General features: G+C 43.7%; 14 protein-coding genes across 22 annotated transcripts in view; 11 read left to right on the plus strand and 3 right to left on the minus strand.

Annotated features, from left to right (window-relative positions):
• Positions 1-30143: 30143 nt before the first annotated feature.
• Positions 30144-52950, plus strand: kcng1 (potassium voltage-gated channel, subfamily G, member 1). The gene is made up of 3 exons (XM_015967171.3): positions 30144-30336; positions 43406-44238; positions 47520-52950. The coding sequence occupies exons 2-3, from the start codon at positions 43456-43458 to the stop codon at positions 48297-48299; spliced, it is 1563 nt and encodes a 520-aa protein (XP_015822657.1). The 5' UTR covers positions 30144-30336; positions 43406-43455; the 3' UTR covers positions 48300-52950.
• Positions 52951-53956: 1006 nt separating this feature from the next.
• Positions 53957-105472, plus strand: src (v-src avian sarcoma (Schmidt-Ruppin A-2) viral oncogene homolog). 2 transcript variants are annotated; one of them, XM_054745682.2, is made up of 13 exons: positions 53957-54145; positions 86663-86876; positions 86980-87079; positions 90127-90144; positions 91497-91595; positions 92964-93067; positions 100657-100806; positions 101215-101370; positions 101590-101769; positions 101920-101996; positions 102094-102247; positions 104867-104998; positions 105070-105472. In XM_054745682.2, the coding sequence occupies exons 2-13, from the start codon at positions 86672-86674 to the stop codon at positions 105276-105278; spliced, it is 1584 nt and encodes a 527-aa protein (XP_054601657.1). In that variant the 5' UTR covers positions 53957-54145; positions 86663-86671; the 3' UTR covers positions 105279-105472. The 2 variants fall into 2 exon arrangements, with proteins under 2 accessions (XP_054601657.1, XP_015822658.1); XM_015967172.3 differs by lacking the exon at positions 90127-90144.
• Positions 105473-112285: 6813 nt separating this feature from the next.
• Positions 112286-146443, plus strand: mical1 (microtubule associated monooxygenase, calponin and LIM domain containing 1). The gene is made up of 25 exons (XM_054745680.2): positions 112286-112420; positions 112777-112846; positions 116717-117025; positions 117240-117447; positions 119312-119419; positions 120456-120551; positions 120724-120879; positions 123161-123261; positions 123429-123686; positions 127678-127793; positions 128221-128347; positions 129208-129283; positions 129779-129926; positions 131745-131920; positions 132816-132922; positions 133364-133411; positions 133555-133792; positions 137973-138040; positions 138246-139008; positions 139115-139221; positions 139302-139415; positions 141620-141713; positions 143077-143170; positions 144056-144129; positions 145406-146443. The coding sequence occupies exons 3-25, from the start codon at positions 116768-116770 to the stop codon at positions 145597-145599; spliced, it is 3729 nt and encodes a 1242-aa protein (XP_054601655.1). The 5' UTR covers positions 112286-112420; positions 112777-112846; positions 116717-116767; the 3' UTR covers positions 145600-146443.
• Positions 146444-158728: 12285 nt separating this feature from the next.
• camk1gb (calcium/calmodulin-dependent protein kinase IGb) lies at positions 158729-167680 on the plus strand. Its single transcript, XM_015967175.3, has 13 exons — positions 158729-158838; positions 159845-159956; positions 162079-162204; positions 162291-162365; positions 162493-162631; positions 163104-163227; positions 163368-163443; positions 163619-163731; positions 163809-163887; positions 164025-164112; positions 165095-165441; positions 165518-165613; positions 165803-167680. Exons 2-12 carry the CDS (start codon positions 159871-159873, stop codon positions 165573-165575), a joined length of 1311 nt encoding a protein of 436 aa, XP_015822661.1. The 5' UTR covers positions 158729-158838; positions 159845-159870; the 3' UTR covers positions 165576-165613; positions 165803-167680.
• Positions 167681-170849: 3169 nt separating this feature from the next.
• Positions 170850-171791, plus strand: g0s2 (G0/G1 switch 2). Of its 2 annotated transcripts, none has more exons than XM_054746338.2 (2): positions 170850-171009; positions 171100-171791. In XM_054746338.2, the coding sequence occupies exons 1-2, from the start codon at positions 170867-170869 to the stop codon at positions 171467-171469; spliced, it is 513 nt and encodes a 170-aa protein (XP_054602313.1). In that variant the 5' UTR covers positions 170850-170866; the 3' UTR covers positions 171470-171791. The 2 variants fall into 2 exon arrangements, with proteins under 2 accessions (XP_054602313.1, XP_054602312.1); XM_054746337.2 differs by having other exon boundaries at positions 170853-171009; positions 171097-171791.
• Positions 171792-172250: 459 nt separating this feature from the next.
• Positions 172251-177138, plus strand: taf8 (TAF8 RNA polymerase II, TATA box binding protein (TBP)-associated factor). 2 transcript variants are annotated; one of them, XM_015967178.3, is made up of 8 exons: positions 172251-172426; positions 172608-172761; positions 173822-173920; positions 174008-174070; positions 174193-174317; positions 174429-174576; positions 174660-174802; positions 176866-177138. In XM_015967178.3, exons 1-8 carry the CDS (start codon positions 172379-172381, stop codon positions 177004-177006), a joined length of 921 nt encoding a protein of 306 aa, XP_015822664.1. In that variant the 5' UTR covers positions 172251-172378; the 3' UTR covers positions 177007-177138. The 2 variants fall into 2 exon arrangements, with proteins under 2 accessions (XP_015822664.1, XP_054602310.1); XM_054746335.2 differs by lacking the exon at positions 176866-177138 and adding an exon at positions 175594-175928.
• Positions 177139-179255: 2117 nt separating this feature from the next.
• LOC107390461 (V-type proton ATPase subunit S1) lies at positions 179256-183622 on the minus strand. The gene is made up of 10 exons (XM_015967179.2): positions 183449-183622; positions 182927-183047; positions 181768-181842; positions 181499-181689; positions 181375-181412; positions 181185-181270; positions 180873-181099; positions 180751-180783; positions 180256-180484; positions 179256-180147 (listed from the first exon to the last, which is right to left on the minus strand). Exons 1-10 carry the CDS (start codon positions 183568-183570, stop codon positions 179938-179940), a joined length of 1332 nt encoding a protein of 443 aa, XP_015822665.1. The 5' UTR covers positions 183571-183622; the 3' UTR covers positions 179256-179937.
• Positions 183623-184299: 677 nt separating this feature from the next.
• On the plus strand, positions 184300-197235 carry gdi1 (GDP dissociation inhibitor 1). The gene is made up of 11 exons (XM_015966948.3): positions 184300-184564; positions 187061-187168; positions 187343-187442; positions 189168-189302; positions 189385-189583; positions 189667-189798; positions 189892-189991; positions 191880-192051; positions 195914-196058; positions 196177-196231; positions 196949-197235. Exons 1-11 carry the CDS (start codon positions 184520-184522, stop codon positions 197099-197101), a joined length of 1344 nt encoding a protein of 447 aa, XP_015822434.2. The 5' UTR covers positions 184300-184519; the 3' UTR covers positions 197102-197235.
• Positions 197236-200563: 3328 nt separating this feature from the next.
• itih6 (inter-alpha-trypsin inhibitor heavy chain family member 6) lies at positions 200564-216979 on the minus strand. 3 transcript variants are annotated; one of them, XM_054746325.2, is made up of 17 exons: positions 216766-216979; positions 216170-216205; positions 214407-214561; positions 208097-208207; positions 207764-208011; positions 207498-207667; positions 207294-207410; positions 207014-207185; positions 205292-206917; positions 203869-203901; positions 203664-203681; positions 203539-203589; positions 203428-203457; positions 202703-202747; positions 202489-202602; positions 202031-202414; positions 200564-201041 (listed from the first exon to the last, which is right to left on the minus strand). In XM_054746325.2, the coding sequence occupies exons 1-17, from the start codon at positions 216871-216873 to the stop codon at positions 200788-200790; spliced, it is 3672 nt and encodes a 1223-aa protein (XP_054602300.1). In that variant the 5' UTR covers positions 216874-216979; the 3' UTR covers positions 200564-200787. The 3 variants fall into 3 exon arrangements, with proteins under 3 accessions (XP_054602300.1, XP_015822666.1, XP_070400932.1); XM_015967180.3 differs by lacking the exon at positions 216766-216979 and having other exon boundaries at positions 216170-216517; XM_070544831.1 differs by lacking the exon at positions 216766-216979 and having other exon boundaries at positions 207764-208176; positions 216170-216196.
• On the plus strand, positions 216956-251794 carry LOC107390465 (UDP-glucuronosyltransferase 2B15). Of its 2 annotated transcripts, none has more exons than XM_054746332.2 (2): positions 216956-216974; positions 249964-251794. In XM_054746332.2, the coding sequence occupies exon 2, from the start codon at positions 249966-249968 to the stop codon at positions 251562-251564; it is 1599 nt and encodes a 532-aa protein (XP_054602307.1). In that variant the 5' UTR covers positions 216956-216974; positions 249964-249965; the 3' UTR covers positions 251565-251794. The 2 variants fall into 2 exon arrangements, with proteins under 2 accessions (XP_054602307.1, XP_054602306.1); XM_054746331.2 differs by lacking the exon at positions 216956-216974 and adding an exon at positions 248306-248390.
• LOC107390463 (6-phosphofructo-2-kinase/fructose-2,6-bisphosphatase 1) lies at positions 219619-240156 on the minus strand. Of its 3 annotated transcripts, XM_070544832.1 has the most exons (15): positions 239980-240117; positions 239133-239198; positions 228352-228477; positions 228158-228254; positions 227968-228034; positions 224628-224702; positions 224234-224290; positions 224020-224141; positions 223711-223918; positions 223064-223210; positions 222567-222671; positions 220813-220942; positions 220614-220676; positions 220474-220538; positions 219619-219911 (listed from the first exon to the last, which is right to left on the minus strand). In XM_070544832.1, exons 1-15 carry the CDS (start codon positions 240020-240022, stop codon positions 219852-219854), a joined length of 1431 nt encoding a protein of 476 aa, XP_070400933.1. In that variant the 5' UTR covers positions 240023-240117; the 3' UTR covers positions 219619-219851. The 3 variants fall into 3 exon arrangements, with proteins under 3 accessions (XP_070400933.1, XP_015822668.1, XP_015822669.1); XM_015967182.3 differs by lacking the exon at positions 239133-239198 and having other exon boundaries at positions 239980-240156; XM_015967183.3 differs by lacking the exons at positions 239133-239198; positions 239980-240117 and adding an exon at positions 233755-234068.
• A 3750-nt stretch (positions 251795-255544) lies between the features above and the next one.
• On the plus strand, positions 255545-258335 carry aurkaip1 (aurora kinase A interacting protein 1). Its single transcript, XM_015967185.3, has 4 exons — positions 255545-255641; positions 256304-256406; positions 256838-257301; positions 258018-258335. Exons 2-4 carry the CDS (start codon positions 256355-256357, stop codon positions 258132-258134), a joined length of 633 nt encoding a protein of 210 aa, XP_015822671.1. The 5' UTR covers positions 255545-255641; positions 256304-256354; the 3' UTR covers positions 258135-258335.
• A 1143-nt stretch (positions 258336-259478) lies between these two features.
• Positions 259479-271785, plus strand: LOC107390468 (matrix remodeling-associated protein 8). Its single transcript, XM_015967187.3, has 10 exons — positions 259479-259647; positions 263459-263485; positions 263599-263904; positions 263985-264086; positions 264181-264642; positions 270288-270461; positions 270549-270579; positions 270654-270733; positions 270824-270877; positions 270972-271785. Exons 1-10 carry the CDS (start codon positions 259632-259634, stop codon positions 270995-270997), a joined length of 1278 nt encoding a protein of 425 aa, XP_015822673.1. The 5' UTR covers positions 259479-259631; the 3' UTR covers positions 270998-271785.
• A 488-nt stretch (positions 271786-272273) lies between these two features.
• Positions 272274-284872, plus strand: part of dvl1a (dishevelled segment polarity protein 1a) — a 27569-nt gene continuing 14970 nt past the window's right edge. Inside the window, exons 1-4 of the mRNA XM_015967186.3 lie at positions 272274-272662; positions 278563-278632; positions 282463-282584; positions 284699-284817. Coding sequence (XP_015822672.1) covers positions 272493-272662; positions 278563-278632; positions 282463-282584; positions 284699-284817 — 481 coding nt within the window. The 5' untranslated portion in view covers positions 272274-272492. The remainder of the gene's footprint in view (positions 272663-278562; positions 278633-282462; positions 282585-284698; positions 284818-284872) is intronic.

A 284872-nucleotide genomic window follows, 5' to 3' on the forward strand; every position in this document is an offset into this window, starting at 1 on the left:
GTAGAAAATGGAACAGGACGTTGGTGTTCTTGGTTTGAAATAGAAACGTTATTGTCTGTTTGCAAATGTCTCTGAAAAGTCAGGATAATTTTCTCAGAGACGTGAGTCACTTTCCCGGTAGGTCAACACTCCCCATCCTCACCAGAGGGAGCATGAAAACACCCTCCAAATAAAAGCAGTGATCTACAGACAGCAGACGTCTCAATCTTTCAGTCATGTTGAAACGCCTTCGCTCACCTCCAAACAGACGCACATAGGAAGATCAGCTCAGCAGGAATTACGCCAGAGGCAGTTTGATGACCCCCCCACCATGTACATCAGAAACTTTAGATGTGTTACTGTCGGCCTGAACTGTAGTTAGAAATTGTTGAGACTGAATGAGGTGGTGAGTTTTGCTGATGGCCAGCAGAGGGAGACAAGAACAAGAGAATGAGCTCCACATGAGCGCCATAAAGAACTCCCTCTGTTCAGACCGACCGGTCACTTCAAAGATCCGTCCAGGCTTTCTTCATCCTTAACATGTGGATTTGACTTAATTTCAATTGATTACATTTTGTTTATATTTCACCTAACAACAACAACAACAAAAACAATAATAATAATAATAATAATCCATCCATTTTCTTCCATTTCTCCAGAGTCGGGTCGCGGGGGCAGTAGCCTAAGTCGAGAGGCCCAGACTTCCCTCTCCCCAGCCACTTGGGCCAGCTCCTCCGGGGGAATCCCAAGGTGTTCCTTGGCCAGGTGAGAGACGTAGTCCCTCCACCGTGTCCTGGGTATACCTTTAGGTCTCTTCCCGGTTGGCCGGTTGCCCGGAAAACCTCACCAGGGAGGCGTCCAGGAGACATCCTGACCAGATGCCCGAGCCACCTCAACTGGCTCCTCTCGATGTGGAGGAGCAGCGGATCTACTCCGAGCCCCTCCCAGATGACTGAGCTTCTCACCCAATCTCTAAGGGAGAGCCCAGCCACTCTTTGGATAAAACTTTGGCCGCTTGTATCAATGATCTCGTTCTTTCGGTCACTACCCAAAGCTCATGACCACAGGTGAGGGTAGGAACGTAGATCGACCGGTAAATCGAGGGCTTCGACTTCTGACTCAGCTCTCTCTTCACCACGACAGACCGGTACAACGCCCGCATCACTGCAGATGCAGCACCAATCCGCCTGTCGATCTCACGCTCCAGCTTTCCCTCACTCGTGAACAAGACCCCGAGATACTTGAACTCCTCTACTACTAATACTACTAATAACTACAATAATAGTAATACACATCTGCTGCTGTGGCCCCCAGACTCTGGACCTCTCTCCCCCTGAGCCTGAGATCAGTGGACTCAGTGGTCTCCTTTAAAAAGCAGCTGAAGACTCACTTGTTCAAGCTGGCTTTTGTATGACCTTCTTCACCTCTCTCTCTTTATTCTGCTCTCCCCACCTATTCCACCTTCCTCAGGATCCACTGATTTCCCTCTTTCCTGTTCACTCTCTCTCTTTCTTTACATTTTTTCTTTTAAATCGCAATTGCTTATTCTTGCTCATTTTAAATATATTTTTAAACATTTTCAAAATACTTTTTTTTCTATTTTTACAAGTTTTATATTTTTTGTTTTTGTTTTTGTGAAGCGCCTCGTGATTTTTATCTTGAGAGGCACTATAGAAATGATATTTTCTTCTTCTTCTGTCTCCCCGTTTGGTTCAGCCTGTGTCTCTGTTGATTGCTCCCACCTGCCTCTCGTTTCCCAATCACCCAAGCTCCCAGCCCTCTTGTATTTAAACCCCTCCAGTTCTGTGTCTCTTGTTTGGCTCATTGTTCCCGTGTCCTGCGTGCGTTTGTTTTTAAAACCTTTTACGTTACCCAGTTTGTCTACCTGCCTGATTCCTCCCCGGCGTGTGGATCCTCACCTCCGTTCCACTCACCGGCACGTTGTGACAACATGACCGTAGCGTGTCCCTTGATGCAACATCAAACCTATAAACTAAACCATCTTTGAGTCACATGACAGAAACACTTCGAAATATTCTATCAATTTTTTTTATGTTGTTTTATTCGAGCAGACTGCAGAGTAGACACATGCTCACATCTCCAGATTGGCCGTGTCTAACAAAAGACCTGCCAGGTCCTCACTCTGGTCTGTTTGGCCATATTTCTCTGCAAGTCCTGCCAACCCTCACAGCTGACTAAACGATCAAACTACAGTTAAAACTGAGTGTAGACAGATGACGCTTTAGTAGCTCTGCACCTCTGATGTTTAGAGAAGCTGCTGCCCGGGGGAGCCGTGTCATTCCAGGGAGATACAAGTAATTAATGACAAACTCTGTAATTTGTCAGCCAGAGCATCTGTGTGAATGGAGGAGTGAGGGGCTGATCTAGAGACCGACAAAAATGGGTGCATAGGAAAGAAAGTCAGATCAAGTTAGTAAGTGATGAGTTTAAAAGGACTGCAACAAAGCATTAACATATGAAGTCTTACAAACTTGAATGATCTTGATCTGGATTTGATCCTTAATACAAAGAGTCACCTGCACTGTCGAATCAACACCTGTCACTGTCTGATTCTGAAGAGAGTCATTCTGACGATGAAGTCAAGCTAAGATTTCACACGTGTGAACCTCAAAGGTCATCTTTTTCCAGAGCAATGGAGCCCTGAGCACTGACCCCATCAAACACTTGGAATAAAATGAAATGGTTCCATTCTGAGACCAAACTGGTTCTGAAAAGCAGTTGCACCCTTAACAGATTTCTTGTTTTGGTGTTTTTATCACCAAAATGTTTCTGATCGACTTCCTATATCAGAGAAAGATAACCTGAGTAAATACAAAATCCACAAATGATTTCATGTGTTAACAGAGCAAAGCTATCCAACCCAGACTGGCTCGGTGTGAAACGTAATTGACCCCCTTTTAAAATCATAAATAGAATGTTATTAATCACATTATCAGTAAAACTGAGTGTACTAAATAAATAGTGAATGACTACAATAGAGCCACATGAAGTCAGCTAAAAGATCTCAAAAAGCAACTAGGGTTGTCACGGTAACCGGTGTAGCGGTAAACCCCGGTAAAAAAGTTGACAATAATAATAACCGTCTTGTTTTAAAAAATATATATTATCTCGGTGGGTTTACCGTGGCTGCGGCGTAGGTGCGGTGACCCTTAAGGTTGGTTTATGCTTGACGCGTCCGCGAGGTCCGCACGGCTCCGCGCGGAAAAGTTGCGCCATTTTAACAACCACGCCCCTCCACCGCACCTCCGCACGGCCCAGAATTTCCGCAACGCGCACCTCGGAAAATTTCTAACCACGCGGACGGACGGACACGGAAAAACTTGGTGAACTGGCAAGAACTAGTATGGCAGAGGTTCGTAAATACAGACATTTGTATGATTCAGCTCTCAGAGATCACCGTGATCAACATGTTGTTAATAATTCTTGGAGAGAAATAGCTCGCACTGTCGGAAAAGACGAGGACGCTGTTAAAAAATGCTGAAATGCCATGTTGTAAACAGTAATTTCTACTTCTACTATGGTGTAGTGTTGGATGCATGCCGTAGAGCTCCATGCTGCCCCCTACAGTTTGGGAGAATATTGGCTCACCGCAGAGACAAGCTGCATGAACCATAAACGCTGCGAGTTGTGAAGCGCGTTCCATCCGCGAGCCGCATCACCAAGCGGAAAGTGAATGCGTCAAGCATAAACCAAGCTTTACCAGCCACCGTATCATCTGCTGAAGTTGCCGGCGGCACATGTACACTTTGTTGTTTACAGCCAAAACTTTCTTGAAGCTAAAGCTGAAATAATGGCCAAAGGAGGAGACGGCAGCCCTCAGGACATTTTTTTATCCCTCAAAGAAGACAAAGTGGGAAGTACGGGCATCTTTTGGATATCTGAAGAATGCCGAGGGACAGTTGATAGAAGACGGCTATCCTGTTTGCAGCACGTGCAGAAAAAGTGTCTGTGAAAGGCAGCAACGCTTCAAATCTCATGACACATCTGCGTGACCATCACCCACAACTCTGCAGTCAACGCAAGGCAAGCTAACGTTAGCGCTTTAGCTAAAATGCGTGATGCGAGGATTTGGGTTGAGGGAGAACGCAACGAGTCTCTATATAAAGCAGCCGCAGCGCCGCTACCTGCATATAAACCGTGTCGCGGACACCGCCATGTTGAAATGACGCTATGCATTACGGGGCTCCCAGGGGCCGATAAGAGTTGGTCTCTCTCCGAGAATAATTATGAATTTAACAATGATTACTGCCTGATGACATTTTCCCACATCTGCAAAGCTCACTGGAAGGACACAAACCGAGGACAATATTTTCCTGATATAGGGTTTATTACTCAAGTAAGGGTAAAAAAGTATCTGATTAGAAGGCTACTTGAGTACTGAGTATCATCTGGTCTAATATTTTAAAATGATGACATCAAACAGACATAAAATAAGAAGTTATGGGCAAATATTGGTATTTTAAAGACTAAAGAGGAAAAATGTAAACAAATAAACAACATATTACAAAATAACACATTTTAAGGCTAAATTTAGACACAAACTGAGGACAATATTTTCCTGATATACAGGGTTTATTTAGTTGTCTGAAAATGTAACACGTAAAAAAAAATACCGCGATAATACCAAATACCGTGGTAATTTTGGTCACAATAACCGTGAGGTTAAATTTTCACACCGTGACAACCCTAAAAGCAACACATCATGCCCTGTTCTGAAGAAATTCAATAGCTGACGAGCCCAGAACATGTTATGCCTGCAGTTTCCTCTAATTCAGCTATAAGTGAACCAGAAGCAGAGAATGAGACGAGGGAAACAAATTGTTAGCGCAGTTTGATTTTTATCACCAGCTGATGATGCCTTCCTCTCCTGCTTTGAAGCTAGAGACGACATCAGCCCTCATGTGAACTTATTGCTCATTAAATCAGAGGCTCCGCTGATAAATACGGCAGCCGCCCACCAACAACACAACCAACAGACCGCTCCGGTTCATTTCTATAAGTCCCACCAGTGCTGCTGTCAAAGGTCATTTGTTTACATAATGCTTCCTTCACACTGACGGGGTAATAATTGTCAGGATGTTCAGAGAAAATCAGAATTTATTTGTCATTTATTCTGAGAAAGTTGTTATGAATAAACGTCATACTTTTGGGGATATGTGTTTAATGAAGGAGTGATTTTTATGATGGTAACTTTACCACTAGCACATGCTCGTGCTAGCTCGTGTTGCTGCTTGTGTCTTGTTTCTGGGGATGACTGGAGGCAGCTGCCAGTGGGTGTAAATCTGTTTCCTTCAGTTGAAAGTAGGAAGATGTGTGGGTGCTGTCAACTAACTTGGTGTCATATTTATGATGGAGAAGCCCCACCACCTCCTCCACCTCCATCTCAAAGTCTATGTATGCTGTGGTCCCAATGGAAATAGGAATTGGGAAGATTTCCAGTAGAAGAAAAAGACGAGTTCAAGCTCCACACCGTGGTTTCAGGTTTTTTGGGTCATGGAAGAGGAGATGAGGTGGATCAGGGCTGTGTCTGTAATAAGGTGAATCCTGAAGTGCAGTGTTATGGTACGGGGGGGGGGGGGGGGGGGGGGGGCTGTTAGATCACTTGTGTAATCTCAGATTGCTAGGTCACTCTACTTGACATCACTCAGCATTTTATGTGTGGAACAATCTTTGGAGGCTTCAGGGGATCAGGATACTGTAAATCCTCTAGTACAGGCCGGTATTCAATTAAAGGCCGGGTCTCCAATTTTGGCCGGTGCCGGAGTCGGCGGAGGTGAATAATGGCCGGTCTCTTATTGTGGCCGGGTGGAATGTGGTAAGAAGCAAGTACGGGGGACGGTTGTGTCATCGTCTCACTTTTGATTTGCCAGTGATAGACCGCGAGGGTAACTTTAACCGTGCTGAGACGAAGAGGAGGCGAAAATTTGATATAAAGTTCAAAGAGAACGTGCGCTGCAGAACACTGGGGAGCAATAAGGGTTGTATGAACTAGTCGACTTCACTATAGTGACTTTTTATGCCTGTCGTCGACTAGTCGCTGTCACGTGATGATGACCGGCAAGATGCAGCCCTCGGAAAAGACAGCAGCCTGCTGTCAGCAGGTGACAAGCTCCTGCGCGTCGGGGGGCAACGCGCTGTGCCAGAGCGTCGGTACCGACACGCGATCGTTCATGTCGGCTCATTTCCTTTAATGTTTTCTGTCTTTTATTTGCGCCTGATGCGTTTCGCTGTGGAGCGGGGCGCATCAACTTGTCATCCGGTGACGCATCACTGATGCAGCCAGCAAGCAGCGAGCACTCCGCTGTTTTTGCGGTCGGTAGATCTTTTAGAACTGCAGTTCAAAGGTAACTCATGAGGTGAATATATATGAACCCAGGTAGCAGTTTCTCTTTAGGACTGAGAGGAGATGCAGGAAGATAATAAACAGGCCGGACAGAAAAATAGTCAAATAAAAACAAGTTAGTTTTTGTACCTGCTGGTTGCAACAAACAGACACCACTGAAGGTAATCAGAAGTGAGGAACAGAAAATGAAATAATTATTTTAATGTTTAGAGCAGCAGGACCTCTGAGAGGCTGCAGGCGCATCAGTGGGTTTGCGGCCGCTGCGCAGGGGGAGGGGGGGAGAGGGCTGAAGCAGGGGGAGGGGGGAGATGGCTGAAGCAGAAACTACCGTTGTTAAAAGAAATGTGTTTAACTTTGAAAATGTGGGCGCAATTTTAATTGTCAAAAACTCCAGCGAACCATTAGTTCATTTTGCTCAAATAGAAATAGAGGCCTGCCTCTAATACTGGCCCCCTTCCAATAAAGGCCTGGAGCTTGATGTGCTTGAGTCAAATACAGGCCCGGGCCTGTATTAGAGGATTTACGGTGTGTTATTTTTACCATTTTCTCAGCTTTTCTACAGTATATGAACCAAGTTAAACCATGGTAATTTTTTGGGAGTTATAGTGTGATCAGCCTTCCTCCCCTGGAAGTCAAGAACCAGGAAGGTCTGCTAGCAAGAGATCATCTAGACTAGAAAAGAGCTTTCTACGAACCTTAAAGGGACTTTATGGAGTTTTGAATTTTTAAGCTCGCGATCGCCCCCTCAGGCCAAAAGCGTAACGGCAGCTTCAATAGTAGGCTCATGCACGAGGCGAGCATGCTGTACGTGCACACTCCTTAATGAAAATAACAGCTGAGACAGTCCCTTGTGTGTGTTTGTGTGTGTGTGGACAGAGGACAGGAGAACGCGTTAATTAAATAACTTGGTACTGTACCTTTCTCTTCAGCACAGCCAACAAAGGTTTAAGATGGGTCAGTCCTCCTGCATGCTCAGATCATTCCCTTCCCTTGCTTGAAAAATTGTTCCAAAATGAAAGTTGAACCCACATCTTTTTATCTGTGAATTCAATGCCGTTCGGCGAGTCTCACATAAAAATTTGGCCATCTCACTGTAAAAAAATACCATTAATGTAAAAAACAAACTCTAAATAAACTATGTTCACATCCAGAATCAAACCCAGGTCTTCTGCATGTAAGACAACTTACAAGGTGAGCTACACTCTAGTAACATTCATAGTATCTGTAACTTTTATATCCTTGATGACAGCTGAAACAACGTCAATCCAAGGAACGGTTCAAAGCGAAAATGGCTATTTTGTTGCTAATTTGCAGGAAATATCTAGAAGGAAGTAAGGAACCTTGGTGTTATCTTTGACCAGGACATGTCATTCAAGTCCGACGTTAAACAGGTTTGTAGGATTTCCTTTTTCCACCTTCGGAATATTGCTAAGATTAGAAGCATCCTTTCCAGGAGTGATGCTGAAAAACTAGTTCATGCATTTATTACATCAAGACTGGATAACTTTTTTTTTTTTTTTTTTTTACCGTGTCCTGTCTGGCTGTGAAGCAAACAGAATTGATGTCTGAATGCTGGTAACAAGCCTTACAGATTTACTCTCAGGTGGAGCGTCAAAGCGTCTGCTTTTGATGTCACGCCTGATACTTAAAACTTTATTGTTGTTGTTTTTGAATGCATTGTAATTCAGACCAGACACGGAAACAGAGGTGAAAGAGAAAGGAAAAGAAAAGGTAGGGAGAGAGAGAGGGGGGGGGGGGGGTCCACAAAAATAAACAATAATGAACAAGAGTCTGCTTCTAGACCTGCAGAAAAAGACAAAAAAGCAAAAGGACAAAAAAATGGGACACAACAACAATAAAACAAGATCAAGCTTTCACTGCGTCAACTTGATGAAGAAATATATAATCAACGTTGCTTAACTGAAGAATCCCGATAATAAATCACAGTGCATTAAGTGCCCACCATAGTCTTAAGACCTGTGTTTAATGTGCCCAAGCCCATACTTTTGAGAGCAGCATGTGAGCACCTGTGTGTGTACACGCGCTTGTTTATGTAAGATTTATCTATAGGAGCGTCCAACAGAGAGTGCGAGGGACCACATATCCACCCCCCAAAGATGCGCAGGAGACGGGGGGAGCTCCAAGTCCCAGAGATCCAGGTACTGCCCCAGAACACAGGAACCCCAAGGAGACTGCAACCAGAAAGGCCCCCCGCCCCCCTCGAGAGGCATAGAGGATCGCCCCGGAGGGCCACAACCAGCAGCCGGCAGAGTCCCGGGAGACATCAGCGGCAAGCCCTCAGGCCCGCCCGCAGCCTCCCACCCCCTAGCCGGCCGAGCCCGGGACCCAGCGACCCGGGACCCAGGGGCGACCACCCCCGCCGGGGACCCAGCAGAGCCCAGGGGCCCAGACCCCACCAGGCAGCCATCGGGATTGATCAGGCAGAAGCCAAAATCTTAAACCCCCAGACCCGGTTGCCACGAACACTCAGGCAGACCAAGGCACAACCCCTCACACCAGGTGTGGCAGGGGGAGGGGGGACGAAGATCTATATCATCAAAAGAAGTTCCAGGAGAGGGGAGGAGTCAAAGGCCCCACCTGACATATACAGTCATACACAAACAGTCACACACTCCCTCCCTCATGCTCACACATGCACATACAACCCAAGACTTACAAAAATGCACGCCGGACACCCACTCATGCTCCCCATACACACCCTATTCACTCTGGTCCCGGTACTGCTGCACATTGGGTACAACCATCACCGGTAACCAGAGTTTGACCCTTTCTGCTGGGGTGCTGATGAGCAGGCTCCCCCGCCCAACGCTGAGCACAGCAACCCACCACCCAAAACCCCAACCAGACGGCCAGATCTCCCTCCTAGCCTCCAGCCCCAGGAAGCCAAGCAACAACAGAGGTGTGCTAAGACCCCTAGTCTCCCTCCGCCTGCTCCAATATAGTGTTGTGTGATCATGAGGTGTATTCCATGGCTGTGGTGAGCGGGCAGTGCAGGCCTTATCCGGCCTATGCCAGCTGATGCCACTGCACCACCCCACTTACACCCTCAGCCCTCGGTGTCTAAGTGCAGTTTAAAATTGGAAGTGGGCACCGGCACCCGGGAGGAGGCTGAGATATCCCCCTGCCAAATGCCGTTGAATGTGCTCACTCCCAAGGCCTTAAGTGTGTGTTTCTGTGGAATGTCGTCAGTGGAAGTGTTTAAGGTGCAAATAAAATTGGGGGGCAGTTTGCCACAGGAATGCGGAAATGGGGTCCATACCCGCACTCCCTGACTTGCCCACCCCCCAAGGTCCAAGGTCAAGACTGGATTACTGTAATTCATTACTCTCAGGAAGTCCACAGAATGTAGTTCAAAGTCTTCAGCTTGTCCAAAATGCTGCAGCTAGAGTTCTGATGAGAATTAAAAAGAGAGATCATATCTCTCCTGTCTTAGCTTCCCTACATTGGCTACCCGTTAAATTCAGAATAGATTTAAAGATCCTCCTTCTCACATATAAAGCTCTTAATAATCAAGCTCCATCATACATCAGTGATCTGTGTAGCATCACGGAAGGTCATCTAATTTGTGGCAAAGGTCACATTTACCCAGTTGGGTCAAGCTGGGTCAAACAGTACTTTTAAATCCACAGATTAACCAAAGAGCCATGATGTCTGGAAGGACATCACCACTATCTGCTGCTGTTCCATCCCAGAAGAAGGACACTCCAAGTTCACGATAATAATTAAATAATAATATTAATAAACTCTTTGATTTTATTACCGTTTATTATAATCATCATAAACGATCACTTGGTTCAGTATAAAGGTATTTTAATTACATGAAATGAATTATTATGCTTTGGATATAATAATGAATACTATAATTATGATTATGGTTGACAGTAATGTGTTCAGCAAAGAAGGCCAGCTTCCACCTTATCCATCTAACACAGAGTTCATCCAGAGTAAACAATAACTGCCAACACATGTTTTTGACGCATGACCAAAGCTTTCTTGCTGAGAGAGTGGGTGTGTTCTGAGAGCTTTGTAAACTAACCATCACCAGCTTTCAAGTCAGTTCTTGAACCAACACCATCCTGAGGAGACGGGAACGGCCGCCCTGACTCTCTGCCAAGCTGGTCTGTCACGCCGACAAGAATAGCTAAGAATAAACGTAAACTGTAACCAGCTGACGAAAAACTTCTCCCAGAAGTTATTGATTTCTGAGTTAAGTTAAGACAAGAAACTTCTAAACAGTTAAGCCAAACGCTCGACACTGTGTACCCGGGACATCTCTGGACCAGAGGATCGGTTCACTCGCGTCTTCTCTGCCAGACCGAGTACCCTGGATGGTCACCATCCTCCTGATCTCCGGATCCACAAAGAGCATCTCCTGTTTGGGTGAGGTAGCACACAGGAATGTGTTTGATGCTGTTCTCTAAGTAAACAACTCAGTTAGCCGCAAAACACCATTTCCATCCAGAACGCTTTTCTCTCTCTGAAAGAAATCTTCTGAGAATTCCATTCACGCATCCAAACTCGTATTTCCATTTAGCTTTCATCCAGCCACAGATTTGCCTTTTAAAACAAGTGTAATAAGAAAGTTGTTAAAAATTGTCATTAAATTGTCATCCATGAATTGTCATTAAATTGTCGTTCAAATCGTAAAGTTTAAAGATGTTAGTAATGAAAAGTCTTCATTTATAAACTTGCCTCATTATAGGAACGAAACACAGACAGGTATAATAGTTCTGGTTATTGAAAAGCAAAGATTCCTAGCTTCTGATTCAAAATAAACCTTGCTATTAAATTTAATTATCTAAATTAAACATTAATCTTTGTTTAAAAATAGACCAAGTGAATTGGTGTATGAACTTCTATTGATTATATAAGTATCTTGGATATTTATACATGATATAAGCTCATATTGCTAATATGCTCGGTCATTCTCAGAATCTAACAACTGATAGTAAACAGTGTTGATTCTAGTATGTAGTTAATCCTACATCTGATTGTTCCATACGTTCCTGACCGAGCACTTCGCTCTCAGACAGCAGGGCTACTGGTGGTTCTTAGAATATCTAAAAACAGGATGGGAGGCAGATCTTTTAGTTATCAGGCTCCTCTCTTGTGGAACCAACTCCCAGCTTTAGTCTGTGAGGCAGACACCTTGTTTACTTTTAAGACTAGGCTCAAACCATTTTTATTTGATAGGGCCTATGGTTAAAATCTGATGTTAGCCTAGATCTGGACAAGTGGGGGAGTAGATGGAGGTGGATTGTACAGTTGGTAAAGACGGCTCTCCCTTGCCCTGCCTCCAACATGCCTCCATCTACAAGGCTAGGTTATCCAGAGTTATTTCTGTAGTTATGCTGCTATAGGCTTAGACTGCTGGAGGATTCACTGACCACTTTCTACACTCTACTACTTTTTTCTAGAGTCTGTTCTTTAACTGTATTATTTCCTGCTATTTCAGCTGTTAACTTTATTTTTTCCCTAAGTGTTTTTCTCCCCAGAAGAAGCTACAATGATGTTCTGTTGAGCTGTGGTGGCCTCATGGAGGGGTAATCGTCTGGCACACTGCTGCTAACCACTAAAACATTCTCCCTCTCCTGATAATAACTTTTTGTTTCCTTGACGTTGGATGTGCTACTACTAGTTTATCTGTTTAATTATAGATTCACTAGGATAAATACAATAAAGTTGATCTCTCACCAAATAGAATATTTACTAAGAAATCACAATGTAACCATAGAAACACTACTTTGTGTGTGTGTGTGTGTGTGTGTGTGTGTGTGTGTGTGTGTGTGTGTGTGTGTGTGTGTGTGTGTGTGTGTGTGTGTCTTCTCCATCCCCAGTGAGTCGTGGAGGATGGCTGCTTATACTGAGCCAGGATCGTCTGGAGGTTTCTTCTCCACTGTCGCTAAATGCTTGCTTAGTATGAGGATCAATAAAGTTGCTGGGTTCCTCCTATAGGAAACTTTTTTCTGATTGGCTTAATGAACTGACCTGTATTGGAATGTTTATTATGTGAAGTGTCTTGAGACGACTCTTATCGTGATTTGGCGCTTTATAAATAAACTTGAATTGAAATTGAACTTGAATGAATCATACCATGTTCTAATTATATCCAGATCATCTAAAAGTTGCAACCTACAGAAATGCAGATAAGGGTTTAAATATCATGTACGTAGAGAGTTGATGCTAGAGCCTTTAATGAAGGACGGAGCAGATATTCTAACGTATTTTTACAGAGAAAAGTGGAAACGCAGAGCAGATTGTGAACAGACTATTCTAAGACAGAAGCTGTTATTTTGCACAGCTATAATCAAAGCCACAGTAATCAGCAGAGCAACTGAATCATGAGCTAACAGCTTCTTAACTCTGACAGCAGATGCTGACATGTCTCACTGCCAGAACAGAAGAAAAGTAGGTCTGAGGGGAAGAGGAAGCGTACGTCTGTGTTTTCTGTCTGTCTAATCTAAGTTACTTTTCTATATGGCCAGCAACTCTCTGAATTTGAATCACAAAACCTTAAAGGGTCGAATGAGTCTTAAAACTGAAAAAAGAAGAAACGTGGCCTTTCTAAAATAATGAGGCTCCTCTAATTGGGTATACAGTTATTCTAAGCTCTTTAACAAACAGTTCATGTCTACAATTCAGTTCATCAGCATCAATAACATCAGTGTAATTACAAATCACTCCAGATGGATCAAATATTTGGAGTCAAAAATAGAACAGGACTGAGTCGGGAAACTGGGTTTTTCTCTAGAAGCACTTTTGATGCATGTTTATCATGTTTCCACACACACACACACACACACACACACACACACACACACACACACACACACACACACACACACACACACACACACACACACACACACACACACACACACACACACACACACACACACACACAGCCTCTTACTTTCTTTACAACTCATTGCAAAAATGTGGTAGCCATAGAAACTGAGTCAAACTTCATTCAGGTATTTATACATATAAAATATGAAAAATATTCTATTTTAAAACTAACTGAATATAGGTTTGTTTGTTTGATTTAGTACAGAATCAACATTGCTGCAAGTTTTGAATGATATTTTATTGGCCATGCATTCTGGAGCCTTTGTTATTCTGGTAATGCTTGACTTATTTGCTGCAACAGGAGGAAGAACAACAAGAGTAACCCTGCTCAAGAGGACAAAAGCAAAGAAGGCAGCAGATCCAATGACAGCATGACCTGGAGTGGTGTGATTGGGAGAAACGGCCCGCCTGATCTGAACTCGAGTGGTGTTTTGTTATTGGACTTCTGTGCAAGCCGCAGTTTGGCCATAACGAACACCATGTTCGAACATAAGGATGCCCATCGGTACACTTGGTACCAGCGCAGCCTAGGTCGCAGGTCGATGATAGACTTTGTAGTCGTATCAGCTGACCTGCGGCCGTATGTTTTGGACACCCGAGTGAAGAGAGGGGCGGAGCTGTCAACTGATCACCACCTGATGGTGAGTTGGATCAGATGGCAGGGGAACATGCCGCGTAGACCTGGCAGACCCAAACGCATAGTGAGGGTCTGCTGGGAATGCCTGGCAGAAGAACCTGTTAAGACGGTCTTCAACTCCCACCTCTGGCAGAGCTTTGACCGCGTCCCAAGAGCAGTGGGGGACATCGACTCCGAGTGGGCCTTGTTCTACTCTGCAATTGTTGAGGCGGCTGTTGCTAGCTGTGGCCGCAAGGTGGCCAGTGCCAGTCGTGGTGGCAACCCCCGTACCCGCTGGTGGACACCAGAGATTCGGGGAGCCGTCAGGCTGAAGAAGGAGGCCTACAGGGCGTGGCTGGTCTGTGGGTCTCCAGAGGCAGCAGACAGGTACCGGATAGCCAAGTGGGGTGCAGCAGTGGCAGTTGCCAAGGCAAAATCTCAGACGTGGGAGGAGTTTGGTGAGGCCATGGAAAAAGACTATCGATTGAGGTTCTGGCAAACTGTCCGGCGCCTCAGGAGAGGGAGGCAGTAACTCGCTCACACTGTTTACAGTGGGGATGGGGAGCTGCTGACGTCAACTGGGGCTATAGTTGGGCAGTAGAAGGAATACTTTGAGGAGCTCCTCAATCCCACCTACGCGCATTCCGAGGGGGAGCCAGAGCCGGGAGACCTGGGGATGGACTGTCCAATCTCGGGGCAGAAGTTGCTGAGGTAGTCAAACAACTACACAGCGGCGGAGCCCCGGGGGCAGATGAGATCCGTCCTGGGTATCTCAAGGTTATGGATGTTGTAGGGCTGTCATGGTTGACACGTCTCTGCAACATTGCGTGGTCATCGGGGGCAGTTCCTGTGGAGTGGCAGACCGGGGTGGTGGTCCCCATCTTTAAGAAGGGTGACCGGAGGGTGTGTTCCAACTATAGGGGGATCACACTCCTCAGCCTCCCTGGAGGGTCTACTCCCAGGTACTGGAGAGGAGGGTCCGATCGATAGTTGAATCTCAGATTGAGGAGGAGGAATGTGGTTTTCGTCCTGGCCGTGGAACTGTGGACCAGCTCTACACCCTTGCAAGGGTGATGGAGGGGGCATGGGAATTTGCCCAACCAATCCACATGTGCTTTGTGGATTTGGAGAAGGCTTATGACCGTGTCCCCAGAGGCACCCTGTGGGGGACGCTCCAGGAGTATGGGGTGGGTGGCTTTTTGTTAAGGGCCATTCAGTCCCTTTACCAGAGGAGCGTGAGTTTGGTCCGCATAGCCGGTAGTAAGTCGGACCCGTTCCGGGTGAGGGTTGGACTCCGCCAGGGCTGCCCTTTGTCACCGGTTCTGTTCATTACCTTTATGGACAGAATTTCTAGGCGCAGCCGTGGTGTGGAGTGTGTCGAGTTTGGTGGCAGGAGAATCTCGTCTCTGCTTTTTGTGGATGATGTGATTCTCCTAGCTTCATCCAGCTCTGACCTTCAGCTCTTGCTGGGTAGGTTTGCAGTTGAGTGTGAAGCGGCTGGGATGAGGATCAACACCTCCAAATCTGAGACCATGGTTCTCAACCGCGAAAAGGTTGGCTTGCCAACTCCGGGTCGGGAGAGAAGTCCTACCTCAAGTGGAGGAGTTTAAGTATCTCGGGGTCTTGTTCACGAGTGAGGGTAGGAGGGATCTGGAGATCAACAGGCGGATTGGTTCGGTGTCTGCAGTGATGCGGACGCTGAGTCGATCTGTGGTGAAGAGGGAGCTGAGCCAGAAAGCCAGGCTCTCGATTTACCGGTCTGTTCTGCGAGCCTTTTGTTTGTTGTCTCTTGCAGGTAAGATGCTACTCATGCTTACTCCAGAAAACCCCACAGTAAGAGAAATACGCCTTGTAAAAATACCCCATTTACAGTATTTTGTGTTTTTCCTGCTTACTTTTTTTATTTAAACGTATTTTTGTATGAATCTAAAATCCACATTACAACAGAAACAGCTTGTTTTAAAGGTTAAACTTGTGCATATCGAATTAAAATGGCGTCTCTCTGATTACAGCCGATGGAGGCAGAGAAAGAGCTCGACTCTGGCAAACAAGTCAACTAATTACATAGTCATGAAAGCACAAATCATCATTCTGCTGCTTCTGCAGCATTTTTACACAAACATGGGGTGAAACCTCGGGCTATTATTAGCATCAGTATATTGTGAACTCCTGACATATGAACGTGTGAATTTGCACACTCAGGATGTGTTATTTCGCTGCTGCTGCTGCTGCTGCTTCCTGGCTGGGAAAGAAAGGTGTTCTATCATCAACACCTGCAGCATTTCAATTGTGATTTTGTATTTCCACTGTTTCATGTCATCGCGTTGGTACGCTGTGGTGTATACAGGGCAGTGAAATGAAACGATTGCATAAAATAACAAAATATACTGTAGTTTATTATCTTTAGTGTTTTTATTACAGTGAATATTTCATAACGACCCTGTTTCGGTTCTTCTGGCCTCTGATTGAGTTCAATAAAACACAAATATACCAAAACAATCAGGGACCGGGGGGGTTATGTTTCAAGTAAAAATGTTGTCTAGTGTTTTCTCGTGTAAAGACCAGTCGTCTGTATGACACCACGCGTCCCTCATCACTTCACTTCTTGTACCTGGAGCTGCACGTTCTCCATATTAATCCTGTAGAAGCTGCATGAGTGACATGAATGGATGCTGGACATTTTATTTGTGACTGTCAGTGTGTGTGACCTGCAAGATGCAAATGTGCTGAAGGTTTTTTAGTTCTAGGCTTTCTTCCTGAGCCAACTTTCCTTTATTTCCCCTGAAATCTCAGTCTGACACCTCCTAGCACATTTGTTAGTGGAACGAGTGAAAGAAAGGAAGAGCAGAGAAGTCCTCACACCTTGGAAGGAGTGGGTACCCAGCTTCCAACTGGTGGCATGATGAGACAGATGTGCATGCTGAGAAACTGAAGAGCGGAAATCCTGTGGTTTTATTCAGTTTTACTATTGACTCGTTTTCAGTTTAAAGTGTCATGATGGAGGGGTGGGGGCGGGGTTGACCCACAACGTGCAAAATCACTCAAGGACAAAACAGGTGGCACACTGATCAATGAGGTCTCTATAAACAGAGAAGAGTTCATTTCTGATGATTGAGACTTGGAGCGGGAGGTTGGCAGTGGCTTACGGTTTCCGCTGCGCAGTGCAGCATGGTGCTTGTGATGAAGTCTAGAAGGTTATAGCACATGTGAACCTGGGAGAGCACAAGAAGAAGAAGAAAATTTCATTTCTATAGCGCCTCTCAAGATAAAAATCACGAGGCACTTAAGAGGAAGTTAGTCCAGGAGGTTACAGAGGCAGCAAGAGATTACTACAAGTCATGAGGAAAACTACTCACAGGAAGTACTAGAAGTCACTAGAATTGCTTGGCGTACCCAAACACGAGTAACCATCCAGGTAGTGTTCTCCTTCTTCTTCATTGGAGTTGGCAGGCTAGATGCCCAAGAGGTGCATTGCTGCCACAGCTGCACCAACATACAACCAAATGACGTCACAGCCTCATATGAACCCCAATTCCAGGCAGGAAGCTCAACAGAGCCCACACCCTACGCCCGTCCTCCACTTCCAACAAGGTCTGTAAGGAGAACACCGACAGACCAGTAGCCCCCCAACTTCCTAAAATAGTTACTCCTCTCACTAGCACACCGTCCACAGTGCAGAAGAACATGACACACAGTTTCAAGCTCCCCACAATCACACTTTCCGTCCCGGTGCTTCCTCACCAAAAGCAGTCCTCCTCAAAGACCACAATAGGGAGCCTAAGCCTCCTTCCTTTCCGGATGCCTCATGGGTCCCCATAAAAATGACTAAATTAATGCAAGTCAACGGGGCTAAAAGAGTAATGTTCTAATCCACTTTGCTTTAAGCCCTGGATTACACACATGTTGTACTGCAATTTAAGTGAAAAGTAATGATGGTGTTTCGACCACGTCTGTCTCGTACTTTGAGATTTATCAGCTTGTAAAAGTTTGTGATTAGCGTGACTACATCCGCATGTTGTCACAGCGTGTGGGCGAGGTGAGCGGAGGTGAGGCGAGGATCCACACGCGGGGAGGAAGACAGGCAGACAGGTAAGAACTCTTAACATCGGTTTATTAGAACGCACGCTGGACAATGAAACAATGGACCGACACAAGACACAGAACAGAAGGGGCTTAAATACACGAGGGCAGGGAGCTAAGGTGATTGGGAAACGAGAGGCAGGTGGGAGCAATTAACGAGACACAAGGCTGAACCAAAACGGGGAGACAGGACAGGGCATGACAGTACCCCCCACCCTCAAAGGGCGGATCCCAGACGTCCACAGGAACAAGGAGCAGGGCGGGAGGAGGGAGACCCAGAGGCAGGGCCAAGAGGAACCGAGGGACCAACGGAGAGGAGGCAGGAACCAGCAGAGCCTGTGCCTGCGGCAGAGGAGGAGGCGACGGGCCCTTGGAGGCCTGCGTCTGCGGCAGAGGAGGAGGCGACGGCCCTTGGAGGCCTGCGTCTGCGGCAGAGGAGGAGGCGACGGGCCCTTGGAGGCCTGCGTCTGCGGCAGAGGAGGAGGCGACGGGCCCTTGGAGGCCTGCGTCTGCGGCAGAGGAGGAGGCGATGGGCCCTTGGATGCCTGCGTCTGCGGCAGAGGAGGAGGCGACGGGCTCTTGGAGGCCTGCGCCTGCGGCAGAGGAGGAGGTGACGGGCCCTTGGAGGCCTGCGTCTGCGGCAGAGGAGGAGGCGACGGGCTCTTGGAGGCCTGCGTCTGCGGCAGAGGAGGAGGCGACGGGCCCTTGGAGGCCTGCGTCTGCGGCAGAGGAGGAGGCGATGGGCTCTTGGAGGCCTGCGTCTGCGGCAGAGGAGGAGGCGACGGGCCCTTGGAGGCCTGCGTCTGCGGCAGAGGAGGAGGTGACGGCCCTTGGAGGCCTGCGTCTGCGGCAGAGGAGGAGGCGATGGGCTCTTGGAGGCCTGCGTCTGCGGCAGAGGAGGAGGCGACGGGCCCTTGGATGCCTGCGTCTGCGGCAGAGGAGGAGGCGACGGGCTCTTGGAGGCCTGCGCCTGCGGCAGAGGAGGAGGTGACGGGCCCTTGGAGGCCTGCGTCTGCGGCAGAGGAGGAGGCGACAGGCCCTTGGAGGCCTACGTCTGCGGCAGAGGAGGAGGCGACGGGTTCTTGGGGAACTGCGTCTGTGGCAGGGGAGGCAGCGACGACGGGCTCTTGGGGGCCTGCGTCTGTGGCAGGGGAGGCAGCGACGACGGGCTCTTAGGGGCCTGCGTCTGTGGCAGGGGAGGCAGCGACGACGGGCTCTTGGGGGCCTGCGTTTACGGTAGAGGAGCTCTGCAGACTGGACCGGGGACAAAGTCTCTTGGACGGTCTGGATCGGACAATAACAATAATATCTCTAACCCCCCTTGTGTGTTTTGGACTTTCTTTGAGGTACACCTGGATTGAATAAATAAAAATACCTAACAGTACACTCCATCACATATCATTATTCACAGCTTGTCATGTACAACCATTAGTTTAGAAAATAATAAAATTCCTTTTTAACTATATATTTGACTGTCTGAATTAATACGAAGTGTGTTTGTGGTCCCTTAACAAGCAAAGAAACCTAGACTCTTCTGATTAAACATTCAAAGATCAATCAGATTGATATTTCATATTTTTATGGAGTAATCACATCTTATTGGTCATAATTAATTTGCAGTCGTCACGCTCTAAAATGTGATCGCTGCATACTGAAGTCTTGACTCCTTTAGGGACCTTGTTCTGATTAGCTGTTTACTCCTCCTGTACTAATGTAAGTACATTAGTAGGCAGTGCGTTATACACAGGACTGTGTATAATTCATTACACTGACTATTCCATGTCCACCAATTCCAGCTTTAAAAACTGAATGATCTTGTTAGACGGTTGCTTTTCGTTGGGAATTTGCTGGATGTGCTTTGGCTAGTATAGATCTGGGTTGTGTTCATCTCAAATCCTTCCATCAATAAACGAGAAAGTGAGGTCAGTCTGAGAGATGTGCTAATATATGTAAAATATGGGCTGTGAATACTACTGAATCATGGGTAAATTATAGCCTTGGTCCTCACTGCCGTGTCTGCAGAAGTCTTTCTGTGTGTGTTTATCTGTGTGTGAGGGAAGCCGTGTGTCTAAGCCTTATAGTATAGTGCTGGTAAATCAATGTGCAGCTTTCAGGCACATAAACCATTGTGTGAATGGGTGAATAACTGGTGTGTTGTAAAGCGCCTTGAGGGGTTGTAGATCTACCTCACAATGCTTTACAGCTTAAGGAGAGGCTGTATTTTTACCAGCCAGCTCTTCATCACACACCTGACTACGAGTCGTTCTGATCTGCAGCTTTAAGCCGACTGCGTAGACATCAACCATGTCTTTGAGAGGAGACCGGTTAAAGAGAACTGCTATTTTAGAAACTATGCAGACTGCTTCACACAACAGATGGACCACTACACCTGCCAAAAAGGTTTAAAAATAGACTCCCAGGCAACTGAAGGGTAGAATTTGTAGAGTGTGCAGGTGGACACGCTAACATTTAGATTAGGAGTGAGCAAATTAAACAGATGCTTCAGATCTTTTGGAACAGATTGTTTGAAAAGGTTATGAGCGACTAATACAATACCCGTTTGAAGGAAACAGATAAGCTCTCAGTGTAATGACCTAATTAAAAAGTCTTTCATTCCTGATGTTTGTTAAAAATTGGCAATTCTGGTTGTGCCATGGAGTGGGTATGAGGAAGGCAACTATCTCCCCAGGATTGGACCTGTTACAGCTCCTGAACTAAAGATAATATGCTGTCTTTCACTCAGCCAAAGACAATAAACAGCTGTAAACATGGGTAGCAAACCATGGAGTTATGTGGATGGACTGCTTTGTGTCCATTTTAACGATTGTTTGTTTTTCTTCTACAGCAGCAGGTCTTTGTTCCTGCCTCAGGTCCGATAATAGGAAAGTTAGATAATCTGTCTTTTTAATCCTTCTTCGCGGCGGATAACTAATCTTCCGAGGGCACATGAAATATCTTAAAGAGCAAGGCACCAACTACCAGATTCTTACTCAACTCCCACTTCCTGTTTGAAAAATGCAACAAATGCTGTTGCCTAGCAGACCGAGAGGGCGGAGCCGCTAACAAATACACACACTCACGACATTGTGACATCATAATGTACCATCTAACATCATAGTGTACCTCTTAGCCAATAGCGACTGCAGATTTAAATTCAAATGCAGTGCTGAGTTTTTACCTGACCACGGTGCAACTCTGACAGTTTTAGGCAGAATATTTAAATTTTAACTAAGATGCACTAAAGTGCCGAATTATTGACTACACGTGTCTGCAGCACGATCAGACACTCATTTATATAGTTTATCAGCAAAAAAATGTTGATTTGGAGTGACTTGCTCTTTAAGTGATTTTTTTTAATTCTACTTTTTATTGGAAAACCTGACGTGGTTATCATTGTCTTTGAGCTGTATGCCTAAATTATTCTTATTTAGGCTTAGTTTCACCAGGACTGCTGCATCCCAAGCACCAGAAGAACAAAGAAAGCCCTTGGGGTAGCTCTGATGACAAGTATCCATTAGAGAGCAGCTGCTGATGAACTAATAAGTTAACATAAACTACCACCAGATGCATAAGTGGTGCGTAATGCAATAAACGCATGTTCCTGGCGAGCTTAGCGGTGCGTCCCTTCCCACCAGGAACGTTTCAGTCGAGAATCAGCAGTGAAAGTATTCCATACAGCAGCTCCCACGAGGTCTCGAAATCAAGAGATAACTACAAGATCACACTTGATTTCCAACACATTCTTGTGGAGGGTGGCTGACCAAGCGTGTGTTTCCGACGCTTAGGGTGTGAGAACGTGTGCGATTTCAGCAGTTCATGCAATAACAAGCAAGGAGAAAGACGGCAACATGTATCGTAAAGGTCTGTTCTTTCTACCTCAGCCATGGAGATGTCACAAGTCATTTTGTTGTTGTTAAAGAGCAAGTCACCTCCACCAGAGTCTTAAGCTTTCAGATTCCTCCATCAGCAGGGGACTGTTGCAAAACAGTTTCCCGCCAGGACCACAATGGGCGTAGCGCCATTCTGAAGTAGTGTATTTTAATGTATTTGATAAGGACAAATTTGACCCTCATTCCCCTCCACCTCTTCATCGATCGGCACGTCTAAACCCACATTTCTTTTCTTTTCCGTCCACGAATAAAATGCTTGCTGCATTTATGATAGTAAGAGCAGAGTGTGGAGCAGAGTGACTCGTAGGGCTGTCGCGGTAACCGCAAAAATGAAATATCGCAATATGAAGAAGCCCACCGCGCTGCATCATGGGCCACCGCGATTACTGAACTTGGTTCAACTCAATGATGCATGTTGAGAAGGATGGCTGCACTGGTATCAAAACGAAACGTTACTTCGCTCCTTTGGGAGCACTTTGGTTTTCAGTACGTCAGCTGCTGCGCAGCCAGAGTCCTTGGCCGAGACAGAGCTGCCACCAGCGGCAAAAAAATAATAATAAACGCTCGGAGACCTGCTGAAGTCCCGGACAAGCACTGCTTCTGCAACCGTCCCGAAGAGAGTTTGAGCCGAGCTGGAGCTCACTCGCTACCTGCAGGAGGAATGCATCGACCCTAAAGAAACCCCCCGTGACACGGTGGAGCAACAACCGGGAGAGATTCCCTTTGCTCGCCAGAGTCGCACGCAGGTACTTGTGCGTTAGTGCAACGAGCGCATCATCCGAGAGGGTTTTCAGTGTTGCTGGAAATGTTGCCACCCCTCTCAGATCCTCTCTCAAACCGTATATGGTTAACATGCTGGTTTTCCTTGTAGGTAACAAGGACGTGACCGAGCTATAAATCACCGTCATTCGTGTGTGTGAAAGTGAAATGATAGTGCGCCCGCCCCCCGGCGCGCGCGCGCGCCCGGTACATGTAATTTTTTATGCTTGATTTTGAACAACTAAACAAAATGGGGACTTGTTTCTTATTTGTTAGATGCTGCAGCCAAATTTGCATTTAAAAGTTTAACCTTATCCTGAATTTTGTTGTTTTTAAGTTCAGTCGGACTCCGACTGTCGGAGAAGCAAACGTTACTGCGATCTGTGTTGTTACTGCCCTTTGATCTGCATTCAGTAAAGTGTTATTAAAGAAGGCACGGCAATTTTTAACCTTTTTTAAATGTGTAAACATTATGTTTAGATAGTACTGCAATAAAAAAAAGGGCTGCAATAATATCGCACACCGCAATATTAAGCCACCCTGAATCACCGCAGGGGGAATTCCTCAACCGCGACAGCCCTAGTGACTCGGTGGCATCGTTCACTTCATAAGCAGAGAATGTGCTGGGAGATGGAAGAGTGGAGGCAACAAGAGAGGAGAAGTGGTTGGGTGCCAGATTGCGGAGGTTGCGGCGGATTGAGACCATTGGGGAGGAAGCAGTGGACCTCCCTTGGAGTCGAGCTGAAACGGATGAAGTAATGATCGGAAAGATGCAGCGGTGTGACAGAGATTGTGTCTATGGCACAGTTTCTGGTGAAAATGAGGTCAAGTGCTTTTCCAGCTTTGTGAGTTGGAGGACTTGTACTAGTTTTAGATCAAATGATGACATTAGTGACAGGAAGCCTGATGAGCTGGGATTGTCCAGGTGAATATTCATGTCTCCAAGGACCACTGTGGGACAGTCGTGCTCAGGAATGGATGTGATGTGGCACACCTGTGAGGTGGGATGGATTATCTCATTAAAGCAGAAGTGCTCACTATCACACATTTAGACTGATGTGTGAACAATGTTTGAGAGAAATGGTGATATTGTGTATCCGGAATGAATTTTAGATCTTTAAGTCCATCTCGTGAAAAATCGGAGCAGAAAGAAAGGTGTTGCGTTTATATTTTTGTTGAGTGTACAAATGAATTTATTTATTTTTCCCTAAACTATATACTTGACTCTGTCTGAATTAATACAAAGTGTGTTTATGGTCTCAATCAGACTGATATTTCATACTTATATGGAATTGTCAAATCTTATTGGTCATTTTTAATAAATATGTAGTCAATCATAACCCTACACTAGAAACACACTTCTGGAGATCAATACACAAAAAACAAAGAGTGGATGATGCGCGAGAGAGGTTTTTTGGCTCAAAAAGTATTGACTCTGTCTTTGCAGCATTTAGGCACAAGAAGTGTGCAGCCAACCACTCTTTTACCTCAGAAAGACACTAAAACTAAAGCGCCTGCGTCCTGTTCTTTCACGGCCAGATAAAGCTGACAATCATAAGCAAAAGTGTGGTAGCTGATGCCGTGACTTAAAAAAATCCGACCCAAAGGTAAAAGATAGATGGAAAATAGGAGGGGGTCCAAGACAGAGCCCTGAGGCATCACCCATTTCACGGGCAGGAAAGGTGAGGCACAACCCCCAAGCTGCACACCAAAAGACCTATTCTCTAGGCATGAGCTAAGCCAGTCCAGCACAGCGTCTGAGAGACCAACCCACGACTTTAGGCGATCCAGCAGTATTCTGTGGTCAACTGTGTGAACCGCTGCCAACAGCTCCAACAGCATCAAAATTACATGTGACCCTGAGTCAGACGCAACCAGGATGTCGTTTAATACGCAAATGTAAGTAATAAACAATCAAGTAAATAGATGTTAACTGCATATTACGCTTCATAGACATTATGCATCTAGTTGGAAACCAAGGTATGACAGATGGATTTAATTGACACAAAATATTTTTTTATTCAGAGAAGGAATGATGAATTCACCCCATCTACGAACAGTAACAGGATGGCTTTTCTACTCAGATCAATCTGGCGCTTGTCAGCAGGCTTTAGGAACCTAAAGCTTTTATAAAATCAATATCTAACTTTGTGGCTCTCTTTTACATTTAATGTCATTAAAATCAGTTCCTACATTACAAACGTTCTGAAGTGTTCTTGTCTGCCTGATCAATATACTTCAAGTACTACCCAGCTGTTAGATACTTAAAGACCACACAAGTCAAGCTGCTTTATGAGCAGTCACTGAATGTCTGGCAAATGTGTGTTTCCTCAGACAGAGCAAGGCTCATCATCACAGCAGAAACAATGTTTGTCTGAATGAACTTTTCAGTGTGTTGCAGTCGAGCCACATATTTTAGTTCCACGGGCCGTGATGCTGCTAAAAACCTCCAAATATGCAGTGATAAGAATGATGCAGATCGATCGCTGCCAGGAAATGCATTAAGGTTCTCATGCTGTGGTGCAAGTACCAAAGGTTGACCTCGTTAGTGGAATTCAGAAGAAACTTTTGTATTAACTTTTTACAAGTTCAGTAACAAGCATGCTGGCCACCATAAGCTGTGATGTAAAACTAAAAACAGGAACAAATAAGAGCCAAAACTGGATTCGTTCAGACTGGACAGAGGTTGTGGTTTCTGGACCCGAGCACTATAGAAACAAACTGTTGTCTTCTGGATGGTAATAACTTGGTCTCCAGTGTTGATGTGAACAATGGTCTTGTTCTGAATCAAGATCAGTTCTTTAACTCTAAAATAACACAAGTCACTTGAACTGCCTTGCTCCGTCTATTTATTGATCAACTTCAGAACATCCTGATCCAAAATCGTGCAGATCCACAAAGATAAACAATCAGTGATGAACAAGAGTCTGCTTCTAGACCTGCAGAAAACGGACACACAACAATACAACAGGAGAAAGCTATCACTGCGTCAACCAGATGAGAAAAAATAAAATCAACATTGTTTAACTGAACAATCACACGATAATAAATCACAGTGCATTAAGTGCCAACCACAGCCTTAAGACATATGTTGAGCGTGCCCAAGTCCATACTTATGAGAGCACCATGTGAGCACCTGTGTGTGTACACGTGCTTGTTTATGTAAGGTTTCTCTATAGGAGCATCCAATAGAGAGTGTGAGGGGCCACAGATCTGCCCCCCAAAGATGTGCAGGAGACGGAGGGAGCTCCAAGTTCCAGATGTCCAGGAGCTGACCCAGAGCGCAGGGACCCCAAGGAGACTGTGACCAGAAAAGCCCCTGCCCCCCTCGAGAGGCACAGAGGATTTGCCCCAGGGGGCCACAACCAGCAGCCGGCAGAGCCCCAGGAGATATCAGCGGCAAGCCCACAGGCTCGCCCGCAGCCTCCCACCCCCAAGCCGGCCGAGCCCGGAACCCAGCGACTCAAGACCCAGGTGAGACCAGCCCAGCCGGGGACTCAGCAGAGCCCAGGGTCTCAGATACCACCAGGCAGCCACCGGGATCGATCAGGCAGACGCCAAAAATCTTAAACCCCCTGACCCGGGAGCCGCGAACACTCAGGCAGACCAAGGCACCACACCCCACACCAAATGTGACAGGGGGAGGGGAGGCGAAGACGTATAGCATCAAAAGAAGTCCCAGGAGAAGGGAGGAGTCAAAGGCCCCACCTGACATATACAGTCATACACAGACACAGTAACACACTCCATCCCTCATGCTCAAACATACACATACAATCTAAGACGTACAAAAATGCATGCCATACACCCACTCATGCTCCATATACACACCCTATTTACTCTGGTCCCGGTACTGCTGCACATGGGGTACAACCGTCACTGGTTCCCAGAGTTCGACCCTTTCTGCTGGGGTGCTGATGAGCAGGCTCCCCCGCCCAACGCTGAGCAAAGCAACCCATCACCCCAGACCCCAACCAGACAGCCAGATCTCCCTCCTAGCCTCCAGCCCCGGGAAGCCAAGCGACAACAGAGGTGTGCTAAGACCCTAGTCTCCCTCTGCCTGCTCCTATACAGCGTTAGTGAGTGTTAATGAGGTGTATTTGTGGCTGTGATGAGCGGGCAGTGCAGGCATCATCTGACCATGCCAGCTGATGCCACCACACCACCCCTCTTCCCCCCACAGCCCTCTGTGTCTAAGTGCAGTTTAAAATTGGAAGTGGGCACCGGCACTTGGGATGAGGCTGAAAGATCCCCCTTGCCAAATGCCATTGAGTGTGCTCACTCCCAAGGCCCTAAGTGTGTGTTTGTGTGGAATGCTGTTGGTGGAAGTGTTTAATGTGCAAATAAATTTGGCGGGGCAGGTTGCCTCAGGAATAAAGAAATGGGGTCCATACCCACACCCCCTGACATGTCCACCCCCCAAGGTCCTATGTGCATGTTTTTGTGATGATGCGAGGGAGCAGGAGGAGATAAATGTGTGGGGATGGGGAGGAATGGCTGGTTGGGCTTAGCCCTCCAGGGAGCCAGCTCCCCCACTGGCTCCAATAGGCACCTCTGTTGCCAAAATGCCACCCAGGGCATGGAGACCCCAGCCCATCTTGCCAGGGCCCAAAGCAGCAGCATTGTAGAGCCCCACGGAGTCCGAGGGAACCAACCCAGCCCCACCCCAGCAGAATAACTGCTCACATCCCTGCATTTGCACAACTTCCAGAATACCGTATTTTCCGCACTATAAGCCGCTGCTTTTTTCCCACGCTTTGAGCCATGCGACTTATAATGAGGTGCGGCTTTACTAAAGATTTTCTTTCACCTGCCAGGGGGCGCTTTAGCAGAAAGTGAAACAGGTGGAAGTCAAAAGTGGAAATCGAAGAAAGTGCTCATTTTAATTTAGCACATGCAAGCAGCCGGCACGGCAAAGAATTTTTTTCAAATCCATACCCCCTCATCATGGTAACTACACGTATGAGTTCATATGTTGCCACATTTAAGTTGAAGGCCATCGATCTGGCAGTAAAGGAGGGAAACAGTGCTGCCGCACGTAAGCTTGGCATGAATGGATCCATGGTTCGGCGCTGGAGACGGCAGCGGGAAGAACTCATTCAAGCCAGCTTCACCCGGGATGATGACAGCAACACGGACAGCGACGCTGACATCGCCACAGAAACGGTATGTGACGAATCTCTTCTGAGGCTGTTCAACTCCGACACAGAAGAAGAGGACTTTAATGGCTTTAGTGCGCAAGAGGAAGATGAGAGCGAACGACTTCTTCTGGTAGGCAAGTGTGTTTTATTTACTAACCAGGCGTGTTTAGTGTGCAGTTTTTATTTTCTAATCATCCAGGCCTTATTAATGCTGTGTCAGCGCTGGTCTTTTCTTCTAAACATGCAAATGACCGGTAATAACGTGTCAGTTCTGTTTTTATTTTATAACCATCCAGAAGTATGAATGCTATCAGTGCTGTTTTCTTTTCTAAACTTGCAGGCACGTTCACCCGTGTTTAAAATTTGTTTTGTTGAATTAAAACAACAACGAAAAACCTCAGTGTAGCCTCTTTCTGTCCAATTATCTTATGTTATGGCCGTACATGTGCTGTGCGCCAGAGACCTGCATGTGGCTGCTGCGCCGCGGCTTGTATTCGAGTGCGGCGTGTGTGTGTAGAAAACCTTTTTTTTTGTTGGTGCGGCTTTTATTGAGGTGCGCTCTATAGTCCGGAAATTACAGTAAACAAGACATAGGACATCCAAGTAAGTCTGGGTCCTCCTGGACATTCCCCTCCCCCGTGATGGAAAAGCAGAGGAGCCAAGGTCTACCTGAGGCGCCTGAGCCCAGGCCAGGCGCTGTCGCTTGTTCCGCCTTCTTTGCGGCAGCATACATGCCAGGACCTGACCCCCAAGGCCCCGTCCAGATCCCCCCACGGGGCCGGCCACCCCACACCCCGAGCCCCCAGGCCCCCACCCAGACCTACTCAGGGGCAATGCAGCTGCCAGGCAGCAACCCATGGCCACCGCTGAGACCCCTAAGGGGCCCCACTCACAACCGCCAGTAGTCCACCCCCTGAGGCAACCCAAGCACCTCCAGAGCGGGGCAGCAGCCACCCAGTCCCAGACACCCCCAGTGAACCCATCTCCAGGGAACGTCCGGATACTCAAAACTCACACCGGCAAGGGAGAGCCGTCTTTACCGACCGTATTCTCCACTGTACACTCCACCTCCCTCTACTCTCCCAATTGTCCAGATCTGGGCTAACATCAGATTTTAACCATAAACCCTATCAAATAAAAATGTTTTCAATTGTTTTTTTTATCTATTTTTAGATATTTTGGGAACAACCAATAACCTGCAGGCTGCAGTCTGTGCAGCACTATGTCTGATCCCTCATGAAGGTCCTGTTTGCCATGGGTGACCCTACCACCACCACCCACTTAGTTCCTAGGATCATTGGCACACCCAAACCCCTCCACCACAGTAAGATGACAGCCAAGGGAAGGGTTGCAGCTATATATATATATATATATATATATATATATATATATATATATATATATATATATATATATATATATATACACTTATATATATATACAGGGGTGGACATTAACTTCAAAACCAACCGGCCAGCGGGGCCGGTAACTCTGAATATTTACCGGCCCCGCCAAGAATCTACCGGCCCCGCTGGTGATCTGCCAAAACGAGTCAAAATAACAACTGAACGGTTTTAAATGTAATAAACCTTTATTTTGTACACATTCACAAACATAATAACGTATTCAAGTTTGAATTTGTTTGTTCCCTCAACAAAACTCGATTTTGTCGTCACATACTTCCGGCATACAACGCAGTACTTCACCAACTCCGCTTTTGGCAAACAGTCTGCAAATGAGTGCCACTGATGGCAGGAGCATTGGGCCCAAAGTAAAAAAAAAAAAAAAAAAGTAAAAATTGTACATTTAGGCTTTTGCATTTCACCGTTATAGATTATTGATGCAGTAGTGAAAACAATATGCCGAGATTGACCTGTCATCTTTACGTGTGTTTACTGTTGCTGTTTCCATTCAGACAGAGGTAACAGAGTGCACAGTGCTGACAAAAAGCTCAGCAAACACCACACGCAGGCCATTTAGACTCAATTTGTTCCACATTCTTGTGCGCCCTTTTTCTGACTGTGTATTCAAATGTAAATCAAGCACAGCAGGAAGCTGCTTTCTTCTGTACCAGTAAAATCTGGATTTGTTGCTTTCATTCTCTTCATGAGCCATGACCCTCTCGTTATCATTTCTCACCACTTTTCTAAATCTGAACACCCCGCTGAGTCTCAGGCAGCCCACAGTAGCCCTGCCACCCCCCTCTACCGCCCTCACCTTCAGCCAAGTAACCCACTCCACAAATGCAAGACTTCTTCTACAAATGAAGCAACTTGATTGTTTTAAAGGTAAACAGGAAGTGCCGCTCCCTGGATGAGGGGTTGCCATGGATTTCTCTCAAAAGCTTTTGGCCAGCGGCACATCCCACGTCTGATGTCAGCGCTAGGGGAAGGATGGAGGGGAGAGGAGGAAGGAGTTCAGAGAAACGGAGCGAGAGCGAGGGATGAGGGAGAAGGGGAAGAGGGGGAGGAGAAAACAAGGGGGGCAGCCTGTTGCTCATGATCATCAAATAGCCTCCACAAGCCTTTCGTCTGTGAGTGGATGGAGCAGAAAGCGGAAAACACATTTCACATTCATGTGTTTTCCATCTACCGCCTTCAGCCTCCGTGAGTAAACTGCTGAGGATTCAAGAGCATGGCAAGTATCTTTTTTATTCAAAAAGGAAAATAATTACGTTTAAAACTTGAGTTTAAATAAGCAGCATTTGTCTTCTCAACCTCCTGAGATCAACCATTTCAGGACATTTAACTGTTGAAATTTTTATTTAATTTGACTTGTTTTTGGCTTTATTTTAGTCTGGTAAAATCCTTATTTTTAACAAAACTAATGTAAGAAGAAAATTACATTCATCTCATTTAAATTTTGATCACCAAACAGAACATTAAAATATGTGCTATATTCAGGAGGTCCTACCGATCCCGCATAAGAAGGTGAAATTAAACATGCAACAGAACAATCTACAACAAAATATTGAGTCTCAGGAGGTTAAACTCAAGTTTCATGGTGTAAATGTTTATTATTTTCACCTGTGGATGTTTTTAGGAGCTCAGCTCAGCTCTTAAAGGTGCAGTCTGTGTTTTATGTAGAAACTAGCTGCTAAAATCTTTCCCGTCAAGTCTGCCCTTGATTCGGATGGATAGTATTTGTCCATCTCAGACGACAGTGATCGCATACTAGATAGTCTGCATGTACGCCATGGTAACAGGGCTGCAGCAGTGCTGCAGAGCGTTAGGATCTGTAAACATTTGCCTGATATCGCAGCGACGGCGTGGAGAGACGTGCAAGGAAAACACATGCACAGTATGTCGCATCCCGTCTGTAAAGTTGTTAACTACTACAACCACCTCCCATTTCAAAATGAACATCAGTGCATTATAACTTTTAAATCCAAGAGGCACTTCAAGTCCTCAAAATAACAAATCACTGCTGCTGCTGGAAGCACCATCCAGGACATCGTTTAGACATGCTTTCACTTTTAAAATGATGCTGAGCCCTAATGTGATTGGGAGTCCACGATGGCCACGTCTGTCTGCGTCTTTGGGTCAGTGACATATGATATGTAATACATCACCAGCTCTCCCTCCTCCAGGTAATTGTGACCATAATGAGATGATCTAATGACTCCTTTCCTGCTCTAATGGTCTCAGTCTGATTCCCTTCCACAAAAAGGAGCCCACACAGCAATTCTAACCTGCTGTCCTCATGTGTCTTTATGTGGAAAGTGTCTAAGGTAGCTTTCCTTGGGTGGGATTGGAGCAAATCACTTTTGGGCCATTCCCATCTGTACCGGGTCGACCCGGGCCGGGTAGCCCCAGTCGGCCCCAGCCTGGCCCGGTTGATTCCACACATCCTTGCCTTAAGCCCATGTGGGCTGATTCTACCCACCAATCAGAGGCTTGCTCTAATGGAAGGTGTGAATTTGCTGTCAGCAGTGGGTGTGTTGGCCCTGGTCGGCCTGAAGCAGACCCCCTCGAGAAGAGGGCTGAGAATGAGCCTTGGTTGGCCCGGAAAAATACCAGGCCACCCAGATATGTAAACAACCTACGCTACCCGGCCCGGGCCGACCCGGTACAGTTGGGAATGGCCCATTTGTAACATGTTCAACAGGACATTACACATGTTTTCTGTACTTCGTCTAAAAAGATCTTTGTGTAAAAAAAATCTGACATTAGTTCTGGCGGCTTTTATTCTTCAGATGGGACTTTCTGTAAAGCACCACTGAACCCTGTGGGACGTCCTCTATTCTATCTAGTGATTGCCAGAGAGTTTGTTGGAAATACAAGTGGATGATCGTGTTTGGGAGTGAGATAACTCCAGGTTTGGAGGTTTCACTGAGCAAACGACAGTTTAAAAATGAAAACACTTGTAGAGAAACGAAAAACAGCAAAGAGAGCGAGTGTGAAGACGAGAGCAAAGAAATCAAAGTGCATAGAAGCCAGGCCTATGAAGGGGATCCGTTACAAAATTGATCAGTTGCATTCAGGTTGGTGGAGAGCAGTTTGATGTCACCGGGGTCAAAGTTCAACTGAACTGCGAAGATTTGTCATACTGAGCTTTACAAAAAGGGTTTGAAAAGGAAAGGATCTCTCATTAAGCACCTCAAGATAAAAATCACGAGGTGCTTCACAAAAACAAAAGATTTTAAATAATAAAAAAATATTGTTAATGATTAAAAACATGTTTAAAATCAGAAAAAAATATGTGATGAAAAAAAATGTAAGGAAAGAAAAATGAAGAGGAAAGAGGGAAATCGGTGGATCCCGGGAAAGGTAGAGTACAGAGAGGGTGGTGATGAAGATCCCACCAAAGCCTGAACAAGGTGAGTTTTCAGCTGCTTTTAAAGGAGACCACTGAGTCCACTGATCTCAGGCTCAGGGGGAGAGAGTTAAGAGTCTGGGGGCCACAGCACTGCTCTGCACAACCACAGCACAAGCCATTTCTGTAGAGTATCCAATTCAAATGAACATGTCTTAGAAGGCTGCACCAACTTTGCTACACACCACTGCAATGAAGCCATAGCCTAGTGAACTAGACCAAATTCTTGCTTTGCAAAGAATGGTCTAGGCACGCTCCACTGGAACCTCAGCAGCTCCTTCCAGGACTCTGGCTAGCCAATCACAGCTCTCTAGAGGGGTTTCAAACACATAAAGAGCTGTGATTGGTCCATAATGGTGGGCCAATCATAGTGCTCTATCTGCTTAGTGAACAAATCACAGAGCTTTATCTGCTTTGTGGGCCAATCAGGGCACTCTATATGCCTGGTGGGTGGGATGATGCAACAGAGTGAAACAAGAGTATGTCACACTCATTGTCCAGTGGAATGTGGAGATCATTTGAAAGACAACGGTAGAACCCGCCCCACAACCGAGAGCCGTCAATGGAGCGTGGCCAGACTAAATAATACATTTATTTATGTTGGCAAAAGGAGATCTGAGGCACTCAGGAGATACAAAAATAAACAACCTTTATTAGTACATGGCTTAAATTGTTAAAAACATCAATGCCAACGCGTTTCAGCCCTCAGGGCCTTCGTCAGGGCTCAAATGATGCCAAGGATTTATTCAGTTCCAAGCAGGATGGAAATAATAATCATCAAAAAATGAAATGGTTAAATTGTTGTTAGTTTCTTTTCAATCAATCAATCAATCAATCAATCAATCAATCAATCAATCAAAGCTTTATTTATAAAGCGCCTTCCTGTCGGGAAGCCCAAGGCGCTGAACATGGCTGGCTTTTCAACCTCCCTGTTTCTCTTAACTGAAACCATTCAGAGCGCCATGTTGAACAAGTCGTTTTGAGGGATTGCTGTGAAGACGGAAGTCCCTGACACAAGAAGTCAGTGACTTGATGCAACCTGCAGGGGTTTCTTACAAAGGAAACCTTTAATTAATTAACACAGTGAATTGAACTCAATGCATTGTGTAGATTCAGTTTGAATGTTTGTAAAGTGCCTTGAGACGACTCTTATGATTAGTCGCTATAAACTGGATTGAATTTAATAATCTTTCCATAGAGACCCATTTTAAAAGTTTTAGATGAACAAGTTCTTTATAGACAATCAAAGGATGACTTTTCTCGATTTCCTCCATAAAAATAAAACCTCAGAGGCTGTTTTTCAGTTTTTCAATTAGTGAAAGTATTTTGATTCTGTAAATCGGTGTTAAAAGTAGGAGTCTTTTTTTCATGCAGATAATTTCCTGAATGATGGGTTACCTTGGTCTGCAGGGACCACCGCTGGACAAAGGTCCTGTGAGACTCCACAGTGAAAGACTGGAAGCACCTGGCTTCTGAGACACATTCACCCGCTGCTCATTTATGGCCCTGAATGTGGTCGAGTGTCTGCTTCTCCAGCGTGAAAGGGCACCAAAAGATAAAAAGTGATGCAGAGGACTTAATGTTATGCAATCTTTATATAATGAAGTTAGACGAGCACTCACAAACAGCGAGAGTGCACAATCATCCACTCAGCAAAGACAAAAAGCTGAAATGGAACACGATAATGCAGTTAAACTCGGAGCGTGAGTGATGGATGTCGTTTTCTGGACAGACTACACATTTTGTGTCACACTTGGAGATGGGTGGGTGAGGAGAGCTGAGGCATGATATGGAGCGCTGATGCAGAAATGTGGGGATTTGTTGGACTGACTCTGACCCCGTCCCTGGGATGGAGCAATTTAACAGTGAGGGAGAGGCCATCGCATGAACTAACAACAGAAGTTCTCTGTAGCTCTATCTGAATCCCCGAATACAGGGTGCTCGACGGTGCTTCATAGAAGTAACAGCTACATATAATCATTTTTAGCCGCTCACTCTGAAGTACGAGTACTGAAAGTGTTCACCACATTTAGGAAGTACCGATGTAAATTCTAAACATTAAAATCAACAAATAAATAATAAACGTTTGGAATCAAATGCAAACGTACAAAGTTAAGTCTAATTATCACGTTTATTCAGGAGAAATAACAAATGCAAAAAAGGATTTAGAATAAAATGTAAAAGTATAAAGTTACATTTAGGATCAACTCTAAATGCATCAAGTAAATCGAAAACATTTAGAGTCATAAGCAAACAACATTTTAACATTTAAGTTTTAAAATCCCAAAATAAAAGTCATGCCTTAAATCACATAAACATGCATTCAGCCTACGGGCGAAGACATCTCCTGTGATGTGTGAATTTGGTAAATCGCAGCTCATTTATAACTTGTTGTCTTAATTAGTTAACGTATGAGACATCGATGAACTGTCCGTGACTGAAAGGACTCGTGAAATCGTACAAAACGGACTCTGAGACGGTAGAAAAGGGATCTCTTCATCCTGCTGGTTCTGTACTTTCAGTCTGAGCTTACGTGCTTTAGGTAGGAACCAGTATGCATACAAGTTACATATCAATAGTTGGATGCCACTTGACGTAGTTTGAATATCTTTGTAGAACAGTTTTAGTTGAAGCTGAGGGGCGAAACATAGGTGCCATTTTTGGATTTAGTACTCTGTGTTTGGCACCCAAAACAAAAAGGGAGGTGAACAAAACATTTTAAAAGGCTCAACAAAACGTTTTAAAGACAATATGTGGAGCTGACATAAAACTGCAGGCTGAATGAACACAAACAGCCATTTGTGCTACAGCATCACGGCTCGTCTTGTTCCTGGAGTCTTTTTAATCTCCCCGATGGATTTCCCTGCACCTCAGAAGCAGGCAGCAACTCACCAGTTTCAGAAGTCCTGTAGCTACTGCCCCTGCCAGGGTTTTCTATATGCATTAGTAATGCCCACCTCCTACAAAAAAAGCATGTTTACAACTTTTCCCGTTGGATTTGTTGCAGGAAAAGATCTTTAGGGTCAGAACTGCCTCGGGCATTTCTGATTGTTTCAGTCTTTAACCAGATTCCCCAGAGAAGCGAAGACAGATGGAGACAGCTGCGTCTTGTGGTCCATTTCTGCAGAGACGGTGCTCTTAACGTCCATTAGGGAACGGAGAGCTGTTGAGGGAATGGCCAGAAAACAGTTGTTGAAAAAACAAAGCGAGGGGCATCTTGTGATCCAAACGGTATACATGTAAGGCCTTTTGACTTTAAGCAGCTGTCACGGGAAACAGAACCGAGCTTAGATGTGGACGACGTGTTGCTCACGATCCCACCATAAATCTGTTTAACAGAAGGAGTCGAGCTGATTATCACGGCAACTCAACAACCTGACCTCAACTATCTCTCACCTAATGTATCCTCTGTAATCTCCAACCTTGGAGTAAAAATGGACCAGGCTCTGAAGATGGATGCCCAGGTCAATAACACAGTTGAATCATGTTTTTACCAACTAAGACGCATCTCAAAACTAAAGCACATCCTGAGTGTACGTCTTCTGAAATCGGTGGTCCACACTTTCATCACTTCAAGGCTGGATTACTCCAACTCCTGCTTATACGGCATCAGTAAAGCAGCTCTCTCTAGACTTCAGCTGGTCCAGAATTCAGCAGCTAGGTTGCTGACTGGAGCTGACAGAAGACAACACATTTCTCCAATTCTGAAATCTCTCCACTGGTTGCCCGTGCAGTTCAGGATAAACTTCAAAATTATGCTTCTGACTTACAAATCCTTGAACCATCAAGCTCCTCCAAATCTGTGTGAACTTGTCCATTACTACAACCCGCCGCGTGCTCTCAGGTCTGAAGATAAGCTCCTCCTAGCTGTTCCCAATGCACGTTTAAAAAGCCGTGGAGAGAGGGCTTTCTCTGTCTGTGCACCCAAGCTGTGGAACGCATTACCACTGCTAGTGAGGCTAGCACCAACAGCTAGCATGTTTAAATCACGCCTGAAAACTCACTACTTCAACCTAGCTTATACAACATAATTATGAACCTCACTTTCATCTGCACTGTTTAAAAACTGACTCCACAATTATCGACTTCCGTATTATTGAGGGTCTTTGTAAATTTTTTTTTTTTTCTATTTTTACTTCACCCTGTGTCTTAATGATTTTTAGCTGTTAGTTTGGGAATTTTCTTGTATTTCCTTTTTATCTTTTATCTGTGTTCGACATGTTTATATAACGCCTGTTTAATTAACCAACATTTTTAGTGCACAGCGCCTTGTTTGGTTGTAATGCCTTGTGAATGCGCTTTATAAATAAAATTGGATTGGATTGATTCAGGCAGAATTTTAAAATCTGCCTTTCGTAACACTTTCACCAGTAATACATGCAGAAGTAAACCACAGCTCGATAAACTACACGTTGTCACATGTTCAACGTTCAATCAGAGCCTGTACACACACATCTCAAATAACAATCACAATGATTTGTGAACATCAAAAATCTTAATTTTAATTTAATATTACATGATTGAGTTCATGCAAATATTCCCAGGCAGCACCAGTGGTTTTGAAGCGCTTTAGATGCAGTCATGGATGTAGATGTGGTAAATGCCCGTACAGTGCAGTCAGGAAGCAGAAGCTCTGTGAGTCACCAGGCAATCTGGAGAACATGCCCTGTAGCTTAGCTGTGATAGCGCTGGCATAGAAAGAGGCCAGACCTAAGCCAATCTGGTGGGGAGAACAACCTTCGCAATATCTGCAGCATTTCATCTCCCCTTCCCAGATAGACTCCTTCCTTCTCTGTTGAGGATGCATATGAAGCACAAAAGAGCAATGAAGAAAGAAAACAGGAGTTTAGAGATCGCTTCGATGTCTACGGAGAGCCAAAAGCACATGGGTTCAACAGCAAAGAGAGAAATCACACAGTCTCTAGGGGTTACGTGTGATCTAATCTAGTTGGAGGAAGGCCGATACTCAAGCATGTCCACACCGGTGATGAGTTGTAGGTGTATCTGTGAGTTATGCTGCATGAAGGATGAATGTGAGGATTTAAAGGGGAGGATTTTACAGTTTCCACAAAGGATTTTCATTCTTCAGAGCAGAGGACTGAGAGGAGATGCAGGAAGATAAAGAGACAGGGAGGACAGGGAAATGGTCAAGTAAAAACAAGAAAACAAACCAAAGTGCTCGAAAAGGAGGTAGATTAGGTAGAAGGTGGGTAGATTTATCCAACTGCACCCTTTTATCAGCGTAAAGTCATTTTTTAAAAGCGTGTGATATTACATGATTGAGTTCATGCAAATATTCCCAGGCAGTATGGTTTCGAAGCTCTTTAGATGCAGTTGTAGATGTAAATGTGGGAAATGCACGTACAGTGCAGTCAGGAAGCAGAAGCACTGTTAGTCACCAGATCACAGGTCATATCTGATACAATTCAAATCGCCTTCAAAACTCAGTCACACACCCGCGTCCGTTTCAAGGCATTTTGGGGCCAAACACAAAGTACACAGTGGTGTGCTGCTGACCTCAACTTTGAACATAGTAGATCGTCGTCTTCCAGTAAGGATGTGGAGGCCGGGGACTTTGGGTCGGGCTCTCCAATCTCTGGTGCGAAGGTCATTGAGGTGGTCAAAAAGCTCCTTGGCGGCAAGGCCCTGGGGGTGGATGAGATCTGTCCAGAGCTCCTTAAGGCTTTGAAGGTTGTGAGGTTGTTGGTTAAAGGCTCTGCAATATCGCGTGGACATCAGGGGCAGTTCCACTGGATTGGCAGACTGGGGGTGGTGGTCCCCCTATTTAAAAAGGCGTGTTCCAACAACAGTGGGGTCACACTGCTGAGCCTCCCTGGTAAGATTCAGGTTTCTGGAGTAGAGGGTTCGCCCTATAGTTGGACCTCAGATTCAGGAGGAACGATGTGGTTTCCATCCTTGCCGTGGAACACTGGACCAGCTCTACACCCTTGGAGGGATTCAGGAGGGTGCATGGGAGTTCGCCACATCAATCTACACGTGTTTTGTGGATTTGGAGAAAGCGTTCGCCCATGTTACTCGGAGGGTTCTGTGGGCTGTTAGGTCCATGTATGCCCGGTGTCAGAGCTTGGTCCACATTTCCGGCTGTAAAGCCTAGTTTATGCTTTTGCATTTGCATCGGTACGGAGACACACAACGCCATTATCCGGTGGAGAATTGCTTTGCAACACCCCAGAAGACGGAAAAGTCAGGGAGCAAAACGTCGGTCACTGCATGTGTGTCTCTCTCTTGTGGAGCTGATGCAGAAGCATAAGTTAGGCTTAAGTCGGACTCGTTCCCAGTGAGAGTTGGACTCCGCCAAGGCTGCCCTTTCTCACCGATTCTGTTCATAACCTTTATGGGCAGGATTTCTAGGCGCAGCCAAGGTGTTGAGGGGATTCATTTTGGTTGCCTGAGGATCAGGCCTCTGTTTTTGCAGATGATGTGGTCCTGTTGGCTTCATCAGAACGTGATCTCCAGATTTCACTGGAGCTGTTCACCGTTGAGTGTGAAGCAGCTGGGATGAGAATCCGCATCTCTAAATCTGAGACCATGGTCTTGATTTGGGAAACGATAGAATGACTTCTCCAGGTCAAGGATGGGGTCCTGCCTCAAGTGGAGTTTAAGTATCTCGGGGTCTTGTTCACGAGTGAGGGAAAGATGGAGCGTGAGATCGATAGGCGGACTGGTGCTGAGTCTGCAGCGGTGTGGTCGTTGTACCAATCTGTCGTGGTGAAGAGAGAGCTGAGCCAGATCTATGTTCTATCCCTCTCCTATGGTGACGAGCTACGGGTAGTAACCACAACAATAAGATCTTTGATTCAAGCAGCCAAAATGAGTTTTCTCTGTAGGGTTTCTGGGCTCTCCCTTAGAGATTGGGTGAGAAAATCGGTCATCCAGGAGGAACTCGGAGTAGATATGCTGCTCCTCGCCACTTGGGGTGGCTCTGGCATCTGGTCAGGCTGCCTTCTGGACGCCTCCCTGGTGAGGTTTTCTGGGCATGTCCAACCAGAAGGAGACTCAAAGGAAGACCCAGGACACGCTGGTGGGACAACGTTTCTCGTCTGGCCTGGGAACGCCTTAGGATTGCCCCGGAGGAACTGACCCAAGTGGTTGGGCAGAGGAAAGTCTGGGCCTCTCTGCTTAGACTGCTGGCCCTGTGACCCGATTCTGGATTAGCAGAAGAGGATGGATGGATGGATTCTGGTCATGTTTAAGGCCAACAGAGAAGGCTTTGCTGGAGTCAGCTGTAAGAGCACTAACAGAATGTAATAGAACAGGGGTGTCAAAGATGCGGCCCGCGGGCCGGATCCGGCCCGCAAGCAGGTTAAATCCGGCCCGCGAGATGGTTGTGTAAACTTTATTTTCATATTTTACAATGTAGAGTGAAAATAAACGTATCATTGTGAGCAAGTTTCCTCTGTAATGAGTATAAATAAAACAAAGCTGCGCTCAAGGCTCACACAAGAACTTGAATCACATCCTGAAGTTGGCCGCCACTCAGGATGTGACTTCTGATGTTGATGTTCTGGTGAAAGCTAAAAGATGTAAAGTAAAATGAGTCAAATATACTTTAAGTGCTGCATGAAACTGATCTAGCCATGTTATCTGTAAGCTCTTTGAATCACTAAGGAATGTTTTTTTAATTTATTGATTTTTTGTTATTTTTTCCAAATTTTCAAGTACACTTCAGGTGTTGTACTTGTACTATTTTGGATACACTGTCCTCAGGCTCCAGCTTTGTTTTATATTGATTGTATTAATACAAAGGAAACAATCTGAAGTTGTTTTTAATTTACCGGTCTGGCCCACTTGGGACTAGATTTGCCTCAATGTGGCCCCTGAGCTAAAATGAGTTTGACATCCCTGTAATAGAAGATAATAAAGCAAAATTCACCTAAAAAAAACCTTGAATTTATGTGAATACCACTTGTGGAGGCATCACTGACAACAGAATAGTAATGAGAGTCAGAGAAAGATGTAATCAGTGATAAACAGAAGCTGCCAGCGCAGGTGTCTAATAACAGCTGACACATCCACATGCCCGATTTAGAAGCCAGGGCCTCTTTTCTAAACACACATTACCATAGTAATGCTGACAGTTTAATCTGTGGCAAAATAATCTCCTTACCAACGAATTACTGTAATTTATTCAATTAGTTTGGACACAGGCCACACGTCCCTCACTCCAAATGTTTGATTTCTTCCTCATTTGTTGAGCTTTGTTAAGGGTTCAGGTTTAAATAATAATAATAAATAAATAAATAACACCAATGCCATGGAAAATTAGCCAGGAGCAGTGTGTAACATGCAGAAATTAGGCTTTTAAAGCAGTCAAACTTGTTATTTCAATAGATTTGCAAGTTGTTTTCAGAGGAGGCAAAAGCTCTCGCGCTCCTTTGTTGGAGAAGTTGGGGGTGGAAAACAACAGGACAGTGCAGATACGTAGCTGTCTGGCTTTTTCTGACCCGAGTGTTTCCCGCTTCTATTTTCATGTTCTAAATGCATGTGAGACTCAGAGTGACCAATCATATTTCAAAAAGCTCACCTTTAAACCTCACTTTTAAAGTCGTAGCATGCACAAGCGTATTTGAAACTCCTCAGAATCTGGAATGAGATGTAAACATGCACTAGATAGATGGGGCTCTGATCCCCTGGTGCCTGCTGTGTCCAGATCTATGTAGCATGTTTAGTCTAGTTGGAAACTAAAGTCCTTACAGGACGATTAAGGAAGCCAACCTGATTCAGGTTTCCATCACAGGTCATCTTGGCAAAAATTAAAATGTGACTTCAAACGAATCATGTTTAGGTACCACTACTTTTCAACACCCAGTATGAATTTTCTGCATGTTTAAGGTAAAATATTAGTCATGACCGAAGGTTTCCACATTTACAAAGTCATGCTTCTTTCTGATAGCACATAGAAATAGCTAACAGTTCATGTATTTTGTATCTATAAAGTGTCATCCGCAGCGTCCCTGGGGAAGTTCACCATTGTGACTCAGTCGAGCTGTTTTTTCTACAACCCCAGTTCCTGCCGGCCATTCCCACAAGAGAACAGTTCTAGAAACCACAACTAAATAAACGTAAATAAATACAATCCGGTTGTTTTAATATGAATGCTACAGTTCCAGTATTGCTCCCGTGGTTAGTGGATTTATTTAGATGTACTTCTGCCCCCTAAGGGCCAGCAAGCTTATTGCATTGATGTTCATGATTAGTTTCCTCCTCCATAACAGGCATGTTGCTATTTAACATCACAAAATAACTTCTGAAATGTCTGAAGACACTCTTTTTATTGTTCTCATTTACAAACATACCCCTACCTTTTACATTCGAGGACCCAGAGGTCTTGTGGACTTTATACAGTATTTGCAGGATTCTGAAGGACTACGTTTTTTATGCCTGAATTATATGTATGAATTTCTGTTTTTTATTCCATGTAATATATTAATTTATAAAGCACCATCAAGCTATCAATCAAGGTTTCCTAAAAGTGATGTACATACATTACAAGCAGTAAAAAGCAGGTAATGAAACAGATGAAACTAATGAAAACCAAATTACTGTAAAGCAATACATGTCACAGGAAAGAAAAGATTAAAAACACAACTGACGGGGATGAAATACAATTAAAATAAGGAACCGAGTGAGAAACCAGCTGAGAAACAGAAACTGAGATGAGGTGCAAAATCAGAATAGATTTGGAGATCTGAAAAGGGCGGCTGATTTCTGCCAGGAGTTGGTCTTAAAGTCAAGAAGCAAAAAGAAATAAAATAATCTTTTCTATTGCACCTCTCAAGATTAAAATCATGAGGCACTTCACAAGAACAAAAACTTAAAAGAAAAAAGTTTTTGAAAAGTTAGAAAAATAAACATTTGTGATTACGGTAAAAAGGTAAGGAAAGCAAAAGAGAAAATTAATTTAAAAAAAGGAAAATCGGGAAAAACTTGCATTTTTTTAACTCTGATTAGCTAAGATGGAGCCTGTTTTAGAGAGGCTAGCCACTGCATCACTGTTGTGTGATGCCTCCTTTATATGCTCTTCAGATAGATAGATAGATAGATAGATAGATAGATAGATAGATAGATAGATAGATAGATAGATAGATAGATGAAAGTGTCATGGTCTGCGTCTCCCTCATGTGTCTCCTTGTGTGCTCCATCCCCCTCTAAGGAGCCCCTTATGTGTCTCTTTGTGTTCCTCGTGTGTCTCCTGTTTGCAGCCCTCCAGATTATCCCTCCCAGGTCCTGTGTTCCTTCGGTCTCCCCCAGTCACCCCTCCGCAGTTTTTATAGGTTCAGCTTTTCATTTTATTAGTCTCTCTAGTGTGTTTTCCCACGGGTGTTTGTAGTTTTCCTTCCCCTTAGAATATTAGTCATGTTTGCTGCTCTTGTCTTTAGGTTTTACTCTTAGGTCATGTTAGTTTCCTCCCTGATTAGTTCATTGCTTTCACTTAGGCTGCAGGTGTGTGGGGAGAGAAACTATCTGCCTCCCATCATGCCCCAGTGTATATAACCCTGTCTGTTGTTGGTCCATTGTCTTATGTCAGCGTTGTTTTGTCCCTCCCTACTAGTTTCTAGGTCTCTGCTCAGTAGTTGAGCTTTTGGTTGTTGTCTTAGTTTAGTTGTTCGGTTTTGGCCTCCATCCCTTTGGAGTTTTTCGTTATCTTCCTAAATAAAGGATTTTACTTTTTCAACCGCTCCTGCCTGAATATTCTGGATTTTCTGCATTTTGGGTCCAAACCTCCTGCTCTCAACGTGACGGATGGATGGATGGATGGATGGATGGATGGATGGATGGATGGATGATTTCTGCTCCATCAATAATATAAAATCCTGAATCTGCTCAATTTCTGTTTATTGACTAATTACTAACACTTTATTTCAAATAGGTGAGCCGAGGCTGAGGGGTTGAGCACGAGATGCGACTGGATCAGTAAAGATGACGTTGCTGGCGGGTGATGGCTCAGACTATGACTACAGCGCCCTGAGCTGTGCCTCTGACACCAGCCTAAACCAGCCTCCACAGCAAGAGGAGGAGGTTTGTAAAGGAGCTTTTTACAAGAGGGCCCAGCCTGCCCCTGAGATCAGCACCATCTCTGACAACACCCCCCTGTCCAGCGCCTGTAAGCTCAGTGCCATCATCAATGTTGGGGGGTTGCGCTACCAGCTGCCCTGGACCACCTTAGAGAACTTCCCCCTGACCCGTCTGGGCCAGCTGCACCTCTGCAGCACCTTTGATGAGATCATGCACATTTGCGACGACTACGATGTTGCGCACAATGAGTTCTTCTTCGACCGCAACCCCTGCGCCTTCCGCAACATCCTGACCTTCCTTCGTGCAGGAAAGCTTCGCTCCCTCCGGGAGATGTGCGCCCTCTCCTTCAGGGAGGAGCTGCTCTATTGGGGTGTCCCAGAGGAGAGACTGGAGTGGTGCTGCCACCGGCGTCTCCTGCAGCGCGTGGAGGAGTTTGAAGCAATGGAGAGGGCGGAGGAAGAGGAGGAATTCTTGGAAGATTTGTTGGATTCAGAGAACAGGCGCAGGGAGCAAATAACCGAGTCTAGATTCGGTCGCTGCATGAGCAAGCTGAGAGACATGGTGGAGAGGCCTCAGTCGGGCTTGCCGGGGAAGATCTTTGCTTGTTTATCAGTGCTGTTTGTAGCCATCACTGCCATCAACCTCTCCATCAGCACCATGCCAGCCATGAGGCAGGAGGAAGAGGAGGTAAGTTGAAAAATGTCTAAAAACAATGGCTAGAAGTTAATAAAGGTCGAGGTAGATTTAACTGTGCACCAAACTGAATACTAAAAGGTAAATCTTGAAGTTCATGTAAACCTTCAAAAGTGCAGGAAACTGTCAAAAAAAATTGACCAGAAAAAGTTTCCAGTGTGAAAATGAAATATCTTATGACCCATTGTTAGAGCAACTGGTGACTGGAAACGGTGGATGCTGCAAACACAGTTCATTAAATACGAAACATCCTCCCAAATAATTTGATGTTGCTTTTCTGTCTTCATCACTCTTTGTTTTGATGATAAAGAATTCCAAGGTGTCGTTTTCTCCACGTTCTTCCCACAGTTTTAGATTATTTAGTTAGTTTTTTCCAGCACTCTCCAGCCACACCAGTGGGTCTCGTGCTACCTTCAGACCAGGGAGGACGTGCTATCTAGTTCTGGGTCTCGTCTTGCTGTCGCCTGGGTGGGACGAACCCAGGAAACCTCTAGAAGGAGATGACTGACTCACCCTAAACTGCCTGGTGTCCACCCTGACAACAGAGCTCCTCACCTTATCTCTAAGGCTGAGCACAGAAGGAAGTTGCTTTTGACTGTTTGTTTTTAACATGTTTATCTTCTGGTCACAATCTAAATCTCCTGACTGAAGCTGAGGAGGATACAGTAAAGTAAAATATACGAGCCAGTCATCTGATGTACTTGGCTCAGCTCCCTTTTCCCCATGACTGTGTAGATAATCTTCAAGGCCAACCAAAAGACCTTCTCCAAAGCACCTTCCAGTTTCTCCAACACACATTTCTATAGCCATGACCACAAAGCTACAGACCTTCTGGCCATTTAGGACACACATCAATGACCTGGCCACATCTACCATTATCTATTTATTTGGAAGCCATTTCCTCCCCCAGTTGAAATTGCGAACCCCTCTACAGATCTTCAGCTCACTGTCCACCGTGTGCGCTCCGAGCCGCGCTGAGCAAATGTCCAGTATAAAGCTCTGATGTTCTGATGGAAATCATTTCTTGATTGATTTAGTTACCTCCGCCATGTGCGTAACGATTAAAATGTCAGCTCTTCTGTGTGCGCATCAGTGTGCGTCGGGGTAATTCTTTCAAAACAACCAGCATCCTTGAGTTTATCCGTCAAAATAAACAGTCAAATGTAAATATCTGTAAGCTGTTATTTAACTGTTTTGCCTTCTTGTGAAGATTGTTGCAAAGAGAAACAACTAAACTTGATTAACCCCAGAGCCACGCGTACTGCGCTGTACTTCTGACTGTAAATGAGGGGAAACGATTTAATGGGATCCTTTTCTTTTCAACATGGTTTAATGTAAAGTTTCATTCAGTACAAACTTTAGTTACACCAATCTAATGAGACAGAGCCTGGATTTGTATTCTGAACAGTTTAAACATGTTTAAACGGAGACGTGCGTGACGCGTCTAAAATCCGCACCTGCTCCGCTATTATGGAAATTAAACTAACAAGATGAATAACATGAACTTATTTTAGGCACAGACAACATCCCCCACACCTTTGAAAAGCTTGCAACGCGCCTGTCGCCACGTCTCCATCTGACTCAACCACTTGCCTGCTGATATGACACACTGGCTCTCGCCTCCTTAAGAAAAACGTCCTCCTCCCCCTTTTTCTAACAAAGGAGGTGAACAGGAAACGATCCTTCCTGCAGTCAGTTTCTGTCTGCTCTTCTCCTGAGCAGTGAGTCTGCTGCTTGCGTGAGCTCATGTGCACGCGTGCTTGTTAAAGACTCAGTTTTCCGACTAAAGCTGGGCGTACACTGTGCGACTTTTTCACTCGCAGCGTTCAGCTTCAGCTCACACTGTACGACTTCCTCGCAGAGCAGATCTCACGAGTCATGTACTCACACTGCACGACCCAGTTCTCGGATGCGACCTGACTGCTCACACTGTACGTCTGGTAGCAACACATCGGCCCTAAAAATATACTAAAAATAGCAGTTTTTACTCAACACGTCAGACTTTTTTGTCTTGCCTGTTGTCCTTCGGGAGTGCTGCAGGAGGACACACAGGGATTTATGGGGGTTGGATGAGGAAAACGAAATAAAGAAAGTAAATCTGTGTTTTGTGATCAGTTTAATTTGTCATGAACACGACAAACACGCTTTCTTGACGATCTTTGTGAGTAAAAAAACGTGTAGAAACAAAAACGAACAACGTGTGTTATTAGGGAAATAGCGAGCGAGCGGCGTTGATGCAGGATTGCGCATGCGCCGTGAGCGGTTCTGATACTTTTTGGGTCACAGCTGCTCGCAGCGCCGCTTCAACAGTGCGATACCCTCACGAGGGACGAGCAAAATATTAAACACTCCAGAAGTCCGTGCGACCTCGCGACTGCTGATCGGTAGCTGGTCACGTGGTTTTAATCGCCTCTCGTAACCCCCTGTACACTACACGACCGCTCGGCGCAAAACTCGCCCCGATCTTGTGGATTCTCGCACGACTGGAAAATCGGCTCAAAAAAGTGAAAAAGTAGCACAGTGTACGCCCGGCTTAAGAAACTCCCAGAGCGCACGCTGGAGGGTTGAAGGGGTGCTGCCAATCATCGCCTCAGTGCCACCCTCTCAGTCCTCCTAGCGACGCCTTTTTTCCAGGTAATTTTCTAACAGGAAGGTTGAAATAAGTCTCCACCCATGCCTTGACTCCCACTTTAAATAGCTTCTATGGCAAAATAAGAGAAACAATTGAAAGAATGCTTGATCCACACATAATTCTGCCTGGAAAGTGTAAACCTGTTTAAAGGTTATGGTCAGAGCAGTCTGAGTGCTCTTGATCAACATGTATGCTAACTGACCTGTTTAATGGTGAATCAGATTCCTCTAGTTGTAAATAAAAGTAGAGATTTGTATCTTTAATGCAGCCCCAGGATTTATTTTATGTTTTATTTTCATTTTCTGCATCAAAGTAGTATATTTTAAATGTGAATGTAACAGTTTTTTTTCTCAAAAAGTGCACTGTAAGAAATGAACTGATGAATTTACTTACCAAGTTACGTCAGCTGGTTCCTAGTCCTAATCAACCTAGTTGATTAAATTACATTTAGATTGACCACAGCAACAAAAGCAAAAGTAAAACTAGTTGAAAGACAATATTTTATTCCCTAAAAGCCACATTGCACCAATTATGTAGAGGCCATTTGAAATCTTTATGTTTTAACAGAGACATTGTGCAATTTCTTGTGCTTTGGCCTCTGACCTGGATACCCTTAGTAATGTGGTATTTTTATTCTTCTCAGGGCAAGTGTTCCAAAATGTGCTCTAACATCTTCATTGTGGAGACGGTGTGTGTTGCCTGGTTCTCCCTGGAGTTCTCGCTACGCTTCATTCAGGATCGCAGTAAGCTGACGTTCCTCAGAAAGCCTCTGAACCTGATTGATGTGGTAGCCATCCTGCCGTACTACATCACACTGCTGGTGGACGCCACCTCCAAAGGGGAGAAGCGGCTCGGCTCTGGCAACAGCTACTTAGACAAAGTGGGTTTGGTCCTGCGTGTCCTCAGGGCCCTGCGCATTCTGTATGTGATGCGTTTGGCTCGGCACTCACTGGGCCTGCAGACTCTTGGACTGACAGCCCGCCGCTGCACACGGGAATTCGGACTGCTCCTCCTTTTCCTGTGTGTGGCCATCGCGTTGTATTCTCCGCTGCTGTACTTGATTGAGAATGAAATGGCCACAACTCAGGAATTTACAAGCATCCCTGCAACCTACTGGTGGGCTGTCATCACCATGACAACGGTAGGATATGGGGACATGGTGCCCAGGAGTATCCCAGGTCAGGTGGTGGCTCTTAGCAGCATCCTGAGTGGGATCCTCCTGATGGCTTTCCCTGTCACCTCCATTTTCCACACCTTCTCCCGGTCCTACTTGGAGCTGAAGCAGGAGCAGCAGAGGCTCCTTCAGAGGAGGACACACTTTCTTCTGCGTGGCCGCATGGCCGGCCTGGGAAGCAACCTTTCCTTAGAGAGCGGCATCCTCTTCCCCATGCGGCCATCTGACACAAGAGACCTGGAAGACTGAGACAATGGGCTGGGACCCAAATTGATGCACGTCTCCGTCTTAGCAGATGACTTTTAAAGTGTAATGGAAGGACATCGGCCCGATAGACAGCCTCAGAAAGTTCAGAGGGTTCGGTGATGAAGCAAAAACAACAAAGAGCAAGAATTTCCTAGAAAGCAACTTGCTGTGCAGCAGTCCGTGTCTTTGGGAAAAAGCCTCAGAATCACTCTTAGAGGATGGTTTGTTTTAATAAACGATTACAGATGTGACACCAAACTACTTCGTTTTCAAACTGTTACTGTGAAAGATCCATCCAAAACATTTTAAATAGCAACTTTTGTCCAAATTAATCATTAGAAAAAACCTTTTTACTAAGGGGGCAACGATGGCTGAGGAGTTGGAGGGTTGCAGGTTCATGCCCCGCTCAGTCTGTAGCAGCAGTTGTGTCCTTAGGCAAGACACTTAGGCCCTGTCCACACGTAGCCGGGGATCTGCCAAAACGTAGATATTTTTCTACGTTTTGGCCTGTCATCCACACGAAAACTGAGTTTTTTCACACGAAAACGGATCTTTTTAAAAACTCCGGCCAAAGTGAAGATCTGCGTTTTCTCCATTTTGGGTGTCTGCGTGTGGACGGACAAAACCGGAGTTTTAAGGTCCGCAACGTCACTTTCCGCGACAAAAAATGCTGACATCACGTGTGCGACCTGTGTTTACACTAGCCGACAGCATGGATGCCCTCAGAGCTGCGCTCGCTTTATCAATCGTCCAAGCGCTTTTTGCTTGTTTGTTTTTGCAAGCGGGATTACTGCTCCTTGCGGAAGACCACAGACGAAGGACGAGGTTAAGAACGGGGGAAGTACTGCCGCCTACAGGTCTGGTATGTCCTTAACAACGTATTTATCCGGGTACGTGGGGACAGTTTTTTTAAAACGAGGTGGTGTGGATGCAAGTTTTTGGAGGGGCGGATGTTCGTTTTTAAAAAAAAACCGGCTACGTGTGGACTAGGCCTTTGTCTGCTGGTGGTGGTGAGATGGAACCGGCGGTGCCCAGTGACTGCCCCACCTTTTTCAGTTAGCTCCAGGGCTGTTGTGTGTGTGAATGTGTGCATGCGGTGATGAATGACTGTTGTGTTGTAAAGCACTCTGGGTGCTATTTAAAGCAGTGGCGGCTCCAGAAATGTTTTTCTGCAGGTGCTCTGAAGGAGCTAGTCTTTTTATTGAGGGTGCTATGAAGGAAGTGGTCATGCGTACCTGTTGTTCTCTAAAACACCTTCAACACTAGCAGATAACATGCATGCACAACACCTCAACAACACCTGAAACAATCATTCATATACATCATAAACATGAACAATCGCTGACTTTTCCATGAAATCATAACATCAATTTCCTGTTTTGGTTTAAGTTTTTACTACTATATGATAATTTACTGATTATTTTTGTTTTGTATGTTAAATATTATCACATCCACACGTTAAATTAAAATTAAATTGTAAAAAAAAAACAAGTAATATTTACTTGGAGGTGCAATGACTAATCCAGGGGTAGCTATAGCGCCCCCTAGCGCCGCCACTGATTTAAAGGCCACTTACATTGACAAGATATTTAACTAGTGCAGTGAAGCGTGTTTTTCAGACCTTAATGAGCAGCTAATTGAGAGGAAACACGACTCCAGTTACATCAACACTTTTGCAGATATGTACAGGTGAAACTCGTAAAAAGGGGATACGGTGCAAATGTTCGTTTATTTCAGTTATTCAGCTCCATGCTAAACCAGATATTTCAGCCTGTATTTGTTATAACCGATGATTGTAGCTTATAGCTTGTAGCTTATAGCTTATGAAACCCCACATTTAAAATCTCAGACAATCAGAATATTGAGAAATGGTTCAAGATTCTAGACTCAAAGTTTCATGCTCCAGTCAGATAACGAACACCCACAAAGGGTTCCTGAGCCTTTAGAGGGTATCTCAGTCTAAGATGGATTACTGAAGCAAAAGCACTTTTTCATCAGATTCTAATTTTCTGAGTTTCACCCAAAATCACAGCTGTTTGTCAGAAACGAGAATCTTGAGCAAAAGTAACATGGAGCTGAATGGAGCTGAGGAAGAGACCACAATCGGAAGTAGGAACCGAGCTGAGGAAGTAAACAAAGGATGTGCCTCTCAATTTTTGTGAATTAATTTTCTGACTTGTTTGCCCAAAGAAGAAGAAAAGATATAGAATTTGGGTCATAATGTATAACAATTAGCCCAAATAAATAAGACAAAAACAACAAAACATAAATAAGATTAGTCAGATATCCGCTTCAGAAAGTCAGAGAATGTTTTTAATCAAACTTTGACACAACACAGCAGCTCCTTGTAGCAACAACGGTAGCCGTGGTGGAAGTGTGTTTATTTAAAGCAAATAAATGCAGTTGTGAATTCCTCCAAAGTAAATGGAAGCAGCAAAATGCCTGTTTTTTACAGCATAGACAATAAAGAGTAGAGGCTGCAGCAACCGCTGCTGCCTATGGCGGCTGCATTCCTTACACCCCAGCAGGAAATGCGGGGTCTACCCTTTAACGTCTATGGATTACAGTTTCAGCCATGGCTTTAGCTTCGTGAGAATCAGGCACTCTTGAACAGAATTAAACTACATAGTTCACAAACACCAGAATAAGCATGATCATGTTAACATTCATATGACAAACTATGCTGGTGAAGGTTCTCAGTCATCCATGGCATGGTGATCCAAAGGGGTTCGAACGAAGGCAACTGGACTTCTCTGGTTTCCTGTAGTCTAGTCAGAATTGGCGAAGCTCCTCGGATGAGAATCAAAATATCTTCAAGAAACCAAAGAAGTCCAGTTGCCTTCATTTGAACCTCTTTGGATCAGACAAACTAGATAAACCAAAACATATGGACAAGTTCATGAACGATCGATCTCATCCTGGCACAACACTGATACCCACCAAAGTCAAAAACTGGCAAAACCCCCCATGATCCAATCCAATCCAATCCAATCCAATTTTATTTATAAAGCGCATTCACAAGGCATTACAACCAAACAAGGCGCTGTACACTAAAAATGTTAGTTAATTAAACCGGCGGTATACAAACATGTCGAACACAGATAAAAGATAAAAAGGAAATACAACAAAATTCCCAAAACTAACAGCTAAAAATCAATAAGACACAGGGAGAATAAAAATTAGAAAAATATTTTAAAAAGAACCTCAATAGTACAGAAGTTGATATTGTGAAGTCCATTTTTAAACAGTGCAGATGTAAGTGAGGTTCATAATTATGTTGTATAAGCTAGGTTGAAGTAGTGAGTTTTCAGGCGTGATTTAAACATGCTAGCTGTTGGTGCTAGCCTCACTAGCAGTGGTAATGCGTTCCACAGCTTGGGGGCACAGACAGAGAAAGCCCTCTCTCCACGGCTTTTTAAACGTGCATTGGGAACAGCTAGGAGGAGCTTATCTTCAGACCTGAGAGCACGCGGCGGGTTGTAGTAATGGACCAGTTCACACAGATATGGAGGAGCTTGATGGTTCAAGGATTTGTAAGTCAGAAGCATAATTTTGAAGTTTATCCTGAACTGCACGGGCAACCAGTGGAGAGATTTCAGAATTGGAGAAATGTGTTGTCTTCTGTCAGCTCCAGTCAGCAACCTAGCTGCTGAATTCTGGACCAGCTGAAGTCTAGAGAGAGCTGCTTTACTGATGCCGTTTAAGCAGGAGTTGGAGTAATCCAGCCTTGAAGTGATGAAAGTGTGGACCACCGATTTCAGAAGACGGACACTCAGGATGTCAGGATGATACCTAATTCATGTGTGTGCTTCCAAAGCCGTGGGAGTGAGAGGCTGTTCTCTTTATCCATCCTTCTCATACCCTAGCAGGTCATGTGGCCTAGCGGGGAGAGGTGGAAAGCAGTCGGAAAACTAACGCAAACAAAATATTCCTACAGCCACATTGTTTGGAGTACATTCATGAATTATGTCTCGAAATGCAGGGATTTTTGTCAGCTTTGAGTCGGGGTTAGGGTTAGGGTTAGGCCAGTGTAACTCTCATTTTGTTATGACCTACAGTTCTCCCAGGACTTCAGGCTAAATCCCCCCAAAATCCCCAAAACTCACTGCCAACACGTCCCGAATGAGCTGAATGTTTTGAAGCTAAATTTGCTGAAATTGCCAAAATAGTGTTGGAGAAGAAGCTGTCTAAAAACACGCAGGAGAAAGTAGTGGCTAAAAGTAAAGAGCAACCAGATCCCTCTAGTTTGAATCAATTGTCATTGAAACAGTTTTACTCCATCATCAAAATATCAAATGAAAGTTTTGACCCATAGCCATACAACCAGTAAAACAGAATCACCAAAGTTGCTGTTTGACGAACAGACATGCCATTGTTCTAATGTCGGAACAAGTCAGAGGAATTTAATAGAAGATGCAGTTTGTGTTGGTGAAGCCTACGAGGAAGAATCCACGATTATAACCCATACTTATCTCCAAATTATATTGGACCTCTTAGTAATCTGCCCTCTGGCAGGGTCAGCATCTGCAGAAGAACTGTGTCAAGTTCAGTGTTTTCCATCTTCTCACTGATGTTCCAGTTGCAACTGTCCACCTGTTCTAAAACAGTGTTACTGTCTTTGTGATTAGCTATTTATAAATCATCCTTCTCGTTAGCTTGGATCTTGTTGTCTTATTCCTTTTTTTTATAACCTGAAATCAACATTTTGCACTTGATTGCACAAGTCATCCATGTTGTGCTTCAGTTTGAATCTAAATCTCAACACTGTGAAAACCACGTTGCTGTCCATGATAAGTTTGGTCTAAGCAAAAACAGGACAAATGCATTTTCAAAGAAATGTGGAAGGCTGCCAAAGCAGCTACTGCCATAACATTTTTACCTAAGCAGGCAGATGTCTGAGTTTTGATTACGAACCATATAAAAAGCAAAGAGAACCAAAACCAACGTTCAAACTGCAGATGATTTTTCGAGGTTACCACACTCCTGTGTCTCTCACCTGCAAACATCAAACTTCACGAGAGGCAGATTCAGAAATAAACTAGATGTTCCTGTCTCCATAGACGTTTTCGCTGCTTCGTGCACACCAATGCACCCCCCATAATGATGATCTGCACGGGTAAAATGTATCTGAAGAGTCTCACAGGCATCCGGAAAGACGTGATGCTTTTAAAACGGTTTGATTGGGTGAAGTCCTGAGTTACTTTTCAAATTGAGAGAATTGATTACCAGCTCTAAATTGGTGTAATACTGACCTTGAACACGAGGTGGCAGCAACACACTAAGAGACAGTACTACTATTACCTCTGAACACACCAGCCTGCAGAGTGGATGACGGAATTTTGTGGTTTAAGTTGAATTTAAGTTGTGTCTACATTCATGTCTGAATCCTAATGAGAAGAAGTCCACCTGGAACTTACAGCCTCAGGTGAGTGGGGTACCTCTGACTCAGAGAGACCAGTGATGTGAAAACACCTGGCCAATCAGAGTGTGGAAGTCCGTGAATAAAGGGGCGGGGCTCTTTCCCCAGTGTTTTCTGTTTATGATGAGCTCCGTGCTGATGTCAGCCTGCGTTCTCCTGCTGGTATGGAAGGATTAAAGCTGTCCCCCTGAGCTCTGGAGGATTCCCCGTCCCAGCCTCACCGGCCCCGGGCAGCTGCGTCAGCGCTCCGCCCCGACACACTTCCCCCCGTTCTCGTATTTTAATTTAATTTAATTTTTTTGTGTTTGTTTTATTTACTTTTATTATTATTATTATTTTATCATTCTTGGAGCTTCTTAGCGTTCACTGATGGTTCGAGGTGAATCCCGCCCCCTCTGACCCACAGAAGACCCAGATCCTGCGCTTCCCGGTGAGTAACAACTCCAACACGCAGACTGAAGTTTGTTTGAGTGACAGCTGAGTTCTGGGGCACCGACTGTCAAACATGACATTGTATTTATTAGCAGCTTCTCGCGGTCACATTTAGCCCTCCCCAACAATAAAATACAAAGAAAAGTATGAGGTTGTTCTTTGCTACATTTATTATAATATTAAAATATTTAGTCTAATGTCAAACTGAATAGTCAAAATAAATACTTAAAACCAACTCTTAACTGTAAATAAATATGACCTCTAAAAGTGGGAATTTAAAGGTGCAGTATGTAAGAATATAGCGAGAATTTTAGAGTGAGAAAATCCCAAAAGAGTCGGTCATTTTGGAAGGAAGATTATACTTCATACTGTAGGCCTGTGCAGAGCAGCTCTGTGGGATTCAGCACCTCTTCAACCTCAGCCTGGCCCAGGAGAAGGTTCCAGTCCTGTGGAAGACATCCTGCCTTGTTCCAGTTCCAAAGAAAACTCGCCCATCAGTCAATGACGACTACAGACCGGTTGCCCTGACATCCCACATCATGAAGGTCCTGGAGAGACTCCTGTTGGTCCACCTGAATAAGCAAACCAGAACATATCAGGACCTGCTGCAGTTTGCTTATCACCACGGAGTTGGAGTTGAAGATGCCATCATCCAGCTGCTTCAACCAACCCACTGTCATCTGGACAAAGCAGGCAGCACTGTGAGGGTCATGTTCTTTGATTTCTTCAGTGCATTTAACACAATCCAGCCTGATGTACTTTGCCAGAAACTCCAGAAGACACAGGTGGGGGCCTCAACTATCGCCTGGATTAAAGACTACCTGACAAACAGACCACAGTTTGTGAGGCTGAAGAACTGCACATCAAACCAGGCGATCAGTAACATTGGAGCACCACAGGGCGCTGTACTCTCACCATGCCTTTTCACCCTGTACACCTCAGACTTCCAGTACCAATCAGAGACCTGTCATCTACAGAAATACTCAGATGACTCTGCAGTAGTCGGGTGTATCAGAGATGGACAGGAAGCTGAGTACAGAGAGCTGGTGGAGCGCTTTGTGGCATGGTGTGGAAACAATCATCTGACCTTGAACGTGGACAAAACAAAGGAGATGATTTTAGACTTCAGAAGAAACAGGGTGGAGTCAAACACTGTTTCCATCATGGGAGAAGAAGTGGAGGTGGTTGAGGAATACAAATACCTTGGAGTTCACCTGGACAACAGACTGGACTGGAGAAAGAACAGCGAAGCCGTTTACAAGAAGGGACACAGCAGACTGCACTTCTTGAGGACACTTAGGTCCTTCAATGTCTGTAGCAAGATGCTGCAGATCTTCTACAAGTCTGTTGTTGAGAGTGTAATCTCTTCAGCCATCGTCTGTTGGGGTAGTAGCATCAGAAGCAGGGACCTGAAAAGGCTCAACAGCCTAATAAAAAAGGCTGGTTCTGTTCTGGGGACGACTGTGGAACCGCTGGAGGAGATGATGCAAAGAAGGATTCTCCAGAGAATCAAGAAAATGATGGACAACCCTGAGCATCCTCTTCACAAGACTGTCCAACAACGGAAGAGTGTCTTCAGTCAGAGGCTTCTTCAGTTTGGCTGCAACACTGACCGCTACTGGAGATCCTTCCTGCCAACAGCCATTGTAATATACAACAACTCTTTGATGACTTGATTATTATTATTATTCTTAGCTACTACAGCAATCAATTTCCCTCTGGGATTAATAAAGTATTTTTGAATTGAATTGAATGTTCAGCCTGCATGAGAAACTCAGAGAAACCAATCATTTTAAAAAAAGCATAAGTAATAAATAGTTTCTAGTGAACCTGCTCTTAAATAAAATATATTGTTTTTTCAGCTGAATACTCTCTCTCTGTGTGTGTGTGTGTGTGTGTAATGAAAATACCCCCCCCCCCCCCCCCCCCAACACACACACACACACACACACACACACCACACCCCTTCTGCATTAGCTTCTGGTAGAAAATCCATGGAAAAATGCTTGGTTCAGAAAAGCCTGACAGATCTATGTCACACCGTCACTTAACATTCTTGGACTCTCCCATCTTGTGTCATGAGGGGGACAGCTGCTGTTGGTTTATTGGCCAAACGGCAGAAATGGCAGAGAATATCTCAACTAGTAGAAGCTAACCATTAGCATTAGCAACTCCACCACACAGCAGAACATCAATGTGGCAAATCAAAAGAAGCCAGTGGTGGAGTCACATTGCTGTTAACCAGTCAGAGGCCAGATGTTCAAATATGAAGAAATAAGTCTCCAAATATTGCCATTTTCTGCCACTTTCTCCTCCGGCTGACTTCTACATCTTCAAACAGGTGCACCAGAGCTTATTTTCCCCAGAAAAGGACTTACAAGACATTTATTCCCACTAGAGACCAATGCAAAAACATTATAAAAGTTTACCTTTAGCTTCCAGGTGGTGTTTGTGCCACGTACTGGTAGAATTCAGAATAGCGCTTTGAGGTGCACCTGGTTTGTGTGGATGTTAAATTAGTGTACACACACACACACACACACACACACACACACACACACACACACACACACACACACACACACACACACACACACATTTAAAACCTGCTGCACCACTATTCCACACTGTTGTCACTTGGATTGTTTAACTTTGATCTTGGTTTCTGTTCTCACAGTAATCTGTTCTGAAATCTAAATCCGCCATCGCCAACGGCACGAGTCGAAGCACCGTTAGTGGGTCTTCAGTAAAAATCCAACTGCTAATGCTTTTGATCACCAGTAGGCATGAGACTAATCTTCCACCGACTTATCTCATGAGTGTTTAGCTGATGTGTGTGTGTGTGTGTGTGTGTGTGTGTGTGTGTGTGTGTGTGTGTGTGTGTGTGTGTGTGTGTGTGTGTGTGTGTGTGTGTGTGTGTGTGTGTGTGTGTGTGTGTGTGTGTGTGTGTGTGTACTTTTCTTTATATGTTTAAGTGGACACATTTTGTCGTAACCTGCGTGTGTGGACATTTCCAAATTGTGGGGACATTTTGCTGATCCACACATTGCGAAGCTCCCTAATACTTGGTTTTAGAGGTTTGCATATGTGTAGCAGCAAAAGAAGTCCCAGGAGAGCGGAGGAGTCCAAGACCTCACCTGACATATACAGTCATACACAGGCACAGTCACACAATCGCTTGTCCTTTTATCAAAACGTATTTTGAGCCTGAGAGGGTTAAGGTCAAGCAACATAAGAGCAAGCTCCTGCAACTCCCGTCGGGAAAAAGAAGAAGCCTTGCAAATGTCGTGAGACATTTTTGAAACTTCTGTTCAAATGGGTTAGGGTTAGGGTTACAACGTGTCTCCTCCAATGAGACACTTGTTTAAGTGCTAAGGAGGAGGTCCATTCTAGCGCCCTACTGCCTGATTTCAGGCTCTGTCGAGGGAGCCTAATGCTCTGTGGAATCCCTTGAAAGCCTCCCAGTGAAAGCCAAAGATGTTTGTGTCAGCTCCATTGAGATTAGTGGAAAGTGGCTCTTGAGATGGAAATTCCTACTAATTGGCAGTGTGACTGCAGATTGACCCATTTATTCTCTCATATAGGAGGGGTCTGTGTGTCAGGGTGATACACTGGCATCAATGAACTGCTTGTTTCCCCAGAAAGCTGCTCAGGGAGAACCAGAATTGGCTCTAAAACTGATAGTTTCCTCTTTTTCAATTACCTTTGTGTGCCTGTTTGCAGAGATAATAAAAACTATGCTTCGGGGTGGTCTGGAACCACTGAGACTGGTGGTCCCATGTACTTGTGACTGATGCTCACTGCAAATGGTCAAATGATGATATGTGATTTGCTGGTGTCCCAGTTTGCTGTAGATCAGAAAGGGGTTGATTGGCACTGCACTGCAAACATATTATAGTTTGTTATGCTTTTATAAAATAGATAAAACTGATCAGAGTTATAGACATGTACATCTATTGGTCACTTTAATAGGTACATCGCTCCAGCTGTGGGTTAGTACAAAGTAGTGTTGCCAAAAAAATCAATACCTAGATATAAATCGATACTAAAAGTGGTATCTAAATTAGATATTCCATCCCTGTGGTATCGATATTATGGACTATTATACACAGCCTTCTTCAAGTACACCGACACGCACGACAGCCAGATGCCGTAAAGCAGCCTCCGCCTCCCAGACAAACAGAAGAAGAAGACGCCGCATGGCTAATTGCAATTTCCCACGCGAGTTGTCTCCGATCCAAGTTTTGTCTGCCAAATAAATAAACAAAAACATAAACAGCGAATTTGGGAGGCGCTTCACAGCCCAACTTAATTAGCATACCAAGTCCGACACGTAGTTGTACAGTTGTGGTCAGAAGTTTACATACATTTATAAAAAATATAATATAATGGCTCCACTGAGTGTCCCGTTATTTCTAAAACTCTGATTTTTCTCTGATAGAGTGATTGGAACAGATACTTCTTTGTCACAAAACACATTCATGAAGTTCGGTTCTTTAATGTCTTTATTATGGGTTAACAACAGAGAAAAGTGATCACATTTGCTGGGTCACAAATATACATACAGCAGTGCTAATACTTGGTTACATGTCCCTTAGCCATTTTCACTTCAATTAGGCGCTTTTGGTAGCCATCCACAAGCTTCTGGTTGAATCTTTGACCACTCCTCTTGACAGAATTGGTGAAGTTCAGTTAAATTTGATGGCTTTCTGACATGGACTTGTTTCTTCAGCACTGTCCACATGTTTTCAGTGGGGTTTAAGTCAGGACTTTGGGAAGGCCATTCTAAAACCCTTATTCTAGCCTGATTTAGCCATTCCTTTACCACTTTTGATGTGTGTTTGGGGTCATTGTCCTGTTGGAACACCCAACTGCGCCCAAGACCCAACCTTCGTGCTGATGATTTTAGGTTATGTTGAAGAATGTGAAGGTAATCCTCCTTCTTCATTATCCCATTTACTCTCTGTAAAGCACCAGTTCCATTGGCAGCAAAACAGCCCCACAGTATAATATTCCCACCACCATGCTTGACTTTAGGCATGGTGTTCTTGGGGTTAAAGGCCTCACCTTTTCTCCTCCAAACATATTGCTGGGCATTGTGGCCAAAAAGCTCGATTTTTGTTTCGTCTGACCACAGAACTTTCCTCCAGAAGGTCTTATCTTTGTCCATGTGATCAGCAGCAAACTTCAGTCGAGCCTTAAGGTGCCGCTTTTGGAGCAAGGGCTTCCTTCTTGCACGGCAGCCTCTCAGTCCATGGAGATGCAAAACACGTTTGACTGTGGACAATGACACCTGTGTTCCAGCAGCTTCTAATTCTTGGCAGATCTGCTTTTTGGTGATTCTTGGTTCACTCTTTACCCTCCTGACCAGTTTTCTCTCAGCAGCAGGTGATAGCTTGCGTTTTCTTCCTGATCTTGGCAGTGATGAAACAGTGCCATGCACCTTATACTTACAAACAATTGTTTGCACTGTTGCTCTTGGGACCTGCAGCTGCTTTGAAATGGCCCCAAGTGACTTTCCTGACTTGTTCAAGTCAATAATTGGCTTTTTCAGATCCATGCTGGGCTCCTTTGACTTTCCCATTGTAGCGTTTGTGGGCGTTTGTATCCAATGAGCCCTATTTACCTGGCCTAAGAGAAGTCACCAGCTGTAGTCACTCATAATCACTCACAAGAAGTTAAGAGGCCATGCTATGAAGCTCAGTTCACTGACACGTTTCTAAGTCACCAAAATTGCTAGTTCATGTTGCTGTATGTATATTTGTGACCCAGCAAATGTGATCACTTTTCTCTGTTAACCCATAATAAAGACATTAAAGAACCAAACTTCATGAATGTGTTTTGTGACAAAGAAGTATCTGTTCCAATCACTCTATCAGAGAAAAATCAGAGTTTTAGAAATAACGGGACACTCAGTGGAGCCATTATACTATATTTTTTACAAGTGTATGTAAACTTCTGACCACAACTGTATATTCACGCTTATGTGCTTAAAGGAAACTCCCGTTTATTGCAACCCGGACTTATTTTCTAGCATGCAGTACGTTTGTTTACTCATGCTGACAGCTTTGGTGCTACTTGGATTCCCTGGGGTATTTAGATCCATCGGCGAATCGCCGTCAGTGTATATCCGTATAACGGGTGCGGACGGGCACCCATGGTGCAGCCTTGAAATAAGACATTACCTGCACCAAAACATCTCAATGTCGAAAGGTTTTGTTAGGAATCATTAACGTGATTCCCCTGTTCGTTTGGAGCGGGTCTGGGATTTCTAGGCGTAAACAGACTAGCCACGGCTAATCTAACCGGCGCTTTTAATGACGTCACTGCCGTGCACCAATCAGTTTTTATTAAGATTACCGGTAGATGTACCTTTGTCCTACTGTGGAGAAATTCGTTTTCTCCCTTTATTGACCAACAGAGTTGTTCAAAAGTACAGAACAAAACATATGGCGTTACATCTTATGACAAAAATGCACCTTAAACAGAGTTTAAGCAGCAAAACATCACTCTGCAAATAGTGTATATATAGTGAGACAATTCATGATTTAAAGTGTTAACTTTCGCCAGCTTTTGTATGCACGTTTTAAAAATGCTGATACTTGAAAGGTTTAAGCACTTTATACACTTAATTCTTAACATTTCATTTTTGCAATATAAATTGAGGAATGTTATTTTTTGAATAAACTTGTTCAATAAATTGGTGTTTTTAAATAGTATCGAAATCGAGCATCGAGTTTTTTTCAAGTATCGAATCGAGTTTGAAATGTTGGTATCATGACAACCCTAGTACAAAGGGCTTATCAGATGACAGCAACTCAGTGCATGTAGTTATGTAGATACGGTGAAGATGACTTGCTGAAGTTTAAACAGAGCAGATACCTGTGAAAGAGACGAAGTGAGATTTAAGGGTCATTTACTGTGATCTGGTTGCTGGTGCCAGATGGGCTGGTCTGGTCTGCTGGGATTTGAACCCATAAACATCACTAGGGTAAACGGACAGTGGGACAACAGCAGCTCAGATAAGACTTGTTGCTACCATGGCCTGCAAATCACCAGAAGTGAACCAGACTGCAAAACGGTTTGCAGCCTTCATGGGTCGGTCTGAATTTGGTGTCAACAGCATGATGGCATCATCTGGTCTGCATATTTCCACTTGTCTCCATGCGTTCAGCCAGGCTTCTCCCTAGCTCTGGAGTGCACACTGATTTTTTTCTGTACTTTATATTTATTGTTCAGTGCACACAGAAATGTGCCTTGAAATAAAATGTATCATTATTATAATGACAGCAAGAAGAAGACCTCCGGTAGTTCTGAAGACAGGGGATGGTCCCTCCTGATAGGTGAACCTAAAGTGTGTCTGGTGAGGGTAAAAGAAATGCTTTTTTAATGACCAGGAATGTAAACGAGGTTGATCTGGCGGTTACTTGCAGTGTATTGTTTTATTTACTGACATTATTTAACTTACCCTCTTAGATTGTGAGGGTTTAAACAGCAAAAACATGGCAGCTATCTGATGCCTTCATTAGTTCTCCTGTAGCTTGCCCAGCAGATGTTCCCTGAGAGCAAAGCAGGATCACGTTAGTGGAAGGGGGACATGAGATTTACGATCCCTTCCTGCTGACTGAAGCTTTTTAATTTTTTATGTTGCAGATACTAAACGTCTGTCACTCTGGCCCAGATTTGGTGCTAAGTAGTGTCCAGCTTCATACACGGGGAATATGGTTAGGCTTGGGAATGCTACTGCCACCTGTTTCCTTTTTCCTTCCGATCTCAAACCACACCCATTCGGATTCTGTTTCTTGCTAAGTACACCTCAGTGGCCTAGTTTGGTGTCACTTCCACATTTCCCCACACCACAGGAGGGATGTGTAGAAACAGTTCCATCCACAACGTTGTTCACTGCATCCTGTTCAGATAGCCGAGTTGTAAGGAGCAGAACGCCCGGACAAATCCTCCAGCTCTCAATCACAGGCCCTTGTGCTCTCTGAATGGAGTATCCAATGGAGGGTTGATACACACAAATAGAAGAGGGCTTGTTTTCTCCCAGGATCCCTGGCCACTTCCTGTCCCTTTGCTCTGGGAATGGGCCAGGGTGACACAGGCCACCATACTCCGCTCAATCCACCCACTGTTGCCCGAGTGGAAAAGCGATCCTACTCAGCCCTGATTCCTGTTCCTCCGTGCACATTTGGTGTGACAGGAAAAGCGTTTTTGGCATTTAGAAAGATGCCTCTGTGTGTGGCTTTGTGTAGGCACAGCTGTGTGTTTGAAACGTGTGGCTCTCCTTTCTCCAACAGTCACTGCAGAGTCAGTCCAATTGCACCAGTCCCAGATGAGAAAATGTGCAAAACTTCCCAAAGAAGTGAGGTGGGAAAGTAATTTTCACAGAGTGACACCCCTGTTTATCGGACTTACGCTTAATGTAACATAAAAACATAACTTAAAGAGCAAGTCACCCCCAAATCAACTATTTTTTTCTGATAAACTATATAAATGCGTGTCTAATCGTGCTGCAGACACGTGTAGTCAATAGTTTTGCACTTTAGTGCATTTTTGTTAAAATTTAAATTTTCTGCCTGAAACTGTCAGTGTTGTGCCGTTGTCAGGTAAAAACTCTTCACTGCATTTGAATTTAAATCTGCCATCGCTATTGGCTAAGAGGTATGCTATGATGTAAACTGGTACATTATGATGTCACAATGTTGTGAGTGTGTGTATTTGTTAGTGGCTCCACCCTCTCGGTCTGCTAGGCAACAGCATTTGTTGCATTTTTCAAACATGAAGTGGGAGTGAAGTACGCTTCTTGTAAGGGGTGACTTGCTCTTTAAGGGTTGGGTATGTCCACTGGCTTTAATTTTCAGTACAGTGAAAACACACACACACACACACACACACACACACACGCATGCATGAATTATATTTGGATATAACAGTAAATACACACACAGAATGAAGTTAGATGACAGCAGATTTAAATCATCAGTGAAAAATCTTGTTAAAAACTTTGTGTTGCTCAGTTTGTTTTCTTTTTTCCGGAGGCGGGCCGTACGATTGCTGAATTCCGTAAAAAATTCTAGCTTATTCCCAAATAAACGTCTATAGAATCAAAGGCGATTGTGTGATGAAAACACAATCTGGACAATTCTATAATTTTCTCTTGAGTCTGCTTCAAACCCACAGCTGAACGAGGAAACTGTGTCCGAGCTGCACACATTGGGTGAAGGGGACAGGAAGCCATGACCGGAGTAGACGGGAACATCTGGAACGTTCTCGTTAAAAAAACCATACGCAGAAAATAAGTCATCTGTGCTGATGATGAGTCAGAACTAGAAAATACATGAACGTGAAACCTCTAATTCCTCTGAGACATGAATCTGAGACTGTTGAACGAACAAGAGAAAATCACAACATTGTTAATTACAAGCTCATGTGGTATTTTTATGTGTTTAAAAACAAGTTTCCCGTCCTCTCAAACTGACCCCCACATGTTCCATCCATCATCGATCTTTTAGATGGTTGTTAAAAAATAAACATAAATCAAAGATTGTAAAATCGCTGCATGTGTTGAAAGAATAGACGAAAGATATTATATCTTAAATCCAATGAATGAAAAATTAAAAGAAGAAATCAGCTGTTAAAGGAATGTAGTACATTTAATACACTGTTTAAAAACGTGAAACTGGTTCTTCCTCAACGTTCTCATGATGTCAGTTACCAGCATAAATGAGAGCGCCCCGTGCATTAATTAATGATGAGCTGCGTCCATGCATGATGAGTAAGGAGTGAGTACGTGCGTGTTTGATGTTTGTCATGTTGTAGTAAAGAGCGCGTTGGTTACATCCAAGCCGTGTCCTCTGGTATATCACCTGTGTGCCATGTTCATTGAACCCAGCAGCTCTCTGCTCCGCACTGATTGCCTCTCGGTCAGGGTGTTGCGCAGCGCTTCACCGTCTTGCCAACATTTATTTGAATATTGAAATCAGGAACCTGAGAACAAAGGGATCGCTTGAGGAGATGGAGGAAATCAGTGCAGCGTCTGGGGCCTTGCTTCCAGTCTGTTATGGAAATGCCGCAGCAGGAAGCTGCTAGCCCGGCCTGCCAGACTCGTCCTCTGTGGGCGTCTGGTAACTCACAGGCAGAGAGGCACATGAGGGGCGGGACTAGGCAGCTCAAAAATAACCAATCCGAAAAAAGAGGGAAATGCCGACTGTAGCGCGCGACGCTGTCGTTTTTTTTTTAGCTGTAGTAAAAAAAAGGCGTCTGGCAACGGCGAAAACATCTTTTATTCTTTTAGAAGAAATGCTTTTAGTGCTTCTACCTGTTGTGGTTTTAAAGACATTTAAGTCATTTAGAACAGAGGAAAGAGCTGCAGCGAACTCCGCCGCTGTCTTCGTTGTTTACGAGAAACTGAGCGTCGCTGTGTGTGACGTCTGCGACGTTGTAGTTTTAGAGCTGTAGTCAAAAATGGCGTCTGGCAAACATCTTTCTTTAGAATAAAGGCTTTTAGCGCTTCTACTTGTGGTTTTAAAGACGTGTCCAAGTCATTTAGAACAGAGGAAAGAGCCGCCGAGAACTCCGCTTCAGCCACCATGTTTATGACAAACTCGGCGTTGAGGTGTGTGACGTACGCTGCTCAGCGCTGATTGGCTCGGTTAGAATTCTCAGGGGGCGGGGTTGTTTGAATAGGAGAGTTCTCAGAGCCTTTCTCTGTGCAGAGTTAAACAGAGGAGGAGTCTGGCAGGCCAGGCTAGGAAGCTGCTATGTTCTGGTGATGAAGCCTGACAGGAACATGTTTTAACATTTACTGTTTGAACAAGCTGGACCTTTAATGTTGGAATTAAGGGAAAAACAGGAAGTTATTTCCCAAAAATTTAAAGTATTTATTCATAGTTTAGCCTCATCTTTCAGTTTCTGCAGAGAAAGCAAAAGTATGGATGTTGCAGGTTCCTAAACAGAAAATACATAAACTTATATGTATTGTATATAATATATTTTTATTCATTTTAGATTATATAAGAATATGTTGGTGGAGAATGTAAAGTTAAATTTTAAATGTCTTTAAAGCTGTAAAATAAACTTTTTTTTTTTGCATTTTTTTTCCTTACTTTACCAGAAAATATCCGAAATGTGACTTTAAAACCAAGGTAGGTACCGCTACACCCCTACTTATTACTGAACTGATGCTTAACCCTCGGAAGCACTGCCCCCTTCTCTCCTAATGCTCTTTCTTTAGCAAAGACGATCTTTAGTTTATGACTAGGTGAAAGGCAGTCAGATTTGGGAGTGCTAGTGACAACACAACACCCTCCACATGCCTGTAACTCTGTGTTGACAATAAACAGCTGGCAGGAATGCTCGAGTAACCATAGCATGTGTCTGGATCTCAGCGCCGCCGCCTCTCACCCAACAGACAGCAGAGGGATGTTTTGTGGTTGGTGCAATGTGTGGCCCGGGGGAAGCCTGCACATGTGATCATCGCGGATGGATGGTGTCTCCACCTGCAGCTGGTGCATTCCTGCTTCAGGCAGCTTGAGCAACAGCGTGGTTTAAACTCGCCTCATCCTCAGGTCTGCATTCCACAGCACTGCCTGCAATAAGTCCCCTAACAAGCCCTCCTGGTTCACCTCCTCGTGTGTACATGGTGGATTCCTCCAACTTGTAAATATGCATATATTAACCCCCCAGATGGTGGATTAGGTGTTGGACTTGAGAGTTGCAGGGATTCCTCTGCCCGCCAGCCTGTGCAGATGAGAAGCTAAATGATAAACGTCCTAGAAAAGCTCCAGCTTAATAAGGCACGAGGCAAGCGGGAGTCTTTGTGGAATTAAGTAGATCAAATGCTGCCTCTTTGAAATGTGAAGAGAAGGGGTGAAGTGAAGGGCTTGCTATGCAGAGTTTACCGTAGACATTACGGCTTATGAAAAGGAACCTACAGAATAAAACTTGAGTGTTAAAGTTAGAGGAGACTCAAAGCACCGTACTTTTTGGACTTTGCCATTTCCATTCTGGAAGGTTCTCCTCTCCCCACAGAGAACACTCCAGGTTACCTTCCTGGTTAAGGCCTTTCTTCCCAGATTGCTCAGTTTAGATGATCATCCAGCTCTGGGAAAATTACTGGTGGTTTGAAAATTCTTCTACTTGCACACATTCAAGGTGTGAATGTGTGTGTGTGAAAGGGCCTTTCTTAAGGGGGGGTAGGACGCTAGAAGCCGCAGTATAAATACAGTCTAGGGGTGGGGACTGATAGGTTTCCATCAATATTAATGGCATTGTCGATTCTGTCTATCGATCCAGTTCCCTAATCAATTCCACAGAAGTTAAACAGGAAGTAAAAACTAATTGTGCACGGCTCCTGCTTTATGAGTTTCTTTCTGATAAATGATCAGTTGTACCTTTATCGTTAGGAAATGTATATTTCCAAATGTTCTCCTTTATGCTCCCGGTGAAGGCAGAGTCATCTTCTTGTTCGGTGCGGTGTTGCTGTAGCTTTAGTAGAGTGGGAAAAATCTCACCAAAGGTCAGACTTTTGTCGCTGGAGTCTGCTAGTGTGGAGGTGTGTACACAAGGCTAATGACGCTAACATGATAAACAGTGTTAGCTGATTAGTTACCTGCAGTACTAACAAGAGAGGATGTGTGAATGTCACCGCTGCTGCGGCGTTGAAATTTACTAGTCCGGAGTGGGTCAGAACACGTCACTAACTTTAAGTTATCATGTATTTTGTGCCCAAAGGCTTTTGTATGTTCTCAAAGGGGCATTATGGAAGTGTGACAGCCAAAACATGTATAGAAATAATAAATGTCTTCTTCATACATTCTCCTGCAATGCCCTGGTCCTGTAGAATGAGCCCTGGCATTTTTACTGTGATTGCCTGTTTTTCTGTAAAATCACAGAAAAAGAGAGATGCTCGGGTCGAGCAGGCTGCTTCATGCGCGTTCACGCTCAGGCATCGCCCTCCGAACCGTTCTTAAATGGTACAGATACAAGAGATGTCACTGGCACGTTAGCTCGCCTAGGAAGACGTCGGACATTCGTGCAGAAGACCCGGGTTTGATTCTGGGTGTGAACATAGTTTATTTAGAGTTTCTTTTTTACATTAATGGTATATTTTTTTTACAGTAAGCTGCCCAAATTTTTATTTGAGACTCGCCGAACGGCATTGAATTCACAGATAAAAAAGATGTGGGTTCAACTTTCATTTTGGAACAATTTTTCAAGAGCATGCAGGAGGACTGACCCATCTTAAACCTTTGTCAGCTGTGCTGAAGAGAAAGGTACAGAACCACATTATTTAATTAATTAGCTGTGCGTTTTCCTGCCCTCTGTCCTCTGGGCCCCACACACACACGGAGCTGACTGTCTCAGCTGTTATTTTCGTTAAGGAGTGTGCACGTACAGCATGAGCTCCTCGTGCACGAGCCTACTACTGAAGCTGCCGTTACGCTTTTGGCCTGAGGGGGCAATCGCGAGCATAAAAATTCAAAACTCCTGTAGCGTAATGGTTGTTGGCTCTTTTATGAAAGATGAACCGTTCTACATAATAATCTGGAATATTAATTTTAACAAATTAATAACCAAACTTTATAGAGATGAGAAGACTCAAAGGTTGTTTTCATCGATAAACTGACGATCATATCCGTTTGTCTGTGTTTCAGTTCAATGAAAAGGCAAGTTTAAATTTTAAGAGATTTATTTCTTCAATTTAAACTAATGATTTGAAATGACATTCATAGGAAAAAAAATCAACATTGGCAACCTTGTTGGACAATCTTTAACCGTTGATATTTTAAGCTTGCACAAATAGACCTTGTGTTGGATGTGCTAAAATTGAGAATGGTGGAATTATGAATGCGTGCACGTATGTGTGAGATTGCTCCAGGGAGAGAAAATGTGAATCTGAGTGAAAATGATGTTTTGCAATTAAACTTTAGTTCTTATTAGAAAACCAGCATCAGAACGCTATCTGGTCGTGTTCTGCCTCACCGCACGTAGGACCCTCTTTTAGATCCGGACCTCGGAGGATGTGTTATCCAGATGACACCTTGGCTGACAGAGAAGACGAAGGTGTGCGACGGTCCAGTCCAGAGTTGACCTCGGTACACGTTGCTGAAGCGTTCGGCAGATGCGCTTTCTCAAGTTTAAATTAACTCAGAAATCAAAAGACTCTGGGACGAGTCTGCGTTAGCTGGTTGCATTTCAGCTATTCTGTCTGGCTTGACAGAAATAGCGTGGAGGGAGAACCGGAGCCGGCAGGGCTCCTTTCCCCGTGGCGTTTGTTCTGCACTTCCGCTCTCTTCCATTCTAACTCTCGTTCTGACCCTTACCGAAACCACTTCTCTTCCCAAAGCAAACTTGTTGTACGTCAGAGCAAATGTGTTTTGAAGTTACTGTGGGTCCGGACCTGTATAAGCAGGTGTGAAGGTCACTGCTAAACATCTTCAAAAACATTATTTAATTAAGTATACTGATTCATTATAGTTCATTATGATTACCCAAAGCATAATAATCATTCATTTGATTAAAATACATTTATAATGAGCAAAGTGATCAAATGATTATTTAACATTAATAAAATAAAGGAAGCTTAAGACTCTGTTTTATTATGACTAGACTGTGTGTGAAGTCCTTCTTCTGGAGAGCAGGTGTTTGGATGTTGTGGAGTCCTTCAGACTTGCTTGCGGCTTAGGTCTTAATCTGTGGGTGAAGGTGCTGCGTGACCCAGCTTTGACCCAGCCGGGCAAATACGACCTTTGTCACAGAAACCCATACTTCCTCACGTTACACTCCATAAAGTCCCTTTAATGCTTCCTCCCTTGATGAAATATCTACTTAGCAATTATTGCAAGTTGCCCTGTTGTCATGCTTTCTTGTAAAGCGTTTGTGCCGCTTAGACGCCATGTTTCCTGGTTCCGTAAGCTATGCAACGTGCGCGGTGATGTCATTTGTACCGACTGGAATTGATAAGAGGAATCATTTTCAAAAGTGTCAAACGATTCCTAGGAATTGAAACGATGAGAACCGGTTTTTGATTCCCAACCCCAATACAGACCATTAATCATTTTAAGAATGATGAAGTTCACTGTGCGGCCTTTAAAGCAACAGAAGTCATTCTTTACCCAGATTTGTGTCTTTTATTTGATATGCCTAGTTAATTCCATCAACTGTGAATAAAATAAAACAGTAAATAATTCATTTAGTTTCATTTTTAACATGTCAGAAAGAATCATTAGAGAATTACCTTTTACTTCCTCTCCTTTCTATGTATTTTAAAGTTTTTTATTTTATTTAGAGCACGTGACGATTCCACTCACATGACCAAATTTGCTAAGAAGACAAAATGAAGAAAAGGATCGGATGCTCTTGGAAGAGTAAATCCCATCCATAACACAACCCTAAATGTTACTGATTGTGTAGTGAAGCATGCCTAGTATTCTAGTATTCTTGGTGTTAAAGCAGCTCTGGGTTTGCTACAAAGGCCACATTTCACAGATAAAAACCGTTAGAGTGAGATGGTCTTCATACAGCTGAAGGAGCTTAAATGCAAAGCAGGAAGTTAGAAGAACTCCTCTTAATAAGAAATACACATGCTTAATTATAAAATGGTTATTACAGGTGGATGTGCTGGAGTTTATTTATAGAGGTGACTCAAACCGTACTGGATCTTCTTGGAGTTACAGTAGCTATGCCGACTGTCCTGTCTGACGCCTTGTCTGGCACACCCAGGCTGACAGTGTGGAGACGAGGATCTACAAACCCGTGAGAGTAGTTTTGATCTTACAGATTTCTTCTTTTTTGACACCTTAAAACTCTGGTCTGTAGTGTGGTGAATCAAAGAGATCCGCTCCTGCTCTCCCTCCCCTTCTGGAAGGAGCTGAAAGCCACGCTTCATACCATGCATGTGCAGGGGAAGCATGGCAGAGTCGACAGAGGAAGGTAAGAATGTAGTCAAGGTTGAACGCTTCACTAATTACTTGGCTCCAAAAGATAAAATCCCTTTTTGTTCCCTATACCTCCCGCGAGATGACTCTCTGAAGGGTAGTCTGGCTCAGCCTTAGTGATAGGAAGAGGAGCAGACTTTGGGAGTAGAGCTGCTGCTCCTCGACTTTCAGAGACAGCTGAGGTGGTTCACGAGTTTGGTTAGGTTGTCTTCTAGATGCCTCCCAGAGGACATGCTTTTGGCACGTCCTGTCGGCTGGGGATGCCTGGGTCAACACGGAACACATTGGGATCCTGCTGGTGGAGCTGGTGGATTTCACTAGGGAGAGTAAAATCTGGACTTCTCTATAGGTCTGTTGCCCCCCAACCAAGACTCCGATGACAAGGTACAGCAAGTTTTCCGGTCTGTGGAATAGCAAAGTGACCTTAGACCATCACACCACAACCAATTTGACTCTGATGCTGCTATTCTGAAGTGCAGTGTTAGGTTTATTTTTGACGTGACAAGACACACACACACCTTCAAAAATGTTCCACCATGGTCGTGTCGGTCCACAGAATGTTTTCCAGAAGTCTTGACCATCAGTGAGCCTGAAGTCCTGATAACTTAGACACGAGTGGGGAACCTTGGTTAAATAAGCTGCTGACTAAAATCAAGTGTGCTAAAGCAGGGAAACATGTTGAACAATGGCCCTCGGAGGATGGTAAATGGCTTGTGTTTGTTTAGCGCTTTCTTAGGGTTCTACAACCCCCCAAGGTGCTTCGCAACACAATCAGTCATTCACCCATTCACACACCGGTGAATGGGTGCCGAACACTGGCTCTACCGGTCCCTCTGACCACCACCTGCAGGCAAGTTGGGTTAAGTGTCTTGCCCAAGGACACAACAGCAGCATTCTCTGGTCAGAGTCTAAATTTAACCTGCAACCTTCCAATTACTGGACATCCCGCTCTACCTCCTGAGCTACTGTTGCCCTTAGACCAGGTGAGCCCAACCCTGGTCCTTAAGACCCCTTATTCAACATGTTTTAAATGTTTCCCTGTTCCAGCACACCTGATTTGAATTAGTTGTGCTTAACAGGCTTCAGAAGAGCCTGATGAGCTGCTGAACAGATAATTCAGCCACTGGCCAAGGCCAAGGGAAACATTTTCCGATTTCCCTTATTTGAAGCATCAGTATGAAGAGAGAATGGGAGTGGAGTTCAATCAGTCAATCAGAGATACTTTATTAATCCCAGAGGGAAATCAGAGATCAGACATACATGGGCAAGACACATGACAAGAATTGGTGACTGTGGTCATTCGCAACCCTGAGTGGCGCTACCTTAATAGAGATAATTCAGCATTGGCCGATAAACCCCCTTAGTAAAGCTGATTTAAAGACAGGAAAATCTCCGGGAAGCCCGAAACTGCTGCAGGGCGTATTTACTTTCCTGAATAACATCTGCTTTAATTATTGCTGTAAAAATGATTTCCAACTAAAACTTCTTATTAGCAGTTTTGAACCAGTTTCCTGATTTGTTTGATTAACTTTAGTTACATGTCTGATTTTAACTCTGAGCAGTGCACCAGATTAAGATTTAACAGTTGGTTAAATTCAGTGTTCAGAAACTGAATCAGCTTCTGAAGTGTTGTGCATTTACTGAGGTTATGTGTGACATGGTAGCATGAAAATAAGGTGGAAAACGTCTATGTCGGCCATGAAAATTAGCCCAAAAAATCAGCAGCACAAAACGGCCGTCGGCTGAGGAATACAGATGTCTGAACAGAGAAAGAGATTGCTGTGAAATTAAATCCTAGCAAATCTTAGCTTGGCTCTGTCCAAAGTTTTTAATATTTTCTCAAAAATACAAATCTTTTCTTTACTCGTCAGGTTTTATTTCATTAGCTGGTGAACCGATTTTGTTGTTTTCACTTTAATCCCAGATGGCTGCTTCCTTTTGTGTCACGCTAAGCTCAGAGAAGCTAATGCTTGTGCTCTCATCCAGCTAATAATATTTAGATATTGGAAGTGTATGTTTTATACAGTAGTCAACTAAAAAGGTCTTCGAATTCCATGCTTTTGTTCTTTTTAAACACAGAAACAGTTTTGTTTACCTGTTTTGTAGCTACAGTTTCGCCGACGGCTGCCGGCTTCTTCAGGCTGACGCTGATGGTGGCGCGTCTCTTGGGAGAAGGAAGTGACGCGCCACCATCAGCGTCAGCCTGAAGAAGCCGGCAGCCGTCGGCGAAACTGTAGCTACAAAACAGGTAAACAAAACTGTTTCTGTGTTTAAAAAGAACGAAAGCATGGAATTAGAACCACGACACAGCAAGAACACACCTAAGATGTTCAAAGGTCTTCTACTTGCTTCACATGCTGCCTGTCTCAACAGACATCTGGATATTTTCTTACTGAGCTTCAATCCTAAAATAATTTGATATATGTCACAGTCAGATTAGGAGCAGGGGATAACAGAAAATCCATGGACCCGTAGTGGCTGCCAGTGCAGTTTGTTTGAAAGTGGACATTTAAAAAAACTCCCAGCTGTGAGCCCCAGCTGCTCGGTTCCAACAGCTCAGAGTTAGCTGCTGTGTCTGGAAAACAACCGAGGATCTTTCTAGATAACTTTTCCACCCTTTTTTATTTTATTACAAAGAAACGAGCGTGCATATGAAACAGTGGAAGGGATCGTGGCTCATGCCTCAGATCTGGCTGAGGGAATGAGTCAGCACATTTTTACAGGAACCTTTTTTTTCTTTGCGTTCCAGAAACATGTAATGGAAATACTTTTTTCAGGTGATCTACCTGACTCGCTATGCTCCGTCTCACTTCCCCACCCACGTGCATTCAGGAGGTTTCACACATACTACAAAGTTTAGGCTAAACTTGCGGTTTTCTTCATCGGATTAGCATGCAGTGAACCGCTTAGTTTGGGCCTGGAAAGTGTTTGCGTGTGTGTGGGTGTGTGTTGATATGCAGCTAGTTTACATCTGTGCAATTCGCTAGTCTTTAGAACGCCTCCAAGGCAATGGCTCGGGTGTGTGTGTGTGTGTGTGTGTGTGTGTGTCTGTGTGTGTAGCAGTAAATATTGACTTCATCATCTCCCCATTCCAGCTCTGTCTGCTCAGCGTTAGTACACGGTGTATGCAGGACTCAGCATTGACCTCATGGTGGGGGCATGTGTTTCTGTCTAGACCCTCCAAACATGGAGGAGTCATTCCACTTTGGATCTAGTTCACCTTTCGTTGGCTCAGGGTGCTTGCTTCATCACAGCTCTTAGGGGTGTTAAAGGGACTATATCATGCACTTTTTAGAGCTTTTGACCATGTTATATTGTTATTTCCTCATGAAAAACAACCCAAAGCAGTTTTTGGCTTAACTCATGTATGCTGCTCTCTGAGCTTCAGCTGCTCTTCAGGTTTGTTAAGCTATTGCAGTTGGCTGGATGGGAAAGCCCATGCACCTCTCCTTTCCATCCAAGAAGTGCTGAACCTGGAACCCCCCTCCCCTGGGCTGTAAACAACACTCAGTGTGTTTTCATCATCATCATCATCATCATCATCATCATCTTTCACCACCTTCTCGGAGGCCCACGGTGCTGTACACCAGCACAATACAAGGAACAATAAAACTTCTGCATCTAAGTCTGTCTACAGCAATAAACTGGAAATCTTTATCCTAGTTTATATGTTTGTGTGTCCTTTCATTTCAGCATTCGTCCGGTTTGCCTATAGCTACAGTAATAGTAAAGGAATGCTGGCGGGAGTGAAGCAGACAGAGTAAGAACAACGGCCAAAGGAACAAACAGCAACAACGCTGCAGTACAGCTTATTTAGTACTCTCCTGTACTCTCCTGTACTCTACTGTTTGATGCTGTTACATTGTGGTGATGATATTATCAGAAGATGGCTTTTACAGTCTTGTCGTTTCCGGAAAGTGAGTGTCCAACCGGTACCGGCTCAACGGAGCCATTAACATGTGGGGGAAGTCGGGTGCAACCACATTATCTGCGTCCTTCAGCTTGATTAGAAGCAGCTTGCCTTCAGACAGACGAATGTGTTTACATGCATTTAAAAAACAACGCCAGTCTGTTCAAGGCAGGAATTCGGTTGTGAAGACATTATTTATTTCTTAGGTAATCTGCAATTTAAATAATGTCTAGAATCCAAAAATGCATGTTTTTTCAGCAAGAGGAGCAGGGTCCCTATCCAGTCTCTATCAAAAACCAAGCCAGAATGTGACCATCCTTTCACTGGCAGCTTGTTAAACCACCGCCAGTACCAAAGTAGGTTATACAGATGGATTAGTTTCTTCCACCCGGTGCCATTCCACCGTTAAAACCACTCGACGGATGGGCCAGAGCTGTGATTAATCCTTGAATGCTAGCCACTAACTAAATGGTATTAACGTTTGGTGGGTAAGCATCAGGGACAGACTGGGACAATGAGTCAGGCCAGGGCCCTCATTTATCAATCGTACTTAGATCTGTAAGTATTTTGTTCGTTGGAACAACTGTGCACATTGTATGGTATTTACCATTTTCTACTAGTGCATAGAAATGTTCCTATAAGAACAGCTCTGGTCATGCGTACGAACAACATCTAGTGGTAGAACGGGAGAACCGCAATACTGAAGGTCGTCTGCACGTGCTCCTCATCCAGAAATTATTTTGATACACTCAGTAAACGTGTCTGTGGAAAAACGGCTTCATCACAGAAAAGACACCTGTGACTGATGGGAATTAATGCTAGCTTCTACTAGCCAAGATGCGCTCTGCTCTTCACTGGTCGCAAAGTCAAACCCGAACCCGCAACGCTAGTGAAGAATAAGCAGTAATCAAATTCAACCTAATAATCTTGCAGAAATGAATCCAAATGTGTGCACATAAAGTTTGCTCCGTTTAGAAATGAAAAACGAGTGTATTAGACATGTTTTAGTAACGTGTTTGCATACACACCTACACTGACTTTTCCTTTATTTGGTGTTCATTAGATAAGCCAGATGGCATCGAAGTTAGTTCAGAACCAGGAACGGACCCACAGAATTAACAGTTTGGTGTTGTGTTTCCAGGTGCATTCACTCGTGTCACTACTGCAGCCACGTTGTTTACAGGCCGCAGATGGAATGTTATCGCTGCATTTGGCCAATGAGATTAGGGAATAGATGTTGATAATCTGGACAGAACAAGCCGGGCTGGATTATGGTACAACTGGTGACTAGTAATGCAGGAGCCAAAGCCTCTCTCCCTTGGTGGTGAATATGTGGAAGGCATTAGGATGAAGGAAGACATCCGCCAGGCTGGATCATTCGGACCTTTATGCACATAAATACCCACAGATGTTGGATTCTAAGTTTCAACCCAGTTGAGAGGGAAGGAAGTGACAACAATAACAGTTCTGGGATCAGTCAGCAGAGTACTGAAAACAACTAATTTCCTTGGAATTGAGTTGATCCAGTGTTGGTTTATCAGTACTTTACCATGCAGCCGGTCCTTTTACTTGCCAGGTGCTCAGCAGCGCACACGGACAGGGAAGACATGCACACTCAAGCTTATGTCTGCTCATGCAAATGCACTAAAACATGATTATGTTTTTCATCTGCATGGCAGCTGTTGAAGTCAGCTGGTGAACATGTGGAGGAGGCCCAGTTTAATAGTTGCTTTTGTGTCCAGCAAAGTAACTCCATTCAGCATCCTCAGTTCCTGGACTCTGACCTGGATCTCTGCTGTCAGGAGAAGGAACATATCTGTCTGCAGGAACATAGCTAAAAAACAGTTAGAGGATGAGGTGAGAAGCATAAAGGATCAACCAAATGGTGGAAAAACATGAATGTGATAAGTCATTACAAACATATTTTTTTATATTAAAGCAGGAATCCAGAGTTTTCTCAGAGTGCATCATCTAGAGGCAGAAAAGGTGTTGCACCATAAGCCCCTCTCCCCCACTGTGACTACGGCTGGAAGCAACACGTCTTTCATGAACGTGCACATCTAGCCGATGTACAGAGTTGAAACGCATTGTTTATCATTTTTATTCTCATGCTATACTGTTTATTCATACATATACAATATATTTAATGCTTTTGGCTAATGCTGTAGTGCCGAGTGGTCTTTAATTCAAATGACACGGGGCTCTGCTGAACAGGAGGTAGGCTTAGCAAAAAAAGAAATGACGTACTGCCTACATTATATCACAGTGCAGGATAAGACCATCACTTGTATAGATAATCCCTGAAAGGGGGAACGTTCCAGATTGCTACTTTGGGCTGACTGCCATTTGTATCATCACATATGAAGGAATCAAAGAATAATGTCCTTTGGCTAATAATTTGGAACCCAGTGTAAACCTGAGCCTGACCTGATCTTGTTCTGTCCATCATCTCATGATTAGAGGTGAAGGTGTGACGTAGCTCAACCAGTAAATCGAGCACTTCTCATTCTCAACTCTATTTGTATAACATAGCATAGCATAGTTTGTTTATATAGCACATTTAAAATGCAGCATGGGAGCTGCCCAAAGTGCTGCACAGGCTAAAACGAAACACAACCATCACAAGGAGCTAAAACGGAGGATAAAAATCTCAATCAAAGGCAGATAAACCATGACGAATACAAGAACACATTAAAACAATGACACAATAAAACACTAAAACGAGTCACTGTCTAAAAGCCAAAGTGTAAAAGTGGGTCTTTAAACGAGATTTAAAAACCGCCAGAGATGGAGCCTGCCGAACTCCAATGGGCAATGAGTTCCATAGCTTTGGGGCAGCATGCACAAATGCTCGATCCCCCCGCGATTTGAGTCTCATCCGCGGCATGTACAGCAACAAAAGGTCAGCCGACCTTAACGTGCACGTGGGTACATATGGAGTGAGAAGGGCAGAGAGGTAGGGAGGTGCCAGGTCATTGAGTGCTTTAAAAACAAAAGTCAGTAACTTAAACTGCACTCTGAAAATGACAGGGAGCCAGTGAAGATGTGTCAGGACAGGGGTAATGTGGCTACGTCGGTGTGTACCCGTCAAGAACCGGGCAGCAGCGTTCTGAACAACCTGCAGCCGATTCAGGGCAGAGACCGGAACACCAACGAGGAGGGCGTTGCGTAGTCCAGGCGAGAGGTAATGAAGGCATGAATGACTGACTCCAAATGCCTCCGTTTCAGGATTCGTCTGAGGTGAGTAAGGCGGCGGAGCTGATAAAAACAAGACCTCACTACAGAGTTTATCTGTGGGGCCATTGTTAGTCCAGCATCCAGCTTGACCCCGAGACTCGTCACACACTGTTTGGGGTTAAGGGTTAAAAGGTCACAAACGGCGTGAGAGCCATGGTGGTTGCGGGGGTCGAAAACAATAAACTCAGACTTCTTTTCATTCAGTTTTAAGAAGTTGGATGCCAGCCAGACCTTCACGTCATCCGTACATGCAGCTAATTTCGAGCCCGCCTTACAGACAAAAGGAATGCCACCAAGGCACTTTACAGACACAATAAAACAGATAAAAAAAGAGTAAAAGCACAAGAATAAATCAGTAAGATGATATGAACAGATAAAAACTAGCTAAAAGTGGTAAACACCAAATCATAAAATTAGGTTTTCAGCCTTGTTTTAAAAACCGCCATAAAGGTAAAAGCCCTTATGAACAAGGGAAGCTTGTTCCAAAGCTTTGGTCCTGCCACTGAGAAGGCTCTATCCCCTCTCATCTTCAGGCGGGACCTTGGGACCAAAAGATTCTCCAAGTGGAGCATCTGAGCCGGGGCTTAAGGCTGTAGTAAGACTGCCAAATAAGGTGCGCTAAGACCCCTAGTCTCCCTCCGCCTACTCCAATATAGTGTTGTGTGATCATGAGGTGTATTCCATGGCTGTGGTGAGCGGGCAGTGCGGGCATCATCCGGCCTATGCCAGCTGATGCCACCGCACCACCCCACTTACACCCTCAGCCCTCGGTGTCTAAGTGCAGTTTAAAATTGGAAGTGGGCACCGGCACTTGGGAGGAGGCTGAGATATCCCCCTGCCAAATGCCGTTGAATGTGCTCACTCCCAAGTCCCTAAGTGTGTTATTTAATCACAACCTGAACTCCCATTTGCTTTTGATGCCTGGACATCTCAACTAAAATATTTTTTGGCACAAGCTTAATAGATTTTTCTTAAATTCAAGTTAACAGAAAAATGATTTTTTTTTACCCCTTTGGTATGTTTTTACATGTTTTTAAAAAAATAGACTGGAGAGCGCTCAGATTAGAAAAGCCAGAAAAGCCAACACGTCACATTGCAAAATTAAGATTCAAGGACTCGCCCGTCCTGGCTTGCAACGCCTGTTGATGATTTTGCATCCGGCAGAGCACAACTCGTCTAATAGAAGCTAACCGTTAGCATTAGCAACCCCACAACAGGGCAGAATTCTTTCAGGCTTGTGTTATTTGTGGAGACAGAACATCAGCGTTGCAAACAAAGGGATTCAGTTTCAGAGTCACATTGCTGTTAACCTTGATGTCCGAACATCCTAAAACGGTCGCGCCAGAGCTTTTATCCCTCAGAGATTGTCTTGAGAGACACTCATTTATACTGGAGACCGTTGCAGATGTGTTGAAACAATTACTGAACTTGGTCTCCTGACAACAGTAGACTCAGTGGTCTCCTTTAAATATCAACTGAAAGCTCGCCTGTTCAGACTGGATTCGTGTGACCTTTAAACGATTCTTCATCACTACATTCTCCTTCTTCAGCTCTTCCCGCCTTTCCTGGGATCTAGTCATTCCCTCTTTCTCATTCACTTTCTCTTTTCCGTTTCTTCACACTTTTTTCTTGAAAGGCGTTATATAAAAGGTCGTTTCTTCCGTAGTCTCTTCTGCTTTATATGAATTAATCATTTCATATTTTTCACTTTGTACATAGCATTGGTCTGTGAACGTTGGTTCAAATGCCATGCCTCTGTCGGTGTGCCCCCGGGCAGCTGTGGCTACACATACTGTAAATCACCATCAGCGTGCAAATGTGTGCATGAAGAATGAATCACTGATGAAATTGTGAAGCTTTTGTGGTGAAACGTTAGTGTGTAGTTTTTGATTTAGCACCTATTAAAAAACTTTACTCACCTGAATTCATTTCAATACAATTCAATTCAAAAATACTTTATTAATCCCAGAGGGAAACTGATTGCTGTAGTAGCTCAGAATAATAATAATAATAATCAAGTCATCAAAGAGTTGTTGTATATTACAATGGCTGTTGGCAGGAAGGATCTCCAGTAGCGGTCAGTGTTGCAGGGAAACTGCTCCCCTGCTTTTTTATTGTGTTGTGAAGCTTTTTGGAGTCCTAGGCTTGATAAAACCCTTTGTAAACACAGTCCATTTGAAATGCCAATAAATAAAATGACCTTTAAAATGGTCCAAAACACGCCGTGTGATTGGCTGGAAGACACTGTTCAAATTTTGTGACTGTTTTCTTTTCATGTGGAATAGAAAAAGACAGCAAAATGGGGTTAGTTAACGTCATTTGGAAGGAAAACAACCCAGCAGCAATGTTAAGAGACTTTTCCCACTTTCCGAAAGCTCGGGAGAGAAGGAGGAGGATTTGGAATTCATTGCCAGATCTTATGCATAATTAAGCTAATCGTCCTTCTACTCAGCCATCCAGCCCTGCCCTGCCAGAGGGATTTTTATGCAGCTTTGCCTCTCAGGCGGTACAAGCTTATTACAGTAACTCGGTCCTGGGAGGCCACAATCAACCCCCCAGCGTTATTAAACAGCTGATCAAAACACATTTCCCAGAATGTTCGGTTTTGAACACAGAAGCAGAACGGAGATTCTTAAGATGTTTTCATTTTTTATTATTTTTCCGTTACTCAGACATGCAACCCGTAAACCACAGGCCATGTCTGCTCACGCGAGCCAACAGTAGATGGCTTTGTCGGAAACAGAGCGAAGAAAGGCCAAAGACTCACTTAAGGCTCTCTTCATGTCCATGTTTTGGTCCTTGTGCATGAGGCGTGGCCACAGGGACTGTAAACCGTCATGCTGCTGCTGTTAAACCCTCACGAATATTCACCATGCCAGTGTACTTTACTGTTTCCCAATGGTCTGCTCACATGAGGATGCAAACATGCCCCAAAAGAGTGAGGAAAAAATACTGTCACACTGTGCTGACTCGTTTTCATCATTCTTCATTTTTAATTATTCCACTCAACGCTGCCCTGCATGAGTTTGGGCTCCACCTTTATATAAAAACAGACCAAGAAGCTTAGACTTCCTCTCTTGTTGAAAAGTGAAGCTAATCCCATTCATTCACAAGCACCACCATCTTGTGGCTTAACCCCCCCCCCCCCCCCCCCACCCCCACCCACACACACACACACAATAATACAGGGAGTGCAGAATTATTAGGCAAATGAGTATTTTGTCCACATCATCCTCTTCATGCATGTTGTCTTACTCCAAGCTGTACAGGCTCGAAAGCCTACTACCAATTAAGCAAATTAGGTGATGTGCATCTCTGTAATGAGAAGGGGTGTGGTCTAATGACATCAACACCCTATATCAGGTGTGCATAATTATTAGGCAACTTCCTTTCCTTTGGCAAAATGGGTCAAAAGAAGGACTTGACAGGCTCAGAAAAGTCAAAAATAGTGAGATATCTTGCAGAGGGATGCAGCAGTCTTAAAACAGCAAAGCTTCTGAAGCGTGATCATCGAACAATCAAGCGTTTCATTCAAAATAGTCAACAGGGTCGCAAGAAGCGTGTGGACAAACCAAGGTGCAAAATAACTGTCCATGACGTGAGAAAAGTCAAGCGTGCAGCTGCCAAGATGCCACTTGCCACCAGTTTGGCCATATTTCAGAGCTGCAACATGACTGGAGTGCCCAAAAGCACAAGGTGTGCAATACTCCGAGACATGGCCAAGGTAAGAAAGGCTGAAAGAAGACCACCACTGAACAAGACACACAAGCTGAAACGTCAAGACTGGGCCAAGAAATATCTCAAGACTGATTTTTCTAAGGTTTTATGGACTGATGAAATGAGAGTGAGTCTTGATGGGCCAGATGGATGGGCCCGTGGCTGGATTGGTAAAGGGCAGAGAGCTCCAGTCCCACTCAGACGCCAGCAAGGTGGAGGTGGAGTACTGGTTTGGGCTGGTATCATCAAAGATGAGCTTGTGGGGCCTTTTCGGGTTGAGGATGGAGTCGAGCTCAACTCCCAGTCCTACTGCCAGTTTCTGGAAGACACCTTCTTCAAGCAGTGGTACAGGAAGAAGTCTGCATCCTTCAAGAAAAACATGATTTTCATGCAGGACAATGCTCCATCACACGCGTCCAAGTACTCCACAGCGTGGCTGGCAAGAAAGGGTATAAAAGAAGAGAAACTAATGACATGGCCTCCTTGTTCACCTGATCTGAACCCCATTGAGAACCTGTGGTCCATCATCAAATGTGAGATTTACAAGGAGGGAAAACGGTACACCTCTCTGAACCGTGTCTGGGAGGCTGTGGTTGCTGCTGCACGCGATGTTGATGGTGAACAGATCAAAACACTGACAGGATCCATGGATGGCAGGCTTTTGAGTGTCCTTGCAAAGAAAGGTGGCTATACTGGTCGCTGATTTGTTTTTGTATTGTTTTTGAATGTCAGAAATGTATATTTGGGAATGTGGAGATGTTATACTGGTTTCACTGGTAAAAATAAATAACTGAAATGGGTATATCTTTGTTTTTTGTTAAGTTGCCTAATAATTATGACAGTAATAGTCACCTGCACACACAGATATCCCCCTAAAATAGCTACAACTACAAACAAACTAAAAACTACTTCCAAAAACATTCAGCTTTGATATTAATGAGTTGTTTGGGTTCATTGAGAACATGGTTGTTGTTCAATAATAAAATTATTCCTCAAAACTACAACTTGCCTAATAATTCTGCACTCCCTGTAGTACTTTTAAGCAGCTTAATAAATTAGATCTTGAACATACACAACTAGGATAACAGCGACATGAACACACAATAGTAAACACCTGGCCTTCGTCATGGTGGCTGAAACTTGCCATGGATAATGAAGGCTCTTTAATCATCATCATCATCATTCTCCTGAGTGCCTCAGACCCTTTATCTCTAGCTATATGTGGATCCCTCACCTGAAGAGCACCAGGGGTATTTATACACACCGAAGACTCGCTCCATTCATTGTTGCTGTTTTTGACATGAAGGGCAGATGTTTGAAAACAATGGAGTGGAGTTGTAGTATTTAAGTAGTCTGCAGATCCCTTCTAAGTGGTGGTGATGTCTCCTTGACGTGAAGTTTCCTTTTGTACCGATGAATAAACTGTCAACAAAAGTGGTAGAAAGCAGAACCAGATTCATCTCATTTTACCTTTTGCCTTCAGTTACTTCCCATCTGGTGTCGTAGATCCATTGTTTTGAAGTTTTTCAATCTATATCAAGCTCACAACACAAGTTGTTCTTTTTGTTTGGAATTGAGATCCTTTGCTTGTTCATCAGAAGGGGCTAGAGCTACTAGCATAAATGGCGCTTCCCAGCGTTTCCACAACTCCAGAAGGATTGCTTTGCCACTCCTCCCACTTAAATGTTTTGGCTTTCCCTAGCAGCACCCTTGTGGCTCTATCTGTTTATGATAGCAGCAGCTTGACTCCCAGAATAATTCCGGGTTTATGATTTTCCTGCACATGGCTGTGATTGCAGTGATTACAGCTATGGGGATGCTTCACAGATGTGCACGGTAAAGCGCAGTATCTCATACACGTTTAACTAACTGCTTTAAGGTCCTTGTGCACATGTGTCTTTTATTAATGGTGTCAACTGTCAGTGTGTATTTTGGTATTTTTCATCAGTCATTGTTATTAAATAAATATAAGGTTTAATTGGACAATCGGAGACTTCTTTTCATCCTGCACCTTGAGTTTTATGGAGACCTGGCTTTGTGACCAGACGGCGTGCTCCAGCTAGATGGATTGCAACTCCTCCGTGCGGACCGCAACAGTGAGCACTGACGAGACCAAAGATGGAGGTGTCTGTTTCTACTTTAACGGCGGTTGGTGTTCTAATGTGACTGTGATCTCCCAGCACTGATCTCCTGATCTAGCATACCTACTCATCGACTTTAAGCCTTTTTACTCTCCCTATGAACTCTCCTCATTCATCCTGACTGCTGTCTATATCCCGCTGAGCGCTGACGTGCACGCGGCTCAGCGTCCATACTGTTTGTGGATTAAAATCACCTGGATTCCATGGTTATTGTCCTTGGCGACTTTAATGAAGGTAATCTGAGTGCAGAACTGCCAAAATACAGAAAACTTCTTTCCGGAACTGCGCTGCTCTGGGTGGCTGCATGTTGGAGTAGCTCTGTTGACTATATGTAAGTTTTGCCTTTTCTTGGGCATTTTTTCTTCTAGTTTCTAAAGAAAAACTATTTTTTGGACACTTTACTTTTCTGTTTCTGGTGCTGTGGAGCTTGGAGGATTTTTACTGCTATTTTTTTTTTAGCTTTTTTCACTTTTTGAGCATTTGTTATAATGCGTAACCATGGCAACAAGCTGGTTTACAATCGAGAGCAGCTGATTAACATTGGAAAGGCTGAAATAACACCTCAACTGAAGCCACAAATCTCAAATGAGCTCAAACGTAAGAAGCGTGGGTGCAGAGCAGGAGAATACGGAGGCAGAGAAAGAGGAAATTCAAACCATCTCTTCCGTCGATCATAATGGGCAATGTGAGATCACTGGCCAACAAGATGGAGGAACTCCAAGCCCTTTCAAGGACTCAGCCAGAGTTTCGGAACCACTGGAGGAGATAATGCAAAAAAGGATTCTCCAGAGAATCAAGAAAATGATGGACAACCCTGAGCATTCTCTTCACAAGACTGTCCGACAACGGAAGAGTGTCTTCAGTCAGAGGCTTCTTCAGTTTGGCTGCAACACTGACCGCTATTGGAGATCCTTCCTGCCAACAGCCGATGTAATATACAACAACTCTTTGATTACTTGATTATTATTATTATTATTCTGAGCTACTACAGCGATCAATTTCCCTCTGGGATTAATAAAGTATTTTTGAATTGAATTGAATTGAAAAATTAATCAATTGCCCAACCAGAGAAGAGAACCCCACTGGATCACTGCTGCTATCGTACAATGCCACACACTACTCTGGGATTATCAGACCACGTGAGGATTCATCTGATCCCTGCATACAAACAGAGACTGAAGCTCTCCAAACCTGTGGTCAGAAAATCTAAAAAGTGGACCGGGCGGGCTGTGGAAGAACAGACTGGGAGGTGTTCAGGGCAGCCGCAGATAATCAGGATTGGTACACAAACACTGTAACCTCATATATACTGTCTTCATAATGTGAGGATAGTGATGTACCAGGGTGTGTTACAACAACAACACACCATGGTTCACAGCCAAGCTCGGACCGCTCAGGAAGGGAAGGGAGGCTGCTTTCAGGAATCTAGACAGAGCATGGACTGGTCTGGTTGGCAAATTTGGTTTCACATCTGAGTCATAAATGCGTTTTCTGTTCAGCGGTGACCTTTTCAGACCTCTTCCTATGAGGTATGACTTGGAGCGAGGTGACACCACTGATTGGCCGGCAGAAATTCACACATATTGCCTTCGACTGGTGAGTAGAATCAGCCAGCGGGGGCTTCTCACATGCGCGGTTCATTTCCATTGCTGTCCAGTAAACATCAAGCACGGAGCTCCTGTTCCAGCACGGAGACGGGCAGTGGAAGAGGAGAGCAGTGAGTGTTGCCCTCACTCCTCCACAATGGAGGACTCTGCCTCCCTGCATCCGATGGATCCCCGACTTCCTGACATATAGGAGACAGCATGTGAGGAATGTCTCAGACGCTCAGACCATCAGCACTTTCCAAAGCTGTGCCCTCCCCATCTGCTCTTCTCCCTCTACACCAGCGTCTGCACCTCCAGCCACCAGTCTGTCAAGCTGGTCAAGTTGGCAGATGACACCACCCTCATTGGTCTCATCTCACATGGGGATGAGTGTTCCTAGAGAAGGGAGGTGGAACGTCTGTTGTCCTGGTGCAGCGACAACAACCTGGAGCAGAAAGTCCAAAAAGACAGTGGAGATGATTGTGGACTTCAGGACAGCGTCAGCTCCACTGCCCCTCCATTACCCCGATGAGCACTTCCATATCAACTATAGACTCTTTCTGCTTTCCTGGGCCCACCAACACCATTCCAGTCCTTCTCCTTTGCTGTGGTTTTGGACCCTTTGTGGCGCGAGAGACAAACTGCACAAATCCGATTCCAATTTTATTTTACATCCGCCAAAACCCTCCAGAACCTCCTCTCTCGCCAATCATACACACCGAGTTGCCAAAGTAACCAGACTGAATGACAGCTCACATGATGCTGCACTCTCAGACAACATTTTCAAATAAAACTCTCAAAACAGAACGGCTCCTTAAATGTAAAACGTAAATGACAACCTGTTACTCTATGACTGATCAGATTCATTCTTTTATTTATTCCCGACGGGAACCTCTCCTCTGTCCCGACCACGTTAATAACCTCTACAACTTTCTTTTGTGTTTCGGCAGCCAGTGTTTCGATCTCACAATCAATGAAGTTTTTTGTATTTTTTCAGAAAAAAAAACAGAGAATCCCCTCACATGCTAAGGACGTAGCGTGACCAAATATGGCTAATTGAGGGTGTTTGTTTATGTAAATGAGGGTGAACGGACACGAGCACCTGGGTACGCACAGGTGGGATGAATCATCAGACGATTGCGTAGGAACGTGCGTACGAGAGGCCGCCGCATGTTTCATAAGTCAGGACATCCGAAATTTAATTTGTAGGAAGGGATATAGGAACGTTCGTTTGATGAGGCCCCAGAACTTCACACCACAAAAACAGCTTCTTCCTCCCTGCTGAAGGACGTGTGAACACCAAAGCCACAAAGTTCGGTAGCATGTTTCTGTGTGGATGCACGTGTTCACTCGGTGGAGTCGAGGCTAGTGTTGCAACCAAAAGAGGCAGTTCCGCTGTGATTCTCCTTGTTGGAGTCTCTGGGCTGTTCTCGGAAAAGTTGGGATATTTGAGGTGAAATGCAAAAGTCTCACACAAGAAGGCCAGTCTATTTTAAACCAATGTCTAGTTGATTTTCTTTTTAACTGTAACCTGACTTGTAACTAAACTAAACTTAATATAATATAATACAATTCTCTTACGGCAGCCGAAAGCTCTGATTGGTTGGAACAATGTGTCATGCGTTTCTATGGAGTTGAGGGTCAGTCTGTCTGTGCAGTAGTCCTGTTTTCATTAAACACATAAATCATGACATCTTTATTCAACAGATCATTCACTTGATTATTATTGATCAACATCTGTTTCGACTAGCTTTAATCACAAATTAAGTACTTTGATTATTGAAAAGCGTTCTTCTTCTCCTTCTGGCTCTTCTTCCTGGAATGTAAACAGTCTGAGGAACAGACGACCTTGGCGTTTCCTACACGGGTGTAAATGTGTACAGGGGCAGCGTTTAGGAGCTGAAAATCATAACTTCATAACGTTACAATAACTACGTTGATTGTTTTCTGCCACCTCAGACTTTTCTCTTGATTGTACTGCAGGTCTCGGCTATGGGGGGACACAAGAGTAAACCCAAGGTCCACATTGGGCTTGGAGGAGCGCCTGACAGTCACCACCCTGCTCAGCAGTCCCAGACACCCAACCAAAGCCCCACTCTGGACACTGACCTCAGCAGCAGTCAGTCAGTGGTCACCAGTCCTGAACTATCCCTGTTCGGCGGCATTGACAATAATGTTTTTGCAAACAGTCTAGGAGGTGAGAGGGTTGGCTTTTGTTTATAAATGTTTTTTTCCACATTGTTCTATTGGTTGTTCTGTCTTAAGTTCTGTGATTAAGGCCATACTTTCTATTCTTTCAGAGAGCGTGATGACATTTGTGGCCATATATGACTACAACCCTCGAACACTCTCCGACCTGGCTTTAAAGAAGGGCGAACAGTTCCACGTGTTGAACAATGTGTAAGGAGAAGACAGAACTGTGTTTTCCCCCCAAGCCCTTGCATAGAAGCTAATCCAGATATTGTCTGCACTTAATTTTCTCCTTCAATCATTTTCTGCTCAGGTCGTCTCTTCCGGTTCTTCTCATTTGTAGTTTCTATTAGATTTAGACTTAGTGTAAGATCTACTTGTTGTCTCATTGGGTGTCTAAGCGGTTTAAAGGAAGGGTTGTGCTTCTTTTTAATGTCTAGGCTTTCAGTAGAGGTTTAGTGAACTGTTGACACCCTGTACAGTGTTTCTCGCCAACCAAAAAAGTACTGACTCATAAAGCAGAAGCTTTAAAAACAGTAGATTATTTCTGGCCCCTTAAGGCCCAAAACTGGATCCTATTGGATACAATGCATCCTGAAAACATGAAACAGTTCCCAAATCAGTTATCAAATCGAGCAATAGGCGTGTTTCCACTACAAGAACTTCAGGGTAGATTTACAGGAACCTCGCAGCAGGCGCGTGCCTCCACCTGACCGGGCCGTCCGAATTCAGGAACCTTCTGAGTACCTGCTCTGGAGTAGGTTGTCCGAATGGCCCGGTGGAGAAGACTCACGCTGATTGGTTGTAACTCAGTAGGAAATGACATCAGCAGATGTCCAAAACAACCGGCAGCAGTAACATTAGAAGAATAGCCGGTGAAGCAGAATGGAAGCACAGAAAATGAAATAAAATAAAAAGCACCGATCACATTTAAAATCTAACTCCCGACACCGGAAAACTCGGTGGAAGTCCCCCACAGCTGTTGGAAAAAACGGGGAAATTGCCTCACAGACTTAATTAACGGGGCTTGTCTCACAAATCTCAGAGCTGCTCTTGTCTTCTAAATCCTCTAAATTATAATAAACTTCTATACAATTAATGCTTTTAATGTTATTTATCAATGCGTTTACATGCAGCCAGTAACCCTTTTAAAACCCGAATATTCACAATAACCTGGTTCCGCAGGTCCTTGTAAACACCGCCAAAAACCCGGATATGCTCATAACCGGGTTTTTAAAAACCCGGTTACTACACCTGGGGTAACCCTTTTCTAACCCGAATGTTTGGTCGTGTAAACGCATACCGGGATATCCCCATCAAAGCGTGTGTTCTGCGCATGCTCTGTTCGCAAGGAATCTTGGTCTTTTGAGTAGCGAGACGTCTTGTATGCGCCAGAACACCGGAAGTAAACAACAAGTTGGGAGCAACATGGCGAGTCGCGGCACAGCACCACACTTTGAGTGACTGAGGAAACTAAAGCGCAAACAAACGTGGTCGCTATCTCTTCCAAACTGGGAAACATGTTGTTGTTTTCACGGATACCGGAACGAGAAGAACCGGAAATGACGCATATTGCGTCTGGACGTAGTCCACACGTCCTGACGCTGCCCCAACGTCCGCATTTAAATCGGGTTATGCAAGTTAGGGGTAACTCGTGCTTGTAAACGGGTTATTCTGATCAACTCAGAAACCCGAATGCCGACCTTAACCCGATCATAACCCGGATACTGGCTGCATGTAAACATACTCAATGTTACTTTGGGTGCTTTTTGGGGCTGATCAGTGACATCACTCTCTGCCAAAGCGGTTGTGATACGCTGACGTCTGTGCAAGTTCTGAAAGGGCTGCATTTGAATGGAGACACAACAGCTGAGAGGACTGGGACATCCTATGTCCTGGTCAAGTTCCCCATTCCAGGAACTACCCCGGAGTTCTGGTAATGGAAGCATGCCTTATGTGTCAGACTAGTGGCAGATTTCTGCTGGGCCTATTTGATCTCAGCTAAATGGGATTTGCACAATGCCTCTGTTATCAAAACATTGATCTTTCTGTGTGCCTTTCCCGCTGGTGTAACTATTACAAATGTGTTCATATCTATTGGAAATTAAAAGGAAACCAAATGCAGTTCTAATAAAGTTTCTATATCAGGGGGATTGTTATAGCAGACGCCGTAAAGCTTCACCTGTAAGGCTAGATTATTGCTCTCAAACGACTATTATGATATCTATCTATCTATCTATCTATCTATCTATCTATCTATCTATCTATCTATCTATCTATCTATAGCTATATCTATATATATCTATATCTATCTATCTATATATATATATATAACAACTATTATGATATATATATATATATATATATAACAACTATTATGATATATATATATATATATATATATATATAACAACTATTACGATATATATATATATATATATATATATATATATATATCATAATAGTTGTTATATATATATATATATATATATATATATATATATATATATATATATATATATATCATAATAGTTGTTATATATATATATATATATATATATATATATATATATATATATCATAATAGTTGTTATATATATATATATATATATATATATATATATATATATATATATATAACAACTATTATGATATATATATATAGTAATAGTTGTTATTTATATATATATATATATATATATATATATATATATATATATATATATATATATATAACAGCTATTATGATATATATATATCATAATAGCTGTTATATATATATAACAACTATTACTATATATATATATATATATCATAATAGTTGTTATATATATATATATATATATATATATATATATATATATATATATATATATATAACAAATGTAATTGCTGTGCATACGTTCGCTCCTGTGCTGTCCGTCCTTCCCTCCCTAGGACGTTCACATTTCTGCTGCTTTTCTGCAGATGTCATACAAATGTTTTACCTTGAAGTGTCTTGATTTGTTATTTCTTCTAAGCAGAAACTGACAACCCTTGTAAATGTCAAGTCATGCTGGAAGCTTCCTAGTGATGCCCTTTTGCAATTTGTTATCACATTTTGCAACTCAGTGAGATACTGGCTTTATTTTCTGCTCTTACTTTGCTCTTTGTGTTTTTAACCCACCCCCCACCCCCACCACACACACACACACACACACACCTATTCCCTTTCTTACCTCTTTTTTCAATTCTGCATCCCAAACCCATTTTTATAGGAGGAGGGTGAGCTGCAGGTTGGTGGAGATTTCCTACTCTTGTTTTTGAATGTGTTGTGTTTTGTATTAAATCTGCTGTGTGAGCCATTGTAGTGATGAAGAGTGGATGCTATGCTTTGTAGCGCTAATATCTTCACAGGTCTTGTAGAGGCAACGAGTGCAATTCCTCATTTCTTTTGTAAACTCCTAATAAATGTAGTCCTGCAAAGCTCCAGCAGCCTCCTTCCTAATAAAATATAGACTGTGTAGAAGTGTAGTTCCACCCACACGTTTGAAAATCAGAAAATAGTTTTTCTTCTTGCTTTAGAGTAACATAGGCTTATATTCATAAAGCTGCTCCAGGATCCAAGAGCTTTCACAGCCAGTTGTCCCTTTGCACCTACGTCACCTGATCAGGTGGGTCCATCGTGGTGAACGTCAACAGTGAGTTACGAGAGTATTGAAGTGAGGGCAAAAGTGGTGACTGAAATTGTTGCTTTTGCCAGTTAGGCCTGCAAGTTCATATCCAGTTCACCTAGTTGAGTCTCACAGAGAGCAATATCTACAAAAACTGTCACGAACCAATTCTTACATTCTCCCTGCTGACTCGTTTCACAAATTTGATCAAGTTGCCGACATTGTCAGAATTCACCCCGCACCATTTATAAGTGATAAACAACATTTAAACTTTCACTGCAGATGATTTAAAAACCTAAAAAAAGTCTCCATCCTGAGCAGATTTCTTGCCGCTGGCTGGGCCACCAGTACCAGGTGCTGCTCTCACAACGAGGTACGGGATATCTCATAATGATGAAGCTCGTTTGTGCTGATAGATAACTACATAGTCCTGCATTTGAATAATATTACAGCAATTCACTAAAATGGACAGAAATGCGTGTTCGCTATCTTGAAATTATTAATGAATAACATAAACACAGTCCCCGTCTTTCTCATGAAATAAGTGAACATTAATTTTACTCTGTTTGCTGCAGAGTCACGAAAACGTTAAAGGTTTGCTGTCCAACACCGTCTTGGATCTCCATCAAAGTTATGTGACAAAAGTTGCCCTTGTGTGTTAGTGCAGCCAACCGTGCAGCAAGCTATTACCATTTTACAGTGAAATCAACCAAATAAAAGCCATGTAAAGCTACAAACTGTCTTGCTTTAGAATAGCTTCACAGGAGTTTTAATGCATGAAATTAGCTTCTTTGGAGCCCGTCGTGGCGTAGGAGGTGTATCTGAGAACAGCGTGATGTCACGTGCAAAGGGTCAATAAAAAAAAAAAGAAAAATAAACAGTCCCTTGATTCCCATGTTGGTGAAAAAATCATTTTTGTGTTTTGAATGTGTGATGAGCCTCAGTAAGGCTGTGCTATCATTTCTTCTGTGCAGGGAGGGGGATTGGTGGCTGGCGCGCTCCCTGACCACCGGAGAAAGCGGTTACATCCCCTGCAATTATGTGGCTCCAGTCGACTCCATCCAGGCAGAAGAGTAAAACCTTTCATTTAGTTTCTTCTTGCTCTGTCGATTTTTATCTGTTTCACAAACTCATTTTTTACTCTAAAACCTTTCCTGTTTAGTCGTTTTTGTTTTTTTTATTAACCTGAAATCAGTTTTTAGACGAGCAGTTCAACATTTTGGAGCATATTCCATTTGCTTCTAGCTGTAAAACAGATGATTAATACTTTACAAGAAGCATACAGCTGGCTGACAAATAGCTTGACATGCTTGTGGTTTGATTAGTTAATAGAAATTAGCTCTTTACCTTCAGCCTCCTGAGGCTTTAGGCTCTCGTGTAAGGACATCAGGTTCCCTCCATCATGTTAATCAGTTAGCCCTGTCGTCCATCTTATTACTCTTTTGTTTATTTTGCCTGTTTTTACATATTTTCAGCCATAAATGTCAAAATTGTTTTGGGTTTAACGTTTCTTTGTCCTAATAATTCCAAACATTGAGGATAAATCTAAATGAAAACCCATAGAAGAGGTTAATAAGGGGTCTATTTTGACTTGGCCCACAAAAGGCCTTGAAACGGCCCAGAGTGTGGGACTGAGCTTTGAAGGTGATCTGAATTATATCAATTGTATAAATGATAAATGCTTCATAAAGTTAAACAGTTGTAGTGGGATATAGCTACCTAATTTTCCCTTTTCAAGCACTTTGTTTTGTTATCTTGTTTTTTTATTTGACTTTTTTCCTGTCCTTTCTGTTTCTGATCTTCGTGCATCTCTTTTCAGTCCTCCAGAAAAACTGCTGCCTGGCTTCCTTCTTTTTCACCTCATCAGTTACTTTTTATCTAAGCAGATCAAAGGGATCCACTGACTGCAACAAAAGCGGCGTGCACTTGGCGCAGTCGCGCTAGTGAGGTGCAGTCACTGGCACATGAGTGATGAGCTCCGCTAAGGCAGAGCGCGTCAGACACAAATAAAAGACAGAAAGCACCAGAGAATATGAGCGGACATGATCAATTGCATGTTAATTCGATTTTTTTGGGTGGCCCCACTTTGAGATTGTTACCGTGGCCGTGTGCAGGACACAGCTACCTGGAGCAGATCAACAATCAGTGCTCTGCCTCTCTGCTTAAAGTACCCCCAGTACGCTGAGAGTCTATACAGTATGTGCTGTTATCGTTGACTCTCAGAAGATGAGCACAATCATGTCAACTTTGAAAATAGTGTTTGCAGTCAGGTCAAATCAGAACGAAATAATCTGTTTCCAAACATTATCTGTGGGGAACTTCTGGGCCAAGCTTTGGAGCCATTTTGGCTCTGTTGGACCACATACATCTCTACCCTTTCACTCATTTCTACCCCTGTGTTCTATTGTTTTGTTGATTGTTTTTTGACTCCGAACACTCAGTTGGTACTTCAGCAAGATCTCACGCCGTCTGTCTGAAAGGCTGCTGCTGGATGTGAGGAACAAGAGGGGGACTTTTCTGGTGAGAGACAGCGAGTCCACCAAAGGTTTGTGTGTCAGCCCTTCATTCATTCTGACATTTAGGTTGGTTTGCTAAACGATTCGATGTGATCTCAGATAGAAAGGAGTACTGAACTAAACTAGAATCTGTTGTGAGGTGTTTGGTCCTGTTTGAGTACTTTTTTATAGCAGTCTCACTGATTAACTCAACTACATGCTAGAACAGAGCTTTGCAATTATTAAATCATTTGCAATGGTTGTCTGTTTAGGTTTTATGTTTCAGGACACATTATTATTATTATTAATTTATTTTTTTTATTATTATAACAACAATAACAAGGCTAAATCGATGCAACAGAGCCAGTGCTGGATGAATTTATTAGAAGATTTAATAAAAGGAGTTAGGAAAAGCCAAAGGTCAAATTGTTAAGGAACTTCGTTACGGCAATGGAGAACCCAAGGCATCCTCTGGTATGTCACACCTCCACCTTTATGGTAAAATGGTAAATGGCCTGTATTTGATATAGCGCCTTCTAGAGTCCTAGAACCCCCCAAGGCGCTTTACAACACAATCAGTCATTCATCCATTCACACACACATTCACACACTGGTGGGGATGAGCTACAATGTAGCCACAGCTGCCCTGGGGCGCACTGACAGAGGCGAGGCTGCCGAGCACTGGCGCCACTGGTCCCTCCGACCACCACCAGCAGGCAACGTGGGTTAAGTGTCTTGCCCAAGGACACAACGACAGCGACAGACTGAGCGGGACTCGAACCTGCAACCTTCCGATTACGGGGCGAGCACTTAACTCCTGTGTCCACCGTCGCCCCTCAAGATGAGCTGTCTTGTCTAAACACACCACAACCATGTGGATGTAACTATAGGTAGGGTGTAGATGTTTATAACTAGGTTTCCTTTATTTACAAAACCCCAGAATTTGAAATGTCAACTGAAATTTTTACATTTGCCATCTTTGATGAGACGCTTCCTGTGCTTGCATCGATGCGCAGGAAGCACACACTCTTTCAACACAAAAGCTATCAAAGGACAACTCGTTTGAGCCTGAATCTGGACACACACTACCTAGTAAGAAAATCAAAGGTGTGGTTCACTCATTTAATAAATACATTTGTAGTGATCTCTGGTACGTCGTACTCTGTACAAAAAGCCCTGGTGCGCCTGCTTCAGGATCTAGAAGATTGTCAGATAAGAGCTGAGCTTCAGATGACAGGATTTGGAGTCTTATTTCCTGATATTTAAACATCTCTGATTGGCAGTGCTTGATACATTAAATGTAGAGTAATATAGTTGGTATATTCTTTACACTTTTATTATGTCCAGAGATTAATCTATGAACTGGGCCCTTATAATCAGAAGAGGTTGTTTTTACTTCAGGGAGTTTTATTCAAACACTTTGTATTGACTTAGAGACAAGAAAAGAGAGAGTTGGGATCGTTTAAGAATCTTTAATTTCTATAATTATAATTATAATTCAAACAGTCCGTTTGTTCTGCAGCATTGTGTTTTTTATCTCCACAAGTAACGTCAAATAAAAATCGTGAGTCAAAATGGGTGAGTCCATGAATGTTAAGTGATAGTTTGACGTAGATCTGTCAGGATTTTCAAATCCTAAAGTTTCACCATCTATTTTCTATCAGAAGCTAATGCAGGAGATAGGTGTAGGAGACTATTTTCATGTTCAATCTGCATAAAAACTCAGAGTGATCCATTTTAATCAGAAATAATTATTAAAAAATGTTTTTTCAGTGAACCATGTCTTTAAAGCATGACTAGAATACTAAATTGTTGATCCGTGACTATTCATTATTGCAGAAACAATGGCAGGTGAATAGACCTCATAAGAAGAAATCAGTACAACGGCTGATGGAGACAGTACCAGAGTTAAAACATTGTGCAATCACAAATTAGTCTATGTCTCTACTTGCTAATAGACTGAAATAAAAAGAGTAGTAGCTGATTTAAAGAACAAAAAATAAAACTTTATAAGTGTGTTATGAACATTATAGTGGGAGGTTGAGATTGGTGTAATACTGGTAGTGCATTTAAATAATACCACTAGTGAGAGATACGTTGTTATAGATATAGGCTGTAGCTGGTTGTAATTCCTCAGCTGCGTCTGATCATTGAAGCCTGATGCTTATCCTTTGTGGCTGATGTTGGAGCCCATGGGGCCGGCCCTGTTTCTATAGACTAAAGTGTTCTAGAGTCCGACTGAGGCCTAGTCCACACGAAGCCGGGTTTTTTTTAAACGAATGAACGCCCCTCCAAAAACATGCATCCACACCACCGCGTTTAAAAAAAAAAACTGTCCACACGTACCCGGATAAATACGTTGTTAAGGACATGCCAGACCTGTAGGCGGCAGTACTTCCCCCGTTCTTAACCTCGTCCTTCGTCTGTGGTCTTCCGCAAGGAGCAGTAATTCCGCTTGCAACAACAAACAAGCAGAAAGCGCTTGGACAATTGATGGATCGGGTAGTGACAGAGCGCAGCTCTGAGGGCTTCCATGATGTCGGCTAGTGTAAACACAGGTCGCACACGTGATGTCAGCATTTTTTATCGCGGAAAGAGACATTGCGGACCTTAAAACTCCGGTTTTGTCTGTCCACACGCAGACACCCAAAACGGAGAAAACGCAGATCTTCACTTTGGCCGGAGTTTTTAAAAAACTCCGTTTTCGTGTGGATGACAGGCCAAAACGTAGAAAAATATCTATGTTTTGGCAGATCCCCGGCTACGTGTGGACAGGGCCTGAGTCTTAAAACAGAACCATGATCCAAACACAGCAGCAGATCCACATCGGAAAGGCTGAAAAACAAAAGAATCAATGTTCTGCATCATGCAGTCCAGACCTGATCCTAATAGAAACACTGTGATCGGACCATAAGGTTCAGTGTTGCTTTCATACTGTTGCAACAAATGGTTCAAGTAGATACCGAACCATAATTATATGTGTGGCTTGACTTTGGTGTAGTTTCTGTTATTAGCTTGGTTTTGTTTGTCACGTTTTCTGATTCGCATCGGAATCGTCAAGTTTATTATATCAACACGTTATGGTAAAAAGATTATTTAGGCATTAAAGTATCTTTCTGGAGTTTTCCCCTTTCAGAAAGTATGTATGATTTTTCAGAAATCCATGAAAGTGATTATCTCATCATGTCCTGTGATGTATTCTAAGTAATACATCATTTTGTTTTATTTCATTTTTTTGCTAAACACGCCCCCTGCCCCGCAGAGCTCGGTGCAATAGGAAACTGAGCGCCGACCAGGACTAACCAGTAGCGTTAGGCTACCGCTCAGATGCTTCAGATTTAAGGAATACCTCGGCTGATGCAGAGTTGATGAACTTTTCACGAACAAGAAAGTCTTTAAAATATAAATATATGAAAACACAACATGACATGAGAATAACATTTGTAAAACAACGTGTTATGAGCTGTTTGTCGGTTACAGAAGCAGATTTATAAACTAGAAACCTGAAGTCGCCATCTTAAAAAAACAAAAAGGAGAAATTATCTGTGTGATATGCTTGTCAGCCACTAGATGGTGCCATCGGATAAGAGAAATACTCCGGAAGGAGACTTTAAGCAGTCGAGTGAAGACTATGTGGTTTAACCTCTAAAAACTATAAGGTTGAAGTATACACAAATTAACTAATTCACTGCCAGCCGTTTCCTGATCACTAACGGCCTTCGCTGCCAGCGTTTCTCACCGTTTTTACTGTTTTTTTAAGAGTCACAGAACGTTGCGCGCTAGCATGATGTCGATGCCAAAACAACCAAAACAAAGAGGAGACTCACCTCTTACATCAGGAAGAATCAGTGTGTTTTGAGCGTTATCCGTTCTTTCATAATCCGTTGTCGAATTGTGATCGGCAGACGCTTTTCCGGTTCGTGCCTCACTTTTTTTTACAGGAACGGCCCAAAACGATCTCCAAACACATGGATGTGTTGCTTCCTGATCATGTGACATGTGAAGTATGCAGATGAAGATCGGCTTCAGGGCTGAGATGTTTGTTCTCTCAGCGCGGGGGCTCGTTCTGATGCTCAAACAGTAAAAAAAAATGCAAATGACGACTTTAGTCGTCATTGGCAGTGAATGAGTTAATGTAAAACAAATACTGGCTTCAATTAGCTTTTGAGCAGGGAGACCTGGGTGAGTCAAAAACACAAGGAAATAGTTGAGAATGTAAATAAGCTCAGGAATCCGGAAACCAGCTACATGTTTACCGTGCCGTGTTGATTACCACGGTAACAACTGGTTTAGAAATGTTACCACCTTGGACCAGCGTGCACTACGAGCCTTTGCAGAGTCTCATGGAGGTTTTGTGTACTCATAAAACGTTCAGATATGAAGCTTAGTTTGAACTCTGTGCCATGCCCCATTATAAAGAAACAATAGAGGATAGAGGAAATGTCTTACAGTGAGAACCTTGCTGCTGGCTGTGCTCCACACTGTGATCCTCCTGCGGTGGCCTTCATCAGGTGATTGAAAGGCTGGATGTGGTATCTGTGGGTCTCTTTCTGGAGATCGGTCAGCTAGTTCAAAACCCCTTACACAATGACATTTCTCCTCCTTCAGCATTCAGATGTTCTAAATATTTTACAAAAATTCCTATCTCCACTTCTATTTTTGTTGCGTCAAATCTAGTCGTGCTAGATTTTTCTCTTTAACCTTCGTTGCCCGTTTCCTTTAGGGCAGGGGTCGGCAACCTGTTCCCATCAAAGAGCCATTATAACCCATTTCCCACAGTAAAGAAAACACTGGGAGCCACAGCAGCCGATGCGTTGTGGGCGGGGCCTACCCTCAGACAGCAGTGAGCTGCTTTAACCAATCACAACAGGTGACAGCAGCCAGTACCGGTCGCTCGTGTACGTCAAAGTTATCTTTCATAAGAAGATAATCAATGAAACGATATATATAAAGTGGATCCAGAAGTTGTAGCCCGTCTCTGCCTACAATATTTTGATATTTTTCACCCTGTTGGTGGTTTTACTGAGCAGGTGCCACTTTTGTCATACGTTTCTTTTTAAAACATGTTTAGACTGTTCAGAATACAAATCCAGGCTCTGTCACGTTTGATTGTTGTAATTAAACTTTGTAGGTGGGGAAGGTCGGAAAAGGATCCGATCATTTTGTTTTTCCCTCATTTACAGTGACGGAGATAATGGCGCGGTGCGCCTGGCTCTGGTGTTAATCAAGTTTAATTTTATCTATTTGCAACAATTTTCACAAGAAAACAGAACAGTTAAAAGCAGGGCTTGTGTTGTGCTGACCGGACAGTTCCCGTGTTTGGCCGTTTATTTTGACGGAGAAAGAATAGAAAGAATTACCCCGACACATGCAGACGCACTGACATTTTATTCCAATTAAATCGCAGATGTAGCTAAATCGCTCAAGAAAAGATTCCCATCTGAACATCTGAGCTGGACACTGCTCAGCGCAGCTCACTGTCAGCGTGTACGTAAGGTGCACAGCGAGCTGAAGATGTGGAGAGGGGCTTGGAGCGCGTCGCAGAACAAGAGCGCATGCAGGAAGATTCCTCCGACTGAAGCGAGACTTGTCACTTAGAAAATGTTCCCTGATTATGAAACTTTGGCTGAATAGTGCTTGTTCCTGTCTCCAATGTGGCGACACATCCAGGAGCCGTCTGAGGAGAATCCCAGAATCTCACATCCTCGTCAGCTCAGGAAGCGCCTATGATTACGCACAAGCGTGACCCGTCAACCCGGTCTCACAGTAAGACCGGGTTGGACCTGTTCAGGTTTACGCAGACAATCTTTACATTTAGAATTTGGCATATAGATGTAAAATTAATGCAGTAAAATATAAAGCATTTTATTTAAATATCCATTCATTGTTTTACAAGCACAGAGAGCCGCATCAGATGGATGGAAGAGCCGCATGCGGCTCCAGAGCCGCGGGTTGCCGACCCCCGCTTTAGGGACTCTGTGGACTCTGATTTAAAGGAGCTGATTCCCAGCCGAGTGTGAAGCAGCTGGAATGAAAATCAGCTCCTCTAAATCCGAGACCATGGTCTTGAGTCAGGAAAGGGTAAGATGCTTTCTCCGGGTCGGGGATGAGGTCCTGCCACAAGTAGAGATGTCTTGTTCACGAGTGAGGGAAAAATGGAGCGTGAGATTGATGGGTGGATTGGTGCTGCATCTGCAGTGATGCTGGCGATCTACATTCCTACCCTCACCTTCCCTCTGGGTAGTGATCAAAAGAACGAGATCACGGATACAAGCGACCAAAATGAGTTTTCTCCGAAGAGTGGCTGGGCTCTCCCTTAGAGATGGGGTGAGGAGCTCGGTCATCCGGGAGGGGTGCGGAGTAGATTCGCTGCTCCTCCAAATTGAGAGGAACCAGTTGAGGTGGCTTTGCCATCTGGTTAGGATGCCTCCCTGGTGATGTTTTCCAGGCACGCCCAACCAGGAGGAGACCTAAAGGCAGACCCAGGACACGCTGGAGGGACTTTTGGGCCATTCCCATCTGTACCGGGTCGGCCCGGGCCGGGTAGCCCCAGTCGGCCCCAGCCTGGCCCGGTTGATTCCACACATCCTCGCCTTAAGCCCATGTGGGCTGATTCTACCCACCAATCAGAGGCTTGCTCTAATGGAAGGTGTGGATTTGCTGTCAGCAGTGGGTGTGTTGGCCCTGGTCGGCCTGAAGCAGACCCCCTCGAGAAGAGGGCTGAGAATGAGCCTTGGTTGGCCCGGAAAAATACCAGGCCACCCAGATATGTAAACAACCTACGCTACCCGGCCCGGGCCGACCCGGTACAGATGGGAATGGCCCATAAATGTCTCTCATCTGGCCAGGGAAAGCTTTGAGATTCACCCGGAAGAGCTGGCCCAGGTTGCTGGGTAAGATGAGCTGAAGAGGATGGATGGATGGATGGATGGACTCTGTGGACTCACAAACCCTCTGGAATCCTGCCCAAACTTTGTGGCGCCACTCATTCTGTGTTATGAACACAGGAACCACAACTTCCAGCGTGTGTGACGTTTTTGACCCATCTTGCTGAAATATGACCTCACTGTGAGGATAAACACTGTGTTCCGTCAAAGAGAAGTACGTGGAACGGGGCCCAATCAACAACTTAATCATATGTGATGTCATGCAAAGATAAACAAAGATATGAAGCAGAATTTTTGATCAAACACCTAGAACGGTTTTGTGTTGAAACTAGGAAAACATGTCTAAAACCAAACCAAAACTACATTTTAACTTCGCTGACTTAGATTAAATGAAGTTTTTAGGTCTTCACAGTTTTTCATCAATAAACCCTATTCTAGTCGTTTCCAAGGGCAATAATGAATGGACCCTTCTGGTTGGCTCCAGCCACCTGGGTGGCGGGAGGTATGGATTTATAAAAGGTAGCAGTGGAGAAAGGGGAGAAAACACAGAATTAGGTCAGTGTGGAGCTAAAACTGAGGATCATAAAGCCACAGACCACATCAGCTTCTTCCAACTTGAGGCATGCAGGAGTTGATCACAAACATAACTTACAGCGCCCCCTGCTGGAGAAACGAGTACTGGGAAAAGAAGAAGAAGATATACATCTATATATTTTGTTTCCATGTTTATGCCTCCCTGTTCCTCCTTCCAGGTGCCTACTGTCTGTCTCTGTTGGACCACGACAGCACCAGAGGGCTGAACGTCAAACACTACAAGATCAGGAACCTGGACAACGGAGGCTTCTACATCACATCTCGCACGCCGTTTGACACCCTGCAGCAGCTGGTGGCCCACTACCGTAGTGAGTTTATGCTGAAGCTACAAATCAAGAGATTCACACTTATGTTATCATCAGCACTTTGGGGGAAGTTACTTTGGTAGTACTCTGGTATAATTCTAAGTTACTCTGTCTAAAATGTAATGATTCCAGTGACTAACGTCTAAAAGTGGTGCTGTTGTTAATCTGTACATGAAAACTCAAGTGGGTTGAAGTTTGTGCACTTTGAAACATTAAAATATTAAAAATATTTAAATATAGCACCGGGCATTTATTAACACCACCTGTATTTTCTTCAGAGAAAATAATTAGTTTTAATGCAGACTTTATTCATAGGCATTTCCCAAATAACTGATCTGTGATAACTAATTAACAGTTGCTGCAGTCATTTTCCTGCATCCAGAGAAGAATGCACTGTTCTTCTCTCCCCAGGACAGGCCGACGGACTGTGTCATGTTCTAACAGACATCTGTCCGATACCGGACCCTCAGACCAAAGGCTTGGCCAAGGACGCCTGGGAGATCTCCAGAGATTCTCTAGAGCTCAACGTCAAGCTTGGGCAGGGCTACTTTGGAGAGGTTTGGATGGGTGAGACATCTGTTTCCTCACATTCCTCAAGAATCCAGAGCTTTTTTCACTGTTCACATATAGAGATTTTTATTTACACATGTCATTTGTCTCAGTATCTGTAAAAAAAAAAGGCACACACCAGCTGTTCTTGATGATGATTAGAAATATGGAGTAAATTCTGTGCATTGGTTCTGATTGAAAAACAATGTTGTCTCATGGTGGATTATCTTTTTCCAGGAATGTGGAACGGCACGACGCCGGTGGCCATCAAGACGCTGAAGCCCGGCACCATGTCCCCCGAAGCCTTCCTACAGGAAGCTCAGGTCATGAAGAAACTCAGACATGAAAAACTGGTCATGCTGTACGCTGTGGTGTCTGAGGAGCCTATCTACATTGTCACAGAGTACATGAGCCAAGGTCAGCGTGGATTCATTATCTGCACAGGAGGATTCGTTCAATCGTTAATTCAAATAAAAAAATACACAACTGTTATCATTTTAAAAGTTGTATTTGTTTTACAAGCTTCATAGGACTCGTTCTAACCTGCACACGTGTCTCTGCCAACAGGCAGCTTGCTGGATTTTGTGAAAGCACCACATGGTAAGATGCTCCGCCTCCCTCAGCTGGTGGACATGGCCTCACAGGTTAGCACAAATCATTTACTTTTACAATCAAGATGAAGCTTTTCTCCTTCTCTTTGTTTGGTGGGTTGGTTAAAATATACATAATTCAATTTTCCAGATTGCTTCAGGCATGGCTTATGTGGAAAAGATGAACTTTGTACACAGAGACCTTCGAGCAGCCAACGTTCTTGTGGGAGACAATCTGATCTGCAAAGTTGCTGATTTTGGTCTGGCTCGCCTTATTGAGGACAACGAATACACAGCCAGGCAAGGTAAGAAAGCAGAGCTCAGGACTGTTACCATCACCAGCTGCCAAAAGAGGATAAGGCAGAAAGTCATTTGTGAGTAACAAACATGGACGTAATTTTCACTTTAGAAGTGGGGGGGACACAAGGGGAGGGGGGGGGGGATCTTTACAGTATGCTCTAATGGGAAACAGGCTTCAACACAAACGGTTGTTTTCCGCTTGGTACTAGAGTGTCAATTTAATATAGCATAATATTGTTTTTGGATGGTAAAAAGTGCAGGGGTCAAAACTTGACTTTGGAAAAAGTGTGTGTGTGTGTGTGTGGGGGGGGGGGGGGCATGTCCCCCCTGTCCCCCCCCCCTCCCCCCCCCCCAAATTACATCCATGGTAACAAAGACCAAGTTCACAGAAATATTACTCGTTATTTTTTAATTGTTTTTTTTAATTGTTTTTGTGCACTTTATGTTTTATATATGTATTTTGTTGTGCCTGAAATGAACAAAAAAAAAAAAATATATATATATATATATATATATATATATATATATATATATATATATAGATATATATATATATAGATATAAATATATATATATATATATATATATATAAATATATATATATATATATATATATGATCGGGCTCTCCGAGTTTTGCTGAACATGAAAATAATCCTCCACGCCTGTTTCCCTGGACAGGAAAAGGCTTGGATTAGAAAAGCCTGACGGATGTACGTCACATTGAAAATTAGTATTCATGGACTCACCCATCTTGGCTCTTGGCAGGGAAGGCTGTTGTTAGTTAACCCTCCAGCAGAGAGCAGAGAACGTCTCGGCTAGAAGCTAACCGTTAGCATTAGCCACACGGCAGAACTCCTCCAGAACTGTGTGGAGATCAAACATCCGTGTTGCAGCACAATCAGAGACAGTGGTAGAGTCACGTTGCCATTAAGCCGGCGACTTTTTCACTCGCAGCGCTCAGCTTCAGCTCAAACTGTACGACCTCCTCGCGGGGCAGATCTCACGAGTCATGTGCTCACACTGCACGACCCAGTTCTCGCATGCGACCTGACTGCTCACACTGTACGTCTGGTAGCAACACGTCGGCCCTAAAAATATGCTAAAAATAGCAGTTTTTACTCAACACGTCAGACTTTTTTGTCTTGTTTTGCCTGTTGTCCTTCGGGAGTGCTGCAGGAGGACACACAGGGATTTATGGGGGTTGGATGAGGAAAACGAAATAAAGAAAGTAAATCTGTGTTTTGTGATCAGTTTAATTTGACATGAACACGACAAACACGCTTTCTTGACAATATTTGTGAGTAAAAAAACGTGTAGGAACAAAAACGAACAACATGTGTTTTATGGAAATAGCGAGCGAGCAGCATTGATGCAGGATTACGCATGCGCCGTGAGCGGTTCTGGTACTTTTTGGGTCACAGCTGCTCGCAGCGCCGCTTCAACAGTGCGATATCCTCACGAGGGACGAGCGAATTATTAAACACGCCAGAAGTCCATGCGACCTCACGACTGCTGATCGGCAGCTGGTCACGTGGTGTTAATCGCCTCTCGTAACCCCCTGTACACTACACGACCGCTCGGCGCAAAACTCGCCCCGATGTCGTGGCTTCTCGCACGACTGGAAAATCGGCTCAAAAAAGTGAAAAAGTCGCACAGTGTACGCCCGGCTTTAGCCAACCAAAGGAAAGATGTCTGGATATCAGGAAACAGGAGTCCAAATCCAACCGTGTTCCGTTACCTTCTGCTCTGGCTAACTTCTACCTCCTGAACAGGAGCACTAGAGCTTTTCCCCACAGAGAGGCACTCACAAGGCATTCGTTTATAGAGACCACTGCAGATGTGTTGAGTGAACATGTGAACTTGGTCTTTGAGTTTTGTCCGTTTACTTTCATATTTTTGCAACATACTTCTACAGCAGAACGACTCAAATTATAAGAATAGGTTTCATTCTAGCACCCGAAGGATCTTTTATTTAAAAACCAGTCATGGTTTAATTAAATCAAAGGGATTTCTGTTTTTCAATGATTTCTTAAGTTTCTCTTATTCTAACAAAGCTATTTAAGTCCTCATCTATCGAATCTGATCTTCTATATTCTGAAGAAAGAGCAAATCTTATCACTATTTACAAACTGGTCTGTTTATCTGTGGGTATACATTAAAATTAGGGTAACACTTCCTTTTACAGTCCCTTAATTACTAAGTACTTACATGGTAATTACATAGTAAGTTAAAGTGTATTATTGTTTCTGAGTTCTTAAACAGTTATTACCATGTAACACAGGTTCAGTTCTGGTTTTTATTCTTATTAAGCATTCCCAATAAATACTGCTTTACACAATACTTACACTTTGTTACAATTATACACTTTGATTACACAATAATACACGTAACTTACTATGTAATTACTATGTAAGTACTTAGTAATTAGGAGACTGTAAAAGGAAGCGTTACCAAAATGAGTTTTGTTTCCCTGAATGATGTAATTATATTTTACTGACTATTGTCATTATTATATGAATGTAAAGAACTACCATTAGTCAATTATCAATGTTTAAAAGCTAAAGCAGTCTTCTGTGGGTAATTTACTTTAAACTAACATGCTAATCAAACTGTGTTCCTTCAGGCGCCAAGTTTCCCATCAAGTGGACAGCTCCTGAAGCTGCACTCTTTGGCTGCTTCACCATAAAATCTGACGTGTGGTCGTTTGGTGTCCTGCTGACCGAAGTGGTCACTAAAGGCAGAGTGCCATACCCAGGTAGAGCTTTTCCTTTCACGCCTCGTTGAAATCAAAGAAACCCACGTAGCTAATTTGTTCCGTTGTCCCAGGTATGGTGAACCGGGAGGTGATGGACCAGGTGGAGCGAGGTTACAGGATGCCGTGTCCTGCAGATTGTCCCGAATCACTCCATGATCTGATGCTGACCTGCTGGAGGAAGGACCCTGAAGAGAGGCCCACCTTTGAATACCTGCAGTGCTTTTTGGAGGATTACTTCACCTGTGTAGAGCCTCAGTACCAGCCTGGAGAAATCCTGTGACCAGGCACATTGTGAAAAAACTAAACAAACTTTTGTTTTCCGATTTTGTTTTGTGATATATTTACCTTTCTGGGTGAAACCAGCACCAGAGAGGTGAGTCACAGCCAGGCTGGGCATTCTTAAATGACTTCTACCTGACACATCTTCTATTTTAACATCTCCAGCTGTAGTAAGCAGGAGACCCTTACGAATACCAGAGGAGCCTCGGCCCTTCGTGGGAAGCATTGTCCTGCTGATAAACACTGATATCTATTTTCACTCAGTTTTCTTTGGGATCCAGTTTATCGGTGATTTTTTACGAGAAGCTGCCTCTTGTTTCGAGCTAGTCTCACGCGAGGGAAGAGCTGCCAGCGTACGACCGACGACCTTCCTTAAATTGTAAGATCTACTCAGGATGAGAGTACGACTTTTTGTGCCAACGAAAAATATCTCTTCTACTTTTTTCCATCATGTCAAAATGTATTTTGATACTGTTCTGAAAATGAACCAGAAATAAAAGTATGCTGTGTTGGTCTTCCGAAAGGATAATCTACTGTGTGGAGATCCTCCACCTGCAGCTGGATCATTTAGAAATGTTTAAAACCGAACATTCGGATAAAAATCAAACCCGCTTTCTTTTTGGGTTCGTTTCCCTTCATCAACACTGATGGGTGTTTAATGGTTGCACCATTTAGCTCAATCCTACACTGGAGATGCTGCGATGTTCCTCTTAGACACTAAAGCATTTGGCTCACGCTGTGAGCGTGTGCGGCATTTTTTAACTTTATGGTAAATGTATTTGTTATATTTTGTATATACCAACTTCCTTATTTATTCCCTTCAAGTGAACCCTTTCTTCTTTGTTCCTGGTACCTTTATAAGCAAAATAAACATCTAACTGATGTCTGTGAATGAATTTATACTTTTACTTTTGGTGTAACGTATGTTTTTATGTGAGTAGATTTCTGTCGCTGAAAGGTACATTCTTATCTCACGTACGCGTGTCTGCATGCACTGAGAAGCTGCACGTTCGTTAAACAATTAGAACAGCAGCTACTTAAATGCTGATTTTTCTTAGAGGGCTGAACTAGAGGCTGAAAGTCGAGTTGGTGATTAGGTTCTGAACACTGGTTGAGATGGAAGACTACAGAGATAAAGACTTTTGGGCAGAGTACTTCAAACACCTCCTCAATCCCACTGTCATGTCTTCCAATGAGGGAGCAGAGTCTGGAGACTTTGGGTTGGGCTGTCCAATCTCTGGTGCTGAGGTCACTGAGGTGGTCATAAAGCTCCACGGAGGCAAGGCCCCAGATAAGATCTGCCCGGAGTTCCTCAAGGCTCTGGATGTTGTAGGGCTGTTTTGGTTGGTGCGGCTCTGCAGTATCACGTGGGAAGTTCCACTGGATTGGCAGACTGAGGTGGTGGTCTCACCTCTTATTAGAAAAGGAGAACTGTCCTTCATATATGGTGGGGTCATACTCCTGAGCCTCTCTGGTGAAGTCTGTTCAGGGATTTTGGAGAGGAGGGTGAGTCGGATTGTCGAACCTTAGATTCAGGAGGAGCAATGTGGTTTTCGGCCTGGCCGTGGAACGCTGGACCAGCTCTATACCATCAGGGGGGTCCTGCAGAGTGTGCCCAATCAATCTACATGTTTTTGTGGATTTGGAAAAGGCGTACAACCACATCCCTTGGGGGGGCTCTGTGTATGTATGTGTGTGTGTGTGTGTGTGGGGGGGGGGGTACTTCTGGAGTATGGATACCAGACCTCTTGGTACGGGCTGTTAGGTCCCAGTATATGACCAGTGTCAGAGCTGGCCCTCTTTGTTTGGGCAACTGCCCCCACAACCCAACCCTGGATAAGTGGATGGATTGATGGGACTAGACTAAAGGCTGAAAATTAATTTAGTTATTAATTTCTGAGATTTAAGACCAAATAGATGAAGACTTGCTGCAGATGCGGCATACTGCAGTCTCTGAAATGGCCAAAAGGTTGCACCCTGACTCAACGCTTAACACTTTGAGGTAATGGTCTCCATCTTGACTTCGAAGATGCTTTGAAATTTCTAATATTCTCATGTATTCATAAACATTTTGCTACCATGTACAGCCTATATTTTCACACTGTTAAACTTTGCTGAATGATGTTATGAACCAGAAAAAGTACATTTGAATAAAATATCCATATTGCCCAGCAGTTTGCTCTCATGTTTGAAATCAAAAGTTATAGCACTATGCTTGATTGGAGGTCATCGCTATGGGGAACACATAACGGTTTCTAAACACTTTTATTGAATGTAGTTTTTTTAGAACACATTAATAAACCTTTCAGGCTTCAAATATGTCAGTTTCAGTATTTCTTGATAAGTTGTTTTAACTGATGTTTAAAGACCAGGCTCATTGACCAACCATTTCTCAAATATTATTTTAGAAAATAATCAGTCGCTCTTATTTTCATGCAGGCTGAACATGAAAATAGTCTCCTACACCTATCTCCTGCATTAGCTTCTGATAGAGAACAGACGGTGAAACTGTAGGATTAGAAAAGCCTGACAGATCTACGTCGCACTGTCACTTAACGTTAATGACTCGCCCATCTTGACTCACGACGGGGAAGGCTGCTGTTGGTTTAGCGTCCAGGAAACAGCAGAGAACTGGCTAACTGTTAGCATTAGCAACTCCACCACACAGCATAACTATCCCAGGCTTGTGTTATTTGTGGAGATGTGTTGTTGATAGCCAAACGCAAAATGTTCAAATATTAGAAAATACGATTCCAAATCTTTCAGCCACTTTCTCTGGCTTCTACGTCCTCAAACAGAATAATCTGAGCCTTTCTTCCCCAGAGAACGACTTGCAGGGCACTTTCAGATTTACATATGCTAATCAAAGGGAACCAACATCTATAATATCAGTTTCTTCTCCCTGTGAGGTACCTGATCCAGCCAATCGATGACAAATAACCCAGATTAGTGGGGTATCAAAATACTGTGTGCTGACTAAAGTGATCAACAAAGACTCTGTCCCCCAACCCGAGAAGGGCTCTATTTTACACCGAAAAGTGGAGAGACAAATAAAGGTAAACATTCCTGTGTTGTTGTTGTTGTCTCAGAGCAAAATGCCTCATCAACAACGAGACAGGGTTTGACTGAAAGTTTCAAAAAGTAGTTGGTAGATGTGTTTCTTTACCATTTTTCAAGCCATTGAAGATGCTAATTAACACTAATAGGACAAAACGGCTTTAAACTGATGATTGATTAGAATTTAGTTTTAGTTTTTATACAACTTCACCTGTGAACTCAGAGCTACGCTGAACATCCGTAAACGCCTATACCTTTAAACGTTTAGTACTTTGATAGTTAATGTCTTCCATTTCCCGACTGTTCACATTTTTCTGAATGTTGTGTCATTGTGTCTGGTTTAACTGAGGAATGTTATTTCCTCTTCTCGAGACTTTTATCTTGGTTTCAGTTTGACTTTCACGCTACAGATAAGCAAACTGGTTCATTGCTGCAGCCACCGTACAGCTAACTGTGACTTTTTAAACTTTTGACAAAACAAAAAGGTAAACTGGAGGAGTGTAATACGAGGTTTAGTGACACAGAGCTCACGATCTAAACAACTGTGTTCGAACAGCCAGCTGCTGAGCAGATGTGACTCTTTATAAAGAGATGCCTCTTTGGAACTTATTTTACCAACACAGAGCTCAAAAATACATTTAAACTAAAAGCCTTATTTAAATTTTTTCTTATAAGTTGGTGCAAAGAATCATTTTTCAGCAAACGGGGTGTTTCTGTAGAAGAAGAAGAAGAAAATATCATTTCTATAGCGCCTCTCAAGATAAAAATCACGAGGCGCTTCACAAAAACAAAAAATAAAAGCATTTAGAAAATGTTTAAATATATATTTAAAATGAGCAATAAATAGACAACTGTGATTAAAAAATGTTAAGAAAGAGAGTGAACAGGAAAGAGGGAAACCAGTGGATCCTGAGGAAGGTGGAATAGGTGGGGGAGCAGAATAAAGAGAGAGAGGTGAAGAAGGTCATACAAAAGCCAGCTTGAACAAGTGAGTCTTCAGCTGCTTTTTAAAGGAGACCACTGAGTCCACTGATCTCAGGCTCAGGGGGAGAGAGGTCCAGAGTCTGGGGGCCACAGCAGCAGATGATCTGTCACCTTTGACCTTTAGCCTGGTGCTGCACAACCAGTAGGCTTTGATCACTGGACCTCAGGGACCTGCTGGGGGTGTAGGGACTAAGAAGATCACCAATGTAAGATGGTGCTTGTCCATGTAAGGCCCTATAGACCAGAACCAGGATATTGAAATGAACCCTGAAGTTGACTGGCAGCCAGTGAAGCTGGAGGAGAAGCGGGGTGATGTGGGTGTGTTTGGAGGACTTGGTCAGAAGCCGAGCACAGGCGTTCTGAACCACCTGTAGACGGTTCAGGGAGGTTCTGCTCAGACACGTGAAAAGAGAGTTACAGTAGTCTAAGCGTGAGGAGATGAAGGTGTGGAGAACTGTCTCAAGTTCAGAGTGGGACAGAATGGGACTCAGCTTAGCAACGTTCCTGAGATGGAAGAAGGAAGAGCGAACAAGAGAACTGACATGAGAATCCAGGGTGAGAGCTGGGTCAAAGGTCACACCAAGATTCCTGACGGAAGGTTTGGTGTGAGAAGCAAGCTGACCAAGAGAGTCTCTGACTTTGGGAACCAGCTTGTCTCCTTTTCCCTATGCCAAGAACATCCCTGGAGCTCCAGTAATGGAAGCACAACTAATGATGCCATCTAAAAAGGCAGCATTGGTGCACAGGGAATACTGACATATTCCAGATTTAAGCATAACAACAATAAATGAAAACATTTAATTAAATCGCAATGGGGGCAGAAAATAACATATTTTTAATTAAATCACAAACTGAGATCTACAGAGAGAAGGGTGAAGATTAGGGATGGACAATATATTGGCATCAATATCTGTATCGGCCAATGTTAGGATTTTTTTAACATATCGGTATTGATTCGATAAATAAAACCGGGACAATATTAACAGCCGATATTTTTTCCATCTCGTCTCCATTTGTTTGCCTGTTTCGGAGGGTAAGGGGGGTGATGTGTAATTGTTTAGTCATGTGAACAGTGATTTACATCATCTCAGAACTGTAAATGTGTGTGATGTGTGTACATGATAAAGTAAATACAGCTTTAATAATTTTTATTCTATACAAAATCTGCTGATTTTAGAAGTATTAATATCAGTATATCGATATCGGCAAATATCGGTTAGCGGCCATAACAGTGATCTCAATATCGGATATTGGTATCGGCCCACAAATTTCATGTCGGTGCATCACTACTGCAAATGGATGCTTGTCTCCCTCATGTAATAAAGTTCTGATGGATAAAGCTGTCTGCCTGCTTTCTACCCACCTCAGAACCGTGTGGTATCTCAGAAACAACACATCTTCATGAAGGTTTCTCCCTTTTAGTGTTTTAGAGATGTGGTGTGTGAAAAAAGTGAATCCTGATCAGGATAGGACACACCCTTCCTGCCTACACATCCAAGGTCCGACTTGTCAGTCACCCCCAACCAGGCTGTTCTGGAGGTTGAATACGTCAAGTGAATTTTATTTCTGAGGCACTTTCCCGCTCAGCATGGCGGACCAAAGTGCAGTAGTAGGCCTAACCTTTAAAACAGAAAAGATAAAAATATCCCAAGTGCTCTGGTTCATCTAGTTAAAGCTTCTATTGGTTATATATTTAACCCTAGACTCAAAATATTAGCAGTTGATGGGATAGAAATTTTCAATAAAAAATGTAATAATATTTTCCTGAGAAACAAATTAAACAAAACCTCTTATCCGAACACAATACTCCGATTCTCGTTACTACACAACTTTTCAAAAGAAGAAATTAAAATTTTGAGAACCAACTATCTAAAATTCTCTTTACCCCCAAAGTATAAAGAAGTCCATTTTAAAACCTTGAATGATATTTACCCATCTAACCATTTTATACAAACTAGATTTAAGTTCAATGTGGAAAAATGTTACTTATGCAAACAAAACGATGAATCGACCAAACATCTTTTCTATGAATGTGATCAAACTTTAATGATGTGGAATTCACTCCAGGATTGGCTGAACTCCAATCAAATTTATATAAACAATTTCACAGTTGAAGATATCATATTTGGCATTATACTAAAAGATAAAAATAATGCATTTCTAATTAATAATCTCATAATCATAACAACATTTTTCATACACAAATGCCGATATCTCAAAAATCCACCTACGTGGAATAATCTCAAAAATGAAATTAAACTGCTGTCGAGATCCTTAGGTAAAATGTCAACCCCCAATGCTATAAAGCTTTATAATTTCATTATGAACACTAATCTCTAACCGCATTTTGGATGATATACACCTTGTTTGCTCTTTAACTTCCCTCTTGTAAAATTTTTATTTATATACACATATAATTTGAGTTTTAATGCTGTCTTACTTGTATCCTTTCATGTTCTATTTTTGTTTTGATTTATTGTTTTATTTATTTATTTATCTTTTTTTTATTGTCTTCTTACTAAACCAAGTTGAATTGTATCTACAAAATGCAAGTTGAGATGAACACTGACTTCGGAGCTACTCTGTAATGTCATTCTGCTAACAAATTTTGAAATGTAGTCGCTTTTGTTCGTTTTGCAAATGTTCAATAAAAGTTCTTTAAAAAATAAATAAATAAAAAATAAAAACCTTTAAAACAGAAAAGCAACAAATCATAAAGGAGTCCTGACAAACAACAGGGAAACAGCGGCAGCACACGTAGAGTATTAAATAAAACCCGCAATAGTAGTAAAATTAGCACTTGGAGCAGTTCATCCTTACCTGCTCCCGACAGTCAATTGAGTCTGCTTGTCACGCGCCCAGGTGCGCAGGTTCACGCGCGCGCACTGAAACAGAAGCGAATGTCCCGGAAGAGAGTTTCTGTTTGTGCAGTCAGGTCGGGCACGAGCTGAGGTACGCCGTCGCTCTCTTTACCTGGAGGACAAACACACACACGGGACCCGGAAAAGAGCTGAACGGAAAGCTGCCAGAACCACTCCTGACCCCGTAGCTCCGGGACGAAGTCCGGCTCGGTTCAGAAGGCTGTGTCGCGCGTCTGTTGGGGTAAAACTTATTTAATTTTAAAAATGTTTAGTGACATTTCCTGTGGGTTTTTTTTTGTGACCGCTGTGATATCGTTTGTGCTCCACTTTTTTAAATGTAAATATGTCTTTTAAATCGTCTGGATCTGCCGGTCAGCGCGTAAACACATGTTGAGACTAGACCAGCTCTCCAAATGCCAAACATTCCTCTAGCTTCCCATCACTGTGAGCTCCACTTGTTTAAAAGCACGCCTTTAAATGCCTCAAGGGTATTTGTTGTTGTTGGATCCTGCTAAGTGCAGCAAGTGGCATGGATTTATTTCTCTCACTCATTTTCCTGTTTCTGTCTTCCTCTCTCTGCCAACATCCTGACACAAGGACCAGAGCCACGTCTGTGATTGGGTGGGCCGATCCTCTACAATGACCCACCAGCTGTGGGTGAAGCAAGGTCAGTTTACCTTTAGATTATGTCTTATGCTTCCAAGCTAAAACCAGCCTGTTTCCTGCTCAGCAGTAGTCAGATGAGACGATGACTTCAGAAGACTTTTCTCTCACGTACTATATTTAGCTGTGTGTCAGAAGGTGTTGTAGCTGTGGGTTTGTGTTCTTCAGCTAATACCTTTTTAAAGATTGTTCAAACACAAAAGGCTGGTGAGTATAAACACAGCAGCCTACTTTTGAGTCAGCTGAAAGAGGTATGTGTTATTTTTAGATTTGACAGGTTGTCTTGTGTTCGCAGACCACCCCTACTTCTTTTTTGTGTTTGCAGCCCATCTCTCCATGTTGAGACGTTCACCTGACATCTTGATATGAAATATTTATCTTTTCTGGCCAAAGGTCAAAGCCTTGCTTGGCTTCTTTGGTAGTTCTCACTGTTCATGCATAACGTTGAGGAATTAATACAGTTTTTATGTAAAGCTCTGACTTGAATGCCAAATTTCATATTCCTCGTAGGGATGCACCGATCAGGTTTTTTGCTGCCGATCACCGATACCGATATCAAAGAATGCTGATCACCGATACCGATCACTGATACCGATCACATGGATTGGCCAGAAATTTTCTACAACATTATAATGAGTGCTACAAACTACATAATCTGGGAATAAAGGAAATGTAACCTAATCTAAAATGGTCTGTATTAGGGTTGTCACGGTGTGAAAATGTAACCTCACGGTTATTGTGACCAAAATTACCACGGTTTTCGGTATTATCGTGGTATTTTTTTAACATGCTGCATTTTCACACAAAAAACCTGTATGTCAGGAAATATTGTCCTCAGTTTGTGTCTAAATTTAGCCTAAAATGTGTTATTTTGTAATTATGTTGTTTGTTTGTTTACATTTTTTCCCTTTAGTCTTTAAAATACCAATATTTGCCCATAACTTCTTATTTTATGTCTGTTTGATGTCATCATTTTAAAAATATTAGATCAGATGATACTCAGTACTCAAGTAGCCTTCTAATCAGATACTTTTTTACCCTTACTTGAGTAATAAACCCTATATCAGGAAAATATTGTCCTCGGTTTGTGTCCTTCCAGTGAGCTTTGCAGATGTGGGAAAATGTCATCAGGCAGTAATCGTTGTTAAATTCATAATTATTCTCGGAGAGAGACCAACTCTTATCTGCCCCTGGGAGCCCCGTAATGCATAGCGTCATTTCAACATGGCGGTGTCCGTGACACGGTTTATATGCAGGTAGCGGCGCTGCGGCTGCTTTATATAGCGACTCGTTGCATTCTCCCTCAACCCAAATCCTCGGATCACGCATTTTAGCTAAAGCGCTAACGTTAGCTTGCCTTGCGTTGACTGTAGAGTTGTGGGTGATGGTCACGCAGATGTGTCATGAGATTTGAAGCGTTGCTGCCTTTCACAGACACTTTTTCTGCACGTGCTGCAAACAGGATAGCCGTCTTCTATAAACTGTCCCTCGGCATTCTTCAAATATCCAAAAGATGCCCGTACTTCCCACTTTGTCTTCTTTGAGGGATAAAAAATGTCCTCCTGAGCGCTGCCGTCTCTTCCTTTGGCCATTATTTCAGCTTTAGCTTCAAGAAAGTTTTGGTTGTAAACAACAAAGTGCGCATGTGCCACCGGCAACTTCAGCAGATGATACGGTGGCTGGTAAGGGTCACCGCGCCTACACCGCAGCCACGGTAATCCACCGAGATAATAGTTTTTTTTTAAAAAACAAGACGGTTATTATTATTATTGTCAACTTGTTTTTTTTTTTTACTGGGGTTTACCGCTACACTGGTTACCGTGACAACCCTACCTGATCGGTCTGCTTTGATCCATTTTGAAAACTCCGATCAAAACCGATAGGGGCGCTATCGGCCGATTACGATCAAATGCCGATCCATCGGTGCATCCCTACTCACCAGCCCCTTCATCAGGTGCACCCTGCTAGGACTGTGTTCTGCCTTCAGAACCGGCTTAGTTCCTCGTGTCGTAGATTTACCAAAGTATTGGAATCATCCCTTAGAGGTTCGGAGCCCTACTGACATGACAGCATCACAGTTGCATTCACCATGTCAATCTCTCGTTCCTCTACATCTCAAAGGTTCAGGGCCCTCATTTGTAAAGCTTCCCTTTGAACGATACGGGGTCTGAAAAATGCGTAAGTCATTCTCTGGGCTACCTTCGTGATTTAAAAAGAAACACGACAGAGAAATGTGCAAAACTTTGAGCAAACTCTGACCCTTATGTGAGCACGTTTTAGAGGCGGGGAAACTGTTAGCACAGCGGCTAAACGCCGGTCCGCACATAGGCGCTTTAAGTGCCGTGGCAGAACTCCTTCAGGATTGTTATTTGTGGGGGTAAAACATCAATTTTGCAGAGTCACATTGGTGTTGGCCAATCAGAGGCGAGAGTCCAGATCCTGTCGCCTGAAGCTACTTTCTCCTCTGGCTTAATTCTCTGTGCTGAAACGGGTGCACTGGCGCTGTCGTACCCACCCCCCCAGAGCACGACTTATAAAGCAGTTATTCCTACTAGAGGCCACTGCAAATGTTTTAAAATGAGAGTTTCTGAAAATTAATCACTTTTTCTTGCTTGGAGTGAAAAAAATTGCTGAATCTATAGACTTATAAGAATGATTTAGGAGACAGAAGAAAGTTCCATATTTTTATTCAAAGGTTTGTTGATATAGACACGTCAGAGTGATTATGATTAGTTTAACAGGTTTAAGACACCACAGCATTACTGAATTCTGGTATTAACCAGGGGCGGATTTAGGACTGAAGAAGATCCGGGGCTTAACACACACATACACACACATACACACACGCGCACACGCACTAGTCAACATCATATATATACAGTATATGTCTTGTACCACATAATGTTTAATCTGAAGCTACATATTCAGCATATTCAGGGCAGAGTATTGTTCCTGTTAGTGTTTAGTGTGAGATGATAGTAAATATTCCTGTTCTTTCTCCAACAACTTTACCTGATAGTAAGCTAACTTTAGGCAAACCAGCAGCACAACAAATATTTTCAGATAAGACTCACAAACCTGAGTCAGCACCAGTCTCATCAAAGCTGGGGTTCTGTTGCGGTACTTTTGGTCTAAAAAACGTCCTTATGTCCATCTTCACTCATGCGTTTCAGGCAGAGAGTGTAGAAGAAGCCGGCTGCTGAAGGGCTTCTTCTTCAGTGGTGGAGGCTCAGCAGGCTGTATACAAACTACTGCCAGCTGCTCCCTCTCTGTTGGACGTTGGTACTGCATGTTACTTCCGCGATTTAGATCCGGGGCTTATCATGAAACATCCGGGGCTTCAGCCCAAGTAGCCGGGCCTAACGCCGCCCCTGGTATTAACATTGATTCATTTGCAGAAAACTAAATGATGTTCTGAGGATATACCCCAAAAGAGTTTGTGTTCTCTGAGGATTTTGTTCAGTCAGGTGAATCAGCCCCAACATGTGGAAAACCTTCTGAGATAAAATCTGCTGAAGCTGATTCATCCTCAGGAAGTCTGTGAGCATGACACATGAGGTCTGGTTAGTCTTTTGTAAAGTAGTTGTAAAAGAGAGAGAGGGTCGATCAAAGAAACCACTAAGGGGAAGTCGGAGATGACTCAGACTGCTGAGGAACTCGCCATTTAAACGTTTGGACTGTAATTGGAAGAGCGTGTGGAGGGACCTTCTGTAAAACAGTAGGAGGATAGCCATAAAGCCTGGATCACCTTTAGAAGTCCAAACAACGACAGAACTTTGCTCCTCTCTGATCATGTACAGGAAATGTTTTGTCACAGTTAAATGGTTTCCTGTTGGGAGGTGTTAATGCCGTGTTATAACTTCCTTTTTCACAGCTTAACAACAAAACTCAGCGCTTACATGGACCTGGACCTTTGACGCCCGCTATGGAGATACAGAGCCCTGTGAATCCTTCACATGCTGTCTTTGAGCTCTTTGTCCAAGCCCAAACCTGCCAGGATGTGAAGCAGCACTTTGCTGAGCTGTGTAGAAAACTGCACGTCGATCCCAAGAATTCCAGGAGCCTCTACTCCACGATAAAGGAACGGCTGAACTTCTGGAAGGCCAAAGCATTGTGGGCCAAGTTGGACAAGAGAGCATCTCAAGAACTTTATCAGCAAGGAACAGCTTGTATCAACAACAAGGTACAGGCTGTCTGAGATTCATCTTATGTAGTTAAAAAATTGTTTATTTAATTCTTTATTTGACTTATTCTTGTTTTTCCATGATTTTTTTGGCTGTCGTCTATCCTGGCCCTGTGTGCGTGTGTGCATTAGTGTTAAATCATTTTTGTTTTTTTCCTGATGACTTTTTTGTTGCTTGCTCCCATCTGCTGATTATCTCTGTCCTCTCTGCCAGTGTCTGGTTCTGGGTGCTGGACCATGTGGGCTGAGAACGGCCATCGAGCTGGCCCTGTTAGGGGCTCAGGTGGTGGTTCTGGAGAAGAGAGAGAAGTTCAGCAGGAACAACGTTCTCCACCTTTGGCCATTCACCATCTATGACCTCCGGGAGCTCGGAGCCAAAATGTTCTATGGAAAATTCTGCTCTGGCTCTCTAGATCACATCAGTGAGTGTCTTTTACGGTTGTTTTACAGTGAAATTATCACAATTATATGATCAATTATTGATTAAAATTTTGTCTAAGAATATTTTTACATTGAAATACTAGTACTCGGAAATAACAGGTGGGCAACACATCCAATCATCAATAGTTTTTAAATATTCTTATTTCACCCACACCTCAATGGAAGCATAATTAAAATGTTTCATGCTCACAGCTCTACTGCTGTTTTGTTGTGGTGCATCTGATGTCTGCTCATTCTTGTGATCTTGTGACTCTAAATATAGATTGTAGTGTAATTCATATCTGCACTTTGTAGAGTGATCTAGGTGTTGTCCATAGGGCTGTCGCGGTAACCGCAAAAATGAAATATTGCAATATGAAGAAACCCACCGCGCTGCATCATGGGCCACCGCGATTACTGAACTTGGTTCAACTCAATGATGCATGTTGAGAAGGATGGCTGCACTGGTATCAAAACGAAACGTTACTTCGCTCCTTTGGGAGCACTTTGGTTTTTAGTACGTCAGCTGCTGCGCAGCCAGAGTCCTTGGCCGAGACAGAGCTGCCACCAGCGGCAAAAATAATAATAATAAACGCTCGGAGACCTGCTGAAGTCCCGGACAAGCACTGCTTCTGCAACCGTCCTGAAGAGAGTTTGAGCCGAGCTGGAGCTCACTCGCTACCTGCAGGAGGAATGCACCCACCCTAAAGAAACCCCCCCGACATGGTGGAGCAACAACCGGGAGAGATTCCCTTTGCTCCTCAGAGTCGCACGCAAGTACGTGTGCGTTAGTGCAACGAGCGCACCATCCGAGAGGGTTTTCAGTGTTGCTGGAAATGTTGCCACCCCTCTCAGATCCTCTCTCAAACCGTATATGGTTAACATGCTGGTTTTGCTTGTGGGTAACAAGGACGTGACCGAGCTATAAAGCACCGTCATTCGTGTGTGTGAAATTGAAATGATAGTGCGCCCGCCCCCCGGCGCGCGCACCCGGTACATGTAATTTTTTATGCTTGATTTTAAACAACTAAACAAAATGGGGACTTGTTTCTTATTTGTTAGATGCTGCAGCCAAATTTGCATTTAAAAGTTTAACCTCCTGAATTTTGTTGATTTTAAGTTCAGTCGGACTCTGACTGTCGGAGAAACAAACGTTACTGCAATCAGTGTTGTTACTGCCCTTTGATCTGCATTCAGTAAAGTGTTATTAAAGAAGGCACGGCAATTTTTAACCTTTTTTAAATGTGTAAACATGTTCAGATAGTACTGCAATAAAAAGGGCTGCAATAATATCGCACACCGCAATATTAAGCCACCCTGAATCACCGCAGGAGGAATTCCTCAACCGCGACAGCCCTAGTTGTCCATCTGTAATGTGGATGGTAGCCATGACAGCCTGGGACCTTGTTAAACAAAAGGGGAAGAAACTGAAATTTAATTGGGATCATCCAACGAGTTGATGTTCCACTCTAGGTTTCTGCTTTAACCAGACTAATGCTAGTCATGCACGTTGGTCTTGGCAAGATTTAGAGGGTTTCCATATGGATAGAAAGCGAGGAGATGGGTACAGAAGACCTAGAAGTCTTCATCTCATTGGCTGTTTCACCCTTTTCTAAATAAAATCATGGTAAATCTAATTTGACTTTAATTAGTGAAAATGTTTTTATTTGTGTTCATAGTGTTAATAGAGGCATTGGACCCAAATTGCAGCACAAAAGAAAAAATTGCACAACCAGTTTCCTGGTATATTAACAAGCCACATGCAGTATTTAAGTGAATGCCAGGATTTTAATGTTCAGTCATGTCTGATGCATAAATAAGAAAAATTAGCTTCAATAATTTTGGCTCTGGCGTCTTTGATTTCAGGCATTCGTCAGCTGCAGTTAATACTGCTGAAAGTGTGTCTTCTTCTTGGGGTTGAGGTGCACACTGCTGTGGAGTTCCAGGGCTTAAAGGAACCCTCTGGAGAAAACGGTACCTTTGTTGTTCTTATTGTTAGCTACTAATGTGCTTGAGGTTTAAAACTGTAGAACGCTAAAAAGTAGGGATGTAAGAAAATATTGATATGGCAGTATATTGTGATTTTTTACAGTGATATATAGATATTCAAAAGCTGTGTATCTAATTTTGGAAGAATTTACATGCAAACATTTGTGTATATTCTTTTCTTTTGGTTCAATTCAAACACTGACCACTAGTGGGCAGCAATGAGCAGGGTTTTGTTTCCACCACAGAAATGTAAATCCCTCTGTTATGGTTCAAATACCACATGTTAAAACATGTTAAATACAGTTTGGACTGTTTATTGAATTTTCCTACAATAAATTCAGTCCTGAAAGTCACTAATATTGTTTGACTGAATGTATTGCAATATATCGTGATATATTGTATCGTCTCCCCGGTATCGTGATGTGTGTCGTATCGCCATGATTTCATCAATTCTACTACTAAAATCATGAATTCTGATTATCGTTGGTCACTGAGTTTTTCATGCAGGCTGAACATGAAAATGGTCTCCTACACCTATCCTGAATTAGCTGCTGATAGAAAATAATTGGCGAAACTCTAGGATTTGAAAAGCCTGACAGATCTATGTCACGCTGTCACTTAACATGGACTCACCCATCTTGACTCACAGCAGGTAAAACTGTTGTTGTTTTTAGCGTCCAGGAAACGGCAAGGAATATCTCTGCTAGTAGAAGCTAACTGTTAGCATTAGCAACTCCACCACGCAGCAGAACTCCTCAGACTTGTGTTATTTGTGAAGATAAAACATCCACGTTTGCAGCACAAACAGTCGGTAGTTGGGTCGCGTTGCTGTTAGCCAGTCAGAGGTGATTTGTCCAAATATCAGGAAATAAATGTCCAAAATCTGCCGTCTGAAGCTGCTTTGTCCTCTTGCTGACTTGTACTTCCTGATTCAGCTGCAAATGTGTTGACTGAACAAGTGTTCAACACCTTTTAAGGTTATTTTGAAATCTACTGACACAGAAACGTTTGTCTTTGAAAGGTTGGAGGGCCAAAATAGAGCCTCCATCTCATCCTGCTGCAGCCTTCCAGTTTGATGTCTTCATTTCTGCAGGAGGAGGAAGGTTCGTCCCTGATGGTAAGCTAAACACACACACACACACTGGAAGCACTTTTTCACTCAGCTGCAATAAAAAGCACAAACCAGATTGCTACAGTTTTGAATTATATATCGCCTACAAATGAAAGCTTACTTTGTGGTGTTTTTAGGTAGATAAACTTTACACTCTCCCCCTCCCCCAAACTGTCAGGTTTTCAGCACAAGGAGTTGAGAGGAAAACTGGCCATTGGCATCACAGCCAACTTCATCAATGGGAACACGACAGCTGAGGCCCAAGTACCAGAGATCAGTGGCGTAGCGCGCATCTTTAACCAGAAGTTCTTCCAACAATTACTCTCTCAAACAGGTAGAAATCCAGACGACAGGAATGTATGAAAATGAAAAAAGTATTAAATTTCTTCCACTTTTCACCAGACTTCAAATATAAAACCATAGTTAGTTTTTGAAGTGTTTTGGTGTTTTCAAAATATACCTTGGCCACTTTCATTTGTGGACCTGACATACATAACTGATGCTTTTCAAATGGACCCCTGTCTGAACGGTTTTGTTGCATCTCGTCTGATTTTTACACCAGAGGCACCAGAGGAGTGAAGATTGTCCAATCACATTTAATGTGTAGCTTTCATTATTACTTCAGTAAAACTCTGCTGTGTGTAATGTCACGTCTTCTGTGCAAGCTGGTCACTTCATGGCTCCTCATGGCACTCACTGAGAACATCACTTTAAGATAAAGGGAAGTGGAGATTATGCAACCCAGGTTTATTAGATTATATCCACCTATGGACAAATTCCGTGACATAGCCTCTCCTAGGAACAAGCTCCACGGCTACTTCTGCTTTTTGATTGGAGCAACCAGGTGTTTTGGTTGTTTCTCACCTCCACATTCTGCCAGCTTTGTGAATGCATCTCTATTGTATCACAGCGATAACTGAAGTGAAAGGTTACTGCAGTGGGGTACAATAGAAAACAATAGCTGTTTTAATTATGTCAGCAAATATATTTCTTTACAGAAGCACCATCTGACCTAAAAGAAGTATCATTTTTGGCCAACACACTTGAGACGATTCAATGAAATCTTACAAAGAAAAGGCATTTCTTAGCAGAGTGGCATTTACAGTGATGAATGAGGTGTAAGGATTTTGGTACGTTTTTTTGTAGGGGGGTTCTATCCACTCTTTGAGCTCGTTCCACATAGGCATAACCCTTACAAGTTATCTTTTGTACTAAAGGTGACTGATCAGACTGTTACACAACAGAAGATGCCTTGCCAGGAAGCAATAATCACTTCCGTAATCATGCATTTCCTTCAATGTTACACAATTCTTGTATGAATGCAAGGACTTTATTATAAATGAAATTCACAGCAAGACTAAGAAAATAAGTTTAAATATCCACTTCTGAAACAACAGCAATTGAAGTTGAGTGGGAATTAGAGGTGCTGAAAAAAATTGATTCAAGTCTGAATCGGGATTCTTATTTATAAAGATTCAGAATCGATTCACAAAGGTTCAGAATCGATTCCAAGAACTGAAATATTTGGCATGTTACAGGTTTGAGATGCACGTTTTTATCTTTGTTAGGAGAGTCAGTCCTCTGTTTACTTTTGTGCTCCCATAAATTGAGATGATTTATGTTTGAATCTGCTGATAAGACGGCACTCGAATGTCATTTTTTCCATACTCAGAAATTTGAGATATTCTCATATTTATTTTCTAAGTTGATAAATGAGCACTCAGGATTACTCATGTAACTTGTTTCTACACGTACTTGAAAAGTATTTGATCGTATTACTTTCAAAGCTACTGTTGGGTAACTACAGATTTGTTATATTTTACAAGGTAAGCAAAAATAAATGTTGCCTTTTGGTCAAAACATTACGTCTTTTTACAGTTTTAGAATCACTTTATTTTACCTTGTAAATTAGCATTTTTGGAGCATGACCAGTTTAAAGTCAAATAAAAATGTCCCATAGGTTCAACTAACTTGTACAACAAAGTAGTTCATCCTGGAGCTGACTCTCTTTGTTAATACTGATTGTGAATCGATTTAAATTGAGAATTGATTCTGAATCGAATCGGCACCCCAAGAATCAGAATCGAATCAAACCGTGAGTTGCTCTAAGAATCACATCCCTAGTGGGAATACTCTGGAGGTTCAATAGGTGGAAGGTTGTAGGTTTGATCCCGGTTCCCAGCACGAAATGTCGCTGTTGTGTCCTTAGGCAAGGCACTTAACCCTGCTGGTGGTGGTTGGTGGCGCCAGTGTTCGGCAGTCTCGCTACCGTCGGTGCACCCCAGGATAGCCACAGTGTGTCTCGTCATCAACATTGTGTGAATGAGTGTGTGCATGGATGTTGTAAAGTGCCTTGGGGGGTTGTGGAACCCCGAGAAGGCTCTGTACAAATACAGGTGAGCTGGATAGTCCCATTCTACATTTTGATTTCAGAGAGCATTTACATGAACTGTAAGAAGTCTTTTTATTCTCGTCGCACCCACTGAAGGGATTTAATCTCCTGTGTGATACCATGAGATTTCCATCCTAAACCCATTTCTACCAGTAGAAGTATTTAAACAATGACTCTACCCATCTGAAGGTATGTTTACCCACTGTGCTGTCTTTCTTGCCAGCTATTGATCTGGAGAATATTGTTTACTACAGAGACGACACCCACTACTTTGTCATGACTGCCAAGAAGAAGAGCTTACTGGAGAGGGGGGTCATTCTACAGGTGGGATCACAACATCCTTTATTATGTTCACTGGCACAAACTGCAGCTCTACCAATTAAAGATAAACAATGAATCAGTTTGTATTCTTCTCCAACCTTCTCCAATCTAATACAACAAACCGGCTTTATTCAGAAAAGGTCTTGAGTTATGCCACTTTGCATCTACAGGACTTTAACGATGCTGATCAACTTTTGGCTCCTGGAAATGTGGATCATGTGGCTTTGTGCCTTTATGCTCACGATGCTGCATACTTCTCCACTGGGGGCCAGTTGCCTGACCTCCAGTTTGCTCAGAATCATGCCCGCAAACCAGATGTGGCCATGTTTGACTTCACTTGCATGCACCGTTCTGAGAATGCCTCACTGGTCCGGGAGAGGAGGGGCAAGAAGCTGCTAATTGCTCTGGTTGGTGACTGCCTAGTGGAGGTAAGAATGTTACTTTTTCAGGTTTATTGGGACTAACTTGATAACATGAGTGCTCGTCACTCAGAGAATTGTGTAATTTTTAAATTAAACCCTGACAATGTATACGTAGATTTGAGCACAGAAGATACTTTTCTGATTTAAACAAATAGCACATCATATACTTTCAAAACAGGAGAAAACTATTAAGTAGCTTGAATATCGTCCCATTTGTCAAACTAGTTGGAAAATGTGAAAGTAGGTCATGCTCATTCCTGCTAAGGTGTTGCATAAGGATCTGCAACAGGGCTGCGACTATTATTTTCATAATCAATTAATCTGTCAATTATTTTTAGATTAATCGTTTGTTGTTAATCTACAATATAACCCGCAGCAGGAGAAATCCGGAAGAAGTAATCATTAGTTTTTACAATTATGTTTTAAGGCTGCAAAACACCTTGCAACACACTTAAAACATGTTTTCTGACAAAATTACACTAAATAGAAGTTTCTCGTATTTCTTGCTTGTTTAAACACTCCAAGTTAAAACCTTTGTAGATTTTAAAGCATACAAGTATAACTATGCTGTTTTATTCATCCGCACCCCGCTCGCCTACATCTTTTTCCATGCAGTTGTACTTTTTCAAGTGAGGAACATAGTTATGGGTTTGTGCTGTTTTTCTCGAACATTCTTATGAACCGATGTGCTTAATTTGAAAAGCGCAGGATACACAACATGGAGGATATTCACAATAGCATCTGTCAATCAGCAGTAGAACACAATGAACGTTGGTATGCTACAAAGATACCATGTAAAATTGTACTACAACAAATTCAGCGAAACAGTGAAGTTACAAAAAAGTGATCCATATTATAGTGAGGAACCAAGCTCGGATAATACCCTCCTGTTTAGTGTACTGTAAGTTACACCTATTACCTTACCAGGCTGCATTTACTCCATGTTTTTGTCTCAGATGTTCATTTAGAAAAGTCGTGTTTCCGTGCCATGCTAGATCGTTTTTGCGTGTCTTGCAGGTCACCCGTCCTTTTACGGCATCTAGAGTGAAGTGGTCTCATACTGTAGGCGCATTTGTTTGGGCTTTTTCTTCAGTTTGATCATTTCTGTTTTTCTCCTGTACCTTGCTCCGCCATCTTGCTCAGCGTGAGTATGCACGTCAGCCATGCGTGTGGTACATCATGAAAACAAGGGTACCTATTGGCTGATTTCTTCTTTTACTCCACTGGTAGATTGGTGGCTCGTTACTGCCACACACTGGTCACAAATTTAACGGATTGTATTAAAAATAAATCACTTACGGTAAAATGATTGTAAAACAACTATTCGATGACTAAATAAGTTGTCATCTCTTAATAATCGATTAACTTGATTAGTTCAGCTCTAATCTGTAATAAGCACTTTATCATTTAGTCTTTCTGTCAATGATTTCCTGGAAAGTGGTCTCTTTACAGATCTACATTCAGATGATGCTGTTATATGTGTGTATGCTAAATCTACTGAAGCTGCAGCCTCCAAGTTGTTTACTTTGCTAAAGATCAGAATCACTTCTCGTTGAACCAGTTTCCCGGTACAATGAAATTTAATTTGAGCACAATTCATCCAAGAGCAGATATACAGCACATTAAACACACAACACAGGTTCAGGCTGACTGTGGTATGCAGCCACTTCATGGCACTCTCATTTGCAGAAATAAAAGAATGGGTGACAAGGGGGGAGGCACCCCAGCCCTACCCCCTGGCAGACGACAGAGCGAAGCACCTCAAACATAAAAGCACATACTCAGTCACAACTTAAGAGATCATTGGGGGTGTAACAAGGTGAGGAATGGGGAGTCCTGCCTTTACTTGCACTTTAGGCCTCTTTGCGGACTGCTGTGGAGTTGATGGAGCAAGTCGGGTCATGAGCGAGATGAATGCCCAGGAAGGTTATGCTGCCAACCCTCACCACCGCAGCACCGTTTATGGAGAGTTGAGTGTGGTGATCTATCCTGGACTTTCTGAAGTCAATAACCATATTCTTTGTATTGTCTATGGTGATGGTCAGGTCTTGTAATATGCACCGCCCTTCAAGCTGCTCCACCTCCTTTCTTTAAGTGCACTCCCAATGAGTCAGACTGTTGTGTCGTCCACAGACTTTATGGTGTGGTTGTTGCTGGATCAGGCCGTGCAGTCGTGTCAGGGGGCTGAACAACAGCAGGCTCAGGATGCTCCCCTCGGGTGGTGCTCATTGAGAGGGGTTCTGATGTGTGACTATGCACTCGGACTGTCTGCTGCTACTCTTATCGGAATCTGATGGCCTAGTTAGTCCACGCCCACAAATGTTTAATCTTTGATGTGCTTGAAGCCCTGCCATTAATGTCTTGGATGACGTTTTCTAGCTTGTGTGCATACAGCTTTTTTCACCAGCTTGTAATGTTTCACTTTTGATTTATTTGTTTACAAGCTGGTCTAAAGATTGCAGTCCAATGGTCAGAGTTCCCAACTCGGGGGAGCAGCTTTAAAACGGTTTTTAATGTTGATAGACTGTCTAGAGTTTTTTCTCTAGTGTCATTGTTTATATTGTGGTATAATTTGGCAGGACAGTTTTGAGACTTGCCTGGTTGACATCTCCTATCTTTAACAAGGCCACAGAACAGTTCCTCTGCTGCTCGCTGATGTTGTTGGGCTCCACCGTGGCCTCTGTAACATGGTATACACAGCTGCTATGATGACTGCCATCAGCTTCCGTGGTACATAGAATTTCTATCTTTTAGCTGAATTCAGAGATAGATGGATATTATAAGATTGTAGGGGAGGCTGGTCTGCCTGTGTCGGCACTTAGCCTAGTTTTAGCTGCTCTGCACTCACCCTGCTTCTGCCTGCCATCACCCTGCTAATGGTCTTTTAGGTGTTGTTCCATGCCTGCTGGTAGCTTCCCTCTGGCTTGGCTCAGCATAGGAGTCCAAGCTCCCCCAGTTAATTAAGTAGGTGTTTATTAAAGCAAGCATCTTTATCAAGGATGTCTAGGAGAGAAATTGGCTTGAATACATATCTGTTACTCATTCAGTATAAGCTTATAGCATCAGTATTGCCATTTAAACACAATTACATTGATCAGTTGCTACAAGAGACCGCTGCAAGCACTGGACACTCCATCAGGTTGTCAGTCAACCAATTTCAGCTGTTCATCAAACTTAAAAGTACCTTTGAATGCACCGTGAGATTTCTTCATAGAGAAAAAAGGGGAAAATGTGACCGACTACCCTGGGTCTGATCTGACTAAAGCAGCTTAGTAAAGGTTGAGTACAATCCTTGCAATGTGGTACTGGGGGCAGGTGGAACTGGACATCATCCTAAAAAGCAATGTTGTTGAGGGCTTTTATTTCTTTATTTTTTTAAACAATAAATTGACCAATGGGCCCAAGGTTCACCCTTTGGGAGCACCAGCGGTGGGGGTAGTTGTAGAGAAGTAGAATTAGCTTAGCGGATCTCAAAAGATCCAATAAGTTAAGTAGGACTCTAACCACAAAGTAGCTGGAACTATGAGTCCTATGCATTAGTCCCTTGATTCCAGAACCCCAAGATCACTTGATCCACTGTTGATGGCAGCAATCAGGTCGGAGGTCCATGACAGCAGCTTTCTTAACAAAAACGAAGGAAAAACACACCAGAAAATCAAGGGCCTAGCATTGATTGAAGGAATGCTTATCACCCAACATAGCTCATGAATAAACTGCGCTGCAGACGCAGCTGGTGTGAAATGGGGGTTACTTTCAAGACCCCACTGTTTGAGATGTGCTGCTAGCAATTAGCTTGGTGTAATACAAGAGCTGTTTTTGTTACACTGCCAGTTTTGGGACCATGCTGAAAATATTTAAACCACAGAAAGAGGTTCATGTTTTGATGCTGTAGCGTTTGAAAAACCAGGAAACGCAACAAAGCCTACATGGGACTACCTTAAAACCTGTCAGCGGCCCATGTCAGTCTATGACAACTTTACTGTTCTGTTCGCTGCAGCCCTTCTGGCCTCTGGGGACAGGCATTGCCCGTGGTTTCCTTGCCGCCTTTGATGCTGCGTGGATGGTGAGGAGCTGGGGTATGGGTGTCCCACATCTGAAACTCCTAGCTGAGAGGTAACTACATATCTGAGTTGATGGAAAACAACTTCACGAGATACAGTTCTCACCATGGCCAGGCAAACTAGATTATGTAATGCACTTGTTCCTGTTCTCTTGTTTCCTGCTAACAGTGCCACTGTCACACAAACCCGAAACACTGCGGATTCTGCTAAAATGGTCCAATTTGGTCACAAGGACTGAAATTAGAATATGTATATTTTCTCACCATGAGTGTGTAGCACTGGATTCACTCATGCAACCACTGCACTTTGAATTAGCATCATGTCTCATCAGTTATATGATAATTAGCATGCTAGTAGATAATTTTTTGAGCTTATCTAGATTGTTAAAATTTGTTTTAAAGTGTTTTTGATTTGATAAGAAATGTAGGCCAGACTTGTTTTTCATTTTGATGTGATTTAATTTGACCTGTTCACTCCAGAGAGAGCATCTACCAGCTCCTCTCCCAGACCACAACCGACAACACCAGCAAAGTTTACTCTAAGTACAGCATTGATCCCAAAACGCGGTACCAGAGTGTCAACCTGTCCTCCATTCAGACCCACCAGGTCAGTACTGCTATCCTTTATTTACTCAACACAGACGGATCAGTTTCTTTATTGTCGTGAAGGTAATGGAGACAGATTAGTCTGTGAAATATAGAACAGAGACTGTCTCAAGCCTGATTCATGCTTCTCCGTCAGCTCCAACAGGGACAGACACGGACGGACGGAGACATTTTGCCCACATACTTCTCCGTCTCCTGGGGAGCGTTGCAAAGCAATTCCCCGCCAGGACAGCAGAGGGCGCAGCGCTGTTCTGTGGTATCCTGTCATGTATCGGTCCAAGATGGTGTGTTTATATTGTGTTTTGTATATAAGAGACTTTTTAACACGGACAAATTTGTCTCTCATCCTCCTCCACCTCTTCATGTGCTCGCCACCTCTAAACCCACGTTTCCTGTCATTTCCGTCCACAAATAAAACGCTTGCTGCGCATCTTTTCACTCCTCCAGTCACGGGAGAATTAAACGTTCATGTTTTTAGAGTTTTTTTCGCGAGGTATTCTTCAAGCTTCTCTGTGTCTGCCGCTAGTTATCCTCGGCTTTCTTTATGTTTTTGAGGGTGCGATGGCGGCGGTGGAGACAACAGCGGTGCTCCGACCAATCACAAGCTTGTGTTCTCCGTCTCGACGGACGGATGTTTAGAAAAGAGAGCTCGACTCCGTCCGTCTTTGCAGGGCTCTCCAGCAGGCTCGCAAGGACGGATAATGGCGTTGCGTGTCTCAGACGCAGAAGCATGAATCAGGCTTCAGTCTAAACAGAGAGACAGAATATCTGCTGTCTGCTCTTAACTTCACCTACTAAATATTTCCTGCGAGCTTCAGTCTGTGATCTTTAATGAGTTTAACCACTTCTTGTTCAATCCAGGTCCAGCACCTGTACGATGCTGATAAAAGTCGCCCAACCAGTACAAGACAGAAGGAAAGTGGGTCGCGCAGTCGAGGTAATTTGCTCATTTGTACAAACCCACTAGGGCTGGGCAATAAATCAAAAATCTATCGTTATCAAAATGTCTGACTCTTATCGATGTAATTTTTCCCGTGTCAATAAATGTGATTATAAAAACATGAAAAGATGTGTGTAGGTTGGCAACGTTCATGTCCCTTTAAGAAGCTGTACCACCCTGAGTCACTCAATGTAATACATGCAACAGCCCCATCTAGTGGGCGAGTTTTGTTTCTGCGCACACCTGTAGTTATCATCTATTTATCGTTATCGAGGTGAAATCCTCAATATATCGTGTTATTGATTTTAGGCCATATCGCCCAGCCCTAAAACCCACCTAAAGGCACGTATGTCCTTGTGTGTAGTTTTTTGTTTTCCTTAGAGTTAAGTTGACCCAGAAGCATCCCATGTTTACAGTTTCTACATGTAACTGAGAGCTGGAATGTCTAAAGATGGCAGAGTGATGACTGATTATGTGTTTTTGCTTTTGCAGAGTCAGTCAGTGGTTATGAGGAGTTGTTAAAATGGTGTCAGAAACACACCACAGGCCATAAGAACGTGAAAATAAATGACTTCACCCAGTCCTGGAGGTCCGGGCTGGCTCTGTGTGCTCTGATTCACCACTTTCAACTTCATCCAATGTGAGTTGCTCCCGTTAATTGAAAAAAAAATGTTAAAGTGAAGGCAGGAGTTACAAACATAACTTTGCTTTTAAAACATTGCTGGGCAGAATAATTTTAGACCTCGGTTTGCTAATTTACACACGTAGTACACATATAATTTACATGCTCAAAATCTCACCTACCGGAGAATAAAGTAGTCCTATTGAGGTTGGATGTTGGTGAAACACTGAGTTGACCTACTTCAAATGCATGATTCTCACCTCTAGTTGTGTGTAAAACATGGGGTGGAAAACGGTGAGTCTTACTTTTTAAGATGTTTGCTATGTCTTGCCTCTGATTGGCTAACAGCAATGCAACTCTTACACTGCCTTCATTGTAGCGGTTAGCTTCTACTCACCAAGACGCCCTCTGCTCCCTCCTGGCTGCTAAATTAAAACATTCCTCTGTTGTCATAAACCAAGAGCAGAGCCACGAATGCTAGTTTTCTCAGTGACGTAGAAGAGACTGGCCTTTTCTGCCTTGCTCGCTTTCCCACCGGATTCCTTTCTGCAACTAATGCGGCTGATGAGGATTTAAAGGTTGAATATGGAACATGGACACTCTGGCAAACATTCTGGTGAACTCTGGTGTTCAGAGGGGGTATTGCAACAACAGAACTACTTTTCCAGCCGTCAGGATGTTGGTTCACTGCAGACATGTTCCAGCTCCATGTTCAGAGACAAATCGTGCAGGGACAAATTTCTAGTAATAAGTTTGTTTTACAACAGTATTTACCGTTAGAACGTCTTCTGGGCTCAGAGTTAGCTGCTTGACTTGTCAAGTCCGCTATTTTACACAGTGCCAGCATGGCCTCGCTGAGCTGACTTTTGAGCACAGCAGTGTCCTCTAGTGGCTGGTAGATATTTTAATTTTAATTTTTTTTTTTAACTTTTAAAGGAAAAACTGTACATTCAGCACACATCTTAACGCCCCGTGGAGGTATTTTTTTATCTAGCTTTTTATTAAAATGTTCCATATTCCATCTGTAAGAAAAATGTCACTGGCATGTTTATGCAGCGCATTTTGACAACTGCATTTAGAAGAAAAAACAATATTAGATGTAGGGATGGACAATATATTGCCATCAATATCGGTATTGGCCGATGTTAGTCATTTTTTAGCATATTTGTATCGGTCCGATAAATAAAACCGGGCCAATATTGATAACCGATATTTTTTCCATCTTGTCTCCATTTGTTTGCCCGTTTTCGAGGGTGTGGGGGTGACGTGTAATTGTTTAGTCATGTGAGCAGTGAATGTAACCGTCTGAGAAGCATAAATGTGTGTGGTGTGTGTGTACATGATGATGTAAATTCAGCTTTAATAATTTTCATTTTATACAAAATTGCTGACTTTGGCAGATTAATGTCAGTTTATCGGTGTCGGCAAATATCGGTTATTGGCCATAGCAGTGATCTTAATATCAGTGTCAGCCCAAAATTTTCATATCGGTCCATCACTAATGAGATGGTTTCTCTGAACAAGCCCTTTAAATTAAAGAACTGTACTCTGAACCGCGACTTTATTAATACTGAAGGTTTCACGTTTCATGAATTTATTTTGTGGTTATTTGAGGTGGAAATTTGCTGCAGATCAAGTTGATGTGGCCCTTCATTTGGCATATTTCTGTCAGAACTTTTCTCCCAAACTGAGGTCGCTCTAAGAGCGATCTATAGCAGGAAAGAAAAATATCATTTAACCTATCTCCACAATCAATTTCAATAGATGTTTTTAATCTCAACACGCTATTAATAAATGAATCAATAATAATAATAATGTGTTCCTTTTCCTCCAAAGTGACATATCTTCTCTGGATGAGTCGGACAGCGTTCACAACAACCAGCTGGCCTTCAAGATTCTACAGAAGGAGCTGGGCATCCCCCCTGTCATGTCTCCCAGTGGACAGATAGACAAACTGTCCATGGTCCTCTACCTCACCCAGATCAAAGATGCCCTCTCTTTGCCTCCAAAAGGTAGACATTTGTCTCTGCTTCATTTTAATGAACAGTCAAACACTCATCATGTTCCTATCAAACGCTAAAATCGACGTATGGTTTTATTGATTCCATTTCTGAAGCTAGCTGTTAGTGACGGCAGCAATAATCTTACGTAACTTGGTTGCTTAGACACTGCACTGAATTAATATCACCTTACGAGTCAAGTGTCCTCATACATAAGTGTGCAGTGGTAATCCAGTCCGAGCTGCGTCTTTAAGAGCAAGTTACCCACAATTCATTGGGCTTAAGTGGCTAGTGCTGTGCTCAGAGGCAGCCTGTACTGGTCGTGCGGCTCTCCTGCACCGAGCCAGCCCAGCAGCAGACTGAGCAAACAGTCAGCACTGAGCTGGCTGATCAGGGACCAGCACGGAGCTGTGGGAGGGATTTTCTCTTGACTGCTGGCAGCAGAGGTAGAGTGTTCGTTCTTTTTTCTCTGACGGTTTCTTGTGGTGTAGATGTGTCGATGTGGCTCAGAGGCGGTGAATGAGCTGGAGCGGGTGTGATAAACGCTCGTGTCTGAAGCCGCTCTGCTGAGAGACGTGCATGCAGGAGGAAAGGAGGGAGCTGTCAGTCTCCAGTAACCCCGTCTGGAGGATGGGGGGGGGGCGCAATAGCAGCAGCTGCTGACGAGTTTTTATTTGGATTGACAAGTTAATTCTGCTGCTGCTTCTGTGACACTTAGGAAGATACAGTAAAAGTGAAATAGGAGGCTAAAAATCTGCTGTTGGAATATTTAAAGCAGATTTTTGAAAAGCAGCATATATGGGCAGCTGGTGTACTCAGGCATCTTAAGATTTCAGCCTTTTTTACAAGACAATGTGAAAACTGTCAGTTTCTCAAATTCAGCATTTCCGTTTCCTGTTGGTGACAGAACCTGCGGGCCTTCCGAGACCTGCCAAGACCCTGAGATTCTCCCGGACACAATCAGCTGTGTTGTTTCTGAACAAGCTGAAGCACAGCTCTCTGCAAAGACGAAAGGTAAGCTCGCTGAATCTGGACCTGACCGGTCACACAGCCCGCACACACATTTGATAAAGATATCTTCAAACATGGCGTGAAAGGGGAGGGTGCAGCCTTCATGTGTTCTTGTGTGTGTGTGTGTGTGTGTGTGTGTGTGTGTGTTTCTGCGCACGCTACCAAGTATCATGAATTTAATAAAACTTTCAGAAAGTAATCCTTTGATGCACGGCGACAACTATTAGTCGAGCTTATTAAACGATAAACACAGAAATGACTTGAACCCAGTTAATTTCAGGGCTTTTTAGCTACATTTTTACGTGGTAGCAGCTGAGAGTCATTCATAACGCATAATTTCATCACGTAAGATGGTTTTAGCTTAAAACTGTGGAGTGATTCTTCGTTCTTAAAGGAATGCCAGGTGTTTCTTTTTCATGCAGCTGAATTTCCTTTTTTCTGCAGGAAAAGCTGGTAGCTGAGAACCAAGCCCAAGAAGTAAAGACCATGGAGGTTAAAGAAAATGAGTTTCATCTTTGATATCTCTGTCTGCAGATGTTTTATCTTTAAATTGTTATCAAATAAACTCGCAAAAAAAAAAGCAAACGTAATGTGTCAGGGTTGCTGACCCAGCCCTCTAACCATCTTCTCCTCAGGCTTCGATGCCTCTCGTGTCTCCTGAAGACCGTCCTGTGCCTCCACCTGCCTCAGTGCCTGAGCCCATTGAGACCGGGATAGAGGGGAACGGTGAGCTGTGTTACTTCTGTGGTCAAACGATGTACGTGGTGGAGCGCATCAGTGCTGAGGCAAAGTTCTTCCATCGGAGCTGCTTCACCTGCCATCACTGTGGCATAACGCTTCGACTAGGAGGATACACCTTTGACAAGAATACAGGTGAGCACTAAACGGGGTCTAGCACAGAGTGCTCGACCAGAGCTGGTTGTTTCAAAAAGCTGCTAACTGATCCAGCTAATGCTTGATCTGTCGTGTTCTGAGTTTCTACTTGGGGTCACAGAGCAGGGAGACGGTTTATTCACACAGATCACAGGAGTTGTCTTCTTGCAAACACCGTTCTTAACAGCAAATAGTAAAAGTGGCTCTATATGGTTTTCTGACTGGCTTTCATTAGGTGACTGATATAAAAACCGTAAGATGAGAGACAATTGGCTCATTTCACAGGTGGTGTGATTAAGGCCCTGTCCACACGTAGCCGGGGATCTGCCAAAACGTAGATATTTGTCTACGTTTTGGCCTGTCATCCACACGAAAACGGAGTTTTTTTCACACGAAAACGGATCTTTTTTAAAACTCCGGCCAAAGTGAAGATCTGCGTTTTCTCCGTTTTGGGTGTCTGCGTGTGGACGGACAAAACCGGAGTTTTAAGGTCCGCAACGTCACTTTCCGCGACAAAAAAATGCTGACATCACGTGTGCGACCTGTGTTTACACTAGCCGACAGCATGGATGCCCTCAGAGCTGCGCTCGCTTTATCAATTGTCCAAGCGCTTTCTGCTTGTTTGTTTTTGCAAGAGGAATTACTGCTCCTCGCGGAAGACCACAGACGAAGGACGAGGTTAAGAACAGGGGAAGTACTGCCGCCTACAGGTCTGGCATGTCCTTAACAACGTATTTATCCGGGTACGTGTGGACAGAGTTTTTTTTTTAAACGAGGTGGTGTGGATGCAAGTTTTTGGAGGGGCGGATATTCGTTAAAAAAAAAACCCGGCTACGTGTGGACTAGGCCTCACTCAGCAGTAGGGTTGTGCAGCCAGCATCGATGGGAACCGGGACTGATTGTCAGTTTTTCCCAAAATTATATATTTTTAACTTTCATTCCTAGTTTTAATTCCCAGTCGGCTAACCGGAAGAAGAATCCACGGTTGATCTCCGTGGAAAAAAATGTGATCTGCAAATTCTGATCAGCGCCTTTCAGAGCCGATCATACCAGCTGTGTGCTATAGATCCAAAGTGTGAAATGTGAGTTTTTCATGTTTCTTTAGTTTCAAGTAGGTGTAGTTAACATTTCCTTTACACACGTTGAAAATGATTGCATCAAAAGAAAAATGCATTTATCTTAGTTGACTAAAATAAGACTAAAACTAACAAACTGACGAGTTAATTGTGACATAAATTAATAAGATTTTTAATTAAAAGACTAAAACTAAATAAAAATCCTTGTCAAAATTAACACTGGTGCAAAGGAAGCTCATTAAAATGTGTCAACACAGTGGATTTAATGCAAATTATAAAGAACAAACTGGGTGGTGTGAGATGTTTTTAGGTAAAGTTTCTCTTTTGGCTGGATCGTTGCTGCTGCATGTTGGTGTAGATCATCAGTCAGCCTAGGCGTGATCATCCTTAGAGTTTTAGTTAAAAACAGATGGACCTCTCTGGTTATCCTCATGACATTTTGCCTCTCGTCCTAAAGGCTTCTTCAGCTCCCATACTTTGGTTTGGCGTTGTGATCAGAAACAAACACACTGTGCTGCAAGTCTTACTCGCATTTTTTTCTTGAAAACCTATTTTTGTCCAAGTTAACGTTATTGTTTATAGAATGAAAATTCATGTTGAAATTCTGTAAAATGAGTAGAATCGGAAAACAGTAGAATGCCTTCTCCAGGTCAGGGATGAGGTCCTGCCTCAAGTGGAGAGGTTTAAGTATCTTGGGGTCTCGTTCATGAGTGAGGGGATAAATAGAGCATGAGATCAATAAGGAGATTGGCGCTGCATCTGCAGAGGTGTGGGCGTTGTACCGATCTGCGGAGAGCTGAGCCAGAAGGCAAAGCTCTCGATTTACTGGTCGATGGGAAAACGTTCCTAACCTCACCTATGGTCACGAGCTTTGGATAGTCACCAAAGGAACGAGATCACGGATACAAGCAGCCAAAATGATTTTTCTCCGCAGGGTGGCTGAGCTCTCATTTAAAGTGAGAAGCTTGGTCATCCGGGAGGGGCTCAGAGTAGACCTACTGCTCCTCCACATCGAGAGCAGCCAGTTAAGGTTGCTCAAGCATCTGGTCAGGGCATGAAAATGGATGGATGGATGGGTTTCAGATCATTTCATCAGGTAAGACCTGTGGTTAACAGTTTTTGGACCTTGCCTCTTGAAAGAATCAGAATCGAGAATCAAAAGGAACCAAAGTCAAAATGAGGAATTGTAATCAGAACCGGAATCACTCGAATTCAAACAATGCCCAACCCCACTCAACATAAATAATGAACTGCGTCATCATTTAACACGACAGCAACAGTGTCGAAACAGTGAAGAATAATCCGTTCATTGCAAAACAGAAGACATCATGTTGGCCGCCTAGTGCCAATGACTGCTAGTAAGAAAACCATCACACCACAGTTGGTAACTAACAGAAATTTGTTAATGTGTTTATCATCAGTTCACAGTAAGGTCATGTTAGCAGAACAAAGCTAGATATCATCTTAAGCTGTACTTGTTATTTCCATCAACATACAGAGTCTGCAGTGATCAGAGTGTCTTTGACACGGTAGAAATACAATCTGTTCTTTGGCTTTGAGGTCATATCAGGAAAAGGGACGGTGTAGCCTTCGGTTTGTCTTTTGATAAAGCTTTAGTGTGTGTGTGTGTGTGTGTGTGTGTGTGTGTGCGCGTGTGCGTGTGTGCATTATACTTATACTAGTGCTATATGAACACTGCAAAGCCAGACGAGCCGCTTCATTCTGAGCTACCTGTAATGTGGCCAAGTTACCCATCGATGTACTCGACCAGACTACAGAACCATAATCCAGATATGCCAATACTAAAGCTTGGACTACTCGCCTTAGCAGTTGATTAGACATAGACTTCCTACCGTATCTAACTACAGCAATCCCTCTTCCCATTTTCATCAATACCTGGTCCACATGATTATTCCATGACATTTGGTTATCGACTATTGCCCCCAATAAATTAACATCCGTGACTTGCTCTATTTTAGTGTCACCTACCATCAGCACTAACCCTGGGTTTTCTTTTAAGGAATATTTAGATCCTAAAATAATACTTTTTTTTTTCTTATTCAAAACTAATTTATTTATTGTCATCCGTGTGTCTATTACTGCTAATTCCTCATTTAGAATCCTGTTTAAATCCATATCTGCAGAGGCATGGATTGTGGAGTCATCTGCATACATTGTAATAGTAGCTTGATGTAAACTAAGGTCCTGTCCACACGTAGCCAAGGATCTGCCAAAACGTAGATATTTTCCTACGTTTTGGTCTGTCATCCACACGAAAACTGAGTTTTTTCACACGAAAACGGATCTTTTTAAAAACTCCGGCCAAAGTGAAGATCTGCGTTTTCTCCGTTTTGGGTGTCTGCGTGTGGACAGACAAAACCGGAGTTTTAAGGTCCGCAACGTCACTTTCCGCAACAAAAAAATGCTGACATCACGTGTGCGACCTGTGTTTACACTAGCCGACAGCATGGACGCCCTCAGAGCTGCGCTCGCTTTATCACTTGTCCAAGCGCTTTTTGCTTGTTTGTTTGTTTTTGCAAGCGGAATTACTGCTCCTTGCGGAAGATCACAGACGAAGGACGAGGTTAAGAACGGGGGAAGTACTGCCGCCTACAGGTCTGGCATGTCCTTAACAACGTATTTATCCGGGTACGTGTGGACAGAGTTTTTTTAAAACGTGGTGGTGTGGATGCAAGTTTTTGGAGGGGCGGGTATTCGTTTTTAAAAAAAACCAGCTACGTGTGGCCTAAGAGATAAGTCATTGATAAAGATTGAAAACAACAACAACAACAACTAGTGTTATTTTGGTAAATTTGGGTTAGGGTTACTGATCAGTTTCCTTTTACTTGAGGTGTCTTTGAGCTGCACTTTGCCTGATCTCTAACCTAGGGCCTGTTTGCCAAGGGAGGTCCTACCAGCAGCATGAAGCCCCAATCGTATCATCGATTACTCTGTTATAAGCATAAATACAATAAAACCAGATCACCAAGACTGCATAATTCTGCTGCTGTTTGTTTTTGAAGTGCTTATTGTAAAGCTGTTTTCACGGTGGTAGTCACTGTTGCTTTTCTGAATGAACGTTCGTTCTCTGTCACCGCCAACAGGGAAGTTTTACTGCGAGCTGCACTCTGAAGAGCTGCTGCTTCCTAATGGTCTGAAACCATCTTGTGAGGTGGGTCACTAAACGACACCAATGTGGGCCACTCCTTTTCTTTCTCTCCTGGTGATTCAAACATTTTTTCTTGTTCTGAAAATGACACTCTTCTGTTGCACCATCGTTGGTATTGGGTTGGTCCTGTTTCAGTTGAGCTGGATTCGTTTTTGTTTAAAAAAAAAAAGGAATTTATTTAAAACATTGAATGTTTTTGTCTGTTTAGGTAAACAGAAACGCTCTGCTTGAGATAGATGAGGAGAATGAGTCTTCTAGTAAGAACAGCACACCATCCCCTTCAGATGACGAGTATTTCCTGGACTCTGCTCCTTCCCTTAAACAGTCTTTAAAACACAACGAACAAGCTCGGCAAATCGAAGAACAATCTGAAGAACCACAGAAGTCTAAAACGTCCACAGAGGCAGCAGCTCCCACTGAGGAGGAGGTGGAGGAGGCGATGCCCTGCCCAGTCCCGAAGCCACGCCATTCCCGTGAGAGCGCTCCCAGCTTTGAGCTCTCTCAGCCAGTGGCAAAACCTCGGACGGTCCTGATGAAACCAAACAAACCTCCATCTCCAGTTCCAGGGGTGGAGATCTCTAAACCAGATCCAGACTCCCGTCTTAAACTGTCTCTGAGAAAGCTTCAGTTGAGCAACGAGGAGAAAAACGAGCTGGGGAACCTTCAGAGTTTTGGTGCAGACTCTGACTCGGAGACCCCTGGTGGATCTTCCTCCTGCTCTTCTTCCTCTGCGAATGCAGGAGGTCCCCCTAAACAAGAGGGCCTGGATGGGCAAGAAGAAGAGGGCTACTGGAGCGGGAGCACTCCCAGTTTCCTCCGGGAGAAGAGGAACCGACTCTGCTTCAAAAGGAAGGAGATGCCAAACGGGCAGCCCAGAGCACGGTCCAAGTTTTCACCCTGGAATCTGTCCTCCCCGAGGATCAGTAGAGACTCGCGGCTCAGTGTTCACGTCAGTCGTCCAGAGAGTGTGGGTACGTTTGTGCTTTAGCTCCACACAGACCAAGAAACTCGTTTCTGTGAGTTTTTAGGGTCTTGGTGGGTCTCCTTTAACATGAACGCTCATCTTCCTTTCAACAGAAACAGCATTCAGAGATATTCACAGCACCTCAGAGGATGGTGTTGATGAAGATGACGATGAAGATGATATGTTTGCATCTGATGATTCTGACGTGTTTGATAGACAGGTAAGGCGGAGCAGAGGTTCAGTTTTTACTGCACTTTATAGGAGATTGTGGAAAACAGAGACTATCGGGCCTCTTTGTAGTTCCAGACGGTTCCGTCAGACCCAGTCGAGGCTGAGAAGCAGGAGTTAAAGAGGATGAAAACTTTAGCGCGGCGAGCCAAGATGAGCGAATTACAGCGATTTCGTAAAGCTCAGGTGAGTCCCTAAGTCCCACCTCAGAGCAGGTGTTGGTATGCACTGTGGAGAATCCAGACACCGGTAAAACCGGGGTCATCTGACCACTTTTCTCTTCAGCATACGTCTGGGACGCTTTGGCCTGAAGAGACACAGCGGTGTTCTCCGACTTTGTCGGAACCTGTTCTTGACGTCGTTAGTGGTGCAGCTACTTTGACATTTGTCCAACAAAACCTGTCCACACGACTGAACTGCTCATTCCCTCATTGTCAACGAATTCACTGTCCTCCATCTTTTTCTTCCCTTTTGAGGCGCTTTTTTTCCTACCTTTTCCAGGGTTATCCTAATTGTTGTCTACAGTAAGAGGCTACAGCTACACAAACATTAGCCGTTAGTGCGTCTGGCTGCTGCTGTGTCGTGTGCATGGCTCTATTCCAGCTACGTGATTGGTCCAACATGGAGCAACAGTTAAATAACATTGTCGCCTGTTTATCTGTTGTGTCAAAGGTGTTGTATCGACCCGTTCTCATGTCTATCAAGGAAAAGTTCTAGAGAATTATATCGCTATCATTTTATCGCCCCGCTCTACATTGCTACCTGCTGACTTGTGTTTGCTGTTTCCGTAAACTCTAGATCTTGAAAGAATTAAAAGCCCATTGATGAAAGTAAAATTCACGGCCATATACAAGGATGGGAGACTTTGTTATGTGAACAAAGCTCATATTGCCTAATCTAGTGTGCCTCAGACGGTGATGCTTCTGTGTCTGTACCTTAGGTTTTAACAAGCTGCACCACGATGTTCCTGGAGTGTTTTTGATAGAGAAATAAATGTGTGCTTCCCCGAGCAGTTATTGGGATTTTCCCACCGTTGAGCATCCGTTCTTATTTTATTTATTCATTAGCTTCTTTTGCTTTGCTCATATCGTGTCTGTTATGCAGCCACGTTTGTTGTAAGAATTAGACTCACCGAACCCGTTTTAGTCTAAAACGTATAATAAACGGTTCACTATTTAGTGGCTGAATGTGATCTGATCACAAGTGCTCCCTCAGGGTGAACTGCAGGTCCCCCCCCCCCCCCCCCCCCCCCCCCAGCGCTTTATAAGCCTGGCGGCCTGCCAGGTTTTGCTTGGCCACCCGCCAGGCTAAGCGTCATGCCCCGCCCCCCTCCCTGACCCTACCGTGTCCGCTGACACGAACGGCGCAACAAAACTAGAGCCCTCCATCAGCTGATACTGGTGAGAAACAGCAGCGGAACGTGTGCAACCCCCCCACCCCTGCTCACACGGAGGAGTGCTGCGGGACGGAGCACATCCCCCCCACAGGCTTAATCAATCAATCAATCAATCAAAGCTTTATTTATAGAGCGCTTTCTGCAACCCTGTCGGGAAGCCCAAAGCGCTGAACATGGTTCAGTAGAAGGTAAATATATTGAATAAATCAACAATAAAAGAAATTCAAATTACAAGATAGGTGAAACATTCTGGTACCGGACAAATGTGTAAAACAAGGGATTGAGTGAACCAATGAAAACTGTGAAATAAATTCAACATAAAAGAGGGCCAAAATCAAACATGTTCAGGAAACGCCAAGCGGAGGAGGTGTGTTTTTAGGCGACTCTTAAAGACTGGCAGAGATGGGGACAGCCTAACTGAGGGTGGAAACTGGTTCCAGAGTGACGGTGCTAGGACTGAGAAAGCCCGGTCCCCGTGAGTACGACACCTAGAACGAGGGACAGCGAGCAGGCCTTGGTCAGAGGAGCGCAGAGCGCGTGATGGGGAGTGTCTGTTCAGGAGCGTGGCTAGATAGGGGGGAGCACCACCCTGGAAGAAATTAAAAACAAAGACGAGGAGTCTGAAGTGTGAACGATAGCAAACCGGAAGCCAGTGCAGGGAGGCCAGAACCGGACTGATGTGGTAACTCATTTTCTGGGGGAAACCCTGAACTGTTTGACTTAAGTGTGAACAAACACATTGGATCTGATTACATGACACAAGTTAAAATTGGTTCACGATTTCACTGATGGAGAGTTCTGCAGCTAACCTCATCATGTGGCCTTAAGTTTGTGCTTCACAGCGCTTCCTCTGCCTTGTTCATCCCTGGGAGGGAATCATTTCCTCCATCCTCACATAGCTAATGACATCCTCACTGAACCACAAACACAGCTAATTATATTTATCGATTGTAGAGGATTTTGGGTTTTGATCAGAGGCCACTTTGTTTTTCAGTCCATCCAAAGACGGCTGGAGGAGATCGAGGTGTCCTTTAAAGACCTGGAGGAGAAAGGAGTGGTGCTGGAGAGACATCTGAGAGGAGAAGCTGGTAAGAATCAGAACGGTTAGATCTAATGAAGGTTTCCACGCAGAAGCAGGTTGAATTCTTCTTGTTTGTTTCTCCTCTGAAGCTGAAAGACTCTCTAAAGTCTTATATCCTGTTTCCATTGTTCAAATTTGCCTTGCGTTCTACGTGTGGCACTAAATGTCACATCATCATGTATCCATTCTACATCTGCTCTGCTGAAGTTTAAAATGCGTTTAAAATATTTTATTTAGAAATAGATTACAGTGATCCCTCGCTACTTCGCCGTTCGTTTATCGCGGATTCACGACTTCGCGGAATTTTTTTGGAGCCTTATTCAAGGGAAATTCGCCGATTCGCGGTATTTTTCACCGATTCGCGATATTTTTCTATGCGAAATATCAAGAAATTCCTGTTTTTTTTCATCAATTTCATCATAAAATGCACTTTTTGTAATAAAACTATAAAAAACCAAGTAAAAATATTTTTTTCTTGAGTTTTACCCACAAAAAGAGAATGTGATCATACGATAATTCAGTATAGTACTGTATGTCAGACAGGTCGGCTGGATTCGGGAGTTGAGCTTGTAGGGAGCGTGGTTTCACAGACGCGGAAGTGAGAGCGTCGGTGAAACGCCGGCTCACGATGAATCTAGGAAACCCCCGAGCGTTCGAGCGTCAACGAAGTGACACGGAAATGCCGGGCTTTCCAGAAGTAAGTAAGATAACTTACTATGAGCTGATAGTTCGTTGGATTGATCGGTAGGTTGGAAACTCTGATCATGAATCTGAAGAAACGATGACTGAGTGGTGAGCTGGATAGGCGACTTCCGTTTATAGCCGCGGTTTGTGACGTAGGTGCGACGTGGAGGGAATCCCAGCGAGGGGCATGCTGGGAGTCCCTACTTCGTGGATTTTCACCTATCGCGGCCAGGTCTGGAACGCATCTACCGCGATAAACGAGGGATCACTGTACACATAGTCACAAACACCATTTTCTTTCTTTGCCCTCCTTGGTTACCGTTGGTAACTCTGACAAGCCGCTGTAGCTAAACGCATGTTCACATTAAGAGTGGTCCCTTAAGAGGCTGATGACATCTTTTGGAGGCAACAACTGTTAATATCTTTGAGGAGCCTTCAGAAAGGTCACCACTACACCACAAAAGGCTGTGTACAAAATAATTGATTTATATACAAAAAAACAGAGGAACAGATCTTCAAATCACAAAGAAGGAAAAGCCTCATCTAGTGTCCATCGTCTGTCAAGAGAAACATCGCTGAAGACCAGCTTTGTTCATGTGCAGCAGAGTTGTGTTAAACTGATTTACCAAACCTTGTGTAAATGTCTTTGTTGTTTTCCTAAAGCCATGTTCATTTCTCTCCTCCAGCCAACAGCAGTTCCCCCGATACGATTGAACAGTGGATTCAGTTGGTCCATGAGAAGAATGCGCTGGTGTCTGAGGAGTCCGACCTCATGGTGGCGTGAGTTAGGACCTTTATAAATGCCTATTGAGTCTCAACGGGATAGCAGCAGTGGCGGCTCCAGAAATGTTTTTTCTGCAGGTGCTATGAAGGAGCTAGTCTTTTTATTGAGGGTGCTATGAAGGAAGTGGTCATGCGTACCTATTGTTCTCTAAAACACCTTCAACACTAGCAGATACACGTGCGTGCACAACACCTCAACCACACCTGAAACAATCATTAACATACATCATAAACATATGAACAATCGCTGACTTTTCCATGAAATCATAAACACATACAGCCACACAGAAAACCAACTATAGTGTTGCAAGGTTAGCTAACGTTAGCGTTAGCATTTCCAGCGGCAAAACCCTCGACTGCTGCGGCGGTTGAGGGTTGACGCTCTTCATCCAGATCCGTAGGTTTTTGTGGGTCTGAGATCACTTCCAAACATTCATCCGTTTCTGACGGAACCCGTGGAAATGTGGGCAACAAAAACCGATCCATCTTACCACTAGCTCTACCTTTCACTCGTTCACAGGTGGAACATGAGGTCAAAGGTTAACATCAATTTCCTGTTTTGGTTTAAGTTTTTACTATCTATATGATAATTTACTGATTATTTTTGTTTGTATGTTAAATATCATCACATCCACACGTTCAACTAAAATTAAATTGTAAAAAAAAAAATCTAATATTTACTTGGGGGTGCTATGGGGGTGCAATGACTAATCCAGGGGTAGCTATAGCGCCCCCTAGCACCCCTCTGGCGCCGCCACTGGATAACAGCTGAGCTTTGTTCAGACCAGAGCCACAAAGATCCTAAGAGCAGCCTGTGATGACCTGCAGCAACATCAGGCCGTTCTGAAAACACGACCGCACTGACGTATGTTTTCCTCTCAGGTCTCGGCAGCTGGAACTGGAGGACAAACACAGCACGTTAAATCTGGAGTACAGGAAGTACATGGAGCTGAAAGGTGAGAGCACCGTACTGTTGACTCTGAATTAGATTTTTTTCACACAGAGCCTCACAGCTGACAAACAAGAAGCTGATGTCAGGGTCATTTTTCACAGCAGGTCACAGTAGCTCAGTGTTGTACAGCGCCTTCTTAGGGTTCTACAACCCCCCAAGGTGCTTTACAACACCGTCATTCACCAGTCACCCAAGGACTCTGTCAGACTGATGTTTCTGGATTTCAGTGTTTAACACCATTGTCCATGCACTTTTAGACTAGGGCTGCTGAAGGACTTTGGAAAATAATCTAATTGCGATTTAATTCACAATTATTTTCTCAAGGGGCTTTTCTCATTTTTCAACTAACGGAAGCAAAAAAAAAAAAAAAAGATCTATGTAACTTGTACTGAATATAAACAAGTTTATGTGTCTACATATAAATGAACACTCACAAGTAAAGACAACATCTTGTATTTGAAGGTGCGATGCTTTGCAGCCAGGAGCACATCCTTTGAAGGAGAATAGGTATTAGCATCAACTGTGAAAATTTATTTGCAGGAAAGAAGTGTGTCCCATTTATTAAAGTCTTTTGCGTTTAGAGTTTTTGACGTCTTGTCTATACAGAGCTTCCGTAGTTCAGTTACGTTCACAGCTGCTTGCCAAAACTCAGTGGAGTTGAAGTACATTTTTCTAGCTTTACTAAAATATCTGTCTGTACTTATTTGATTAATGGCAGTTTTTACTTTTTATTAGACTCCAACTGTAATAATTTGGCACGTTCCTAATTCGTAACTTGTAAGAATCCATTCAGCGATATTAGCATTAGCATCCCTATGGGTTTTTCAATGTATATTAGCATTGTGTTAACCACTCGCTGCCAGTCAAATCGCAGCCTTTGCGATTAGAAAATCTCCTTTTGTCACATCGCAATTTAATTGCATATGCAATTAATCATTCAGCCCTATTTTAGACCATTTCATGACTAAAGCCATCGATGTGCAACTAGGTTATGGGGTTCCTGACCCATGGTGTCTCCTAACTTTGGACAGTGGATCTCCACAAGGATGTGTTCCGGGCCCTCTCCTGTTAACACTAGTTATGGCGATGGTTCTACAAGACGTTGTAGAGATCAGATTTCAAAGTTTCCAGATGACACTGAGCTTGTTGCTTCATCTGAAGTTGGTTTATACATTATGAAGTATTCAGTTGATTCTGATATTTGTGTTCCAGGGATTCTTTGCAGTTTTTTTGCTTTGTTTTGTTTTTCACTGGAAACATTTCACATTTTTTCCCCACAGACAAGACTCCAGAGCAGCAGTCAGAAGAAGATCGTCTGTTTCAGGAGATAATCGAGGTTGTGGAAATGAGGGACTCTCTGGTGACATTTCTGGAGGAAAAGAGGCTGAAAGAGATCAGCGAGAAAGAAGAGGCCTTCTCCATTATGGAGGCTAAAAGGCAGTCGTTGGCCGAATATCAGGTTCAGTGGGCTTAAAACTTGCCATGCACATGCTGTGCAGGTTATGCTAACTGTTTAGGATTTGATGTATTCAGATTTGAACCTGAAATCTAAAGTTGTAAAGCCAAAGATGATTTTTGTGGAAGGCAGCAGACCAGGAGTGGACCTTCTGGGATGATCTGGCTCTATTTGATGTGTTTAAGTGCATCAGCGACCTTTCACAAGAGTGGAGTCAAGGCTGCAGATCTAAAACGGGAAAGTTTTATGTGGCCGCGGAACGTGTCCTCCAGTATCAGAACTATGAGCCAAGAGCAACGCCTAGACAAAGCAGCAAAAACTTTTAAAATGATGGGAAAGAGGGAAGTTCTTGGAATATAGAGCTTTTATTTGATGCTTGTTCGAACTGTGTTTTAATGTGTAACAAAAATATCGAACATCCTGAGCTCTTCAGTATTTCTACGCCAACAAACATGGAGGTTGCAAATCTAGAAGAAATTTTAAATGATAGAATTCAAAGTCTGCTCTTGATTTATTTTTTTTAACGTTTAAGACTTTTAAACATTGATTAATTCTGTGGCACTTTCTGCTTTTCACTGCATGTTTTCTTCGTGGTGGTCAGTTAATTTCAGGGGTTGATGGTTCCGTCCTGTAAGATCAGGGATGCTGATTTCGGGATGAGTAGCTGACATGAACAGACCAGATCATCTGTTTTTGGATGGCTTCGTTTTGCAGTCGCTGCTGGAAAAGCCGCACATGGAGCCAAACAAGCCAAAAGGCCAGACTAGGGACAATTTATTTACTTTTCTGTTGCCATTTTGTGCCACTGTCCAGCAAAGATCACCTACTTTTATCTTCAGTTTTTAGGGGAATTTATTTTTATTTTGGTCTTGTTTGTAAATCTCCAGCAAGTGGAGGCTGGACTTCTGCTGCTGTTTCAGCTTCAAACCTCTAGGGTGCACTCTGGGTATGAAAACCATGGACTGTCTGATAGACACATAAGACCTAAACACTGGAGCTGCACCAGCTTAGTTCATCTGTGAAAGTATTATGGTTCATAACTGAGAAAAACATCCAAATAAAAAGATTAATTATGAAATCATCACTCTTTAATGAAGCTGTTTTTATAATTTGTGAAATAAAAAAAAGTATTCACTTTTATCAAGACCCTTTACTGGTTTTCATTTTCTGAAATTGTTTTATTAATATAGAGTTCTGAAAATGTCAGAAACTGGTGCGCAATAAAGCTGAAAAGTTTTACAGCTTTACAGTCAAAGTATTATTTTCATTTCCAAATGAACATCCTGTCTTCAAAATTTACCAAAATAAAAATTATTGAAGAGACGTTTCTCGGCTGGCCTGGGAATACCTTGGGATTCCTCCGGAGAAGCTGGCCAAAGTTAGCCTAACAAGTCATTCTGTAAATGTGAGTCTGGCCACGACCCATAGACAGATCTCAGCTGTGGGGCAGAAACTTCAGTTGTCTTTTAAACGGTCTCTGCATGCTTTTGAACAACGAAAAACATGACGCACTCACAGCTTTGGATGTCAAAGTCCCCCATACACAGTGGAAGACCCAAATACATCCTTTTTCTAAAGGACTTAAGTACCTTTATCTGCTCTTGGTTCGAAGAAAAGCCCAAGTCGAAATAGTCCAACGTTGATGCCAAAGCCGTTTCAGACAAGCCACCGCCATCTTTGTTGTTCCGATCCAGCGTTGCCAGATGTACGATAATTATCGTATTTGTACCATAATTTTGGGCTCTGTACGATGTACGATCAATAGTTTCAAAAATCCTCAAATGTACGATAATTTCACGTTGCATCTAGTAACACTGTCTTTTGCTGTGGCTTTCCCAAGTCCATTACATAATTTTAAACTGTTCTGAAGTCAGATTTCACCTCAGTGCTTACAGGTTTATGCTATTGTGTCTATTACAAAAACAGACTCTGGAACTAGGTGAGTAGGCTGCTTTGTCATTTATTGGGTCAGTTTTTCCACTGCTGTGATGTTTTGTCACGTGCGTTTAACCTATGTAGAAATGACATAAATACGACTGCACAAATGTGCATGTTGGGTCAATGCGTGGAGGTCGGAGTGGTGCCGACACACTCTGCACGTTTATAGGCATTATATTACTGGTTTTAAAGATGTTTATTTAAACAGGGCAATATAAAACACCTTCTTTGTTATATTATATTGGAGTGAGAAGTCATTTATAGAACGTTATCAAATTTATAATGTACGATAATTTGTACTGAAAAACGATAATTTAGGCCTCTCTGTACGATACTGTGGGATTTTGCATCTGGCAACACTGTTCCGATCAGTCGCAGCAATATCCCACCCACCAAACAGCGCTGTGATTGGTCCACCAAACCGTTGGAGCGCCGTGATTGGCAAGGCACAAAACTTGCATTGCATGGTTCTTTTAAAACACAAAGAGTTGTTCATTACCTTGTTTTGCTAACGTTTCAGCTAATTACTAAAGCCATCCCCAGAGCCACAGTAACTGACTTGAATTGGACATTGTTGGTCTACACCACCATTAATAACTTTAAGACTGATCAATATCTCCTTAATAAGCGCACCACCCTTGTCCCGGTATATGCTGCGTCAGTTCCTCTTTTAAAATGTATCTCACAGCAAGGCTCTTTCCACACATTTAACTCCTAGATGCCCTACTTGTGATCCAGCATGCTGTACACCCCTTGACAATTTGAGCGGACAAGCTTGGCTCAAGCTGGCAAAAGCTTTCTTTCATAGGGAACTGTAGGCTAAACTGTCCAACAGTGGGTCAATCCCTCAGCTTACCTTCCCACTGGCTTGAATCCAGGGAACATGCTGGCCAGGAGAGGTCTTCTCCATGCGGTTCTGAGTTCTGGATCCCACTGAACCTAGTGGTAGGAGGGCCAGCATAAAATTCTGATGCAAAGCAAGCAGTTCACACCCAGAGATGCTGCTACGAGCCTTGTTGATCTCAGCCGGACCCTGGGTATTCGGGGTGGAACGTTTAAGTTGTCCTGAGCTTCCTTTATGAGAAAGAAGCTCTCAAATAGCGGATAAAGTGGTTTTGTTGAATAAAATAACTCGTAGGAGACGATGCTTTGTTTTTGAGTCTTGATCAAAGCAACTCTTTTAATGACTCAAAAGCTTTAAATCAGCTAAAAGGCCACATAAGCAATACAAAACAGTAAGAAAACCCATATATTTTGGGGTATTTTCTTATTTTATACTTTTTTTTGGTGCTGACAATATAAAACAAGAGTAAACATTAAATGTAAGCAAAAAACAAATAAATAAATCCTAAGCTTGTAACTATCAAACTAAGGTTTAAATGCAAAACATGTTACTGAGAAGTGTTAAAATAGTAAAATGAGAAATTTTTATAATTTTTTAATAAAATGATATATGAAATGCTAAATTATCAAAACAATACAAACAATAAATTTTAAGTGAAAATCAAGCAAAAATGTTAAAGATTAAAATTGAATAAAATTTAAATAAAAGTAAGTAATTAAGATATCAAACATCAATGTAACATGTTAAAATTAAAAGATTACAATTGGAAAATGAACAGTTAAAAGTAAGTAATTAAGATATCAAAGATTAATGTAAATTAACTAAAAATATTGTTCAAGATAAAATCAAATGTAGCAATTTAGATTTTGGTTAGGTAAATAAAATCCTTTTCTGAACCTCTGGAAAGCTTCTGGTTTAATACCTCAGCGATCTTTTACTCATATCATGGAGGAAATTGATTTTCATAAGAAGTCATTTCGGTCAGCTCTTAATGCTGAAGAGATACGTTTTTGTCCCCTATCCTATTATTTAGTTATAGTTTAGCTATGTAATAAATTCAGCACTGGCCTTGGAATGCTGCTCGTAGAAACAGCACCATCCTCAAGATGCACCCTCCATGGCTTTCTGTGGCTCTCCACGTTCATGACAGACAAATCACAAGAGAGCCCATGATGTTCTGCATCAATATCTTTCTTGGTTCTGGACAGAAGCTCGAACGCCCTGTCCATTTGGCTCTCCTGGTGCTGGTTCTTACCAGCAGCCATAATTGAAGGCAAATAATGAAGATTGCCTCTTTATACTCTTCCCAACAGGACATTTTGCAGCTTGCACTTAGATTCTCCTCAGCATGAGTGCACAGTTGCCTAACCACAACTTCCTGTACACAGACCCTTATCCATGCTCTGCTTTACACATTACAAAGGCGATCAACAACAAATGAAAGGTCATGCAAGAGGTCTCGTACCTCAGAAATTTGGGTGAGAAGTGAGTCCACGTTGATCTCCTTTCTTGTGGTTGCCTCTTCATCTGAAAGAGCCGAGATGCAAGCGGGACTTTCCACAGTAATTAGCTGAAACGTTAGCAAAACAAGGTAAAGATGCTCTGCTATGCAGACGACACCCAGGTCTATCTGTCATTTCCACGGGAGGACCACACTGTCTCTGCACGAATATCAAACTGTCTCTCTGACATATCAAAATGGATGAAATCCCACCGTCTTCAACTCAACCTCTCTAAAACTGAACTACTTGTCATCCCAGCAAAACCATCCATACAGCACAATATCTCAATCCGAAACGACTTCCTATCTCTGGCTCCTTCAAAGGCAGTTTGAAATCTGGGTGTTGTGATTGATGAACACCTGAGCTTTAAAGATCATGTTGCCTCTGTTGCTCGTTCATGCCGCTTTGCGCTGTATAACATACGAAAGATCAGACCATACCTAACACAACATGCCACCCAGCTCCTGGTGCAATCTACTGTCATCTCCCGCCTCGATTACTGCAATGTCCTTCTAACTGGTCTTCCAGCCTGTACTGTGAGACCTCTTCAAATGGTCCAGAACGCAGCGGTGCGTCTGGTCTTCAATCAGGCAAAAAGAGCACACGTCACCCCTCTGTTCATTGAGCTCCACTGGCTACCGCTAGCAGCATGCATCAAATTCAAATTGCTAACACTAGCATACAAAGTCCGAGACGGTACGGCTCCCATCTACCTGAATCCTCTTGCAAAGGCTTACGTCTCGACCTGGCCGCTCCGGTCATCACAGGATCGTCGGCTAGCAGTGCCTACACCACGCTCAGGACAATCCAGACTCTTCTCATGCATCGTTCCACAAATGTGGAATGACCTTCCAAGCACTTCCAGAACTGCGGCTTCCTTTTCAATTTTCAAGAAACGCCTGAAGACCCTGCTCTTCAGAGAGCATCTTCTAAACTAGCACCCTCCCTGCACCCGTCCCCCCTCTCTACTGTCCACTCCTTGTTTCCTACTCTCCATGACTGATGTCAGTGTTGTTGTTATTGTTGTTGTTAGCCTCAAGGGCAACATGCCGATTATCACTTGTACAGTAAGTCGCTTTGGACCAAAGCCTCTGCTAAATACATAAACATAAAGAACAACTCTTTTTATTCTGTGTTTTAAAAGAACCAAGAAATGCAAGTTGACAAAATACACAGAATGAACTTACAGAAGAAGACGCAAACTGCTCAGGCCAACGGTAGACCTGTTGAGACTCTTGTGGAGCGTGGCTAGACTGACGAGCAGAGCAAAATCTTTTTGCTTCTGCTACAGTCTATATAAACGTTTATACCAAGCCCAAATGGCTGGAGGGAGGGAAGTCTGAGCCTCGGAATTTACCCCTGCTACTCAACCTCAGATACGCGGAGGAAGGTGGCTGGACGGATGGAATCAGGGTAGTTTTCTTTACTGGAACTTCAGGGCAAATGCAGCAAGGGGGAAATTGACTGGGCGATCCAAAAGCCTGGTTCTTTTAGCTGTCCTGTCTACATTTTGTTTGGCCCTGTAAGGAATGTGCTAAAGTGCCAGCACATCCCGACCGCTGTTTTGAGTTACATCATCGATTGGAGCAGAACGCGCCAACGACTCTGTCTTCCTAAATGCCGGTTCTCCACTCCATATGCATTTCCCACTTCCTACGTCAACATAATTTCCAACTGAGTTATAACCAGTCGGTGGCGTTCCTGCCCACCAACTGCACCGGGCTTTTTACCAAGCCACTCCGAGTACCTACCTGTGAGCAGGAACTCAGAAGGTTCCTGAAAACAGCTGTTCGGCCGGCCCGGTCAAGTGGAGACACGCACATGTTGGGCAGTTCTGGTTAGTTTACCCTGAAGATCCGGTAATGGAAACAAAGCTAATGTCATCATGTGTTACAAAGCATTCATTCCTACTAGAAAACACAGTAAATGTATTTGTAAAAGAGTGAAACACACCTTTACAGTTTTGAAGCGGGCCCATGAATGGTGCAACAAAAAGACAAAAGCCCCTCAGAGGAACCAGTGCTTTTGAGATAAAGTTGAGGGCCTTCAGGGCGAGCTCAGAGCTCCAAGGTAAAAGCAAGCTGCTGAGTTACGGGGAAAACAGTTCTTTTAGCAATAAGCCTTATTATGTGTGTTTTATTTGACCATTTATCAGGATTCCTGGAAAATTTTCAACTGCAACACAGTTTTACATGCTTTATAGAAGCTCAAAGATTGGTTTCCAATTGTAAATGAACTTCATCCCCTTGCCCCTTTAAGGTATGTGATTAGGTGTGCCTCCTGATGGCCTCCCTCTACAGGTTACTCAATGCTTTCTTGATCCTTTTAGTGTAATCTCATTGAGTAACCATTTAGCTGCAGGAGAGCTAAAGAGCCTCAGGAGGAGGTGAATTGCTTACCTGAGGGCAGTGTTGGTTCACACCACTTAGATGACACTATTGGAGCTCCATCCAGTCTAGGGGAGGTCCCAGGAACTGGAGATGTTTGCTTTAGTGTCTGAAAAAACAACTAATATTCTTACATGGATAATATTTGGAGCAGATACAGTGGGGCAAATAAGTATTCCCCACTTCACAAGATGAGAGAGGCCTGCAGTTTTCAACACTGGTATGCCTCAACTAGAGAGACAAAATGAGAAAAGAAAATCTAGAAAATCACATTGTCTGATTTTTAAGGAATTTGCAAATTGTGGTGAAAAAAAGTATTTGTTATTAAAAATCTTTCAGGGTAGAACTGTGCTCTGTATTTTTGATGAGCTAATGCTTTTGGTGTTCAGAGCATCTGCTGGGTATGATTAGCACAAGAACCTGATGTAAAATGTGGAACCGTTTTTGTACAACTTAATAATCCCTGATGAACCCGCTCAGTGGCCTAGCGGTACGAGTGTTGCCTTGAGAATGGGAGGTCGTGGCTTCAGATCCAGTTGGGTCATACCAAAGACTTCTCCGCTTGAAAGTTAAACTCTGTGTTAAGGGGTGTGATTGGAGGGTAAAACCACCAAATGTGTGCAGCTTTCCACAACGCCCAGACAGTGGGTCAAATGTGAAGAACAAATTTCACCACGTGTGTGTGTGTGTGTGTGTGTGTGTGTGTGTGTGTGTGTGTGTGTGTGTGTGTGTGTGTGTGTGTGTGTGTGTGTGTGTGTGTGTGTGTGTGTGTGTGTGTGTGTGTGTGTGTGTGTGTGTGTGTGTGACATCTGAAACGTCAAGGGTTTCTCCATTAGGGCTGACAAAGCCCTGATGATATGGGTATTTCATGGTGGAAGGCTCAAAAGGCCCAACGAGCTAACAGGTTGAGTACAGCAACCTCCCACTAATAACTCAAAATATAATCAAAAACACAAATTAAAGCAGGAGGATGACAAACTGGAGTTCCTAGCTCTAGCTATACTTACCTTTTCTTTTAACCTGTGTGTCGCTTAAATAGCCGCTTTTGATTGTGGATAAAGGACTTTGTTATGAAAATGTACTTATGGTGTCTGCTAAAAATCGATAGGACAAGAAGACACAAAACTAAGTAAATCCTGAATATAAAGTCAGAGCAGTTAGTTTTTAATTTGAAGCAATACTTAAAAGCTTAAAGCTGATTAACAGTAAGACCTGCAACTGGCTTTTAACATGAGTACCATAAAAATGGTAGCCTAGTGAACTAGACCAAATTCTTGCTTTGCAGAGTTTGTTAAATAATAAATTCATTTAGTATGGCTTGCCAGACTATAAGAATGGCAACCCCCTCAGCCAATTTTACAGATATATTGATCTGAATGGTGGAGTGTTTGTTGCTGAGAGTCATTAACAACACAGACTGGGTGCTAAAGATCTTGTGCTTTTACATGGAATTGTGCATCATGACTGTTTTCATGATGATTAAATAAGCTTTAACCCCAACTCAAGATAACGTTATCTTAGTTTAAAATTCTTGATGGTGGTGTGCATCCTGTCAAAGAAAGCCAGGCCTTTAGTTAATGGTTCACTCCGTGGCTTGAGTCGCATTAGCATCTGTGAGCTGTGAATATGTGAGGTGGCTGTCTGAGTCATTGGCACAACGTGTCCATTGTCTCTGCTGGTGCAGCAGGTGACATGTTTTAAGCTGCATCAGGTGCTCATAAGCCTGTTAAAGGTTGCCTTTGAAAACCAGAGTGCAGCCTATGTTATAATGCAGCATGTTTCCAATTAAGGCTGTGCAAGGTTGAAGGGAATCTGCTAATCTGTGATGTGAAAACCTCTCAGAGCTTGTAGTTCAAGGATGCTGCAGTTTCTGCATTTATAGTGTAATATTTTACAAATGCTGCAGAAAAGAGAACATGGCTTTGTTTGCAAGTTATACAAGACACTCGTTGATTTTGATTTCAGATCACTGATATCTGTTGCAGATCATTTACCATTACCCGATGTTCTGATACTTCCAACACTAAATTAAATTATATTCTCAGAAAACTGATTTAAACAAGGTGACCTCAGTCATCTAATGTGAAATTGTTTCTAAATGAAAATATGTTTTTAATTATATTCAGATTTAGAAATTTGTTTAAAAATAATTTTGAATTAAAGCTATATTTTCTCCCTCATTCACTCATCTTCATTCAATGGGACACCCTTTACAGGTTGCCAGTCCATCTCAAGGATCTACAGAGACAAAAAAGACATTCACACACTCAAACCTAGGGACAGTTTAGGGTTTCCAACTTACTGGACAAGCATGTTTTTGGTCTGTGGAAGGAAACCCAGGTACCCAGAAAAAAATCCCGAAGAACAAAGGCTAACTCCCCACAGAAAGGCTGCAGCTGGTATTTATTTCATATGTTCCTGACAGAGCACTTCATTCCCCGACTACAGGTCTACTGGTGGTTCCTACGTTATCTCAAAATAAGAGGGGAGGTAGATCTTTTAGTCATCAGGCTCCTCTCCTTTAGAACTAGCTCTCAGCTTTAGTCTGAGGCAGACACCTTGCCTACCTTTAAGACTAGGCTTAAAACTTATTTTATTTGATAGAGCACACTATGAGATGGGAACGTTTGGGTAGCCTTGCTAATCTTCGTTATTTTTATGTAAAAACTGTTAATTGTTATGATAAAAAAATCTGTCATTATCATATAAAAGACACACACAGTGAGATTTGAGAGTGAAACTAAGTTTATAGTGTGTGAATGGGTGAATGGCTGATTGAGTTGTGAAGTGTTGGGGGGGTTGTAGAAGCCTAAGAAGGCGCTATACAATAACAAGCCATTTACCATTTTTTATAGGACCTACAGAAAGTGTGCAATAATTGTTTGAACAAAATTAGGCAGGTGCATACATTTGGGCACCACAAAAAGAAATGAACTCAATATTTATTAGATCCTTCTTTTGCAGAAATTACAGCCTCTAAACACAAATAAACCAAACAAACAAATAAACCAAACAAAAAATCGAACACACTTCCTATAGCTTCTAATGAGAGTCTGGATTCTGGTTGAAGGTATTTTGGACCATTCTTCTTTGGGTCTCAACTGTTCACTGCAGGTGGTTCTACCCACCCTATTTGGAGTCCTTGGATGGGAGTACTGTTGTTCTGCTGGGGGACTTCAATGCTCATGTGGGCAACGACCGTGAGGCCTGGAGAGGTGTGGTTGGGAGGGAAACCTCCCCCCATCAGGACCCAAAGGTTGTTTTTATTTATTTATTTATTTTACATCAGCAGATCCTGGAGACCAATATCCAGGACTGCTCAACATCTACTGAGGCATTCTTGCAGAGAAACAAGCAGAATGTTCTGGAATTGGAACTTGATTCTTTTGGTCTTAAGCAGGTTGTGTCGGTTCCTACCCAGAACCAGTCTCATATTTTAAATTTAGTGATGTTTTATGGGGTAAACGTTAATAATTTGTCTGTTGACGAAACTGTCATTTCTGATCATTTTCCAGTTTTGTTTGATTTTGATTGTCCGGCGAGCTTAGGTAGAAGGCCTGTGGTGCTGCGCCAGACATGGGTTATTACACCGGCTACAGCAGATAGATTTTGTGCTTCTTTCTCTGAACTGCCGGCCTCCCCCCTATTTTACACCAATCCGGATGATACTTTGCGGGTTTTTCACTCAGCCTGCCTCATGGTGATGGATACCGTTGCTCCTTTAAAGGTTAGATGCCCAAAGCCAAAATCCGACCCTTGGTTAAACTCTCACACGCATGAATTCAGAAGAACTTGATTGCCGGAGTGAGGTTAAAGACTGGCTGGCAGCAAATTTTCTGCGGCTGAATGATTTTAAGACCGAGTTTATTGTTTTTACTCCTAATGGCTCGTCTTCCTCAGCTCCTGATTTTTCCGCTCTTCCTTTTAAAATTTGTCAAACAATTGTTAATCTTGGAATCGAAATGGATGTGGCTCTAAAAATGGACCCTCATGTTAATCACATGGTTAAATCATGTTTTTATCAGCTGACATCTTTCCAAACTAAAACCCATTCTGAATCGGCGCCACCTCGAGACAACCATTCACACTTTCATCACCTCAAGGTTGGACTACTCCAACGCAATTCTGTTTGGCATTTCAAAAGCCGCATTATCTCGCCTTCAGCTGATACAAAGTGCGACAGCAAGATTTCTGACCAATACTGGCCGTCGGCAGCACATCACTCCAATTTTAGCAAGACTTCACTGGCTTCCTGTGCACTACCGTATACGTTTTAAAATGTTATTGTTTGTTTTTAAGGCGCTGAATGGCTTAGCACCACCTTACTTATCCGAGTTACTCACTCCTTATGTGCCAGGCAGGACTCTCCGTTCAGGTGACCTACACCTACTACAGATTCCCCGTCTACGCTGGTGAACGAGCTTTTTCTGTCTGGGCTCCGAAACTCGGGGAATGAGCTCCCGTTGAATATCAGACTCTCCTCCTCTATTGGGGTTTTTAAGGCCTAGTCCACACGTAGCCGTTTTTTTTTTTTGAAAACGAATATCCGCCCCTCCAAAAACTTGCATCCACACCACCGCGTTTTAAAAACAAACTCTGTCCACACGTACCCGGATAAATACGTTGTTAAGGACATGCCAGACCTGTAGGTGGCAGTACTTCCCCCGTTCTTAACCTCGTCCTTCGTCTGTGGTCTTCCACAAGGAGCAGTAATTCCTCTTGCAAAAACAAACAAGCAAAAAGCGCTTGGACAATTGATAAAGTGAGCGCAGATCTGAGGGCATCCATGCTGTCGGCTAGTGTAAACACAGGTCGCACACGTGATGTCAGCATTTTTTGTCGCGGAAAGTGACGTTGCGGACCTTAAAACTCCGGTTTTGTCTGTCCACACGCAGACACCCAAAACGGAGAAAACGCCGATCTTCACTTTGGCCGGAGTTTTTAAAAAGATCCGTTTTCGTGTGAAAAAACTCAGTTTTCGTGTGGATGACAGGCCAAAACGTAGAAAAATATCTACGTTTTGGCAGATCCCCGGCTACGTGTGGACAGGGCCAAAGTCTCACTTAAAGACTTACTTTTATTCCCTTGCTTTTACTGCCCAGCTATTTTATTGATGGTTTATTTACACTATCTCTAACCGATTTTATTGACTTCTCTTGTTCGGTTTCAGTGGTTCCTAACCTGAGGGTCCCAACCCCCACAAGGGGGCGCCAAAGCCAATGGGTCGCCAGGACCTCTCCACTTTAAGGGGTTAAAACTTTATTTATTACTTGTTTATAGCCTACATTTTGCTCACATTTTTTTCATGAGTGAAAAGTTTACTGATATTAAGACAGGAAATAATTAGTACAGAAAGAGTAACACACTTTTAAGAACATTTTGCTCAGCTCACTGTTTTATTTTCAAGTGTCAAAAGTTCACTAAAGATAGGACTGGTTGATTAATCACAGCCTTTACAGTAAATAATCTAGTATAAACAGTAATATACACATTTAAGTACATTTTGCTGAGTGTATTTTTTATGTGTCAAACGTTTATTGAAAGGAATGATTGATTTATCGGTGTTTACAAGAAACAATGTGTTCAGAAACGTAATACAAACTGTCAAGCACATTATGCTCTGTTTGGTTTTGTTAATGACTTTGTTCTGTACTGGAGCCGACTATTACTGTTATCTATTGAATCAAAGCATATTAAAATGTGCTTGAACAATTTTATCATTTCTTAATACTGTTTGTACTGGAAGAGAGAATGGGAGGGGGTCGTCAAAAATTTTGCTGGTAAAAAACGGGGTCCCTTGGGAAAAAGGTTGGGAACCACTTAGCTGTTTTATTCTTTTATATTATTCTTTTAACCTTTTACCCCTGTACAGCACTTTGGTCCGCTCACATGCTGTTTTCAAATGTGCTCTATCAAATAAATGGAATTATTTATCTCAGTCCCCGGACCTGAATATTACTGAAAACCTGTGGTGTGAGTCAGAGCTGTCCATGCTCAGAAGCCGTCAGACCTGAAAGAACTAGAGATGTTATGTAAACAAGAATGGTCCAAGATACCTTCAGCCAGAATCCAGACTCTCATTAGAAGCTATAGGAAGCGATTAGAGGCTGTTATTCCTGCAAAAGGAGGATCTACTAAATACTGAGTTCATTTATTTTTGTGGGGCCCACATTTATGCACCTGGTTAATTTTGTTATTGCACATTTTCTGTAAATCCTATAAACTTTGTTTTACTCCACAAATATCTCCGTGTGTTCCTCCTCTGACATACTTAACTGAAATGTTTTATCGTAACAACCAACGATTTATACAGGAAATCATGAAGATTAACAAGGTTGCGTAAACTTTAGCTTCCCACTGTAAGTACACGAGTTTGTGTTATGTCACTTTCTACCTGCTGTTCGAGGACGGATGAAAGAGCCAACCTGAGCTGTGGGTCTGAATGAGTCAGCCCCGCCCCTTTACAGTCTCTACTAATCCCTGACTTGACTACAGTTATTTGAATGCTCCCACGCCAAGTACTCTGTGCAGATCCTGGACAGCCTTTGGTAGGAGAGTCAGAGCTCCGGCAGCATCGAGTCGCTAGGTAAGTCTGGGCCTGCTTGCTACTCGCTGAATGTTTGTTCCATGACCTGATTTGGACGATGCTTAGTTTTTTGTGCCGTGTGATTTAAATTCAGACTGAAAGTCCGCTCCTTCCCCCTGTGACATCTCTGAGGATGCTGCTGCTGCTGTGTTTGTTACAGAGGATGTGCTGCTTTCTCGCGTTCCTTACTGTTTCTGTAACAACAAGGCAACGTCCACGTTGACTTCAGAAGTTGTGTTACGAGGAAAGGGTCTCTTTAGAAAATGACGAGCTGCAGGTTGCGATTGTGTGAAGCCAGTCTTGTCTCTGCTGGGTTGATGTCACGTTTTTATCAAAAACTGGCTCTCTCCATCTGCACAGCCTTTGTAAATGCAGCTGAAAATGTTCATTAGATTGTAAATTGCCACCAGATTCCAGGTCAGGAGTTGCTAATCCATTATATAAGACCAAACAGGACGGGAAATCAAATTGGGTAACCTGCTCATTAGAATTCCTTAATCCTTCTTGGGGCCTTCGGTTTTATTAGTTGCGTGATTCGTTCCTGAACTCTGATCCTTCCACATCTTCACGTCTTCCTCTTACAAGAGAACCACTTTGGATAAAACACGTAAAAAGTCAAATTAGCTGAAGGTTTGAATAGTTGATTGTTGGCTTACACGTGCACAAAAAACTATTTAGTTCTTCTGATGTTCTTCACTGAGGATCTCTGGTGGGAGCTTTGAAAGACAAGTGTGATTAGCCGGGTCCTTTAGCTCCTAACTGGACCCACCTGTCACCTGGACCCAGGGCAGATGTCTCACAGACAGAGACTCCTCGTCTCGCCTGTAAACCGTCTCAGCAGCAACCTTCACGACTCCAGTAATCTCCAACGACTGTCTGGCTGCATGATTACAGTCATGAAGGAGTCTGAACATTAAGCTTGGATTATATTTGCTGCTTAAAGACGCAGAACGTAAACCAGGTCACTGTAACACCTCTGCTTGTGTGTTTGGTTCCTCTTGCACAGAATTCCCAGCGGAAGCAGCAGCAGACATGGGGCGCCAAGAGGGCGACTACGCCTGGAAAAAAAACACCGAGAACATTCAGGAGATTTTCGACTTCATAGAGGAGCTTGGCTCGTGAGTAACTTCTATCTGAGCAGTTTTCCCCTCCAGCTTCGTCTCAGAAACACTTTCCACAGCTGTAGGTGGGACAGGTAGATCAGACGTTTTATTGGATTGGCGCGAAGAGGCCGACTTTGGAGAAGTCTTAGACACTAAGATGTTCTGACTTTAATTACAGAGTCTCAGATGGCGGCACGGCGGCTCATTCACAGAAAACCTGCGGGACATTCTGCTTTTAGCACAGGAAACAAAAAACATTTGGATTTAGAACCAATTTTGAAACTCAAAATGGGTTTTGTGTGACTTTTAAACTTTAGCAGCAGAACAGATTGAAATTCATCTAAATACATTCATCTATCAAAGAAAGGAAATGAACGTCTCAGTTTGAAGTAAATCCCACGTCTGACTGGATTTCTTCATCTTCCATTTTAGCTGGTAAATCCAAGTAGAGTTTGTTTACTGGGATCAGCAGGTCCCCTCTCGCCTCCGAGCGTTTCAGCTGAACAACGGGTCGACGAGCTTGCTGAGTAAGCTGCTGAGGGGGCTGGAGACGAACTCGTTTGTGATGATTGGGTTGTGAAGGAGGCATTCCCCCCAGAGCACCGCCTGCACTTCAGTCAGTCTGAAGCAGTCGCATTATTTTTTACCCGAGTGACTTGAAAACAAAAGGGTTTGGAAAAGGAGGACAAGGCTCCTTGGTGTGAGGTTAGTTTATTGTGGAAGCAGAGAAACTCTGGATCGGTGAGTCACCGCTGAAGATGTGGACCTTCTGATCTGGGTCAGCTTCCTGTTTTCCATTCCAGTAAATAGAAGGGAACCCAGATGGGACCAGAGGCCGGCCCCGTGGGCCTCATCACTCATCCTGCAACATCCTGTTGTTACCTAGCAACAAGAAACAACCAGCATTTCATTAAAAACACGGCTCAGCTAAAACAATGTGTTGATAGTTGATTCTGGTTTGATGACAGACTCTCTTGAGGACCTTCGTTTAAAAGAAAACAGAAGAAAAAAGGCATCCTTTGTGCCCACATTTACCCACTGTTCCAGCAGAAGTGTGTCAGCTTCCAGACCGACAGCCGCTAGATGACGTCCTGTCTGACCACAGCCCTTGACACCAGTCTGTGACCTGACCTGCACAGGATTGGCTGACCTTTGCCCCCCCAGAGCACTCAGCTGGTCGCCCTTTCCATTGCGTCAGGGATAAAGGATTTAATCCACCTGGAGGAACAACTATTCCCAGCCTGGGCTGAAGATAGCATGGGAACAGCACATCTCAGAGGACAAAAACAAGCTTCTAACAAGTTAATCCTCAAAGTTCTTTCACAGGATCGCAGCTGTTGATGCTGCTATTCCTGTAGCTCTTTGCTTTACCATCTCTTCAACTCCGGGACCTTCAGATCATGAACACCTGGTGAAGCAGCGTGAACCGGTGGTGTCGTTTATCGTTGGTGCAAGTGCACTGAAGCACCTTCACGCTGTGATTCTGTCGTTATTACAAACATAAAAGTCATACATCACAGCGTTGGCTTTTCTTCAGAAGTAGAAGTTACAGTACAACAGAAACGTTTGATGTGCCCGTGCGACCACCGGGGCCTTCTGCTGTTCACTTCGGGAATATTTCCAACCTAATTTCATGCAGGGGTGGTTTGTCTGAGGTTTACTGTTTAGCTTCTGTTCCTCTCTGCCACCCTGTCAGGGAGACAGTGTATGTGTGTGTGTGGTTACCGTGGTGATTGTAAATGAGAGACCGGCAGCAGCATGAACATTTCTTTAGGTTTTGGTTCTTTTTATGATTATTACACAGTTTACAAATCAGAACATGTCTCTGTTTTATTTATGTCTGAATTAATTCATTCTTGTTATTTAAATTGTTTTACTTTTTAGTTTAAATGTGCATTCACTAGTGGCTGAAGATGCTCGTCGGGTAAAAGGGGAACGAGATCGTTCTGAGAACAATGAAAATGCTAAATCCACTTTAGGTTGGCTTTCTGCTCTAAGTTCTTTTATCGTAGCCCGACTCTCATGAGAGATGAGGTTTATTTATTCTCACATAGTGAAGTTTTGTTTTTTGTTCTTATTCTGTTGCGAAACAGAGAAGGTGAAAGCTCACGTTTTGTTTTTATTTCTCTGTTAACAGAGGAGCGTTTTCCGAGGTCTACATGGTCCGAGAGAAGAAAACGGGGAAAACGTTTGCCATGAAGTGTATTAAGAAGAAGAAGAAGAGAGATATTAACCTGGAGAATGAGATCGCCGTGTTGAGAAAGTAAATTCCCTCAGAACGTTCGTGCATCTGCAGACCGAGCGGAAAGGCTGTAGTTATCGTAAAACCCCGTTTGCTTTTTCAACCAGAATCAAACACGAGAACGTTGTGGGGATGGAGGACTTCTATGAAAGTCGGACTCATTACTATCTGATCATGCATCTGTGAGTTTCTTTATTTGTTATTTTAACAAATAATCAAAGGATTTGAGAATGTGCACAACAATAAATCTGTGTGTGTGTGTGTGTGTGTGTGTGTGTGTGTGTGTGTGTGTGTGTGTGTGTGTCCCAGTGTCTCAGGTGGCGAGCTCTTTGATCGCATTCTAGATCGAGGCGTGTACTCAGAGAAGGATGCCAGCAAAGTGATCCAGCAGATCCTGCAGGCTGTGAGCTACCTGCACCAAAGTGGCGTTGTTCATCGAGACCTGAAGGTAACATGATCACACACACACACACACACACACACACGCACACACACGCACGCACACACACACACACACACCTCTGATATCACACTGGTGCACACTCTTCAGTGACACTGAGATTTGCCAAATGAAAAATCCTTTGCTGAAACTAATAAATATTTATGAATCAACTAAATCCCAAATTTGTCAAAAACTGTTGTTTTTTCATTTGTTATTTCAACAGCACATGTACTTTATATTAGAAATATTTGAAAGAAACTGATTACTACTGCTTGTTGCAACTGCTACGCCTCAGTGCTGTGGGATAGTGTTCACTTAAAACGAGAGGAGTGAAAACAAGTAAATCCTGTTAAACCATTACGATTTAAACAAATTCAGCGATCATCTGGAAAATAGAATAAAATGAGTTTAAACCAGGCTGAGCGGCGTGCTCGTGCAGGCGTCGGAACGTGAACCTGTGTGTTTGTCCTCCATGCAGCCTGAGAACATCCTGTATTACAGCCAGGACGAAGACTCCAAGATCATGATCAGCGACTTTGGCTTGTCAAAGATGGCCGACAGCGGCATCATGTCGACAGCCTGTGGAACCCCAGGCTACGTAGGTAATGAAACTAGCCTCCGCACAGACGTCTCAGACTGGAGGCCAGGATGTGGAGTACGATGATCCAGTACTGGGACGGATATAAACTGGTTTTAATCAGGCTTTCGTTGTTATAACTTTAATGTTTCTGATCACTCCCAGCTCCTGAAGTTCTGGCACAGAAGCCCTACAGCAAGGCAGTAGATTGCTGGTCCATTGGAGTCATTACCTACATCTTGTACGTATCTGCTCCGAAACATCCTCATTAATGTGTTCTAAAGATCTCCATACACCTGGATAGATGTGTAATAGATGTGTAATAGATGTGTAATAGCACCCTCTAGTGTTGATGTCCTGTACGGTCTGCAGCATATGCTGTGTCCCCATGCTAACACTGGTGGTTTTACTCCCAGACTCTGTGGATACCCTCCTTTTTACGAAGAGAACGAGACCAGACTCTTCTCCAAGATCATGAAAGCCCAGTATGACTTTGACTCGCCCTTCTGGGATGACATATCTGAATCTGGTACTTGTGCATCTGTAGATTGCTCGTCTCTTTCTGTTCATTTTCACATCCTAAAATATCTTATTGTCGGCCTGCAGCGAAGGATTTCATCCGTAACATGATGCAGAAGAATCCCAGCATGCGTTACACCACAGAACAGGCTCTCAGGCATCCATGGTGAGCTGCTCCCATCAGCTTTGTGAAGAAGAGTCACATTTAAATAAATGGTTCAAATGGATCACAGAGGAAAACCTGATCGGACCTGAAACAATCCAAATAAAGCGAAGCTTTCTGTGATGTATTCTGTTCTCCAGGATTATTGGAAAGACAGCCAGGAGCCAGGACATCTACTATTCTGTTAGCGTTCAGATCCAGAAGAACTTTGCCCAGTCCAAGTGGAAGGTCAGTCTGCTCCCGTTAGAAATGTACTCAGTAAACAGGAAGCCGGGTGTCCACTCATGACCTTCCTGAACAGTTAAATCATGACTACGTTTACGTGCAGCCAATATCCGGGTTATGATCGGGTTAAGGTCGGTATTCGGGTTTCTGAGTTGATCAGAATAACCCGTTTACAAGCACAAATAGAAAGAGTTACCCGTAACTTGCATAACCCGATTTAAATGCGTACGTTGGGGTAGCGTCAGGACGTATGGACTACGTCAAGACGCAATATGCGTCATATTTCGCTGTCTCTGTACTTTCGGCCGTCAACAAAAGACATAATGTTCATACTTTTCACCAGACCGATGAAGACAGGTTTCCTCGTCACTCCAAAAGTGTGGTGCTGTGCCGCGACTCGCCATGTTGCTCCCAACTTGTTGTTTACTTCCGGAGTTCTGGCGCGTACAAGACGTCTCGCTACTCAAAAGACCAAGATTCCTTGCGAACAGAGCATGCACAGAACACACGCTTTGATGGGGGTATCCCGGTATGCGTTTACACGACCAAACATTCGGGTTAGAAAAGGGTTACCCCAGGTGTAGTAACCGGGTTTTTGGCGGTGTTTACAAGGACCTGCGGAGCCGGGTTATTGCGAATATTCGGGTTTTAAAAGGGTTACTGGCTGCATGTAAACACACTGCATGTGTTCTTACAAAAAGGACGGTTTGTTTTTACAGTCGGGGGAATCAAACCCGAATAGAAATCGGTCTAAAACATGGCCGTACAACCCATCGGTCTGTCGGCCAAAACCTCAGGAACCACCCGATGGATTTTAGTAGAACTCTCATGAAAAGCTAATTAGTAGAAGCACAAAAGATTTTTTTTTCTGTCAACCCCCATTAAAACAAAGTAACTGCTGTAGTGTGCACTCCTTAAGAAAATGCTGGGTGTGGTTTTGATGTCAACAGGGCAGAGCTACAGATCTTATGTGTTTTCTCCACAGCAAGCCTTCAATGCAACTGTAGCCATCAATCACATGAAGAAGCTGCATCAGGCCCACACGGAGCTGGTCCGAAGGCAGGCCAGCATCCCAGACATCAGGGTGATCGACGTGTCCTCGCCAACGAAACATCGCAAAACTCTCGATGTGGAGAAACCAGAGCCCAAGGTGGCGGACGTCAATGGCAACATCGAGGCGCATCACATGTCTCTGCCTGTGGGCCACGTGGACCTGAAGAACCACTTCCACCCACTGAAGACCTGTCAGAGCCAGGGGGTGGCGCACCACGCCCCCGCTATAGCCGAGCAGAGAAAAAACATCTATCACTCCGAGCCTGCCAACCTGAACGGGTACGTGTCAGCAGCTGGGTCTGCCGTCCGCTCAGGAGAGGGCTGATGCTGATGAAACTCCTCTCCTCTGTTTCAGGTATGCTAAAAACCGTACTGGACAGACCTTACAGACGGGTGTTTGCTCCGTCATGTGAATGCTGGATGAAGTTTGATGGATTTAAACGTTTCTTTGGTAAGTTGTGTAAATGATCTAGATTCTATAAAAATGACTTCATAGCAAGAAAACCATCAGGTGATGGGAAGTGGACGCTACTCAGCGTGATCGGCTGAATCAGTGATATCCCAGCTGAGACACCGAGCACCTTCTGGAACCCGAGTTTCCACCTAACAGAGTGTGTGGTTGTGCTTCTGTGTCCTACAGGCCGGTGCTGCTGTTTTCACTCAGCACGAAGCTGTTTGGTGCCGACAGCTCCTCTGGGCTCACAGTTTAAGGCGGTGGATCCTGTAGTGGATACCAGTGGTCTGCACGGACCTGTCTCCAGGGTTTTATTTGTGAATGAGTGCCAATGGAGATTCTTAATAATCTCACTGGAGCACACGTGAGTTAGGCAGAGCAGCAGATATGAAACCCCTGATCTGATTCATTTAGAGGAAGATACGGTGGACTTGTTGCTGTTGGACATAAAGCTGCCCTGGATATTAAGCAGCTTTATTTAACAACTACATGTTACCATTCATTGCTTGTTTCTTGGTGTAAATTATGTATCTCGTCGACTCCCCCTGCCTCATCCAACGACTCGGCAGTTGAACTGGGGAGCCAAAGGCAATGCTCGTCATCCGCAGCTCTTGTCTCCTTATTGACTACCAACTTGTTTCAAGAGTTGTGACCCAAATCGGTCTAATTGGCCATTTTATTTCTCCATTTCTGCTGTAGCATTGTACAGGATAGTGTTCCAAGGTTGATCTACTTTGTTCATTTTTTCATGTCACCAATGCTTGGGCTGCCGTATGCCACTGAGGAGTTCCTAACTGGTGTTGGTCCATCCCCCTTAAGAGTCAATGAGCGAGGCCAGGTGGGAGGAGTCAACATATTTGACCATTTATGCACATTTTTAGAACTGTGGTTATTTACTAAATAAAATCATCCTAAACTATGACGACACCTCCTTTAATGTAAATAATTATAAAGCCAAACGTATTTGTAAATAAAATATGCTGACGCTTGCACCGATGTAACCTGTCTTTATCCTTCCGACGTTGTTTTGTCTGCTCGAACAAATGAATCAGTTGCATGTTTATTTATTATTGCCAATCTTAGCCCACTAAAACCTTGTTTATTGCTACTTTTTACTTGAACAGAATAACTTTGTACAGATGTTTGCTTTTGTCCCCAACGTTGAGCTGCTTTCTGAACGGTTCTTCCATGTCTAAATATAGGCTCAGAATTAAAGGCTCAACAGAATATTTGAATTCAACTAAGTCATCGTTCAATAAAGTGAAAAAAAAAAACTTCTCATCTTTGTTTTGTGTAAGAAAACATTACAAACTGATTTACTGTCATAAAAAACAAAAACCGTGATAACTTAAAGTTACGTTTGGGTGGTTTTAAAAGAACGAGCAGCTCATTGCCGGGTCTGCTCTCAGATACGGTTGTGGTCTTCATCGGGAGGAATTCAAGGTTGGGCAGAATGGTGGTGAGTCGATGGCACTGGCATTGATTGTTGTGTTTTCGGTCCATCAGAAGGCGGCTTGACAGTTTCCGGTAATTGAAGAGACGTCTGCTAATGCTAGATTAAATATTTGACTTCAAATATTCAAATATAATACTCCCCTCCATTCAAGATCTGTACACCTCTAGGACATAGAGGCGTGCAGGTCGGATAATAGCTGACTCGTCTCACCCTGGACACGGTCTCTTCGACTCACTCCCATCTGGCAGAAGGCTCAGATCCATTCGGACCAGAACCTCTCGCCACAAAAACAGTTTCTTCCCCTCTGCAGTTGGACTTTTGAATGAAAATCCTAGGGCAGCCCACTCAAGTTGATTGGTCTCAGTCACGTGACCCGATGCTGTGCTTGAACCATTCAACAAACACTCAGATTAGTACCTACACGGAGTAGATAGCTGCTTCTCTAATTATTGCCACTTTTTACATTAATAATTTTATCATGAGTGTTTTATTAGTTCTTATATTTGCTTATCTCTTAATTAATTTTTTTCTATTTTACCTTCTGCACCAAAATACCGCAGCAATTTCCTAATGTTGTGACTTGGCACACATATGGCAATAAAAACTTCTGATTCTGATTCTGATTCTGATTCAATCTGATAAAGAGCTTCCGACTTTTATTTGTTCTTGTGTTGTTGCTAGATGTTCTTTCTGTTAACATTTTGACTCAAATCTGCGACAGGACTGTCTCTAATCTTGAATCCACCACATATGTTACCATCAAAGGGCACAATCCTGATTACACAGAGCATAAATTATAGCTAACCAATGTGTTTTTGGTACAGCCTTCCAATTTACCAGTCAAGTGGCTGAGTGACTAGCATTAGCTAAACCTAAAGTGTGTCAGGAATAAAATGTTGTGTTTGCACACCCGACAATACGTGCTCCCAAATCACCTCTCCTAAAACATTTGGAAAAGAAAACAAACAGGGTATTCCATCCTGTCCTCTGTTTGAGTGAAAGACTTTTCACATCTCTGCTCCACTGCCCCCACCCCATTCCACCTCCTCAGCCACCACACGGCGGACTAGAAGACCTGCAGACAGGCTGTCCATTCAGCAAACGGCACACAGAGAATTGGGGCAAAGGTCTTTAAACAGTTTCAACGTTTTCCCAGCAAATGCCAAAATAAATGCCCCAATCCAAAGTACCGTTCTCAAAGAGGAACGTTATTGACCGCGTATTCCTAATATTAGCACGACGTCCCAGGTACAGCTTGTGTTTATTTAACAAACATTCAAAAACCGAACCGCAGCCAGTCAATGACCGGCACATGTACAGCGCCTTTTTGTGTTAGAGGACTCCAAAGTGCTTTTTTTTTGCTTCAAAGGACTTGATGTCACAATCCCGAATGCAGCTTGGACTCTGTGGGATAATCAACTGAATGATGGCATCTCTCTGGGTCCCGAAGTGGACGCACTCCTTCCTCAATGTTTCGCCGACAGGCCCACGACGTCTCCGGTGGGTTCAGCAGGACGCCATCCACCCAGCTGAGGCCCAGCTACCTCTTCCGCCAGAGCCACTGGCTGTCCCTTTCAGCCGCTCGATGACCCTGTCCCTGTATGGATGAATGATTCACTGTAGTGTAAAGCACTTTGGAGTCCTCTGACTCTGAAAGACGCTGTACAAGTGCGGATCATTTATCATTTATCAAAGTCCCCATAAGGCTGACCCTGGCGTATGTGATCTTGTTCTTTCGGTCATTACCCAACGTTAACATAGGTGCGGATCTTAAAGAGGAGCGTCGGTGAATTAAGCTTGGTTTATGCTTGACACATTCACTTTCCGCTTGGTGATGCGGCTCGCGGATGGAACGCGTTTATGGTTCGTGCGGCTCGTCTCTGCGGTGAACCAATATTCTCCCAAACTGTAGGGGGCAGCATGGAGCTCTACGGCATGCATCCAACACTACACCATAGTAGAAGTAGAAATTACTGTTGTTTACAACATGGCATTCCAGCATTTTTAACAGCGTCCTCGTCTTTTCCGACAGTGCGAGCTATTTCTCTCCAAGAATTATTAACAACATGTTGATCACGGTGATCTCTGAGAGCTGAATCATACAAATGTCTGTATTTACGAACCTCTGCCATACTAGTTCTTGCCGGTCCGCCATGTTTTTCCACGTCCGACCGTCCGCGTGGTTAGAAAATTTCCTAGGTGCGCGTTGCGGAAATTTTGGGCCGTGCGGAGGCGCGGCGGAGGGGCGTGGTTGTTAAAATGACGCAATTTTGCCGCGCTGAGCCGTGCGGACCTCGCGGACGCGTCAAGCATAAACCAACCTTTAGAGAGCTTTGCCTTCTGGCTTAGCTCCCTCTTCACTGGTTCGGATGCTGATTCTCTCATTGATCTTTCTCTCCCTTCTTCCCTCGCTCATAACACGACCCTGAGATATTTAAACGCTGAAGTCAGAAATGTACCATGACCCAAAGTTCTAATGATGTAAACACCAACATATTTGCTCGGCTAGTATTGACCCATTTGTAGAACATCTATTTCTGGCTGCTTGTACATGCAAGATCACCTTAATGCAGACCATAGGTTTGTTTTCATGCATTGATCTGTTTTGCTGATCAACCAGAAGCTTAATTTAAATTTAGTCTGCAAGATTGCTCTTCTGTCACCTGGCAGGAGGTAATCACGTGGCAGGAAGAGTTCTGTTCCTTTATGGTTGGAGGATATTTATTCACTTGAATACTTTTTATATTCTGTGGCCTAAAGATGGAGGCTGGGATTCAGAGTAAGGTGACACCACTTCTATTGTTTGCGTTGCATTATGTTATTGTTTACAAACTCCTCACTGCGTGTTCCTTGTAGCTTGTTGACTCTGTCAATCAATATGACAACTTTGACCACTGCATCCAATTTGATTTGCTCTATTGAATGAGATATCCCGTATTGATGCTTTGATCTGAAAGTGATTATGTGTGGAACAGAATTAATTTCATCACGTATTCCAGTCTGACGCCATGGAGGCAGTCTCTGTCCACAGACTGGCTGGCATCACGTCTTTGGACCCGTTAGCATGCCTTCGGCTCCAACTGGACTAAACGGTAGTGGGCCAAGTGTGCACCGTCTACTGAGCAGACGCTGATCCAGCTCTGATGTGTCTCTGACGTGCAGACCTTTTCTCTGAGTGTTCGTGACACATGTCCCTCTGTGACAAAGATCAGACACATTTCCCAACTCACTCCCCCGACTTCACCCTTCCCGCTCGTGCAGCATGATCTGGGTCGAAGGGCAGTCGGTTTGAAACCGAGCAATCCCCCTGCAGGCTCTTGCCCTCTGTCGGTCAGACGGTTTGCAGGAGTGCAGGAGCCAGAGCAGCCCAGAGCTGCATGATTGGGGGGTGGAGGTGGATCTTATCTTCGTATGGAGCTTATCTGTCACAGTTCAATAAGGGCTATTCCAACCAATGCAGCAATCTGTCAGACAATAAATGGGCGTGGTTGTTCTTGGTTTCCAACACTTTGATTGGACAACTTTCAAGCTCTGGTGAGGAAGGCCAATGTGCATGGTTACAAATCACACAATGTAAACCAACCACTCAGACTTCAGTTTGTATGCTCATTGATGGGTTTTCCAAAACTATTTTCAGTGACTGTGCACTCACTAAACAGTTGTTTACTGTATGTGCTGCACATCATGTGTGATGTTACACGTATGGGGAGTGTTTGTTCAACTTCTCTTCCCCACAAACCCATGCCCTTTGACACAAACACGTGCTAATCTCTGTAAAAGGTGGCCTCATAAATATGCATGGTCTCTCCTCTGTTGTGGGAGGAAACGCGGCTTCGGCTGTATTTAAATGGGAAGTCTGCTCCAGCCTCTCCACCTGCGAATGCCTGATCGTGCCAAACACTTGGGAGAAATTCACATTTTTGACGTCTGCCTTAGAGTGAGTATCATTCATTAGCCAAATGTCTTTGTGATAATTGTTTTTTCCACAAAAGAACACTACATTAAACTATTATTTTTCTTCCAGCAGAATCATTGCATATCAGAAAATGGACAGCACCAACGAAATCATCCTTTTTGCCAAGGAAATGCTGAGACAGAAGCCCAGCTGGAGCATGCTTAAGATCTACATGCTCGGCTCGACTCTGGCGATGATCGGGATGGTCGGTGGTGTGGTGGAGATGATTCTCCAGCCCTTTTTAGACAATCACAGCCCAGGGGAAGAACAAGCAAAGTTCTACATCGAGATGAATAAGGAAAACAGTACGAGCAAATCAGACTCTGCCACAGTTCATGCCGAAGTTGAGGACATGATGGGAGCAGTATCGTTTGGAGCCAAGACTAAATATCTGGGGACATCTATCCAGAGAAGCTCAGCCAACCGCTTACATGCTTCTTAAAGAAACACTCCACACCACTTAAAAGGACAAAGATATACCAGTATTGTTGGTGGTGGTGGTGGTGGTAGCCTGCATTACCAAATCAAGCAGCTCATTTTTTATTCTTTAATTTATTTCAGATATGGTTAAATGTGTAGTTTTTCTTAGCTGGTGGCTAAAACTTAGCTGAAATGTTACAATAAAAACTGCAGGATACAGTTTAGTAATGCTGCTGGGCAGCAGGTTCCAATGGCTGACATGCACTGGGTGTCTATGGAGCTCATGAAATGCCATTCGTGTCATTCATTTTGTACTTAAATAAACATTTTTTCTGCTCGCAGAATTTTGGCCCTAATTTAAAGCGCCCACAGATTCAGATTTATTCGACTTTAACGGTAGAGGTTTAAGCTTTATGCATGAGGAGAATTTTATTGAGTAAAACAAAAAGTAATGTGTATTTAGCACTGTTCGCAGAAAAAATATCACCAAGGGCTTCACAAATAAAAACTGTAAACACCGCATACAACCTGTGTAAAAATGTGCTCGTAAAAACAAAAGAACATAAAATAAGGTATAAAAAAATTCTAACGTAATGTGTTTTCAGCTGTTTCTCAACACAATCTTTTCAATAAGAGCACAAGGACAGAGCTAAAGTGTGGGAGCCACTGCTCGAAAGGCCCGACCACCTCTGGTAACCAGTAAGCAGTAAAACTGGGGAGATGTGCGCCCTTACTGGTACGTTATGTCAGCAAATAGCCACTAGATGGCAGAGTGAAAGACTCTAATACTCAATTTCACTTCCGCAACAAAAGCGGAAATTACGTCATAGTATGAGCTGTGTTTACAATCGACGGTGAAGCGGTTTCTGGATAAGTAGAAATAGAAGAAGAATTGCATTTGTTAGAGAAGGAAACCTGGAGCTAACCTCTTATGGCGGATCCAGCGGTAGTATCGGGAGGGTCGCTGCCCTCCTGCGGGGTAAGAGATGCTTTTTAGGGCATTAGAACGCGCCAGCTAGCTTACAAGCGCCTCTCATCGCCACAGTTATTACTACTGTAAATAAACATGTTGGTCCTTGGCACGAGCAGTAGTATTTCGATAGATATTTACATTAAGCTAGCACCTTACAACGCCAGGGTTTGTGTGTGTGCTCTTTCAGCGTGGCGCTAAAGCGGCTTCCAGCGCCGCGGAGAACTACCAGCTGGCCCGCCGTCGCACCCTGCAGGTTGTTGTCAGCGCCCTGCTGACCGAGAGCGGCTTTGAGAGCGCAGAGAAGGCCGCGGTGGAGACGCTCACGGAGATGATGCAGAGCTGTAAGTGTTTACAAACAGTAGCTTCTGTCCGCTGAGCACGAGCTTCCAACACCAGGTTAAGGCTATTCAGATGAATGCATGTTTACGTCTAAACTTCACTTGATCTAATCAGTCTAGGTTAGTTTAAAGAGCAAGTCACCCCCAAATCAACTATTTTTTCTGATAAACTATATAAATGCGTGTCTAATCGTGCTGCAGACACGTGTGGTCAATAGTTTTGCACTTTAGTGCATTTTAGTTAAAATTTAAATTTTCTGCCTTAAACTGTCAGTGTTGTGCCGTTGTCAGGTAAAAACTCTTCACTGCATTTGAATTTAAATCTGCCACCGCTATTGGCTAAGAGGTATGCTATGATGTAAACTGGTACATTATGATGTCACAATGTCGTGCGTGTGTGTATTTGTTAGTGGCTCCACCCTCTCGGTCTGCTAGGCAACAGCATTTGTTGCATTTTTCAAACATGAAGTGGGAGTGGAGTACGCTTCTTGTAGGGGGTGACTTGCTCTTTAAAGAGCCTCCGTCCTCTATGTTTCAGCTGTTTCTGCTCCATCTGGGGCCCCATTTATAAACAAAACCGGGTCTGAAAACCGCGTGTGTCACTTTCCACGCACATTTATAAAGAAAACCTGACAGGAAAATGCGCACAACTTTAGGCAAACCCCTGTGGAGTCAGGGAAACTAGCAGCACAGCAGGTGAGATGACAAATGGTGAATTCAAGCCGCATTTGGACCCTCGTGTCTGCGCACGCACACACACAAACACACACAACCACAGTCAGCTCCCTCACCCGTCTCTGAATAAATAAAATGAGAACTTAATAAAAAATATGTCGCTGTTAAGAGATCACAATGTGTTCAAATGAACGTCTTCAACCGGAGTCACGTCCAGCGTTTAAAGAAGTTAAATAAGAACTAGTGACTGCAGGTTATGACTCTGAGAGCTTCTATCCACTACTGTGTTGTACGATTGGTGCTGGCCTTTGATGAGGTATTTGTTTGGTTGTTTAAAAGCGTGCCTGTAGAGTTTTTGAAATACTAATGGTATCATTTTCCTGTAAAGATATAAGTGAAATAGGTCGTTGTGCCAAAGCATACTGTGAACACACGGCCAGGAGCGTCCCAACCCTCTCTGACACGGTGGTCACACTCATTGAAATGGGTAAGACTGAAGGTGCATCAGCATGGTGACATGTTTTTTTTTTACTGTGAACACACTCCTAATCGGTGATTGTTTGTCCTTGGAAAGGTTTTAATGTCGACACTCTCCCCGTGTACGCCAAGCGGTCACAGAGGATGGTCATTACAGCTCGTAAGAAACAAAACCTGACATTTCTGCTGTTAGAGCTGTGATGATACCCTAGGATATCAAGTAACGAGTCACGGTTGTAGGCTAGTTTTAAGTTCTACATGTTTGTATTTCCTGATTTTTAGCTCCAGTCACGAACACACCAACAACACCTAAATCCCTGTCAGCTGGGCACAAGCGCACTCACCCACCTCATATTCCTAGCCACTTCCCAGAGTTTCCGGACCCTCATACCTACATCAAAACACCTGTAAGTTCATCAACATAATCTCCATAATAGCCCTATAAAACCACGTTCACCCCCATAGTGGGTGATGTTGCATAAACAGGTGTTTTGCGAGGCTCTCCTTCCTTCCCTCAGACATTCAGAGAGCCTGTGTCCGAGTACCAAGTGGTGAGAGAAAAGGCAGCGAACCAGAGGAGAGACGTAGAACGGGCCCTCACACGCTTCATGGCCAAAACTGGAGAAACTCAAAGCCTCTTCAAAGACGACGTCACGGCCTTCCCATGTGAGGGATCCCGACTGTACATTACCCGTCAGATTGTGTGTAACCCTGTGCATTAATACAGAATAACACATTGCTGTTGTTAGTGATCGCAGCTCGGCCAAGCACCATCCCATATCTGAGCGCCCTCCTGCCCTCGGAGCTGGAACTGCAGTCGCTGGAGGAGACGGACTCCTCTGAGCAGGACGACCAGACCGACAGCGAGAACACAGCTGGAAATATGGTGACAGTAAGTCTTCACAGCTGGGAATTGGTGCCAGGCGCAGTAGAGTAGTAGTAAAAATAACTTTTTGAAGGTGCCATTCTGAAGGTCTAAACTAAGAGGAACAGGGCAATAAAAAGCAGCACTTAGGATTGAAACAGAGAGAGTCGCAGCTACACTGCGGAGTGTGTTAGAACGGTTAGGAGTAATAGGAAGGATAAGGCGCTATCCAAAATAACACAAGAGCTCTTTATTGGTACTAGTGTGGTGTTAGTGGAGTAATCAACAGAGATACGTTTCTGCGATTAGCCAGGGATGGTTCAGTGTCCAGAAGAAGTTTGATCTGAAATGAACTTAAAACAGTTGGAGGCAAACCAGTCTCTGATTTCAGCAGCAGACCTGCCAACTTGTACGCAATCTGGCATCTATTTACGCTGGTACGACTCACCCCTCTAAACTACCTGAGTTGAGTTCTGTGGCGAATATGCACGTGTGGTACTCATGTCTGACTCAGCGGCGTGGTGAAGAAGTTTAAGCCAATCATCGTAGAGAAGCAGAGAAAAGCTATCCTGCCTAACCTAGCGTAACACCCCCGCCCCCCTCCTCCCTGCTTCGTCCTGCCCGCTGCTCCTCTCTCCTGTGTGTGTGTGTGTGTGTGTGTGTGTGTGTGTGTGTGTGTGTGTGTGTGTGTGTGTGTGTGTGTGTGTGTGTGTGTGTGTGTTTGTCTTTATCCATTGCAGATAGATTTGGCCTGTATATAAGGAGGAATGTGATTATTTATACAGTTTAAACAAGCAGCCATTATTTTATTTTCGCAGCTCGTTTTGCAGCTCATGCTACGGCAGATGAGGGAGAAGCGGACAGGGAGGGATTGGTTAGCAGACCTGCCAAACAGAAGAGGATCCATGTGTCTCACAAGTTTTTGTCCAAATATCAAGAACAGTGGCCATGCTTGCGACCCTCTAAACAATCTCAGCATGCATTTTGCACAATCTGCAATTATGATGTGGACATAAGCCACCAGGGAGCTGCAGGTAATCAGTAAATTAGCCCTGGTGATGTGTGCAGATGTGCTTTAAGCCAATGTAATATTACATTCTTGAGAACAGAAACACCTATTGCAATTTACAAAATAAATAATTACCATTAAATACATATAAATGTTTTTTATTAATTTGTATTGAAATAATTTAATGCAAGTAACTTGTATGAGCACAAATATTATATAATTACACTTTAGAGTTTTACTGTTTAATATTAAAATACATGATACTTTGGAGTCAGGTCAAACTAAAAATGTCTATAACCTTACTAGTCGGAATAAGAACTATGAACATGTGTGTGTGCGTGTGTGTGTGTGTGCATGCGTAAAATTTTCCATCCAGTGAATGGGGAGATTACAGCGTGAAAAGCAACGGAGTTGCAAAAGTCGACGGAATAACGCCGCACAAGTGGTACTCGAAAAACTTTGACAAGGTTGGCAGGTCTGCAGCAGGATAGTCAAGAGGGGAGGGTGGAAGAAGAAAAAGCAGGAGTGGTTGAAACAAAAAGCTGGTTTTGAGCAGGACGGGACTCCCCACATCCACATCTTACAACCAGACGTGATGTTTGAAACACAGACAGACTCGTAAACCAGGCGCTGCCTTTTGGATCAGACTGAAGCAACATTCTCATTACTTTAGATGTTCGTCAGTCAGTCTCTGCTCCGTCGTCCATGTACAAGACACTAAAATACATGAACTGCTTCATTTGAGGCCAAGACTACCAACTCAGAGGGAGCGTTCCACCAGTTGCCAGTGTGGGAGTGTTATCAGATTGGAAGGAGCTGACTGAACTACCTCAGATCGTACTGAAGGTCGCCAACAGAGCTATGTCATCTGCAAAAGGCTGATTAGGTTCCTAAAACAAATACAGCGTCTCTATGTTGACATCCTCCATATGCACGATCAAAGACGAGGACTTTTTATTTTCTCTGTAATTGGCTTGGTTAACTCTCCAGACCCCAGACAGACTTCTGGTACCGCAGTGGTATTAGTGGCATTTCTAAAAAGCGATGTTTGAAGAAGTCGCATTTTCTATTTGTCATCCAGGACGATCCGAGTGCTGACAAAGAGAACTCCATGCTTCCTCCCAGCGGCATTGTTCCATCTGCCAAGGCCAACGATGACAACTTGATCGACAATCCATACCTCCGGCCGGTCAAGAAACCCAAAGTGAGGAGGAAGAAGTGATTCAGGACCTTCTTCAGACTCGCGGTTCTTCGGTTGTTGGTGCTCCCAGCGGTTCAGTCACCGATTCGCTCCTCTTGGAGGAGCTGTCCGGATTTAACAGCTGCTGTGAAGGCAGGGATCCGCACCAGTGGGACCAGTACAGCTGCTGACTTCACCATTCTGACTGACGTCTGTTTACGTTTGTTGTGTTGCGTTTTCACTTTGTAAATACTTTCTGTAAAGTCAGTTTATAAGCAACCGTTCTGTATAACGTGCAGACCGAAAAGGAGGCAGGATTTTCTGAATAAAGATGTTTTTTTTTCTTTTACACAAAAAAAGAAAGATTTTCATTTTGCCAACAGGAAATAAAACAAAAAAACTCAAATATTTCACAAGCATAGAGGCATAAATGTGTATTTCAAGGAAAAGAGTGTAAGAATGGTCATCAAATGGAATGGGATTCAAAAACAGGCAGAACATCTGATCATCTGAGATGAAAGGACTAGAAAATCACCAGTGAGGCCTTTTGTCTGTGACTGGCCACCCATCAGGATTATACAGTATGCAAACAACCAGACAACATTGCAGAGTAGGCGCATGTTCTGTGTTTTTCAGAAGTGAAATTAAAGCAGAGCAGCAGCAGGAAGTGAGTCGCTGATTAGAGTGATACATTTGCACTCTTCACTGGATTTAACCTCAGACTCTGCCCACACACAGTTTGAAAACTAAGACTTACAATGAAATTCACTCACAGCTGGTTTTGTTCACAGCTCAGGCTAACGTTCATGTTGTAAATCTGAATTACAGAAGACTCGTAATGATTTCGTCCGTTGAGCATTTGCACATTGTTGGCCACAACTCCATACTGTTTAGGAAGGATGGCTCCTTAATTTGTAAAAAATAATTATTCTTGTCGTCTTCGGGCGTGTCCCTTCAGGAGTCGCCAGAGCCAATCACCTGTCCCCATTTAGTCCTGTCTTCTGCATCCTCTTTCATGGTATCCTTTAATCTCAGCCTGGTGGGTTAGGGTTAGGCTCCAACCTCAGCATCCTTCTACCTATGTCATCACTGTCTCTCCTCTGGACATGTCCAAACCGTCTCAGTCTGTCCTCTGTGACTTTACCTCCCAAACATCTAACTGAAGCTGTCCCTCTGAAGGACTCATTCCTGATCTTATCCGTCGTCTGAGCTCTACCGCTTCCAGCTCTGTCAAATCAAACTTTATTTATATACAATGAATGTAACTCAAAGTGCGTAACAGATTAAAAAGGCCCCGCATACCCACATTCCCTCCCATCCCCAGAATTTAAAAACAGTCTTGAGAATAAAAACCCCTTCACAACACTCATCCTCCTCCACACACACACACACACACAGATGTCTCTAACCCAGAGAGCATGGCTGGTCTCACTACTGTCTTCTACACTTTTCCTTTCTTTCTAGCTGAAACCCTTTTATCACACCTGACACTTCCTCGCCTCGTTTAGGGCAAGCTTTAGACCGTAGAACCCAAGTCCTAAAACACATTCAATTAGTTTATTTATATAGCGCCAAATCACAACAAGAGTCGTCTCAAGGCACTTCACATAATAAACATTCCAATTCAGGTCAGTTCATTAAGCCAATCAGAAAAAATGTTTCCTATATAAGGAACCCAGCAAATTGCATCAAGTGTCAGTGACTTTACAGCAATCCTCATACTAAGCAAGCATGTAGCGACAGTGGAGTGGAAAACTCCCTTTTAACAGGAAGAAACCTCCAGAGGATCCTGGCTCGGCATAAGCAGCCGTCCTCCACGACTCACTGGGGATCGAGAAGACAGAGCAGGCACACACACACACACGCATTGTCTTCATCTATTCCAGTACACTTCTCTAGCGTCTCCTCTACCTGCACCCTGCAAACATTGTAGTCCATGGACTCTTCACCCTCCCATTACATTCTTACACCAACCTTCACATAGTTACTACATTCATCTGAGTCTCCTCCCTCTACCAGAGTCCATCTGGGCAGGTTTCCTCGCTCACCTGACCGAACACACACATGGTATGGCAGCTGATTTTTAAAGCCAAATGGTTGACCGTCAGTTTGTCACAATGCTCAAACATCTATTCGTTCAGCCTCTCCCCATCTTCTGAGTATCACCCGACAAAAATGTTCAACTGCGACGCCAGCCAAACTAAATAAACGTGTGCGGACTAGTTTAAATGTTTTACTAGGCTCAAGCTTTTCTAGTGTTGTCTGTCTAAATTAAAAGAAAATCAGTGAAATAAACCTTCAACACATCTATTTTTATTATTGCATAGACATCTCTCATTGCAATCATTAACAGAAGCACTTTATGGCACATTTACAACACATTTTACAGAAGCAAGGCTTAGGCACTGTCTAACTATCTGATTAACCATAGCGAGACTAAATTAAGGACACGTTGGAGATTCTTTTAAACAAATAAATTAGGTTCAAGAAGAGATCAAATTGAATGAGATCCTTGACAATAAAACCAAACCCGCTGAGAAGTATGAAAGCCAACATCTAATATGGCAAACCACAAATAAATACCTTTAAACAGCAACTCACCAGTACACTTTAAACTGGTTATGTTAGAAATGATCAAACGATGAGATCTGAGGTCGGACACGGTCTCACAGTTTTCAGCAGTTACATTCGTTTTGGCAGCACAGGTATTCCAGAGTGCAATTTGCTCTTGGGAAGACATCCGCTGTACCACATGCACTCAATAGTAAATCATAAAAGATTGCAGCAATTGTGGCACATGCAGATATAGGAAAGATTAAAAAAAAAAACGATTTGCCTTAGAAGATAACCAGATCTGGAGATTCCTGTAGGAAAAAAGCATTCACACATGCAAAAGCAACCAGGTGGAGGCTTTCTTCTGGGTTCAGGAGGCACTGAAGACACTGGAGTCCATTTGTGAATGTCAGAAAAGCTTCACTCTGTCTGAGGCACTGAAATTGTTGGACCTTTGGGGTCGTCGAATCGATCCATGGTGTTTAGCTGCATTATCATATGCAAGCCATACACAAAAATGAGCAGCATGAGCAGTGAAGTGACCAGGCCCATCCAAATCCCAGGTGTGAAGAAGCCTGCACAGTCGCTGGCGTAGGAGAAGTTACCGCTGGCCAAACTAAAGCCCTGGATCTGTAGCATAAAAGTAAAAAAACACACAAGATAGGTCTTCAAAATCATGGGTACACTGGTCATTTTAAAAGTCGCCATCAAAAAACACTGAAGAACGAATAATTGTACCTGGAAGTCGGTAAACTCGAGCCTCCACTGAGATGTAATGTCAGCTGGGAGTAGCAGTGCATCCTGGTAGCTCCTGACAGTCTGGCAGCGGTAGGAATACTCTGCAGGGGCGTAGATGCCACGCGACCCAATAAAGGTCTCAGTCTGATTAAATGCCCGCAGCTGCACTTGATCCAGGGTGAACCAGTTACGTGCAGAAATGGGATAGAACCGCTGGCTCATGGAGAAGCTGCATTTCAAAGAAATGTTTGGTGTTTCAGTAAGGGCTGCATGCTGGAGCAGCGGGTAGCACTGCTGCCTCACAGCGAGAAGGTCGTTAACTCCCACAGGCCCTTTTTGTCTTTACCACCCGCCTGATCAACTGAGGAGTGACTATCACACCATCAATAATCGTATCAGCAATGTGATGTCAGAGCACGACAATGGACAGACACCAGATGCTGATACTGAACGTTACAAAAGGTGGCACCTGTGATGTCAGACTAATTCCCTTACCTCAGTGTGTAGTTCGGATAGTTGAGCACAAGCCTAATTTGAGAGAAATGTCAAAATTTAGTCATTTTCATAGAACAAGAAAGTTAATTACTTAACCAGCCGGTAGAAAGACGCCAGCTTACAGTGAGTTAGTGCTGTTGCACATGGACCCCGCAGTGGAATGGCTTTGTTGAGCTAGGTCAAACCAGCCAGCACCACTTGTGGTATCGACACTGAGATTCTGAGCCCACAGCATTATGCAAGGACTTCCTGACTCGGGGTACACTATGGGAGGGTTGGCATCGTCCTCAGCAATTTGCAGCAAGGTGCGGCCAACTTGCTGGTTTGGCACAGGAGCTTGTGCAGTCGCCTGCAAAGTTAAACTAGCCATCAGTACCTTCTTGGGTTAGAGCTCGATGCATTTTTGTGATCATGTGAAAACCTGATGCTCTTACTCGAGATGGGTGGAGTCCGGTGTACATCGCGGTGTATGAAACATCTTCGTCTTTCAAGAAACTTAGAACGTTTCCAATAATCTGATCTGTTGGTATTAAAAACAAACCGTTATTATGCTAAACACCCTGCCATGTGAACAAACACACACACACACACACACACACACACACACGAATGGTTAATAACTACCATTGTCGTTTAGGACTTCCTTGCACGTCTTGAGTGAGCTACACAAAATTAAGAAGAACAGATTTTCTAATTCAGAATAATAACCAATTGATTTTAAACACTTAAGAACAAAAACAAGTCCCACTTGCTACAGTAAGGCAGATGGACCAGAAGCAGATTGTTGGCAGACGTGTTGATGCTCAGGTGTGAAAGCGTGTCTGCATCAACAAGCAGAGGTGGAACACCCAGCTTGTCCTGCAGCAGGGTGGGGATGGCGGAGAGGCCTGTCCACTCCAGAGCAGGAAGTGTCACTGAAGACGAGGAACGGAGCGCAGCCTGGAAAGAGTTTCATCATCCCCGTTTATCTTTTTTGTTTGTAGGCAGCTCATCATTACTGCCCGATTTAAAACCCACCTCGAGGTGTTTGAAAGCACTTTCCTGTTTGTTTCCAAACACTCCTCCATAGAGGGTGAAGTCATCTTTGCTCAACTGGAAATGTAAACAGACAATAGAAATAGATTTAGATATGAGAAAACCAAAGAAGTATAATGTTGGCGTCGGGTCGGTCAGTCAGGGGAAAACTCAGTGTTTCAGATTAAAGGTGGAAAGCCGAAATAAAAAGCAAACCTTTTCAGAAAACAGTTGAAATGTTAAAATAGGAGGATTGCAAAAGCAGTGCAATCACATTAAACCCTATTGTTCTGTATTGTATAATAATGTAACCTGGTGAGCTTTTACTCAAGGACCCCATATTTACTCAGGTCCAGTTATTAGTCAGCTCCATCCAAGCAGCAGCTTCAACAGTGTTGTAGCAGATAAGAGGTCTCTTGTGCCTCTGCATCAAACAAGAATGAATGTTTTTAGCAACAGAATTAATCTAAAGTATAATGCTTCTTACTAGCCATCAAGTATCAGTAGATTGGTCACGCTGCAAGATTTTTCTCAACATAGCAGAACAAGCCAAGAGGGCATCTGGATGGGAAACGCGGGCTTTTAAATGCACTAAGAATCCAGATGTTTGTCTTTGTGCTGGGTTTTCTGATGATGAGTGGTCTGAGGAACATTTCATTCCAGTGTCTGGGCCTACGTTTGACTGGATACTTCTGTGCAGCTTTATGTTCCTAATACATACATGTGAGCTCTTCCTTTTTCAGGAGGATTAAACTGGGGTAAATAATATTAAGAGATGAATGGATAACATTTCTATCATTGGAAAGAATGACACCCACCATATATATTACCTTCATGGCAGAAAGGAGCCATCTTTTTCTTTCAAGCATTCAGTGAGTGTTCATATCCATTTTTGAAGTATAAACGATCATTTAATTATTTGTTTAATTAGTTGACAGAATCACTTATATAAAATAAGTTGTTGGCAGCTGCTCTAATAAAGAAATGCGCTGCCCCTGAACAAAATGCAAGTAGGGAACTTGGAAATGGGAAGTACAGCTCAACCGTCACACCAGGAGAAGTCACGTGGCTCCCTCTCCCAGTGACCTGTTGTTTCCAGCCTATTTTGGTCCATGTTTACAAGTAAACAGAAGGAGGATTTCATGTGCCATCATCCACTGACCTTGTCCTGCAGGAACAGCAGCACAGTGTGTGAGCCGGAGCCAAAGACGGAGCTGAGATAGGCAGTCACCTCTTCGTGGGGTGTGATGTGGCCAGCCGTGGCTGGGGCCAGGGGGGGCAAACTTCCAAAAGAAAATAAATAAAAATACATCCTCAGCTCCCTCAAAATATGGGGTTCTTTATCGTTTCTTTTTATATTTAAACTTACAATTAAATAAGTGTCCTTGTTCCTGTCATCAATCATAAGCATGCTGTTCTGTCAGAATGAAACACACTAGCTCTACCTACAACAAAACAGCTGATTAATACCAGCCGAGTGTCCGTCTGATAACTAAATCAAGCAGAAGGTAGTAGATGTTTCCTCTACGGACACAGACTACCTTTAGTGTCTGAGTTATTGATGCTTTTCAGACCGAGAATGTTGTTTTTGTCCCAATCCACCAAGCTAAAGTGTTAGCATTAGCATGACAGACAAACTAAGAAGCCTCAGTAAGGTTATAAACACGACTAAAATAAATGTTACCTGTCACTGGACCACATGAGAAGCGGCACTTGTGCCGTGGAGCTCCCCGGAGCTAAGCAGGTAGCCAAAAAGAAAAGAAAACACAAGAACTGTCCTCCACTGAGCCACACCGAGCCAGACATCTTTCTTCAGCTTTTCCGCTAACGGCGATCACGTGACTCGAGCCAGCTGACAGTCACGCGCCTGATGCTGAAGAGAGGACTTCCTGCTTCTTTCACTAAAACCTGCCCACGACCTCAGACGTGTTTATGCCCTCAGCTCCCTTCATAATGTATTGATGCTTACTTGTTTAGAATCATAAAAACCTCCAGAAGGAAACATTTATGCGCTAGTCTAGATTTCTGAATATGCCAGTGTGTGTGTGTGTGTGTGTGTGTGTGTGTGTGTGGAAAGTCAACTGTCCACGGTGCTGACAGAGTGGTCATGTCTCAATGTTTCGCTGTTTAAATGTCTCATTGTCGCACAAAAGTAACGCTCGGGTTTAACAAGCACCCAGCAACAGCAGGTAACTGTATCCAGCAGACCTGCGTGCTTCAGCGGCTCAACTCCCATCCGCACGCAGCTGTGGCCGCGGAGGGATACCACTCCCTGCATCCACGCAGCGCTGCTCCTAGGGAGGGATGGACAAGTAGAGACACTTTAGTCAAATTCAATAAACCAGCATATATGCTTAATGGTCACTATGGAGTAAAAGTAGAATGCTGCATGTTTAGTGTAACACTCACCCCTCCCCCATACAACAAAAGCCTCTCTCAGTGTGTGTGATGCGGGAAGAAAGGGAAGAGGACGCGCACTATTTGATGTCGCGCGCCCACATTGTTCTGGACTGCTCCGCAACCAGGGCCATCTTTGGTCGTCCTCGCCCGCCGGTGACAGTCCGTGTGGACGATATTTCTCATTGGTTCTGCATGACCGGTTGTTAATAAATAAGATTTTATTGTAAGGAGACGTTTAAAGTCGCCGCGCCGAGATAGACAGACTCTCGCTTGTTTTGGAGTCACTGGCGTTCCTTCCCTTCTTTATTTCTCAAGGCAAAAAGAGGGCGAGACACGGGAGAGGCGGTGAGACAACATGGATGAGGAATATGATGTGATCGTTCTGGGTACCGGACTCACAGTAAGTCAGGCTGCGTTTGTTCTCTTCAGAGAAAACTAGTGTGTGGAAGGCTCGGATGAGTATTTTACAGGAGCGCAGGCCTGCAGCAGTCTCTCTCCAAACCTGCAGTGAAAACTCCTCCAGTATTTTATAACTTAGTATATGAAATTAAAGGTCACAGAATTAAAATTGTGTAAGTATTTTCTTTTGTGTCGCGCGCAGCTCTGGTTCCTCCTGTAGTGGCCTGTTTGGTTGTGGTTTTGCAGACGCGCAGACCGGCGCACTCAGTGTTGTGTTACACCCTGTAGCATCTTTTAGGCGTAACCCCTCCGTGTGTCACGGTCCTCTTTGCATACAGGCCTCCATCCTGAGGTGGCGCAGGCCTCAACACTGCTATTCATTCAAGGAAACCACTTTCGCCGCAACTGCTTTCACTAACGCACTCGGTGCGGCAGAAATGCGCCAGGGACGCTTGTGATTGCGGCATTTACGCCTTTTTTTTGCATGCGCATCTGTAAAAACCGACATGGTTTCAAACAAGTTATCATAGATCCGACTACTCTCCTGTTTATTAGTCTTTATGTTATCAACTATTTAAACACAAATTATAATAGTTATTATTATTATTATTATTATTATTACTATTATTGTTGTTGTTGTTAATAGTGTAACATGCGTTTTACGCATGTGCATACCGCTCCTGTCAGAGCTTCCCAACCCCATATGCCTTCCTATTTCTGCCTGGATTTTCTGTTTATAGTTAATAGTTTATAGAAATAAAGTGGGCCAATAACTGAAACACTTGTTTTGCAGTGTGCACGTGTGCACGTGATGTAATTACAGGTGTAAAATGAAGGAAGAGAGAAAAAACATTTTCACCTGATGACATGAGGAAGAGGTGATAGTGTTTCTGCCGGCGTGTGTGTTTTTAGATTTATCAGTGGCTTCAGCACAGATGAACCACTGGAAGAGAAAACAACTGAAATCTCTAAAATGTGTCTTTGGATGTAGGCGTAACTGATAAACCGTAGGAGACAACTCAGTTGTGATGGCCGCCTCTGCTTTGACCATAGTCAACACAAAAATCCCTGTAACTTGGTCAGTTTTACAGGTATTAGGGTGTAATTTTATGTAATAATAGCTGAAAGTCATTTACACTGCTACTGTTGTGTCCCTGGGCAAGACACCTAACCCACATTGCCTGCTGGTGGTGGTCGCAGGGACCGGTGTCGCCCCAGGGCAGCTGTGGCTACACTGACCCAATTTTGCACAAAACAATTTCATCACCCATAGGTCTGGACGATATAGAAAAAAAGCTTATCAATAAAAAAAATAAAATCCAGTTGATCAATATCAATAGTTATTGAAAACAATATGAAAAATGTCAAATACGTTTTAAGTGCAGCCCTGTCCATCATTACTATACGATGAAACAAGATGGTTGCAATACTAGATTAGTTTTTTTTACCTGTTACAAACAACCGTTTGTTTTTTGTCAGACTTGTAAGAGTGAAAGCATCACCACGCTGGTGAACTGCTGTCACCTTTTCTCGGGACCATTTCTTCCACCTCTCCTTGCTGCAACGTCTTGTTGAAGTCACATAGCTGTCTGTGAGGGGGCGGGGCTTGGGTCTGTGATTTTGATTGGTTGGGTGTAAGTAATGACTCTTGGATGAAGCTACCCAATAGGCTATAGTGGGAAAAGGAAACTTATTGAAGTTTTTATTGATCCATTTTTTTCCTATTGAACCACATGCCTATTGATCGATATATGTCGTTATTGAATTATTGCCCCGCCCTAATTAAGCCTATCTGTGAATGTGTCAGAAAGCACTGGTTGAATTTAAGGAAACACTAATTTATCATCAGATGCTTTCCTACAACTTGTTAACTTTTGGAGTCAGTTGACTAATCGACCCTAACCAACACAAAAATCCCTTCAACTCTGTTGGTTTTTCAGGAGGTAGGGCAGGTTGTCCAGCAATCAGAGTGTTGTAGGATCGATCTCAGCAGAGAATTCTGCTGTTGTGCCCTTGGGCAAGACACTTAATCCACCTTTCCTGCTGGTGGTAGTCGGAGGTACCGGTGGCGCCTGTATTCAGCAGCCTCGCCTCCGTCAGTGAGCCCCAGGGCAGCTGTGGCTACATTATGGCTCATCACCATCAGTGTGTGAATGGATGAGTGATAGAACGGAGTGTAAAGCGCTTTGGAGTCCTCTAACTCTGAAAGGCGCTATGCAAGTGTGGGCCACTTATCATTCATACAAATATTTAGCTAAAATCTGCTGCGTTTTTAGCTTGTAGAGTCATTTACAACACATATCCCGAGCACTAACTTAATGTGTGGGAAAGCATGTTTCATGTTTTCCTCACGAGCTGAGCAAAAGGGCTCCAAGTCCACCATTTCTTTCAAATCTTTCCGTCTCTTGTCAAATAAAACTGATTCTTAGGCATGAGTGCTTTTCTTTATTTAGTTTTCAGAGATTATGCACTGATGTTTGCATCTTGTCCTACGTAGGAATGCATTCTGTCTGGGATCATGTCCGTGAATGGGAAGAAGGTTCTGCACATGGACAGGAACCCCTACTATGGAGGGGAGAGCTCTTCTATTACCCCTCTGGAGGAGGTATGGGGGTTTGGGGATCTGTAAAAGCTAATCAATACCATTTTTCTTCTTCACTCGATCCCTCTTCAGTCCCAGTAGCATTGGCTGCTGATGCTGCATTGTGATTTATCCGTCTGATTGTGTGAGCCTGTTGGACTTTCTGTTGATGCATGCTTTCCCTGTCCATTCTTGCAGCTTTACAAGCGCTTCAGTCTCTCGGATAGCCCACCAGAGTCCATGGGCAGAGGAAGGGACTGGAATGTTGACCTCATCCCCAAGTTTCTCATGGCCAATGGTCAGTGGTACATAATCAGCTAGATGTATATGGTGCCATGAAAGATTATTTTTAAAAAGAGAAGTTAAATCTAAACTCAAAACTAATCGGGCCTTTCCACCGGGCGAGTAAGCATCGCACAATGTCAGCGAAACGTAGCACGCTGCAGTTAGCCGTCGTAATGGTGGATGGGTGTGTTTCCACCAGCTGTGAAGCATTACATGTTGGAAGCATCTCACGTAGGGACGTGTTGTATAAACCTGGGGCCTCATTTATCAACCGTACTTCTGCACAGATCTGTGCGTATTTTGCGTGTAGGCACAAATGTACACATTGTGTGGTATTTACCTTTTTGTACTTGTGCGTGAACACGTTCCTAAATAAAAGAGCAGCTCTGACCACGTGAAGGAACAGCATCTAGTGGTGGAACTGGGGAACAGCAGTACTGAAGGTCTCAGTCATCCACACCTGTTCCTCATCCACAAATTATATTTCCCCTGTATGTAGTGATGTTGGTGGAAAAACGGCTTTAGCTCATTATTGGTGCTAAAACCAATAAAAGACACACGTGACCAACAGGAATCTGACATTATATCATGACTAATCTGTGTTATTTGAAGATTTAACAGAGCGTGCCCTCTGGAGGGAACACGTTTTCCGTGAGGAAGAAATCCTTCCGCTATGCTGTGATTTGGGACCCTTTGTGGCGCGACAGACAAACTTCACGAATCCGATTCAAGTTCATATTTTATTTTACAAATACGAGAACACCCCAGAGCCTCCTCCTGCTCCCCGCTCCATGCAACCAGACTGAATGACAGCTCAGAAGAGGGTGAGGCTGCGCTCTCAGACAACATTTCCAAATGAAACGTACTCCACACAGAACGACTCCGTAAATGGAGACGAGAACCCGTTACTCTATGATTTATCAAATCCTTTTTTTTTTTTTTTCAGGAACGTCTCCTCTGTCCCGACCGCGTTTATAACCTCTGCAACCTGTTTGGTTTCTCGAGTGTCTCGAGCTCGCTGTCAATAAAGTTTTTCTTATTTTTTCTGGAAAGAAAAAAACAAACAAACGGGGAATTCCCTCACGTGCCGAGGACGCAGCATGACCAAATATGGTTCATTGAGGGCGTTTCTGTATGTAAATGATGATGAACGGACACGAGCACCTGGGTACGCGCAGGTGGGATTTATCATCAGACAGTTGCGGAGGAACGTGTGTACGAGAGACCACCGCACGTTTCATAAATCAGGAGTACACACATCCTAAATTTCATTTGTAGGAAGGAATATAGGAACGTTTTCATAAATTAGGCCCCTGGAGTGTATTTTTTATATGCAACTCATCCAGAACGCATCAAACTTTCCATTTAAAATCGTGCTAGACAGGAAGTCTCCGTAGCCAAGGTAACCGGAACAGAAAATAAACCACAGACATGCCGTCATCTCTCTCCTTGCTTCTTCTCGTGTGAACTGCAGAAATCACGCATGATGTTGCAATTCTTCCGTGATTTCATGACCTCGCAGGACCCACTGCGTGGAACGCTTTGCCGCCATTTTGCAACTGAAGCATTCCCGGTGGGAAGGGAGGTTGTGGGTCAAACCTCTGTCACGTTACGCGCCACATGCACGTCCAGTCACAGTGGAAAGTCTGGTTGAGAGTTACGTGTGGACTAGTCAAACTGCTGGAGGATTTCCATCTCGGTCACAAAAATAAGATTTAGAAAATCTGTGTGATTTTAGGTCAGCTCGTGAAAATGCTGCTGTACACAGAAGTGACACGATACCTGGACTTCAAAGTTGTGGAGGGAAGCTTCGTCTACAAGGGAGGAAAGATCTACAAGGTGCCGTCGACTGAAACCGAGGCATTAGCTTCAAGTAAGATTTGCGTCTGAGCCGACGGGGAAACACCAACCGACTGGGTTTGTGGGATTCTACACGTTTTTATTTCAACTTTCAGATCTGATGGGAATGTTTGAAAAGCGAAGGTTTCGCAAGTTTCTAATCTTTGTGGCCAACTTTGATGAGAATGACCCCAAGACCTTTGAGGGCGTGGACCCTAAAACCACAACGATGAGGGATGTTTACAAGAAGTTTGACCTGGGCCAGGATGTGATCGACTTCACCGGCCACGCCTTGGCCCTCTACCGCACAGACGAGTAAGGATTTCGGAAAACCACTCACCAGCAATACTTTCAGAGCTTTATTTGACTGAATGGCTTTACTGTAAATCCACCGTTAGGTACCTCGATGTTCCCTGTTTGGAAACGATCAACCGCATCAAACTGTACAGTGAATCCCTGGCACGTTATGGCAAGAGCCCCTACCTGTACCCCCTCTATGGTTTGGGAGAACTTCCGCAGGGATTTGCCAGGTTTTCTGTTCAGTTCATCAGGATATTTTATTTAAAGGTGAATACATAAACTCAAAAATCCTTTGTGATAGAGCAGGTCCTATTCACTTTTAGGTTGAGTGCAATCTACGGAGGAACGTACATGCTGAACAAGCCAGTGGATGAGATCGTGATGGAGGGTGGGAAAGTGGTTGGAGTCAAGTCCGAGGGCGAGGTAAGACCGTGCTGCTTTACCGTTTAAAATAAATGCAACGCTGACACAGTTGCAGCTATGGAAAAGATTTATATCACAATACTAATTTTCATATCAGTAAATATCGATATATCACAATAAAAGCCAAAACATTAATTTTGTTAATCAATTCAATTCAATTTTTTTTTCAATTCCAAGTTTATTTATAAAGCACCAAATCACGATAAGAGTCGTCTCAAGGCACTTCACACAGTAAACATTCCAATACAGGTCAGTTCATTAAGCCAATCAGAAAAAAGTTTCCTATGTAAGGAACCCAGCAGGTCGCATCGAGTCACTGACTAGTGTCAGAGTCTTTACAGCAATCCTCATACTAAGCAAGCATGCAGCGACAGTGGAGAGGAAAACTCCCTTTTAACAGGAAGAAACCTCCAGAGGATTCTGGCTCAGTATGAAGCTTGGTTTATGCTTGACGCATTCACTTTCCGCTTGGTGATGCGGCTCGCGGATGGAACGCGCTTCACAACTTGCAGCGTTTATGATTCGTGCGGCTCGTCTCTGCGGTGAGCCAATATTCTCCCAAACTGTAGGGGGCAGCATGGAGCTCTACAGCATGCATCCAACACTACACCATAATAGAAGTAAAATTCACTGTTGTTTACAACATGGCATTCCAGCATTTTTAACAGCGTCCTTGTCTTTTCCGACAGTGCGAGCTATTTCTCTCCAAGAATTATTAACAACATGTTGATCACGGTGATCTCTGAGAGCTGAATCATACAAATGTCTGTATTTACGAACCTCTGCCATACTAGTTCTTGCCGGTCCGCCATGTTTTTCCGCGTCCGTCCGTCCGCGTGGTTAGAAAATTTCCTAGGTGCGCAGTGCGGAAATTCTGGGCCGTGCGGAGGCGCGGCGGAGGGGCGTGGTTGTTAAAATGACGCAAAATGACGCAACTTTTCCGCACGGAGCCGTGCGGACCTCGCGGACGTGTCAAGCATAAACCAACCTTAAGCAGCCATCCTCCACGACTCACTGGGGATGGAGAAGACAGAGCACACACACACACACACACACACACACACACACACACACACACACACACACACACACACAGGTTACATTGTGATTTCTTAGTAAATATTCTATTTGGTGTGAGATAAACTTTATTGTATTTATCCTAGTGGATCTATAATTAAACAGGTAAACTAGTAGTAGCACATCCAACGTCAAGGAAAGTAAAAAGTTATTATAAGGAGAGAGAGAATGTTTAAGTGGTTAGCAGCAGTGTGCTAGACGATGGCCCCCTCCATGAGGCCACCACAGCTCAGCAGAACGTCATTGTAGCTTCTTCTGGGGAGAAAAACACTTAGAGAGAAAATAAAGTAATCTTCTCTGTTTCCTGGTACTTTGGAGTGAGATTTGAAGATGTCAGGTTATATCTGATTTAGGCGTTTATTTACAGAAGCCGAACGTGTCATCAGACATTACACAGGTGTTTTGGACAAACCAAACGGGTCTGTTTTAAGCTAAATCCTTCAAGGATTACAGGAGAACAGAACGAAAAGGAAAATAATCTTCTGTTGATGTCAAATAAATAAAATAGGCATTGAAAGATAAATTCAGTTTACGTTGGAGCATCTGCTGCTACTGTGCAGTCTGGCTCCAGCCACATGATTGGTCCGACGCTGAGCAACTCTTATTACAGGCTGTTATTATGTTCTGTATATTGAATGTTTACATCTGCCAGTTCTGATATTTTATTGAGGAAAACTCTTTGAGATGCATATTGCCATCATATTGTCGCCCAGCTCTGGTTGTGGCAAACTTCCAGCTTAAAAAAAAGTTTGATTGGAGAAAAAGTCGTCCTCTAAAGGCTGTGATCCACATGGTCTCCTTTCGTCTGCAGGTGGCTCGCTGCAAGCAGCTCATCTGCGACCCCAGCTACATCTCGGATCGTGTCCGTAAGGCGGGTCAGGTGATCCGTGTCATCTGCATCCTCAGCCACCCCATAAAAAACACCAATGACGCCAACTCCTGTCAGATCATCATTCCTCAGAATCAGGTCAACCGTAACTCAGGTGCGCATCGTCAACACCTTTAACTTCCAAATGGGAAAAAAGTGAATGATTAAAGTTGGACGGATAAAACTGGTTACAAACATGTGACTTCTGCTGGCACAGGTGAGAAATACATATTTCTCTATTTGTTTGCTGGTGAACCAAAGCATCTCGTTACTGTTAGACTCAAGTTTCTACTAAAATCAACTATAGGACCCTGTACACACATGACCTGGTAGACAAACAGCGATTTGTCTACGGTTTGGCCACCATCCACACAAAAATCAAGATGTTTGCCACTAAAAACCTTTTTTTTGTTTTTTTCTAAAACTTCCAGCCAAAGTGAAGATTTTCAAATTCTCTGATGTCAGCATTCACTCATGAGCGTAGATGATTGGGTTTTAGGTTTTGCAATGTCACTGCCTGAGACGCCAATGCTCTGATGTGCGACTTGCGTTGACATTTGCTTGCTTGTGTTTAAAAGTGCTGCTCTATGTAGAAGACCACAGGCGAAGGAGGACTTTAGGGAAGGTTCTCGCCCACCACCTAGTTATTTCACGTCCAAGGAGGAGTTTTCAGCAAATATAACGACCATTTGGGGAACTACTGTCGCCAACACCTACTTGGTACACGTAAGGCTGCATGGTGGCGCAGTGGTTAGCACGGTTGCCTCGCAGCAAGAAGGTCGCAGGTTCGAAACTCGGCTGCGGCCTCTCTGCGTGGAGTTGCGTGTTCTCCCCGTGCATGCGTGGGTTTCCTCCGGGTACTCCGGTTTCCCCCACAGATCACAACATGCCCTATAGGTTATAAATTGTAAGTCGCTTTGGATAAAAGCGTCTGCCAAGTAAATAAACATACAGTGAACCCTCGTTTATCGCGGTAGATGCGTTCCAGACCTGGCCGCGATAGGTGAAAATCCGCGAAGTAGGGACACCATATTTACAGTACAGTGTCAGAACCCAAGTTCCCAGGCCAGCCTCTTCCAGCTAGCCGGCCTCCACTATGGACCACAACTCCCAGAATGCCCCTCGCTGGGATTCCCTCCACGTCGCACCTACGTCACAAACGGCGGCTATAAACGGAAGTCGCCTTTCCAGCTCACCACTCAGTCATCGTTTCTTCAGATTCATGATCAGAGTTTCCAACCTACCGATCAATCCCACGAACTATCAGCTCATAGTAAGTTATCTTACTTACTTCTGGAAAGCCCGGCATTTCCGTGTCACTTCGTTGACGCTCGAACGCTCGGGGGTTTCCTAGATTCATCGTGAGCCGGCGTTTCACCGACGCTCTCACTTCTGCGTCTGTGAAACCACGCTCCCTACAAGCTCAACTCCCGAATCCAGCCGACCAGTCTGACATACAGTACTATACTGAATTATCGTATGATCACATTCTCTTTTTGTGGGTAAAACTCAAGAAAAAAACATTTTTACTGGTTTTTTTTATAGTTTTATTACAAAACGTGCATTTTATGATGAAATTGATGAAAAAAAAACAGGAATTTCTTGATATTTCGCATAGAAAAATACCGCAAATCGGTGAAAAATACCGCGAATCGGCGAATTTCCCTTGAATAAGGCTCCAAAGAAAAAATCTGCGAAGTCGTGAATCCGCGATAAACGAACCGCGAAGTAGCGAGGGATCACTGTAAACATAATGCTACACAATGCACTGGATTTTTACGACCCAGGGTTTTTTCCCTAAAAGGGCGAGGGAGGATTTTCTGACTTTCAAACACCCAGCTACACGTGTGCATGGCCTCTGTCTCCCTTCACACCTGTCGTGTATTACAAATGGATATATGATGAAGTGCAGTTACATACTTTTTCTGATTTCGGTGAGACTATCGCTGCGTGCCGTGTTTAAGAACACTGGGAAACGTGCACTAACGAAACGTGAACAAATGCAAGAGCGTGGTCGCCGGGTCTGCATCCAGTTCGAATTTTGAGCTCTCGCCATTCAGAAAACGCTTTCGTGATGCTGACTCTTTCGGCGTCATGGCCAGCAGAAGGTGCTGCAAAATCTTGAAAGTGCCTGAATTTGATTGAGTCATGTTTGTAAAAATCCTCGATATTATCATAAGGTAAATTGTTTGATTTAATTATTAACCATTAGTTTTGTTTTCCATTGATGTTTAACTTTAAAGGTTTAACATTCGTAATTTGTTACTTTTCCATAAAGTCTCGCTGCCTTTTCAATCCTACGTGACTTTTACGGACATTTTGTGTCCTCTTGTTTTTTAAAGCAACCATCTAATTGTCTACGATCTAGAATTTGGGCTGTCATCCAGAATTATCTCACGCATAACAAATAAAGACTTGAAATATCTGCCTTTGCACTCACTGAGTCTATCTTTAACTGAAGGACTCAACATGTGTGTATTACAGGTTTTGTATATTTTATACATGGCAGCTACATTCATCAGTAGTTAAACAGGCGGCGGCAGATGGATGGCTATACAGCTGAGCTTGTTCAGAAAATGAGGTTCTCTGAGAATAAAAAGTCATTTCCAACTGTCTACTTGGCCTCAGCTGTTACAGTCTTTCCCAGACATCTCCTACCACATCTACGCTGATGATATTCAGCTCTATATGTCCTTTATGCCACACCAGTTGGACAGGCTGGCCACACTTGTACTCTGCCTGACCCAGATCAGTAACTGGCTGTCCAGCAACTTTCTTGTCCTCAATGCTAACAAGACAGAGACCCTGATCGCTGCACCCCCGGAACTTCAGCCAAAAATCGAGCAAGAAATGGCGTCTTTTTGCCCATCAGCCAAGGCCAACATTAGAAACCTAGGAGTTATTTTTGATCCAGCTTTAAGTTTAGACTCACACGTCAAAACCATCTCCCGCTCTTGTTTCTTTCAACTGAGAAACATTTCAAAAGTCCGTAAACTGGTTTCTACTGCAGATCTGGAAAAAAATCATCCATGCCTTTGTGTCATCACGCTTAGACTACTGTAACGCTCTTTTTACTGGTCTCAGCAAAACCTCCCTCTCACGCCTTCAGGCCATCCAAAATGCAGCAGCCAGACTCCTAACCAAATCCAGCAGACGAGCTCACATCGCTCCAGGTTTACAGTCCCTCCACTGGCTCCCGGTAGAATATAGAATACAGTTTAAAGTTTTAGTCCTGACCTATAGAGCTCTTAATAACCAGGCTCCAAGCTACCTATCTGAGCTTTTATCCCCACACACCACCTCTCGGAACCTTAGATCCACATCTGAAAACCTCCTGGCTGTTCCTCGAACCAGACTGAAAACCAAAGGGGACAGGGCCTTTCAGACTATTGCAGCCAGACTTTGGAACAGTCTACCTTCAAATCTCTTGTCTCTCTAACACTGTAGAGGTATTTAAAAATCATCTAAAAACTCACCTTTTCATCCAGGCGTTCCCTCCCTAAATGTTCTAAATGATGGCTTTGTTCGGGTTCACACCTTCACTTTGTTTATACTCATGATCTAATTTTCTACGTTTATCACTGCTATTGTTTTTCTGATGTTTTTATTGGTTAGAGGTATTTGCCCTGATCTTTATCATGTTGTACAGCGCTTTGTGATTTATATCTGTGAAAGGCGCAATATAAATACACTTTTACTTACTTACTTACAAAAAGTCAGAGTGTAAAAAATCAAAAGTGAAATAAGTGTTAACAAGGTTATTTTTGTTAATTGACTTATTCTATTAGTTAGAGGAAATAAACTATATAATCTATTCATAAAAATATGATGTCATCACCGTAGTTCTTTAATTCTATCCAGTTTCTGCCTTTTGGCAGTTTGTTTTAGTTGTTTCTCAGATTTTACGAGTCATCATGAATCTGCATGATATGACTCTGATTGAACTCTTGTTTTCTGCTTCTTGGCTGATTCTCCAGACATCTATGTGTGCATGATCTCCTACGCCCACAACGTGGCGGCCCAGGGCAAGTACATCGCCATCGTCAGCACCACAGTGGAGACCGCTGAACCCGAGACCGAGATTGAGCCGGCTCTGGAGCTGCTGGAGCCCATTGACCAAAAGTCAGCGTCGGATTCTTCTGCTCTCTAAAACATAACATCTGCAGGCTGTTCAACCCAACATGCTTGTTATTCATCATATCTGAAATAGCAGATCTAATTCTCATATTTGTTTCTGCAGGTTCGTGGCCATTAGTGACCTCTACGAACCCACAGATGACGGTACCGAGAGCCAGGTGAGATGACTTTTATAAAAGTGAAACTAGAATACATATTTTCCCATGATGCACTATTCATATCAAATATGAGATGCAGGACAGTAGTGTCTTTACACCTGGGAAATCCTCCACAGATGTTATTGGTTTAGATCATTTTAACTCATTCGCTGCCAGCGTTTCTCACCGTTTTTACTGTTTCTTTAAGAGTCACAGAACGTTGCGTGCTAGCATGATGTCGACGCCAAAACAACCAAAACAAAGAGGAGACTCACCTCTTACATCAGGAAGAAGCCGTGTGTTTTGAGCGTTATCCGTTCTTTCATAATCCGTTGTCGAATTGTGATCGGCAGACGCTTTTCCGGTTCGCGCCTCACTTTTTTTTTACAGGAACGGCCCAAAACGATCTCCAAACACATGGATGGTCTGCTTCCTGATCACGTGATCTGTGACGTATGCGGATGAAGATCGGCTTCAGGGCTGAGATGTTGGTTCTCTCAGCGTGGGGGCTCGTTCTGATGCTCAAAAAGTAAAAAAATGCTAATGACGACTTTAGTCGTCAATGGCAGTGAATGAGTTAATACTTAACTGATAATTCGACTTAGTTCTTTGTGGCTCCAAGTTTCTGATTTTAAATCCCAGCTCTCAGTGTGAGTGAATGTTAGAGCCTTGAACTCTTGAGTACCACCTGAGCCCACAGAGCAGTGAGATTCTCCGCCCCGCCCCTCTCTCCGTCAGGTCTTTGCCTCCAGGTCCTACGACGCCACGACTCACTTTGAAACCACCTGCAACGACATCAAGGACATCTACAAACGTATGACCGGCACCGACTTTGACTTTGAGAACATGAAACGCAAACAGAACGACGTGTTTGGGGAGGATGAGCAGTGAGAGGGAGGGGGGGGGGGGGCACGGTCGGAGGGGCTTCTAAGGGAGGAAGGCGGAGTCAGACAAGGTAACTGAGGCGATGAGGAGCCATGGCTTCCTGGGTTTGCTGTGGTTGGTGTGAAGCCTCTGTTTACCTTTGTCTCTCTCTCTCTCTCTCTTTCTCTCTACACACTGGAACATTCACAAACACACACATTTCAAACACTCCCTTTCCGTCGCAGCAAAGCAGGGTTGACATGCAGTTTCATTCCATCGTAGACTCAGCAGTATAATCATGTATTTAGCTTTAGAGGTGATTTTATTACTTGTTACGGATTTCTGAGCATTTCATTCCCTTCATCATGTCGTTCCCCGTCAGAGATCAGCTGATGGCGTTGATGAGTCTGAGCTCTGTGGGGTAGAGTCATCCCAAGGGAACGCCTTCAGTCGGCATGCAAGCATTCCTAGACGTGGTAGAGTTGTACATAGACTGAAAAGGCTGGATCATTCCACACACACCACCCCCGTCAGCCCTGCCTTCACCTCTCTCACGTGGGCTTTTACCTGCGTTACTTTAGTAGACTCTGCTCATTTTGGCAAATATCTGTAATCTAAGGTGACTCGTAAACGAGCTGCTCTGTCAGCTGATAGCACTCACTTTGCAATGCTGTCGTGTTCCCCGTGCTAGCAGGCAAGCTAACCAGTGGCTATTACCTGTCACACACACACACACACACACTCAAAAAACAAACAAAAAAAGAATAAAAACACTAGTTTCTTTTGTTTCTCTCAGTTGTGTAATGTCAGTTTTGAAACTGAATAGTTTACTTTCTAACTTGTTAAATTATTGAAGAGTTTTATTTCTATGTGACGGGTTTCGCTGGCTGAAGTTATGAAGTTTACAGAGCAGCTATTTGAAACTGTGGTCTTCTAGCGTGGCTTAGAAACGGGAGCGTGGGGAGCAGAAGGGGGGCAGAGCGGGCGGGCGTCAGGTCGGGTGAGGCTTCCTGTGAAGCCCACTAGAACACGTGAACTAACCGACGGGAGTGTCGCCTGGGGGAAGGAACGCGCGTGAGGAATGTTGAGGTTTTTTTTTCGTATGGAACAAGGATGAAGACTGAAATTTCAGCTCACAGTGAAACCTCCAGACTGCGTCTTGGATGTCTGAGCCCTCGTGTTTGGTGTAGTATGTTTGTTGAGTAATGCGTGGCATTGCTCATGGGACCTAATCCTCGTAGGTGTGAAGCAGAAGGAGAAGTTAGAAACTCCCCTAATTCAAGGACTGGGTCGCCTAGCTAATAAATGAAACCACGTTCCCTTTCGCAGCTAAAAACATGCTTTTATGTGGTTCGAACCTTCATTCGGGCTCTATTTAGTTGACATTTCGGCTTCTAAAGAAAAGCGTTGCTTCGTTTTAACTAACAAGTCAGTCTTGTGCCAAAAACGGCGTTTCTGTTCTTGGCAGAGCTTGCTGACAGCATTAAAAGTGAACCCCTGCTGTGTGTGCGGAGCAGGGGGTATTTTCTACCACAGCCGGGGTGTTGTTATACATCTGAGTGGAGACCATGCATCTTTTCTCTGCAGCACACCTTACAGCTTAAGAGGAAAACAGACCAGTTACTGCTATTGTTGGCTTTAGAAGCAGCTTCATCTCACTTTTTCCCGCCGTGATGGATCTTTCAGGAGCTCTAAACAAACGTGTGTCATGTTTGGGGCGTTGCTGTGTCTTATCCCTATGATCTATTTATTTAATTTAGCGCTGACGCAACGTTAAAAGGTTTACGTCAAATGCTGAATTTGCCACGCTGTTAGTTTTATTGTCAAATGAAGAAATGGATTTTAAAATTGATGCACATCCGGACGACGTTGTTGTTTATTTGCTGTGTCACGTGTTTGGTTTGCCACATTCTGCCGTCGTTCCACGATTTAAACTTTCAGACGCAGGTTTTCGCTGAAGGTTATGAGCAGCAGTGGAACTAAACATCGCGCTCGATCATCCAGGAAACACTGTCTCCCAATGAAAACTGGAATATTGTTTACTTTCCAGATCCTAGATTTCTTTGAAACCCTTCATCCGATGCTGTCCTCTCCTTTTTTTAATCACTGAAAACAAAAGCCTCGTGTGCGGTTCTACTGTTTAATTTTCATCCAGTATGGCCTTTGAAAGCACCATCGACGACACCCCTTCAAAATGACAAAAGACATAGTCCAGGCTGAGTAGTAGAAAACTTTAACTGTCCTTGTTTGATCACTAGTATGTGAACAATGCCTAACGTCTTGTGTAACAATTAAAATATGAATGAAATGATAGAAAATAAACAAGCACATGACAAACCTGAAGAGACTGACTTGTGTGTGTTTTTAAGAACGCATCTAATGGAAAACACTTTTACTTTATACACACTTTTATGATTTAGACACACTTGAACTCAAACGTGCAGCTCACAGAGTGACCAAGGATTTAATAATTACCCATTATTATGATGGGGAAACATAATAAATGACCTCAGAATGAAATAGAAGATTTTTCTGATAAAATAACAGAGATGGTTTGTAAGGAAGCTCAAAATCCTGCATAGAATAACATGCAGAATAAAAATGAGGCAATCATAACCAAGAGTTCACTGTAAGGTTAAAATAGTCAGGGAATTCTGAGAAGTTTCCAGAAATAGGTCAGGGTTGATAGAAAATGTCAATAATAAAGTCATTTTTCCAGTATTTACATGTAGAAATGCAAGAATACTTTTGAGTTAAACCCTGAGAATATTGTCACAAATGAGCATCAAACCCCTTATGGCGTTAAAGCATCCTGATGGTGTATCAGGATTAGTACCTTCATCCTAAACCTGCCTCGACATGTTTACTGCCCTCTGGTGGAGGGGCTCTGGGTGGCAATGGCTAATTATATTGTAAGTAAATGTGTAATGAAATTAAGCTGATTATTATTAACATTACACAATAAATAATTCCATATTTTAAACTAGATGTTTTCATATTTCATGCTTTAAAGGAAAAGGAATCAAACTAAATCGTCACGAGCGCTACAACACCCACAACGCCTTGTGTCAATGAACCATATTTTATGGTTCAGTATTGATGAAAATCTTCCAGCACAGTCGCGCTCTGGAGCTGAACGGACTTCTTTAAAACTGCGTCAAGACTTTCACTGGAGAATAACAATAAACTGTTTATGAGCTTCAGCTGATTTCTGTGTGTTTTGAAGAACCCGTGTGTGTGTGTGTGTGTGTGTGTGTTTGAGACTTAATATGAAAGGTTAAAGGAAGTTCTGGGTTAGGATTAGGCTGTTTACCCAGTGATAATGCAGAACTCTCAGCTATAATAAAAAACGGGGAATAATAACACGTTCAGGCCTACTTTGGACATTTTCATTTAAAATGCCATCTGGACATGGGCGTTAGCTAATTTTCCCTTCTGACAGGCTCCAAAACACCATCATACAGAGAAGTCCAGATGTCACGAAGGCACCATTCAGTCCTTTATTGGAGCATCTTCAGTATTCCTTTAACTTCCTGTTTCTCTGCAGACTCCAGCCCATCACACCCTTTCTTCTTGTTTTAGAACCGTGTCTCTGACCGGGATGTGTCCTTGTAGCTCAGAGGAGTCCCCGTTCAGCTTCATTCTTCTATAACTGATAAACTGCTGCGACCTGAGCTGTACTGAGGAGAGACACCAGGGTGGGACAGAATCCGCTACACGCGATTCACTACATAGCTCTCATAGGAATGACCCAGCAGTCTCTCGACCTCTGCCTTGGGCACCACCCAACATCTGCCCAGGTGGCGCTTTTGCAACGAGTCTTTCAGTGCCTTGTCCTGCAGCGTTACGGCCATCTGCTCTGATCCCCATGTCAGGATTCCTCTTGCTATGATGTCCTCCCTGAGCCTGTGAGCTCCTCTGTCAGGAGGATTCTTCACCACAATCATGTCAGCGTACTGAAACTGGCCTGTAGGCAGACAAAGAGCATCAGTGATTTAATCTGACTCACTGAACAATGTAGGTCATTGTAGATCCTTGATTGCATGCCACTTTTGGGAACTTCTAGAGATGCACCTTTTGCACTCTTCCATTACAAGCTCAGTGAATGGTTTAAAACCAGTGTAACCAGCAGAAAAATGGCATTCCTCACTCGTCTGCTCTGCCTCAGCAGCTGCAGCGCTATGAGAAAGAAACGTCTCAAACTATAATCTGGTGTATGACAATTAGACAACTTTACACGAACACTAGATTTCTAATGCTGTTTACTTTTTGTACTTCCTGCTTGGCTAGTGGACAACAAAAGTAACTGGTTGGGTGAAAACACAACCATGTCCTGGTAAGATTGAAAAAAAAATCAAACATCCTGATCACCTGAGAAAGCGTGATGCCATGCTAATTAAATGTCGATCATTTATTGGAGGAATGCATATTGTCTAGCATCTTTCTTAACTATGTTTTTAACTAAGAGTTTGTTAAAATACTTTTTTTAAGTCAAATAATTCAAAAACATTTCATGTGCGTAAATTGGTCCAATCCGATCCACCCACTTAAGATCGTAGGAAACATTTTATTTAGATTACATCTCTTTATCTTGTGAAAACAAACTTGTTTTGGAGGGAAACTAGTGCGACTAACTTCAAACATCAGGTCAGTTCAGGTGAATGGTATTCAGTTTCCTAAAAGTCGGCATGTTTCAAATCACTTGGAAGCTCCAGCAAGTCGCTCTAATTTTGAACCAATCAAAAATGTGCAATATACGCTTCCTCTAGAAGTAGTCTGCAGTAGCAGACGTTGGGAAACCATTTTATTCTCACCATGAATAAGAAACCATCACAAAACTGCACTTCACAAAAGTGTTGCATCCACCAATCTGACATTCTCAGCTGCAGCCAGTGAGTTACTGGTTTGGGTGGCCAGCGGGGCTTTGATGACATTGAAAATGTTATGGTTGCTTACCCAGAAGGCCTTGAGTTGTCTCTGAAAGCCCTTCTCCATCTATGATGTAAAAACCCAGGTGGGCCATCTGCAGGTAGTCGGGGTGTTTGTAGTGGTGGAACAAAACCAGGAACCTCACACCCTTTGCCAACTGGATCCAGCAGCTCTGATGATTGTCAACGGTGATGGTCACCCCCTGCCTTCTCACTGATCCCTGCCGATTGGTGGGCAGAATTTCGCGTCCTTCCCCTTCTACCACCACAGCCTCCAGTGACACTGTGATCATGATGTCACCAGAACTGCCCGTGGGTGACGAAATGATGAGCTGGTCGAAGTAGGTTCGAGAACGGCTTTCTGATCCGTGCTTTGAAGGAGCTCCCATCAGATGGCCATCTACAATTAAACCTTCAAAAGAACACAAAAGAATTTAAAAATAGATGTTAAACAAAATAAATAATTAATATTACTGTTTTGCATACCTTGCTCTGGGTCCTCTAATAACCTGAGAACATCGGCCGCTCTGCCATCAACGGTGAAGCACAGATTCTCGTGCAGTTTTGGAAGTTGGACCACAAAATGAGGATCTCCGTCAACTACAACGAACAACAGTGAGACTAGATATAAACACAAGAACAAACTGCAGAACATGCATAATGGAAGAGATACAAACAAACCAGTTGGAAGAATCCTGACCTGATGAAGAGAAGATCCTCACAGAGCTCAGTCTGGTTGGAGGTTCTAAAAGCACAAGACATGTAGGTAAACGACAGTCCTCCAGTCTCCCAAGAACCAAAACCAACAAGACTAGAGAAATATACAGGTGAAACAAAAAATGAGATTATGGCGCAAAAGTCCATTTATGTCAGTAATCCAGCTTAGACTGAGAGACCATCTAAAGCAGATGTCACCAACTCCAGTCCTCGAGGGGTACCATCCTGCTAGTTTTCTGTATTTCCTGCTCTACCACACCTGAACGGAGTAACTCACTAACTCTGCATAAACCTGTTAACTACTCATTCATTTCAATCAGATGTGTGGGAGCAGAGAAACAGCTAACGTGTGCAGGATGGTAGCCCTCGAGGACCAGGCTCAGGAACCATTTGCAGGTGTTCTGCGTTCATTGGCTGGTTAGAGTGTGACACTTTGAGTCTGGAGTATTCAACATTTTCTAAATACTCTCATTGTCTGAGATTTTGAATGTGGGGGTTTTCATCAGCTGTAAGCCATAATCATCACAATTATAATAAATAAATGCAGAAATATCCGGCTTTGCTTGTATGAGTCTATCTGTAATATATTAGTTTCATCTTTGAAGTTGAATTACTGACATACATGAACTTTTGCACCATATTCTTATTTTTTAGTTTAACCTGTAGGAGCACAACTGTTTAATATTTACAAACCTTTGAGATACTCACCAAATGACTGACTGTCCTCCGTGTCCTCCACTGAAAATGTAAAACACACATTTAACAGGAAAACCTTCAAGCTCGAAAAGCTGAAAATTTTTACAAATCAAAGAAACGTACAGGTAACATAGCCGAGGTTGTAATCATCATAGTCATATGTTGCATCATAATCTGGAAAATAAAAGTAATGAGATAAAAATGAAGTCGTTCACATGACTTGGGAAAAGTTAGAAAATGTCGATCACCTTTTGCAAGATCACTGTCTGTTGAGCAGGAAAGAAGAGGAAAAGATGATCAAGTTCAATAATAATGTAAACTGGTCCATTAGTTGATTAGACAAGTGGCCCCATGACAAAGGTTCAATCTCTAAATTGTTGCTTATTACTTTGAAAATCTGCACTGGACTCTCAAAGCCCAATGAGAGAGACGTGTTAAGAAAAAGTGACTCACCTTTTCTCTGAATGTGAAGCGAAGTAGAAAAATCTGAGGAAGAAAACAAAGAATTCAGTTAGAGAAGTTGTTAGAGTTGTTAGAGTTTTTAATCCATAAGCATATATTGCATGTCCGTTTTAAACTGCTTCAGTGGAAAAGTGCCGAATGATAGTTAGAAGATAGCTTCTAAGTAACCAGAAGTATATTATCATTTATTCAGAATTTAATTTTATAAACTGTAACTTTGCGTTAAATTTCATATGTTTGTTTATTTCAGCAGACTCAACCCATTGATGCAGCAGAAGTATAGGATTTGGCTGATGCTGATGTCTGCATCTGTTCATGTCGTGCGTGAAACTGACCGCTGTGTAAGAGTTTATAAAATACTGTTTGTGTGAACCAACGTGAATGTTAAGAGATGGACTGAAAGAGCAGGCCTAAAGCCCAACCATTTGATTTTAAAAGGGCTTAGAAATCTCTGCAGGTTGGTCTAGCCACACTCCATTGTAGCCTCAGCAGGTCTACCATTGGCCTGAGTGGTTTTGTGTTATGCCAATTACAGCGCTCTGTCGGTTTGGTGGTCCAATCACAGAACTCGGCAGGATGATGCAACTGAGCAGAACAAGTAAGATGGCGACGGCTGGTTTGAAACGTCTTTTTGCATCAACTTTGGACTTTTTAGACTTGGGCTTTTCTTTGAGGCAAGAGCAGATAGATGTATTTAAGTCCTTTATTTTTAAAAAGGGTGTATTTGTGTGTTCTTTAACTCATTCACTGCATTTTTTTTACTGTTTGACCATCGGAACGAGCCCCCGCGCTGAGAGAACCAACATCTCAGCCCTGAAGCCGATCTTCATCCGCATACGTCACAGATCACATGATCAGGAAGCAACACATCCACGTGTTTGGAGATCGTTTTGGGCCGTTCCTGTAAAAAAAAAAAAGAGGCGCGAACCGGAAAAGTGTCTGCCGATCACAATTCAACAACGGATTATGAAAGAACGGATAACGCTCGAAACACGCGGCTTCTTCCTGATGTAAGAGGTGAGTCTCCTCTTTGTTTTGGTTGTTTTGGCGTCGACATCATGCTAGCGCGCAACGTTCGGTGACTCTTAAAAAACAGTAAAAACGGTGAGAAACGCTGGCAGCGAAGGCCGTTAGCGATCAGGAAACGGCTGGCAGTGAATGAGTTAACAGTGTATGGTGGACCAGCTCTTTGACTGACATCCATAGCGGTGAGTATGTAACATAGTTCGTTGTTCAATAGCATGCAGAGACAGTTTGAAAGACAACTGTAGATTCCACATCCTGACTGAGATCTGTCTACGGGTCAGGACCAGAGTATATATTCATGTAAGTAGGATGACTACAGGCCACATGAAATGAACACAAGTAGACCAAGAAGCACCAGATCCAAAGAGTTGAATGCGTTGTGATTTACCCTGAAGCCCCGCCGCTTCCCAGAATCCAGCCTCATCAGTCAAACCAGGCATGGGAGCAAAGGTGCCTGACACAAAGGTGGCAATGCCCAGGTCAATGTCAGCATTGGAGTTGGTGTTGTTTGTATTCACCACAGCTGGAGCTGCAGCGGTGGTGGGGGAGGTGAGTACAGATGGCAGCTTGGCTGGGATAGAAGTGGTCTCAGGCTGATGAAGATGTGGAGCTGCAGTAGTGATGTTATCTGCCTCTGGGGACAGTCCTGTCGGTAGAGCTGTCCTCACAGGACTGATGTGTTGGACTGATGCCCTGTCAGGTAGAGCAGCTGGGTGAGTTCTGGTTGAGTTAAGTAGTGGCGGAGAGCTGGTGCTGAATGTTAGCACACTTGTTGAGAGGGTGGTTGTTGTCATCATATTCTGAATGGAATTGGGCATTTTTCCAGGTGCTGGAGGTGATGCTATTTTTAGAACATTGAGCAGAGATGTGGAAATCCTTCCTGATGATGGAGGAACGTCAGATTTTGAGCAGTTTTGGGAGTCAGCTGGCTGTTTTCCGGAAAATGACGCTGGGGCATGTTTGATGGGACCAGGACTTGAGGTTGCAGTAATTTTCTTGGAAGGCATCGCCGATGTTTTTGATGTGGAAGATGGCAACATGCTCTTTTTTGTTTTTAGAGTCTTTGAGGGTGGTTGAGGTGGGCTTGGTTTGGATTTGTTAGGACTGATGTTAGAGGAGGAGCTGGGTTTCTTGGCAACACCAGTGATTGATGTTTTGACAGGCGTCCCGACTGGTGGTGTTGTGGTCGTTGTGCCTGTAGTTGTGGGTTTTGCTGTGGTTGGAGTTAGACCTGCTTCATCTGGATCTGGTTTGACAACAACTAAAGACGTAACTGGAGTCACAAAGTTGTATTTGAGTGAGAGATTGGTGGCTTTGTCTGTCAGTAACCTTTGAGTCACAGGGTCGGTAGCATTCAGTTTGGCCAGTAACAGTTCTTTAATGGTAAAATATGCCCAGAGACGATGCACAAAGCTGGAGATCCCTTCCAGATCTTCCAGACAGTCTAGAAAACCTGAGGTCCTATTTCCCTTTGTGTGGGAAACAAGCACATCATTCTCTAACTGTATGTGCTGCTTTGAGTCGATCGCGGACACTGACACCTTTAAATCTCTAATCCCTGGTTTTAATCTCCCTGCCACAATTAGCTCAGATCCTTGGAAGTAGTTTGGAAACAAGGAGCGGGTTACATCAAAAGCTTGATCATTTAGGTACGACAACTGGATGTCTGACAGCAAAGGGCTGGCTACTTCATCATAAAAGTCCTTCAGTTGTAAGACTGCATCTGCATCCTCGTAGACCATCCTGGCTACGCCTCTGTTCTCCAGAGCCAGGCGTTTCAGAAGAAGGAAGTCTGCATCATCGCCAAAGGCAAGGCCAAACAGGGAAGCTGAGCCCAGCGCCTTCTTGGCATTATTAAGGATGGTGTCACCAGATGTTTCTCCAGTGGTTGCTTCCCCATCTGTCAGAAAAATCACCAGTGGTACTCGGTGGGATGAAAAATGTTTGGAGGACCCAGTCGATGAAGGATTAACAAGCTGTGCTGCTGAAAGCAGAGCTGCGTTGATATTGGTCCCTAATAAAACATGTAGACAGTGGAGACAATCAGATTAGAAAGATAAACACTAACAAAATAAAATCGTAAACTTCCAATCATTGGTTTTCAACTCACATCCTTCAGCAATGATTCTTCTGACAAATTCTTTAGCTTCTCGTATATTCTGTCGAGTTGCTCGCACTGTGCGTCCTCTCTTCCAAGTGTGAACCTTATCTGAAAAGGTGATGATGTTGAAGTGATCTCCTTCTCTAAGGTCTCCAAGGATGGTGTTCATGGCCTGCTTGGTCTACTGACAGAAATCAAAGGCATTACTGAACCTCAAAACTGTGTATTTTAGTATTCTTATCAAGCCACAGTTGTTCAGACCACTGGGCCATTAGCCTTGTCACTCTACCTGCAATATTTTGGTTCCTATCATCGAACCGCTGACGTCAATAACAAATATAACATCCTTGGGAACCACAGGAAGTCCTCTGGGTGCAAAGTAATGTACGAAATAGCCGTCGTACACCTACAGAGTGAGAAGTCAAACATTCATGTTGCTGAAAGGACATTCCTTTAGAAAGAGATGACCACAGAAACAGAAGACACTGCTGACCTGGACATCGCCCATGAGCTCGCTGAGGTCAACGTCATACTGTACAATGAAATCTGCATTGAGACCATTAGGAGATATGTTGTTTTGCTGCTGTAGAGTTGGACTGTAGTAAACTCTTGCACAGCAAGCACTCTGCTCAACACGAGTGGATGCAGGGACACTTGTATTGGCTGCAGAAAGAAAAACAAAGTATTGATTAAAACATCTAGAACAGTTATAGTTCATCTGGGGGATTCACTCTGGAAGCACACTCCCACAGATTTTACCTTGAGCAGAGTCTGACAGCAGTCGACTTGTCTTGAGAGGAAGTACTTTGACAAAACTAATACCCGTCCTTTCATGTATGCTGACATCTAACGTGAGGTTCTGCACAAGCTGGCCTGGCCTCAGACCCAAACTGAGCTCGTAGCGTCCAAGGCGACGAGGTAACAACTCCTCGTACGACAGTAGGAAGGACATTCGAGTTCCCGAAGGCACACTCACTGCCACGCGAAACTTTTCTATTTCTCTTTCTCTGGAACACCATAGAAGACAAAAAGCATCCGTTTGACATGAATAAAAATAACATCTGGAGTGAATTAGGTAAGAGAAGTACTCACTTGGTAGCGACCAGTCCGGCTGTTTTTCCTTGCTTCTTTGCAGCGTCATATATTTTTCTGGCTGCCGCTCTTTCTTTCACCTGGGCCACATACACCTTACCATTAGAGGTGCTTATGGGACAGAGGACAGAGGAGGAATAAATGGGTCTCTGTGTGGCTTACAGTGGACAGATTATATTACACTCTGTGGACTGCTTTGACTCGTGGAGGTGGGTCTACTTTAACCCTCTCAGGTTCAAAATAAGTTTTGATAAAAGGACGAACGGCTAAGTCCTTCAGGGGTACTTCTGAGTTAAAAAGTGCTCAAGAAACACGTATGTTGGAATAACCAGGTAGGTAGGTTTTAAGTGTTGCAAATCGGCAACGCCTGCCTTCAGAGGGTTAATTTGACCTCTTGTATTTCCAGAGCAATCACAAAGCTGCTTCACAAACGGGCCTTGTGTTTGTTTACAGATGGAGTTCCTGCCACTCAAAAAAAAGGTAATTTCCCTCTGAAAACAGGGACCCTATTGGTCAATCTTCTAGGTGCTACACCCTGCTTGATCTCAACCAAGTCCACTTCTCCGAAATAGGCATTCAGAGTACTTCCAAGACGTTGACGATCAATGATGTCACACAAGGAGGTGCTAATTTAAGTTCATGTCCTTTCCAAATGAAAAGAAGGTGTAACTAAAGTAAACCCACAGAGGACTCTTGTTCAAGACAGAGTAGAAAAACTTGAGAGATGTGAGTGGAAAGTAGAGATGCCACATATTTACACATGACTGAGGGGCAAAGGAAGTGACTGAACACCAGTGGCCTACACGCAGAACACAGAGGTCTTAGTTTCACAGAAATGCCAGAGAACTAATGCAGTGTGTTGGCTGCAGTTATCTCCCCCTGGCTCTTTGGTGTTATGCAGACAGTTGTGTTATTCCTGATGAAAAACAGCCTCGGTAAAACCCTTCTGTCAGGTAACCGAGCCACCAGCAACACCCCATCACAATAATTTTATGATGGTTTATTATTTTATCATGGGTGTTTTATGATGGAGGCCTCTAAAGAAGTTTCTGCTTCGGGCCCCAAAGTGACATGGGACAGGTCTGGTCACAATGAGTATATTTAATCTGCAACCCCCTCACTTCTGGCTGTACTTCTACAGTTCTACACGTTCATCTGTGGAATGTTTTGGACTATAAGGAGTCAGTGATGGACCTAATGACTGTTGGAGAACAAGCAGAAAAAGCCCAAACCATCAGTCCTCCACCAACATGCTGACTGGGATCAGCTGTTAGCATTTTTCCAAGTCAAGGACTCCAAAGTGCTTTGGATTACAATCATTCACACATTGATGGTGAAGAATAACATCGTAGCCACAGCAGTCCCAAGGCACACTGACAGAAGCGAGGCTACCACAAAATCCTTTATTTTTTTATTTATTTCCCCCCCCCATGTCCTGTCTGGCTGTGAAGCAAACAGAATTGATGTCTGAATGCTGGTGACAAGCCTTACAGATTTACTCTCAGGTGGAGCGTCAAAACGTCTGCATTAATGTCACGCCTGATACTTAAAACTTTATTGTTATTGTTTTTTGATGCTTTATAATTCTGACCAGACACGGAGTCAGAGGTGAAAGAGAAAGGAAGAGACAAAAGAAGGAGGGGGGTGGGGGGTCCACAAAGACAAACAATCAATGATGAACAAGAGTCTGCTTCTAGACCTGCAGAAAAGGGACACACAACAATACATCAGGAGCAAGCTCTCACTGCGTCAACCTGATGAGGAAATATTAAATCAACGTTGTTTTACTGAACAATCACATGATAATAAATCACAGTTCATTAAGTGCCCACCATAGCCTTAAGACATGTTGAAAATGCCCAACTCCATACTTATGAGAGCACCATGTGAGCACCTGTGTGTGTACACGCGCTCATTTATGTAAGGTTTCTCTATAGGAGCGTCCAATAGAGAGTGTGAGGGGCCACAGATCTGCCCCCTAAAGATGTGTAGGAGACGGAAGGAGCTCCAAGTCTCAGAGATCCAGGAGCTGACCCAGAGCACAGGGACCCCAAGGAGACTGCAACCAGAAAAGCCCCTGCCCCCCTCAAGTGGCGCAGAGGATTGCTCCAGGGGGCCACAACCAGCAGCCGGCAGAGACCCGGGAGATATCAGCGGCAAGCCCACAGGCCCGCCCTCAGCCTCCCACCACCAAGCCGGCCGAGCCTGTAACCCAGCGACCCAGAACCCAGCGACCCGGAACCCAGGGGTGACCACCCCCATTGGGGACCCAACAGAGCCCAGGGACTCAGACCCCACCAGGCAATCACTGGGATTAATCAGGCAGACGCCAAAAATCTTAAACCCCCTGACCCGGGAGCCACGAACACTCAGGCAGACCAAGGCACCACACTCCACACCAAGTGTGGCAGGGGGAGGGGAGGCAAAGATGTATAGCAGCAAAAGAAGTCCCAGGAGAGGGGAAGAGTCAAAGGCCCCACCTGACATATACAGTCATACACAAACACAGTCACACACTCCCTCCCTCATGCTCACACATACACATACAACCTAAGGCTTACAAAAATGCACGCCATACACCCACTGTAGCGGAAATTCACATTTTATATCCTCAGATTAACTTTGGATTCACACGAAGGAGAATATAACTATTTTCACAAAGTTTTTCCTCTCACATTTAGCAGAAGAAAATAAAAAGGGGAATTTGAAATTGGCCCGCAGTTTCAGCATTCTGGTTACCTCCTACGACTCTCTCCCAGGATCATAAATTGCACCAATTTGACTGGCCTCCCTTCTGCGCCAATCAGGAGGCGCAAGTAATATCAGAAAACTGGCCTGTTTTACATCAAAATCAGACTGACCCTTTTCTTAAGATAGGGGAAGTCGTAAAACTTCTTTTAGATTCTCCTGGGAGCTTGAAGACCTGAGTCTTTATAAGCCTTGCATTCCTGTTTATCTACAATCAAAGAAGTTGTTCACCATTAAATTTCAAGGTGTTCCAAGAATATGTTTAAAATCTTATCAGTTACAAACCTAACTGCTTGTTTTGTGTTTTTTTATGTTAAACATCTGCCAATTTTTGCTTCTCCAGTTAAAATTCATGCTAATGGTAAAACTGTTCAGTTTTAAAACATGAATTTTATTCTTTCCTGTTTAAAGTAATACTTTGATGCTAAAGTAATACTTTTTGAGGCTTTATATGAATGACTGTGTGAAATAGTGATCATGGACTTTCCATCTTTGAGAAGGTAGAGTTTATTTGAAAGAGTCACAGTGCCATCCAGTGTCCAGTGGTTAATGAGTGAAATACATGTGGGTGTGACCAAGAAGGTTATAAAGCCACAGTGCAAACCTCGTGTTGGCAGAGTAAGAACAAAAGAAGAAAGATGCCTTAAGCGAACCTCTGCTGGGCTTTTCCATCTGGGCCCAGCAACAGATAACCTGGCGCTTTACAGTTGTCAAGTAATTAGCTCTCAAAAGTTACGGTAAAACTTAGACGCAACTCCATTTGTTTTGTTTTGACTTCCTACGTGAAACCGGAAGTTCTCACATTAAGAGTTAAAACTAATTTGGGGCAGTTTTTCTGATTCAGCATCGGTTTTGATCATTTGGACTTGCGCTCTGAATTCCACATTTTTGGTGCAGATGAAGTGAAGAAAACTTAAAGTCCAGTCATTCCCGCGGAACAAGATTCTCCTGAACTCAACAGACTCCGTTGACCAACTCGGGGCCAAAATCTTACTGTCCCAGTAACCTCTTCATGAGCAAGGACTTCAAGGTTACCTCAGCCCTTTGGCCACCCTCTGGCGACGAGAAGAAAGGTCTGTGAATCATTTTCATCTGGCTGACTTTTTTTGCTAAGCCCGATTAGTGAATTCAGACTTAAGCTTTTATGGTGTGTGTTATTTCGATTCAAATTCCTGTTTAGCTCTCAAGATTTACCTTCTTTTTCTGCCGCAACGAATCCTTATGCGCACACACACACCAACTCTCATTTGCATCCACACACACACACACACACACACACACACACACACACACACACTCACCCATTTCACCTAAACCCACATGAAAATTTCACTTTGTCCCCCTTTAGAAATTATTCCTCATTTTTCTATAACCCTGGTGTCACAGAATTTCCACTTTTATTACGGATCAGTTATTTCCTATCACTGCCATAAAGCTTTGGGTTAACAGTTTTCTTAATTCCATGCATGAAGCTATAAGCTGTGTTTGGTCCTTTTGTCTATGTATTAACTGGTGTAATAAATTCACAAAACGTAAATAACGCCCGATCATTGTCTAGCAATTCTCGGGAATAATCGGCACATTCTGTCAAGAATTCATCCTTTAGATCAATGTGTGGTGTTAACTCTGAGACTGATTACATTGCGAAGATGTAGATATTAAATCCAACGGTCCAGTTCCGGAAACTGGTGGTGCCTCGATTAGTTAATAGAAGATTATAAACAAGCTAAATCTACGCCACATTTGAAATATAGATATAAATCTATATTTATCGCTACACCCACTCATGCTCCCCATACACACCCTATTCTAGCTGCATTACCGGTATTAGTGCGCAAAATGGATGCCATCTCGGAGAGGGTCACCGGACGGAGTGGAGATGTTTAAAACCTAAATTGGCTTCACTGGAGGACTTGAATGATCAGTTACAGACTTGAAGGCAGAGAGGAAAATTATCTCTGCCTGACCCAAACAAAGTCTTGTTATCCGAATCTGACACCATGGCAGCCTTGTGATGCCAACAACAAACCCCCACGAAGGAATGCAGACATGCTGTGAAAACCCGTCCTACCCCCCCCACCCCCCACCCCCCGCCTTCGGATTGGTGGACTTCAGCCTGGCGAGGTCATCAACCTGCAGGTGTCAATGTGCTCTGCGCTCCTCCCAAGATCTCCCTCCCACCTGTGGCTATAGTGGCTGAGCGCCATACAGGGCTGCTCTGGCTGGGGAAACAGGATCCCAGCCCCCCCCCCCCCCCCCCCCCCCCCCCCCCCCCGCCTTCCTATCGGAGTCTCATGTTGTGAACTGTTGATGTTCGTGCTTATTTGTTTGAGGCGTTTTTTTTTTTTTTTTGCATAGTAAAGCTACGCCCTGCCAGGAGTAACTCTGGTGTGCCTTTTTCCTCTCCCTCAATTTATCCTCATGTAATTCCCTTTTCATCTAAATGAAATGAGCGCTGTTCATGGTCGCTCTTGTGGTCTGCCTGTATCTGTTTTGTCTACATGTGTGTGTGTGTAACTTTGGTCAGGCTGTGCTGCGGAGTCAAGTTCCTATGCTCTGGGTCGCTGGAGCACTGGCAATAAAGCTTTTTCTGATTCTGATTCTGATTCACTCTGGTCCCGGTACTGCTGCACATAGGGTACAACCATCACCGGTTCCCAGAGTTCAACCCTTTCTGCTGGGGTGCTGATGAGCAGGCTCCAGCGCCGAGCACAGCGACACACCACCCTAGACCCCAGCCAGACGGCCAGATCCCCCTCCTAGCCTCCAGCCCCGGGAAGCCAAGCGACAACAGAGGTGTGCTAAGACCCCTAGTCTCCCTCTGCCCGCTCCAATACAGTGTTAGTGAGTGTTGATGAGGTGTATTCGGGGCTGTGGTGAGTGGACAGTGCAGGCATCGTCTGGCCTACGCCAGCTGATGCCACCACACCACAACATAAATTTGTTGAAAATTAAAAAAATTACACATTTGTTAGACATCCTAAAGTCTACATCCAAAGCTGCATGTATACAGCAGTATAGGTGTGTGTGTGTGTGTGTGTGTGTGTGTGTGTGTGTGTGTGTGTGTGTGTGTGTGTGTGTGTGTGTGTGTGTGTGTGTGTGTGTGTGTGTGTGTGTGTGTGTGTGTGTGTGTGTGTGTGTGTGAAAGCTGGCAGACTGCCTCAGTAAACTGTGTGGAGGGAAAAGGGGGACTGGGTAAACTTTTATCTTTTTCTCTGACTCCCATTCACAAAGCCTGGTATTCATCTGCCCTCAGGTTTCCCCTCCTGACCTGCTCCTGCTCCCAAATCAAAATCCAGCAGTACTGAACTGTTTGTTTTGTTTATATTTAGCATTTTTAAATAGTGTGGTAGCAAATCCTTTTAGTAAATAGATGATGCACCACCTCCACATCAAATATTAAAGTATTCAAACCAATAAGTGTCATTTCTAAATAACATGTGTGATTAAGAACTTTTGGTTCTAATCCAGTACGTGTGGTGTCTTCATTCTTTCATGGTATCTTTCAGAAGTCAAATGATCACATACTGACGGCACAAACAGTTGAGGACCTCAGACTTACATGGTGAAGTTGGAGATGAATGAGGAGGATGGCAGGTCCACCTCAAATGCTGCCTCCTTAATGACGGGGAGCTGGTTCCAGACTGAGCTCTGGACTGTGGTGACAGCGTAGCGGGACACCACTGAACACTTCACATGGTAGTCAGTTACTTTCAGCTGGCGAGAGAACAAACACACATCACTAGAATGCTTTTAGAATCATGGTGGGAGGGGCGCAGCATTGTTGTCATACAAAACACGATCTGAGTGTAACCCATCACTGGTAAACACTGATGACAGAGCTTTGCCTTTTAAATTCATTTAATATGTTATTGCCTGCTGGTGTGTGTGCGTGCTTGTGTGTGTGTGTGTATTTGTGTGTGTGCATGCATGCATGGGTGTGTGTGTGTTCCCTAATCACATATCTCAACAACCACAGAATGGATTTTAATGAAATTAACGTAAATATATATATATATATAATCATTAGATGTTCATCTACGTCCAATAAACGCTTGGAGACAGTATGAGTCAAGATGGCTGACACAGTTAATCTACATTGGCAATTACAAAAATGGAGACTCTCAGTATTTCAAATTCTGATCCAAGATTTAGGATTTTAGAGCCGAGAGTGATTCACAACACTTCTGAGAACTAGATGATGATGCCTGACTCACGAACCACTGGATCGATTTTAATGAAACTCCAGCAAAAATAATTACTGGACAGGTGTCTACTTGTTAGCCAAGCTCATTTTCAGATGGCTGCCAGCTAAGTGACATGAGGGGTAAACCTTTACTTTAAAGATGTTGGGGTTTTGGAAGCTGAGGGTCTTTAGAACTTTACTATATAATTCTAACACAAGATGACCTTAAAGAGCAAGTCACCCCCAAATAAACTTTTTTTTGCTGATAAACTAAATAAACGAGTGTCTAATCGTGCTGCAGACACGTGTCGTCAATAATTTGGCACTTCAGTGCATCTTAGTTAAAATTTAAATGTTCTGCCTAAAACTGGCAGTGTTGTGCCGTTGTCAGGTAAAAACTCTGCACTGTATTCTAATTTAAATCTGCCACCGCTATTGGCTAAGAAGTATGCTATGATGTAAACTGGTACATTATGATGTCACAATGCTGTCATGAGCCTGTGTGTGTATTTGTTAGCGGCTCTGCCCTCTTGGTCTGCCAGGCAACAGCATGTGTTGCATTTTTCAAACATGAAGTGGGAGTGGAGTTAGACTCTGGTAGGGGTTGACTTGCTCTTTAATTTAAACCTTTGACTTGAAAAGCAGTGAATGATGGAACAGAGATAACTAGCACTTTAATTTAAATGCATCATTTTGCACAAAAAACAAAAACCTGGACCTGCCTTTCTGATGCACTCGTAACAAACCCCTTTAAATAATCCATTAATCGTGACCTGAACAGCTTCCTCCACGGTGTTACTCCTTGTTGTCGTGGGAGACTCTGGTGGTCCAATCTAGTCAGCAGCAGCTAGACTGATACACGGTGAGGCGACATGCTGGAGGTAAAGAGCCACATCAGACTGACTTTTTCAAATCTGCGGCTTGTTTAACACGAATGGAGTTACTGTATGTTCCTAAGAAATGACTCCACAGTTAGCCCTGAAGCAAACAGGGTGGAGAACCACAGTGGAGCTACTGAGGACGACCAGAAAAGCAGCGACAGTTGGTTCTCTGTCAGGGTTCTTATGCATGAAGGTCGCTCTCTCTTTTCCTTTTAGCTTTGTTGGGTTTTATTTTTACAAGGGGGACTAGAGACTTACCACTGGTTTTGTTGGTCTAGTCTTGTGTTCTGCTCTCTGAAAAAGAAGCAAATTAGCAATTAAAAAAATACATGAAGGAAGTTTTTTTTTTAATACACGAAGAAATGTCCACAATCTTCCAAAGTTAGAGTTGGGCCAAGGTTTTGTATCTAAAGTGTTTGAATCAGAGCTATTCATGGTTGGATGGAGGGGAAGTGAAACTGGAAATAAATGCGTTCACTGTACACGGAGCAGGCAGAGCCGCACGCTCTGGCCTGTTATTCTACACACAAGTCACCGCTGTGTCGGTCCATTACCAAACATCCTGGGCATCGGCGGGACTTTAACATAAACAACAAGCTGAGTGGAAACCCGTCACAGAGGAAATATTATGTAACTTATAAAATACTGCATTCAGTTTTCTTCCTGCAATCCTTTTAGGCTCAAGATTTTCTAGCAATGAAACTAAACATAAAACTATCTTCAGAAAAATAAAATAATAGCAACAATAATAATAATTATAATAGAAACCATCGATTGATGTATTCCTTTTTTTCCTAAAGGGGCATGTTTTTGAAAATAGCACGAGATACATAAAGGAGAAAAAAAATACTTACATGTAATTGAAGATTTTCATCAAGATGCGCCTCATAATCCTCTGATAATCCTTCTTGCACATTCATGCAGAGACAAACCAGAACCCAGTGAATTTTTAAAAACTTCATGGTTGCTTTTCCCTTTCAGTCTTCAAGCTGCAGAATCGAGACTAAAGAACAAGTCCGGAAATCCAATGCAGTCTTTTCCCAGCAGGACGCGTGAATCACAAGTAAGGCACCGTCTGAGCTCAGTGAGAACTGCTCCGCTCCATCTGACGAGTCCTAGAATAAAATAATTACATCTGCCGCAGGTGTTTGTAGAGAGTTAGGAGGACTGTGGCTGCAGCTCACAGACAGATTGGCAGCAGACCTGATTGTGCACGCAGAGCAGTGCACAGCTGGTTTTCATGCATGCTGGAAACTTCACAGGCTGCTTGCTGCCACTGAGGTGCTGGAGAAATGAGGGGTTACCAGCTCCTCATCATTCTGATGAAACATCAAGTCTGCCTCCACCCACCCACCCACCCATCCACCCCTGCTTAACTGGGTGTTACCTTAATTTCGTCGAGCTCTGCGTCCCATTTGGACATCGGTTTGTTTTGTTTGGCTGGAACTTGTCCTTATTCATGTAGCTTTTAATGGTTATCTTACAGTGTTAAAATGTATTTGTTAATTTATTTATTGTTAATTTATTTATATATTTATTTATGGTTGTTTGTTGCTGTGGTGTCTCCATTTTACACACACACACACACACACACACACACACACACACACACACACACACACACACACACACACACGCACGCACACACACACACACACGCACGCACGCACACACACACACACACACACTTTTGAGGAAGCTACACATTGACCGCTTCTAAAGTACCGAGGGTGCGGGTCTAGTGTCTTTTGGGGACGCCATGTTTTCTTCTGGCCAGCTCAGGGTCCTGCGCCTGTTGATGACACAGACTGGCTGCAGTTAGGGAAGTTATGCTGCCACGTTGGTAAACATTTAGGCAGTGGAAAACACAAATGTTTTGACAAAACTGCTAAACTATTTCCAAAACATATATGAAAGACCAGAATCAAAAAAGAGATGCAAATCATTTTGGCTGCGCAGTATGATGACATCATCGGAGGTGCAGGACCCCGAGCCGAAAACTAAAACCACCCCTGGTGCCCCCAGCACCAGGAAACTACACACGGCCACTTTAAAATGAACAAAATATACTCAGATTTGACTATCTGTGATATGAATAGGTCATCTTTCAGAATTTATAATTCCTCTGGCCTCTATAGAAAAACAAACAAATCGTTTATGCAAGAGTAGAGCGTTAACCAATAGATTTGCACATTCACAAGAGAAACCTGTCAATCAACAAGAATGCAACCCAGTTCCCACTGCAGGGTAAGGCCGGAAGAAGATAGACGTTTACAATGAAGCAATGAAAACAAATAAAAGTTACCATTCAAAGAAAATTAAACAGTTAAAAAATCTTTCTGTGCAACTCGCCGTGAGACATTTATGACAGGTGTGTAGAATTTACAACGGAGACACTTTTAAAAGATGGAGGGAGCTTCGCGACCTGCAAGGGCTCGGAAATGATAAAGCTTTAGAAAAGTTTCTTTTGAACCAGTAAATACTGAGTAATTTCCAATCCAATCCAATCTTATTTATAAAGCGCATTCAATAAGGCATTACAACCAAACAAGGTTCTGTACAGCAAAAATGTTAATTAAACCAGCAAAAAATTATACAGTCATGTCGAACACAGATAAAAGATAAAAAGGAAATACAACAAAATTCCCAGAACTAACAGGTAGAAATCAATAAAACACCGGGAGAATAAAAAATTAGAAAAACATTTAAAAAAAGAACCAGAATAATGCGGAAGTTGATATTGTGAATTCCATTTTTTAACCATGCAGATGTGACTGAGGTTCATTATTATGTGGTATAAGCTAGGTTGAAGTAGTGAGTTTTCAAGCGTGATTTAAAAATGCTAGCTGTTGGTGCTAGCCTCACTAGCAGTGGTAATGCGTTCCACAGCTTCGGTGCACAGACAGAGAAAGCCCTCTCTCCACGGCTTTTTAAACGTGCATTGGGAACAGCTAGGAGGAGCTTATCTTCAGACCTGAGAGCACGCGGCGGGTTGTAGTAATGGACAAGTTCACACAGATATGGAGGAGCTTGATGGTTCAAGGATTTGTAAGTGAGAAGCATAATTTTGAAGTTTATCCTGAACTGCACGGTCAACCAGTGGAGAGATTTCAGAATTGGAGAAATGTGTTGTCTTCTGTCAGCTCCAGTCAGCAACCTAGCTGCAGAATTCTGGACCAGCTGAAGTCTAGAGAGAGCTGCTTTACTGATGCCGTATAAGCAGGAGTTGGAGTAATCCAGCCTTGAAGTGATGAAAGTGTTTGATGAAATTTGTTGTATTTTAGAGAATTTTATTTTAATAAAATAAATAATATATTAAGAAACCTAAAACTGGGCAATAAAACCACTTAACTCTCTTGAATTATTTAATTTTTTTAATGTATTCATTCATAATTTTCCATTAGAACCTGTGTGTGTGTGTGTGTGTGTGTGTGTGTGTGTGTGTGTGTGTGTGTGTGTGTGTGTGTGTGTGTGTGTGTGTGTGTGTGTGTTTTCGACTAATCAGTCCTGAGAATGTAACAAATGTTTTGTTCGTTTGGGTGCTGTCCTTGGTGCTGATTGCTAATACTCCACTAACTTTTAACCAGCTATTGTTACCTGAACAGCAGATGGATAAAGCCAAGGTTGTGATGCTATCTTTAAAACAGCTGAATGTTTTCTCTTTCAGCCTCCACATAGAGGTCTTTAGTATGTCGATGACGCTTTCACTAAAAGCAAACTTCATGCATACAGATAAGCAAAAGGAATAGTTCACACGGACAGAAAACAGAACCAGCTGCAAGATGCAGCCTCTCCATGATCTGGTATCCTTCTGCTGTGATTAACCCTTTCGTCTCTGTTTTACACAAGAATTTAAGCACATCTCTAACATTTTTTGGGTCTTTTGAGTAAGAACATATTCAGTTATATGCCGCTACAGCCCATTTCCTTCATGCTGTTATCATATATGGTCAGGGGCAGTCTGCAGGGCCTCCTCTGGCTTTCTGTTAACGTTGACATTCTGCAAACACAGCAAAGATAAAAAGCCATTAAAGTTTTTTTTATTTTTTTGGGAAACTCTCTTGAAGCAAGACCTCTAAGGAACTTGCTGAGAAGCATCTAATGGCTTGGTTTCTAGCTTCTGGTCAGGATAGACCAGGCCTGACCAGAAGCTAGAAACCAAAACAGCTAAATGACACCAGCTCCACATCAACTCTAGACCTGTGGTTCTGGGGGCCGTGTCTGTTGGTGTAGTTGACAACGTTCAGAGGGACCGTGGTTTTGATGAATGTTGTCGATATGAAAGAGGCAGCTTTTAGGGCTTAGCTTTTCTGAATCTAACTTAAGCAGGTATCAGGTACCATGGCCAGAAACGTGGGAGCTTCAGAGGGTCTCCTATGGTTGACATTCCTCTGCACTGTCACACAAGGACCTGCCAGACCAAGGTGGTGAGTCCAATATTTTAAAAGGTGGGACTCAAAAGCTTCTTACAACTATTGGATTTATGCCATTAGATGATTAGATATGATTGGATTATTCTAATGAAGGACACATTCGTTGTGGAGAAACTTGTGAGAACTCACCTTTGGCTTTTCTCTGTGTGTGTTGACTGCCTCTATGTTGAGGAAAAATGACTCAACTTTACACCCTGGAAAAACAAAAGCAAAGTTTTGGAAGACATTAGTGGAAATCAGGTATTCACACTGTAGCACTTCTAACTTACCGTAGGCTACAGGTGTGAGTTTAAGCACCGTGTGCAGGGGGCATCTGAGGTACGGCAACTCATCTACAGAAAAAAAGACAACTGTGTTTATAAACAGTCTTTGTGTTTTTTATACTAAATCATATTTTAAGCCTTGGAAAAGCATAAAAAAAGAAAAGAAATAAGTTAACACGTGTAGAAATCTTTTTCTTTTCACTACCTCCAGATTTGTCTAGAAAGTAGGCCAACAGGCAGCGCATTACAGCCTGGTGGCAGATAACCAGGACATTTTCCTGCCTCTCCAGCTCCATAATGACCGGCTCTAGTCGATGGACCAGGTCCTCATAGGACTGGAAAACAAGAAAAAATGTTTTGCAGCTCGTTTTGCAGATAATAGGAAGTGGAATAATAAAGTTTGAGCATGTCTTGCGCTATTTATATGTGTAAATTAAAGAAACTATGAAACCTTTCTCCTTGTTTGTATTTAAAGAACACCATTGGTTGCTTTTTGCTTTACGGTTTAAATTTTAACTTTATTTATTACTTTTGAATCTGACCTAAGTAACAATAAATACAATTTCTATGAAATTCAACCAAAGAAAGTCAGGCGTTGCTTTTCAAGCATGCTCCAACAAAATAATTTGAAAAATAATCTCATGCAACAGGCCTGGACAGAAATGATGGTAACTCCTAGAAAAGTCATGTAAAAAATAATGTGACCAAAGGGACGGTGTGTCCACTGATTAGCATCACACGTGTCTACAATCTTATAATCAGTCAGTGGGCCTATGTACAGGGCTCCAGGGAGTCACTTTCCTGGATGCTAAACCAACAGCAGCCTTCCTCGTCATGAGATGGCTGAGTCCATGAATGTTAAGTGACAGTGGATGTTTCTCAATGTCAAGGAACCTTGCCTTGATGTACTGGTCCCGCCCCAGTTTCTTTGGACAGTGTTTCCCAACCCTGGTCCTTAAGGCACAATGTCCTGCCTGCTTTCCATGTTGCCCTTTTAAACACCAGTGTTTCCCTGCTGCCACACACCTGACATAAATGAATGAGTGATTAACAGGCATCTGCAGCAATGGATGTCCTCCTGAGGAGGCAATGTAAATCAGGTGTGCTGAAGCAGTGTCATGGAAAACATGTAAGACAGTGTTCCCTGGGGACCGGGGTTGTGAAACACTGCTATAGGAGACACGTCATCAAGAGCCGCCAAGGCGTGTTCCAATGTACATGTTCTACAGAGGCGTCTGTTCTCCGTGTGTTAGCCATTTAGCTAGCTGAGCAAGGAAGAAGGTGCCTTGTAGCCTGGCCTTGGTTAAGAATTTCCCAGAACACACTGCAGTTTTTTAAATGGATGGCAGACCAGAAGCGGCAGATACTTCAGGGGAAAGTTGAAATGTAAGTCAACTAATTATAGCTATCGGACTGATATCTGAAATGTTTTTTTTTCAAAGCAGTTATCTCTGGTTGGTTGGATGCTAGTAGTTGCAGCTTCTGTGGCTAATAGGTAGTAGCTAGCTTACATATTTAACAAGTATATACACCATTTAATTTAACAAGTATAGACACAATTTTAAAGTAAAAGGCTCGTTATATATTTATATTGAAACCTATTTGTATAAAATATAATGTTATCTCCTGTGTCACGTGGCGTTACTGAACGAAAAACTCAGAGTGACCCGTAAAAATCAGAAATAATCACTGAAAAATGTTTTTTCAGTGTTCCACAGTTTTAATTTGATTTAATTCAATAGCTCTACCTCTTCAACAAGATTAGTGCTTTCCTCAAAAACCTGAATGCCATCTGCTCTCTGGTGGAGAATAGGAATACTACAGGGGTGCAATAATAGCGTTATAGCTTCTTACTGTCGTTATGTTATTACATTATTAAATAACAAAATATAATTGCTGTATTTCATGCTCTGATTTATATTTGACACGAGTATTCTTTTCACATGAACAACTTCTCACCTCTCCTTTTGGGTAACGATAACGATACTTGTCCTGGTCTCTCATAGCAAATTCATCAGGGAAATTCTCTTGAATCTCTTCGTAGGTCAGTTCCTCACACACACCCTGAGAGAGGAGGCTCACTATGAACATCTTCTTAAAGCAACGGCAGTAAAAATCAGTCCAGAGAATCTGAGTAATCTTTGCACCACAATACACAACAAAATTACTGCATCTTCATTCAGTGAAGCGGAAGTAGAAGAGTACTAGAAATTGTACTTAAGTAACAGTAGTGATACATCATTATAGAAATACTCAAGTAAAATTAAAAGTACATTGCAGTGAGACTACTACATGTTTGCCACAAAATGCCACAAAACAAAAAAAGAAAAGAAACATTTTTAAGAACTAACTCATTTAGGAGGGTGAGAAAATTGGTAGAAATAGACATTTAGCACTTTTTAACCATCAAATCTCCTACTTTAACAACATTATATAATAGTACTTTATTGACTTACAGCATCAATTTCATTGAGAGCTTTCCACTGTTCATATTGGACCCCTAGAACCTCTGCAGTCTGGATAGTCCTCCTCATGTGGCTTGTCCACACCTTCAGATCCTTGATTTTCTGACCCCTGATAAAGGATGCCAAAGCTCCAGCATACTGCAAACAAAGGTTAATAATAATAATAATAATAATAATAATAATAATAATAATAATAATAATAATAATAATAATAATAACAACAACAACAACAATAATAATAATAATAATAATAATAATAATAATAATGCCTTAGAAGCATTGATTGATTCTGGCACTTCAGTGAAAGCATACAAATATACAAAAAAAATAACAATAATAATAATAATAATAATGCAATTTCAAAGCACTTTACAGTACAATCATTCACACACTGGTGATGATGAGCTACATCGTAGCCACAGCTGCTCTGGGGCCCACTGACAGAGGCGAGGCTGCTGAACACAGGCGCCACCTGTCCCTCTGACCGCCACAGCCAACGAAGAGTGTGATGTGTCTTCGCATGGACACAACGACTGACTGGTTTCAATCCACCATTTACAGGTTGAACTCTTGACCCCTAAGCAACCATCGACATTGGAAAATACTGTATTCACAGCTGCTGAAGATGCTAACCTCACCTTTAGTCCTCTTGGGGATAATGCAGAATCTCCACCAATACAACCCAACAGGTTGAGTTCACTCTCTCCGTGGCGACTCAAGTAGATGGATCTTGGTGTGACATGGATGTTCATCAGGTAGTACACAATCCTGCTCTGGATGTGGTCCTGCACCCTGTTCACCAGGTATCTACTGCCCACGTCAAAGATCTTTATGTAGGAGAGTTTCCTGGTTAAACATGACAACATACATCTAAATTTCTGCCTGTGTTCATCAACAGAACAATATTGACCTGTGTTGTGATCTCACACACGCGTGCCACTCTGTACCTGTCTAGCTCGTCATCTATAGACGTGTAGGAAGCCTTGTAGCACTCAATGCGCTGTATGAAGTCCTGCATAGCTTCTTCTATGTCACGATCGATGTAATCTGGGCTCCCAAACTTTACTTGCTAAGAAAAAAAAGTTATTTTTGAATTATCTAAAGAAATTTCACTCAAAAGAAAACACCTTTTAGAAAAAGAATTATGATTTTTTTTCTGACCTTGATATTTTCTGTAATAATTTCTGGGTCATCACAGATAGATTCTACAAAAAACACCTGAAAATGCATGAAAACATAAAAATGTGACCATTTAAAATTGTTCTAAAAACGCATTATTACTGAAAAAAATCTGATTTAAAACTTTTGTTTTAGTTTATAATCAGCATTGCCTAATGGGATTCTTCAGGGTGAATCTGGAGTGTGTTTCTGTGTCTTCCTCTTTTTCAGTTTTTCCCTTCAGAAAATCATCAGTTTCCATCTGGATAGGTGGGCAGGTTGTGTGTTTTATTTGGACTGAATCTCTGTCTAAATTCACTGTTTTTCTTAAAGGGATTTTTACAGTGATCACCTCAAAACACCTCTGACTGTATAAATGTGAAAATTCTGGTCTCACCTTATAGCCTTTCTCCTTTGCAAAGCTGTTGATAATGGCCCTTCTCTCCCTGGTGGTGTTGGTGGCATCAAAAACCTGCAAGACCCAAAACAAAGGGTTTAATAGTTTGTTCATTCAACATATGGGGGAAAATACATGTACTCACTTATGATGATTACTGAAAAGAGTATTTTTTTATTATTATTTAGCAAATTAGATAATCTAAAATGGGATCAGTGATAAGAGTTTTGGAAAAGCGATAAAGCCCGGTTTATGCTTTAAAGATCAATTTTACTCATATTTTTAATACATTTGCAGTGGTCTCTAGTAGGAATGCATTTTCTGGGAAAAAAGTTCCAGTGCGCCTGTTTCAGGAACTAGAAGTGAGTCACGTCAGAGTTGCAACGTTCTCTGTTGTTGGACGCTAAACCAACAAGAGCCTTCCCCGTCGTGAGTCGAGATGGGTGAGTCCATGAATGTTTAGAGACAGTGTGACGTAGATCTGTCAGGCTTTTCTAATCCTAGAGTTTCACCGTCTGTTTTCTATCATGGAGATAGGCAGAGTTCTTGGCGAGGGTCAGGCATTAAACGAGGTCGGTAGGCGATGATCAGGCAGGATGAAAAGGCCGGAAGATCTACTAGCAGGCGCATTCAATAATCTGGCAGAGTGCTGGTGGTTGACTGTGGAATACATAGCAGGTGAAGCGGATTTGTGGCATGAGCTTGATGAGGGGACCAGGTGTGAAGCATGAAGGCTGATGAGGTGGATGGCGGTAGCATGGAGGTCAGGACATGACAACAGCGCCGACGAAACCACAGGCTTGATTTTTGAGACTTGGAATGAACGATGGATCTGTAGAGTGCGGGGAAGGCGGAAACGTACCGCAGCAGGGTTCAAGACCTTGGAAATAGGGAAGGGTCCGATGAATCTGGGGACCAGTTTCCGACAGTCCACCCTGAGAGGAATGTCCGCTGTGGACAACCAGACCCTCTGGCCCACCCCATACGTGGGAGTCGGAACACTCTGCATGTTGGTCGAGCGGGCGTAGACCTCCGAGGCGTGAAGCAGGCAACATCTGAGGGCAGTGGTCTGGGCAGACGAGGTGTGGACCAGAGGTTCCTGGAGGTAGAAGACTGAGGGTTGGTAGCCATCAACTGTAAAAAAGGGGGGGGCACCTGTCGCGGTAGTGGGCAGGGAGTTCATGGCGTGTTCTACTCAGGGTAGATTCTAGGACCAGGTCGTGGCGTCATCCAGGCACAGCAGACGAAGTTTGGCCTCCACCTCCTTGTTGTGCCTCTCGGTCTGCCCATCAGTCTGAGGGTGGAAACCTGAGGAGAGGCTCACCTGGATGCCCAACTGGGCGCAGAATGATTTCCAGAATCTGGAAACAAACTGTGGACCTCTGTCGGACATAATATCTTGGGGCAGGCCAAAAAGGCGAAAGACTTTGCAAACCATTACATCGGCCATGTGAGAGGTGGTAGGGAGCTTTCTGAGGGGTACCAGGGCGATCATCTTCGAAAAGTGTGAGGATGACTTTGTAAGTGTTGGATGGAGGCATGGGTTCATCACAGGTAGGTGGTCGAGGATCTGGAATACATGGTTGTCCTCTGATCCAGTGAATCCAATGGGTCCAATGAATCTGGGGACCAGTTTCCGACAGTCCACCTTGAGAGGAATGCCCGCTGTGGACAACCAGACCATCTGACCCACCCCATACGTGGGAGTCGGAACACTCGCTCTTTCCATCATGTGGAGATCGATGCGGGTAACGAGATCTTCAAGCTCCGCCAAGGTCAACGGTAGGCCTTGGGTCGCCAGTTCATTTTTTATCTTATCTGAGAGGCCATAGTAGAAAACGTCCATGAGGGCTGCAGCATTCCAGGGGCTGTCAGCAGAAATGGAGTGGAAATCCCTGATGTAATCAGTCACTCCCTGTTCCAAAGACAAAATTTTTCTGGAGGATTCACGGCTTGGCAGGATTGAGTTAAAAACCCTTGTGAGTTCATTAGCAAAAGTCTGGTACTGGTAGCAGATGTGTAAGTCATTAGCCCAAGCAGCAGTTCCCCACACCATGGCTTGGTCTGGTAAAAAATAAGTCACATAAGCTACCTTAGATCTGTCTGTAGGAAAAGAAGAGGGTTGGAGTTGGAAGGGAATTTCACATTGTGTGAGAAAGGGATGACATTGTTGGGGATCTCCCTTAAACACTTCTAACGGAACCAGCCGTGGCTCGTGGACAGGCGATACCCGGAGCTGAACTGGTTGGGCGGAAGCTGCTGGAGCGTGGGTCAGGTGGCTTGCCTTAGCGTTGGATCGGAGTAGCTCCAGCAGTTCATTGACTTCAGATTTCAAGCCAGAGATGGCTGCCTCAACTCCGCGTTGCGATTCCTGTGTCGGCGTTGGGTCCATGTTGGCCAGATTATTCTGTTGTGAGGCTTGGCGGAGGACCGTAAGGACACGAGAGCACAGTAGGCAGTAGAAAACAGTCTTTATTAGCCTGAAGCTAAGAGGAGATGTTACCGGAGCAGAATTCAGGTAAAGGGAGAATCGAAGGCAGGCGTGGGTCGGAACCAGGATGATACAAAGCAGGTTCAAGGAGCAGTCAAGAGACTTGATCGAGGACAGGCATGGATCGGAACCAGGCTGAGACGAAGCAGATGTGAGGAGCAGGCGAGAGACGTGGTCGAAGAAGGCATGGACCAGAACAAGATAGGTTCAGGACGTGGTCGTGGTCAGGCGTAGGTCATGGAGATAGGCAGAGTTCTTGGCGAGGGTCAGGCGTGAAACGAGGTCGGTAGGCGATGATCAGGCAGGATGAAAAGGCTGCAAGATCTACTCACAGGCACGTTCAATAATCTGGCAGAGTGCTGGTGGTTGACTGTGGAATACATAGCTGGTGAGGCAGGTTTGTGGCATGAGCTTGATGAGGGGACCAGGTGTGATGCATGAAGGCTGATGTGGTGGATGGTGCTAGCATGGAGGTCAGGACATGGCAAGATCATGACAAAAAGAGTCATATGGAGATCATGAATCAAAACAACAGAGGTGTACTTTTTGTCGCGTTTTCCCCTGATTTTGTCATATTTTCCGCAGGACCTTTTAAATCTCCATGACAACACACAACCTTAACCTTTGGGGAGGGAGGATGAGAACACCATTTGAAAGCATAACAAAACAAGAACATGCTGAATGTGACAAAATATTTAGCACTACTATTTTGAGGAAAATTGTATTAGTTTTAGTGACATTTAGAGCCAAAATTTAAAATTAGAATAATTGCAATGCCATACTTAGTAGATTGCAAATATTTGGTGTAATGGTGATAAACGGGACAGTTTTCGTTGTCCTCTTACTCACGGCGACTTGTCCATGTTCCTTTGAGAAATAGGCAGCAACATCTTTGAGTGCAGCTGAAGCGCAGGCCCTGAGAGATAAAGTACACTCGTATAGGCAAAGGAACAAACACAGCAAAATGTGTCAATGAGGGATGTTTGTAAAGCCTCAAAAAGCCTAGTGAAGCCATGAAGATCCACTTCCTTGTACTCACTTGCGGATTCTCATGGCATCCTCGTTGTCAGGCTTGAAGAACTCAAAGTTCTTATAGGTCTTGACTGCATCCCTGCGGTACTGGCCCACGTTAAACACTTACAGAGTTAGAAAATACAAAAGTAATATGTTTTGTGGCAAAACTCTCCCTGATGGTTTGAAGGGATTCATATAAAATAAAAGATCCAAACTGACCTTTAGTTGGAACTCCAATCCAGTTCAGGTAGCGAGTGAGCTTCTTGGAGATGTATGTCTTCCCTCTGGCTGGCAATCCCACCATCACTATCACCGTTGGGGAGTTACAAAACTGAGGCACAGAGGCTGAGAAGAAATCAGACACAAAATACCATAAAGGAAGTTGGATTTCACAACTTTGCTGTTTCTGTAATAAATTATTTAGACAAGATAGCACCTGCCTCGTTTTTCAGGAGAATATATGTTTGTATTTGTAGCTAAAGTTCATTATTAGGAAACTGACATTTTTAATGTCAGGAGACCATTTGCAATTAATTTGTTTGTCGCCTATTGAATTTCTCAGGAATTGATAAGAAAATGGATTGATAGGCAGAATCAACAGTGGCATGTGCGAGTATTTGAGGATGAACCTTGACAAAGGCAGACTTGGCGATCTTTCATGTGTACGTATGTAAGTATTACTTATATAAATGAATAAATGTTTTAGCTCTGTTGTCTTGCGTGGTCATCGGGGGCAGTTCCTAGGGAGTGGCAGACCGGGGTGGTGGTCCCCATCTTTAAGAAGGGTGACCTGAGGGTGTGTTCCAACTATAGGGGGATCACACTCCTCAGCCTCCCTGGAAAGGTCTACTCCAAGGTACTGGAGAGGAGGGTCCGATCGATAGTTGAATCTCAGATAGAGGAGGAGCAATGTGGTTTTCGTCCTGGCCGTGGAACTGTGGACCAGCTCTATACCCTTGCAAGGGTGATGGAGGGGGCATGGGAGTTTGCCCAACCAATCCACATGTGCTTTGTGGATTTGGAGAAGGCTTATGACCGTGTCCCCAGGGGCACCCTGTGGGGGACGCTCCAGGAGAATGGGGTGGGTGGCTTTCTGTTAAGGGCCATTCAGTCCCTTTACCAGAGGAGCGTGAGTTTGGTCCGCATAGCCGGTAGTAAGTCGGACCTGTTCCCGGTGAGGGTTGGACTCCGCCAGGGCTGCCCTTTGTCACCGGTTCTGTTCATCACTTTTATGGACAGAATTTCTAGACGCAGCCGTGGTGTGGAGTGTGTCGAGTTTGGTGGCAGGAGAATCTCGTCTCTGCTTTTTGCGGATGATGTGGTCCTCCTAGCTTCATCCAGCTCTGACCTTCAGCTCTTGCTGGGTAGGTTCGCGGCCGAATGTGAAGCGGCTGGGATGAGGATCAGCACCTCCAAATCTGAGACCATGGTTCTCGACCGGAAAAGGGTGGCTTGCCACCTCCGGGTCGGGGGAGAGGTCCTACCTCAAGTGGAGGAGTTTAAGTATCTCGGGGTCTTGTTCACGAGTGAGGGTAGGAGGGATCGGGAGATCGACAGGCGGATTGGTTCGGCGTCTGCAGTGATGCGGACGCTGAGCCGATCTGTCGTGGGGAATAGGGAGCTGAGCCAGAAAGCCAGGCTCTCGATTTACCGGTCGATCTACGTCCCAATCCTCACCTATGGTCATGAGCTTTGGGTAATGACCGAAAGAACGAGATCGCGGATACAAGCGGCCGAAATGAGTTTCCTCCGTAGGGTGGCCGGGCTCAGCCTTAGAGATAGGGTGAGGAGCTCGGACATTCGGGAGGGACTCGGAGTAGAACCGCTGCTCCTCCGGATCGAAAGGAGCCAGTTGAGGTGGTTTGGGCATCTGGTCAGGATGCCTCCTGGACGCCTCCCTGGGGAGGTGTTTCGGGCATGTCCTGCCGGCAGAAGGCCCCCGGGTCGACCCAGGACACATTGGAGAGGTTACATCTCCAATCTGGTCCGGGAACGCCTTGGGGTCCTGCCGGAGGAGCTGGTGGACAAGGCCGGGGAGAGGACGGCCTGGAGCTCCCTAGTTGGGATGCTGCCCCCGCGACCCGGACCCGGATAAGCGGAGGAAGACGAGACGAGACGAGACGAGCTCTGTTGTCTGTCTAAAGCAGTGGCGGCTCCAGAAATTTTTTTCTGCAGGTGCTATGAAGGAGCTAGTCTTTTTATTGAGGGTGCTATGAAGGAAGTGGTCAAGCGTACCTATTGTTCTCTAAAACACCTTCAGCACTAGCAGATACACATGCGTGCACAACACCTCAACAACACCTGAAACAATCATTATTATACACTCAACAAAAATATAAACGCAACACCTTTGTTTCTGCTCTGATTTTTCATGAGATGGACTTAAAGATCTAAAATTAATTCCAGATACACAATATTACCATTTCTCTCAAACATTGTTCACAAATCAGTCTAAATGTGTGATGGTGAGCACTTCTGCTTTGCTGAGATAATCCATCCCACCTCACAGGTGTGCCACATCAAGATGCTGATCCGACATCATGAGTAGTGCACAGTTGTACCTTATACTGCCCACAATAAAAGGCCACCCTGGAATGTGCAGTTTTGTCTCACCGCAAAATGCCACAGATGCCACAAGCATCGAGAGAGCGTGCAATTGGCATGCTGACAGCAGGAATGTCAACCAGATCTGTTGCTCATGTATTGAATGTTCATTTCTCCACCATAAGCCATCTCCAAAGGCTTTTCAGAGAATATGGCAGTACATCCAACCGGCCTCACAACCGCAGACAACGTGTAACCACACCAGCCCAGGACCTCCATATCCAGCAGGTTCACCTCCAAGATCGTCTGAGACCAGCCACTCAGACAGTTGCTGAAACAATTGGTTTGCATAACCAAACAATTTCTGCACAAACTGTCAGAAACCGTCTCAGGGAAGCTCAACTGCATGCTCGTTGTCCTCATCAGGGTCTTGACCTGACTCCAGCTCGTCGCCGTAACAGACTTGAGTGGGCAAATGCTCACATTCGATGGCGTCTGGCATGTTGGAGAGGTGTTCTCTTCACGGATGAATCTTGGTTTGCATTGTTCAGGGCAGATGGCAGACAGAGTGTGTGGCGTTGTGTGGGTGATCGCTTTGCCAAAGTCAATGTTGTGGATCGAGTGGCCCATGGTGGTGGTGGGGTTATGGTATGGGCAGGCATCTGTTATGGGCGAAGAACACAGGTGCATTTTATTGATGGCATTTTGAATGCACAGAGATACCGTGATGAGATCCTCAGGCCCATTGTTGTGCTGTACATCCATGAACATACCCTCATGTTTCAGCAAGATAATGCACGGCCCCATGTTTCGTGCACAATTCTTGGAAGCTGAAAATGTCCCAGTTCTTGCATGGCCAGCATACTCACTGGACATGTCTCCCGTTGAGCATGTTTGGGATGTGCTTGACCGGCGTATACGACAGCGTGTACCAGTTCCCACTAATATCCAACAACTTCGCACAGCCATTCCTGCTGGCATCTATATATACATATTTATATCTTTTAATTAATTTTATCATTTTATTTACATCCAAGTGTTTTTACATGATTATGTTTTCTTTTACTATCTTTATAATCCCTTTTTATCAGTTACTTTTTATCCATATTAGCTTATGTTATTTTACATGTTATATATTTTAATCCTCCAGTGTTTCCTCTGCGGAGCCCTCTGCCTTGGGGCCGGTGGTCAGGGGCGGCGGCGGCGGCCGGGGCGCTCCTCGGGTAGTGCCCGGGCACTGGTGGGGGTTTCTGCCCTCCGCCACTGGGCGTCATGGGCCGGTGTCTTGGCTGCTGCCGTGGATCTGTTACTGTCAGGGCAGATGGCTCTGCTGATGATGTCTCGTTCATTACTTGACCCATCTGAACTCAGCCTATTGTTTCCTTTGGTGTTCACGTGTGTGTGTGTGTGTGTGTGTGTGTGTGTGTGTGTGTGTGTGTGTGTGTGTGTGTGTGTGTGTGTGTGTGTGTGTGTGTGTGTGTGTGTGTGTGTGTGTGTGTGTGTGTGTGTTTGTGTGTGAGTGTGTGTGTGTATGGACGAGTGTGCGGGTGATTGTATGTCCACTTTGGAAGTTGGGTGCGGGAGGGGAACCATAATTGTTAATTGTTTTATACTTGGGGAGGGGGACTGGGATGGGAGTATGGGATCTATGGGGCCATATTAATCTGTAAAGCACTTTGAGTTGCATTTTTTGTACGAAAAGTGCTATATAAATAAAGTTGATTTGATTTGATCTGATTTGATTTGACCAACATTCCACAGGCCACAATTAACAATCTGATAAACTCTATGCGAAGAAGATGTGTTGCACTGCGTGAGGCAAATGGTGGTCACACCAGATACTGACCAGTTCTGAGTCCCCAGACCCCCAATAAAGCAAAAAACTGCACATTCCAGGGTGGCCTTTTATTGTGGGCAGTATAAGGTACACCTGTGCACTACTCATGATGTCAGATCAGCATCTTGATGTGGCACACCTGTGAGGTGGGATGGATAATCTCAGCAAAGCAGAAGTGCTCACTATCACACATTTAGACTGATTTGTGAACAATATTTGAGAGAAATGGTAATATTGTGTATCTGGAATGAATTTTAGATCTTTAAGTCCATCTCATGAAAAATCGGCACAGAAACAAAGGTGTTGCGTTTATATTTTTGTTGAGTGTGCAAGTACAGCTTCAGACTACTGTGATCGTAGCGCTGTGGCCTTTTACATCAGCTCATGCTCCACAGTCAGAGGTCAGCAAGACATGAGCTACATGCTAACCCAAAGCTAACACTGTTTTTCCAGGTGTTTTTAGCAAGGAAAAAGCAGTAGAGCAACTTCAAAAGGAAGGCACCTCCAGCCTGCTTAGTAACTAAATCATAACTAGGTAAGCTGACCAAGGATATTAGGCTTCGCTGTTCCACCACGGTCAAAGATCTGCGAGTCTGCCACTGTCAACGGTGTCTGAGAGCGTCGACTTGGCTCCTGGCTAAGTGTCACGCTCCCTTCCAGAGAGGGGAGTGTCCACTCGGCTACTGGCGCTGTGTCAATAATTATTCAGAATTTTAAGCATTTACACTTAAACAGAAAAGTTACAAAAATAATTCATTTGTCATGAATGTAAACTAGATCTATTAAACCTAAAATGGGTTTTTGAACCAGGCTGTAAACATGTTTATTTCTGCTGTGAAATCAGCATTTTTAACATGGGAGTCAATGAGGATTTGCTCACTTCTGGTGTCACCCCCTAGAGGATAAGGGTGGAACTGCAATGTTTGTCAATTCCGTGTTGGCCTCATAAAATCCCAGGACTGTGTGGGCCTGGGTCAGACCCAGCACAGAGAGCCAGCTCTGACCTGGTCTGGTCCAACATGCCTATCATCACATGGTTGGCTCCTGTGTCTCCCGCAGACTTCTGTGTTCTTATATCCTGAAGCCCCAACCCGACCAAGTTCAGTCCAGCAGATTCTTTACAGGCACAAACGTATAAATACTTTTAAAACACACAAAACTGTTTTTTTTTTAGCTTACAAGAAGCAAAATAACTAAATACAAGCAGGTGATACAGCTGCATCATACTTTTATACACTTACATCTGATCCTACAGTTCAAGCTGTTTTCCACCCAGGGCACCCAAACCTTGAGCAGCGGAGTTTGACTCAGGGTTGTCTGCTCAGTAGACATGATGCTTTCCAAAGGCAGGAGGCCCTAGTGGCAGGCAGAGGCCCGGAGGACTGAGACATACATTTCTGTGATCTGCTTACATGTGAGACTACCAGCAGAAAGTCAGCTGACTGTTGCTACGGAGATGCATCTTTATCGAAAAGTCCAGAGAAAGACGAAGATCATTTTACTGGTGACATTAGATAAAAAGAAATACTTCATAATCTGTGAGAATATACTCTTGTTTCAGGGACACAGCTGGTTTTTAGCTGCGATACAAGCAGAGAAGTCCAGTCTGAGAGTTGAGTGTAACACGAGAGGGAGAACTGCTCATGAACTCAGATGAGTCCAGGAAGTTCTGTGCAAGGTGTTTGTTTACAGACGGACTCCTATTCTCATGGCTGGAGGACAGCACAGATCCTTTACTTTGAAGCGAGACTCAGATATTAAAATATCAGGATGTCAAGGATCCCAAATAAAAGCCAATATTACTAAATAGCAGTTAGAACATTTATTAAAACATTTTATACTTGATTCGATTTATTACGTTTCCTGATATTACTCTTTAAAACATCTGCTTTGATCTCACTGCCTCTGTTCTGTTCAAGATACCCACAAGAATACTCAACAGCCACAAACAAGGACACTAAACATGCATCAGTAGATCTTCTGATGTTTCCACACCCACACGATCCTCAACTCATTATATTTACGTTTTCATAAAGTTTATTTAATCATCAGAATGAGCTTAACCAAAAAAGTAATGATTCTTTTCATTTTTCAGTAATTTGAAGCAACAAGCGATCAATTTTAAGAAGTTAAAATATTAACATCAAGGCAAAGTTACTGGTAGTAATCCATCCGTTGATTCTTTTCTGCTTATCTGGAGTCGGGTCACTGGGGCAACAGCCTAAGTCTGGCCCAGACATCCCTCTCCCCAGCCACTTGGGCCAGCTCTTCCGGGAGGAACCCCAAGGCGTTCCATGGCCAGGCGAGAGACGTAGTGCCTCCAAAACTCAACAGGTTGAGCGGGTTGTCCAGTAATCGGAAGGTTGCAGGTTTGATCCCGGCTCCAGACAGATAATTCTGCTGTTTTGTCCTTGGGCAAGACACTTAACCCACGCTGCCTGCTGGTGGTGGTCGAAGGGGCCGGTGGCGCCTGTGCTCGGCAGCCTCGCCTCTGTCAGTGCACCCCAGAGCAGCTGTGGCTACATGGTAGCTCATCACCATCAGTGTGTGAACGTGTGTGTGAATGGATGAATGATACACTGTAGTGTAAAGCGCTTTGGAGTCCCGCGTTATACAAGTGCATGTCATTTATCATTATCATTTATCAACGTGTCCTGGGTTTCCCTTGAGATCTCCTCCCGGTTGGACGTGCCTGGAAAATCTCACCAGGAAAGCGTCCAGGAGGCATCCTGACCAGATGCCCGAGCCACCTCAACTGCCTCCTCTCAATGTGGAGGAACAGTGGATCTACTCCAAGCCCCTCCTAGATGGCACAGCTTCTCACCCTACCTCTAAGACACACACCTGCAGAGAAAAGTCTTTTCAGCCGCTTGTGACCGTGAACTCGTTCTTTCAGTCACTACCCAACGCTCGTGACCATAGGTGAGGATTTGCTTTGCCTTCTGGTTCAGCTCTCTCTTCACCACGACAGACCGGTATCACTGCAGACACAGCTACAATCCACATATCGATCTCACGCTCCAGCTTTCTTCACTCGTGAATAAGACCCTGTGTTGTGTGGTGGGGTGAGTACTCCTCATCTCTTTAACATCTTTGAGCTCTTCATTTCAGGAGAGGGAGCTCACCAGCTGCAGGGTATTAGCAATCAGCGGCAGCTGCAGCTTCTCAGGTCATCCGCAGCAGAGCTCTATTTAAGAGGAGAGGGAACCACTACACAGCGCTGGATGATTAAATACTCATGGTAGTATTTTGGCCACTCGTTCTAGGTTGCTTGGTTTTCTAAGTAGATAATTGACTTGGAGAAGTTCTTGGATTATTCTTGGACTCTTGTGTTGGATTTTTGGACTCAAGTTTTGTATCCTCTCTCCAGGATCACTGGACAATCTTCCCTGACGCTCTGGGTTTGTTGGATATTATCCTCCATCCAAGAAGCAGAACCTTACTGGATTACTCACCTGGAAAGAACCATACCTTCCTGGACTTCACGGTTCGCCTCTCCTCTTATTCCTCTGCCACCCTGCCTGGCTCCCTCTCCTGGACTCACCCCGTCACTCCACCTGCCCTCCTCGACCTCCTCCACCTGCAGAACTTGGACTCTCTCTGGCTCCAACTACTCTGGGTTTATTCCAGGGACACCTTTTGTTAGATTCCTTAAATAAATCATTGTTTTGAACTTTTCCCCCATCTTGTGATGATTCTTCATGTCGTGGGTTAAACACATTCCCAGGAACATGACACCCTGTGATACTTAAACTCCTCCACTTGAGGCAGGACCTCATCCCTGACCTGGAGACGGCATTCTGCCCTTTTCCGACTTAAGACCATGGTCTCAGATTTGGAGGAGCTGACTTTCAGCTGCTTCACACTCAGCTTTCAACTGCTCCATCAAAAGCCGGAGATCATGTCCCAATGAAGCCAACAGGACCACATCATCTGCATAAAGCAGAGACCTGATCCTCAGGCCACCAAAACAGTTCCCATCAACACCTTGGCTGCGCCTAGAAATCCTGTCCATTAAAGTTTTGAACAATCTGTGACAAAGGGCAGCCTTCGTGGAGTCCAACTCTCACTAGGAATGAGCCCAACTTTCTGCCGACAACGCCTAACAGCCCATATCAGAGGTCCTCGTACCTCGTACTTCTGGAGTACCCCTACAGGACCCCCAAGGGAGGGAAATCCACAAAACACATGTAGATGTGATGGGTGAACTCCCAGGGCCCTCCAAGGATACAGAACTGGTCCAGCGTTCCACGGCCAGGACAAAAACCGCATTGCTCCTCCTAATCCGAGGTTCAACAATCCAATAGACCTTTTATCTCCAGAACCTCTGAATAGACCTTACCAGGGAGGCACAGGAGTGTGACTAGACTACTGGAGGACATATTGACCACTTTCCACACTCGACTACTTTCTTCTATCTGCTCTTTAACTGTATTATTTCCTGCTATTTCAGCTGTTAACTTTATTTTCTCTCTAAGTGTTTTTCTCCCCAGAAGAAGCTACAATGATGTTCTGCTGAGCTGTGGTGGTCTCATGGAGGGGGCCATCGTCTAGCACACTGCTGCTAACCACTTAAACATTCTCCTTCTCCTGATAATAACTTTTTACTTTCCTTGACGTTGGATGTGCTACTACTAGTTTACCCGTTTAATTATAGATCCACTAGGATAAATACAATAAAGTTTATCTCTCACCAAATAGAATATTTACTAAGAAATCACAATATAACCATAGACACACTACTTGGTGTGTGTGCGTGCGTGTGTGTGTGTGTGTGTGTGTGTGTGTGTGTCGTGGAGGATGGCTGCTTATACTGAGCCAGGATCCTCTGGAGGTTTATTCCTGTTAAAAGGGAGGTTTCCTCTCCACTGTCGCTAAATGCTTGCTTAGTATGAGGTTTGCTGTAAAGTCACTGAAACCAGTTTATTTGCTGGGTTCCTTATATAGGAAACATTTTTTTCTGATTGGCTTAATGACCTGACCTGTATTGGAATGTTTCCTGTGTGAAGTGCCTTGAGACGACTCTTGTCGTGATTTTGCGCTACATAAATAAACTTGAATTGAATTGAATTGATCCCCTGTAGTTGGAACGTATGCGGTCCCCCTTTTTAAATAGGGGGACCACCACCTCGGTTTGCCAGTCAAGTGAAACTGCTCCCGATGTCCACGCAATACTGCAGAGCTGCGTCAGCCAAGACAGCCCTACAATATCCAGAGCCTTGAAGAACTCCGGGCGGATCTCATCCACTACCCGAGCCTTGCCGCAGAGGAGCTTTTCGACAACCTCTGTGACTTTAGCCCAAGAGATTGGAGAGTCCAACCCAAAGTCCTCAGCTCTGCTTCCTCACTGAAAGACGTGCCGGTGGTATTGAGGAAGTCTTCAAAGCACTTCGCCCACCAATCCACAACGTCCCAAATCGAGGTCAGCAGCACACCATCCCCACTATAAACAGTGTTGGTAGCACACTGCTTTCTCCTCCTGAGGCCCCGGATGGTGTACCAGAATCTCCTCAAAGCCATGCGGAAGGCTGTCTCCATGGTCTCACCAAACTCCTCCCATGCCCAGGTTTTTGCCTCTGCAATCACCCAAGCTGCATTTTGCTTGGACTGCTGGCACCTGTCAGCTGTCTCTGGAGTCCCGCAGGGCAAAAAGACCCAACAGGACTCTTTCTTTAGCTTGACAGCATCCCGCCGGTGTCCACCAGCGGGTTCGGGGGTTGCTGCCATGACAGACACTGATGACCCTGCCCTCTCTAGTACCCCCCACAGGATGGTTTGGTAACTTTTTAGATTTTTGGATGATTATGTTTTTCTTACTTTGAAAAATGACCAAGTTATTAAAGAAAATGAAGAACATAGTTTAATGGTTACTGGAGTTAATATATGCAAGCGTCTGTAGCATGGACGTAATTTTGGGGGGGGGGGACAGGGGGGACATGTCCCCCCCACTTTTTCCAAAGTCAAGTTTTGACCCCTGCACTTTTTACCATCCAAAAACAATATTACGCTATATTAAATTGACACTGGTTGAGCTCTAGGACCAAGCAGAAAACAACCGTTTGTGTTGAAGCCTGTTTCCCATTAGAGAATACTGTAAAGACACCCCCCCCCCCCCACCACCACCACCACCACCGTGTCCCCCCCACTTCTAAAGTGAAAATTGCGTCCATGGTCTGTAGAGGATCACAGTCTAGAGAGACAGTTTTATCTACAGGGACCACCGTTTGATTACAGAGGTATCCATGGAAACCTGTCTATCATCATTTCATGAACACTGTTTTAATCCACAGCCATTACTTGATTACACCGTTGGTCAATATTTTTCAAACTTCACCGAACAGGAGTTCCCTCAAATCATAATCTATAAAGTGGTAGTGATTATAAACTATGAAACAACGTTTCAGGACGTGCACCGTAGACGAGTTCAGTTAAAAAAGCGAACGTGGTGTTCTGACCCGCTTCAGGTGGAGTTTACGTGTTCTGTCTGTGCTTGTGTGTGTGCTTTCTAAAGAAACACGGAATCTTTCCCAAAACGTGTGTATTATAACTAAAAGTTCAAAATCTTGTAGGTGTGTGTGTTGCCTTGTTAAAGACAGGTGCAGATTGTAGTCTAACTGACCACCGGAGACAGGAGCCGCCTTTGTCCCGTCCGGATCTCCTCTCTCTGCTGCGTTTGGGTCCTTACCTCACCAGTTTGACAGAAAAAGAATCATAAAAGAAACAGAAACCATCCTTGTCTTGTTTTAGCTCTGTCTTCAAATGTGACATTTTTAACTTGTAAAATATAATTAATGAGAATTTAAATGAGTGTAATTCATTACTAAACATCAAAATAAATACGGGAATTTAGATGCTAGATGGATGAAATCCCAGGAATGGGACCATCCCAACCTCACAACTCTCTGCACGTCAAGAGTGCAGTTGTTTGCTATCTGTGTGCTTAAAATACAGAGTTATTGACTGCTATGGCTAAAAATAGTTCTTCTGCTCAATGGTCCCCTCTATGTGGGACTTCTTGTGGTATTCAGACTCACAACTAGCTAGTTAAGTCGGGCGAGATATCATATCCACTTTCAAGTTCTGTCCTTCAAGAAACTCCAGACAGAGATCAGCATGTTCCCGGATTGTAGCTTTGCACAGTCTAACAAGAAGCCGCAACAGTCTGGATTTGTTTTATATTCTGGGAAGAGATCAATCTTTTAAACAAGAAACACGCAAAGTCTTGACACATGACACCCTGTTGCATAAAAGTTCATAAAATCACTTTTTACCATTAAATCCTTTAGGGTTGTAACTGCTCTGACTTCCTCTTTCTGAAGATCTACACTCAGGCACTGAGTAAATATGTTCATCCACACAGGCGATGCATGACAGAGCACATATTATTAAGCTATCCGTTTACAGTATACATGTATAGACACTGTGCTATTGCATGCTCTGCAGAGGGAGTTCATCGGGGCGCTCACCTGCGCTGTCACACCTGCGGCGTCTCACATATTCCAGATCCATCCTTTGAAACCCTTCAGTAAAGCTACTAGTGGACTATCAAAATCACAAACAGGATCATGCGGCCAGTGGCGGCAGAGCTTATGCTCTTTTTAAAGAAACTGAATCGTTGCGCCAAAGCATTCTCAGCCCACCCCCTCCCCTCAAAGCCTTCTCTCTTTGAGACTACCATGACATATGATAGCAGCATGCGGGGCTTCTCTTTTAATCTTTGTCATTGCCAGAGTTCACTCATGACACGGGACAGAAAGAACTCCATGTCAAAAGAGACAAATGCACCGAGGACACAGAGTTTTGCTGTAGAGACGCCAACTTTCATGCAAACTGTCTAAAATCAGACAACATGTTTCCACTTGAAGGGACAGGATCTAATGGTAGAGCATGTCTCACTGTTCATTGTTGTGTTTGTTTCCTTTGGTTTTACATACCAAAGTGACTAAAATATCTTAGGCAGGGTTCACATTGTGCAACTAAGAAACAGCAAACGGGGGCTTCTGGTTGACCTACAAGAGTAATGACAGCATGGGTTTTAGCTCCCAATAGTCAAAGCAAGGCAAATACCTTCAAACTCGCCAAGTCAGAATTAAACCGCGTTTACATGCAGCCAGTAACCCTTTTAAAGCCCAAACATTCACAATAACCTGCAGGGGCGTGTCCAGGGAGTGGCCTGGGGTAGCACATGCCACCCTTGGAATCTGATTGGCCACCCCAGGTGCCACCACACTAATTTACCTTTAAATAGGCTTTTCATTGTCCACAAAGGCTTGGGGGTAAAACAAAAAAAGCATAACCATTGGTGCCACCCATGCTGAAAGTTGTGCCTCACCTGGGCCACCCCATTTTAAAAGATCTGGACACGCCACTGATAACCCGGTTCCACAGGTCCATGTAAACACCACCAAAAACCCGGATATGCTCATAAACGGGTTTTTAAAAACCCGGTTACTACACCTGGGGTAACCCTTTTCTAACCCGAATGTTTGGTCGTGTAAACACATACCGGGATACCCCCATCAAAGCGTGTGTTCTGCGCATGCTCTGTTCACAAGGAATCTTGGTCTTTTGAGTAGCGAGACGTCTTGTATGCGCCAGAACTCCGGAAGTAAACAACAAGTTGGGAGCAAAACGGCGAGTCGCGGCACAGCACCACACTTTTGGAGTGACGAGGAAACTAAAGCGCAAACAAATGCGGTCACTATCTCTTCCGAACTGGGAAACATGTTGTTGTTTTCACGGATACCGGAACAAGAAGAACCGGAAATGACGCATATTGCGTCTGGACGTAGTCCACACGTCCTGACGCTACCCCAACGTCCGCATTTAAATCGGGTTATGCAAGTTAGAGGTAACTCTTTCTATTTATGCTTGTAAACGGGTTATTCTGATCAACTCAGAAACCCGAATACCGACCTTAACCCGATCATAACCCGGATGTTGGCTGCATGTAAACGTAGTCCATGTGATCAGTTGAATGTGAACTAGAACTAGAAAGAAAAGTAACGGAAGGGAAGGAAAGGAATGGAGGATGTGTACAATTACTACTTGATAAATGATAAAAATGGCCCACACTTGTGTAGTCAGAGGACACTTTCAGAGTCAGAGGACTCCAGAGTGCTTTACACCACCGTGTATCATTCATCCATTCACACACACATTCACACGCTGATGGTGATGAGCTACAATGTAGCCACAGCTGCCCTGGGGCACAATGATAGAGGTGAGGACCATGCATAATCTTGAACATAGATGTTGCCATTTGATGCATCACACCAGAGTTAGCTGCAGGCAAATTCCCAACTAAAACCTACCCTCAGCCCCATACCCAGATTTAAAGAATCCACACACAACTTTCCAATAAAATCCCCATGGATCACATTTCTAACTGGTACCAGAATAAGTTGCTTCTAAAAAGATGTTCAGAACAATAAAACGTTAAAGGTCAAGTCCACATGTACTGCATGATTTAAAAATAGCTCTAAAAGTCTTACATAGCTGTGAATTTTTAAGAGAAGATTTTGCAGTTTAACATTTTTGACAGAGCCGCAATTCTTTCTGACCTCTGCAAGTGTCATCCACGGCAACGTTACTTTGTAAAAGAGGCAGATCGCCCAAAAGGTGACTGATGAAGTGGAATGAGACACTCATATGCATAGATGTAGTTTTCACTTTAGATGTGTGGGGACACAACCTGCATGAGGAACTGTATACTTATTGTCCTTACAATAAGTATACAAAAAACATGTCAAATGGAATAGGAAACAGGCTTCAACACAAGCGGTAGTTTTCTGCTCGGGGGCATGTTTGCCCTGCACCCACCCACTCCCCACCCCCCAAAAAAATAAAAAACGTCCATGCTCATATGTAAAGGCTGTTATTGTCAATCTCATAGAGCTGGTGGGGCAATAACAGACAAAATCTTGCTAACACAGATGTGCCAAACTAGCTTAACCCTTTAGGCCCTAGGCCTTTTTCCTTTGGGCCCTGGCGCCTCCCAATCGGGGGCCTTTGGAGTTTCATGTCCCAAGTGTCAGTGATGGTTTGCGTTCCACGAGCACAGCTACAATCAAACCAGTTTAGATTGTAAACAAAGCTATTTTCGGATTTTGATACTTTAAGATAAAATAATACTTGAACTTTATTTTAGAAGAGCTGCCCTGAGTGAAAGTGCTGACAGGATGGAGGTTGTGAGTTCAAATTCCATTTAGGAAATTTAGTCAATTGTTTTATTTATTCCAGGGATCCTCAATTACATTTGGTCAAGGTTTTTTTTTCAGCAGACACCAGAGAAGGTCAAATGCTCTTCTTACATTAAAATAAAGTAACTAACTAAAAACATTTTTAAATTTTTATTTTAAAAATAAAACGGAATAAATCTTCTTACTTAAAATAAAGTTCAAATATCATTGTATCTTAATTTATTACAATTTAAAATGGCCTTGTTTCCCATCTGGGCTGATTGATTGTGGTTTTAGTTGTGTTTGGAGAATGTGGACAGTTGTAGATGCTTGGGACATGAAACTGTAGAGGCCCCCAAGTTGATGGTGTACCCAGAACAGTTTTAAGTGGACCCATGTCTTTCATCTTAAAACCTTTTCTTCAACACTTCTTTCACATCGTTGAGTAAGACATTGTCACTTGCTGATTTAATCAAGTCGTCTACCCACACTAACAGAATGACCTTTCTGCTTTCAGACTCTCTGTTGTAGACATAATGATCAGCATCATATTTGAACAAAATCATTATCTATTAGGTGATCATGCAGTAACATTTTCCAGTTACGCCTAGTTTGTTTTAGACCATACAATGGCACGTTCAGTTTACATACCAAGTGTTCTCTTGTCGTCTCTTTTACCTCCAAACCTTCTGGTTGCTCCATATGAACTTTGCATGGAGTTTTGTTCTTGGGCCCATTTGTTGCGGTAAAAGATTTTCCTGATCCGCCACCTGCATCAAGCTCGAACTGAAGTCATATTTGCAGTTGGTCAAAAAGTGTCTGTATTCAGTTCCTTATTGTTGTCCATAGATACCCTTCTGCGACATATCTTGCTTTGTAAGTCTCAGATTCATCTGGGTTTGTTTTTTACTGCACACACCCAACAACCTCCCACTGCTGGTTTACCTTCTGGTAGTGGTGCTAGAGTAAAAGTCTCATTTTCCTTTAAATAGTTCATTTTCTCTCATTGCATTTTCCCACATTTTTTACTTCTTAGACTCTGTAGCCTTTTGAAATGTTGTGGGTACACCATAACTTACTCTAAAGAAATAGTTTGTATGTTCACCGTCGTCATTGTTACCCTCAGGTTTCGACTGGTAGTCCTTTAAAGAGCTTGGAGCTGTTCTCTGTCTAGTAGGATACCTCTGTTCTCCATGTTCTCGCTGCATACTTTCTGTTTGAGTCAAAGTTGTTTCACCAGTCTCATCTACATTTGACCCTTCACTCTCATTAGGTTGTACCTGATCTTGATTGACCAAGTTTGGTAGAGGGTTGTTGCAAATCTCAAAGTAATTTCTCATTGAGACGTCTGTGAAGGTTCTCAGTCATCCAGGTCATTGCAGTCTAATGAGCTTTGAAAGAAAAGCGTCTGGACTTCTTTGAGTTGCTTGAAGACGTTTCACCTCTCATCCGAGAGGCTTCTTCAGTTCTAAGGTCAAATGGTGGAGAGTCCCAGATTTAAACCCAGTGGGAGTTTCCAATGTGTTTATGTAGAAGATCATCAGGGGGTCTTTTGTTCCCTCCTCGGGGGGAACTCCCACTGGGTTTAAATCTGGGACTCTCCACCATTTGACCTTAGAACTGAAGAAGCCTCTCGGATGAGAGGTGAAACGTCTTCAAGCAACTCAAAGAAGTCCAGACGCTTTTCTTTCAAAGCTCCTTAGACTTCTCATTGAGATTTGCGTTTGTTGATTTCTGTTTGTGTCTGACGATCTGCACTGTCTTTGGTAATAGCTTTTACCAGCCTATGTTTTAGGACTTTTCCTACTTCAGTATGATACACATTTTAGTACACATGCCCGCTCCATTTCAAACACATTCTTTATTTTAAATGAGCTGTTCGTCAGAGAAAAATCGGACCATTCATTTCTTACTGAGACGTGGCAGCAAGATGGACATTTTGTGCACTTCAGTGAAATATGCCCACCAAATTAGTCTGTGTTTACCACACCATGCCCGTCACATCATGGTGGAGGTCTTGCTGTGGTCTTTAAGGATAAACATCTTAATAATTTGGTGAAAGATTGCTCTTTTTCTACTTTTGAATGTCAGGTCATCAAAGTAGGGTTACAAAATGTATTTTAAGCTACCAACCTACTGGTCCTGCTGGCCCAATTCTTTCTGAATTTGCAGAATTTCTATCATCAATGATTAAACTAGAAACGTTTTAATTCTTGGTGACTTTAACTCACACATTAATGATCCTGCTTGTATAACAGCAGTAGAGTTCATGTCTATTACAGAGTCTTTTAACTTAGAAAAGCATGTTCCAGGCCCCACACACAAAATGGGCCACACTTTGGGCCATGCTTTTTCTTTGAGACTAAAAATCAACCATTTATATGTTAAAGAAGTTCATGTCACTTCCTACAACATATCAAAGCTCAGTGGCCTAGTGGTAGAGTGTCCGCCCTGAGACTGGGAGATCAGGGTTCGATTCCTGGTCGGGTCATACCAAAGACTTAGAAAAAATGGGACCCAATGCCTCCCCGCTTGACACTCAGCATTAAGGGGTTGGACTGGGGGGTTAAACCACCAAATGGTTCCCGAGCGCGGCCGTGTCTGCAGCTCACCGCTCCCCCAGGGGATGGGTCAAATGCGGAGAACAAATTTCGCACACACATCAGTGTGTGTGACAACTAATGGGACTTTAACTTAAAGTTGAAGTGAGGCATGAGCTTCCTCTTGTATAGACGCTTTCTTTCTTTCGCTTGCTCCTGATTTTCAATGCTGTTTGGAGGCCATTTCTCCTCACAGAGCCAACTGCCTGTTGGCAATCTTGATCACTGGTTGATCAGATGTTCTGTGCGGTCAATCATTGGTGCAAAGCACACTGTGTCGGATAACATGCACTTGTTTTTCTCTCCTCTTGCCTTGCTCTACGTTATTCATGGGCATCTTTACAGAGGATCCATCCGTTTGTACAAAACTGCCCTCTCCAAGGACCGTGGGGCCCTACCATTGACTGTAATGAAGAAACCCTCCACGCTGTCACGTGTGGGTTTCTGAATAAATGAACTGAAGCCCAATAGCGGTTTAATGGAAACTTGTTTTTTCTGAATCCAGGCCTTAGTGTTGGCTTCACTAGCCCTCTTGACAACACACCACGCCAACAAATCAGCGTAATATCATTGCAACGGTGTATCCTATAGACACGCCATGCCGGCATGGCGTTGCACAAATTTTGCGGCATTCGTTCCACCTCGCTTGATAGTAATATTGCGGTACATAGTCTTATAATCGACTATTGCGCCATGGCACAACAAAGGAAGGTGTCGTGATCATATGGGGAGTCAATACCGAGCTCCGTCTGGCAAATATATTGGAAATGAAAGTAAAAATGGGCAATAAGTTTTGCTTTTTCGGCAAAATCAGCTGAGACGGCAAACTGGAGCGCCACAGCGCTCCATGAGCGTCTCTCTGTTAGAGCTGCAGCTCAGATCATAGAGACTGCACAGGGACTGTGGAAGACAGATGCCTTTAGGAGCGGCTTGTTTTTTTTTTTTTTTCTTATTCAAGTTTTTTATTAAGTTTTCCAAATTTTTACATACAAACAAAACAAAATACCCAAATAAACCCCCCCCCCCCCACACACACACACACACACACACAGCACTGGTTAACTCAAAACCACTCACAACCACCATTCATAATAACTTCAAAACATGCTATCCAACCACTTTTATATCTTTTTACCAATAAAAAACAAAATTTCATTCCAAGTTTCACAATATGGGTCTTTTTTTCCCTTCATTTTAGCAATTAATAGTTCATAAGATGCAATCTCCGTCATCGTTATTATCCAGTCTCTGTAAACAGGTGCCTCAGAGCTTTTCCATTTACGCAGTATAACTCTAGCTGCTGAAATAAAACCTGTAAGAGCTAGGGCCCCTGCCGTTGTAGATATATTCGGTATACCCGACAAGTCTCCTAGTAAACAAAGTAGAGCAGTTTCCGGGAGTGGTATACCCAACCACTCTTGCATTGTATTCAGTATTTTTTTCCAAAAAGGTTGAACAACATAGCATGACCACATAGAATGAATAGAGGAGCGGCTTGTTAAAAAAACGTAACTATCGCCGCTTCAATTGCAATAAAAAGCAAGTTATGCCCAAGATAAACGTAAGTCTGCGGCATCGCAGAGACCGCCCCCGTACCTCCTTTATACCGCCATTGCCTAATCTTTTCTAAAAAAGGATTGCACCACATTATCGCCACGGTCCGACCACTTATAAACGACCAAAAGGTCCCTGATGCTGCCACGGCTTTGTGGCCAATTGACTGCATTGTTTTGTAAAAACTACTGCTTTTGGCAAGTGGAGTTTGGGCCTTTGGGCCTACTCACACCGCATGTTCTGCATATAGGAAGAGGCGGGACTGACCTCCAGCTACTCTTGTGTCACATACAGATCAACTCACACACCCCACCCTCTTTATGACGAGCACACTAACTCGACTAAATGGAATCGCAGCGTGTCTATCTCTATAGCTCTTGTGATGGGACGCACACATCTTCAGGGGTGTACAGAAGTCTAGTGGCATTCGGATCACCTGGATTAATTAGAATTATTTTTTTCTGCAATTTAAACAGCAGCAGCTCTTCTGCTCTTTAATCATTCTTCTCATCCAAGAAACCATCAACGAGTCTTGGGGAACTTTGACCTCGCTTCTAAAGTCTCTGACTGCACACTTTAAGCAACCCTCAAAAACGGATGTTGTTATGCCGTGAACCAGATGTCTAGGCACCAGTAAAAGTCTAAAGTATTCAGTTGTCTACTTGAAAGTTGTAGCACATAAAATTAAAGGATAGAATAATTTTATGGTGTTCAATCCACATTTTCTTCTGTCAGGAGTCGTTGCAGCAATCAGTGTTTACAGACCGTCGATCTTAAACTGAAACAAAGTTTGACTCTTTGAGTTATCTTTATCTCAACTTTTGACGAAATCAAGCTTTAATCAATAGCTTTCAGTTTCACAATCACCTAGTGTGTCAACCCATTTTGCTGCCTCGTTTCCATTAATCAGCGATTGTTGTTAACATAATTAGTCTCACGCGATAATCAGTTTGGAACTTTAAACACTCAGAAGATTGGATCAAAAAAAAACATGGCCAGAAAGCACATTTCCAGACAAAACTGGGACTACAAAGTTTGAGCTTATTAGTTTTACTTTTACGCCTTTTATGATGTTTGAGGATTATCTGCAGTCATTCATCGAGGTTAATAGAAGTTAGGATCACCAAAATGATTATTGGCACTTTTAGTGCAGATCAGCAGGAAATTCCAAGCACCTCCTGTTTCACCCTGTAAAGGTAAAGACCGAATAAAGCAGCGTAGCCACTAGCAGAAAAAATAACCTCGCGAGTGTAGGGTAACAGAACGTTAGAAACAGGCTATTGAACCCTTCCAAGCAGGCTTAATCCAAAGAAGGCTACATCCACAGAATCCCTGTTTCAACAACTCTTATCTATAGCAGTGATTTAGGGGAGGTGCTGTTAAAATCTGCACACTTAAAGAGGCAGCCTAGTGAAGATCACTCACAAGCATGAAGGGATTCAGTCACTTGTTCAGCCTACAGCTCTCAAAGATTGTTGCATGATAAATGTGGCATCAACTCCGTTTGGGCAACATTTCAGACTGAAGCGGAAAGGACTCGAGGTGAGGATCGTTTCATTCATAAAATCGTAGTTTTTAAACTTTCAGCTGGGAATTTCACTTCTAACATTCAGGACAAATGTAGAGCAAATATTGTTTTTCTGATCTTTGCCTAAAATGGCTGTAGGTAATGACAGTTCTGTTTGAAATAGGGCAACCAAATACGTTTTTAAAGTTATGCTTACTCATCACTGAACATCTGATTAGTCTTCACCACATCTATTGTCTAGATGTTCTGGCATTCTTTGTGGTACTGGCTTTGGTTGGTGTTGCATGGATATGGGCTTCCTGTAAATGCTGCATTAAATGTTTGACGAAGAAGAGGAAAACCAAGTTATTTGTTGATAACTTGCAAAATAACTAAAATTGAAAGCACTGCCCTAATGCTCACCTACTGGTAAACATTTTATTCTTTTATCTTGAGAGAGGCGCTATATAAAAAGTTATATTTTTCTCCATTCTCACTGCATAGATTCATTTGTTTTCTTACGAGAGAAGCTCTGGCTCCTTCCAGGTAGCTACAACCAATGTTCTGTCCCAGTGGAGCTCCAACAAGACAGAAATCATTCACAATAAAAGAAGACAGATGGGATTTTTTGGAAACTTGTTTTTAACACCAAATTAGCTCAAATACTAAAGCATGGAGCTTTGAGCATTCACAGGTTTACGTATCTCGAAATTTTGTTCACAAATGAGGGGAAGATGGAGAAGGAGATGGTGAGGAAGATTGGTGCATCTGCAATGGTGCGGGCGTTGTACCGGTCTGCTGTGGTGAAGAGGGAGCAGGGCCGGAAGGTGAAGCTCTTGATTTACCGGCCTATCTATGTTCCAACCCTCACCTGTGGCCACGAGTTTTGGGTAGGGATCAAATTAGATCATGGATACAAGCAGCCGAAATTTGTTTTCTCTGCAGGGTGGCTGGGCTCTCTCTTAGAGATAGGGTGAGAAGCTCGGTCATCCGGGAGGGGCTCAGAATAGACCCGCTGCTCCTCCACATCCAGAGGAACCAACTGAGGTGGCTCAAGCATCTGGTGAGAATGTCTCCTGAACTCCTCCCTGGTGAGGTTTTCCAGGTACGTCCAACCGGGAGGAGACCCAAAGGAAGACCCAGGACACAATAGGGGGACCATGTCTCTCAGCTGGCCGGGGAATGCTTTGGGATTCCCCCGGAGGACCTGGCCCAAGTGGCTGGGGAGAGGGAAGTCTGGGCCTCTGCTTAGGCTGCTGCCCCATGACCCGCCCTCAGAAAAGCGGAAGGCAATAGGTGGATGAATGGATGGATGAATATTGACAGTTTAAAACATTTTTATGTTACTAATACTGATTAGTGGTCACCATGCTGATTTGGGTTAATCCTCAAATTCAACTGGATTTAGATGTAAAATTTCAATAGAATATTCTTGAAGACTACACAAAATATACAGATCTTAGCAAAAATATTATCGCCTACCTTTGGGGTCAGGTTGATTTAAAATAAATAACGTCTATAATGAGATTTCCATGTTTGGTCAGTACATTATCTTTAAAATCAATGTCTTACACCACTGACTAACAATAACTGGTTTGTGTTTTACAGCGATGACTTTACCTCCAGCCTTGGCATTCCTCCTGCTGTTTTCATTGGCCTTTCTACCCAGAGGGGATGGTGGGAAAGTACTGGTTTTTCCAGTGGACGGGAGCCACTGGATCAACATGAATATCCTTGTGGAAGCAATGCATTCTCAAGGCCATCAAGTTACAGTGCTTCGCACGTCCACCAGTTGGTATGTTTCTGAATTCTCGCCCTACTACACCTCTATCACCATCTTCCAGGACAAGCCCCAACACCTGGAAAGCCAAGATTCCATGACGGAGTTTTTGAACAGAGCTCTAGAGATTCGCCGGAACAGAGGCTCCTTTTGGGGATTTTTTGATTTTTACAAAAACTTCTTTGAACTGTTTGGAGAAAATCATAAAGATGTGGCAAAGTTGATCATCAGCATCTTTGAGAATAAGACACTCCTTAGAAAACTAAATGAATCTGGATATGATATTGTTCTAACAGACCCCGTATTTCCAGGTGGAGTGTTGTTGGCACACTATCTCAAGCTTCCTTTGGTTTTGAACGTACGCTGGATCATCAGTGGAGAGGCCCATTTTGCTTTCGCTCCATCTCCACTGTCCTATATTCCCGTTGTGTTCTCACAGTTGTCTGACCAGATGAGCTTCATTCAGAGAGTCCACAACATGATCCATTATGGGATGTTGGTTTACATGTACCACTATGTCTCCAATCCACCATACCAGGCGGTGTGTGATGAGTATTTAGGAAAGAATGTAAGCATCATGTCTTTAATGCAAGCAGCTGATCTCTGGTTGATGAGGGTCGATTTTACCTTCGAGTTCCCTCGTCCCACGATGCCCAATGTTGTCTACATTGGAGGTTTCCAAGGTAAACCTTCCAAACCTTTGCCCTTGGAGTTAGAGGAATTTGTGCAGAGCTCTGGTGACCATGGAATAATCGTTATGACTTTGGGCACACTGCTGAGTGATCCTGGTCCTGAGTTATCTGAGATGATTGCATCAGCGTTTGCTAAACTCCCTCAGAAGGTTGTATGGAGGCATGTTGGTAAAAGACCAGCCGCTCTAGGGAACAACACCATGCTGGTTGACTGGCTACCTCAAAATGACATCCTTGGCCACCCTAAGACCAAGGTCTTTGTCACACACGGGGGCACCAACGGCATCTACCAAGCTATCTACCATGGTGTGCCAGTCCTGGGTATGCCACTTATCTTTGACCAGGATGACAACATGGTCCGTCTGAAGGCCCGTGGAGTTGCAGAGACACTTGAAGTGGCATCGTTGACTGTTCAGTCTCTGACAAATACTTTGAAGACTATTTTGGAGCGAGAACATTTCTACAAGCAAAATATGATCAAACTGTCACAGCTTCACCATGACAAACCAATAAAACCCATTGATAATGCTGTATTCTGGATGGAGTACGTCATGAGGCACAAGGGAGCCGCACATTTGCGCACCGAGTCATACAGGCTGCCTTGGTATGCCTACTATTGTCTAGATGTTCTGGCATTCTTTGTGGTACTGGCTTTGCTTGGTGTTGCATGGATATGGGCTTCCTGTAAATGCTGCATTAGATGTTTGACGAAGAAGAGGAAAACCAAGTTGGAATGAAAAGGACTGCTGCTTGCTAATGGAAAGCTTTTTAAGTTGCTGTTAAGTTTTGTAAAATTTTAAGTTGCTGTCTGACATAAGGGTTGATCTCAGTATAATCACGTGTTGATGAACTTCCTGTTTTTTAAAACTTGTGAAATTCCAAACAGGAACAGAGCCCGCATAACAAGGACGACCTTTTCTCTTCACATGTAACATTTCTGTAAAATATAATTAATGTTTTATTTTGTTTTTTTGAGTTTAGCAATCAAAATGAATACTTCAGTGCTATCTATCATCTTCCAACTCTGCAGAGGAGACCTTTTTGATCTGTGTGCATACTGCCAATAATGCTACTACTGAAGTCATGGTAGCATCAATTTTATGAACAGTTTTCTCTTTAATGTGTATTTGTTTACTAAATCAGTTGAATAAATAAATGCTGATCTGTGTCTACGAACAACACTCATCACAATGTTTCTTGCTCTTCACATAAACTCAGTAAGTCAATAATTGTTTATATATGGATGGATGGATCGAGAATTTTATTTTATCTTTGACTCTATTTCCAAAACAGTAAGGGATCTGCAGAGGGACCTGAAAGGTGTTTGTTCATTCTGATCACACACGGCTGGTCTACTATGGCCTCAGGTGTCTGGGGCTGAGGCCATCTGGACCTGCAGCCTTGTTCTACAGCTGTATCTTCACAGACAGGAGAGGGAAAAGAGTCTGCTGTTGTGGTTGATGACAACAATGGAGCAGCAGCAGAATCTATAACCGTGGTGGAAGACAAAAATGTTGAGATTTAACAGGGAAGCTTTGGGTCATGGGAGGTCAAGAGGCACCTCAATACCTTCTCATCAGTATGGTGTAACACATAACATCCTCCTCCTTAATATTAATGCACCTGAGATGCAAGGGCGCCCCCAAGGGGTGGCCAGCGGTGGCCATGGCCACCCCTATAAAATTGCTGGCCCCCCAGGAAAAACCAGTGTTAACAAATTATATTAATGTTCAGTCAAACCATATATTGATCTTGTTTATTCAAGACATACTTGTAAAACAAAATAAAAATATTACAATTAACAAGTAAAGAAATAATTTCTGCTGCTCACCATTTAAAAAAAAGTTTTTATTTCAATAGTTTTTTTTAACACAGCAACGGGTGAATTAACCTAAAATAATACAATTTTAAATTAAATCAGGGCAGTGGCGGTTCTACATCGAATTACTCCCCGGGCGAGGCCCCCTTTGAGCGCCCCCCCCAACAGCCCCCCACCACCGCCAACACACCACCCCACCTGCATGACCACGCATGTTTTCTACAAACAGGCATGTTTTATTAGAATGACTATTGAACATTCATTTTTCTAAGTTGCACATATTTACATTAATTACTATGAAGTTGTCAGAATGTAAAGCAATATACATTATATACTGTATCAAAATATATAGAATCAAATATACAAAAACAAACAATAACTAAATATTAAGAATATATGAACATAATAGATAATAAATATACTAAATAGCAAAAATATTTCACACATAACAAACTAAAGATAATCACTACAGCATTGCACTTAGAATAGAAAACACAAACTAAAATTAAAACCTAACCTTGATGCAACGTCATCAATAATGTCATCATATGAAATCTGCTCCCCTACTGAGTGATTGATACTAATCAGAGCCAGGTTAGTGAGCCGCCCCTGAAACATAGGTGACCTCAGGTATGACTCGATCAAGTTTTGAAAAGCTCCTCTCAGCTTGAGCCACAGTGACTGGCAGAGCAGTCCAAAAGTTGGGGTAGATCTCCAATAGATCTTTATCATGATCCATAATATTTTAGAAACGCCTCTGAAATTGTAATTTAAACTGACATAAAAAACTGTTGACTACCAAAAATGCCAACTTTTACAGAACAAATCATGTAAAAAATAATCAGTGCAGCCATCTGCAATAAATAAACAGGATAGTTAGTGGTGACTGGGGAGTTTTCTTCTGCTTGTAGAGTTGTTTTATTTATTATTATGTGAACTTGATCAACATGTGTTTGTTGTTGTTCAGGCAGGCCACGGGCTGCAGTGAGCATTTAACAAATCCTAGTTTGAATCAGTAAAAAATGATTGAAGGAATTTTTTTAACCGTTAAAATCCCAGTTAACTGGTTAAAAAATATAAAACATGCATCATGAGAGCTACATTACTTTATCTTTCTCCTCTTTTTTCTTTTTATTCCTGAATGGGGCACCTGGTGGTTTTAGCCTTTTTATGTCCATCTCTTCTGTTTGGCTCCTGACTCAGTAAGTTTCCTTTAGTCAGGACTAAACAATTTGACCTTGATGGGGGGGTGACCACAAAATCGTTTTGTTTTTCCTTTTTTTTATTCGGCCATTTCACACAATTCAGAGAAACCTGAAAGAATGATAGGCCTGTGTTTATGATATTATGAATGAAATATGGAAGAACGTTAAGATGTGATTGACTTTAGCCATGTTAATACAGTTGATTCAGCCCCTGCACGCTCATTTCATTTGGGAAAGACGCAGAGGTGAATTCCCCCGCCGCACCCCTCCCCTTCCTGTTCTTCATAGACACACGGTACACGTGAACGTTCTCAGTCAGCAGGAGCGCCTGCAGCTGCAAGGGGCGCCAACTTGCTGTTTCCAATCCAGACACTGTCAGATAATAGAAAACCTCGGTGCGGCGCAGATTTCCTTTTTTTTTTTTTTTACTCCGTGCTTGTGCGCCCCTTTTGTGTCATGAAAAAATGCCGCCCCGGGCAACTGCCCTGTCTGCCCGTGCCTAAAACTGCTACTGAATCAGGGATACCATTTTAAGTAACTGAAATGTATATTTCTGAAATATTTGTGTTTGTAAAATTTAAGTTAAATGTTTTGAATACGTACTGTTATTTTCATCAAAACGAATAAAGGAGCAATGCAGTACATCACCACAGGCTAAATTCTCCCAGAGTAGCCACAAGAACCAATTTGGTGTGCCACCCCAAAAAAATTTTTGGCCCTATCTGGCCGCCCCTATCAAAATTTTCTGGAAGCGCCCCTGCTGAGATGATCAAAACAAAAACATTTTGTTGAGATTAGGAGGCTAAAATCTTCCCATCTAGTTTAATGGAACCAAAGTTTAGTTCCAGCTTTAGGCCACAAGAGGGCACCAAATCACCAACCACCCCTTCTTTTCTAAATGATTTTTCAGAGCAAGTGTGTGTAGTTTCAGCAAGGTTTTTTTATTAAGTAAAAGTTGTTCCCTCTTCTGCTCCTCTTCTTTTTCCTCCTCCTCCTTCTCCTCTTCTTCCTCCTTCACCCGATGCCACCAAGAGGACAAAAAGTTGACAATTTTTATGTTTTAGCTTTAATGAGATGAGAAGGCTAAAGTCTTACTAAATTATGTATAGAACCAAAGTTTAGCTTCAGCTTCTGCCACTAGAGGGCGCCAAAACATTAAAAATGGATTTACAGTACTAGAACCATCGACATAAATAGACGACTAGAACCCAACTCTTTCGAGATTAAGAATCTTTGCTGCCGTCTGGCGGTCACAACCTGTTACTACGGTACTGTTCACAACGCTACACAAATGGAAGTCATTTGGACTTTCTGTAGATTTCTTCAAAATTAAACAAGTAAATCTACAAGCTCAAGCAGGGACTATTAGCAGCTAGCTACATTGCTACAAACCAAGCCCCCACAAAAATGCACTCCAACCCGGAATGCAGCTTGCAACAATTGCTTTCTAGTACAAAACCAAAATTTTCAGCAACATAAAATGAGAAAAGTATGTTATTAATCACAAATATTGTGTTTGCGTGGTCAAAAGATTGAAATGTATGAACTTGAGATTCAACTGGTAAAAACACTCTCTTTAAAAAGGCTTTAAAATATTTTTCTTATTTGTTCATAATTTTAATAATAGTTGCTTTAATATTATTACGGTTATACATGCGCCCATAAATCTTTCGTCTTTTCCTCCGGAACCTTTGTTCTGGGCGAGAAACAGGAGACCGGATATTTGTCGGACGAGCCGGAAGATCTCTGAAGTCACATTCACGACGAAACTCCGGTATCAGCAAAAACAGGTGATTTATCCACTTTTTATTAAATAATTTGTTCATTTATTCCTCCGTAAAATCTGAACTCTACACTTTCTGACTTCAGTGTTTTAGAAAGGCAGTGAATTCGAAAGCTGCTGCTAGCTAGCTAGCTAGCGCAGGTTTGACAGGCCAATCGGACAATGGAGACATGCATTTTGTTTACGAATATAACTGTGTTTTCCTCATTTAATAAATAAATGCATAGTAACACCATTGTATTCTTCTAGTTTAGAAGGTATGGAAGGACAGCGATAACGTTTTTGTTAAATCAGATTAGCTGACCGTCGGTAGGGCCAGTGATTAGAAAGTAGGGCTGACACGCACCATCTTTTTCGTGTTTTATAAGTAATTGTATGAATCTATATTCTCTGAGGTTAAATGGCGGCTTTAAGCTTCTGACAATAATATTAAATAGGCTTTATGACTGAGTGACAAAAAGTACTAAATAATTAGTCCATTTACTAACATTTGTCAGTAACATACAATTTTTTAAATACACCTAAAGCAAAACTCTCATCAACCAGAACTCTAAAATGTTCCTGTAAAAAAGTTGCATCGAACTGTTTTGGGGAAACATTTGTTACAGTTGCAGATTCATTTTTGGGGTTGTATAAAGACTTAATGAAACTTTTCTGTCCTCTTTGCAGAACCTCCACCCACCCGGACCAGTCCTCATGCCTTTAGTTTGATCATCATCGATGATGTTTGCCTTGAAGCTTGTCCCGCGGTTCAGTTTAAGTAGAGCAACTTGTAAGTATACTCTTTTGTCGACTACTCTCGCTACAGTTTTGCTCCATTCACGCAGCACCTTGACTAAACTTTGTTTTCCTCTGTAGTCGATATGCGGTGCTATTTTAGTCCTATATGTCTAAAGGCTGTTGTGGTATAATCATACAAAATGTGATATGAACGGGATTCGTAGGGTTGACTCTAAAAAGTTAAATTTAACTAGATGTGATTTCATTCGATTGAGATATACTTTTTTTGTCGATCCACTAATATAACCAACGGCTTTTCATTTCTGATTTCCAACGCGGAAAACGAAAGTCAAAATGTCTCTGGTTTATCATCACATCAAAATTATGTTGCTGCCTTTTGGGAAGAGGATTGGAAACAACCTGTTTGTAATAAAATAAACACAAAGTAACTCACAATAACAGGACTCTTCTTTTTATTCCCAGATGCCCTTCAAGCCCATGGAGGAATATTACATGGTTGCACACACCCGGCCATTCCTCTTTACTGCTCCTCACTGCAGCAGAAACTCAGAAACTACGCAACAGCAGCGGACAACACATCTCCTCCTCGATGGATCCAGCTAGAGCCAGAACTGGATGAGGCTCTCATCCCACGGAAGCTGTCAGTGAGTCCTCTGGAGAGCTGGCTGTCGCTGCGTTACTCCCTCCCTCCCCTGACAGAGTCTCCTCAGCCACAGGAGGACATTGGGCTGCTGGAGGAGAAACTACTGCCGTCTGTCTCTGTACCCATTCTGGAGGACACGGAGGGGTCAACAACTCCTATCAGATGTAAAAATGATCTAGAGATCCGGAGGCGGAAGATGAACCGGCACAAGTACAAGAAGCTGCAAAAGAGGACCAAGTTCTTAAAGCGGAGAGTAATGGAGGGCAGGGGGAGGAAGAAGCAGGTTAGGAGGACTTTTCTTTACTCTTTAGGCTTGTTTCCACTGTCAGAACTTCTGGGTAATTTTCCCGGATCTTCCCGGTGTAGGCGCGTCTCCACGTCATCGGGCTGGGTGAATGGTTTTACGGGCCATTTTCAAAAACTGAGTACCTGAACAGGTTTAGGTACTCAGAAAGGCCCAGTAGTGTGGCTGAGCCAAACTTTTGGTTAACTCGCGCTGATTGGTTGTAGGAAATGACATCAGCAGACATCATCCAAAACAAAAGGGTTGCTTGTGAAACAGAATGGGGGTACGAGCAATAAGCACCATTCAATCTGCTATAAATTGGCGTTATTAAAGTCCCAGCGTGAAAAACAAAGTAGAATTCCCCCACAAAGACCTAATTCACAGGTCCTTGTCTCGTCCTCCAAATGGATTGAATTGCTGTTCTTGAACAGATTAAAACTTGTAAAGTTACTGTAGACACTTTTTGGCGCTGATCAGCGACAATCACTTACTGCCGAAGCGGCTGCGCTATGCTGGCATCTGTGCAAAGTCCTAAAAGGGCTGAGTGTACGGAGACCCACCAGCTGAGAGGACCAGGCCATCTAATTACCCCTCCCCAAAATTACCCTCGAGTTCCAACAGCGGAAACACGCCTTTTATTTACCGTTTTATAAAGTTCTGTTGAGTATGGTCATAAATATTAACTTGCATATTTACAACTCTGTCGTGTGCAGAAAAGGTTTGAGGAGGACCTCAAGAGGATTTGGACACGAGCTGGACTGAAGAAAGCTCCAGAGGGATGGACGACACCTAAGATCTTTATTAAACAACATGGAAACAAGAGGAACTGAATAACCAAAGCAGCTGGTGTTTGTGCTGCGTCCTTCTCTCTGGACGAGCCTCTTCAGCTCACATCACAGACTGCTGCTAGCGCTTCACGTCTGTTTTACTTCAGTTAAAGTGCATGTGAGCACTGAGGCCAGATCCCCTGTGTGCATGTGTTTCTACAGTGTACAAAATCTAATAAAGATCTCTGCCAAGTTTAGGAAATATGCGGGATTCAGTTTCTTTATCCGATCACCGTTTTGATATTGAAATGGTGCTGGTAGCATTTTCCTGTTTACTCCCTAGATGGCAGTGTGGTGAAGAAGTTGCATCATCTTGGCATGATTTTTTCTTTTTCAAAATAAGAGCCAATTAGATGTATATGAACTCATTTCCAGGTTCTAAATTCTGAAAAGGTAAGCAGCCCACGTAAAGCTTTTAAATGGAAGCAGTTTAAAGCAACACTAGCTGTGTTCCAGCTACGCTGTGAGGTGGTTTCTCCAGCTTGACTCACAAATTCAGACAGGCTTGTTGCTGAAAACAAACCTTTTCAGGACAAAGATGGCAATCAGTTCATCGTTTATCACTTCTGGTGAATGTTTGTCATTTTCAATAAATCCTAATTTCTTGACATTATCTCAGTCCTTTGAAGCATGATCTGACCTCTGTCAGGATTTGTTTCCCCCCAGAGGCTGTAGACATTTTTTAAAAGTTATTTTAAGGAATATTTCTAATTCCCACCTATAGACGTACATTTTCACACATGTATTTGACAAATATTACCCCTCTGATGCGTGAATTATGAAATCTTCAAGCATGATTTTTTAAACAATTTTTTTCATTCATCTTTAGGTGTGAATGAAACAAATTTCAACAAATATTTTTTGTACTATTTTGTTCATTTACAAATAATTTATTACATGTCCGTCTCAGTGGACAGCGTGCATTCTGAACATGAAATATGGTGGCTTGACTTACTGAAGTCCAAATGGAGGGGCTCACATGCAATAAAGTCTTCAACAGCTGTGCTTAATAGCAAAAAATAAAGAAATAACAATTTTGAGTACCTGTCCACTGTAGTGACCATTATGCATCAAAGGGTTAAATCATTATTTTTAGAGCCAGATGTGGTTTGTGTGCAACAGCTGTCCACTGCAAGGGTTAAAAACCTTCAAACTGGTGCTCTTTAACAAAGTGTGTGTGTGTGTGTGAATATTTTTAAGAGAATCTTGAACGAGTAGAAACAGGCTTCTAGTACAAACAACAGTTTGTCTGATAGACGAGTCTTCTCAGCACAAAGCAAGCATGGGTTGGTGTAGGTGAGGAGTGCAGCAGCAGCAAAACTATGTCAGGATTAAATTTCCATGGCTGATGGAGGCGGAGCTTGTTGAAGCTCAGGACTACAGGAACACAACTGAACTCTGCTGCTGACTAAACTTCTGAGTCTTTATGCTTTTCAACAACGGATAAGTGCAGGCCACCTCTGACGGGCTACAGGCACTGAGAAGAAGACTCGCTTGGAGATGAATCTGCTCAAGAGTAAGTCCACATTTGGGTGTTTTTGTCTTTTCATCAAGGGAGAAGAATCCTAAAAGGAATTTTCTTTGTCCAATAATTGGATCCAGGTGAGAGATGCCTTTCCAGACCAAAAGCAGACCATGTTGCTCCTGCTTCTCCGTCATATTCATAGGTTACAGTCACATTTGCATCAACAGCCTGTCACCATCAGTGGGTTTAGATTGATCTCTTTCAGCACAGATGGGTTTTTCTGCTCCTGACAAAAACGCTGGATAGTGAGGCAGATGATGGGATTTTTCTGTCAGGAGAGTCAAGTTCTGCGTTTTCATCACGTTTCCCCACAGAAATCGGTTTCTAATGTGTTTATTCTAAAGCCTGGTCTTGTTTTAGGACCTTATATTGGAAACATTCTCTACAATGGCTGTTATTCAGGTGTCTTAAATGTCTTCCAGAATGGACTAAAAGACTGGATCGAGTGTGCACCTTTGTTTCTTCTATAAGTGATTACTGAGGAGAGTTTTTTCATAAAGATAAGCTCTGGCTTTCTGGGTTTTACAGGGTTGTGAATGAGGGATTTTTTCCCCCTTTGTGGCTCCGGCCCAATGTGTTTCCAGTTAACTTGTGGTCAGAGTGAAGGAGTCAGCACAATCCAGCAGCCAGTCGTTAGACGTGTCAGTAATGAGTGTTTTACCTCGAGCTGGTCGTTTTTCCAGTCTGGACGGCGTTTAGGAGGAGGAGGGCGATCCGTTCCTAACATGTTTATGATGGCTGGGTCTGTTTAATGATCAGCCACAAACAACAGGGCTTGGAACAGATTTGAATGATTGTTTAGAGCAGAACAAACACGGGAGCATGCAGCTACTAATTTCAGCCAGAAAATAACAGGGTTCACAACAAGATGGTTTACGTTCTGGAAAAGACCCAGTGAGCAGAAAGTTGCCCACACACTCAGAAAAACGCCTCGTACTTTTATAACTTGGATATTTGCTGTGATCAGATGGATGAAATGACTTCCAGGTCACTGGTACTGTTGTTACCGGGCAGCTAAATGAACAGAACCACATAGTCACGTCATGCTGTCTCATTTCTGCTGGACAGTGAATAACCCCTCCAGATTCTTTGTAAATCAGTCGAGTCTGCAGCTGCTTTTCAGTTCTGATGTGTTTGAAGTTGTGATCGGAAGGCGAGTAACCTTCACAGACCTGCAGTACTCACACATCACAGACATTTAGTAGACTGGAGTTATTTTCTGAGTTTTGATCACACGTGCAACCTCTTGGTCTGCCACACAGTTCGTCAAGATACGTGAGGATGGAATTGCAGGGATGTCTGTTATTGTCACTGTTCAACCATATGCTGTCACAAGCCGTCTGAAACACAACTACATTCCACCGATTTAACAATATATGACTAATTATCCAGTATAGACGCAAAAACTCAACAGAACTCTAACGGGGCTTCATTGAAATGGAACCAGGAGCTGTTAGCCTCCTGTTCTTTATGATCAGCTGGGAAAACAGGAAGTTTATTCAATTCAAATTCAAAAATACTTTATTAATCCCAGAGTTTCAGTACACACAATTCTGAGATCAGACATACATACATAGACACATGACAAGAATTGGTGACTGTGGTCATTCGCAACCCGAGTCGCGCTACCTTAATAGATTAAGAGGGTTTATATGAGGATTGAGTCAGGGGGAGGGGAAAAATGGCACTTCAGAGGTACCCTCCACAGGGAGGCAGCTTTGCTATGCAAAAAAACACCTCAGACAGATATGCACACAGACTTCAGACATTACACAACATAAGGATCCACTAGGTGGGGAGGTAGAGTTGGGACTCTCCTCACTTCGGTGTGTGCAGCTGCAGAGCAGCGCTCATCACCTCCGTTTGGACAGGGGAAGGAGATAATGGGTTAGAGGGCACAGTGACTCCTGGAAACGATTCCACGGCCTTCACCGGTCACAGTCCCGCCCAGGCTGGGATAGGGAGAAAGGGTTTCCATAGTGACGGCAGCATTCCACATTTCTTCTGAGGGGGGAGTTTTCACTTCAGCCTCACAGGCTCAAGGGCACCAGATTCAGATAAGAATTTTTTTGGGGACAGACAGAGATAATTTCCTCTCTGTCTTAAAGTTCTGCTGGTCTTCAACCCCTCTAAATCCAATAATGGCATAATTAATCTATCCCAATCCGTGTTGATCCGTCAACTTTCTCCTTGATGGTATCCACCTTCTGGGTCAGAGTCTGAATCTCAGCCAAAGTTCCAAGCTTATGACTCAACTCGACAATTATATGAGTTTGTGCTTTCACAGCGCGATGCATGCCATCCCTGAGCTCCGGGATTGAGCCAATATTCCTCGAAAGCTCATTAATTTTCCGGTAAGCCAGGTGCTCGCTCAGGCCAAACAGCAGAAATCCCGACACCAACGCCACGAATATCCAAACGTCTTCAGAATCCTCTACAGACAGCTGAGAGAGGCAGATCAGGTTCCGCTGTTTCCAGGAGTCCATGATATGCCCAGCTGGCTCTGTCCCAGAGGGGCATCCGGGAGCCCCTTCTCCCGCTCTCATCGTTGAAAAAATTTTGTCAATCACATTGAGAGACCCACTGACCAGATCCATTTTTTAATAATTTCCAGTTTCCAGAAAAAATGCAGAAAGCGCCGTGCACAAGACCGGACAAAGAGCCTTGGGATAAGAGAGGGAGAGGAGAAAAAAAGCGTCTGTACTCTCCAAGAGCCGGAAGAAGATATTATAAACACACAAACTCAACTCAGAAACCAATTTTTTAAAACCTCATCAGATTTCTGTAAATGTCTGTATTTGATGTAGCGCCCTCTAGAGTTCTACAACCCCCCAAGGCGCTTTACACAGTCATCATGCTGAATGTTTCTAAGAAAACAGTTTTTTATTATCCCAAGCTTCTTCAGCAGCTCTTGGTGTTTTGTCATTGCCCGCTTGTGTTTTCTTTTGGAGGGATGTGATAAGAAGCATCGTACATCCACGTGTTCACCTTCTCCATTATCTGGACCCACGAGCACAAACTAGTCAGTCAGGCTCACGCTGGAGGTCCAGAGGCACCACTTTAATTAACCAAAGTGTTTTATTTGTAAATATTCCAAAGCAGATCTGTTTACAGCGCTAGACATGTATTCATTATTGTACTTTTTATTGGGTATTTCAAGACGTTTGGTGTTGTTTTAACAAGTCAGATTTGCCTTTGACTATTTTTGAGGAGCAGTGGAAATCCACAGGTTGTTTGGTCACGGTCCTGGATGCTGAGACCAGGCAGTGTGACTGAAGGGATCAGAATAAGAGTTTCCTTCCTCATCCCTCCAGGAGGATCATGGCCCTGCAGCAAGCCATCAGCGGCCAGGATGAATAGAGGCTCTGTCCGCTCTGGCATCTCCACTGGCCACTCACTGAACACACAGAAAACGGAGCAGTGGGGAAAATGATAAAAAAGCACAAACGTGTTGTAGGAAAATCTCCAGAAAAGAGAAAATGCAAACAGCAAAATGCTTTGTTTACCTCTAGTTTCTTGGTCTTCCTGTGTGAATTTTCTCCTTTAGGATTTGCCTTTTTGCTGTTTCGTTTTTTTTTACCCAGTCCTGCAGCTGAACCCATCGCTGATCCAACTCGTTTTTTTTTCTCTTCCTTTAAGCGTTTGGTCAGTTCAGATCCACGTCTTAGGGCTTTTCAGCACATTTAAGTGTGGAGCTGTCGGATGCATTTTTCAGTGGACGGCCTTTGAATTAATGCAGCAACGGCAGGCAGTCTGAAAGAAAAGCATCAAAGCTAATCGTGAATATTTTGGTCTCTTTCAGTTCTTGCCGTGCTCTTCCTGCCAGGAGGTAAAACGTTCTCATTTCCATGCACGACTTTAGTGAAAAATTAGTTCACAATAGTTTAATTTTCCCTTTGAGCACTCGTTTACGACCGCTTGTTTGTTTGTTGGTTGTGGCAGCTTGGGGTCAGAGCAGCAGCAGCACTGGCGTGGTGGTGAAGACCATGAACATGACTCTCCCTGCTGGTTCCAGGGCTGTCCTGCCTTGTCACAGTTCCCGCATGGTGTGGACCCGAGACAGGCTGAAGGACCGCAAGAGGGTGGTGCACTGGGACGTGGTCCACAGTAGCCCTGAATATTCAGCTGAGCGAGTCCTGGACATGTCACCTGGAGCCCACCAGAGGGTGTACAATGGCTTCAACAAGGGGCGCGTTTCCGTCCCAGATTCTGCCTTCAGTGATGGAAATTTCTCCCTCGTCATCAGCAGTGAGACTCATTTTGGTGCAGTCATCACAGCCGTCCTTTCCTCACTCATCAATGCCATTTTGTTTTCTCCTTCTTTGCAGATGTGGTTGCAAGTGACAAGGGTGTTTACACGTGTAATCTACACCATCACTACTGTCAGATTCACCAGTCCATTCAGATCCAGCTCAATGTCACCAAGTCAGGTGAGGCCACCTGTTCGCTCGCGCTGGTTTCCAAGTTATAATGAGTGAAGCAGACGAGGGTGTAGCCTGTCTCACCTTGACACGTTGTTTCCAGCTCGTAAAGAGAAACGTTACTGGGATGGAGAGAAGACTGTGTTTGTGGTCTTGCTGGGAAGCTCGGTGGTGTTGCCTTGTGTGAACCGGCGGCCTCTTTGGAGAGACGGTCTCCAGGAGGACCAGCAGCAGGTGGCTCACTGGGACTTCCAGCCCCCTGGGGTACGTCCTGACAAGGCCGACCGCCTGGTGGACCTCTATGCTTCTGGAGAGCGAAGGGATTATGGACCTCTGTTTGCTCAGAGGAAGATGAGTGTGGAGGAGGATGCTTTTACACTAGGGGACTTCTCGCTCTCCATCTCTGACCTAAAGCCTGTAGATAAAGGCCTTTACTCTTGCCACCTGCATCACCACTACTGTGGCCTGCAAGAGAGGCGCATCTTCAGACTCACGGTGGGACCTCCACTGCCACTCCAACCCACCACGACCTCCAGAACCTTCCTTTATGATGAGCTGGAACCAAGTAAGTTCTGCACAAACATCACCATGTGTTTTTCTAGTGGGAACGGCTGAGGGAGGCTGGATGGCTTTGGGTTTTCTTAATAGGCATAGCTGGTCAGTTGAATCAGTTTCTTGTTGTGCCAAGTTTCTCCTCAGCTCTGTCTGTTTTTATGCTTGAGCTGCAGAGGGAGGCGCAGGAATGTAGAGGCCAGCTGAGTCAGGCTTTTAAAAGTGGGAATTTTTGTTGTTTACTTGCAGTTCTTGTTGAAGACGTTTTCCACAGATAATAAATTTAACTTTGTGCTGCAGCGGATGTGGTCTTTTTCCCCAACAACTGTTTTACATTTAAAGCTTTTTCCTTTTTGACTCCTCCGAGAGGAGGAGGCTCCAAACGTCGAGTGAATCTGGGAGTTTGTGGTCGTGCGTGTTTTCTTCCTTCTGTCCCACTTTTCCAGAAAACAGGTCCGCTGACCTACTGTCTAGACTGGTATGGTAACTCCCAGTTTGTTCTGTTCCTTAACCCTCCCACTGTCCTAATGGGTGTGACTCCATGAGGAAAGGTGACCATTGAGCAGGATTGATGGTTTATCCCTTGAGGTCCACCTCACCCCTGCCACGTGGACCTCAAGGGATAAACCATCAATCCTGCTCAATGGTACACTTTCCTGGTGGGGTCACCCATAAAGACAGTGGGAGGGTTAACAGTCTCTGCTCTGCTTCTCTGCTGATGTGGATTGGCTCCTGGCAAAGGCATGTTTACCAGTACTCAGAGGAAGTCTCATACATCTGTCCAACATCTGGGCCAGCTGTTACATGAAAGAGCAAGGCCTAGAGATTCTCCCCCCTTTTAAAAGACGTGACAGCCTATTCAACACACTGTCAATCACGCTAGGACCAATGTGGACCAATGGCATCGTCTTTTATTCACCAGAGAATTCAGCTCCTCTTCATGCTTCACCGATCTTAGATGAAAACCAAATAGGTTCCTGCATTTCTCTGAGATAACAAATGCCACGAGAGCTTTTCACTCTAATGCTGCAATCATTCCTGTCAGCTGCAAACAGATTGCGTCGTTCTTTTCACAAGAAAAACATTGTGGGAACTGTCAGCAATTCTGTTGAGGTCTCTGTTCTGTGAGAGCAAAGACGATTTTCCTCAGTTCATTGACTTGCTAATGATGCAAGTCTCTATGGGAGGAAATAAAATGCAAAAAGGTTACTCTCAGAGCAGAATGTGTCAAATAGACCTGCACACACTCACACACACACACACTTCTGTCAGGATGATGGTAATGGGCTGCTACTGTAACAGGGGTGTGGCTTTTTTTGCAGCTGGGCATTCACCTAAAACATGTCTTCAGTTTCTTGCTAATCGGTAACAGCTCTGTGGGGGGTGCATGATTAAATCACCTTAAGTGCCATTTATTAAAAAGAAAATTTGTAGACTGACTGGTTTGAAAAGCTTGGGAAAGTCGTTCCCTCATCTGTAAACCAGTTGTGCAGTTTTCAGTTGTTAAAACGAGCTGGCCTATAGAACCCTAGAACGTGCTATATCAAATGCAAATCATTTTCCATTTAGTTTGAAAAAAAAAAGGTTTTTGCTGCTTCTTCTTCTTCGGTGTTTGGCCCCGTTGACTAATCTCTGTAGCAGTGGCGGTTTTACCATTAGGCATAGGTCGGCGGCCGCCTGGGGCCCCCTTGTGTTGGGGGGCCCCCCGGCCCTGACCGCCGGCACCCCCCTTTTAATGCCACAATATTCTTATTACCAACCTGTGGCCGCCGACGGGATTGGACATGCGCACTTCTCATTACCATAATTCCTGAACCATTCAAGATGTCATTAAAATTCCTAAAGTGCTGAAAGGATTAAAAATGGGGCTTTGCGTGCATATACAATACATTACGGTAGCCACCGGGATTCCCTGTCTTGAACGCAAGGAATCACAACACAGATTCAGAGACGTGCTGAGTTTGTCATCCAAAATGCTCCGTTTTATAACTGTTGAATGGCGGATCAGATTCAAATAATTCCAACGGTTCCTAAAAGTACATAAAAGCAGCTTTCCAACGATCTATAGCATGAAGCAATCAGAGTTAGAGAAAATATCGCTACGAGGGGAAATCCTGCTGTACAGCCTGATTGAAACGGAGCGCAGCGCCGCGGTGAAAGCGGATAACGGAACGGGGAAGCTAATTAGCATAAAACCAGCATGACATTATAGAAATGCCTCAAAGAAAATCAACACGATCCATTAGGTGTCCCAGAAGGCTTATATCTGAAGACAGTGACGACGAAGAAGGACAGATCTCCAGTGAACCAGGATATGAACGTTTGTTCAGTCTTTATTTATTTTTTTTTGAACAACCCTCAACTATTTGCTAATTGTAAGATTCAGCTTCATTCCAGCATTATTTATCTTTTTACAATAAATAATTATTTTTGCTAAAACAAAAGTTTTTGGTATAGCAGTGCACGGTGTGCCAGAGAAGCACCCCATGGCAGTGTGAGGTGTGACTCTGCCTGCAGCTGGAGAGAAACTGCTTCAAGGTCTACCACATCAAATAAAAACGTCTGAAAGTTTACAAAAATAAATGGTCTTAAAAACTGCTAAAAAAGATACCAAGGTTCACACTTTAAGAATATGGTAAATGGCCTGTATTTGATATAGCGCCTTCTAGAGTCCTGGAACCCCCCAAGGCGCTTTACAACACAATCAGTCATTCACCCATTCACACACACATTCACACACTGGTAGGGATGAACTACAATGTAACCACAGCTGCCCTGGGGCGCACTGACAGAGGCGAGGCTGCCGAGCACTGGCGCCACCGGTCCCTCCGACCACCACCAGCAGGCAAGGTGGGTTAAGTGTCTTGCCCAAGGACACAACGACAGCGACAGACTGAGCGGGGCTCGAACCTGCAACCTTCCGATTACGGGGCGAGCACCTAACTCCTGTTTCCACCGTGAAAGCGCTCAAAGGGAGAGAAATACAGGAAAAAAGAGGAGGACTGATAAAAAGGGAAAATAACTCGTGTCTAGGGTTGTCACGGTATGAAAATTTAACCTCACGGTTATTGTGACCAAAATTATCACGGTTTTCGGTATTATCGCGGTATTTTTTAAACAGTGCTGCATATGTTCAGAAAGCATTGATAGTCCTGTTCTACACAAACTGAAATAGTTCTGAAAAGGTTTAACAGTGTTTATTAAACCTAAAATAACACAAAGCCTTAGCAAAAGTGCAACTTTTCACAAGTAAAGGAACAAATAGCTTATTTTTCTGGAGCATGTTACAGTAGTCAGTGCAGGTTTAAATGATACAAATCCAAACATTCAAAACATAAACAATATGTAAACAAATCAAATAAACACCACTTGTTTTCTCATATACTTGTTTTCTTCATTATCAAAATGAAAATTTAAAACTCCAGTCCACACTTGACTTGAGCGCTGTACAAGTCAACCTTAAAAAAATATGTATTTAAAATAAATAGCCACTTTAAACAAATGACTAAAATAACTACTACACTATGTAATCAAATCCAAATGTTCAAGTATAAATGGCATTGAATAAGTAAACAAATCAATGACAAGGAACTAACTGTATATTTCTCTTCATCATCAACAAATAAGATGCTTCATGCAGCAACAGGGTGTCCGTGACACGGTTTAAATGCTGCCAGAGGGCGCTGCGGCTGCAGTATATAGTGACTCGTTGCATTCTCCCTCAACCAAAAGACCTCACGTCATGCATTTAAGCTAAAATGCTAATGTTAACTTACCTTGCACTGGCTGTAGAGACGTGGGTGATGGTCACGCAGATGTGCCATGAGATTTGAAGTGCTGCTGCCTTTTGCAGACACTTGTTTCCTGCACGTTCTGCAAACGGGATAGCCGTCTTCTATTAACTGTCCCTCAGCGTTTTTCAGAAATCCAAAATATGCCCATACTTCCGAGTTAGTCTTCTTTGAGGGCTGATGGATGTCCTGGGCGCTGCCGTCTCCTCCTTCGGCCATTATTTCAGCTTCAAAGTTTTGGTGCCGTTGCAAACTAAAAAGTGCGTGTGCGCGCCGCGGGAACTTCAGCTGAAGCGACGGTGGCTGGTAAGGGTCACCGCGCCGAAACCGCGGCCACGGTAAACCCACCGAGATAATTTAGTTTTTTAAAAACTGGACGGTTATTTTTATTGTCAACTTTTTTACCGGGGTTTACCGCTATACCGGTTACCGTGACAACCCTACTTGTGTCAGAAGAGGGGCGAGTTTCGCAAATCCAGTTAAAGGTAAGATTGTCGAAAATGTAGTGTAAGGGGCCCCATGTCTGTGTTCGCCTTGGGCCCCCAAATTACTAAATCCGCCTCTGCTCTGTAGCGATGAATACATCATGTTTTTGGTTGTTCCGATTGGTCCTAGCGCTGTCCAATGGCATGCAAAGACAGTTTAAAAGAAAACCCTAGAGTCTGCCTCACGACTGAGCTCTGTCTATTGGCCGTGTCCAGACTATACATGTTGCCAGGCTAGCTCTCACCGTTTTGCATCAGAAAACTCATTTATTTTGAGGTATTTTAACCCTCTGGAGGCAGGTGTTGCAGATGTGCAGCGTTAAAACCTACCTACCTGGTTACTCCACATATGTGTTTCATGAGCATTATTTAACTCCGGAGTTCCCCTGAAGGACTTAGTTGTTCGTCCTTTCATCAAAACCCAATTTGAGCCTGAGAGGGTTCGTCGTCACTATCACGGATTCCCAAAGTATCTGCAAATGCTCAACACCAAGCTGTAAGATTCGTTTTCCATGCGCGAAGAAATTAGACGTCTGTGTGTTTGTGAGACTTGGACAGCCCTAAATGGAAAACTAATACAGACATGCAGACGGGCCACACCGCAGGCATTGCCTCTGTTCCCTCACACTTTTGCCCCCCCCCCCCCCCCCCCATTTTTCCCTCAGAAAAGCATGACATCAGGCCTGGAAGTCATCACAGCCGAGCAGCTTTCTGGCATTTAACTCTCTGCTCTCTCTCTCCTTCGGACTCTGGTTTACAGAAACACAGAGATTAGAGTCTGCCTCCGAGGGGAACTGGAATATGGATTTATTCAGAACATGATTTAACTTTGCTCTGGACGTTTCATGATTAAACACTTAAAATACAAGCATTCATCTCCAGCACATTAAACCATCCCTGTTAGTGTAATAAGGTCTCCATTTTAACAGTATCCCATGTGAGGGAGTTATTCTTAAAGAGCAAGTCACCCCCAAATCAACTTTTTTTTTTTGCTGATAAACTAAATAAACAAGTGTCTAATCGTGCTGCAGACACGTGTAGTCAATAATTTGGCACTTCAGTGCATCTTAGTTAAAATTTAAATATTCTACCTAAAACTGTCAGTGTTGTGCCATTGTCTGCACTATATTTGAATTTAAATCTGCCACCGCTATTGGCTAACAGACTATGATGTAAACTGGTACATTATGATGTCACAATGCTGTCGTGAGCCTGTGTGTGTGTGTGTGTGGGTGTGTGTGTATTTGTTAGCGGCTCCGCCCTCTCAGTCTGCTAGGCAACAGCATTTGTTGCATTTTTCAAACAGGAAGTGGGAGTGGTGTTAGACTCTGGTAGGGGGTGACTTGCTCTTTAATGAGGCGGTTTTTCTTGTTTGCTTTCAGAGGTTGAAGAGGTTTCACGAAATAAGGAGAGTCCACGAGTTGTGAACGTGTTCCTGCCTGAACAGAGAGGGTATTTTGTGCAGCATCTAGGCTATTTCTTGGCCATCATCCTGCTGCTGGCGGTCATTGTTGTTGTTGCCATCATCATGTTGACTAGGCGCCGCAAAAGACGAGGTAACCATGCTTATTTTAACCGTTTACCACCACCTCTTGATTTGGGCTTTTCCTCTTTCTACTCACTATAATCACTCTTTGTCTCAGAGCTGGGGTGCGAGAGTGGGCGGTCTGTTCGGTAAGGCGTCTTAACGTTATACAACATCATATTTTACACGTGCGTGAGCCGTAAGAGCTGTTTTTCCTGAGCAGGGTCAACGTGAGCAGTGGAGATGAAATTGCGTTGGACTGCACCGAGCTGAATACTTGTAATCAAGAATGTTTGAATTCAGGTGTAGTAAACCACATTCACACTCGTGCAGAACAAAACGAAAAGGCCTTTTTACTGCCTTTAACCTCCATGTTTACTATTATGCCCACAGATTACAAAAACAACCTGCTGAAAGAGAAAGACATGACCAAAGACTGCAACAGGGGTGAGACATTCCTTATTGCAACTGAAGAAAACCCTTGTTGTGGTGTTGGCCACGGGCCCGTGTTGCTGTGATGTTTTCATATTCTATCTTTCAGAATTTGATGGGAAGATGTGGAAGTGAGTGTGATGTTTCTGAGAAGCTGCTGGCAGGTCCAGGGCAAAACGCAGAGGACCAAGAAAACTCAAATCAAAACAGGAAATCCAGGAGAGGACAAGGGGAATACTCCCTCTGCTGTAATCTGAGCACGCGAAGCTTTTCATCACTATTTTATTTTACTTTTTTACATAGTCACCTTGCATCTCATCTACAAAACTCAGTGGTATTTGATCATTAGTTTTTATGTTCGATTATTATTGTCTTTCTTTTTGTTATTTGGCAAAATGCATATAGAGATTCTTAACCGTGCGCGCTTCCAGACCGTTTATAATGGATGACTTTTGGAATATTTTCTTCTTACGTTTTGCTGTAACTCACTTTGTAGATTATACATCACTGCATTATAAATGGATAGAAATAGACATATTTGGATGTAAACAAATGCAACATGTTATGTTATAATCAAGTAAAATCATGTAAAGTATGTTTTAAAGCCCCGTTAAAGTAATCAGAGCTGACAAATGAAGCCCAGAACGAATACACAATAGTAGATTACAATTGTGTAAAAGGAATATGTGTATATATATACTTTTTTTGGACTAAAGGCCCAGTTCTCTAAATCTCAGGAAAGTAAATTGAATTCCTAGACTTTACTCATTTGTTTGCATAAAGCATGTATAATGTAATATCCTCATTTTCAAAACACTGAATTTTTTTTCTGAGAAACCTGCAGCATTCATGTAAACTGTGCGTCTGTCCTTCTGTGACACACGGTGATGACTCTCCGTCTAGATGAACAATTACGTTTTCTCCAGCTTGGTGTGTACACTTTACCCTGGGTCTTTTCTGCTATTTCATCAAAAATATTCTGTTACACACATTTGGGATCCGAACGAGCTCGGAATAATCTGAATGTAAGAAGAAAAGGGAAATGGTATGACTGGAGGGTTTTAGGAATGCTCTTAAAATATGAAAACATCAGTTGTGTCTTTTGTTTATACAGAATTACCCATAACAAATGGACAGTTATTTTTGTTTTCCATGAAATTGTCATTAGAGCATGTAGGCTGAAGATGAAAATAAAGAATAAAGCAGGTTTTCCTTTGTCTGGTGTCGTCACTGCGCTCTAAACAGTGTTGTGTAAGCTTGTGCCACGACTGCAATGCCCAAACGAGCCGCTAGATGGCAGCATTCTCCAACCAATCAGACGACGTTCCCAGCTCCTATCGCAAGGATGTGGACTGTCCCTTCCTGTTTTAGTGCCGACAGAGCCACCGTACCGACCCACACCGGAGCAGCAGGAACACAGGCACCCCGAAGGCGATCATGGCTGGATTTCCCCCGTGTCTCCCCGCGCCGCGGAGCAGCGTTCTCCTCCTCCGTGTCGTGTCCGGGCTGAAGTAGGGAATGCTGCTGTTATTCTCCGGTTAGCTGCTAACACCGCGGGCCCGTTTTATTGCAGCTGCCAGCCCCCTTCTCGCTCCTTTCCTGTGTCAATGATTGTCCTCCCCTCACGCTCATGGCGGAGACTAAAATAATATACCACATAGACGAGGAGGAGACTCCTTATCTCGTCAAGCTGTCCGTTTCTCCGGAGAAAGTCACCTTAGCGGATTTTAAAAATGTCCTCAACAACCGACCGGTCAACAGCTACAAATTCTTCTTCAAATCCATGGACCAGGATTTCGGGTGAGAGCTGGGTGTCCTGTTTGTGATTGATTAGCTTCTGTGTCCACCGCTGCAGCGTCCTCACCTGTGTGTGTGTGAACTATAGCAGTGTGTGTGTGTGTGTGTGTGTGTCCACGCGCCTCCTGGCACCTGCTCATTATCCCAGGCTCCTCTGAGCGCAGCGGAGGACGCTCAGGGGTGTTTGAAGTGGTACCAGATCCGTCCAGAGCTCTAATGACGCAGCTCTGTTCGGATCCCACTCACAACCAGAGCCTGGTCCTCGCGCCAGACTTCACCCATCACTCACTTACGCTTCTCTTCCTGGGTTTTTGTTTCAGGGCGTCCCATTTTATTATGTTTTACTAATTATTCCGGGCTTAAACACCCCCCCCCCCCCCCCCCAGCAGATGCTGTAAAAGCGGGTGGACCTGAGGACATGTGAGATGTATGTCAGTGGGGACTAATTGCATCAGAGACGTCAAAACTTCATGTTTTCTTAATAAAACATGACTGCCACGTTACAGCAATGGTTCTGGCCTGCTCAGCTCATCACTCACAGCTCAGACTGTCAGATGTTATCATGACGTTGTTCATTTAACGCCATCATGTTAGTCGTAGCCATGGACGTAATTTTCACTTTAGAAGTGGGGGTGGGGGGGTGGGGGGGATACAGAGTGGGGAGGGGGGAGTGAATCTTTATAGTATGCTCTAATGGGAAACAGGCTTCAACACAAACGGTTGTTTTCTGCTTGGTCCTAGAGCTCAACTAGTGTCAATTTAATATAGCGTAATATTGTTTTTGGATGGTAAAAAGTGCAGGGGTCAAACCTTGACTTTGGAAAGACTGGGGGGGACATGTCCCCCCTGTCCCCCCCAAAATTACGTCCATGGTCGTAGCACACATTTAAGTTCTCTCTCTCTTTGGGGCACTCCGGGCAGTAAGACAGCCAGGTGGTAGATGCATGCTCTGCATAAAGAACTCTAATGTTGAGTCATTTTATTTAAAGAGTTCACATAAATTTATAAATGCAGCAAAACAATGTGATTTACTATAATTTAATGCATATCTTTTAGGAATGTAAGAAAATATCGACATAGCAATATACCGCGATATTTTTTCCTGCGATATTATATCGATGTTCAAAAGCTGTGTATCGATTTTTTTGGAAGAATTTACGTGCAAACATTTGTGTATTTTCTTTTCTTTTGGTGCAAATCAAATGCCGTCCGCTAGTCAGCAGTAGGGTGCAATGGAGTTAGTTTCCACCACTGAAATGTAAACCCCTCTATTATGGTTCAGATACCTCATGTTAATCGTGTTAAGTATCAGTTTGGACCATTTATTGAATTTTCCTATAATAATTTTAGTCTAAAAAAATCGCTATAATTGTCCGACTGAATGTATCGCAATATATCGTATTGTCTCCCCTGTATCGTGATAAGTATCGTATCGCCAGAATTTCACCAATACACATCCCTAATATCTTTAATGAAGCTGATTATTGAGAGTGGGTTTTTATATAAAACTCACATTAAAGCTGTTATCTGTCATTTCTGCCCAAGGAAGAAGCAGGAGCTGCCTCCTCTTTGCCTTTAGATGCTGCCTGATCCGAATAGCATCATGATTGCTTCCTTTTCTGTATTTTAATTCTGTCCTGATTTTTCAGAAGTCGCACCAAAGCTCCAGTTCTGCGGGTCAGCGAGTGTCAGGCCTGTGCCGAGGGTGACGTGTGCGTGTCGGGGCTCTGGCTCGGCGAGCCAGTGTGCATTAATGTGTAACAGGGTAATCGTGACAGGAGGAAATGCACGGACATGCAGAATCCACAGAACCGAGTGTTTGTGAGGGAAGCGGCTCTTCCTGGTCGGAGTCTAGGCCTGGTCGGACCGCTTTGTCCCCCGGTTCTGGTTTCCTGCCTGCATGGCCTCAACAGGGCCTCAGGTGATTGACAAGCAGATTATGGAAACAAACAAAGCATGTTTGCTCTCTCCACATGGAGACACGACTCCTGGTTGCTCCACACACCAGACTTGCTTGCTTGTGCATCAACAAAGGTGTTATAAAGCAGACTGCTCGCTGAACAGTTTGACGAGTCTTCCATTTTTTTCACTCGGAGCTCTTGTGCACCGATCATAAAAGCATCGCGGCGAGCCTTTGAGTTAAGGGTGAATATTCAGGCTCTGTGAGCGCCGTATGGCACTGGCACGGTATGGAAGCAAAACCCAGTCAAAGGCAAAGAGGAATGCAGCGCTTTGTGGTAGCCGTAGTGGCTCTGCAGCATCCAGACAGACGGCACGGCTGCTGGAGAATTAGCGACCGAGGAACAGGGCTGCCGAGCAGCGAGGGAACACATCAAATCCCTTGCAGTTATAGTCAGTGTTTGAAATGTAAATGAGCAGTCAGCGCTAGGTCCTCTGTAGTAGACCCCCTGGTGAGCACAGGGAGAAAAAAATAAAACGCCATTTTCTTAAAGGGTTTCTCAGCTACGGTTGCTCTGGCCACACGAATGTGATGAACGGGTTTACGCCCCTGAGGCCTGAGCTCACGGCGGCGAACATCAGGTCCCGGTGGAGTCTGGTGGTGTAGCCGTAGCTTTTGCATCCACACAGCAGACGTTAAGCTATGAGGGTTCCGGATACACATTTAACGCTTAAGTAGTTGCTTTTCTTCCCTCAGCAATATTCATGCGTTCATCAGTATTCATATGACAGAACCTAATTGAGCGGGGTGTGGCGTGAACCAACCCACTTGGCTTTTTCAGGAACTTCAAGGTGATGATACGGCGTTTTGTCGGCGCCTCTGGTGGTGAGTGGGTTTGAGACCTCACTAGAATTCAAGTCACAGAGGCGCTCTGGAGCTGAGGAAGCAGCCGAGCTGACGGGCTGAAGGAAGCAGTCAAGAGGGCTGGTATGGGGGGTGCCTCTCTTCTGCAGAGACTCTAGTCGGAGGACAAAATCCTGCAGCTTTTTGCACCAATGCCCTCCTCCATCTCCGTCCATGTTTTCACCACCTGAGGAGTGTGACAGATTTGAAGGCTGTGCTGCAGTTTGGTGTCAAATCGCATCAACAGCTGCTGCGGTAGTGTTTATATAGGAGTTGTCAGAAGGTGACGTTAGGGAGGAAGATGGCAGCATGGTGTTGGTATCCTGATGACTTATCTAGAGTTTGAGTCATGTCTGTTTTCTGTCTTTATTCTGCTCTCCTCTTGCATCAGCACCATCTAGGGATGCTCCGATCAGGTTTTAATCTGCCGATCACCGATACCGATCAGCCAAGAGGCCGATCGGCCGATTACCGATACCAATTACATAGATTGGCTGTAAATTGTTCATTTAGCTATGGTGAGTTCTGATGCATGTGTTACATATTAATTCAGAAAAAAATGGTTTTACTTCACTTCAAATTATCTAATATCAGTAACAATTTATAAGAAATTGAAAACATTAAGGCTCTCTTTAGGCTACAAATAGTGCAAAAAAAGTCATTATCTCACATCACCGCCTAAATCAAATTAAGCAACCAAGGATACGTTCAGATACATCCAGCGAGCTGTTAAGCTCAGCATTGACACAGGACTGACATCTGAGCTCCAAATGTCACTTGTGAAACTCACAGAGGATGAGACGCTTTCTTTAAGGAGTCCCTCGATGAAAGAATACACTGTCTGGTGGAGCTCTGGAAGGGCTACGTCGGCGAAATATTTACGTCCCGGTAGCATGTAGCGAGGTTCCAAGTGGGTTAGTAGTCGGCGGAATCCGGCGTCTTCCACAACTGAAAAAGGCTGGTCGTCTAGTCCAATAAACTCGATGATTTTACGGGTAATTTGCTTAGCCTTTTGACTGTCACGCTCATATGGGCGAGTGTTTCCAAGCGCCGGCTGCGTTAGCCGCCGTCTGACTGTGGCTGCATTAGCAGGCTTCTTTTCATTGTCTGCGGTGAGCCTCAAAAACTCACCGTGCTCCGCCAAGTGTTTAGTCTTTAAATGTCGGATCAAATTCGTTGTGTTGAATTTTTTTGAAGTGCTTCCTCCGCGGGGTATGTATTCGTTGCAAGTGTTGCAAGACGCAAACTTAATATCACTCTCGCACACCGTAAAGAAGTTCCACACGGCAGACTTGTTTGTCTTTGCGGGTTTGCCGCCACGCGCATGCGCACTAAGCGGGGAGAAGCGGAAGGGTGAGCTACCGGCCGGGAAGAGTAAGCGTCAGTGCCAGATCGGAAATGAAAGGCAGTGATCGGCGATCACAGATCACACACTTTTGCAGGAAAATCGGCCGATGATTATCTGTGGCCGATCAATCGGAGCACCCCTAGTACCATCCTCCCCCAAAGATGCGGCACTCCTCCTGCATCTGCTTTCTAAGTTAGCCACTCTTCCTCTGTCTTCCAGAGCGTAAACATGAGTAATCTGCCACAGCCACACGAACGTCTTCAGCTGGGTTCATCGTGTTAAATCTTAAGTCGTTATCCTGTGAAATCTGTTAAGACCTATCTAAGCTGTCCGCTTTAAAAACCCAGCTCTGTGGCAGCACCTCACACGCCTCTATAAACACGACCCACAGCTCTTTAACGTCCGTGCACGGGAAGAGTTGAGGAATGCATCGCAAAACCGGTCCTGACATCAGCTGGAAGCTGTTAAAAGAGATCAGCTGTTTTTGTTTGAATAGTTTGGTTTGCTGTCGTGGTTTTGCGCCGTATAACAGGAGGACGCAGCTCTGGCAGAAACCGTAGAAGAACTGTTGTCCGTGTGAGTGGAACAGCCTGTTTGATTCCTGACACGCATTAGGAAGAGGACCACTCCCACATCCTCACGACTCGTCACGAGTCACCTTATAGCTGCCCGTGCAGCTCGAGAGAGAAAGAGAGAGGATGCAATCACTTCCGACCCAACTAGCAGCAGGCCGAGTCGGCCCTCGGCTTCCTCCCTTTTCCTCCCCGAGGTGGAACAAGCCACAGCGGCAGACTCTGTGGTCGCCAGTCCCACAGCAGTGACACACACACACACACACACACACACACACACACACACACACACACCCAGGCAAAAACAAAAGTAGCTTGGCTAATCATTTCAGTAGCTTAGAAGTTCTGGCAAACAAGGAGTGGGGGAAAAAGCTATAAAGTGGTTGCCAGAGACACCCCTGCATAAAATCTTCTTAGGATTTCCTGCTGCTCTCATGTTGTGCCTCTCCCCTCTCATAAAGCACACTCAAAGCCAAGAAGCTAACGTGAGATCTCCACACTTTAAAAATACTCAGTAATACCAAATCAGGGAACGTTCTCATCTAACGAAGGCGTTTCAGCTCGTCCCCGTCCTCCCTGCTGGCTCCAGCCGGAGCCGTGCGATACCGGCCCAGCAGGTGTGGTGACGGGTTTTCAGCTGAGCAGGTCAAAGGGTAACTGAGGTATTTTTGTAGAGAATGTACAGCCAAAGAGAGAAGCTCCCACACTAGATGTCTCTATTAATACCTTTCACACCTGGTTTCTGCTGCAGCTCTTCCTGCAAACACTCAAACATTGACACAAACCCGTTGATCGTGACAGAATTATTCATTCCAGGGCTATGTTTTGGTCACACATCTAACTTTCCATTAAATGTGTGCCACATCGCCTTTAAACCGGCTGCTCTGTGTAACCTTGCTGTGTGTGCTGTAACTGGGCGGGCGGCCTTGAAGTCCACACGCCGCAGCTACGCACTCAGAGCAGCATCGCCGCCGCTTTTTAAGGTTATCGTGATTTCAAGGGCGCAAAGTTGGCAAAAACAGCGATGCTGAAAACGGGACTTTCATAGCGTGAATGCTGCTTTGTGTGTGCGCCAGCAATGCAGTGAAGGAAGCGCAATTCCAGGTGTGTCACGTTACGTGTGTGTGTGTGTGTTTGTCTCTCGATCCGTTAGCCTGACCGTGTCCGTCTGTCTCCCTAGGGTTGTCAAAGAAGAGATTTCCGATGACAACGCTAAGCTGCCATGCTTCAACGGGAGGGTGGTGTCCTGGGTAAGTGAGATAGATGAGCAGCATGCTGTCCCTGTAAAGCCTCAACTGCACACACACACACACACACACACACACACACACACACACACACACACACACACACACACACACACACACACACACACACACACACATGGAGCTCTCAGCTGCAGCAGTGAGGGTTTTAAATCAGCTGATCTCGCCGTTGAGCTGTAAAATGTGAGCACTTCCATTAGGCGCCAGCATTAACCACCGTTACCTTAAACTCCACTGACTTACGTGGCTTCAGAGCGTCGTCTTGTTGCGGGCTGTAAACTGCACCTAAAGCACCGCTGTGGGACAGTAAACCACGCAAAATTAAACCAGTCTGGAGGATTTATGTCGTCATCACTATCTGCCATCAAACGGAACAAAAAATCAGGATGAAGCCTTTAAATATTGATCCGGAAAACAAAAAGAGTCGTTAAATGGAGTTTGGCTGATTCACTGGGGGTGTTGTTTCTGTTCTACGGATGTTTTGTTTTATTGCTCACAAAAGGTAAGTCATTCATTAGTCAGCCTCTCCACGTAGGGTCAGAGGTCAGAATTACCCACGCAGTGCTGGCTGTGCTCTCAATAACAGCCAATCGGTCCACGTCTAACTTAAAGAAGACCTCGCTATAATAAAGAGCTTCTGTTATAGGGGAAAAAATCATGAATGATTTAATCAGAATTGAGTTCCTGATTAATTCACTTAATAATTTTTGAATTTTTCACAAAAACGATGCAGCAGACTGAACAGGTAAATTTTAAGATGCGTTCATGGTTGAAAACCTGAAAATCGTCATGCTTTAAGAAGGAAGTAACAATTTTATTTATTAGTAAATTTTTAATGGAAATGCCAAAGAAGATTATTTATAAAAATAATATCTGCTGGGAGTTCGCCCAACCAGTCTACACGTGTTTTGTGGATTTGGAGAAGGTGTTTGACCGCGTCCCCCGTGGGGCCCTGTGGGGGGTACTCCGGGATTATGGGGTACCAGGTCCGCTGATACGTGCTGTTAGGTCCCTTAATGACCAGTGTCAGAGCTTGGTCCGCATTGCCGGCATTAACGCTCTGGAGGCAGGCGTTGTAGATGTGCAACGTTAAAACCTACCTACCTGGTTACTCCACATCCAAGAGCATTTTTTAACTCAGAAGTACCCCTGAAGGATTTAGTTGTTCGTCATTTTATCAAAACTTATTCTGAGCCTGAGAGGGTTAACTCGTTTCCGGTGATAGTTGGACTCCACTTTACTTTTACGGACAGGATTTCTAGGCGCAGCCAAGGTGTTGAGGGGATCTGTTTTGGTGGCCTGAGGATCAGGTCTCTGTCTCTTGCTGATGATGTGGTCCTGTTGGCTTCATCAGACAATGATCTCCAGCTTTCACTGGAGCGGTTCGCAGATGATTGTGAAGCGGCTGGGATGAGAATCAGCTCCTCCTAATCTGAGACCATGGCCTTGATTCAGAAAAGGGTAGAATGTCTTCTCCGGGTCAGGGATGAGGTCCTGCCTCAAGTGGAGGAGTTTTAGTATCTCGGGGTCTTGTTCATGAGTGAGGGAGCACTGGAGCGTGAGATCGATAGGTGGATTTGTTGCTGCGTCTGCAGCGATGCGGGCGTTGTTCTGGTCTGTCGTGGTGAAGAGAGAGCGGAGCTGGAAAGCAAAGCTCTCGATTTAACGGTTGATCTACGTTCCTACCCTCACCTATGGTCACGACGAGCGTTGGGTAGTGACCGAAAGAACGAGATCGCGGATACAAGCGGCCGAAATGAGTTTTCTCTGCAGGGTGGCTGGGCTCTCCCTTAGAGATAGGGTGAGAAGCTCAGTCATCCAAGAGGAGGGTGGATGGGGGCGATGGTGGCACAGGAGTTAAATGCTTGTCCCGTATTTGGAAGGTTGCAGGTTCGAGCCCCGCTCAGTTTGTCGCTGTCGTTGTGTCCTTGGGCAAGACACTTAACCCCCCTTGCCTGCTGGTGGTGGTCGGAGGGACCGGTGGCGCCCGTGCTCGGCAGCCTCGCCTCTGTCAGTGCGCCCCAGGGCAGCTGTGGCTACATCGTAGCTCATCCCCACCAGTGTGTGAATGTGTGTGTGAATGGGACTGATTGTGTTGTAAAGCACCTTGGGGGTCCAAGGACTCTATAAGGCGCTATATCAAATACAGGCCATTCACCATTTACCAAGAGGGGCTCGGAGTAGATTAGCTGCTCCCCCACATTAAGAGGAGCTATTTGGTCAGGATGCCTCCTGAACACCTCTCAGGTGAGGTTTTCCGGGCACATCCAACCGGGAGGAACCCTAAAGGAAGACCCAGGACACACTGGAGGGACTACGTGTCTCAGCTGGCCAGGGAACCCCTTGGGATTCCCCCGGAGGAGCTGGCCCAAGTGGCTGGGGGGAGGAAAGTCTTGGCCTCTCTACTTGGGCTGCTGCCCCCGCGACCCGACTCCGGATAAGTGGCTGAAAATGGATGAATATCTGTTAAAGTCATATCCCTGTACTGTACATAATGTAGGCAATACGTCAGTTTTCTTTGCTAAGCCCCCCCATCCCCCAATCCCATAGAACCTCGTGCAATTTGAATTGAGCACCGCTCAGCATTCCCAACAGCATTCGCTTATGTACAGATGTAAATCACTGAGTGTGCACAAACGTTTGCCCGACTCCGGATAGGCGGATGAAAATGGATGGATGGATGGGTTTTTAGCTCTGTTGGCCTGCTAGAGATGTGCGTTCAAAAACGAGAGGTGTTGCAGTAATCACGGAAGTGGGAAGAGCGCCTTAAGGTGTGATATGTTGTTTCCCCCTCTAGGTGGCGCCCTCTGACAAAAAAAAACTCCGGATTTCTGCTTTAAGTACAGGATTAGTTTAGGAGGCTGAATTGGGATTTTCACAATTCCAGCGACAACCAACTATTTCTACCAGTTCAGTAGTCTGACAGAATCTTCTTATTTGGGCCAACTGGCATTAGACATGGCAGCAATTAGGTCTTAAACACACATCCATGTCTGTTATGAATCATTAGCAGTGTGGTTGCATTCAAACTCAGACTTTGTTTATGGGTCGGGTTTATGTGTCTAACCTAAAGTCCTGTTTGCTAAAACTGAACTGCATCATCTCGTGTTCTCCCTCATCCCAGACGTGCTAATCTTGAGTTTTAGCTGAAAACAACTAGACGTGGTTGAAAATGTCTTCAGAATAGCCCGACAGGTCCAGTTGTTGTCATTCATTAGATCATCACGCTGTGTTGGTTCGTTGGGCTTACTGAATAAAAATGAGATAGGAAACCCCTAAACCTGCTGCAAAATGGTTGTTTTCTAGTGTATTTATCAGTAAAGAAGGGATATTCCACGTGATGCTGCCTGGGTGGCGTACGTCCGGTCCATCACCTCTTTATTAAAGGAAATGAATGATTTCTGTAGCTTGTATTCAGTAGATCCCTACACACAATAAAACCATTAACATCAACGACTACCTCAACAGCGGTGAGAGTTGGGACCAAGAAGGAAGACCGTAGCGATCGTCATCGTGATTCACAAGCGGCATAAAATCTGCTTCCTTCTTCCTGTAGAATGTGGCGTGACAACAGTAACTCGGCTGCTGGTGTTTGAACGGCCACCTGCTGAACTTTCATTTCTCTGGCTCAGATCAAAGGACGAGTCATTTTGGTGCAGATAATAGTAAAAGCAGTGATTTCACGTTTCCGAGTCTCTGGTTGCTTGGCTTCCAGTAATTGCATGATGTCATTTCAAAGCGACGCGGAGGTCGATACCCATATACTTTGAAGTATTTTTCACAGAGCCTAATGTGTCGTCTGGACTCTTCCTCAGCTGGTTCTGGCAGAGAGTGCGCACTCGGATGGAGGGTCTCAGTGCACAGAGAGCCATCCGGAGCTCCCCCCTCCCCTCGAAAGGACAGGGGGCATCGGAGACTCACGACCCCCCTCCTTCCAGTAAGTAGGCTGTTTGCTCCTTGTTGTCATACACGCATGATACCACGCAGGCAGATGCTTCCACGCAGGTTTTCTTTTATTCTTTTAAAAATCGGAGCCATTTAAAATCTGCATAGTTCAACAGAGAGCATCATCGAATCAGCTCTAATGAGGAGGGGCAGGACACTTGTTTGTGTCCCCTCCCTCCCTCCCACACACCCATGAAGTGAGGCGTTAGTCCACCCATCTATGTAAACGTAATGCCGTCAGTGCTGCTGATTCTTGAAACGTCTTCAGGCAAACACTTCCACTCGGCGAGGCCCATTGTGTTCAGTCACTCGGAGCATTCATCCATGCTAACGGCACACCGGACCCAAAAACCACACGGGTGCTCCAAAGGTCACAGACGGAGACTCTCTCCACAGCTCCACTTGGGTTAGCTCAGTTCAGAGTCAGCATTATAAAGTATCGCTGGCAGGAGAAGCCCCTCGCTAAATATAACCAGGGAGGCTGTTGCCCTTGCAGCGTGAGAGCGGTGTGACTGAGGCTCTATATTGAGAACATGCAATCTGTCATGTCTGAGTGTATCTCTTTATCCAGGGTTTGACATCTCGGCTCTGGTTTGCTCCCTGCTGTTGGGCTGTCAGCCGCTCTGATGATTTCATTGTTCCCAGCCAGCTCTCACTACCGCCACCTTGTGGATCAAACGGCAGCATGCCACTGCTCCTCCGAACCACCCCCTTCGACACTCTGCTTTCTCTTTCTCTCTCACCCCGAGTCTGTTCGTATTCCCTGCTGCGATCCTCCTCCCCCCCCCCAGCCTTCTTACCTTCCGCCTCTCCCTCAGAGTCGCTGGAATATTATTATTATCACGTCATTTTCTCTTTGTGCTTCATTCATGCCTTTCATGCGTTTGTCCACGTGAATAGGCTTATTTTAAAGAATAGGTGTGCTGGGCTGAGAATGGACACAGCTGATGTGCCGCTCTCTGCCCGTAATCCGGATTAAAGCGCGCATCTCTTTTTCCCAAAAGGGAGGGAGAGACGATTGGCAGCAGTCGGGGTGGGGGGGGGGAGGGGTTTAGAAAGGAGAGGGGGGTGGTGTTTGTTCACAGCTGCAGCCTTGCCTCTTAGATGATCTCCTCCCGGATCAGCACCGACAGCCTTGCGGTCAGCACCGCTTTTCGCCGTCCAACAGAAAGATGGTGTGTTCGGCCATATTTGCATGCATGCACTGACCTGCGCTAGCGTAGTCCAGGTGCACCCGTCAGTGTTGTGTAGGTGAAACGTGTAAACGTGCTCCGCTGAGTGACGCAGCATGCTGTCTGCTTCAGAATATTTGCATGGATTGTGTCCTCGCCGAGCCACTCAGGTGTGGTGGAGCATTGTTTTTAAACATGGTGATGGTGGCCCACGCGTTAGTGAGCACCGACCTGTTTGTGGCCAGAATTAGGAGGTAAGGTAGACGTGTGAATTCATGCAGGTGGAACACACACTGTTGCCTAAGTGTGTGTGACGGGCAGACAAGGTTGAGTAGAGTTCTCACCGGCTTCAGGTTTCCCCACGAGCCCGGCGGCGGTGTAAGTCCCCTGACCCCGGTGCCCGAGGCCAGCACGTCTCCAGCCGTCTGACAGAACAACATTCTGCAAGCCGTCAGCCCCCGCCGCACCACCCCAAGAACACCGACTGGCTCGTTGCTGAGCCACACCTGATCTACCACTCCTCACTTTTTATGCGATCTGTCACTCCGCTCTTCGCCGCTCTCCCCCAATCGCGCTCCAGGCACCATCTGGGCGTTCAATGGGTCTCATTAATGCCAGCATTGTCCAGATCCACTCCCTCTCAGGGTATCTGGTCGTTAATGACACTTAGTGGAAAACGCATCACATGCCGCAGAACAATGTAACTGCTGTTTTGGCCAGAGGGACTGAATTTGAAACAGAGTCATGATATGAGTTGCGTTTCTCCCCAAGGCCGGATGACAGGCAGACGGATCCTGTAGCTGGAATCTGTTCAGGATAGTCGGACCGACGTCTGCAGAATCAGTCCGTAACGCTTGTTTGGTGTGACAGTGACCGAGTGTGTTGGATGCATCGTTAAACATCCCATCCCGCTGTTTGTGTGTCTCTGTTGCAGTGCCAATGCAGTGAGCAGCCGCGACGGTCTGGACACGGAGACGGGGACAGAGTCTCTCCTGAGCCACAGACGGGAGCGAGAAAGAGAGCGAGCTCGCAGGAGAGCTCGGGAAACTGAGCGTGAGTTTAATCTGCCGGGAACAGATGGAGTAAAAAAAAAATAGAAAAGGAAATA

The sequence above is a fragment of the Nothobranchius furzeri genome, chromosome 15, assembly GCF_043380555.1.
Source record: "Nothobranchius furzeri strain GRZ-AD chromosome 15, NfurGRZ-RIMD1, whole genome shotgun sequence".
NCBI classification, from domain to species: domain Eukaryota; kingdom Metazoa; phylum Chordata; class Actinopteri; order Cyprinodontiformes; family Nothobranchiidae; genus Nothobranchius; species Nothobranchius furzeri.

Excerpts from the sequence above, each read along its gene's own strand:
- taf8 (XM_054746335.2), top strand. The coding sequence starts at position 172,379 with ATGGCGGATCCAGCGGTAGTATCGGGAGGGTCGCTGCCCTCCTGCGGG. Across the intron at positions 172,762-173,821 it reads CACGGAGATGATGCAGAGCT|ATATAAGTGAAATAGGTCGT; the intron begins GTAAGTGTTTAC and ends TTTCCTGTAAAG. Across the intron at positions 174,803-175,593 it reads CAGCTGGAAATATGGTGACA|CTCGTTTTGCAGCTCATGCT; the intron begins GTAAGTCTTCAC and ends TTATTTTCGCAG.
- LOC107390463 (XM_070544832.1), bottom strand. The coding sequence starts at position 240,022 with ATGGATCTGGAATATGTGAGACGCCGCAGGTGTGACAGCGCAG. Across the intron at positions 228,035-228,157 it reads GATGCCATGAGAATCCGCAA|GGCCTGCGCTTCAGCTGCAC; the intron begins GTGAGTACAAGG and ends TTTATCTCTCAG. Across the intron at positions 220,677-220,812 it reads CTTTCTAGACAAATCTGGAG|ATGAGTTGCCGTACCTCAGA; the intron begins GTAGTGAAAAGA and ends TTTTTTCTGTAG.
- camk1gb (XM_015967175.3), top strand. The coding sequence starts at position 159,871 with ATGGGGCGCCAAGAGGGCGACTACGCCTGGAAAAAAAACACCGAGAAC. Across the intron at positions 162,366-162,492 it reads TACTATCTGATCATGCATCT|TGTCTCAGGTGGCGAGCTCT; the intron begins GTGAGTTTCTTT and ends TGTGTGTCCCAG. Across the intron at positions 163,444-163,618 it reads GGAGTCATTACCTACATCTT|ACTCTGTGGATACCCTCCTT; the intron begins GTACGTATCTGC and ends TTTTACTCCCAG.
- mical1 (XM_054745680.2), top strand. The coding sequence starts at position 116,768 with ATGGAGATACAGAGCCCTGTGAATCCTTCACATGCTGTCTTTGAGCTC. Across the intron at positions 119,420-120,455 it reads GGAACCCTCTGGAGAAAACG|GTTGGAGGGCCAAAATAGAG; the intron begins GTACCTTTGTTG and ends TGTCTTTGAAAG. Across the intron at positions 120,552-120,723 it reads AGGAAGGTTCGTCCCTGATG|GTTTTCAGCACAAGGAGTTG; the intron begins GTAAGCTAAACA and ends CCAAACTGTCAG.
- src (XM_054745682.2), top strand. The coding sequence starts at position 86,672 with ATGGGGGGACACAAGAGTAAACCCAAGGTCCACATTGGGCTTGGAGGA. Across the intron at positions 101,371-101,589 it reads CTTTGGAGAGGTTTGGATGG|GAATGTGGAACGGCACGACG; the intron begins GTGAGACATCTG and ends ATCTTTTTCCAG. Across the intron at positions 101,997-102,093 it reads TGGTGGACATGGCCTCACAG|ATTGCTTCAGGCATGGCTTA; the intron begins GTTAGCACAAAT and ends TCAATTTTCCAG.
- itih6 (XM_015967180.3), bottom strand. The coding sequence starts at position 216,346 with ATGAATAGCTCTGATTCAAACACTTTAGATACAAAACCTTGGCCCAAC. Across the intron at positions 208,012-208,096 it reads GCCGGACTGGTCGCTACCAA|AGAAAGAGAAATAGAAAAGT; the intron begins GTGAGTACTTCT and ends ATGGTGTTCCAG. Across the intron at positions 207,668-207,763 it reads GCTGTCAGACTCTGCTCAAG|CCAATACAAGTGTCCCTGCA; the intron begins GTAAAATCTGTG and ends TTCTTTCTGCAG.
- aurkaip1 (XM_015967185.3), top strand. The coding sequence starts at position 256,355 with ATGATGTTTGCCTTGAAGCTTGTCCCGCGGTTCAGTTTAAGTAGAGCA. Across the intron at positions 256,407-256,837 it reads CAGTTTAAGTAGAGCAACTT|ATGCCCTTCAAGCCCATGGA; the intron begins GTAAGTATACTC and ends TTTTATTCCCAG. Across the intron at positions 257,302-258,017 it reads GCAGGGGGAGGAAGAAGCAG|AAAAGGTTTGAGGAGGACCT; the intron begins GTTAGGAGGACT and ends TGTCGTGTGCAG.
- LOC107390465 (XM_054746332.2), top strand. The coding sequence starts at position 249,966 with ATGACTTTACCTCCAGCCTTGGCATTCCTCCTGCTGTTTTCATTGGCC.
- gdi1 (XM_015966948.3), top strand. The coding sequence starts at position 184,520 with ATGGATGAGGAATATGATGTGATCGTTCTGGGTACCGGACTCACA. Across the intron at positions 187,443-189,167 it reads CAAGTTTCTCATGGCCAATG|GTCAGCTCGTGAAAATGCTG; the intron begins GTCAGTGGTACA and ends GTGTGATTTTAG. Across the intron at positions 189,992-191,879 it reads GAGTCAAGTCCGAGGGCGAG|GTGGCTCGCTGCAAGCAGCT; the intron begins GTAAGACCGTGC and ends TTTCGTCTGCAG.
- g0s2 (XM_054746337.2), top strand. The coding sequence starts at position 170,867 with ATGCATGGTCTCTCCTCTGTTGTGGGAGGAAACGCGGCTTCGGCTGTA. Across the intron at positions 171,010-171,096 it reads TTTTTGACGTCTGCCTTAGA|CAGAATCATTGCATATCAGA; the intron begins GTGAGTATCATT and ends TTTTTCTTCCAG.
- kcng1 (XM_015967171.3), top strand. The coding sequence starts at position 43,456 with ATGACGTTGCTGGCGGGTGATGGCTCAGACTATGACTACAGCGCCCTG. Across the intron at positions 44,239-47,519 it reads TGAGGCAGGAGGAAGAGGAG|GGCAAGTGTTCCAAAATGTG; the intron begins GTAAGTTGAAAA and ends TATTCTTCTCAG.
- LOC107390461 (XM_015967179.2), bottom strand. The coding sequence starts at position 183,570 with ATGTCTGGCTCGGTGTGGCTCAGTGGAGGACAGTTCTTGTGTTTTCTT. Across the intron at positions 183,048-183,448 it reads CTCATGTGGTCCAGTGACAG|TTTGCCCCCCCTGGCCCCAG; the intron begins GTAACATTTATT and ends TTCTTTTGGAAG. Across the intron at positions 181,413-181,498 it reads CATCTGCCTTACTGTAGCAA|CTCACTCAAGACGTGCAAGG; the intron begins GTGGGACTTGTT and ends AATTTTGTGTAG.
- LOC107390468 (XM_015967187.3), top strand. Across the intron at positions 270,580-270,653 it reads GAGAGTGGGCGGTCTGTTCG|GGTCAACGTGAGCAGTGGAG; the intron begins GTAAGGCGTCTT and ends TTTCCTGAGCAG. Across the intron at positions 270,878-270,971 it reads GACCAAAGACTGCAACAGGG|AATTTGATGGGAAGATGTGG; the intron begins GTGAGACATTCC and ends TCTATCTTTCAG.